The 288,358-nt window shown below is 34.5% G+C and overlaps 10 protein-coding genes and 1 long non-coding RNA gene across 20 annotated transcripts; 5 read left to right on the forward strand and 6 right to left on the reverse strand.

The window, feature by feature from the left end:
- Positions 1-13,227: 13,227 nt before the first annotated feature.
- LOC129889500 (uncharacterized protein At4g15970-like) lies at positions 13,228-18,921 on the forward strand. The gene is made up of 3 exons (XM_055964813.1): positions 13,228-13,595; positions 17,071-17,436; positions 18,315-18,921. The coding sequence occupies exons 1-3, from the start codon at positions 13,245-13,247 to the stop codon at positions 18,798-18,800; spliced, it is 1,203 nt and encodes a 400-aa protein (XP_055820788.1). The 5' UTR covers positions 13,228-13,244; the 3' UTR covers positions 18,801-18,921.
- Positions 18,922-20,430: 1,509 nt separating this feature from the next.
- On the reverse strand, positions 20,431-55,347 carry LOC129889503 (TATA-binding protein-associated factor BTAF1). Of its 3 annotated transcripts, none has more exons than XM_055964815.1 (29): positions 55,230-55,347; positions 54,795-54,988; positions 54,462-54,556; positions 52,115-52,329; positions 51,845-51,899; positions 48,510-48,591; positions 45,120-45,457; positions 42,921-43,029; positions 42,232-42,838; positions 41,508-41,640; positions 40,474-40,542; positions 39,455-39,666; positions 34,996-35,221; positions 34,631-34,801; positions 32,147-32,572; positions 31,602-32,045; positions 31,356-31,475; positions 30,796-31,278; positions 28,451-28,989; positions 26,703-27,195; positions 26,548-26,616; positions 25,404-25,508; positions 25,095-25,319; positions 24,770-25,030; positions 24,638-24,687; positions 22,262-22,371; positions 22,107-22,189; positions 21,031-21,240; positions 20,431-20,928 (listed from the first exon to the last, which is right to left on the reverse strand). In XM_055964815.1, exons 2-29 carry the CDS (start codon positions 54,844-54,846, stop codon positions 20,758-20,760), a joined length of 6,153 nt encoding a protein of 2,050 aa, XP_055820790.1. In that variant the 5' UTR covers positions 54,847-54,988; positions 55,230-55,347; the 3' UTR covers positions 20,431-20,757. The 3 variants fall into 3 exon arrangements, with proteins under 3 accessions (XP_055820790.1, XP_055820791.1, XP_055820792.1); XM_055964816.1 differs by having other exon boundaries at positions 54,795-54,998; XM_055964817.1 differs by lacking the exons at positions 51,845-51,899; positions 52,115-52,329; positions 54,462-54,556; positions 54,795-54,988; positions 55,230-55,347 and having other exon boundaries at positions 45,120-45,477; positions 48,510-48,589.
- A 6,122-nt stretch (positions 55,348-61,469) lies between these two features.
- On the forward strand, positions 61,470-77,474 carry LOC129889505 (threonine--tRNA ligase, mitochondrial 1-like). The gene is made up of 20 exons (XM_055964818.1): positions 61,470-61,792; positions 62,427-62,664; positions 62,792-62,851; positions 65,293-65,382; positions 66,135-66,209; positions 66,323-66,451; positions 66,534-66,623; positions 67,552-67,640; positions 67,755-67,851; positions 69,499-69,585; positions 71,367-71,451; positions 72,135-72,229; positions 72,545-72,577; positions 72,659-72,745; positions 72,949-73,041; positions 73,567-73,659; positions 73,800-74,021; positions 75,137-75,208; positions 76,168-76,239; positions 77,117-77,474. Exons 1-20 carry the CDS (start codon positions 61,665-61,667, stop codon positions 77,210-77,212), a joined length of 2,031 nt encoding a protein of 676 aa, XP_055820793.1. The 5' UTR covers positions 61,470-61,664; the 3' UTR covers positions 77,213-77,474.
- Positions 77,475-86,269: 8,795 nt separating this feature from the next.
- Positions 86,270-99,036, reverse strand: LOC129889506 (protein ACTIVITY OF BC1 COMPLEX KINASE 1, chloroplastic). Its single transcript, XM_055964819.1, has 14 exons — positions 98,454-99,036; positions 97,776-97,982; positions 94,807-94,896; positions 94,569-94,715; positions 93,941-94,105; positions 93,686-93,826; positions 93,426-93,605; positions 90,933-91,128; positions 89,486-89,613; positions 88,889-88,960; positions 87,234-87,346; positions 86,979-87,126; positions 86,820-86,889; positions 86,270-86,712 (listed from the first exon to the last, which is right to left on the reverse strand). Exons 1-14 carry the CDS (start codon positions 98,718-98,720, stop codon positions 86,648-86,650), a joined length of 1,989 nt encoding a protein of 662 aa, XP_055820794.1. The 5' UTR covers positions 98,721-99,036; the 3' UTR covers positions 86,270-86,647.
- A 20,801-nt stretch (positions 99,037-119,837) lies between these two features.
- On the forward strand, positions 119,838-130,003 carry LOC129889507 (protein MOS2). 3 transcript variants are annotated; one of them, XM_055964822.1, is made up of 3 exons: positions 119,838-121,496; positions 129,344-129,463; positions 129,807-130,003. In XM_055964822.1, the coding sequence occupies exon 1, from the start codon at positions 119,961-119,963 to the stop codon at positions 121,434-121,436; it is 1,476 nt and encodes a 491-aa protein (XP_055820797.1). In that variant the 5' UTR covers positions 119,838-119,960; the 3' UTR covers positions 121,437-121,496; positions 129,344-129,463; positions 129,807-130,003. The 3 variants fall into 3 exon arrangements, with proteins under 3 accessions (XP_055820797.1, XP_055820796.1, XP_055820795.1); XM_055964821.1 differs by having other exon boundaries at positions 129,344-129,414; XM_055964820.1 differs by lacking the exon at positions 129,344-129,463.
- A 112-nt stretch (positions 130,004-130,115) lies between these two features.
- Positions 130,116-137,996, reverse strand: LOC129889508 (cytoplasmic tRNA 2-thiolation protein 1). Its single transcript, XM_055964823.1, has 10 exons — positions 137,846-137,996; positions 137,654-137,768; positions 135,147-135,289; positions 133,580-133,699; positions 133,099-133,211; positions 132,913-133,005; positions 132,739-132,779; positions 131,267-131,333; positions 131,032-131,143; positions 130,116-130,541 (listed from the first exon to the last, which is right to left on the reverse strand). The coding sequence occupies exons 1-10, from the start codon at positions 137,933-137,935 to the stop codon at positions 130,377-130,379; spliced, it is 1,059 nt and encodes a 352-aa protein (XP_055820798.1). The 5' UTR covers positions 137,936-137,996; the 3' UTR covers positions 130,116-130,376.
- A 1,760-nt stretch (positions 137,997-139,756) lies between these two features.
- Positions 139,757-199,248, reverse strand: LOC129889509 (ATP-dependent DNA helicase Q-like 2). Of its 6 annotated transcripts, none has more exons than XM_055964824.1 (20): positions 199,140-199,220; positions 196,770-196,990; positions 190,331-190,477; positions 190,049-190,264; positions 166,966-167,070; positions 166,761-166,889; positions 166,555-166,677; positions 159,271-159,359; positions 152,311-152,347; positions 152,201-152,234; positions 150,115-150,167; positions 149,968-150,045; positions 149,824-149,889; positions 147,623-147,689; positions 147,479-147,532; positions 144,393-144,500; positions 143,790-143,854; positions 141,997-142,075; positions 141,214-141,431; positions 139,757-140,257 (listed from the first exon to the last, which is right to left on the reverse strand). In XM_055964824.1, exons 1-20 carry the CDS (start codon positions 199,204-199,206, stop codon positions 140,069-140,071), a joined length of 2,145 nt encoding a protein of 714 aa, XP_055820799.1. In that variant the 5' UTR covers positions 199,207-199,220; the 3' UTR covers positions 139,757-140,068. The 6 variants fall into 6 exon arrangements, with proteins under 6 accessions (XP_055820799.1, XP_055820801.1, XP_055820803.1 ...); XM_055964827.1 differs by lacking the exon at positions 199,140-199,220 and adding an exon at positions 191,194-191,316 and having other exon boundaries at positions 139,758-140,257; positions 196,770-196,852; XM_055964825.1 differs by having other exon boundaries at positions 139,759-140,257; positions 166,761-166,865.
- Positions 199,249-216,588: 17,340 nt separating this feature from the next.
- On the reverse strand, positions 216,589-218,478 carry LOC129888426 (uncharacterized). The gene is made up of 3 exons (XR_008766660.1): positions 218,394-218,478; positions 217,457-217,498; positions 216,589-216,619 (listed from the first exon to the last, which is right to left on the reverse strand). It is a non-coding gene; the product is annotated as an uncharacterized LOC129888426 (long non-coding RNA).
- Positions 218,479-235,017: 16,539 nt separating this feature from the next.
- On the forward strand, positions 235,018-236,943 carry LOC129889511 (catechol oxidase B, chloroplastic-like). The gene has a single exon (XM_055964830.1). It carries the CDS (start codon positions 235,045-235,047, stop codon positions 236,800-236,802), a length of 1,758 nt encoding a protein of 585 aa, XP_055820805.1. The 5' UTR covers positions 235,018-235,044; the 3' UTR covers positions 236,803-236,943.
- An 11,927-nt stretch (positions 236,944-248,870) lies between these two features.
- LOC129889512 (catechol oxidase B, chloroplastic-like) lies at positions 248,871-251,014 on the reverse strand. Its single transcript, XM_055964831.1, has one exon. The coding sequence runs from the start codon at positions 250,803-250,805 to the stop codon at positions 249,051-249,053; it is 1,755 nt and encodes a 584-aa protein (XP_055820806.1). The 5' UTR covers positions 250,806-251,014; the 3' UTR covers positions 248,871-249,050.
- Positions 251,015-276,565: 25,551 nt separating this feature from the next.
- LOC129888427 (F-box/kelch-repeat protein SKIP25-like) lies at positions 276,566-278,450 on the forward strand. Its single transcript, XM_055963404.1, has one exon. It carries the CDS (start codon positions 276,667-276,669, stop codon positions 277,861-277,863), a length of 1,197 nt encoding a protein of 398 aa, XP_055819379.1. The 5' UTR covers positions 276,566-276,666; the 3' UTR covers positions 277,864-278,450.
- Positions 278,451-288,358: the final 9,908 nt, after the last annotated feature.

Below are 288,358 nucleotides of genomic sequence, written 5' to 3' on the forward strand. Positions count from 1 at the left end.
CTTAAAGTCAGTTAAAAATGAAAAGTTAGGATTCCTAATTTTTTTTTCTAAGGGCTTAAAGTCATTTTCTTTGACCATAGAAATTATTTTTATATCCCTTATATTTTAACTAAATTTCCAAACTACCCTCTTTATTCTTTTAACCCTAAAATTCACATTATTTTCTTCATTTAAACACTTTTATCCAAACACTCAACTGCTTATTTATAAAAATAACTTTCAGCACATTAAAGTTCTAAAGGCTCTTCATACATAAAAATTACTTTTTTAAGCACATCCAAATGGGCTCTAAAACTTATCCACCCAACTTTACCCTTTCTTCTTCCCCATTAAAGTTGCCCCTCCATTCTTCCCTATCAGATTTCCCTCCCAATGTCATCCCCTAAGCCACCTAATTTTTTCCCCAGACCTTCCCCTCCCCTTCTTTTCTCCTCCCTTTCTTATTCCTCCCTAAGAATCTCTTTCTTCTTCATCCACCATCTGTTAGCTTGGCAAGCTAACGTGGTTAAAGTAGTTAGAATATTGTTAAGAGTAGTTAAAGGTTGTTAGGAAGTTGTTGTAGTTAGTTAAAATATAGCTGAAATGTACAAGTGTATAAATGATGTATATCTACAAATGGAGAAAATAATAAATACATATACTAATGAAATGAAAAAGAACAATCAGTTCATTTTGAGATATTTTTCTCTCTCTACTTCACTTCTCTTTCTTCTCTCTACAATCTCTCTTCTCTTCTCCTCTGTACATTCTTCTTCTTTTTCACTATTGTTCTTCTTCTTTCGTCTGCTACTACTCTCCTTCTCTCTGTCTCAGCTCTACTGATGGAGTTATCATGGTATCAGAGACTACAAGATTTGTAGGTTAGAAAAGGCGATCTAAACTCCAGTAAAAGAAGTCAATCAGCTATCTAGGCGTTGAAGCTGTCAATAGAGATACATACAGCTGAAGCTATGGTAAGATCCATGGAAATTGGTAGCCCGAACTTGAACGGAGCACATGCAACCACTGGTCCAACCAGCTATGAAGCTCCGATTATAGGTCATAATCATCTTCTGTACCTTTATCCCAACGACACTCCAGGTAGCTCTCTAATCTCGCTTCAGCTCACAGGCTTCGAGAACTATGTTGTATGGAGTAGGTCTATGCGCATTGGACTCGTAGGTAAAGGTAAATTAGATTTTATGGATGAACGGTTTCCTAAGTATCAATTTGCACTAGAGTTATTTGACATCTGGGAAAAGTGTAATGCTGTAGTTTTGTCTTAGATAATGAATGCGGTTGCACCTGGTCTGTTAAGTAGTATTGTTTATGCTGGTGATGCACATAAGGTTTGGAGTGATCTGAAAGATAGATTTGACAAAATCAATGGTGCACATGTATTTCAACTGCACAAAGAAATACATAGGTTTACTCAAAGAACTTTGACTATTACAGAATACTACACACACTTGAGAGGATTGTGGGATGAATTTGATTCCATCATGCCATGCCCAGGGTGCTCTTGTGATGAATCAAAAAGGTTCCAAGAACATTTTGAACACCAGAGACTACTTGAATTTTTGATAGGACTAAATGAGTCATATTCAGCTGCTAGAGGTCAGATACTGATGCAGGACCCAATTCCTAATCTTAACAAAGCTTACTCTCTGATAGTTGATCATGAAAGCCAAAGAAACCTGGCAAGTGCATGTCATGAAGGTGTTGCCTCTAAAATGATGGAATGCACTGCTCTGTTCAGTAAAAAAAGGAGGAAATGGTCTCAATCAGGGTGGTAGCTTTGGCCATCAACCAGGAGGTGATGGCAACCCAGGAAGAGGGCACTATGACAACCAATATAAGTCACAAAAGTTCCAAAAGTCAACTCTTGTGTGTGAGGTCTGTGGCTACAGGGGACACTCTAAGGAACAATGCTTCAAAGTGAAAGGTTATATAGTTAGGTGGAAGTCTAAGAAAAAGAGGGAACACTTCAATCCTAATTCATATGCCAATAAGGCTGAAGCCACTCAGTGTAAAGGTCCACAATCTGCTGGTGACATATCTACACCTACAGCTTTCTTCACATAGGATCAATACCATCAAATACTGCACATGCTGGCCAAAGAAAGTGAAAATAGAGGAGAACACTCAGCTAAAGCAGCTACAGCAGGTAGTGCTCTATCTGCTTTAGTGTCTAAGTATGTAGATAGAAGCTGGATAGTTGACACTTGAGCAACAAATCATATGACTTCTAAGACTTAACTCCTAAATAACTTTCATACTGTACCACTATCTGAGAAAAAACAAGTAATGTTACCCACTGGAAATGTTGTATCAGTCTCACATGTTGGTAACACACACATCCTTGGGAATCAGTCTATTAGCAATGTTCTGTTTGTTCCTGACTTCAAGTGTAATCTTCTTTCTGTATCACAGCTCACCAAAGAGCTCAAATATATGGCAGCCTTCTTTCCTGACTTTTGTGTTTTCTAAGATCTCTTTAGAGGTCAGGTCAAGGGGATTGGTAAAGAGGATCAAGGGCTCTACATCCTGAAGGAAGGAAATTGTAACACCCCGGAAAAATTTTCACAAAAACTCGAACATTTCTTTATGTGTGTGTAGGCTCGAACCGAAGAACTTGTAGTTTTATATATGAGATTGGATTAATTCCTAAGTATTGGAAGTGTGTTAGATGCGTTTAGGGGTCATAAGGGATCTCTAACACCAAGTCGAGTCCAAACAACTCTAATCGATTAAGTTTTCTGATGAGTTAGTATTAGGATCAACTTCAAACGACCATATCTCCTGGCATATAATAAACTGGGTGGCCCAAGACCTACCAAATTAAAGGTATTTGGGTCTTCTTTCCAACGCCACCAAGATTGAAATTTTTGGAGTTCGGAGTCAAAAGTTATGGCCATTTTACTACAGACTATTACTGCAGGAATTTCAGGCCTGGGCAAAATTCAGGCTTGGCGCTCCAGTGGCGCCCCACGCCACTATAGCGCCAGAAAACAGCCTCAGTGGTTTGGGGCTTGGCACGACGCACCACTATTAGATGTGCAGGGTTTTAAGCCTATTTTGGCTTAGCGCTGCAGTGGCGCGACGCGCCACTATAGCGCCAGCAAGGTTTTTGCCCAATTTTTTAAATTTTTGAAGAAGGGCAATTTGGACTTTTCCCTAATTATATATACACCATTCTTGGACGTTTTTGGACCATTTTTCAGTCCTTCCTCTCTTTCTAAAAAGCCCTAGATATTTTCCCTCTCTTCTTCTTCTTCTTCTTCTCCAAATCCTTCTCCAACAAAGGGTGCCTTCAAGAGTTCCAAGAATTCAAGCCTTCCATTGAAGACCCAACATCAAGGTTTCTTCAAAGTCTTCAAATAAGGTATGTAAGGCTAACCTAAAATATGGATTGAGTTCTTCCATATTCCCATAGATGTGTTGGATAGGAGTTGTGAAAGAGTTGAACCTTCTAAGAAGGTTTTTCTTGAAAGTTTTCCTAAACTATAGAATATTTTTAGATACTATTGGTTGATTGATGATTTTAATGACTTGAGTTACTAAATAAGTATCTTTCATATATTTGACTACAAATGTATCTTTGTATATAGATTTATAGATGTTGACGATGTTCTTGAGTTGAGTTTTGTTGAGAGTATGGATTCATGTTTCATTCACATGAACCCAAGATGAGATTTCTTTGGTCATAATTGGTCTTGAGTTAAGATATACGATTTTGCGTATATGTGTATTGATTGGAATGAAAAGAATGAATTAGATAGTTAAGAATGTCGTTTTGCTTCCATAAATTGAACATGAGACTAAAATAAGGATCTTGGAGTAGATGTTTGATGATTGATGTGATGATGATATTTGACAATGATGTGATGATAATGTTTGATGATGATGATGATGTGATGATGATGTTTGATGACGATGATGATGTGATGATGATGTTTGATGACGATGTGAATAATGGTATTTGACGATGTTGTGTGATGAAGTGGATTGGAGTCTAATATGATTTTGTGGTATGTGATGTGCATAAATTGAGTTGATTGGAGTCTTACGAATATTTTGAAAATAAATAATCTTTTGAGAAAGAGTTTTAAATAAATGTTTTGTGAACATTTTTGCATAAATTATTTACACACTATTTTGAGTTTTAAAGGATGATTATTTTCATCTACGATTTAAAAAAAGTTTAAGCATGATTTGAGTTTGAGAAGTCATTTTAAATATTTTTGAACATGAGTATTTGGAGTATAAATGAGTTGAGCATTATTTTCCTTAAAAATGTAAATTTTGAGATTTATATAGATTTTTAAAGAAAAGAGTTTGATGATTGGAGATGAGTCGATTTGAAAGAGGATCCAATGAGGCCAGATTTGATTGAGTTTTGAAGAGAGTCCAATGACACTAAATGAGTTGATTTGAAAGAGTCTGATGAGGCTAAATGAGTATTTTAAATATTTTACTCACTTAATAGCTATGCGTGTATTGAGTCTTGGGAGGAGTATTGAGCACCGAATTGGGTAAGAGTATAGTCCATACTCGAATCCCATAAACTATGCCGCCAATGTAGGAAGGGATCGTACTGTGTCGGATATTTCCCTATTTTATCATCCTGAAATGATAGGACTTGATTGATTGACGGATCCATGATTGGTTTGAACTGTTCATACTTTGGCAAGTATGAGCGGATAGAGCAACGGCGTGACTCATTGTGCATTACCTATATATAGGTGGTGGGATTATTGTCGGTTAGAGAAACTCCCAAATTGAGTGGTTTGTGCATGATATGATTGGTTTGATTGAGATTGGTTGATGATTGAGTTGGATTGAAAAATATTGCATAATTTAATTTGCATATCTATTGAGTTGAGTCCTTTGAGTTGATTGTTGAGTTGATTTTATATGATCGAATTAGGTGATGTGCGATGAATTGGATTATATGATATGTGATTAGATAGTGTACAATGGAAGGGTATATGATTGGATTGGATCGGATCGTATATGACTGGATTGAACCGATTGTATACGATTGGATTGAATCGGAGGATATACGATTTGATTGAATTATATTTTGTATGATTGGATTGGGTGGTATGATGTGTGATTGGTCTTTGTCTACAAATGTATTCTTACTTTAGACTTATGATGCCTTATTTGAGTCTCTCTTATCTTTCGGATTTGAGATATTTAGACCGATAATTTTCTTCCTTGAGGTATGTTTCATTCTGCCATATTACATACTCGTACATTTCATGTACTGACGTCCATTTGGACCTGCATTATTTCATGATGCAGAGACAGGTTTAAGAAATCGTCAATAGGAGCATCATTAGGGATCTATTCGCACTCAACGTATTGGTGAGTCCTTTCTTACATTCGGAGGACACCGCTTATATCATTCTTGCATCGAGTTAGCCCTTTTCATTTTGGTTTGAGGTAGCCATGAACATGTCATTGGCACCAAATAGATAGTAGTGATAGAGACTTCATAGACTAGATAGTGATGGGTCGATTGAGTATTTTTTTTTCTTGAATTATTTTTGTCGAACTATTTTAATGACAAAGATCGGAGTTTGATTTGTTGGTTTATGGCCTTTTTTTCTTTAGTTAGAGCGTTAATTTGGATTGCCCGCCAAATTATTTCTTTATTTTTAAATCTTTCGCTGAATGAATGAATGAACAGACGTGTGATCAGGCTATGTGGTTCGCTTGAAAGCCAGAAATAGTTTCTGAGTGCCGGTTACGTCTAGGGTACCCTCCCGGAGCGTGACAGAAATTCAAAGGCAGCAGTCAATGGGTGTTCAACTCAGCTTCCAAGTGTAGCTTCTGCACTTTCCACAAGCAGCAGTATCCATCCAGTTGGCAACCCTGTCTCAGCTACTCTATGGCATCTTACACTAGGTTATGTTCCTATAGATATAATAAAGAAGTCCTCCAATATTGAGGTTCTAGACAATGAACACTATATCTGTACAGTTTGCCCACTTGCTAAGCAAACTAAACTTCCCTTTCCTGTAAGTTCTCATGTGTCAAATATTGTATTTGAACTAGTTCATTGTGACATTTGGGGTCCCTACAGTGTACCTAATCATGATGAAAAGAAATACTTTATAACTGTGGTTGATGATTACTCTAGGTTTACTTGGACCTTTCTTATAGCCTCTAAGTCTGACACAATTGTGGTGTTAAGAAATTTTTTCACACAGGTTCACAACTTATTCTCCACAACAGTGAAGACTCTGAGAACTGATAATGGCAGTGAGTTTCTTAGTGCTGCATTTCAGACCATGCTGTCTACACTTGGCATTTTTCATCAGAGGACCTGTGTTTATACTCCTCAACAAAATGAAGTTGTTGAGAGGAAGCATAGAACTATCCTGGAGATAGCCAGGGCACTCAGGTTCCAATCCTTTGTTCCCTTAAAATTTTGGGGGGAGTGTATCACTACTGCAGTCTATCTCCTTAACAGAATTCCCTCAAAACTACTACAGTTCAAAATTCCCTTTGAGATGTTTTATCTCCATCCACCTTCTTTAGTCCACATCAAAGTCTTTGGCTGCCTCTGCTATGCTACCTACCCTCATATTCATGAAAAATTCTCTCCTAGAGCCATCCCAGCTGTTCTTATGGGGTACTCCTCATCACAAAAGGGGTATCTTCTTTATGATCTCCACTCCAAATCCCTCTTTGTTAATAGACATGCAGTTTTCAAAGAGGATATTTTCCCCTTCAAGGATGTCCAGACCTCCTCTAATCCCATGTTTCGAGTTCTCACACTTCTAGACCCCTCTCCATATTTACACCTAGAATCTATCCAACCACCTTCTACTCTTGCAACATCTCCTGCTAGCCTCCAGCCTTCACCTATATCCCTTCTTGTCCCTCCCAAAAAATCTTCCAAACCTAGTAAGCCCCTTTCTTAGCTTCAAGACTTTATCACCACCTCTACAGACAACTCTTGCTCCTATCCTATTACAGCACATATCTCATATTCTCATGTCTCTCCTTACTACAGTTCCTGTCTGGCTGCATACTCATCCATCACTGAACCCACCTCATATAAAACTGCCTCTCTTGATCCTCAATGGGTTTAGGCAATGCAGTTGGAAATTGAGGCCTTGGAGGCTAATCACACCTGGTCACTTATGGATTTACCACCTGGCAAGAGACATATTAGCTGTAAGTGGGTGTACAAAATCAAATATAAATCTACAGGTGAAGTTGAAAGGCTGAAAGCAAGACTTGTGGCTAAAGGGTTCAATCAACAAGAGGGTCTAGACTATACTTAAACCTTCAGTCCAGTGGCTAAAATGGTCACTATCAGAGCTGTTGTGGCACTTGCTGCTTCTAGGGGGTGGTTTATTCATCAAATGGATGTCTATAATGCTTTTCTCAATGGGGAACTGCTGGAGGAGGTATACATGACCATCCTAGATGGGTTTGCTAGACAGGGGGGGACCAAATACCAAGGTCTGCAAACTTCACAAGTCCCTATATGGCCTCAAACAAGCCCTCAGACAGTGGAACTTGAAGCTAACTAAGGCCTTATTGAAGTTGGGATTTCATCAAAGTCACTATGACTACTCCCTGTTCACTAGGCAAGTTAAAAATGACATACTTGTAGTACTAGTTTATGTGGATGACTTACTGGTTACAGGTAGTAACACAAGTCTAGTAGAGAACAAAAAAAGAGACCTACAAAAGCAATTCAAAATGAAAGACTAGAGTAAGCTGAAGTTCTTCCTAGGAATTGAGTGTGCTAGATCCAGCCAAGGGATCCACATGTCTCAGAGAAAATATGCACTAGAGCTGATTGCTGAATATGGGTTAGGAGGAGCTAAGCCTACTAGCACACCACTAGAACAGAATAAGAAACTCATATCAGTAAAATATGATGCACTCATCTCACATGAAGGCAGAGTTGATGATCAACCACTGCAGCATCTTGAAAGGTATCAGAGACTGGTGGGGAGACTCTTGTATCTCACTATGACCAGACCTGATATAGCCTTCCCAGTTCAAGTATTGAGCCAATTCATGCACAATCCTAAGGAGTCACATATGGAATCAACACTGATGGTTGTTAGAAACCTCAAGGAAGCTCCAGGTCTTGGGCTGTTAATGTCATCTCAAGGTACAAATACACTAACTGCCTATTGTGATTTAGATTGGGGTGCTTGTCTAGAAACAAGAAGGTCTGTCACTGGATACTAAGTAAAGTTTGGTGGATCACTAATCTCCTGGAAATCAAAGAAACAAGAAACAGTATCCAGGAGCTCTGCAGAGGCTGAGTTTAGATGGATGGCCAACTGTGTAGCTGAGATCACCTGGCTGGTGAGCCTATTCAAAGAGCTAGGAGTCCAGATTGAATTACCTGTTGACATGTTCTGTGATAGCAAAGCTGCTATTCAAATTGCTGTAAATCCTATCTTTCATGAAAGAACCAAACATATTGATATAGACTGCCATTTTGTAAGAGAAAGATTATACCAAGGTATGCTGAGAACTAACTTCATACATACCAAAGATCAGCTAACAGATATACTCACAAAAAGTCTTGGGAAACCCCAACATCAACAGCTGCTAAATCAGCTTGGAGTTATGAACCTCTTCAAACCATGAGTTTGAGGAGGAGTGTTAACTTGACAAGCTAACATGGCTAAAGTAGTTAGAATATTGTTAAGAGTAGTTAAAAGTTGTTAGCAAGTTGTTGTAGTTAGTTAAAATGTAGTTGAAATGTACAAGTGTATAAATGATGTATATGTACAAATGGAGAAAATAATAAATACATATACTGATGAAATGAAAAAGAACAATCAGTTCATTTTGAGATATTTTCTCTCTCTACTTCACTTCTCCTTCTTCTCTCTACAATCTCTCTTCTCTTCTCCTCTGTACATTCTTCTTCTTCTTCACTATTGTTCTTCTTCTTTCGTCTGCTACTACTCTCCCTCTCTCTGTCTCAACTCCACTGATGGAGTTATCACCATCTAAACCTGTCACAGAGCCACCATTGAAATGTTGGCGTACATCCTTTGGAGTTCTTGTTGATACAAATTCATCTTTGGAGGTTGAGAATGCAAACTAAATGAAAAATAGAAGTGATTCAATGAATTTTCATGGAGAAGGGGTTACAATGGAGGTGAACGGTTGCTCCAAATGGTGGTCTCCGGTAGAGACTTGAAAGAAGAAGGGAGGGGGAAATTTTTTTAAAAAAATATAAATGAAAAGAAAGAAAAAGTAATATCACTAAGGGACTGCTTATGACTTTAGCCCACAAGTTTAATGGACTGTCTTTCTCTCCCAGGCACATTTAGCCAACCACTTATATGACTTTAATCTTATGTTTGGCTGAAATTTTATTTTCGGTATAAGCAATCCCAGAATTTATACCACTTGAAACTTTTTTGAAACTAAAGAATATTTATACCACATGAATTTTGTTATTATTTAATCCTACTATTATACTAACGGCAAAAGATCATGGAGGAGAATATGACAGCAAACAAAGATTTTGATGGAAAAGACTTTAGAGATAACTGTATTTGAATTTTAATTTTAAGTTTTTTTGAAGGATGGATAACTGGTCCAAATGCGATTAGAAAGACAAATGAGCTCAAGTTCCATTAGAATTAGAAATGGATATAAAACTTAACAAAGGGATGTTCTAGTTAAATTCATATGGAAAGAAGAGAGAAAAAGGTCACGAGATTAAACTTCCTTTAAGAACGGATAGAAAAATTAACAGAGGGATGTTTTTGGTCAACTTTGAAAAACATAAAGGCTGTTTTCAGTTGATTGAAATATTGCAAGGATTAAATTGAAGTTTGGGTGAAACAAAAGGGAAAATTTTGGTCAAAAACACTTTCTTATGTCTTACTTTCTAAAACAAATGTCTTACTTTCAAAAAAAAAAAAAATAGTCAATATCTAAGTTGCTCGGACTCGAGTGTGGATCTAGAGGTTGGATTCTTCATGATCTAAATTTTAAGATTTGGGGATATGGATGTGGGGATTCGGCTAAAAGTAATTCAAATATCTAAAAATAGAGTTAGAAAACCTTAATTGTGAGATATTATGTGGAAAGCTAGAGGAGAAAATATTGATAAGAGGAAAATCCTGGAAGGAGATAAAGGAAAAGGAGTGACAGAGAAATTTCTACATACAAGATATTCCATTTTTCTTCAATTTCACCTTAACTTTTGTTTTGATTACAGAAATCATTGAATCTCTCCGGAATTTCTCTGTCGAAGTATATAGCAAGGAAGTGAGAATATGATGGGCAAACATTAGGCTCCATTCCAGTGTTTAGTATCTGTTTTAGAATTTCAACTAATATGGATTTACGTTCTATAAGACCTATTAAATGAGAAGGCAGATTTTTTCTATTCAAAGATTTTAAAAAAAATCAGTTTCAAGATTCAAACTCAAATTTTTTAATTAAATTGTTGATTTATGAAAATGTCCCCTTTTAATATTACTATTTAAATTTTGTCCCTATTTTAAAATATTATGCAAATAACAAACCTTGAAAAGTTGTACTTTCAAACAATGTCAAAATCGATCTAACATTTGCCCGTATATTCTCAACCTTATATATAAAAAATTAGTATATCATCTATCATTTGAATAACTTACAAAGTTTTAGATCATGATTTAATATTTTTTCATAAAATTTTCAGCTTATTCAAATATTTCTTTGGACGATCGTGGTAAGATCCATAAGTTGTAATAAAAACAAAAAGATGATCATCTATTAAATATTCCAAAAATGATAAATATAAGTGATGAAATTCATGTAATTAATGATTAATCCATATTCATCTCACCACAGATGCCTTCTCTCGTTTGTTTAATGCGTTTGGGGACAACTTCTTGTCAATACTAATGTTCTGATTGACTTAATTAATTATAGATCTCATCAAATTATTTTGAATTAATTACATAGATAAACATATATGTGTATTCAAATTAAAGTAAAATTTGAAGATATTGTCAAAAACTAAATGAAGTATACAGTAAGTTAAAAAGTCCTTTCAGTGTAAGGATAATTAGATAGAAATTAAATTGAAGAAAGGTAGTTAAGACACTGGGCTCTTGGAATCCAAGTATTAATTAATAATGTTTATGTGCTAATTCCTAAGGAGAATTATAGTTGGTAATTAGTGATGATATTACGCTAGACAGGTCGATTTAGACTCCTCCTGTTATGTAAATTACTCATTCTGTTTTATATTAGTTGATCGTTTTTTATTTTGTATAGTGTTTAAGAAATCGTAGATAATAACATAATTTTATTAATTCACTCCTTAAAAAAAATTGGAAATTTTATAAATAAATGTGAAGACTTTCAAAAAAAATTAATTGCAAAAGTAATATAAAAAAAATTCAATTAATGCCTTTTAATTTAGTAACGTGGACAACTAATATGAAATAATTATTTTTTTTATAATGATCGACTAATATAGACGGAGAGAGTATCATTTTCTAATGCACTTGCCCAACTGGTTGATATGGTCAATTTTAACAAAGAAATTGTACTGTACTTGAAAAAAATCAAAATAGACAAAAGTACAAATTTCAATATAATATAGGAAAATTAAAGTAGCTCGGGTGATTGACTATCTGAATTTTTATTTTATTAGTGAGGATTCAATTTCCCACCTTATAATCCCCTCTCCCATTTTCTCTTTCCCGCACCTATTTTGAAAAATAAAACTAAAAACAAATTTCATTACAAATAAAATGAAAAAGCTCAAATACATCCATATGTTGTTCAAAATAATTTAAAGGAAAAGACTTAAATATGCCATCAAACTTTCAGAAAAGGTTCATTTATGTAATTCGTTAAAAGTTTGACTCATCTATACCGTTGCCGTTTGAGAAAAGGTTCATTTATGCCATTATTTTTTAACTCCGATTTTGCAAAACCACTCAAACAACTTTTAACACTTTTCAATTGGAGTTTTGGATCAAATGCATTCTTTTTTGCTCCTTCTTCTTTAAGCCACAAGAACACATGAAGAACACCAAAAACTACAAATTCCAACTTCTTCAATTTTTTACGAAATCACTTCAAAATTCAATAGTAGCGTCCCTCCGAGCTAGATATCAAAACTCAATATCTTTTGAGTCTATGTTCAAAATTTCAAGTGATTTAGAGTTGTGAAGAAAATTCTACCATAAAAGGAGGTTAAAGTTTTGAAACTTTGGAAAAAAAAATAAGTGTATCTCGTTGAATTCGAAGTCAAAAGATATTGGATTTTGGTATCTAGCTCGGAGGGATTCTACTCTTGAAATTTGAGATGATTTTGTTAAAAATTGAAAAAGTTGAAAATTTATAGTTCTTGGTGTTCTTCATGTGTTCTAGATGGTCTTGAAGAAGAAGGAGCAAAAAAGTATATTTGATCCAAAACTCCAATTGAAAAAATGTTGAAAGTTATTTGGATGGTTTTGCAAAATCAGAGTTAAAAATAATGACATAGATGAACCGAGCTTTTAAAGAATGACATAAATAAGTTTTTTCTGAAAGTTCGATGACATATTTCAGTCTTTTCCCTAATTTAAATATACTCATCGTTTCATGAGTACCCGTTTAATTTTAACCTTACTATCAACTTTGGCACTGATTTACCTTTAATTTAAACGGAGGAACACATGACGGTATCACTAGAACTCCTGAATGTGACTTAGTTTTGGATCCAATTATTAGGTAATTTCTCTTTTGGTTAATTACACTAGGACCCCTGTAAAAAAAATGAAGTGTTGTGAGTGGAAGGTAAAAAAAACGAATTTTGAGAATTTGAAGGTAGATCGCACTATTTTGTTGTTATTATTGTTTTCTTTCTTGTAGATTTTATATTGTTTTTCTTATTAATAGCTATACTTTCTTCATTGTTTTTTTTTTTACTTTGGTTTGATTTGAGTCGAGAGTCCTTCGAAAATAGTTTATCTACCTCCATGAAGTCTATTTATGTAAACTATACCTCTTCAGACCCTACTTAATAGAATTTCACTCAATATATTATTGTTGTTGTTGAATGTGGATCAAAATTTTAAAATCTAATGAAATTTTATGATTGAATAAACATTTAAAGATAGATTTTTTAAAATTTACTCTGGAAAAGGGAATATTAAATGAGAGTTGACTAGAACATATATATTTAGAGAAAAAAGGGATATATATATATAGGTATATATAAGTTCATTTGTATTGCAAAAATTTAACATTATATTCAAACAAGAATATTAATGGCAAATCTAGAGGGAGGAGGAACCAACAACAACTTAGGGGATGAAGAGAAATTGTTGAATGGTGGCCTCCCCCATCCCCATCACCATCAACAAATAATTTCTTCACGTAACGTTGTGAAGTTTTTTCTCTTATTTTTCGTGGTTGCTCTTTCATCTCTCCTTCTTTATCATTCTTCTTCTTATAATAATCCTCTCCAATTCATTCCTAATAACTCTTATAAACATGTTCCGTCTTCTGCTTTTAACTCCAACTATGTAAACACAAATGGCTCTGCGGTGGTAAATTCCCTTCATGGCTACAATAGTACGACTGCAAATGTTTCTACACAAGGAACCTTACCTTTAAAAGTAAGTTTTCTTCTTTTTATTTATATTTTTTTGGCCAATAAAGCAATTATTATTTGTTCTCGATCCATTAAATTTGTCTACATTTTTCACTTTTTGATATTAGAACTCGCACGTGCTCTTATTGAACAGTTATACTATTGTAAGACACAAATTGCTGATATGGTTGGAGTCGTGTTTTCATTAATAAGAACAAGTTATGTGTTTTTTCTTACTTATTTTTTTTTCTAACATTTGGAAAAAAATTCTTGAATAAAGCTTTTAGAAGAAAAAGTTTGTGGATTCAAAAACTAGTGTCTGGATATATAGTTGATGTTTCTTTCTTTTTTATTTTTTGCTTTTGGAGATTTTTTAAGCGTTTTTTGAATGAATGAAAAACAACCTCAAACACTTCTTCAAGATAAAACCTCTTTTGATAATTTTTTTAAAAAAGTTTTATACAATCAACGTGTGACAAAAAAAACATGAATTTTTTTCCTCAAACAAATACATTTACTTAGACAAATTAAAGAACGTAAGTGCTAATTAAATCTCAGTTAATTACAGCCAAATCTGAATTAACTTTCATTATCATCCTTAAATTCTTTGTACTATTTAGTGATTACTCCATTATTGACACGAAATATGGTTGATAACGTCCTCTATTTTTAGAAAATTTATCTTGAATCCATATTCTTTACTAGTATTAGTTTATCTTATTTTATTCTGCAAAATTGATTGATAAAGTAAGACTTTTAAGGCCATTATTTTTTATAGTATAAATGTCACATCTATTAAATCAACCAATTAGAAGAAGTGATAAAAAAAAACGTATGTAAATATACTATATTAAAAAAATATTTACCATTTATAGCGATAATATTTTTATTTTCAGTAAACACTTACAATATGTTAATATATATTACAGAGAACAATTTATAAAACACCTATAATACAAATTTTATTAATGAATAATACATTTATCACACACTTTAATACAATTATAATACATTGTGTCAATTTCTTACAAAGCAAGCATAATATATTTTAAAAACACTTATAATACATCTATATCACATGCATAATTCACTTTTAATATATAGTGCAGATTTATCATAATATTGTTATGTATTGCGATAAATAATAATAAATAAATAAAATATCGCTAAAATTAGTAATTACTTATTAAAAAATACTCATTCAAGTAATTTTTCCTAAAAAACATGTATGCTAAGACGAAAATCCTTCACGCAATTACAACTAAGACTTTTCAATGTAGCCCAACTTATCAATATTCTAGATCAAGGTATATATCTATATATAATGATAATAATGTAGGTCTAGTAGAATTTCTAACATTTATACCAACGAGTACTGTGATAGAGTAGTAAGTACTTTTTCATATTTAATCAAAGGCATTGGGTTCTAGTTTCTTTGGGTAAAGAGTCATCTTTATTAGAGAACACTTTAATTTACTTGGGACTTCCCGATGCAGATTCGGATTTGATCGGGCTCCAATATGGATAACAGATATCGAGTGGAAAAAAAAGAATTTCAACATTTATATTGGAAAATCTTTTTTTTTTTTAATAATATATGACCATGCTTCCTATTTCCTTGAAGAAATCTCTCTCTGACTTTTTATTAATATCTAGAATACATTTCACACCCTAATTTTTAATTTTAAGAGAAAATTGTCTCTTTCTTTATTAGTGGCATAAAATTCAAATAACTATGATTTGTTGTACATAATTATTAATTCTAGGGATAAGTATGGGCCTAACTTATTCGGTCATATAGTTTATAAAACGGAATATGTACAAAGTGTATAGATATTGTATACTTTGTTGTAAATTTTATGAAAAATAGTTGATCACGAAATTTGTAGAGAATTTTTTTAAAACTTGAGCGTGTCAAATACATTATCTTTAAGAATATTTCACTTAGTATATAAGTGTATCCCTCGAGATTCAATAAGTTCTTTTAGTATAAAATTAGGAGCACAAAAATTAATAAAAATTAACAAAATGAAAACTAATGTATATATTATGTATATTTCAGTCATGTTAATAAACTAGTTGAAACTATCATATTATTACACCTAATTAATATACATACTATATACACACTAGTGTTCATTGACTATGAGATACGTGAATCTCATAATGTGATTGCCCCAATGAAAAATAATAATTAATGGTCCTGGATTTCAGGCGGACCACAACTACAAAAATGTCTATTTTTTACACAAAGGTAGCAGACGAATTTTCCAAAATTGACTAATAACAAATATTTAGGCCACTTTATTCGATTATTATAACGTCTTCTTCACGTAAAAAGTTATGTAATACTAGACAAACAATTACTATTTTCCCTATCATATCAAGTTATAATTATTCATGTCTTGTTATAATATTCTGAATCTATTTTTTTATGTACCAAATAATTTTTCAATTACATTACACAGAGAGGCACGTCTATAGTGAAATAACTTTTTGTCATTCTTAGGCTATCTTTCACTTTCCCTATAGAGCCCGTTTGAATGGTCTTAAAAAAAGTAACTTTTATGTATGAAGTGCTTTTAGAACTTTAAAGTGCTGAAAGTTATTTTTATAAATAAGCAGTTGAGTGTTTCGATAAAAGTGGTTAAATGAGGAAAATTATGTGAATTTTAGGGTTAAAAGAATAAAAAGGGTAGTTTGGGAATTTAGTTAAAATATAAAGGATATAAAAGTAATTTCCATGGTCAAAGAAAATGACTTTAAACACTTAAAAAAAAAGTTAGGAATCCTAACTTTTTATTTTTGACTGACTTTAAGAACTTTCTGGCTTAAAGTTAACATTAGGCAAACATGTCCAAAAGCTGAAAAGGGGCTTTAAGTTGGTTAAAGTCAATCCAAACAGGCTCATAGTCTTGCAAATAATATCACATTCCTTTAATAGAAATATGGTTGTTGGCTCATTGAGAGAAGTTTCATTAAAGAGGGTCGGTGGATATTTTTATAGATAAGTTTTATTTAAGAAGGATTAATGGTATTGGTTGATCATATTAATAGAGTAAGTTGGTAGATAAATATTTAGTTGGAATTAATAAATGATTGGTGTTTTATAAAATATAAAAACTTGGGGTTATTTTTAAATTTTTAAAACTTCCCAAGTTCTAGATTTTTTTAGAACTTGGAAACTTGGGGATTTTGCCAAATATATTTGCCAAGTAATGGCAAATTGTATGGACAAACACAAGTTCCTAAATGTTTTTCAAGTTTTTCCCAAAAACTACTTGGGGCCAAATGCTCACTTGATGCTTCATAAAAATTATTTATATTTGCTGACTATTTTGTAAATTAGATCACCCAGAGACATTGGACTGTAATTATCTCATATATTTATTATAAAATACCTTGTAAATAACTAGAAAATTCAGACTGTTTTTATTTTTCATTTAAAATTTCCTTAAATTGTTGTTCAATCATTAACAAATTTGTCTTAACATTTTCAGAAGAAGCAAATAAGCAAGTTAGAGGAAGTGTTAGAAAAAGCAGCAATGGGAGATAAAACAGTGATAATAACAACCTTAAATGCAGCATGGACAGAACCAAACTCAATATTTGATGTTTTCTTGAAAAGTTTTAGAGTTGGAAACCAAACAAAGCCATTATTGAAACATGTTTTAGTTGCATGTTTGGACAAAACATCATATTCTAGATGCTTGGAGAAAAAACTTCATTGCTATGCACTCACAACAAAAGGTGTTGATTTCTCTGGTGAAGCTCATTTTATGAGTGAAGATTATTTGAAGATGATGTGGAGAAGGATTGATTTTCTAACAAATGTTCTTCAGATGGGATATAACTTCATTTTCACGGTATGTAAATTTAAATTTATCAAGTAAATTACATTTAGACACTCGAATTAAGACTTGTTTTAATTGAGCACTTGAATATATGATAAAGTGTTCCTATAAGACTATTTCGATTCAAATTTTGAAAAAAACTGTGTGTATTCTCAAACGTCTATTAGAGAATTAAGGTTAACACTTAAAATGTGTCATCTGTTTTAATTATACACATCAGCCTTAATAGGAACATACTTGTGGTTTTACCATTTATTGAGGCTAATGCATATAATTAAAGGGCGTGATTATATTTTAAGTGATTAACTTATTTACGTAATGAACACTTGAGAACACACACAAAAGCTTTTCTAAAATTTGAACCGAAATTGTCTAATAGGAATACTTTATCATATATTCAAATGTGTTTTATTAAAACAAATTGTAATTCGAGTGTCTAAATAAAATTTTATTACTAACAAATGTAAAGATTCGTCTATGTATTAAATCTTAAAAGTTTTACTTCTATATACACCAACCATGAAAGAAAATCATTAGACTGCTAGATCATCAAAAAGAACACTAGTAATTACTAACCATATATAATTGGTGAACTAGCTAGCTAAGAAAATTGGTTCAAAGTGGTTTCAAGAACATGTCATCCCTTATGTGTGTTTGGGTATGGAGAAAATATTTTTTAATTGTCTTATGTTTGGCTGGTCAAAATATTTTCTGTAGAAAAATAAGTTTCTTAAAAATGAGTAAAATGATTTTCATAGTAAAAGTAAAGGAAACAAGTTTCACATGTGTCGTTTCACATTAATTTTATTTCTACTTTGGAAACTATGTGTGTGTATTGCTCTATATAATGCTAGCTATAAAAAGTACTTTCTATGTGTGTGTCGATTTAGGATGCTGATATATTATGGTTTCGACAACCATTCACACATTTTTACCCGGACGCCGATTTCCAAATTGCTTGTGATCATTATTGGTACGACTCAACAAACTTGGACAATTCACCAAATGGAGGTTTCAATTATGTCAAATCAAATGAACGTACCATCCAATTTTACAAATTTTGGTACAAATCAAGAGAGGATTATCCAGGAAATCATGATCAAGATGTGCTCAACAAGATCAAACACAATCCATTCATCAAAGATATTGGATTGAAAATTAGGTTCTTGGATACTGCTTTATTTGGGGGATTTTGTGAGCCAAGCAAAGATCTTAATCTTGTTTGCACAATGCATGCTAATTGTTGTATTGGAATTGGTAATAAAATGCATGACTTAACTATGGCACTTGATGATTGGGAAAAGTATATGGCTTTGAATGGTCATGAAAGGATGTTAAGGCCACAAACTTGGACTGTACCAAGAATATGTGGTTAAATATAATCGAGAGCTTCTATTTATTTATGGTCCATGTAAGTGTAAAATCCTTTAAAATATTTGGCCTGTGTCAATTTATGTGTAATTTTTTCATGTTTTTTAAATTGTTAATTATGATGACTTATAGTACTTTTGCGTAGTTTTTAAATATATAAATTTATTTCAAAAAAAAAAATCAAAGATTTCATGCCAAATTCAAGGTCAAAGTAAAACTGATTGACTCTCTCGAAATTTGAATTGTGTCCAGTGGCGGGGCCACCTTGTGGTTAGAGGGTTCATTCGAACAACCTTCGGCAGAAAATTATACTATTTATACATGATTAAAACAATTTTTTATGTATATATAGTAGATGTCAAACCTCGTTCGATTAGTTCATGTATCTACTTCTTCAGATTTTAAACCTCATTAGTCAAAATTCTAGCTCCGTCACTGATTGTGTCCCATAAATTGTACAAAGGAAGTACCTTTTCTCCGTCTTTTTTTAAAAAAAAAATTGGTATTTGTCTTTCTCTTTTTATTTCCTTTTGAGTATTATTTTTTTCCTTATCATAATATATTTTACAGTTAACTAATTTGAATTTTTACAATATAAGATCGCATTTTGACTGTTGTAGCAGATAAGATAACTTGTTTAATGTTCAAGATTTCAAATCCCATTTTTTTGAAGGGTGTTCTGGATTTTGATTAATCCAATTTGTCTTGCAGCTTATTTGGGTGGTTGTTTTGTTTTGATTGCTAGCTATTTAAATTTTTATCATATTTGTTAAAATTTATCATTAGACAACGATAAAGAATCTCATTTTGTGTAATGACCGATTCGTGTGATCATGTCATCGCATTATTTTTTTCTTCTCATTTTATCTTTATTTATATTATTTAATAATTTTATTTTATCCTAGCTTACCTTCTTATATTATATCTATTCCGTACATTATTTTCCTTGTAAGTTTATCTTTGAAATTATTAACGTGTGACATTGTGTAACGATGAAAAAAGATAACATATATCCATGTGTGTATTCATCAAGACAATACAATATAATACAATATATTATGAAAAAATCATTGTGAAGTTTATCAAGGATTTTGAGGATACATTCCTCCAAAAAAAAAAAAACTCAGACGATTCTTCCCAACTAGCCACCAGGGGTTTTTGGTAGAGAATATTGAAAAAAATAATGCATATATGAGCTTTATGTATTAGTAACACCTATTTTGGTACATTTTTTTATGCTACGTATAAAATTTTAGGTACTAGTAATGCAACGAGATATAATGATGAGTGGCTCCATAATACAAATTAGTATCTAATATTTCAAATAATCAAGCAAGTAAACCAGCTTACATTAGCATTTTGTAAATTAATTACATGTTTGTATATCTTGAGTATGAAGATTCCTCAAAATATAAACTGAATTGAAGGGATTGTTTAAGAAGAGAAAAAATTAAATGGCTTATGTTTAACAACCTCATATATCTTCATCACTGTCATATTGCTTGTTGACATAGTTCCAATCCAGTTCTACACCTTGTATACAGTTGAAAGAGCAATCGAAAATGTTGGAGAAGGGAGAGCTACTACTTGAAAATGTGATTTAACAAAACAAATTGAAGAAAACACGGGTCACAATGAAACCAACATTCATTTTTGATTGCATCAATTAATAAAGAAAAGCTGAATGTATTTACATCATCCAAGATTTACAAATGTCAGCTTTCCTAACAGGGGCATCCCACAACTGTGCTCCGCTATAAACTCTTCTATGTCAATGGAGTCCAAAAATGTATTTGCCTGCCTAGAATTATCACGAAAACAATATAAAAGAGAACTACCTCTAATCGTCAAAATTGTGGGCAGACTCAAAGAATGTACACTTTGTACATGGAACGCACAGCTGCATCTCATCCCTACCTTGCTCAGCATATTCCAATGCAATGTGCAGAGAAGTTTAGATAATTAACCATTAAGCTTTGCTAAGAACTGGCCCAGGTTGTACTCCTCTGTGTATTGTGACTGATCCCAAAGCTCCTCCAATCCTCCGAGAATGGCTTTCAAGCCCTTCCCACTACGTGGCAAGATTGAGTCCACATCAGATTTTTCATCGCTTCTTTTGGATCTACTGGCTCCCTGAGAATAATCACCATTGGTAAGTTAAATAGCATACATGCATCTCTAATTCTCAAGGAATCGAGAGAAAGACTATAGATTCAAAGTTGAGTGTTAAATCACCTTTTTACTTTCGGCCGAAGTAAATAGATCAAGTAACTGGTCTGTATTCATCGTTTTCAAACTTGCATTCTCTGCATTGATCACTGCATTGGCAACCGACACTTTGAACCTTTGGAGACTCATTACTTTTTCTTCCAAGGTTCCTCGCATAATGAGACGATGAACATTTACAACTTTTCGCTGGCCCAACCTGTGAGCTCGATCCATAGCCTACAAAAGGATATGAATAACTTACCCTGCTTTTCCATATCATCTTGAGCAAGCAGAACATGAGAAGATTCAACTAGACTGCTGACTAAATAAATGCAACAGAACATCTAAAACTTGCAATATATTTACTCCACATCTAACAATCCAACATAAATATGTATAATCTGCAAGAAGTAAATCAAAATACCCAAGATAACTATAAACTTGGCAAATCCATTCGTAATGTCTTAAAATTTAGGATTGATAAGTACTAAATCCTCAAAAGTAGCACCAAAAAAAAAAAATGAACCTGAGACCTCATGGGTCTCAACCCAACTCATTGACCACATGGCCATACACCCTTTGGTTCTTTCTAGTTTATCACTTATTCTATTTATCTTATTTTCAATATTGTGATTAAAATTGGGAGGTAGATTACCAAATTATTACGTATGCTCCATATGGATGGATAGCAAATAACAAATAACCTGCATACTTTATCACAGACTTAGTCTTGCCTTCTAAGAAGCAGAACACCTAAAATAAATAAGAACTTGAACAAACTCTCCCCCGCTCACAATAATCCAGGGAAATTGATAACCAAATAAGCAGTAAAACAAAGCCAAGCAAGAGGCAAGAAACACATAACCTCAACAGAAGGCTCAAAATTAGTTGTAGAGAGAGAGAGATTTCTCCATACCGACCATGCAAAATCCCCCCCCCCCCCTAAATTCCCCCAACCCACAAAAGGAAACTAATACCTAAAGATTATAGGTACTTTTTGCCTTTAACTGGGCTAAAAATAAGCTAAAGAAATATGTGGCTGGTGGTTCTGGACAATATTCAGGGGGGAAAAAACCTGCAAAGAAAAGGCTAAATCTCTATACCTGGTGATCTCGCATTGGATTCCAGTCATGCTCCATGAACACAAGGGTATCAGCTGATGTCAGGTTCAAACCAAGCCCACCAACTGCAAGAAGCATTCATACATGAGCACAAGTCTTCAACTCTACAGAAACCATGCCAAAATGTAGAATCATACCATGTGTAGTAAGCAATAAAACGTCTATAGTAGGATCCGAATTGAAGGCTTTCACAATGTCAAAGCGCTTTTCTGGTTCAACTGATCCATCCAGCCTCAAGTATGTAACACTGCTCAAAAAAGGAGGAAAATCTCTTTAGCTACTGAGTGTCAAAGCACAAGGAACTGACTCAAATACTTCAATGCAGCCTTTGATTAAAGTAGGTGCATCACTGATCCTCTACCTGATTTTTCCAGTTCCAAGACCTTCACATGTGCACTAGCAAAACTATTAATTGTGAAAGTCAAGATAAGGCATACAAAGTCCAATTAATATGCCGACACAGTCTTGAATACAAAAAATGACTGGAAGTCAACAAAAGAATTTCCAGGTGCCACAGATCATAGAAATTGCTTACACAAAGGTCAGAGCTTTCCAGGTTTAACGAAGTAACATGGTAGAAACTGTATGATATTTGACTGAAGTGGTAGCTCATTTTGATGAACACAGTCATGACTTGGAACCAGCTAGAGTCAAAAACAGAATAAAACTTATCCACCCAACTTTACCCTTCCTTCTTCCCCATCAAAGTTGCCCCTCCATTCTTCCCCATCAGATTCCTCTCCCAATGTCATCCCCTAAGCCACCTATTTTTTTCCCCAGACCTTCCCCTCCCCTTCTTTTCTCCTCCCTTTCTTATTCCTCCCCAAGAATCTCTTTCTTCTTCATCCACCATCTAAACCTGTCACAGAGCCACCATTGAAATGTTGGCGTACATCCTTTGGAGTTCTTGTTGATACAAATTCATCTTTGGAGGTTGAGAATGCAAACTAAATGAAAAATAGAAGTGATTCAATGAATTTTCATGGAGAAGGGGTTACAATGGAGGTGAACGGTTGCTCCAAATGGTGGTCTCCGGTAGAGACTTGAAAGAAGAAGGGAGGGGGAATTTTTTTTAAAAAAATATAAATGAAAAGAAAGAAAAAGTAATATCACTAAGGGACTGCTTATGACTTTAGCCCACAAGTTTAATGGACTGTCTTTCTCTCCCAGGCACATTTAGCCAACCACTTATATGACTTTAATCTTATGTTTGGCTGAAATTTTATTTTCGGTATAAGCAATCCCAGAATTTATACCACTTGAAACTTTTTTGAAACTAAAGAATATTTATACCACATGAATTTTGTTATTATTTAATCCTACTATTATACTAACGGCAAAAGATCATGGAGGAGAATATGACAGCAAACGAAGATTTTGATGGAAAAGACTTTAGAGATAACTGTATTTGAATTTTAATTTTAAGTTTTTTTGAAGGATGGATAACTGGTCCAAATGCGATTAGAAAGACAAATGAGCTCAAGTTCCATTAGAATTAGAAATGGATATAAAACTTAACAAAGGGATGTTTTAGTTAAACACTTAAACTCATATGGAAAGAAGAGAGAAAAAGGTCACGAGATTAAACTTCCGTTAAGAACGGATAGAAAATTAACAGAGGGATGTTTTTGGTCAACTTTGAAAAACATAAAGGCTGTTTTCAGTTGATTGAAATATTGCAAGGATTAAATTGAAGTTTGGGTGAAACAAAAGGGAAAATTTTGGTCAAAAACACTTTCTTATGTCTTACTTTCTAAAACAAATGTCTTACTTTCAAAAAAAAAAAATTAGTCAATATCTAAGTTGCTTGGACTCGAGTGTGGATCTAGAGGTTGGATTCTTCATGATCTAAATTTTAAGATTTGGGGATATGGATGTGGGGATTCGGCTAAAAGTAATTCAAATATCTAAAAATAGAGTTAGAAAACCTTAATTGTGAGATATTATGTGGAAAGCTAGAGGAGAAAATATTGATAAGAGGAAAATCCTGGAAGGAGATAAAGGAAAAGGAGTGACAGAAATTTCTACATACAAGGTATTCCATTTTTCTTCAATTTCACCTTAGCTTTTGTTTTGATTACAGAAATCATTGAATCTCTCCGGAATTTCTCTGTCGATTTTGGTCAAAGTACCCAAAATCAGTTGACCAGATCGTGTACGGATCCCACACCCATGTAGTGTCGACATGGGTGTGGCACCGAATGTGAAGAGCCCTAGCAACTTAGGTCAACTTAGGTCAATATATAACCTATCTATTTACGTAAAAGCAAATCGCCACTATAAATTGTTGCAACATAGATGGTTCACAACATACTGGCCCTTAATAATCAAAAACCTAAGCATGACAACCAAGAGTTCATCCACATGATAACCCAAGAAATATATTAAAAGATGCCTCACAGCCTCTGAAAATAAGAGTCACAGATACTCATTGGAAATGGAAATATAGGAAGGTCCAACTTAATCCAAAAGGAAGTTACAAAAATTAAAAAACAGGAAAGAACTGTTCTTACTTCTTCATATGATTTTGAAACAGGTCTCTCTCAATGATGTCCAACAAGGCCTGCAAGGTTCGGGGGTTAAATTCTAGGCCAATACCGGTACAGAATAAATTACAAAGTAACTTGAGAAGTTCAAGGCATTACCTTATGTTGTGCAAATATCAGGACTCTGTGCTGTCCCACACAAATAGAGCCTTCAGAACCTGAATCAACACCAATTCCACACTCCGAAAGGATCTCCTGCAAGGCGACTAGTTTGGGAGAGTGGTGGAGTTGATGGAGTTCTGAAACAATGTCAGAACCAGGAGAGAAGAGCTCTGACACAACAGATGAGAGGGATTCTGAAACTCTCTCCCCAAACACAAGCAGAGGATGACTACAAAGTTTAAGCAAGTATTGAAGTGCCTGAAACAAGAGAGATATTAGACCACAACCACAAGAGAGATAATCACGACTATTCTCAACTTACCTGGAATACATGAGAAGATGCTTTTGGCAAATCATTTTTTTGGCTTGCATCTGATTCGTTGTGCTTCACCATGCTGGAAATTTCTTGTCTTACATGTGAACCAGAGAATTGTTCATAGAGTTTTAGCTGAACGGGACTCAGGTCACAGTATCTATCCTGAATAATTTTCTCTGGCAGATCAGATAAGACTTCATCTTTAGTCCGGCGAAGGAGAAAAGGCATCACCTGTCAAGGAAAACCTTTCAGTTTGAGTCTAGATTAGAAATGACTGCAACTGAAAAGGCCATACGCAAGTAGAAATGGACCCACCTGCTTGTGCAATGCTTCCATAGCAAGCACACCTGCTTCAGCATCCTTGGCTGAACATTTGGGATCCCTGGCAGCCAGTAGTGGTTTACCGTAGGAGGCATGAAACTGTTAAGTTAACAAATAACAAAGTGTCATCAAACAATTTTTGATCAAAAAGAAATTTGTAACACAATAAAGTTTCACTAAAGCATCCACATCAGATTCTGAAAGATACTCATGATGCCCATATCAACATGATGGGAAAATCCCACCTTTTTTTTACGAAGTGAAGCTTCCCATTTCTAGTATCAAGGAGATGCATACAAGTTGCAAAATAGTAGCAAAAATAACTAAAAAGCTTCATTACAGACATTAAACTAAAGACAAGGAGCTAGAAAAGTTCAAAAGGGTATCTGGATTGTCTATAGGGGACAAATAAACCCAACTATACAGATACATAAGGCATGTAGCTCTTACAGATTGGTAGGTGGTTGATATGGTACCAAAAAGGAAGATCACAATGCTTCATATGACAAGCATGAAAAACAGCTCCCAGGGAACAACCTACTAAGATTTTCTTTTAAAAAAGAATTCTAATTTTACAAAGAATAATTGGATTCATTCTCAAAGAGCCATCCACCACCCAAGTTAAACCCCGTGTCTCCTAGTTAGAGACAAAGCATATTATAATAACTGTTGCCTGCTTCCATATGTACCATTCGCACTCCTACGATTGTATGTAAATACTAATGAACTCTTCAAACAGACATAAATCAAGCTTCTAAAAGTGTCTTAGGAGCTTGACGAGACACATGCAGTTAGCATGAACGGAACTCTCTCCCTGCATAATGCAAACCCTATGAATAAAGGGTCCTAAAGGACTAAAGAATTTGAGGCCAGTTAATCTCAAATTCAATATTCTGTTGTTAAAGTAAAATCGAGAAAGGTGAAGGGAAGAAGAGCACAGGTTGGTTCATGACTTGAAGGGATGGAAAGTAGTACGACAGCTTCCCTATGCGCACCTCCCACCCAGATCCAACTTTTAGGAGGCACAAGTCGAACAAAAGCTCGTAATTGTTGGACACATTGAACAACATATGAACCACAAAAAAAGTGCAATTTAACTGACTGAACTGGTAAGAAAAGCTTAAATGATGAAACTCACTTGTCTTTCAGTTCCAAGAAACCCAGGCATAAGAAAGTCAAAGAGTGACCACAGATCCAACACATTATTCTGCAATTTAAGTCAGACTAATAGTTAAGCACCCATTAAACTGTTGTAAGTATTCAATTGTGGTTGAACTACTAACACAAACACACCTGTATTGGTGTTCCACTAAGAATGAGGCGGTGTTGTGCCTTCAATTGTTTAACAGCAACTGTTATTTTCGACTTAGAATTCTTTATTATATGTCCCTCATCTAGAATGCAATAGTTCCAAAACAGTTGTCTAAGATAATCAACATCTTTGCGGATAACATCATATGATGTCACTATAACATTATGCTGATTAAACTGAGACCGTAGAGAACTGCGCTCTTGTGCAGAACCAACATACTGGAGGGTGGTAAGCAAAGAACCATCAATAAACTTCTCTATTTCATAAACCCAGTGGCCAACAAGGGTTGAGGGGCATATTATCAAGGATGGAGGTAGATCTTGGGAACTATTTAGAGCAATGTGCTCTGCTAAATCAGATGCCACAATTGCTGATGCTTGAAGGGTCTTACCAAGGCCCATGTCATCACATAAAATGCCGTGAAGATTAAAGCGCTTCAAAAATGCCAACCAATTTATACCTTCTTGTTGGTACCTGAAAGCATAAGAAAGAATCTTAGACCAAAAACTACTAAAAGGCTCTCAAGGGCAAATTGAAGTTCTATCCCCTTCCTTTTTCCCCCTCTTTTTTGGGTCGAGGGCAAAGGGATTAGCTTACAGAAAACTCAAAAGTGTTTCAAATAAGGTTAAATGGCTGTCCCACAAGGAAACTAATGAAAATAAAGAGAAATCGAGCTGAAATATAAGTTCTCCTTCACTTGGGTTTGAGAGCAGATGAAGTCATCATTTTTATCTCGACATTCACCAACAGGGGCCTAAGAAACGCAATTTTCTTTCAGATGGCATTATCAAAAAAGACAAATCACCAACGTTAAACTTTGTGTTTATTGAATCTCTTCCCTGTTTCCATGAAGATATAGGAGCAGCAGTGACTAGAAATGAGCTATCATGTTTCTCAAAATAAAACATCTCGTAGGACATAGTTCTGCTTTTCTGCAACTATGTGATCAAGTTGTGTGGCTGTTTAGAAACAGAAGGACTATGGACAATATGTGATAAAAGTAATTGTAGTACACAGATATTGAAGAGTAATATGCTGTCCATTATCTCGTCAATTTTCTTCGTTATATGTTAAGCTTGGACTTCATGTTTCGAACTTAAAATGTAGCAGCTGGTCACTTAGAAGTGCATGTCTTTAAGTGGCATGGTAAGCTCGCAACACAATATCCAATTAGCTCTATCCAGAGGGTAATTCAGGTAGCATAAATAATCTTGTCTTGCTCTCAATGGCTTAGGTAACACAAAAGCAGGAAAGCCCATTTAAAGCACAGTAGGGGTGTGTGTTGCAAATAGTGTTGTACATGGCATACTGTTCATGTGATTGCAGTATCTCAATTACAGAAAGAACACCTCATTGATAGATATCCTAAGAAAGACTCTTGCCACCCTCCCCCCTACCTCATTTTGCATGTTGTCAATATTCATGTGCATGATAATACTTTTCAACTATTTCTTTTGGCACATTCCAAATGCTAATAATTCCACAAGAAGAAAATGAACCTTAAAGCATATGATGATAAATGCGATTTGGGTCCGACCAACCCTTGTTATATGAATGAAGGGAAATCGAAACAAGGGAAAAACAAGATAGGAGAAAAAGGAACATATAGATCTCTGCAGCGAGAGACAAAGATATCAGTTGTTTTCTAAAAAAATAAGCTCAGCACAGGGTAGGCATCACAATATCACACTGCAGATACTTGAGAGATAATCAGTGGCTCTGGAGTTACCTTCTCAATGTCACCTTTAGTTCAGTTGAGAGCTTGTAATCATCAATATGAGAGTTGTCAATTAGCTGCTCCAAAAATTTAACATCTTCTTGACTTCTTGATAAGTGTTCACTAAGACCAACAGGAGGAGAAACACCACGTGCTAATGGAAGTAGAGGCACAAGGGTCGCAAAACTATGTGTCACACTCTGTCTGACAGAATGATCTGAATCACTCATACACCTCAGAAGGGGAACTACTAAGAGGGGAGCATATGGAACCAGCTCAATACCAAGTCCCTGGACAAGCAAACTGACAAGCATGCCAGCTCCTTGTTTAGAATGTACAGATGTAATGTCACCTAACATAGGCACCACATTCTCAATAACTGAACCCATCACATCCAATGTCATTGACTTGGCCATGGTTGTAATACATCTAGATGCAGCTAATCTCACAGCAATATGTGAATGACGAACACATCTGAAAATGCATGGAAGGAGAGTGAGGAGTTTCGGTCTTAATGTCTCATCCAGCATTGGTGCAATGGAACGGACCACCTGCCACTCGAAGGAAAAAGGGTAAGAAGACAAAGACAGTGCTTGGGTCAAGGAAAGGAAGAGAGTATCCAACTGAAATAGAGCATGAAACTAATCAAGTCTTTACAAATAATTTTGAAACAGTAACAACCATAGTGGTGGCAAATGCCAACTCAAATACTCCCTCTCCCTTGTATGCGGCACACTTTATTTTTTGGTTTGTCCCAAGAAGAACGTCATTTTTGTCCATATTCAGAAACAATTTAACTCTAAACTTTCCATTTTACCCCTAATGAGATGTGATATATAGCCATGCAAATATTTATGGCTTATTTAGACCACAAGTTTCAAAAGTCTTTCTCTTTCTTAAACCTTGTGCCTAATCAAACAGCGCCACAGAAATTGGGTCAGATAGAGTACATTTCTAATGAATTTGTTTCTTGCTTAAACTTGCAGTTGTTGCTTCCCAGAGGTAACAAATATATAATGTCTTAGGTGCACTATTCATTTGCCTTTCAGTTTGCTTTCCTTCCAGCGAAATACCCCTAGCCGCTGTCAGTTAAGCAACAACACTTGTAAATTTGCTTTTGTAAGCACAAACTGCTCCACCTTAATGGCAGACTAGTTACACTTCTTCTACTGTTATCTGTACAAACACCTAGCACTCGCTCCATTCAAAAGAGATGACAAGATTCAATCTTCACAATAGAAATAAGCAATTTATCTCTAGATTCAAACATCTATCAATTTAAGTTTTAAAAATGGATAATTCCAGAAGCTACGTGAAAAGTACTAGAAAACATCTATAGAAACTATGATCAGAGAGGAATTTTGGCTGTTTTCAGATAGTAAGCAGGACAAACAATATTAGGAAGTGTTGGGCCTTCAAGGATCAGCAAATGTATAAGAGCTTTAGTTTTAAGAAAGAGAACTATATTTCCTTCTTCGCTTCCAAGATTTGAGATCGTCAGTTGGTGCCCATCCTTTCTATTCCTTAGTTATGGTTTTTTTTATTTGTCTTATCAAAATAAATACCCTTCAAGAGTTGACAAAGTGGAAATGAATAATACAGTTAAGAATCAACGGAGAGAAACTAAAAAAACTCCTAGAAATTCCAACCAAACGAAATCTTCTTACTTCGTTTATTGAAGCCCAATATTTGTATATTTTTCTTCCTTACAAACAAAAAAAAAACAATATTTGTAACAAATTCCTAACCACAGCACCCACCCACCATCCACCTCCAAGAAATAATTGAGACTTATACCTATAATAATGTACTATGAGAAGGAACAGATTCAACATTTTTTATGATAACCATGACGAACAATATCTGCTGTATATAGGTATTAACATCAACAAAAAAGTAGTTATCTTTTTTTCACAAAGAGAAGACTCATCATGGCATCATTACCTAACAGAAGGCCACAGAGGACTGGGATCAGAATAAAGGGTAGCTTCATAAAGAGAATCATTTTCTACTACAATCGCATTCTCTGGTCCAATCATTGTTAAGCAATAAAACATTACAAGCATCCCCTCTTTCTCTTGTAAATGATCTTCAATGATCGCAAATAAAAGAAGGAAATAGAGCATGAAAGGTGGCTCCATTGGCCCTAGGGCATCATTGGAGAAAAGGAATGAAACTTCTGTATTTTTTGCATAGTCCCTAGAACATCACATCAGCTATCCATCCACCCGAATGGCTGGCAAAATTTTTTATAGAAAGACATTTTTGCCTACCTTTAGCTTTTTGGTTGCATTTGTAATAAACATGTAATTATCAAAAAGTGCAAGAAACGAATAATCACGACCAGTGAGACTGACCTGGATATTGTTAATCAAGTTCTGAGGATCCTTAACCAACTCAATAGCTTGAGTAATAAGTCTTTCATCTTCTGCAGTCATGCCTTCAAGGCTACAAGGCTTAAGAACTTCCACTAGGCAGTCCCACAGCTTAGGAAGCTTTTCAAACAAAGATCCACCCAATTTTTCACATAAGAACTTCAAGGCAAGTTCAGATCCACGTCTACTGATGAAGCCCTCAACCTTAGAACGATCTTCACCAGGCGAGAGCATATGAACTTTTGATTTGTGTCTATTACTGCTACTTCCTGAGGATAGAAGATCCTGCTCTTCAATTATTTCTATAGAACTCAAAATTCCGGCTTGAGGTGTCTCACAAGGATCCATGCATGTCAAACTACAGAGGTTCTTAATTAACTTGTCATTTGGTCCAGGCTTCCGTCCCATACAACGATAGATAAGCTCTGCAAGAGCCTCAGCCGCCTTACTTTGTAATATCTCCTCCTTCAAAAATGAACAATTATGAACATGCAAATGGCAAGTGCTCTCTATTCAGGAAATTTCAAAGATTTAACACTTACCTGTTCTCTCTTAATAGAAGCCATCAAAGGTAATATAATTGGATTCAATTTCACGGGAAGTTCATTCATCCAGACAACAGCAGAAGCCAGTAAAGAAGAGACAGTAACATGCAAATTGTTCTGCGAGTTGTCAAAGGAAAAGGCTGAAAGTTAGAAAATGATGTGATAAATCAGCAAAAGACTAAAGCTGATACAATCATCCAGTTAATCAGACACCACGTTTAAAGAATCACACCCAAAAATTACCTGGACGCATTTCAAATACCCAGAAGTGCTCAAAAGCCTCTGTTTGAATGTTTCTAATTCGTCCAGACTGTTCCGCGCGGCAGATTCCTCCCCCGTAGTATCAATACTTGAAAATTGAAGTTTAGATGCAAAACTAATTGCATCATCTGCACTGAGATTATCCAAGTCAACCGGGGTAGATGATAACAAATCTTTCAGCATGTCAGATGACTCGGTTGCATGGTACAGTTGACGGGCTTCATTGCGCATTTTATCATATGTTCTTGAGAGTTCAATGTAAGGAAGAAAAGAATCTTTTGTAGGAAACGCAGGATTAGTGCAGGCTAACAAATCCAACAACCAGCTCCTAAAATTACTTGAGATGCCAGCAATGACCGCATCCATATCCAAAATGTTCCTGGTTTTCAGTTCTTTAAACCAAGAAATAAGTACCATTGAAGCTACCTGATTCACCATCAAAACTCCAGTTTAAATTTGGCATATAGGGGCAAATATAAAGGAAAGATATGGAGATCAATGCTAAACACTTATTTAAGATTATGTACCTGCCGCTGAACTCCAGATAGAGAGGTAAGCGCCTTCCATAAGGGGTCAATAAAAAATTGCAAAGAACCTTCACGCAACCTAGAAGCTAAAATGCCCAAGACTGTGGCAGTAACAACGCGTGTATACGTGACCGACATGTCGATGTCAGCACCCACCACAATCTTTCCGCTGCTGGTGGAAGCCTCTACACTTTTCTCCAGCACAGTAATGCCTTCACCTGAATCTGAGCATATGCTTTTAAGGGAATCATTTTCTGGTTTCACAGCTCGCATCTTTGCAGCTGCTTTGAAGTGGCTTTTGCGAGGAAGAGCTACAGGCCAAAACATTTTTGCAGTATCCAATGATGAACCATATGGAGTAGTTGCTAACTCCAACCAGGAAGGAAAATATACCTTTGAAGCATCTTCCAAGTCTTCCACTGGGCACTAACAGCAATCGAAATACATATCTCAATTTTTTTTTGATCAAGTAATAATTTCATATTAATAGGGCATAAAAAGGAAATAGATATCAAAAATATAAGAAGATCAAATAACTAAGAACTATTTCTCAGCTAACTATGAAATGACCTGCTCAAGGTTAATGATTCAGAAGCAGCAATCCTATCTTCTAATGCCTACTTAGCCTCCATTAAATAATAACATTTAAGCCATAATTTATCTTATAGCAATTATTTGAAGCTGGCAAAAAAGTTTCCCTGGGTAAGTTGATGCCACCATAATAACATCATTGTCCTATACCAAACTGTACACTCTCATTTCTCAAAAATAGAAAATTTCGTTTGTGGTAGTCTAGTTCAGGATTAAATCAATTTGTTACTGGGTTATTCCTATTTGTTACTCCTTTCACGAAATTTCACTTTTTCCCTGAAGTCCTTTTACCTACTTCAAACACATTTTATTGTGGAGAAAAACATAAACAGCTACCAAAAATACTCCTTATGGAGATGAAGGGGCTGACCCGCTCACCCTTTCTCCTTTATTTCTTTGGGAAGCATCTTTAAAGTTTCCAATGATTTAGAAGTTTAAATGCACTTTGGTTTTTGATGTTATAACCAATTGAAAAATAATTTCAAAATGTAAATTCTTAAGCTGCTTGTAGAGAGTCCACTGGTTTCGGATAGCCCTCCATACTCCAATCCCATAGGGTTGTGTTGGCAAGTTGGTAGTCCATTTGTTCTCCATACCAAACCTGGTCTTGATTGTTTCCTTCCACAAAGCTTGTTCCTGTGATGCAAATCTTCAAAGCCACTTCATTAGAAGGTTTTGATTCTGAATTTTAAAATTTCTTATCCGCATCACAGAAGATCAGAGTGTCATCAGCATATTGTAGGTGTGAAATAGCCAAGCTCTGCCTATCATTCATGTTGGCACTGAAACCTCTTATCCATCCTTTTGTTTACGCTGTCCTGAGCAAGTCATTTAGTCCTTCCATTGCCAGAATAAAAAGAAAAGGGAATAGGGGGTCCCCTTGTCTCAATCCTCTCTCAGATGGGAAGAAGCCAGAGGGAGATTCATTTATTAGAACAGAGAATTTCACAGTTGTGATGCAAAACTTCAGCCACTTTATCCATTTGTCCCCAAAACCCATATTCTCTAGACTCTTCCAGAGGAAACCCCAGTGAATGTGATCGTAAGCTTTTTCAATATCTAACTTACATAGAATGCCTGGGACTTATCTTTCTTGCATCCACACACTTATTTGCAATCAAGATTGCATCCATGATCTGCGTGCCTTCTATAAAAGCCATTTGTTGATCATCAACTAACTTTGGAACCATTTTCTTAAGCCTTTCAGTTAAAACTTTAGATATGATCTTGCATATGCTTCCTATTAAACTAATAGGTCTAAAGTCCTTTAACTCTTTAGCCCCTATCTTCTTCGGGATCAGTGCTATGAAAGTGGCATTGAAGCTTTTTTCAAAAAAACTCTGATTATTAAAACAACACTTTCTAAACAATTAACTACACAGATGATTCGAAATTACTGTTTTTCCTCATTAGTACATCAAAAGCTCAAACGAGTGAGCACTTTAAATCTGATTACAAAATTCTCATCAAATTATACCTCAAATAACATAAAAAAATGAAACAGCAGGCTCTAGAAAAGAAAATTCACTTATTAGCTAGAGAAGAGGGTCAGAAACTTTTGAGAGGCAGGAGTTCATTTTCATATGAAATTAGATTGAATGACTCCTAATCATCTCCAGATATCTCATATTAGAAAAGTCTCTTCTACTAACATAGGATAGTATCCCTCTCTATCCCGATCACCTCCAGATATGTCATCTTGGAGAATGCTCCTATTATTATCATGTTATAATAAGAAAATTTATAAGGATATAATAGCAATTTGATTAAGACAATAATGCATTATCGTAGACATTTACAGAATATTTGTGTTGAAGCAATAAAATAAAGCACTGTGAAAAGTGAAACACTGATCTGGGGTTTGCTAGGGACAAACAGGTATAAATAACAAACCTGGAGAAGGATCCTCCAAACCCTGCCTGAGCACTGGACGATCTCCTCATTTGATTCAAGCAGCAAATTCTGGAAAACAATCCTGAGAGTATCACCCAAAATAAATGAAGGCCAGAAAGAGCTAGATGACTCAACAATGCTCCTCTTATATTCGGCTTCAAGCAATCGCTCCTGTATAAGAAAATTCAAGATTCAGCTTTTTATCTTCTATACTTAGGCACGCTTGCACTGTATAAAACCAATTCATGCAAAGACAAATACACCAAAATACAAGCGGATAAGACCTTGCTGCAGTGATGAATACAACTAATAGCAGTCCAATATGTTAATAGCAAATGAAAAAAGGATCAAATAAGGAAGATTACCAAAGTTCGGATCGCTGAATAACGGACTGAAGTGATACTATGTCTCATGAAAGGCCATAGTCTTGGCGCCAATGTTGATAGCATGTAAGGATTTTCTGAAGACCATGTCCCTTCCCCAAGGTCATCTTGGCGATCAATTTCATTGAGATCAAATTTCTTTTTCTCCCCAAAAGATTTGGGAATCATTTGCTCTTGAGAGTAGATCTCTGCCAACAGATTCATCACACTGCAGTACCAAAAGCACAAAGAAGATCAAGATAAACTTTTGGGCACAATCTGGAATATTCAAATTTATGCACAAATGAGAGAGTGGGAAAGGCAGAGAAACTCTACTGCCTAAAGATGGCCACACAAGGCAGCTCATCATTATCCACAATCATTGTGTGTATGTGTGTGCGTGAGTAGTATAAGCCAATACGTGCACAACTCCTCCAATGGGGTATATGTTTGGTGCTTTCAGCCCTAAAATCCATAAATGATATCCAAAACCCCACTAACCAGTTATGTACTGCAATTCGAGCAGCCAAAAAACAGTTAGTGGTAAAAAGTTTGTTAAGAGATATATATCGACACAACAAGATGAGATATTTTAATTGCTAAAAGTGCTTCAAAGTTGAGAAAAGGAATGACTTTAAAGTAAATGGCTTTCAAACATTCTAAGAGCCCGTTTGGATTGGCTTATAAGTTGTTGATAAGCTGTTTTCAGTTTTTTGAGTGTTTGACTTAAAATAAGTCCAAAAAAATAATTGGGTTTGTTTGACTTAGCTTATCTAAAGCTTATAAGCTGTAAAACAGCTTATAAGTTGTTTAAAATAAGTTAAACCAAATAGGCACTAAATCCTATTTAACTATGCAAAACTTCATAGCACAATTATCAATGAGAATTACAACCAGATTGTTCATCTGCTTGTGCTACTTGGGTCTATATAGGTATAAGCAGTTATAGTAAAATTCATTTTGTACTCCCTTCATTCCTATTTACTTGTCCTTGTCAAAAAACAGATTTTCCTTTTTACTCGTCCATTTTAGTATATCAAGACAAATTTATTATTTTCTTCCAATGTTAAACTTACCATTAAGTAACTACATAAAATACTAGTCAAACTTAGATTTCCAAAACATAATTCATAAGGTTAATTTAGTAAAATAAACCCTTGATAAATACTTTCTTAAGGGGAGTGCCCAATCAACATAGGTCAAGTAAAAAAGGAACAAGGGGCATAAAAAGTTCTATGAATATTTGATATTCTAATTAATTAACCGAGAATTAAAGTGCTACAATTCAGAGTAAAAACAAAATAAGAAAAATGAAACTATGATTCATACATCAGATAATTGGCTAAAGAGAGAGAATGGAATGTGATGAGCGACCTAGACAGTCATCCTTTTAAGAAAAAATATATAATAAAATTAAGAATGAGGTAGTCTAAAATCTGAATCCTGTAAGAGACTGACCGAATTTTGTTGAGCTTTATTAGAACTGGTTAACAGGCAATTGAAAGCAAGGTATAAATCTCAACCTAGATATTGACTATGTTGAAAGATTGAGAATCTATCCATCTATACGAAGTTGGCATTAGAAAAAGTGATATGGTGCCTCTCTTAGACTTGAAAAGTTATTTATCTTTTTTATCATTTTATGCCTTTTAATCTATTTCTGTTAAATATTAGCTTTCGTCCTTCCAAAAGCATTAAATTATACATTGCCATAACTGAAATAATGGAACTGGTTACAACCTTTCCTTCCAAAAGCAAAAAATTTAAATGTTGCCAAACCTGAAATAATGGAACAATTACAACCTTTGAAATAATTTTAATAATTTAAGTTGCAAAGGTGCAAAACCATACCAATCGTCTTTCTCTTCAACCGCATTTGCACCCCATATTAACATTGGTCTAGAAAAAAACCACGATAATTGGCCACCAACAATCGGCAATATAGACAAGCTAATAGGGACAAGAGATGTTCTTTGGTGGATTTGGGTAAGGTATTGGAAAGTTGAAGCAACTTTTAGCACAGGCAGAATAGAGGGGAGTTTAATTCTCAGATGTGGTTGAAGTAAAGAAAAGAAGAGAGCACAAAAGAATTGTGTGTAAACAAGAAGACGCCATCAAAAAAAAAAAATAAGAAGAAGACGCCATCATTGTTAATTACCATAAAACATGCAGAAAAGAGTGTAAGGTTTTTTTCTTCTTCCTTCTCTTTCACTTTGAGAAATGGCAGGCTTAAATTATTTGTTTTATATCAGTGAAGGTCTCATGAATAAATAGCATGTTCTTTCTAATGAAATTGCCTTGATTGTTTGGGCTAATAGTTGTATGTGTTTTGGGTGTGGTTGTGTTGATAACATACAAAAGGTCAAAAACTATAATAAGAAATAAAGAATTTCTTTTTAATTTTTGAAACAAAGATTAAAAGAAAAAATACACAAAGTTGATGACAAAATAAAGTTTTCCTATGAACAGAAAACTTATTTCATGCCAAACTCAAAAGACTTGAACAAGGAAGAGATATACATCAGACATTACCATTTTCAACTTTTACAAAAGCAAAGGCTACTACAACATCAATTGAAAAGGAACAATAAGAATGAAATTGAAGAAAAATATATTAACTTCGTAAGTTCTTGGGTTGTCTATTGAAGGACGGAAGAAAAAGTATTTGATCTATTATGTAGTATTGATCAAGAGGCTAGAGGGGACACAGATTTGATGGAAAGAAAAGTGCAGAGAAGAAGAGGTTACCTGTTGAGGCACAGAAAGAGGGAAGATTGAGGTGTACGGGAGGAGAAATAAGGTGGCGGGCAGGGAGTATGAGGCAGGGATGGGGGCAAATGGGAAGGGGAAAAGAAGTGTGTTGATGGATTTTAAAATCATCCGTTGGAATGTGATGGAAATGAATGACCCAAACAAAAGGGTCATCATCAAAGTAGATGTTAGGGAATGGGAGACCGATTTGATGTGTTTTCAAGCAAGAAATATACATCAGATCTAAAAGGAGCACACGTTGTTGTCTACGACCAATTAAATACAAGTTCTCTTCTTCCTCCTTTTTACATAGTTATTTTTTTGGCTTAATAAATACGGAGACAACTAAAGTTGGCACAATTTTTCACTTAGACACCTTAAATAATCCATGTACCCATTAAACACTTGTAATACCAGTTTGACACAAAAAGCTCAGTCCCAAAACAAACTATGTGCTGAAGTTCAAACTCCTTACATGGTAATGTGTATCCAATGAAAAAGAGGCACATCAATAAAAAAACAGAAACGTAAATGGATATTTTGATATTTCCAAAATCAGACCCACCAGCTCTCATGATGCTGTCGTCTCTCCAATCACCACCATCCCTAGAACCTGCACATACACCACTCCCTATTTTTCCTATTAATTCATGGCTTCCATTTTCCCCTCAAGGTATAGTCTTCTTCGTTTATTTATAAAATGGCAAGGCTCCAATTTGAGTTGGAAATTCCTATTATTCTGCAATTTCAATTTAGAAAGTGGCAGAGAAGTTTTCCGGCGAACCTCGGTAAGAAATCCGGCAAGTTGAAGCCATGTTCCTCCAACAGTCTAGGTTAATCATGTTCTGTAATTTCATTTCTTTTTCAGGCTATCTATTTTAATTTTAATTGACAAAAGGTTGGAGTAATATTTACATTCATGGCCTCTAACAGTTTATCTCCCTCAAAATGTTATCTTAAAGAGAAACAATGGGGTTTTATTAGGTGGAAGAAATGAAGGCTGTAATTGTTTCCTGATAGTCTGTCAAAAATGGTGGTTTCCAGGCAATCTTCTAGGAAAATGGTGGAGATATGGTGGCGCCAGGGCGAAATGAAGGAGAGAGAAAAAGGAAACAGAAAAAATTATGTTTTCAAGTCTTCAAGCACTCAACTTCAAGTGAAATTCACGCTATCAGCCAAGCCAGTGAAAAGTGTCAAACTGGTTCACTTGGGCCCTAATACAAGTGTTTAATAGGTACAGACCTACTTGTAGTGTCCAAGTGAAAAAACATGCCAACTTAGATGTCTTCGTATGTAAGCCTTTTTGTTTTTAAAACTAGTAATGTTGCATTCCTCAAGCATTAAGGACATGTGGGAGACCTCCCAAAAGAGACACAAAGGAGCAAAAGTAATTACGAAGAGCCTAAAAGATCAACTATCTGTTCTACTTCCTCTACACATTCCTCTTTACACAAAACATACAAGGATACAATACAATTCCATTTAACTTTCTGTATGGAATTATATTTATCCTCAAACATATCCCTTTACTTTCCTCCTTTTTACATAGTTGCAATAATATCTTGAATAAACAAGAATGTGAACAATTTATATGAGATATTGGCTAAACACTTGCATTGAAGAAACACTTGCATGTGAGGAATGAAATTCACCAAGGTGAGCAAGTTTGTAACTTATAGTTGAAGGAACCTTGTGAAAAATAAAGACTTACCTGCTGGTAGATGGACTGAGATCATCCAAGTCAAGCAAAATATCCCAAAGCAACATGATTATAGAATGCAACAGCTGACCATTTAATGCAACAACAGACGCTGCAGTGGGCAATAAAGCATCTGCTGCAACAGCTCTCACATCATCATCAGGATCTTCAAGACCAGCTTTACATGCCGGGAGAACACAGAAAAGCAACTCAGAAAGCATTTCCTGTTGTCATTGAAGAATCAAATTAGCAATAAAAACAGCGTAGTCTGTAGAATGTACATGCAACATAAATACTAAATGAGTAAGCAAAAGGAGTTGGACTGGAAACATCCGTGTGTAACATATAAGACCACATTGCCAACTCTGCAGGACTAAACCCATTTATCAATTAACACTTCCTTCAACCCCTGATTGTATTTTACATATCCACCAGAAACAAAGGAGATAAAAGATCACATGTCAACGTTCTAAAAAAGTATTTTATTATTAATCTAGGGAAAATACCATACAAAACCACATCACCAAAGCAACTTTAGATCCAATTATTAGAAAGCAAAAGTAATGTGCTGGAGATTGAGTTAGTTTATTTTCTGATTGTCTTAAAAGGATATAGAAACAGTATCATAGATCTTTAGACAACCCATAATTCCTGTTAATAAAGATCAGAAGAAAAATAATAGAAAGAAATAATTTTTATATTCATCCTAGGCATTTCATCGGCCAAGATAAGCTTAATTATAGCTGCAAATAACAACCAACAACCCAACTTCAACCTTCTATACCTCTACACACTCAAACACAAGATTTTCCCAGTAGCCTTATTTTTCTGTCCGTAAGCTCCCTCTTAACAGTGCTACTAGGTGACAGTTCAAGAAACAAAACTCCAAATGACTCAAATACTCGAGCACGAACAACTTCACTACACAAAGTTCAAAATCAAATTGCATATAACAATCAGATTAGATTATTTAAGGCAAGAAGCCAGCAGAAAAAATCAGCAAGCAAACCATCCAATGAAAATAGATTTACCTGCCGCACGGCAACTAGGTACTTGATCCCCAAAAGACTCCCATGACGAATCTCCCATTCCGGTCTACGCTGAAAATCCCAGAACAGCTAATTAAAACAGATGTCAAAACCTATTCTGAAACGGACACATATCAATAATGTGTCTGTCCCAAGTTGAATACCATTGTTGAACTTACAATATGCAACTTCGGATGAAATTAAACTTTTTAAATCTTAAACTAGTTAATACAGGAGAGACTTATATTAACCGAAATCTTTTAGCACACCCTCAAGCAAGCCAAATTTCTTTCCACAGCCAAGTACATCAGAAAAATACTTGAGTGGGTGGCACGTGGCAACAAAGACTCAAAATTCTTCGCTATGATGTTGAACTATTGACTCCACAACACATGTAATTAGGCAAAACCTCAAGGGAAGTACATATGATTAACCTCAAAAAGTTAGATCTATAGCAAACTTAGTATGATTAACGAAGATAAAACTGTGTGTTGTCTAATAATAGATGGCCCCACATGTTGACAGAAGCTTTTTGGTTGAGGAATAGAAAAGAGGAGGAGGAGTCACTATACAAAAGAAAGACAAATAATTTTATTTTAGTCCTCTCTTCACGCAATTCTGTCTTTACACTATTTGCTAAAAGAGAACATGACATTAAGTTTTGCAGATGCTATTGCTTCACGTGCACTATCTGACATGGCAGAATGAATGATTGAGATTTTTGGTTAGAAGTTAGTACAATAGGAGATGCGTATAAGATATCCTTTTACCTGAGATAAACACTTTTAGCATTCTACGACACAGTTAATTGGATAAATGGAGAAAAGGGAGTAATACAAGATATTGTAAGGCTTTACAATGCTCATTAATTGGTTCAAATGAAAGTGAATTGTACGAAGTACTACAACCATACTAGTCCATCTCGATTGGAGATTACTAAGTAGAGGGAAAGGAGAATATCAACTTGCGATGGAGGTTAAAAATCTTAAAAGCCATACTCACTAAACCACAAAAGGCTGAGCTTGGTTCATATTTACCTGCATCTGTAGCAAGATATTCAGTGTCTCATGAACTAGAGTAGGATGCATGTACTTAAGCACAGCACCCAAAGCTTGTGCACAAGTCTCACGAACAGGAGCCACAACTTGATCCGATACATAGTCTCCAAAACTGTCAATGACAGAAATAGCAAAAATGGGGGATGAGGTGGGGTAAATCAGTAACCTACATAGAAAAAACCATTCATATCAAGAATTATGTAATCAAGGGATGAAAGGCCAGCAGTACTACAACAGTCCCTTTCCAAAACTGTCAACGGAGAAAGGAGCAAAATAAGGGGTCACTAACCTAAAGAAAAATAACCCTTCACATCAGGAATTACAAAATCAAGCAGGGGCAACCAGTAATAAAACAAAGTTGAGATACAGCTAAAGAAATATCTTGGAAAAGGCAGAAAAAGAAGATAAAAGAGAGTGCATAAATTCGAAAATGGAAAGCACACTGCTATAAGCCTGAAAAATTTGAACCAAGAGTACAATGGTGCAATCTTTAGGCAGCTTAGTTCCTGTTTGTCATTCCAAAACATTTCTCAATATCTATATATTAATAAAATGCTGTCTTCCTTTTCTTTTTTCTTGCCGTCTTCCTTTTCTTTTTCTTCTGAATTAGTTTTCTTTCTTTTTATTTTTAAATTTTTTTCGATGGGGAATGGAGAACAAAGCTAAACACAAAGATATCAAACCAAGGGAAGGGAAACCATACCGTTCCAATGATAAGACACATAAGAAACGAATAGCACAATCCTGAAGAAATTCACAATTCTTGAGCCAAGAATGCCTAGCCAATTTAACCAAGTTCATCAGCTCACAATTCTCAGGAAGGTTTTCTAGAATACCCATCTTTTCCATCGAAGTCTTATCCATGCCACCCCCCTTCTCATCTGACATATCATTACCCAGACTTCCACCACTGAGATGAGATTGAGTCTCCAACTTAACAGAACCAATGCTAAATTCACCATTTGCCTGTTCAACAGCCAAACTCAATCCAACATCTTCCACTTTTACAGTAACACCACCAGGATCACCATCCCTGCTTGTACAGACCATGGTATCCATCGGCAAATAAGATGCATCTTCAGGTTGAACCTTCAGTTTCTTGGAAACTGACTCTAGCTCATCAAGTGGAACTTGCATATTCAGATCAATGGGTCTCTCCCTTTTGACAGTATTCTCGTCTACCCTCTCTTCTATTTTAATATTTAATGCACTATCACATCTCAAGTCTGGAATGATTACTCCTGCATTAGCACCTTGATGAGTTAAGATCTCTCTCATAGCCATGACACTGCCATGACGAACCTCCCATACTGAAGAAGAAATCAGAAACAAATATCTCAGAAGAAAACCATGAAATGAATTAAGCACAACAGGATAATCGAAGTTGCTTACAAGGATCAAACATATCAAGGATGAGTTGCTCAACAAAACTCTGAAATGGCCAAATCTTATCTCCATCATACTCTAGACCATCTTCATCAGAGATGTTTTCACCAAGTAGCTGCAGAAAATATATTTCAAGACTTGGATATTTGAGGTTGATAATATTGAGAAAAATTGATAATTACTTAAGCACATGCTATTTTAATGCAGAAGTCCGTGAAATGACATACATAAATTTATCAAAAATAATAAACCAGCAATTTTTTCTACAAGAAAAAATTAACATAGTGGAGACTATTGGCATTTCCATGAATACAAGCTTTAGAAAAGAATAAAGAAGTTTGAAATCGCGGCATAGTTAATTGATAATAGAAAATATCTTATCAGATCAAAAGGATGATTCAGATTGATCTTCAAGGGTAGGTATGTTAAAGCCGTATCTCTACTGATCATAAATATTATTTATTCTTTCTTTGGATGAAACAATATTGATTGTTAAAACGAATAAGTTCCTTTTTATTTATCATACTTTCAATTCTATAAAACACCCAACTCTATGTCAGTCATATTGTTAATGAAGAACTCTATTTTAGTCATACATCCACCACACCTTCAATACTTAACGACCTGAACAGTTTAAAACTACATTAAATGACCAAATAAACCACTAACAATAAGAATTTTAGACAAACGTGCCACATCTTGCATACATGATCTTAACTGTAAATTAACCAACAACCAACTAATTCACCCCGCAAGCTTTAGTGTCAAATATACAGGGCAGTTACCAAGTTTAATGTCAACTGACCATACCTTCAATTCTATACAAACAGTTCAAAGTAACCCACTGCTACAGTTTCAAAACTCTCCTAAAACTTACCAGAATAAGCAATTGTTCAAAATCACCAGTGGTGCCATATTTTGCACACATGATCTCAAGTTCTCAACTGTAATTAATAGCTACAAACTTACGCGGCCCATAACCTTTAATCACAAATTTACATGAAAATATAACTACCAGATTCACTGAGCCATACTAGCTTAGATGGTTCTCAAATTTATTGGCTCCACATCAACAACATCCTCTAGATACGATGCCAGTCCAATTCCGAACAAGTTTATGTCCAGTTTGTCATTTGGGTTTACTTTGCAGGCAGGAATCATAAAGCCTAAAACAGACATCCAGATATCAAGAACTGTTTTCCTTTTACAACAGCATTGCATAGCCAGAGAAAGACATCAGGATAAAGGAAAGAGTAGCCTAGGTATCTACAAAGGCAACATTGAACTCTGCCAAACACACAGACAATTATTTAAGAACAGCCCACATTCCTAAACTTGGTCCTGAAAAAACCATTCACAGAAAAAGACTGCAAGTTGCACTTCCATACAAATTCAGTAGCAATGAACATCAATTTGTAAAAGAAACGCGGCACCAAATAGATGAACTTACTAGAAGCAAGGCAAAGCAACTACGGATAACAAATAGATGGAGAGGTCCAGTTCAAAGTAGATATAGTTATGGTGTCAAGACAAGATTCAAGTATAATCCTGGACAGAAACCTGGAGACCTAGACTTTTCCCAATTTAATAAGTGGACTTAGGTTTAATAGCAATTGCACAAAGAAGACCCAGGGATTTAGAAGTTCCAAACTAACAAACTTATTTAGAACCTGAAAGCAAGATAACATCACGAAAACACCACAACATAGCACACATTGACAGGAAAAAACAAAACAAATCCTCATGTACAATGCCCATACAAGATTCACCCTTCAAGACTGGTACTAAGTAACATCTATCCACAAACGAAATAAGAAAAATAGAAAGAAAAAAATCTAAAATGCATCCAAAAGAAATTATAAAATAATCTACCATAATTAGGATATCCGATATCCTGTGAACTCTAAAAGATCATGAACAAAGAAAAGGACACATTGAATGTAAAGAAATTTTTCACTCCAGTACACACATAGATATCTTTCTCTAACATACTCGGTATGATAGGAGAGCAAGTAAATATGAATTTTGAATCTCAAAAGACAAAGAAAACAAAGAAAAAGTGATCATAGCAAAACCCAAAAACATGATGATACTAGAAGAGAGCACCTTTCAGTATATGAGTGAAAATACATATGCATATCAATGTTAGTAGCACCTTGTATCTGAATTATTTATGTGTACAGCACAGTTAGAATATCTTGTAACCTTATTAGAGCTCGACATATCAGGACACATGCCCCTAGGAGATATTATATCTTGTGATTGTGGAGCTTCTGCATCTCCATCCTTATTCCATCCTTTTGTTTGGTCCTTTGAGCTTATTTTTGCTTTCCGCTTCAAAAGATTTAGTTCCCGTGCACTTGGCCTCCGAGATCTGACACTTGGTACCATTTTTGCAACATAATGCCGGATATTGCCAACAGGCCTCGATGAATAATACTGAGCAGCAACACCATTTCCTGGAGAATTAGCTCTCTGCATGATCAGGTCCTCATCCCTTATCATTTCATTGACATCCATGAACTGTTCACACACATCTAATCCTGATTACGAGAATGACTACCTGTTAGTTTACAAATAATTTATTTGTTTAGCCACATGAGAAAGAGAATAAAAAAGCAACCCGCTACATCAACTAGCAAAGACGAGGGAACCACTGTCAAGATTTTTCATGTGAGGAAAAAATAGTTACCATCTAAAAACTGATAGCAATTAACTCAATCAAGAAAAATGAGCAACAACGAGTGAAAGTTGAAATTGAAAGAGTAAACACGTTCCCTAAGAAAACTTATTTCCACTAGCGACTTCTAATTAGTTGGACTTAGATGAACATTGGAGCATTCTTCTAACTTACAGCATCTACAGTTTACTAAGCTGAAATGCACTTTAGACAGAACAAGTCCACAGCCCAGCAGTACCAATATCTGCACCAGTAAATGTGAGGCTACTACACACTGCTATATCAGCCATCTACTGATGTATAGAAACAAGGGTTAAGTTTGATGTGGACAATTTGACCTAAATGATTCAAGAACTATCATCATCAAGGCATGCTAGTGCATGCACTTAGGGTGGTTATGTAACTTAAAATAGGGAAACTCGTTAATAAACTCACACAGTTTTGCTTCTCCCACAGCAGGTGGTCAGGTGTATAACTGAGATTCAATCTATGAAGTACTTCATAAAAACCTCACATACCTAGCACAGCTTCGTCCTCCCATAGCTGCCTCGCATCTAATCACACGACATATCCTCAAGTTTTGCTTTCTACAGATCAAAACTACCATCGACCACCCAATAAGAAACATTTTTTAGCGGTTTCTACGAAATTTACATGGTAATCACAGATACAAATATAGAGAACTGCACTAAGTTCTAAAAACTCGTATTCTTTTGGTTGAATGAAATAAATTACAGCATAAATCCCATTTGTTTCTTCTCCAAGTGGCATGAAAGTTCAACGATAACAGTAAGGAATACCAACCTAAGAAATTTCCAATTTACTCCTTCCCATCCCCACCGCAAAGAAAAGAACATAATACAGCATGAGGTGATTCTAGATGCACAACAATTGAAGCAAAAACCAGCATCAGGGTTAATATACTCCCAGTGAAATCAGAGAGTTTGAAAAGGAAGCAAACAATGGAAAAGATTACTTTCTTGCATAGCTGCCATCTTGAACAATGTCAATAAGATAAGCCTTGGTGGTTTCTAAGAACATGCTCAGGTTTATTAACTGTGCAACGCTCATTTTAGGTTTATCCCAAAATTATGTCTAATTTTCTAAAAGGGAAACCAATTCTCCACAAAATTCAGTACTCTTTTATTTTTATTTGTCAACAAGGTACTTCTAAAATCTACTTTTGCACCCACTTCCACTAAAATAGAGTAAAACTTGAACTTTTATCTTAGTAATACTATGCAAACAATGGGCCCCTAACATAAGGAGGAAAGTGGGTGAACACATTGCCCAAATGTAATCCACAACATAACATAGGAAACTAAATAATCGATATTGATTAGAATTATTTAGCGTGAGTTGCAATTCTCGCTCTTCTTAATGGTACCAGGTCACCTCTCATTCATCTAGCTTCCTTTTTCTTGTTCTTTGATAACGGAAAAAATCTTGAGGGCCAATGGTGTACGGTTCAAACTCGCTGGATAATGGGTACACCCCTCGACGAGCAAGCGTCTAACCTGCACACCATATGTTGCTCTCCTACCACTAGACCAAAGCCCCAGAGGCCCTTCATCCATCTAGCTTTCAAGCTTCCTCCTCCTTACTCATCTTTTGCAATACATCTTCAATCTCCCTTCACAACCCCCACCCCCAAAGAAAAAACAGCATATCCCATGTATAATGTGGAAACAAGAAGAAAAGAAAAAGAAGCTTCTTCTTTGAAGAAACTTTATCATTGCCATCCGTGGAAGATCTTCATCTACCGTAAGTGGCAGGAGAGAAGAGGAGCTTGACTAGAAGATGCTCATTAAACCTCTTTATATATTAACCTTTTCAAGCCCTTCATGGAGATAATAGTCTCTGCTAGTTTTAGAGTGTTTAGGCGCATAAAACTAAAAGGGCAGCCCGGTGCACTAAGGCTCCCGCTATGCGCAGGGTCCGGGGAAGGGCCTGACCACAAGGGTCTATTGTACGCAGCCTTACCTTGCATTTCTGCCAGAGGCTGTTTCCAAGGCTTGCAATAATAGAAGCAAACACCATCAGAAGTTTCAAGGCCACAAACACACACACACACAGACACAGATATATATATCCAAGAGATAGGATATCTTGTTGATTGCACAATACGTGATCAGTGTAACAGAGCTGAACCTATTATTAGAGCCCCTCACAAGATACCCTCACTCTTGAAATATCTTATAAGAAACTCCTCTCTTTTATCGGGCCTCAATTTCGATTGCCAAAATCTCAGTACATGATCGTCACAGAGCAGCCTTCCCCCTTCATTTACCAATCACCACTTCACTTTAGGAAAGAAATAGATTTTAGTTACTCTTTCACATACAAGATATTTAAGACAAGCTAATCCATTTCTGACCAACTGTGAGAAAGCACCCAGATCAGTCTGCCAAAGTTCCAGACCTGCATATCCAAGGAAAATTGCTAACATCTACTCATTTAATTTGTCATTCTCGCCGAACGATTATAGCACTCAATGTCACCTTCATATTACAAATCCTAGAAAAATTTCTTCTGAATCTTCTCCAATCAATTTATGGCATGCATTCACCTTCTCCCAAGACAGGCTAATTTCCACCTAGACTTACCTCCACAAAAGCAGGACAATGATTGGGTAAAACAAACCAATTAAGATTTTTTGAACGGCAGATCTAATTAAAGCCTCTCTATGAACAAAGCTTTGTACCATTTGACAACTCTCCCCTACCCACCAACCTGCAAAGTTTTCTCGCCCATTTATAGAGTCAACCAATTTTAGTGGTTTCAATACCACTAACACACAAGAAGCACTTCAATCAGAAATCTTTCTGATTTAGTTATAAAGTAGTTTTAATGGCATAAAAATCATTAGTTATCAATAAAATAGGTCAGCTAGTCAGCAATTGATGTGAACTCACCCAATCGACGTCGCAGGTTTTGTTTCTGGCGGGCCAACCGCTCCCTTGAATTCTTGCTATTGTCCGTAGGAATATCATACTCCTGAAGAAAGACAATACAAAGCATTAGGTAATGCACATGTATCTTACTTCCAAAAAACAACAAACAAGCAAAATTCAAAAAAAAAATAGCAAAAAGAAATCACTAGATCAAGGAAAACAGGGCACACATTCTAAAATTCAAGACATTGGCGGTCAATTTGTGCATTTGTCTTCAACGAAATGCAAATATTATGTTGGATCATTAAAAAATGACTTGCTACCTCGAAATGCACTAAGAAATGACCTTCATCCAACTATTTGTAAACCCAGCAGATGTACATTAACTTACTTTTAGGGATTTTTAACTATTAGGACAGCGGAACTCACTACCAGCCACGTGAAATAACATACCTTCCTTGACTCTAGGAATTCAAACCAAATACCCTCTTTTTAACAATTTGTTGTAGCACTTCACCATGAACAATACACTCACTTGCCTTTCCCATTACATGTATCTTGCTCTAATTGTGTCATATCCTGTCAGTTGAGTAATTCTATCAGGTTTCGGAACCCATCTCTATCAATCTTGTAGAATACCTTGAACCTCAATTCACAAAGAGACCCTCATGCACCACATGAACATGATAATTGCCAGGTGCTACAAGCTTGGTAGTTGTAGATAGTTAGGAAAGCAACATTTAAGAATATTATTGCAACATGCTTCACGCTTGATATCTTGTAGATACTTGGAAGGAGAACACTCCAGGATATCATTGCCACGTGACTTAAGAGCCTGTTTGGTCAAGCGGTTGGGAGGCCAAAAGCACTTTTTTGGAGAAAAAACACTTTTTTCGAAAATTGAGGTGAGTCTCCAACCATTAAAACTGCTTCTAAAAGAAGTACTAGTTTTTCTGTGGTTGGTTAGAAGCTAAAATCAGTATCCCGAGGCGTTGGAAATCCAAACCGGCTTAGAGAATCACTCTCGCTATTTAGCTTTTTTTAGACTAGTTTGCTGATTCTGCTTCTTAGAAAAAGCAGATAATTATATTTTTCAAGACACAAATATCCCTGCCATTATCACATATTTACCAATATACCCCTCACTAATTAATTAGCATGTCTTGTAAGTTTGTTAAGTTTCATTTAAGGATTTTATTCTACCTTTTAACCAATATAATTTTCTTTGTTTTATTTTACGTTTTATATATTATTATTATTTATTATCACAAGTATGAGAGTGTGCTTACATTTGGACATTAGATTAAGAAAAGAAAATTTGCTTATAAGTTTCTACTAGGTAAACATTGAAAATGCAAGTGGACCAAATGTAATGGGGAACAAGTAAGCACACTTTGAAACTAAAAAATAATCTCAAACGGCACTATTTTTGTCATTGTGAAAATTTGTAATATGTACTTTTTAATTAAATAAAAACTTGATTAAAGTCATTCATAATAGATATTTTAAAAAATTCTCTTTATAAAAAAAAATTAATAGTAAAGGTACATTGATACCTGTATTTTTTAGTAATTACTCTCAAAAGTATTTTTTAAAAAGATTAGTCAAACACAATTTGCTTATCAAGAGCATTCAAAATACACTTTTCAAATGAATTAGCCAAACAAAAGTTTTTTTTTAATCTATTTTTTAATGATAAGGGAAACCCGCAGCCGCTACCCTTTGGGTGCGCACAGATTACAACTCCTACTTCTATACAATAGCTCGCAAACCATACAGGAGAAGTAACCACACTATGCAAACCCGGTGCGACGAACTCGACCCAGAAGGCAAACCCCTTGCTTTTGCTAGCAAAGGGTTTCAAACTTGAGACCTCCAACATGGAAGTCCCAAGCCCAAACCACTGGGCCACCCCAAAGGGTCATAAATTATTTTTTTCAAAAGTACTTTTCTAAAAAGTTATTCAATTAGATTTTCTTCTCAAAATAAGTAGTTTTTAGCCGTTTGGACAAACATGCTCTAACGCTTCCAAAAACATAGCATGTTTCCATTGTCTACTTTTATTTAACTTTTACCCTTCTTTCATTCCAAAACCGGTCCATAAGGTAACATGACTGTAGTGGGCCTCCATCCCCCTCCTTGGGTATTATATGTACCTGCAATCATTGTCCACTATAAAGCTTCTACCACATTGAGAACCTCCAAAGCCACTTTTAAAAGAGTGCTTTATTGAAAAGACTCAAAATCCCACACCCTTCATTGAGAATCTCCAAAGCCACTTTTAAAAGAGTGCTTTATTGAAAAGACTCAAAATCCCACACCCTTCACACCTCATTGGGAAGTGAACATCTTCCACTGACCAAATGAAAATTTTGTACATCATCTCTCAACTGTAAGGCAACATTAACTCAAGCGTACATAAGTGACATGTAATATGCTCAATGGTATGTTCTTTATCCACTAACTTGACCCTAGTATCTTCACAAAGTCTTGAGTTACCCGGTCCCAAACTGTGCATTTCCCTAAGTGAGACCATTCCTTTCGTGTAACACAGGTTGAAAAGGTAGATTAGCCCCTAATTTCACACTTTTTGACTTTAAGCTACTTGTGTCTATTCTTAATTGGTCCAATGGCCTCACCAAGAACTTTTGGAGGATCCAGCGCTTTTATTAGATATCTAGGAATCCTAGTAACAGAATTAGGATCTTGTTTTATGCACTTAGTTACAACATAGCCTTTTGTGCAGGTTACATCTCCTTTATCATTTCAAGCCCATGGACCTTGTCACTTCATTGTGTTTTTACTTCGAAAAAACACCACTTTGCATAAAATGCAAGCATAAAGAACTCACTAGAACTTATGTTTAGATAAGGTCTGCATTCTAAGACTTGTTAATCACAAGATACGAGCCGACCTTGAAAGAACTTTTTATAAATTCATTAAGATGCACCATTAAGATGATGTGGCACAATATCATCTTCAATCTAGTAATTGCATAAATAAGCTTTCAATTGAATCATGGGTTAAACTTTAAGCTTGTCTAATTTTTGTATTTTCATTCTATCCTCATTACCGAGTTTAGTAATATGTAAGCACAAATACCATTTTTCATAGAATTGAGTAGGGTGCTAGTGCTACAAGCTTCAAGCACTCATCACAAGACAACCAAAATAAATAGAGAAAATACTTGTTTCTTAATGTTGCATCGACAAACTCCAAGAATAAACAGCAATAGTATCCAAAAGAAAAGGCTCAAATAACTATAAGCAACACTTTATGTAAACAGCTTTTCCAAATGCATTCACACTGAGGAAGCATCAGAGGGTTTACAAGGTCAAAAGGAAAAATAAAGGTACCTGTCCTGCCGATGCCAATAGAGCCCCAAACTCAAGTACTTTGTTCAAGTCAAAACTGCATAATATACAAAACTCAGTGACCTAATAATGCAAGAATCCATCCCTTTCTCAGCCTATAGGCTATGACAAGTGTAGTGACCATACAAGAATACCAGTGAACTACCTAAAAAGAGCAATTGAATATTACGTCTACGCAGCCAATAGCTTCAAAAGAAAGAAAAACACAGTATATGACATCGTATCAAGAATGGTGAATACAGAATGTGCAACCTTCTGAAAGAGGTCCCTCCTATTTCAGGATAACATTTAGGCCAAGCTACCAATTCTTCAACATTGCCTGAGATTCCTTCTTCAGACATTTTCACCTCTACAGATGAACAGTGTTCAGCCAGAGTCGTATGTTTAACATTCTCAGCAATTGATCCAATGGCATGAGCAGCAGCAACTCTGGTGTCCCATTTTTTACTCCTAAGATATTGTGTAACCTACATTCAGAAGGGAATTGTTGTAGCCACTCAATATTATACAAGAATCTTACATCCAATATCAAGAGCAATTTTTTCCTTAACAAATAGAATAATCTAAGAAGACGAGAAAGAACATATCCAATCTGAATCAACAAACAACAGTTAGCCCGTCCAGATAAATGAAAAGTTTTGCAAAGGAAGTAGCTCGTAATTTACAGGCCAAAACTAGGGCAGAAGACACTTGACAACCAAAGAAGATACATAAAAGTCATTTTTAATCAAAATCCCTAATTGATAAATGGCTCTAGTTACAAGAGTAGAAGTCAGTTTTGGCCCCAAGATATCAATTTTTGTCTCCAAGTCTTTTTTCCTTGGTCTTTTAGAGTATTGTGTACCACAAACATCAGTGGACCTAGCCATAAAAGGTGGTTTATAAAGGAATTAAAATGTTGTGAGTTAATTGTTTAGTGGGTCATTTGCCAATACAGTGATTCCTCCTCTCTCTTGCAATCATTGTTTCCCTCCCTCTACTATTAAGATTCTATTTTTTGTTTTGTCTACACTTCTCCTGCTCCACTATACTCTGCTCTCAATCTTCTTCCTCCTATTCTATTGTTGCAATCTTTTTTTGTTTTTACTGCTGTTCTACTGAAGAATGAGCAACCCAAGGACTCACTGTTGAGCAATAACCATCTCAAAAGCCCACTACTGTTTTCTAGATATTTCCAAATTTTATCCCACTATAGTTCCTACTGTGTTGTCATCCTTTTGAAAAAAACTGAGCAGTAAGCTCAAGCCCAACAGCATTTGATAGGGGAGACGAGGAAAAAAGAAGAGAAATATCATTTCTATTACATGACCCAGCCATTAAAACATCTATTAATGGTTTTAGGTTTTGTCTAGTGTTGTATCTTCAGTTTCAGTATTGCTTTCAAGTCAAGTTTAATTTGCAATGATTTACATTTATAACATTATATACAAATAAAAAAAAATATTCACAATTAATTATTCAGAGATTATTAACTGGGTACTTTCTGAATGTTCCCTAATTTATTTTTAGGTTAGAACTGTTTGGGTAGGAAGGAGAAGATAATTTTTGTGTTCTGAAATAATTTCCCTAACAGGTGTAGGACAGCTCTTTTAAGTCCAAACACACACTTGCAATTTTCTAGATTCAATATACTTACAATACCAGAATCATATATTCTACCTAGGTGGCTTCTTTAGACTTGTACAACCTCACACTAGGAGGTTATACCTAGGGCATTCTAGGTGGAATTCTAATATTGTCTCCTCTTTAGATACTACTCACTAGGCTGCAGTACAGAGCTCTATTTATTTCTTCTATGCATTTTAGTGATATTAATCGTCACCTATCCACTGGCTACCCTACAGGCCTCAACGACCAAGTGTTTTTCTAAAGGTTTCACTTCAGAAAATTGTATAAATCTAGTCATCAGCTGATTATTGTCCCACTACTCATATTGTTGGGTTCCACATTTTGGATCTAGAGTTCTCCTTTCTTATTCTACATCACCTTTCACTACTTTCTATTGTGTCAAGTTGATGCATAAACAGTTCAATATCCAAGATCTGCTATAAAAACAAAGACCCAAACTGCTAAAACATCCGTTTATCTACAATAATGCTGATTGACATGATATTCACAACCACACAAATCTTCTCTCTTACATCACCTAATGGTTATACAATATCAATTACTACAGAAGCATTCTTCTGCCTTTTAAGCGGGTTTTATGCTCATCTGTCCACTGAAATGGTAATATTTTGGAAAGCAAGCTGCAATTTGAGCAGCAAAGTACTCATTTAATTAACCACACCTATCACAATGTGATGTCCTGTGGAATTGCTTCCTTAAGAAATAAATATATTGCTGAAATAAGTTTCCTCGCTTTCTAAAACTATGGAATACTGCTAAACTATAGAAAAGATTTAAAACGTAAAAATTCCATAGATTTACTGCACATAACTCCGGAAAATAAGGACTTTTTTTTGAGAACTTCTACCTTCAAATAGATAAATGTTACCACTTCCGACTCCAACACACATAACCAGTGCACAGACACAACACAGAGAAAAGAACTGCAAATTTTGATATAGCTAGAGAAAAACTGCACATAGAGACATACCTTACTCAACAACGAGTTCAGGTCCTGAGGATGTGATTTGGCTATTTCACCAATCTGCCTAGCTGCTGTCAATCTTGTTGCTTGAGTGGAGCCAGCTTAATTTTGGTTTAAGTTAACATCAACTCGCCAACATGACTAAAAGCAAGAATACAAAACTACAAGCAGAAAGAATAGGTTTCACCAGCTCATTCAATTTTGTTTAGCAAATTACAGTATTGGAGGCAAAAAATATGCATACAGGCTAAAAATATATCCCAGCAAACGAAAAGTATCCTGTTAAGCTGTCAAATCCTGTGTATATTGTGAAGCATGGTAAATAAATGCAAAGGATACTGTCTAATAAAGTAAGCAGGCGATTAAGCCGTGACGATTGCTGCTGAGCCATACTTCCCCTGTTGTGCCCTACTCTTCTTCAGTTCTCAATTACGAGAAGACTGTCAGCCACCATCACCACACATCGTTCCCTGTCAATTCTCAGATTCCCTTCACACAATTGCACGTGTCACTCATGCAACAATCATACTCCCCTACAAACACCTTTAACATCATTAATTCACGATTCAATTCTCCATATACTCGCAACAACATCAAAATACCACCAAAAAAATAAAAAAGTTAAATTTTCCACAACCATTCGTAAGATGAACATGCAAAATCATATTAGGATATTCATTTCACAGAAAACTCAATACATATAGAATTGAAGAATGCTACTGATCCAATTTTCGTATAAACAAAAATTAATGCAGCATACATAGAGAAATGTACCTGGTAAAGGATCTTCTACAGTGACCGTCTGCTTGCTACTTCTTCTTCTTCTTGTGGATTAGGTTGTGGTAGAAGTGAGAAGAACGAGGGTTTCGATTTATGATAACAGAGGGGAAGGCGAAGGCATCTTTTTCTTTTTATAAAAGAAAAGAAAAGAAAAAGAAATTTTCTGCGATTCTGATGTTTTGACCCGACCCGTGTTATGATCTACTACCAAATTCCCGAATTTCAAGATCCGCATACGGCGTGGCAACTGCTAGTGATTTAGTCTTTGGGCCTAGTGGACTTGGGTGGCTGGCCCGAACGCCACCCGAACAGTGATACACTTCTAACTTGGAAAAATTATTAAACAAATACTTTTTAATAAATAATTACTGATTTTAATGATACTTTTTATTTATTATCATTTATAGTAATATTATAATATATCTATTATGTATTAAAAGTGAATTATGCATGAATTATAAATATATTATAAGTGTTTTAAAATATATTATACTTGTTTGGTAAGAAATTGACAAAATATATTATAAGTATATTAAATTATGTGATAAATAAATTATTCATGAATAAAATTTGTATTATATGAGTTTTATAAATTATTCTAAATAATATGTATTAAAATTATATTATAAGTGTTCAGTGAAAAAAAATATTATTATTATAAATAATAAATATTTTCTTAATATAGTGCTTATGTAAATTTCCCTTTCTAACTTTTTGGTATCTTCTTCATTTTATGGCCCATTACTTATGCTATCTCAATGGGGTCATTTGGTAGGATGTGTAATACTGAATATGATGTATAAGTAATATTGGTATTAGTAATATAAATATTAATTATATTTACATTAGTTATATAAAAATTATGTTTTATATAATATTTGATTTGATGTATTATAAATATCATATATTGAGTAAGTTAAAAAAAATAAAAATATATTTGTACAAATATGGTGAAAAAGAAGTGGCAAAAGTTTTTATGAGAAATTGTATATTTAATCATTTTAATGCATGCATTAAAATATTTCGTATTACTAATAGTATGATTTCTCATGTATTAATTATACATAACTTTATTGGTGTACACGAAATTTTCCGCAAGCATTGTCACATTTTAAATTGAAAATAAATAAATAAAACACTATAATGTTATATTGAAAATCGAACACAACATAAATAATATATATATATATATATATATATATATATATATATATATATATATATATATATATATATTATATATACTATTTAGAAGTGTGAATTTTAAATATTAGTATCAACATGTTAGCTTAATGATATAAAATTCATATTTATGGATATTTTGATCTTTTCGGGTTTAATAAAACGTGTCTCACCCTAAAAGCTCAACTGCCACCGCATCAAAAGCTCAACAGCCACCTAGAGTTCTTTTTCACCTCATTGTTTCTATCGCATTTTTCCATCTTCTCACTTTTTTCGAGCACAATAATTCATTGCGAATTTTTTTAAGACATACACATTCAAGAGTTTTTATTTTTTTTTCGGTTCTAATTTTAAAGAAAAAAGTGGAGGGTGATGATTTTCTCTTCTCTATTGGGTATTGTAGTAAAGTAGTAATACTTCTGTCTTATTTGCCTACGTTTTTTTTATTTTGGGAGAAAAGATACATAGATGTATGCTTGAGAGACAATAACTTTTCATTTGGGTGTGTTTGAAAAGGAGAAAAATGTTTTCGATGAAAAAAAAAAGTGGTTGTCAATGTTCCATTGTAAAGAAGTATTTTTCACTTTTATTGTGTTGCTGCTTCTCTCTGCACACTTCATCCAAAAAAAACGCTTGTTGATTTTGAGTAATTCAGACATTGCGGACTCAAGTATAGTTTTTACTTGAAGTTTGAAATTTAGGCAAAAATATTCTCTAATATCACTGATTGGTACGACCTATCTTTTTCCATCTTTGTTATGCTGCTCCTCAATTTTTTTCCTGCAATTTCCTTCGTTAAACTTCATCTACATCTTTCTCATATATATAGATTCTCCAGCTAACATTTTCTCGGAGCTATATTATGTCCACGAAGACAAATTTAAAAACTCAAGCCTACAAAAAAGCAGAATCTAGAAGATTGGAAGGTAATCTTGTCAGAAAGCCAAGAGAAGGTTTGGAGCTAAAAATTTTAGTAGGTAAATGTCCATTTGAGTAATTTGATTTTTCGTTTTGTTTTAGCTCTCATTTTTTTTTAGCAATACTTAACTTATGAAGTAAATTGTCAACCCAGTCTAATATGACTCTTGTTTTGTCGTTGAAAAGACGATTTAAAATTGATCTAGAAAAAAATAATTTAAAAGGAGTCGTCACTTAATTTTTTAAAGAAATTAAGAAAATTTTAATTTAAAAGACTTTAACAGATCAAGTCTTAAAAATTTGGAGAAAACTGAGTTAGAGGTTCCTATTGCTATTTTAAGAAGGTTTTAGCACATAAATAACCGCTAACATGTGGTTATCCAACGAGTTAAATCATTTGGCTAAAAGTAATTTAAAGGAAAAACATAAGTTCATTTGAAAAATTAATTATTTGAAAACACTTTGAAATAATTTGGAAGGGAGACTTTTGGTCAAAATGACTAAATAAAAGACATCATTTCAGTAAAATTATTTTAAAAGGATAAATTAGTCACATAAAAAATAATTTTTCTTTTGGGGAAATTCAACAAATTAAACCAAACTACAATTAATATCTAAACAAATATAAATAACGTAAATAATTAAATTATTTCAATTCAAATCAAATATAAATAAATAAAATATAACTAACAAATGAAGATTTGGCCTAACACTTAGTTTCTATATGTCTGAACTAAGTTATTGTCACCTGCATTTTGGGCCTTTGTCCCGATTTTAATGTATATCATTGTTGTATATACACTATATATTAGTGTATACAACCACCTTTTTCCCTATATATATGACATACATGGACTGTATATCAGTCTGTTTTCACATCAGCACTTATAATATCAACTTTCGGGAACTGTTTATTCGCTTCTGTTGAACTTTTACGAGGCAGATTCGAAGGAAAAGAGATTGGGCCTCTTTCGCCCAAAAACCAAAAATGAAAAAGGAGGTAAGAGTCCGTCGTGAACTCAAGACAAATTTCACAACAAATAAAAAGGAAATTAAATTAGTAAACGAACTAAGAAAAGGCTAATTTAACACATTCATCAAGGCTCAAATAAAAGGCACTTAAGCATTTTTGTTTAAATCAGATTGCTATCGACATTTACACGTCAAAGACTTAAAATCAATCATAATTCTTCAAAAAGCAATGTATCTAAAGACAATAGATCATAATAGTTCTAAATAAATTAAAATTAAATTTAGCCATATATATAGTATTAAGGGATCATTACATGCATAATTTCAAAATGCAGATATGGAGATAAACATTGTATCAACCTACTCTACTAACATGCTAGAGATTTTCACAGATAAAGAAATTATGAGTTTGGATTTTGGGAATGAATGATTTTGGACCTTAATTTTAAAAAAATTCTTCAACAATTTTGAATTTCTTAAATTGTGAATTGTAGGCTGTTTTGAACTCCGGTTTTGAAATGGTTTTCTCTAATGGATTCTAATGTCTTGAGGATCATTTTCATTCAGAAATTTCAGGATTTAAACTCCATTTTCGAAACCAATTTGGTTAGCCGTTTTGACCATTTTGCCCAAACTTCATGATTTTAGTGTCATTAGTTTCGTAATTTGATTGTAAATCATTATTTGATTAGATTCTTACGATTCAGAACCTCGACGAAAGGGCAAGACTCAAGTTTCGAAGTAGTCGAGAGCGATATTAGGGCAACCGAAACTCTAAACCTTCGTAAACTTTATAGAATTTTGTATTCCTGTTACATGCTATGTGAATTGATGTGCAGTTTAATTTGGATTTGATTTTGAATTATGAATACACCTAAGGTTGATTAGAGGCGTTATAAAAAGGAATTTGATCTAGTGAATTGATGTATTTGAGTTAATTGACATTGTTGACTCGTTGTGGAGATTACATTGTGATATTCTTGACATGAATTGCATATGGTATTGGATTGCATTACATTCCCATTTATTGCATGAGCATTTCATATGCATTTGGGTTGATTCTTATCATTAAAGTCCAAATTGATGATTACGCCGATGTGAAATGGTTCCGTCTAAGTTATGATGGAAGAGAAAATAAAGAGGATTCGAAGGACGTGCCACCCGCCGTGATTGTTACTTTATTGCATTCGAAGGACGTGTCACACACCGTGGTTGTTATTTTATAATATTCGAGGGACGTGCCACGCGTCGTTGTTGATACCAAACGATAATCAAGGGTCGTGCCACACGCCTTGGTGGATGCATGGACATACATGCATCATTTCATTGGGCACTCACTGCATTGCATTGCATCTGTTTGATTATCCAAGTTTTTGTCCATTGTATGTGTAATTTTGATCGATATACATGCAATATTATGGATACCTATCTGGCCTATCTAAATTCTTGAGATGCACTTTAATTTGGCTTGCGTGCTACATGAGTTATATTTACTATTAGACTAAGTTATTTTGCTTGTAGGTTGTAGTTATGGAAGTTCGAATGGCATGTGAGGAGTACTTGTTTCTATTTAGCCTTATTTGTGTCTAGTGTCTTATTTGCTTAGTATAGTGTTATTTGGTATTTACCCCTTGCTATCTACACTTGTGTAGGTTTTGAACCTGAAAATTAATATAGTTTCCCTTTTCCTTCATCCATGGCTATTCGAGGATACTTGATAGGTATATGTCGACGCTGATGATCCTTTTTTTTTATTATTTTTATTATGCTTTGTTTTGTTTGAGAAACAAAAGCTTCGAGACTTGTATTTACCTTCCATTTTTATTGTATTAAAGGCTAGTACATGTGACAATCAATTATTTGAGATATTGTAGTTGACTAAGACTTCTGCTTTCACATACTTATCCATCTATTTGGATTGATTTTCGATTATTTCGGCATTTGTTTGGGTTTGGCGTATCTCAGTGGGTTGATATGAGTGTCATCACACCCGGGTTCAGATAGTGACAATTTTTATATATCAATCAAAATGTAGATAATTTTAATAACAAAATTTCTTTTACCTTAATAAACTTAAAATGAAAATTTTATTTTAAAGCTAAATAAGATGTAATTTTTATTTTTAAGCTTAATAAGATAAAAGTTTTATTTTAAAGTTAAATAAGATAAATTTTTTATTTAAAGCTAAATAAGATGAAAGTTCAATTTTTAAAACACATGGCACAACCACGGAAATGCATAAATAAAATTATTTAAGTTAAAATAAGAGAGAATTTATTTTTAGGAATGAATAACTGAAGCGTGCAAAAAATATATATAAATAAATATATAAATAAATAAGATGGAGGGTATTTTTGTAAACAAATAACTTATTATTATAAATTATGCAATGAATGTAATTTTGAAGATAACCAACCAAATAAGCAATAAAAATTATTCTCAGTATAACTATTCCCAACATAACTTATCCATCATGAGTTATCCCAATATAACTAATTCCAACATAACTTGTATCCAAGCCAAATGACCCCTAATAGTTATAAAATATTATAATATCATTCAAAATAATTCTACAAAATATGATTATTTTTATAGGGTGTTTCACATAATCATAGATGACAACTCTTATTCTAATCGTACCATTCTTATATATGTCAGCTGAAAACTTGAATATTTTTTTCAACCTTTTTAAATGTTCTCACCTGTTTTACTCCTTTGGTGATTCAAATCTAAAACATTATAGTTAAAAGTAGAAAATGCTTATCACATGAACAATTCTTTTATCATGCTTAAGTATTAAACAACTACTTTAGTTAAAAAAGTGGATGAGATAAATTAATTGAGAATCGATTGAAGTTGACGTCAAATTTTTAATTGTGATTGTATAATAACCAAAAGATGAAGCTACTCTTATATGAAGTTTAGCAACATTGACTACGAATTAAATATTTTGATAAAATCAAATAGTATATAACTCATTTTTTTTATTTGATGTTTGAAATTTGTATTGAAGTTCCATTTAAATTTAAATTGTATAATGCATGATTTATTTGAATGTGATACTCATTAATTTTTTCTCCATATACAGATTTGAATATGAAATCTTTAATTAAACGTGAAGATAATATAGTAAAAACTGAGTAAATAATCTTTACCAAAATCACAAGAGTCCACGCCTCACCAATCGAAGTTTTCAAACGATGACGTAAAAGGAATAAAACCCCGTGTATACAAAATCCCGCTAGAGCTTCTTCTCTACTCTACTGGCTGTAGCAATCAGTATAAAGCCGCCGTCTTCTGCCGTCTAAACTCGTTTAACTCCGCCGCCGCTTCTCATCTCCGCCAGCAGACCCACCAATGGCTACCGCCTACCCCAGAGACGAAAATTATCTAGAAATTGTTATTCCTAGACGTATCGCACTCTTCGTATCTATTCAAAATCAGCAACGACTTCAGCGGCTTTCACTCTCCCCTGATCCTATCAGGTGAGCTCTAATTATTTCTCAAATTGTATTATCTATTATATTACCACTCTGTCTAAATGAATGACATGAGTTAGATTATTTTGTTGAGAATTTCTCAATCATTTTTTTCTGTAAAAGGTTGTGATTTATAGTATGTTTTGTATGTGTTAAAGATGTAAATCTTGTTTCAAAATAAATAAATAATAGGAAACAATGTTTTCCAATTCACCCCGAAAATTAATTAAAAAAGGATGAAAATCTTACTATTTGTATAGTCCTTCAACATCTGTCAAATGTTTTTGATTATAAAGAAGTGATTTATGGTATTCATTTGTAGTTGACTTTTATTTACAAATTAGTTTAAAGTATGACTTTATTGTTAGTTGCAGAGTCACACAAAAATTTGCCTCGAGTATGATCTCCTCATATATTTTTGAAAAAAATAGTTTTAACTATGAAGTTGTGATTTATAGTACTTTTATGTATTTTCTAAATATGCATTTTTTAGTTAAAAATTGTTAAATGATGTTTGTAAATACACAAAAAATTAGTGCTTTGAACATTGCCATTCCTTTTTGGACGGAGGGAATAATTAATCTGGTAAATCTTCTTTTAGTTAAAATTTTGAATGTAGGTTATGATTGTGTTGCATTAGGATTGAGTTACCGAATGGAACTGTGAAGAAGGGGAGGAAATGGAATACAACGCCTTTGGATATAGCAAAGGAGATATCAAAGAGCTTGGGTTCCAATGCTTTGATAGCAAAGGTGAATGGCGTGCTTTGGGATTTGTTGAGGCCATTGGAGAGTGACTGTACGCTTGAGCTCTTCACTTTTGACAGTGACGAGGGTCGTGATACGTTTTGGCACTCGAGTGCTCACATTCTTGGCGAGGTTTTAGCCCTTTTCTACCAAATTGTGGTTGTGTCTTCATCAAATTTTGATTTTTGGAAATTGTTTTTAATAAAGTACTTGCTATGCCTTTCATTAAGTTTTGATTTGTTTTTGGTGGTTTTCTTAGTCATTGGAGAGGAAATATGGCTGCAAATTGTGTATTGGACCCTGTACAACAAGAGGAGAGGTATCGCGCTTACCCAATCTTTAAATACTGAAGTTATTTTTTTTATAATTTAGAAGTTTTCTGAAATCCGAGACAAATTATCTAGTATTGGAATGAAATGGGCCCGAACAGAGCAGGATGGAGGAGGATTCATATAGTTGATGGCTTTGAGGCATAATTGTTTGGTTGATTGATTAGTTTTGGGGTCTACATCATGTTATGGAACCTTTTCTTATCTTGCATGGCTGATGGAGTTTTGGCCGAATTATTGCATTTCTTCTATATGAATTGATTAAAGTGAAAACGGCTAGCTAGATAGTTATAAGCTTAGGTAGTTTCCAAAAAATAATTTAACTTTGGTTGGTACTTATTACTTAACCGCTTTATTTGATAGCTGATTTCCTGGTAAATACCTTGGGGCGATTCTATATCCCACTTTAGTATCTGTAGTTGCTGTATTAACTTCAGGCATAACCTATGTTGATTTTCCTGTTGAAAGAGCCATCCTAAGAAAAAAAGCCCAAGAAACTGTCCTCAGTACTATCAGTTTAGTGTGGCATTTCATCATTTGAGCCTAACATATTATTGATGAACTAACTTCTCAAGAAATCCATTTTCCTTGAAATTACCTACTCTATGCAGATGACACAGTCATCTTTTGTGACCCACAAGCAGGACAAATCTGTTTTATAAGAATGATCCTGCTCATTTTTGAGGCTATTTCTGGTCTAGGTGTTAATTGGAGGAAGAGTAGTATTTCCCTGTCAAGAGGTGTCTCACATGGAAGGTCTGGCTGGCATTCTGGGCTGCAAGATTGATCAATTCTGTACAACTTATCTAGGCATGCCTTTGGGTTATTCTCATAAGGAACTGGCTAGCTGGATGGAATCATAGAGAAGACAGAAATGAAACTATCAAAGTGGAGGTCTCAATACCTTTCTTTAGGTGGTAGAGTGACTTTGATTAATGCAACTCTAGATTCTTTGCGTACTTACATCATGTCTCTATATCCTATCCCAGCAAGGGTGGTGGAAAAACTTGACAAACTCAGAAGGGACTTTCTGTGGTGTGGGAACAAGGATGAAAATAACTTCCATTTGGTCAAGTGGGATGAATTCCAACTAGCCAAGAAGGCTGGAGGTCTGGACATTAGAAATCTGAAAGTTCACAATACATGTTTGTTGATGAAATGCTTATGGAGATATGCTAATGAAGATCAAGCTCTGTGGAAGGAGGTGATTAGGTACAAGTATGGGCAAACAAGTCAATGGTGGACTAATGAAGTGGTTAGTACATATAGTGTATCTGCATGAAGATCTATCAGAAACTTGTGGCACAAACTCAACAATCAGGCTGTCTACGAGGTGGGTGAAGGTACAAAGATCCTCTTCTGGAAGGAAGCTTGGCAAGGACTGATACCTTTAATGGCCTGTTTCCCTGATTTATTCATCATTTATAGCAACCCTGAAGCAACTGTGGCAGATTCTTGGTCTCCTCAAGGGTGGAACATATGCTTCGGGAGGAATTTAAATGACTGGGAGATCGACAGGGTGGTTAGCCTGTTGAAGGAAATCGACAACTTCAGAGGCACCTATCCAGATCCAGATACTATTAGGTGGAGACATAATACTGATGGGGTTTTCAATGTGAACAGATTGTATAAGATGGAAATCTTGGGGCAACCTGGAGGCAGTATATGCCCATGGTCAAAGGTGTGGGATTGTCTGGTCCCTACTAAAATCAAATGCTTCACTTGGCTGGTAGTCAGAAAAGTTTGCCTAACACATTAAGCCCTTCAGAGGAGAGGAATCCAAAGAGCACCACTATGTTTTTTTTGTAATGAGTATGCAGAGACAAATAGCCATTTATTTATGCATTGCAAGGTGACTGGCCACTTGTGGTCACTTTTTTTAGGTCTTTGCGGTATCAAGTGGAATGTACCAGAACACACTGCTGATCTCCTTAGTTGTTGGATTAGGAGAGGTTTTAGCAAGTCACAAAAGAGATGACGGGGAGAAATCCCTGCATGTATTTGGTGGATAGTGTGGAAAGAAAGGAATGGAAGATGCTTTGAGGATAGATTTAGCTCTCTACAGAAATTAAGGGAAACTGTATTGCTAATCTCCATTTCTGGTGTAAAGAAGAAAACATAGAGGATGCTGTTCAGTTGGTAGATTTTTTAGGATTTCTGTAATTCTGCTGTTTAGTTTTTAACTTTTCACTGTCGATATCTTTTTGGAAGTGGCCAGCATAACGCTTAATGCTGAGGAATGCAATTAGCAGTTCTCAAAAAAAAAAGTTAGGCAAATTTAGATAACATTGTTATTCTCAAAAAAACTAAATAAGATAACATTGTTCCATTACCTACTCCCTCCTCTCGGATCTCTTTCTCATTATTGTTATTCTTTACTCAGTTCATATTGCTTCCAATCTGTTATGACATGTCTAACCTGCCACTGCAGGGTTTCTATTACGATGCCTTTTACGGTGATCTGGGGTTAAATGAGGATCATTTTAAAGGAATTGAGGCGGAGGCAGCAAAAGCTGTGTTGGTATTACTCTTTTATCTGTCAGAGTTACCTTGATCTAATGAGCATAAAGTTAACTGCTTGTTGCCTCTTGGATTTCATACTTCTACAGTTCTGTCTTTTGAAGTTTCTCTGAAAAGGGATTGGATGTTTTTGGTTGAGTATTATGTTTCTCGTTACTCTGATGTGATTTTTTTTTGATTGGCGACTTCCATGTGATTATAAACTTGGTAAAAGATTTCACTTTCTATGTCATATGGTTAGGAAGTTGGTAAAAAGGAAAGTGCATTTCAATTAAATTTTATATGTTTTGTGCCAGTCTTTGTTCAAGTAAATTCAAAACAGAACCGTCTGTGCTGATTGCTGAACCAAGAGCAGTTCTTTAGTCAAGTTAATTGTTGGAATGTCTCCAACCCTGTTATAGAATATTCACCAGATCAGGACCACTATTGATACATGCGGTGGACACAGCTGTGCACAACCAATTATTTGTATCTTTTTTGTATATGCTCTCCTACTGTAGATGAATCTTCTTTCTTCTGTGATCCTACACACATACCTCATCAGCGATGCAACCATAAGATTGTACCAGAGTGTAAGATATAGATATAGGAATGATAGGCACTGTTAAAGATCTATATCATCACTCAATTAGCACCTCATTAGTTTATCTTCTCTTTCTGATTAACAATGGCTACAGTGCTCTTTCCTGTTGTTGAAGTATTTTTTTTCCCTGCATTATTCCAGCATGCAACTAACTTCCCTTGATTTCTCAGGAGAAACAGCCTTTTGAACGCATCGAAGTTTCACGGCAACAAGCTCTTGATATGTTCTCTGATAATAGGTTTAAGGTTAAATTGCTGTGATCTTGCAGTCCTGATCCTACCAGACGTTTGTGCAACAATTTTCAGGAACTGTTCTCTGCTGTGATCTCACAATTTATTTTTCCCCATCTTTTAATTAGGTTGAAATCATTAGAGATTTACCTGAAGACAAAACAATCACTGTATATAGATGTGGCCCTTTGGTTGATTTATGCCGTGGTCCGCATATACCAAATACATCTTTTGTTAAAGCACTAGCTTGTACAAAGGTGCGTTGCTGCGTATCTTCTAGAAGAAAGAGTCTGCCTATGCGTGTTGATTTGATTTTCTCTTTTCTGATCAATTTATTAGGCTTCATCAGCATATTGGAGGGGAGATAAGTACCGTGAAAGCTTGCAAAGAGTTTATGGAATATCTTATCCAGATAAGAAACAGTTGAAGGTGACTTTCAAAAGCTGGTTACGTCGTTTCTGCATTTTACTTCGTCTGCGACTATGCCTTTCTGTAATAATCAGTACAAAAAGAATTATAAAATTTGTTCCCTAAAAAAGGACAATGAAACTGTAGACCACTTAATTTTCATATGCTTGATATCTTCCCTGCCTGAAATGGAGGAAAAGGAAAAGAAAATGGATAGTGAATAAAGAGGAAATAATCCCTTATATTGTGTGATATGGTTTAGCTGTCAAAATTATTTCATGGTGATAATATTTGGAGTTGCTTTATTCATTTTAAAAGTATCTGATGTTGCTAAGCTGAATCCATCAATGTGTATCTGGCTTCACTTCTTGTAAGTCCTAATTGCATTACAATTACGTTTACTCTTTTGGACTTTGTTTGGTCTAGCTCGTTTATCAAGTTAGATGGCTTTTTCTGATTTTTTTCCTTGTTTGTGTTTTATTGTATTTACATATCCTTTTTAAGTACGTTTGTAAACTAGCTCATTGTGCCTATCCCTTTTCGTTTCATCTATATTTTTGTTGTCTCTCTCTCTCTCTCTCTCTCTCTCTTTTTCTTAGATAGTTTAGTGGGTTTGGTAGGAGATGAAGCGTAGCCTTGGAGTAACTGGTAAAGTTGCTGCCATGTGACCAGGAGGTCACGTGTTCAAGCCTTGGAAACAGCCTCATTGCAGAAATGCAAGGTAAGGCTGCGTACAATAGACCCTTGTGGTCGGGCCCTTCCCCGGACCCTGCGCATAGCGGGAGCTTAAGCGCACCGGGCTGCCCCTTTAGCTTGATGAATTAATGAAATAATATTTTATTTATCAGTAAAAGCAAAAGGTAGAGTATTGGTGTTATCCTGACTCCTGAGAGAAGGTCAAAGTACTGCTTCCAATGAAGACTTTTTAGTAAAACAATTTCTGTTATAGGAATATCTAGCGCTGCTGGAGGAAGCAAAGAAATACGATCACAGAGAGCTGACTAAGAAGCAGGAGCTTTTCTTCTTTCATCCATTAAGGTATGCCTTGAAATTATTTTACCCTGTTATAAAAAAAATGTAAGAAGGTTTGCCTTGTAATTCCCACTAAGGTGAAATATTTCATAATATTTAAATGTGAATCGTGCATTCCAGCCCTGGAAGCTGTTTCTTTCTTCCACATGGTGCTCGAGTTTGCAACAAATTGCTGGAGTTCATACGGAGTCAGTACTGGAAGAGAGGCTACGAGGAGGTAACTAGCTTTGTGCTTAAATATATTCTTTGGAAGAACTATTTGAACCACAGACTGGAACCGATGTAAGTTTAGTTTGAACTGCTGGGACTATTGACTGGTCGGAGTTCAGCCTGGACAATTGCAGAAACTGTTTGCTTTCTAAAACAACATTTGTTTCTTGATTTCATTTGAGATGGATAGTGCACTCCTCATTAGTTAGTGGACTAAATCCTTTTTGCCCTCTTGTCGAAAGAGATCAGCAAGTGGTGCCTTAAAATTCTTCATTGACAATCAATTACGTCCTTAGACTAGATCAAAGTAGCAAGGATATGGAGACATGATCATGAACACAAAGACACTATACTTTTAAAATGAAGGGGGGCATGGCACAAGCAAACCCTTTAAGAAATAAAGGATACGAAACTGGAGGATTAGTCTTGCAGAAGTATCTATAGCTATAAAATGCAACATTAAAAGGGGTGCAACAGTCCCATAATTCTTAGTTCTTGAAAATTATCCTAAATAGCATCAAGTACCAAACAAAATATATGGGAAATATGTCTGTGTGCAGTGATTAAAATATAAATGAGAGGTGTAGGATAAAAGCAGCCTGTAGCACGGAACTAATTCATTGAATGAGCAGAACAGTCATAGACCGAAAGAGAACATTGTAATTTTGAGAAAAAAAAGACTAAGTAGGGGTACTATAAAGGTGGAGCCAGTTCCTTTTATTCATCAAACCAGATTCTTTTCTTCTTTGATTAGACTTTTGAGTAAGAATGATGGTTGTTGTTTGAGTTCAACTTTGTATTCTCTATTTTATGGTGTTCCTAAGGTGGTGATTGGAAGTTTGGCAGTGTGTTGGACCTTAATCTATTTTCTTTGATTGGTAAAAGTATTGTATTAATGAGCAGCAAACTGCTGCAAAGTATACATAGAAAAGGCTCATTACAGGTTGTGTAATGAGCTCAAAAAGTCTATCATGGCTTCCCAATAAAACATTAAAGAAATGCATCTGTTCTTAATGCTGATTACAGATCTCTTTTTGCTCAAAAAATTTCTTGTGTTCCTTTCTTTCCAGATGATCCACCAGATGGCAGCTACCAGTTGGATTACTTAATTGTTTGTAGCATGTTCTAACCTTGAATAGACCCTTGACATCCCTTTTCCAAATTAAAGAGTCAACTTTAGCTTGAATGGTATTAATCTGGTTAAGTTGTCTTAAGTAAAGATGACACCATTTAAAATCTTGTTAACTGACTCCAATATTCTTGTCAAAGATTAGGTGTAGTCGCTATATCAACATCAGACTCCTCTTACTCAATCAAGGGAGGCTTGTAATCAGAGAACACACATGTACTAAAGAGAAAAACAAACAGAAAGGGGAAGTTGTGTCTGACCTGCGTCCTGTGTTGATGCAACAGTTCATGTGGTGTCTGCTTCATATGATGAGATATTATGTCCACCCCGTCCTTCTCTTTTTCCTCTTGGACTATGAATTTTCTTTGCTTTTTCTCTTTATCCTTCACTCCCATTCCTCAGGTATAAGGTTGAACCATTGAAGCTTAATCCTGTTACCTTTTCTAGTTCAGGGATAAAAAACAATCAAGAGAATTATGTGCTATTCTGTTTATGAGTGCTTGTCTTGATACATGATCCATGCAGGTTTGGAGTCCAAATATGTACAATATGCAGTTATGGGAAACTTCTGGTCATGCTGCAAATTACAAGGAGAACATGTTTGTGTTTGAGGTAAATTTGGCGCACTAATAGCAGCTTTGATATTAATCATGGTGTATCTGAATAAATTTTTCATTTTTTTAAAACCTCTAATTTCTGGAGTATTGATACTTCTAGGAGTACTTTAAAGGCAAAAAAGGATAATTGCTGTAACTCGAAGCACATATGTTTATCTCTCTTAGACTTTTGTTGTAAAGATGCAAATGTAAAGGAAAAACTAGATAATATGGTTACTTTTCTTAGTCCTTTTCAAATGTAGATTGTGTACGGAGATGCATACTGCAGATGGTTGCACTACTCAGTCATTGCACTCTCCGGGTGGCTATTACATTTTTGAAAGGAGTAAATATTTCCAGTAAGAGAAGCACTTCCCTTATTTATACAAAACAGTGACGTAAAATTTATGAACAACATAGAACTCTAAAGTTCGATTCTGATCAAGTAACTGGAGTTAAATAATCCTACTAACACTCATATCAGAGAAGACCACGCGAACTAGGCGTTGTATTTAAGCGGGAAGGATAGAGGGGCTGGCTCATCATCAGTGGCTAGGGGGTTCATCCGAACCCCCTTTGGCGAAAAATTATACTATTTATACATGGTTTAAATATTTTTTTTATGTATAAATAGTAGATGTCGAAACCCCTTCGGCTAGTTCGTATGTCTACTTTTTCAGATTTTGAATTCCCTTATTGAAAATCCTGACTCCGCCACTGCCCATCATCCCCGAGTTTCAAAGGTTACGGTTGGTCTTAAGGGTTGGCTCCAAACAAATTTCTCGGTCATGAAAAACACTCATATCAGAGAAAGAATAGCCATCCTTATTTTTTGGGAGAGGATTTTGGAGAACGGATCCTATCAGTGAAATTTGGAATCATAGTCATAATATGAAGAAATGAGGGGAAAATTACTTATTAAAAAAGGAAACAGGGGTAAAACCTCCAGATATTTTGTCAGTTTATGATGGATCAATTTAAGTGCTATAAGATGAAGAAGTATTTGCAAAAAGGACACTTTGTGAATTTATTAAAATAATGTTGTATTTATTGGTCCAACTTAGTGAGCATTTTAGTCAAAAGATGAATTGGTACAGGATTAAGACATATGGTAAGGTACCTTACAAAAGTCAACACAAATAATTGTTACTTGATTGTGAAATACGTCGTTATAAATGTGGTTTCCAAACAAAAGCTTATATTTAACATTGATATAATATATTTGTTCTGGGTAAGCTTAAACATTATGTTCTTTATGTTGAATGTTTCATGTTTCACTAAATTTCTAGTATGACATGTTCTTTTCTGAAATGGTTAATATTATTAATGTCAAAATGAGCACTGAGAAAGTGCTGTCATTACATCCAAAAGAGAACAGAAAAAAGGAAAGAAAAGGAGGAGCCCCAAGATTAGCCTATACAAAAGATTCTAAGAACTGTAATTGGAGTTCCTTATCATTTTACCCATTCATTTACACCAAAAAGAAATAAAAAGATGCAATCAGATTTGCTCATAAATTGACTTGCAGGTTATTCAACTTGGATAAAAATGCCAGATAATTAGTAGAAATGAGATGGACCTTCATTTATTTGAGATATCTAGTTCTGACAAACAATTTAGATTTGTGTTGTTTTTAGCCTTCTTTTCTTTTTGTTGGACGATGCTGTTCACATTAAAATTTGCACTTTTTCTAGCTAGGGTTATAGTATCTTGTCTTCTAAGAAGTCATGCGTCTGGCCGCTGATTTCAGCTAGATGCTTTCCTAAGTAAAATGGTTCTTGCTTCTTTGACCTGCAGATTGAAAAGCAAGAATTTGGACTGAAGCCAATGAACTGCCCAGGTCATTGTTTAATATTTGATCACAGGGTTCGTTCCTACAGGGGTGAGATTTTCCAATAGTTACTTTGCTTCACCCAACAGTTACTTTCCTTTTTTCTTGTTTTACTTGCATGCTGTAGTTGTAGTATTGGTGTTGCATGCAATTTCTTCAAACTAATCATGCGTGCTCTGAGATTTTTATGATAACATAGAGGACACTTGTATACTTCTTGTATGCGGATGTTTTCTTTCCATTATTTATAAAAAATTATTACTTGATCAATAAAACATTAAGGAAACTTGACGACTAAATGTTAGTGCTACTAGGGTCTTTCGGAAACAACCTCTCTACCTCTACGAGGTACGGGTAAGGTCTGCGTACATTTTACCCTCCCCAGACCTCACTTGTGGGATTACACTGGGTATGTTGTTGTTGGTATTATTCTAAGTTCTAACATCAGATGGTCAAATTGCGAGGAAGCTCAAGGTAGTGCACCTTGTTGAGGGGTGAAATTTCGTGGAGATTTGTTATCTAAAAGGAAGACTGTTTAAACATGCAACATGTTCACTGCAAATATTGTTTTTTCATAAAATCCAAGATCTTCTCATTATTAGTACCTGCCTTTAGCAGTCTGCTGCACCATACCCAAACTTAGTTTCGTCTTTATAGTGTCTCTATCTTTCTCATTGATGTCATTGCCACTGCAAGCAACACATTAATCATTAACCAGCTGTCCAACAATGCAGAGCTACCACTTCGTCTGGCTGACTTTGGAGTTCTGCACAGGAATGAGGCCAGCGGTGCACTTACTGGCTTAACACGTGTCAGGAGATTTCAGCAGGTATCACCTTTTTTGTTTCCTTTTTCATCTTTTATGGATGATCATGCCTAGTGTTTTCCACAAGGAGCATTAGTTATTTGTTTGATACAAATTTTCCTTGTTTCTTCCTGCATAAGAAGCAGCCTATAGGCTCTTAGGTCCTTTTATTCCATTTTGTTTTCACATAGTTCAATTGGCGGTTATATTAATTTGTTTTTTTCATAACTGGGATAATCTATTGCCAAGGAACTTCCTCCTGTAGAATTTGTCTCTGCAAAACATTTAATAGCTCTGTTGTGCTAAAACAACCTTTTTTATAACCCTATTCCTTCGCAGGATGATGCACACATCTTTTGCAGAGAGTCACAGGTGGGTTAAGATTTATGATTATGTGCAGTTAACATATACATTATTTGGAAACTAGTTTAACCTAAGTTCTTCATGTTGCAGATTAAGAATGAAGTCAAGGGTGTCTTAGAGTTCATCAGCTATGTGTATAAGATATTTGGTTTCACTTTTGACCTGAAGTTATCAACGGTACTGCTTTATCTATTCCATTATCCTTCAAATTCGTTATACGCGATTTCAGCTGATATTGATACTACATGCATATATTGTTTTAATAGTTATTACAGATAGTCGCCCTTAACTTGGAACATTCATTTTGTGAATGTTTTTCACATTTTCCACATGCGTACATTCTCTTTCCATGTATACCAACACATATTTCTGACTTGCAGAGGCCTGAAAAATATCTCGGAGACGTAGAAACTTGGGTAAAGGCTGAAGCTGCTCTTTCCGAAGCATTGAACGAGCATGGGAAGCCCTGGGAGGTTAGCTATCAATTTTGTTGGATTTTAAAATGTAAAACTATCAGATTGTTGGACTACATTTATAATGATTGTACTCCCTTTTTGCCGATTAAAAAACAATGGTTTTACTCCTATTTTTGGTGCTTTTATTTTTATACTTCATCCCAATTTACGTGTCGAATCACTTCATCAATTTTTTTTTTAGAAATCTTCATTTAAAAATTGTCAGATCTCTTAATACTGGCACCATTCTACATTTCTACTATTAGGAATTCTAATTTGACTTATGTTTACTTTAATACTATTTAAGCTAATATCTTAGACTCCTTGCACAATCAAATGTTGTCATATAAAATGAGATGTAGGGAGTACCTTTTTTTTGGTTACCTGACAGAAAAAGTGAGGGTTGGGGGTTGCCCCTCTTGCAATTTTCCTGTTTATATATGGAAAATTGAGGTAGTCCCCATGTATCAGTATTTTTTTGGTTATTTCATTTTCTTAATTGATTTAATCTTGCCTTTTACTTAAAGAATTTCATTCAATTAGATCAATGAAGGAGACGGAGCATTTTATGGCCCAAAAATTGATATAAGTGTTTCTGATGCAATGAAGAGGAAATTCCAGTGTGCTACATTGCAGGTCATATTCGTTCTTATTCTCCTTGGTTTATTTTCACAAACAGTATCATTCTTCACCTTTGAAATTCATCTGCCTTAAAGTTTTTCTGCATATTCTTTTGTACCATGTTGGAAGTATCATCTGAATGATGTGTTTTACAGCTTGATTTCCAACTCCCTCAACGTTTCAACCTATCATACTCAGCAGAAGATGAAAGTAAGAGAGAGAGACCAGTTATGATACATAGAGCGATCCTTGGATCAGTTGAGCGTATGTTCGCTATTCTTTTGGAGCATTTCAAGGGGAAATGGCCTTTCTGGCTTAGTCCACGTCAAGCTATGGTCTGCCCTGTTTCCGACAAATCTCAGTCATATGCACTTAAGGTTGGTTACATTTACACACTTTATCCTATTGATGTATTAATGGTTTAACTATTAAAAGACTGCCTTCTCTAAAATCTTTCTAGGCATCTGATTGGATGATATTCCTTGGATATTTTTTTATTTTGGTGTAATGTTATTACTGTTGGGTATGTCTCATTCTTTTTATTCAACTCAAAAGGTACTCATGGTAGTTAGAGTTAGTTTTTCTTCTCTTATTTCTATTCGTTCTTTAAAATAAGTAGTGTGGTTTGTTGATACCTTTTTTTCTAACTAGGTATGTTGTTTTACGAATTAAAAGTACCAAGAAGGTACAACAGAAGTACAGGAAGAGAAGTTTATTGTTGATACCTGTAGATTTAAACTTCAATTTGTTAGTTAATAAATAGGCAGGATGTAAGTAGTTTCTCAAACACAGTAACATGCTTGTAGACAGATTTTGAGGGAAAAAACACAATATAGGATTTTGTGTTGGCATCTGAAATTGCACTGTTGATGTTGGCCGCAAAGCATGAAGCAGGATTTTGAAGTGCTGTAAATCGCGCAGTTATAGGTTTTGAGAAAAGAGTTATAGGATTTTTCTGTTGGCATCTACAATTGCACTGTTGGTGTTGTCTGCAAAGCATGAAGAGTGATTGTGAAGTGCTTTGAATCGCAGAGTTGGTAGAACCCGCATACATGTAATTATTGAAGGTGCTGAGTAGAGAAGTTGGACAGTTGATAGGGAAGGGTAGCTTTTTGGCTCAGCTCCCATATCTTGCCAACTTCCTCGACAGGAAGATAAAGAGTTGTATGTTGTTGAGGACTGTTGGAGCCCCAATAAGTCATAATCACTGTATTTGTATCCTGAAGGGCACATATAGTTTTTTAATAAGACCACATGTTTTTTGTTGATTTAAGTCTATTTTGAAGAATCCGCGTGAAACACCTTCACCCATGTCATGTGTTGCAATAGGGATACGTCAAGGCAAAAAAAGGACATAATATAATAAAGTCAACTTGCCAATTGATAAAACATAAATACCCTGAGTTTATTTAACAAATATCCTTTCGCGAATAATTCTGTGTACTTAATCCATTATGAAATTACTTTAACCTGTTGCTCTTCTTTTATTCAGCTCCGGGAGCAGATACATGATGCTGGTTATTACGTTGATGTTGATACAAGTGACAGGACAATCCAGAAAAAGGTTAGATTCTATGTAATTTATTATGTAAAAATACATGATTGGTTCGCTCTATGAGGGTCACTAGCATTTTTCCTATATGATCTCATTATTAGTTTACAGTAACATTTAGGTCCAAGGACCAGTTACAGTGAGTTTCTCTGTTTTCTGGGGAAGTTTATTTTACAGAAGGAAATTAGGGCCCATTTGTAATTGATACTCCATAACACCTGGCAAGTCAACCAGTTATGTCACTTAACCTCTCGTTCACCAATCTGTGCAGAGCACTATTGAAATCATTAGGATGGTCAATATGATCATATACTTGGTCATGAGAAAATTTTTATCAATTTTTTCCATTAAAGTTGATCAACCTATAGCTATGTGAAAACTCACCTATGCAGTGTGGTCATTTTACCATTTAGTCCATGACATAAGAGATTAAATCCTTCTAACTATAACCATTATGGTTTGTACGCCATTCTATTGAGGTTGTATTAATATATCAACATGTGTCAATTGTGGTTACCTACTTTGTGACTGGGTACTAACTACTAACATACAAAGGATTGGCAAAGATGGCCATTCTGTTGAAGCCAGATGTTGCTTAAACAAATTCAAGAGAAAGGCAGTCTATTTCTTAAATAAAAGGATTGACATTTTCTTGAATTAGTTATAAGCAACATCTGGCTTCAGAAAGCTACCAGACAAATTAACTAGTGGACTGAAAAATAGAAAAATAGGATGTAACATCCGATGCCCACAAAATAATTGGTAAAAGCCTGAAATCTTTCATATATCTGCTCTTGTACTCTGAAGAGTACATGATTGCAAATGGTATTACGTAATGCTTTCAGTTTTTGAAGCTACACACTCGATGATTTGATAAAATTTTCTCTCAAGCAAAATACAAGTTCAATCTCAAGTTGAAAACTTTTGTTGTTCTGTTAAACGATTGCTTGTGGCTTTTAATGTATATGCAGGTACGAGAGGCTCAAGTGGCACAATATAACTATATTCTGGTTGTTGGAGAGGCTGAAGCCAGTAGTGGGCAGGTATCTTATCCCCCCCCCCCCCCCCAAACTTCACTGCTTTATCCCCACAGCCTGCATTGCTATATCTCTTTTTAAAATGTGCAACTGAACAAACTAAGAAAAATTTCCGTATCACTTCGATCAGGTTCTAAAATAATCTTTGTCAAGAAAAGCTTCTGGCTGATAATAAACTTCTTGTATGTAATGTTTTGTATTGATCGAGATATTTGGTGGCTCACTTGTTTGATTTCTTCTTGTTCCTCTTCGTCCCACTCCTATTATACAAGAATGTATATTATGCTAAACTTTCTGCAAATTACTAATTTGTCTCTATCCCACCTCGTGTGAAGAACTAGAAAGAAAAGGCTTCCAGCATGATTTGTGGAGGTTCATTGACAAATTCTCTTACAGTAGTCATGGTAACAGAGATGTTTTATGAAAAAATTCTCTAATGATGTCACCTAGATGGTATCTTTAGTAGCATCTAAAAAATTTGAAAGTAGTTGCAAACTGAACATTTCCCACAGTCCCATTATAACATTCACATGAAGGAGCTTTGAGAATCTAAAAACTATTTGATAGATCTTAGTAGCCAATCAGGTCACCTCTGGCTGGATAATTCTGTCTTTACTAGGCAAGATGTTTCTGCTGAGTTGGTGATTGATTTGCTTGGAAAAAATATATATATCTTATTTTGCTGATTTGATGGGGTGCACATAAACTTTTGGGTGTCATTCCAAATATTCCGCTTGGTGATGCTTTTGGTTGTCAGTTTCCTGGGTTCATGCATTTTCCTCCATATGATTTTCTTGTCTTCTTATTTTAAATCTTGTAGCCAAGTTTTATGGCTTTTATTTTTGCTGAAAAATCTGGTCTCTATCTGTGAAAATGATTCTAGGTGAGTGTTCGAGTGAGAGACAAACCTGATCATCAAGTCATGACAGTTGATGTTCTCCTTGCTCAATTCAAAGATATGGTTGCATCATTTCAGTAGGAGTCGCTACTTCTCTTTGATTTTAGCACTGAACAGATGTAGCCGACAATCAAGTTTCAATTGTCCTTATATCCCCAAGGGCTTTGGTGAGCGCCGCATGTTAGGCTCATGGTCACGGGTTGGAACCTTGCCGCAGAAGAACGCCTAGTATTTAAGCCATTGTAGCTTGTAGGTATAACATTATAAATTCAGTAGGAATTTTGGTAATATCCATACTTTTTAACGAGGAATGGTTTCTCAATAGCATGTTAGTTTCATCTTATTCTTTCTTGTGATGCGGGTTTGAGTTTTTACTTGTGTTTTCCCCGAATAGATGGCTAATAGGCATGTTGGGTTGAATTTGAACGGATCAACATAGGTTGAGTTAATAAACGGATGAGTTATTGATATCTCCAAAACTTGGACTGAAATGGGCTAAAAAGTAGGTCAAAATCTAACTCGTTCAATTCTTACTAAGTTTTGAATTGCCTTATTTGTTCGCTTATTATCTTTACGTAACTAATAAAATTATTACACTTAGTTCATTTTTATTTGTTCATGTTTGACTTGACACACCCTTAAGAAACAAAATAAAAGAGTAATTTTACTATATCACCACTATTAATTATAAGTCATCTAACTATTGAAAAAATGAATAGTGTTTAATAAGAAGGATAAAATAGACACAAAATAGTAAATTATCACTTGGTTTTTTCAACTGGACAAGTAATATTGGACAATTATTTTTAGTTTACTAGACAAGTAAAGATGGACGGTGGGAGTATTTTCTTGATTATGGCTAGGGGTGGGCAGATATGGTATTTATCGAATACCATATCGAAATTGAAATTTTCTATACCGCAGTATGGATATTATGGTATTTTGTATGATATTTGGTATGCCTTTTAATTTTTTTAGTATTTATTACGATATTTGATATTTATCGAAAAATTGTATACCACATGAAAGTTTTATAGTAATATATAGAATCCGTGTATATATATATATATATATATATATATATATATATATATTATTTAAGATTAAAGGGGCAGCCCGGTGCACTTAAGCTCCCGCTATGCGCAGGGTCCGGGGAAGGGCCCGACCACAAGGGTCTATTGTACGCAGCCTTACCTTGCATTTCTGCCAGAGGCTGTTTCCAAGGCTTGAATATATAAATATAAATATATATCACCAGTTTAATAAAATTGTATCTATCTCTATAGTTGAATTGGATGAATGAAAGTTGGAATATATATGCTCCTTGTTGTTTCTTTTGCAAAGTGATCCAGAAGCCATTTTCACTACTATTTGTAAAGTTGTTACGACCCAAAATGGCCATGAGTGACACCCACTCTTAATCTTCTAGGTGGGAGAACCAACGATACAAACTCAATTTATAAAATATGACAATAACGGAGAAACTCAATTTATAATAGTAAGATATAATAAAACCACTAAAGTCTATTAGATGTTTTCCCAAAACCTGAAAGTCATCACATAAAGGATATCTAAATTCTAAAACTAAGTCTGAAAATATCAAACACCAGAATAAATAAATAACATAATGTGTCTGAAAACTAAGGACACCATGTCATGACCGAGAGAATCCAACACGAGCTAGAAGGATAGCTCACATTACAATATGATGTACTGAAGACTGACTAGAGCTGAGGTCGAGTCGAAGTCAATGGAACACTCGCTGCATTTCACAAAATAAAACAAAGAAAAATATAAGTAGGAGTCAATACAGGACAACATGTACTAAGTAGGTATCATCGGCCGACTCAAAATAGAAATCAATATGCATAAAGTAATAGCGGGAAAATCAACGATAGCATTTAACAGGTGGCAACCAACAAGATCAAGATCAACTGACAACATAATGAACAATTACATAACCAGTCAACAATATCAAGATCACACATGAGGACTCAGGTCTCCACATCACGCTATTTTGGGAAATGAGTTTTTGGAAATTGGGTAACATTAAGTCATTTTAATTTTTTTTCCTTTAATATTAGCGTGTTGGAATGTGAGACCCGATTCAAATATACCATGTCGGTTCGTGACACCCGATCCAAATATAATTAATTTATCATTCTTTATTATTACATTCCACTTCATTAATAATATTTCATCAAGCCTTCTTTATTCAAGACACCATTTTTGATAGGGCAAGTTCAAGATTATGAATTTCACAGTCTTGGAATTTCAGACCAATCACAACAACATATCAACCTTCCAAATCACAATAATTAAATGTATAGTAAATTTCACACGTTACTCAATGACTATCAATCGCTATTAAGAATCTATCTATGATATAGAATAAATCATAACCACCTCAACCGAAAAACCGAAGTCAAGCAAGCTAATTCTCTAATGATTTTACTTTTCTCAATGCCTCAAAATGTTTTCAATCTATGAAGTATACAGTACTCGTAAGCAAATGAATCCTTAGACACCAATATTACTATATGTCTAGCCTAGAACCAAAACTCACCTAATGATATTCATATAATACAATACACCTAATATTTAATTACCTATTTCATTATGCCAAAACTTGAATTATAATGTAGCTATAACAAGAAAGGAACAGAACAAAAAACCCTAATTACCATTAAAACAGCAAGCCAGTAGGGTGGACTAGGGAAATAAAATAACCATGCATCTTATACTCCTAAATACTATCCAATATTATATTAATCATTATCCTTAATCATTATTGCCATGATTACAAGTCAAACTTATGGCTATGCCTTATGGTCAATTGCAACAACTTCTTAAAAGTGAAACTTTACTGTTTCTATACAAATAACATTATGAAAGTGACTCATTATAGTTATCAACATCTAAGGCAAAATTGCATAGTTATCAGAAAGTATATTTTTTACCTTCAGGGTCGTTCTTTCTCGTGATGGCGCACAAGGTTTGTTCTCTCGCCCTAATTTCTTTTCCTAAAACTCTTATATATTAAAAGTGGCAGATACCCTTATCTTATTTTAATAAATAAAGTGGTATAGGGTAAAAATAAATTATAAATTTAGCCCATCAACTAAATTAGTTATCCAAAGTTATCCCTCAACTAAATAACCGTAATTATAGAATAGTCCAAAATATCCATTAAAATTTTACGGGATGAGTCTTTTATGAAATAAAAAGCTCTAGTTGTCGAAATGACCTAATGAGTCGTTACAACAAATACCAATTTACCCACCGTTCATTTCCGAACGGTCAAAAGAAGAACGAGAATAGAAAAGGGTAGCTGACTCGACGAACAAATATGGATATCTTCCACGCATATTAACCTCAATCTCCCAAGTGGACTCCTCCATCGGACGATTCCTCCACTGGACTTTCACACACACAATCTCCTTTGACCTCAACTTGCGGACCTCCTTATCAAGAATAGCTACATGCTCCTCCTCATAAGACAAATTCTCTTCAAGCAAGACCGAATCACAGTGAATAATATAGTTTCCGTCACCATGATATTTCTTTAGCATAGACACATGAAACACTGGGTGTACCCCGGACAAACCTGGAGGTAAAGCCAACTCATAGGCCACCTCTTGAACACGCTTATGAACTTCAAACGGCCCAATATACCTTGGACTGAGCTTAATTTGCTTACCGAATCTCACCACACCCTTCATGGGTGAAACCTTCAACAACACTTTCTCTCCCTCTATAAACTCCATGTCCCTGGACTTTCGGTCTGCATACTGCCTGCTCTGAGCTTCTAGAAGCTTCTCCTAAATGAATTTCACCTTCTCTAATGATTCCCTCAAAAGATCAGTTCCCCAAGGTCTCACCTCAAATGCATCAAACGAACCACTAGGAGACCTACATCTCCTCCCATACAATACCTCAGACGGAGCCATATCAATACTGAGTGATAGCTATTATTGTACGAAAACTCTGTCAAAGGTAGGAACTGATCCCAATGACCACCAAAATCTATCACGCATGCACGAAGCATATCCTCCAGCACTTGAATTGTCCTCTCAGACTGCCCATCGGTCTGAGGGTGAAATGCAGTACTAAGATCCAATCTAGTACCTAACTCAGCATGCAAAATCCTCCAAAAATTAGAAGTAAATTGCGTACCTCTATCTGATATGATAGAAATCGAAACTCCATGTAATCGAGCAATCTAGCGGATATAGAGTTTGGCTAACTTCTCTGCATCTTAAGTCACCTTGACTAGAATAAAGTGAGCAGACTTAGTTAACCTATCAACAATCACCCATATCGAATCAAACTTACCCAATGTCTTTGGACGACCAACCACAAAATCCATTGCAATCCTTTTCCACTTTCATTCAAGAATGGACATTCTTTGAAATGTCCCTCCAGGCCTTTGGTGCTCATATTTTACCGCTGACAATTTGGACAATGGGCAACAAAATCAACAGTGTCACGCTTCATTCTACTTCATCAATAATGTTGTCTCAGATCGCAATACATCTTGGTTGCACCAGGATGTATAAAGTACCTCGATCTGTGAGCCTTTGCAAGAATAGTCTGAATCAAATTATCAATATGGGGCACACATACCCACCTCTTAATCCTCAAGACGCCTTCCTCATCGATCACAGCCTCCTTAGCCTCTCCCTGCAAGACCATATCACAAATTCGGGTCAGCTTCTCATCATCAAAATGTTTTTCTTTAATCTTGTAAAGGAAAAAAGATCTCGCCTCCACACAGGCTAAAAATCCTCCTTTCTCAGTTACTTCCAGCCTTATAAAGTCATTAGCCAGAGTTTGAACCTCTTTAGACAATGGACGTCTGAAAACCTGTAAATGAACTAAATTTCCCATGCTCCCTGCTTTTCTGCTCAAGGCATCGGCCACTACATTAGCTTTTTCCGATTGATAAAGAATAGTTATATCTTAGTCCTTTAGCAATTCCATCCACCTCCTCTGCCTCAAATTTAAGTCTCTCTGAGTGAACACATATTGTAAACTGCGATGATCTGTATACACTTCACACTTTACCCCATATAGATAATGTCTCCACTGCTTCAATGCAAATACAACCGCAACAACTTCAAATCGTGAGTGGGGTAATTACGTTCATACACCTTCAATTGCCTTGAAGTATAGGCAATTACATTCTTCTCCTGCATTAGCACTGCACCTAAACCAGAATATGATGCATCACAATAAACAATGAAATTCTTACCTTCTACTGGCAAGGCAAGAATCAGTGCAGTAGTCATTATTAGACATGTTGTCAATCGAGGAAACATGCTTGTTCCTGAGGGCGCAGTCATGCGGGGAGACACAACTACATGTTGTATTCCTAGAATATGAGGTGCTGGGAGAGCTTATCCTTGATTGGATGACCCACTGATATAGGTGAGAACCTGGTGGATCATCTCTGGAGTAGGCTGGGGTGGTTCTTCTCTCTCAAGTTGTCACGATTCAAAATGGGCCATGAATGGCACCCACTCTTAACCTCCTAGGTGGGAAAACCAACGATACAAATCTCAACTTATAAAATATGACAATAACGCAGAAGCTCAATTTATGATAGTAAGATATAATAAAACCACTAAAGTCTAAGTTGAGATTTGTATAGTTGGTTTTTCCACCTAGAAGGTTAAGAGTGGGTGCTACTCATGACCCATTTTGGATCGTGACAAAAGTGTAACAAGTTATTTGGAAAGTACTTTAGTTTTCATGAAGCTATGTATGCCAAGATAGATTTTAGATGTCAGTGAATAAAATTTTTAATATAAAATTATATAGGATTAGGCTTAACTTTAGGTAATGTTGGTCAGATTTTGCATCTTTGATTCCTCGACAATGATGGAAATATTCTTTTTATGGAATTGTTTAACAAAGATTGTTGTAAGTCTAATATAATTGAGACGTTTTTTTTTGAAAAATAAATTTGTAATTCCTTATTATATGAATATATGTAAGCAGTGGCGGACCCAGAATTTTAAATAAGGGGTTCAAAATTTAAATAACTAGACACACGAGCTAGTCGAAGGGGGTTCGACATCTACTTTATATACATAAAAAATTATTTTAACCATGTATAAATAGTACAATTTTCCGCCGAAGGGGGTTCGGATGAACCCCCTCGGCATAAGGTGGATTCGCCACTGTATGTAAGTCGAAGTCAAACAAATTATGATTACCGAATAACCATACTATAAAATATCAAAATCAAAATTAAAAGTACCAAATCATACCACGCTAATTTAGTATGATAATGATATCTTACTTTTAGATACCGAAAACAGAAGTTACCGTACCAAATTTTAAAATACCGTATCATGTACACCCCTAATTATGGCTATATACTTGTACATTTCAAATAAAAAAATATTTTTTTGAAAGTATTTTAACAAGTTTTTCCTGGATCAATTTAAACTAAATATCAACACAAATTTTGATGAGCTGAAATATATTTAACTAATAAATAAGCAACTCAATAATTAATTCAAACTTAAATATATTGGAGAAATTATGATTTTATGGACTAATTTTGCCACCTCAGGACACACAGAAGCGTTCCAACTTTACGCACGTAACATGAAAAAGGCTATTATGACTTTGAATGACTTTACCCAAGCCATTAACATACTCAAAATATTATACAACTATACTACAATAAAAGTTCTTTTTAGCCAGTTATATTATTTCATTCTAATAGAAATAACCAAATTAGAATTATATATAAAATGTTAAACTTTTGTTAAAAAAAAGAAGAAGAAGAAAGAAGTGAAAACACGTTGTTTCAATAGTTTTATTGAGAACTTTGTTTGTGTATACAACAGTTATAATAAAAATGCTTTTTCAACCAATCATATTATTACATTTTAATCGAAATGATGAAACTGCCATTGACATTTCGAGCAGACATATTGATCTACTGTCTGTTAACTCCTCTTTTTAGATGCATTTCAGTCATGTTAGAATTTCTTTGATGTTTAATGACATATATTTATAGTATTATATCTTGTGTTCTACCAAATATATCCATTCATTTTATTAGACCCTCATGAAAATCGTATAATTTTTTGTTCAATTAACTAAAATAAAATAATAAGTGTTGCGTAAAAAAAAAAATAATAAGGACAAAGTTCCACCCCTACTTGACTACAGACATGTTAATTTTTATATACTGTTAAACAAATAATTGTACAACATTAACAGTTAACAACTTTGACTACATAATATCAAATGTTTAATTTGTTCAATTACATATATTAGTTCAACATTATGGTTTTGATCTTTACATAGAACAACCAATTTTTATTTATTTAAAGAAGTTAAGAAGTGATATTAAAGCAAATATTACTTAGATGGTTATAAGTCAATAGGTCATTTATTTTTAAAAAAACTCATACCATACTATAATTTGCTAGTTACTCTAGTTTGTACGGTTAAATTTAGACTTTCTAAAATCGTCTCAACCATTTTGTTCTATATCGGTAGGTTAGGGTTCGAGTTAATTTTTTGATTTTATTTTAAACGTTAGGTAAGAGTCACAATTCAAAGTCGGAATGAAATATCATGCACTTGCATAGAGCTTGGCTAAAATTCTTTAGACATTTTTACTATTTAAAAAGTAATGAATAAAGAAAACATGAATTATGAGGGGAAGCCATTTGATGTGGATGAAAACATCAAATGACATCTAACATGCATTAGAAAGAAAAAGATAAAAACCTGAAAATTAAAACTTTACTAACAGTCAAATTGAGAACTATAAAAAAGGAGAATCTTTATCGGTTAGTTGATTGGCTATACGAACTCACCTTGTTACTGAGGTTCTTATAATCCTCTTCCTATTTCCCCTTCCCCTTCCCCTACCCCAACTAAAAAAAATGAAGAGAACTATAAAAGAAACTTAGCAAGACTTTCAGAATACTACATGCTACCATGTGCATTTGTGTCTTGTCTTAATTAGGTTGTAAACAATTACACATATAGACTTATGATTGAAAAGAGGTACAGATTAATAATATAGTACCATATAAGTACTTGGTATATAATAAGACATAATACTTTGAATTCAGACTTTCTCTTACCAGTGTATTTCTTAATAAACTATTGAGCTGTTTTTATTTTCCTTTTTCAATCTTAGATTTAAAATGTTATTCGTCATGAAGCTTACACCTCAAATTTCTCACTTGACGGTACTAAAATAAATTACACTCGAGCATAGATTCCCTAAAGTGATGTTAAGTTACTTTTTCAAGATTTCATCGAGTTTCAAAATTAATTAAACTTGACCAAAGAGTTTTTCGGAGAATCATTTTATTCACGTGCTAGTTATGCAGCAATTATAATATTAAAGGGATGTTATGATGATTAATAAGTAGGGGTTGTTATGATTTAAACTTGAGAAACAACTCCCTAAAGTTATGTCATGCGATTTTTTTTTTCAATTTGAAAGTTCCAAATGTATTAAACTTGAGAACTAAAGGTCCTAACTAGTCGTTTAATTCACGTCCAACTTACGCACATAGTGACACATTAATAAATAGGTTTAGTTATGGTTTTGTACATTTGTTATTAATTATGAAGGAAATGTTATGCAGTGATTATTTAAAAGCACTTTTGTCTTTAAAAATTTCAATCCCCCATATTACCAATGAACATATTTCTATTTCATATTCTATCTTGTATAACATAATAGAATCTGTAACTTACTGTGAATATTATTTAACGCGGCCAACCAAACATTGCATGAAGTGACACAAAAAATATTTTTATGATATGTCTAACCAAAAGTTGTATTAGGCATGAATCATTGATCCCTCTAACCAAACGTAGTAGTATTATCTAATGTAGAATTTTACGCTGGGATTATTTCCAGTCCTAACCAAAGGACCCCAGTGAAATATATGTGCAGGCACCAAGTTTGCAAAACACAAGTTTATACATGCCAAAAGGCTTATTATCTGCAGAACAGTAGTGACAAGGGGATTTGAACTCAACGCGCCTGTGTTGGATATGGAGAGGTGTCGGGGTAACAAGATCCTGATCAATGCGCTTTACATTGCAATGAGCATTTCAGACAAAATAAAATCAAGAATAGTAGAATTGCATGTTTAAGTTGAGGGAATATGTTTTCAGCAAACAAGAACTGTATAAGAATCACTGCTATACATGATGCCATCTTTTCGATAGGTTTGTTGCATCATACCTGTGAAAATGTGTGTTATCGACATGAATTTCTCATTTACACGACTTTCATCTCTTTCTTGCTTCCCCTATACTATACAAATATATTTACCCAAAACTTTGCAGATTCTAGATTCCACCTTGATCCCATGGGAAAAATGTAATCAAGAGCAGAAGAAATAAAGGGAAAGAAGGGGGAGGGCAGAGAAGGGGGGAAGGGGAGGAGAGGGAGAACTCAACTTTACATCATGATAACAAAGTGAACTATCACTGGTTGAGAAATGCATCAGAAGGGAACTATCGGTCTGATAATACGGAGGAACTCCATGAAAGCAATATATCTCGAGCAACGGATGGTAAGTCTGAAAACATATAAGACATGTAAAGCTCATGATGAATCATATATTATGAAATGTATGATCTACCGGTATTATCTGGAAGGAAGGTTCTATGAACAATGGAAGTGTACCTTGTGCTAGTTCCAAAGCCATTGAAGGTACATCTACCTGGTCTTCAAGCAGTCTATATACATCAACTACCTGCAAGAGACAATCACATCAGAGTTGTGCATTTTCTGACATAGACAACTATCTATAATCTATCTATCTATCTATCAGATATTACATACTTCTTGAATGTGAAGCTTGGAGTCTTCAGTCAAAGCAAGAAGAAGCTGCCTGCGAATTCCTTCATCAATTATGAAAAGTCGAGCTCCATCCTTGATTGTGTCAGTGAGGTCTAACTTCTGTTCATTCTTCAAATGATTGCTTGTTCCTCTGATAAAACAAACCAGAAAATGTGAAAAGTTTCACATAACAGTGGAACAGGATAATGCAAAAGGTATACTTCGTCAAAGAGTAAAGAAGGGAGTGCCAAGAAGTACCTATTATTCCCTCGAAATGCAGGGTTTTTGCTCAGTTTCGTGACATTTTCCTTTGCTAGAGATATTAGGTTCTCCAGTCGTTTCCACTGGAAGAGACCATCCTTGAACAGAACCTAACAAGTGAAGCAGAGAGAACAATAACCGCAAGACAAACAAATAGAGTCAATAGCTTGCACATTATGCCATTTGTTTTAATCAAGGATCCCTCAGTTTCTTCTTTCTTTTAGTATTTGTTCTTTTTTTTTTTTTAAAGAAGTGCTAGGAGGAGGAAGGGGAGTTAATGGAGGGTGGATACTTCCAACCCAAATGAATGGAGTCATATTTGATTATGAGGTTAACTACAGGCCCAGAATGAATAAGATTTCACAATGTATCTCTAGATTACCTATGTGCTAATTGATGTTGAAGAACAGCCCGGACTCAATCAGACACTCTTTCAGAAATTTCCCTCTTGATTTAACTATCAATCCAACTACTATTGAAGAAAAAAAAAATCCCACCATAGATTGTTAGCAGTGGTATCAAAGGACCAGTATCACCTTAACTTTGGATAAACTGTATTGTGAGAAAAATTGGTGGACCACATTGTAATAACTATTACACAATTCAAAATTCCATTTTTGGGCTGAAGTTGGACTAGATATGGACTAACCAAATACTACAAATCTGCCACATGACAAGTCTTGTTATTTCTTTCATTTTCTGACCCTAGTTTGTTCCCAGCAAATCATTGAAAGAAAGAAGAAACAAAGCCTAGCAAGGTAGAAGGCCACAACTAACTTCTGCCTATTGTTAACAACCACCATCCAATCACTGATAATACTACAACAAAAAGCTGACAACTATCCCAGAAAAGTGACTTCAATGACCTCCCCAGTTACGGTTAAAAAAAAGTCACCCCAATGACTTATTGACCAGATCACTGATGACACAGTATGGTTTAAGAGGTTGACCACTCTCTCACTATAGAAATAATATTGTCTCTTGAGTTGGATACGGCATGAGTTAGCTATCAGGAGATCTGCAGTTGAACTTCAATATGATCTGATCCATCAGAAAGAATGCTAGCTGCAAAATCAAGGATTATATCGAGCAGATTGGATCCATTTTCTCCAAGATAAACTTTAGGTCCATCCAGGCTGGTCCCATTTCTACCGATACTTCCTATCAGTTGCCTCTGGATTTACAGTTCTCATAAACCAAATAAATTACCATATAGAACACATTTTGAAACTATCCTTGACCTAACTACAGCAACTTTAATCGTTACCCATTTCTATAGTTAAATTCCACACTGATTTCCAGAAAACATTAAGACGTCAAAAGTTATGTATATCATAACTGCCGAGCCATGGTCCCCAAACAAGTCAGGTCAGATAAGACGTAGAACTGGACATACAATTGTTTAGGTCAGAATGATGTCATTTACTCAAGGAACTCTTTGCGTTCATCATACAGTTACTTTTAAATAACTTAAAGAACTGAGGCCTAATTTTACACTTGTTGAAGAGTAATATATATAAATATTTCGTATGTCGACACAAAAATCTAAATCCAACATCAATAAAAAGTTCAAGGAAGGTTGAACAAGAGGTTAAATAGAAAATAGTACGCTCTTCATAAAGCATGATAAAACAAAGAGATCATTAACCAACCTGTATAAGGCGTTCCCGTAAAGCTGGGTTAGGATCTGTTAGGAGACGCTTTGCCACATAAGGATAGGCGACCTGATTTGATGCTCATGATTATCAATAGCATAAACATAAGAAAAAAAGTATGCAAAATAGCATGCATAAGAGTAATATTACTAGAATCAAATATTTTCAGCACAATGCCTCGTATTATTTGACGTGTCATGACTAAAATAGGTGTATACCTAAAACCAAAACAGCCTAATGATTTATCACTTATTTGCATTTGCTTGTAGCCTTAATTGCTACACTGCGTAAAAGAAGAGTAGAGATTACAGAATGTGCTTCATTAGAACTTTCGAGGGGCCATGAGTATGAGCTGAAGTTTACTTTATTCCAGAGTGATACCAAACTACAAAATCATTTCCAAGCAGGTCTTTCTTTTTTGTTGTCAAACTTAATGACTGTGGATCAACGTGTCAAATTTTATTCAAATGATTAGCAGAGAAGTTTCTCTGGTGTTCCGACCAACAGCATTACCAGATGGCTTATTAATGAGAACAAAATAGTAAACACACATTTTTTCTCAAAAGTTGCAAGCTAAAAAACTAGATGATTTACCTCTAGAAACTTGAAACCTGGCTCCAGGGTCAAACAAATGCCTTCTTGAGTCAATAGAGAACGAATGACAAGAGAAAACCTTTCTGGTATTCGAATAGGATAGTTGTAAACTAGTTGATTGAATTTGCCTGCAGTGAGAATATTATTTACAATGTTAGAAAACAAATTGAATTTTCTCTGGTAGCATTTGCATCATAAATCTCAATTGATAAATCCAGGTGTCTTCAAACAGCAAAGAGTAAACAATTACTGGTGCAGTCTTAATTAGTGGAAACTGATCGTCACAAATGCCAATTATAAGAACCAAATGATGGTGAAGACATTTTTTTAATTCCTCAGGACTTACTGAACTCAAATTAGGTTAACAAACATAGGCCCAATGTAGCCAATTTGTAGTTAGACAAATAGGATAGTTAGCAAATCACTTTGCATATTTCATAAAACAGTTTGGGTTTGGATTTTGGGAGATTTAGTCTCCATATAAAACTGGCATTAAGTTATACAAATGTTTGGTTTGGGTTTGAGGAGATTTAACATCCACATAGAAATCAGTATTACGTTAGACAATGTTGGTTACTCCTTTTTGTTTTCCTTACAAATATTACATGCATAAGTTATGTGGGAATCTGTATAATATTCTATGCAAGGTAAGGCTGCGTACAATAGACCCTTGTGGTCGGGCCATTTTCCGGACCCTGCGCATAGCGGGAGCTTAGTGCACCGTGCTGCCCCCTTATTCTATGCAAGATAAATGTTAAATAAGAATGTGGGTTTTAGTAATACGTGGATTAAAAATACTAAATTGACGAAAACTAACCCTCATAATAGGAAGAAAAATTGTAATTTGTAATATATCAAACTAGATATTCAACAAGAAATAATCAGCACCTTACAATCCTTGCAGTACTAATTCATACATTCCTAATCCTGGCATTACTAATCTCTACATCAATGACCCCTGCGTAACTTGTCAACAATATAAGGATCTGAACGTCCCTAGTATATTTAACTCAATCAAGCTCCTAGGTTTGGAGGTGATGCATGAGAACTTTGTGGCTGGAAGAGTGACAGAATAGAGGGAATATCTGCGACTTTCAGTCTGAATATACAAGATCTGTAGTTTTTCGATTAAAAGAAAGGTATTGGTTCGGTAATTTTAGCAGTTACAAAAAAAATCATAGCTTAATCTCTCTCTTGGTGCAACAAAGTGTGGTGCAAATTTTATGTGTCATAAGGATCTAAATGGTGAGAGATTGTTGTTTAGGGCATCACAATGTATATCGTTCTTAGCTGCTTATGTTCATATATCTACTAGTGCCAACTTCAAAGGGCATAATTACCAAGTAAGGGGCTGCACAGGAAAAAGCACAAAATTTCTACAAGTTGGGAGCAGGGTGCAATTAACAGGAACAAAATGGATATTAACAAAGCTAGTCATTCAAGGTACCTGTAACACTTCTGAAATTAAAGTCAGCAAGTCCTTTTTCAAGTGAGTTCTGCCATATTGCTTCTAATGCTGGAACAATGGGGGCAACATCGGTTCCACTTGCTAGGAATCCCAGCCTGGTAAAATCGTTTGCCATCTCAGCATAGTCCTCATTCACCGCATGGACAACTGCATCAATCAGTATCTGCTTATTTTGCTGCAAAGAGAAGACAGGCAGATAGAATCAAATTGCAGGCCAACTGGTAGACAAGTAGCTCCGGGCAAATATATATGTTGAAAGTAAGGAGAACTGATGCTATTCCATAGAACTCTTGATTCCGTGAACTGTAGGAGAATTTTGCAGGGTACAACAACTGAACAACAACAACATAACCAGTGCAATTCCACAAGTGGGGTCTGGGGAAGGTAGGATGTATGTAGACCCTAATTTTGGAGTTTGTTTCATTATATTCACAAGGATACAATAGAATATTTTGTATTTACTTACCCTTTTGATAAAGAGAATAATTATTTAACATATTGTACATATCCAAGACTCCTAAATGAGGAACTGTTCTTGTACATTATTTCTCAAACTAATTTCACAGAGAGGTTTCTCTTTTCACACGGTACCACAGTCCCTACAATCTTGGTAGAGATGTAAGTAACTTTGCCTACTGCAGGGTGGCCTTGTGTCACCCGCCCGGTGAAGGTTTTCTTTCTTTTCTATGTTTTACTATTCATGCCTCCTTAGTTCCAGGTGATTATTCTGACAGCTAGACACCTCTTTCTGGTGACCATTGTGGCAGCATACCTTTCGATGGACATTCTGGCAAAGTTGTGTTTCTTTTCAATAGCCGTTCTAGCACACTCCCTTTCTAGCCACTATTTTGGTCATTCTTTTGGTGACATTTCAAGCTAAACACCTCTTTGCAAAATTGAAGTTCAGGTTCTGTATGGAAGAAGTATTCTTCGCTTCTTCTTTTTCATGATATTAGGCTTTGGGTATTGAGTCCCTTCTCTAAATATTAAATTTCAGGTCATTGTACTGAAAATATTCTTCTCTTCCTTCTCTCCATGCTATCAAAGATTAGGTATTGAGTTCCTCTAGCATTGAATTGTGGCTACTGTTTTGGAAAAATCTTCCTCTCCTTTTCTTCATGAAATCAGATTCCGGATAGAGTCCCTCCTCTGAACATTTAATTTTCAGGTCATTATTCTTTATCATAGTTACGGTATTGAGTCCCTCCTCTGAATAGACAAATGATTGAATGTTCATATGAACAAAGACTTAAAGCGACAATGAGCCGATTTGGTACTAGAATGAACCTGAGGATTTTAGTGAAATTCAGTAGAATAGCTCACTAGGTACCTCCTGTCTACTCCTAGTCTTCTATTCTCTACACCTCATCATATGGATTCTTCCAATTCAAAAAGTTGTGGTACAAAATGACCCAAATAGAAAGCAAGACTAGTCCCAGTTTGTAGATAGAAACCAGGAAAGCCTCTAACACCAATAAACTTCCCCTTTCACATTAATGATCACTCTCTTGGGAGGCTCACACGTCACAGCACAAAAATCACCGGAACACTACCTTCTTGCTTGATAGAATTAACTTCAGTATGCATCATATCTTGTAATACATCTCTTCACGATTCAGTTTGCATTGGAAGGAGAGACACTGAAGATTTTCAGCACATTGACTCAAGTTTCTCATAAGAAACTCTACTTTTTGAGATTTCTAGCATGACATTTTGTTATTATCATCATCATCAGATATATCATAAAAGAAGAAATAACTATGCAAAGCCACTAGGAAGACTATATTCATAGTAAATCAAAATATAAAAGGGGTGTTCTTCTTTCCTTTTCCCTTAACAGCAGTTAAGAGAAAGGGCCTGCAACCACTTTGCAGAATCTAGACAACCTACACTAGCAAGTTGATATTCTCATCCTATGCAACTCATCAACAAATATGTTCTATATATCAACTTTATCCAATAATTAGCATTTTAACCCTCAATTCTCACCTTCTTCAGACTTCCATTATTTACTAGATCCTCAAACTTATGTAGCAATAGATGCATTTTGCAGAATCTAGACAACCTACACTAGCAAGTTGATATTATCATCCTATGCAACTCATCAACAAATATGTTCTATATATCAACTTTATCCAATAATTAGCATTTTAACCCTCAATTCTCACCTTCTTCAGACTTCCATTATTTACTAGATCCTCAAACTTATGTAGCAATAGATGCATTTTGTTTGGGCCTGCAATAACTTCGAGTCAATGACAACAAATTTGACCTCCTAACTTCCGATTTTGGTAATCTGAGGATGAATACATGATCATACGTAAGTCTAAGACCATAGTAGATTGTCGGGGATTCCTTGTGACCTGTATTTGACATGCTCATGCATGCATGCACACACACATAGACATAAACTCAATCACATCAGGCATCATTTAACTAAATACCAGATATACAGTAGATCCATCCTATTACCTGACTGAGCACAGCAACATTGCCAAAGTCCACATAGGCAATGCGTCCATCTCGCATAGCAAAGATATTCCCAGGGTGAGGGTCCCCATGGAATAGGCCAAATTCAAGTAGCTGCCGCAAGGCTGCACTGACTCCAACAGTTAAAAATCCATCTATATCAATTCCTTCATCTCTGATTGCCTAAGTCACAAGAATGACAATGTATAAATACAAGGAGGACATCCCAAAGCACGCATTTGAGGAAAACTAAAGATCCACACCTGTGGGTCAGTGCACCGAATTCCATCAATCCACTCCATCACCAAAACACGTGAACCAGAAAGCTGTCTGTAAACCCGAGGTATTTTAACAGTAGGGTCATCTTTGAAATTTTCCAAGAAGTCTTCGATATTACGCGCTTCCTAGAAAGGAAAAAGAAGAGGGATGATTAAAGAACACAGACAGTGAAAGCCTTCCAAAATAAGTAAAACTTATTTCCCCATTCAATTTGCAAAAATAGGAATGTGCAGCATTACCAAGGTATAATCCAACTCCTCCAATAGCTTCTCACCAAATTCATCAACTATAAGCTCAGCGTTACACCCCAGTTTCTGTAGACTGATGCCATTCAAGAAGGAAGCTAGAGTGCGGAAGAGAAAAAGATCTCTGTAGATGATAGGCTCTATTTGCGGCCTTAGCACCTAAAAAGGAAAGAGCAAACCCCAATTATGAATACCACTGCATTATATTGTTAATTCAATTCTTTAAAGCTTCTACAAAACAGCCAGAAGCTTCAAATGAGATGCATATATGTTAGTATGAAACTAGCATTAAAAAAAGGAATGATTAGATACCAGACAGGATTTATCTATGCACATTTGTGTCAAGTGTGAAATATCAGACCTTAACAAACCTACAAAGCTTACTACTTGACTATTTTTAATGGCCATCCAGATATTTTTCAGCTATTTATGTAGTGGACAATCGTCTTTTTACTGTTACTAGTTCGTCAACAGGTGTTCACCAAATGACTATAAAAGAAGGCCAAAGAGAATCGTCAAAAGTTTGGTTGACACATTGATGATACGAGGAAAGACTTCAAGATTTAGCACTAAAATTGGTCAACAGAAAAGAAAGATTGCAAGCAAGCAGGAAATGGTCAACCTTTATGGCAACTTCTTCCCCTGAAGCACGTAGAGTAGCACGGTATACTTGACCCAAACTTGCAGCTGCAATAGTTACTGAAGAAATTTTGCTGAAAACAGCTTCAAGTGGTTGGCCCAATTCCTCTTCTATGATGTTAAAAGCAACCTACATCATTGTCAATGATTTCTGCTCAAAGGAAAAGTGTTCAATGTAACAAAAGCATGCATCACCTGCACCTCACTTGTCATCTAAGTACCTGATTAGGGAAGGCAGGAACGTCATCTTGAAGAATGCAAAGTTCATTCATGTAATCTTCTCTGATGATATCGGGCCTGTTTGCAAGCACCTGTAAAAAAAGAAGGCATAATACATAAACTGCCCTTTAACTTAGCCTCATCTTGGCATGTATGCCCTCCAACTTTGGGTGTACACAAGTAGGCACTTAAGCAAGTTTTCTGAACAGAAGTATAAATGCACAAGAAATTAGGTAAGCTAAACGTATTGAAAATTGCTTTTGTTACTGCAGATTTACTAGAATATTAAGTACTTTAGTTGCAGGAGTAGTCTTTGTTTAAATAAGTAGTTTAGTTAGATAAGTTTAATTGAGATAATTTAGGTTTTTGAATTTTATTCTGCAGATTTTCTGTTTTTAATTGGCTATTTAAACCCTCTGTGCTTAATAAAAACTGAGAGATAATTTCAATCACTTTTAGTATTTTTGCTGTTCCACCATCTTTTGAAAAAACAATAGTGGTATCAGAGACTCTATCGGATCTATGAGTTCTTCCTAGAACTTCCATTGATCTTAATGGATCTGTGTTCATTAAAGAGGAATTGTCAGCCACTTTTAACCTCCATACCAATTTTCAACCCATTCTAACTCATGCTTATTTTTAACGCATGAACCCCATCTTTAACCCTTGCTTATTTTTAACTTTTGGGTCCCAATATCAATTTTTAAACCATGCTTCTTTTTAACGTAGGGCTATTTTCAACCAATACCAATTATATGTTAAACTGTTTTTAACCAAAAACTGTTTGGACCCATAAAAATTTATCCATACTTATTTTAATCATGACAAGCATCAATATCCTTTGAATAACCCACAAATCTTCACTAGTGAAAACTATAAATTTGGTTACTGAAGTTCAAGTCGTACTTTGAAGCCTATGATTAATGGGATGTTGTGATGGAAGAAAAATCCTTACAACAACTTTTTGCAAATCTTACAATTGTCCAAATTAAAGCTTTTTCAAAAGAGCTTTTAGATAAAACAATGTTATTGTCAAAAGAAGAAAGAGTCATGTTACAAAAGTACATGTAAATTCATAGAAGCTCAAAACAATCCTAAATCACAAACAACGGAAACAAAAATTGAGGAACAACTTTTTAAAATTCCAGCAACAGAAGCAATGGAGGAGTGTTGAAAATTGTTTTTGTTACTACAGATTTACTAGAATATTAAGTAATTTAGTTTAAATTTAAATTTAGTTAGATAAATTTTAGTTGAGATAATTTAGGTTTTTGAATTTTATTCTGCAGATTTTCTGTTTTTAAGACAATTTCAATGACTTCTAATATTTTTGTTGCTCCACCATCTTTTATAAAACCAACAAAACAGAGCTAAACTAAAAGAGTTGTAAGTCCATTTAAATAATATACCTCTGCCTGCAGAGAAAACAATACAATAAACAAATGACCATTATTGCTGAATAACAGCGAAATCAAAAGGAACTGACATCTAAGCTTAAGTGCACATTCTTGGAAATTATCACATGTTATGTTTGTACAAGAAATATAAGATGACCAGGAAGCATTCAATTTGAACTCAATTCTACCAAAGAGGTTTAATTTCTTAATGTTTAGTTGCACCCTATTGCCAATGCGTCTAGCTCTTCCATACAGTAGACATAACCAGCAGATATACCTAACAATAGCTTGCATCTGCTGCATATGGCACATTTAGATTCATGACCAGTTCTCTAACTCTGTATTCTATCATTTATGAACCTCACTAAGCAGTCCTGTCGATCTCTTAATCTTCAATATGCGACTCTTTAATTTGTATCTGACAGACGTTTTAACAACCTTGATCCAAAAACAATAAGACAAGGGAAAAAAAACCAATCTGTATTCTTTTCTAACAATCTTGATTCAATCTATTAGTCTTACAAATATTTAGAAATGGAACTGGTCAAAAATCATGTGCTTAGACAAGTGAAGTAAATTCAGAGCACAAGTCTTACATGTTGCACTACTATTGACTATATATTGGGAAAAGAGAAGGTCAATTGTCACTAGTATTGACTATATCTCAGGAATACAGAAATGTTCCATTGTTCCTCTAAAGATGGGATTAACGTGTATTCACCAAGCAATATCTATTTCTATAGAGGGGGGGAGAAAATCTAAGAAAAAGTGGTGTATAATACCATCATGCATTTGGTGGTCTATTTGGAAAGAAAGAAATAGCAGATGCTTTGCAAACAAGGCTAATTCAATAGATAAAGTCAAATGGAACTGCTTGACTACTTTTTATTTTTGGTATAAAGAAAGGGATAGAAGAAGCTGCACAAATTTCGGATTTTATAGGCACTTTGTAATCTATTAGCCTTTATGTTTTCTCTTGTTGGGAACCAATTTTTGGAGGTCTCTAGCATATCCTTAATGCTGAGGAATACAACTTTATCTTTTTCAAATATATATATATATATATATATATATATATTTCTGCAATGACCATTTGAAAACTACTTGTGTTGGTGGTATAGTAATAAGCCACTGAAGATTTCACCATTTTCAGTCGATGTGCCCATAGTAGTGACCCAATACAAGACTCCTATTCATGCCCCAAAAAATGATGAACACTAGCAAGCAGGATACCACACCTAAAATCATGTTGCCGAGTCATCCTAAAGTAACTTTCACTGCCTATTAGAGTTTCCACCCAATGGGATGTGAAATGCTTCTTTGTTACACAATTCAGCAATTTATAGAATTTCTACAGTCTTGTACTCGATATTTGCGCAATGTATATTCTTCCTCGAACAGTTTGTTTCATCCTTAACTGCCATTGTATATCTTCTTTGGCTACACACACTAGTACAGAATGATTTTCCAGTTTAAGACTCCAAAGTTTACAATTTCCAAGTAGAGCAATACTCACCTACAGAAAATATAACAACCAATTGTTCTAGAACTTTAGAAATTTAAAAACACCAAACCTGTCCTGCTTTGATGAAAGAAGGTCCCAAATCACACAACAGCTTCCTCAGCTGTCGAGCACGGAAAGGAACAACTTCTTCGTCACGACCCACCAAATAATCATACACCAGTGTAGTCCAGTAAAGCCCCAAACTCCAAACAATCTCTATTCCTCTACCAACCAAAGAAAAAATCTGTCCCCTTGACTCTAACACCTTGTTTCTCACCTAAAAATCCAAAGTTTGCATCAAAAACACAAATTTCCACAGAAGAATGAACTTAATTTTCCAATATATCCACAAAAATTTTACCAACAATATAGCAAATAATCGGGAAGTAATTCACATAAACTACACACATAACTTACCAGTAAGCCAACAAAAGTTAACGAAAGAACTCAAACAATCAGAGATGTTAATCACATATTACAAATTCAATTCTCCAATATATACCCGAAAAAATAATCCATAATTTTCAACAAAAATCATCAAAAAACACTCAATTAGTCGCTGGGAATTTATTCACATATTCCAAACATGTTGAGCAAAACTAATTTCACAAAATAAAAAATTGATTTTCTCTATAAACCCACAAAATTATCAAAGAAAACTAGCAAAATAATTACCAGGGTGCTATTCACATACCCCGAAATCAATAAAACCCAAACAATAAAACTAGGAAGCAAGTAATTCTCATACAGATTCTGGAGAGTATTTCCGGAAGGGAATGCAAACGCCACGTTCAATATCAAGTTGCTCCAAAGCGCTAGTCCTAGAAATATCCTTCACTAGCAAAGCAGTTTTCTCCGAGGGGGTTTGTACAGTAGAAACACTAGTTACTGCACAAATCCTTGTCGATAAAGATCGATTTTTTTGAACTGTATTCAAGAGTTTCCTTCTGTTTTTGTACTCAATTGATGATGGGGTTATCGAAGAGTACAAGCAACTAGTACAAATTCCCTCCATATTTCTGAAATCAAGAAGATGAAAAAGTGAAATTGATGAGGAAATTTGGGATTTTTACATATGTATAATGAATTAAGAAGAAATTTTGATTGGAAAGTATCTGTGGTTGTTTAAGTTACAAGAAGTCATGCAAGTTGTAGCAAAATGAGATGACCACAAATTTGTGTCTGTAAATATTTGGTGATCAGAAAGATGGAAACTCAAGGAAGTAGCTGGGAGCTATCTTATAGTAAGTTGTACAGTATGCTTCAAGTGTTTTTTGGTTTCTCTCTTTTTTCTGGGGTGTTTTTGGTTTATGACTTTTGTGTGGCAGCAAAAAGAAAGAAAATCAGTTAAGAGTTTATCTTTAATTTAAATTGAATAGGAGTACATTCTTTTTGGCCTTTTTATCCGGAAATAAATACTATTTTATCATTAAAATAAATACAATATTCATGTAATAAAAAATAAATAAATTTATTACTTTAATGCAATAGTTAAATATATTGTATATGAACTTACAAAGATGAAAAAATTAATTAAATTATTTTATATATTATTTTGTACTTATAGACATGTTAATAGTTACTACAATAATTTATTTTATTTGTATTTCATATAATATTTTTTATAAATAATATTTTAGGTGTATGATGTGTTTCGCGTGCATATTTTATTCTACCTAGTATATCAATTTTAAAATCTCATAATTTAGGGTGTGTTTGGTATGAAGGAAAATGTTTTCCTATTTTCTCATATTTGGTTGTCTTAAATGTTTTGGAATTTTTTTTTTCAAAATAACTTATTTTTCTCAAATTTAGAAAAATGACTTTCCTCCAAAAATTAAGGAAAACATTTTCCAAAACTATTCCCCAATCTCAAATTACAATTTTTTTTCTTACCCCACCCGTATTCTGATCCTACCCATTCAAAAAAAAATTATTAAAATTTCTTTTTAAAAAAAATTTTGAATTTTTTTTAACCCCTACCCCCAAACCAGCTCCAACCCCCACACCCCCACCCTCAAAAAATTAAAATTTTAAAAAATACTTAAATTTTAAAAAATTTCAATTCCTCCACACGCTACACCTGACCACCCCCGCCCCCTCCTCCACACACAAAATTAAAACAAATTAAAATTTATTTCTAAATAATATTTCAAATTTTGTAAATTTCATTTCTTTTACCCCACTCCTATCCCACCGCCATACCAGCCCCCCCACCCCGACAAAAAAAATTAAAATTTTATTTTTAAAAAATATTTTGAATTTTAAAAATTTTATTTTGTACCTCATTCCTATCTCGACCCCCTCTCTCACCTCACCCCCCTCCCCCAAAAAAAATTAAAAATTTATTTTTGAAAAATATTTCAAATTTTGAAATTTTCATTTTACTTTCTCCACCTCTACCCCGACCACCCTGTCACCCCCCCCCCCACACACACACACCCGCCCTCCCCCACAAAACAAAAAATTAAAAAATTATTTTTTAAAAAATCAAATTCTGATTTGCAAGTTAGGGTCGAGGGTTGGATTTCAGTTTGAATACCGATTCTCAAATCAGGAGTTGGGGTCAGCTCCCAGGTCGGAGATTGGGATCGAATTTCAAATCTATCTCGGGGTTGGATCTCGAATCGATCGTCGGGGCCGAATTTCGATTTGAATGTCGAGGTCAGGTCCCGATGGGGTTGATTTTCATGTCAAAAATAATTTTTTTAAAAATATTTTCTATTCTCTAGCCAATAATAAAAGATAATTTCTGGAAAATAATTTTCATTCACCAATCAAACAATAGAAAATATTTTTCACTCACCAACCAAACATGAGAAAATAAGTTAGAAACCAACTTGTTTTCAAATAAACATTTTCTAGGAAAACATTTTCTGTGAAAAACATTTTCCTTCATACCAAACACACCCCTAACCTATTCTAATTTTTTTAATCCAACGACAATATTGCATTAATTATTGAGTCTCATTCTTCTACTTTTTATTTTTTTTCATTTTTTTATCCAACTACAATGATAATTAGTTCTCAAGCATAAACATAAAGTGATAATTTAAAGTAGAAAAGTCATTTTTACTTAAAATACATATAAATAATTAATTGGTCAAAACTTAATTAATAATAACAAAAGAACTCCTGAATCTAAAGGAGCTCAAAGTGCTAGAAAATTGAATGACGTGATAAAATTACTTTTGTTTACGTATATGATATATAGTAAAACCTCGATAAAGTAATAATCTCGCTAAATGAATATTTTTTTCCGATTCTGACTTGAGCCAGTTATATTAAAGTAACATTCTCACTAAATGCATTAGATAATTGTTGACACCCAATTTTGACCACCTGCAATGTAAATTAGTTATCGAACTTTTTCGATTTTAAAATACTAAAATATTCTCAAGTTATTTTAGTAGTTTTGTCATTTTTAAGGATTATATTTTTTATGCGGTTATACCCACCATCTACCCAATTTTCCATACCTACAATTTACTATACCCTTAACCTATATTCGTAAATTGTCTCAAAAAGATTTTTTGTTTTTTAACTAAATATTATGTTAATTAGTTTAGCTTAATTAATAGACCATATTTCAAGTTAATTCATTTAAACTTAAGCTAATTATTTTACTTTGCCAAAATTAAAAAGTTTGTTAATTAATTGATGTTTATTTATTCTACTTATTATGTAAATGGATGTCCCTTTAGTGGAGTTTTTTTTTCTACGTGGCCCCACCTTAAGTGGGCAAGTTGTCCACTAGTTATCTTTTCTTCTTTCTAGCTTGTTCTCATGTTTATAAATGTCAATCTTTGCTTTGAGAATGGATATACGGAGATACTATATTTTTCTCTCCTGTTTTCCCTTCTTCCTTGTTTTCTAATTCTTAAATATTGTTGTGTTAGTTATATTTCATAACACGTTATCAGCATGAGGCTCCAGCTATTTTTAGAAGGTAAACAAAAAGTGGTAAGAGTTTTATTTAAATATATTTTCATAAAATGACAAATATTTCCAAACTTGAATTTGTTACCCTTGATATCTCTGGAAAAAGCTACTCATCAAGGGCACTTGATGCCGAAATTAATTTAGAATCAATGGATCTGGCAGACACCATTAAAGATGACAATATGGCATCTAATCAAGACCATGCTAAAGCCATGATATTTCTCCGTCACCATCTTGACGAGGGGCTAAAATTATAATATCTCACATTAAAAGTCCCCTTAAATTGTGGAAAAATTTAAAAGAAAGATATGACCACCTGAAGTTGGTCATGCTTCCACAAGTTTGTCATGATTGGTTAAATCTGAGATTAATGGATTTCAAAAATATAACTGAATATAATTCTACTCTGTTTAGAATTATAGCTCAGTTAAATTTATGCGGAGAAGAGATCACTGAGCAGGATAAACTGAAAAAAACATACTCCACATTTCCACCCGTGAATATGCTCCTACAGCAGCAATATCACGAAAAAGAATTTAAAAAATATTTTGAATTACTTTCTCACTTTCTGATTGCTGAACGTCACAATGAACTATTAATGAAAAATTATGATAGTCGGCCCGTTGGTTCTTTGCCCTTCCTTGAAGTGAATCAGACAAATTATGACCAATGAGAAAGAGGTCATGGCCCCAATCGTGGTCGTGGTCAAAGAAAATTTTTTAATCATGATGCTCGGCTGGCACCGAGAAATAATCAGCAATATAAAAGGAAGAGTGAAAAGCGAGAAGTTTTACCCAAGAAAAATTCAGAAACAATATGTCATAGATGTGGAGGTGTGGGGCACTGGTCGCAGATTTGCCGTTCATCAAAGCGCCTTGTTCAGCTATATACGACATCTCTGAAAAGGGCAGAAAATAATCCAGAGACAAACTTTATCTCTGAAGATAATATAGAGCATATGCACCTTGATGTAGCTGACTTCTTTAATTTTCCAGATGACAATATGAATATTGATAAGACTAATAATATGTAATTTTTTTTTATTTATCTGTACTAAATATTATGTTTATATTGTTTTTCAATCCAAGTAAAATTTATGTAATAAATCATGTATTAATTATAATATTTACTTTATTCCCTTTTTGAAGAAAAATATGGATATGCCTCAAATTTTGTTTGGATCAATGATCAATCACAAGGATATTTGTGTAATTGATAGTGGAACAATTCATGTTATATTTAAAGACGAAAAATATTTTTCTAACTTACTAAGAAGAAAAGCAAATGTTCCTACAATTTCTGGTAATTCAAAAATGATAGAAGGCTCCGGAAGAGCTACTATAATTCTGCCTAAGGGGACGAAAATTGTTATAGAAGATGCACTATTTTTTTCTAAATTCCCAAGAAACTTGTTAAGTTTTAAAGATATCCGCAGAAATGGATATCATGTTGAGACACTAAATGAAATGAATATTGAATATCTTTGTATAACCAAGAGTGTCTCAGACCAGAAATATATTTTGAAAAAATTATCAACTTTGTCTTCTAGCCTATATTATGCAAAAAATAGTGCAATTGAAGCACATATGATCATAAACCATAAGTTTACCGATCCAAATACATTTGTGCTATGGCATGATCGAATAGGTCATCCTGGATCAATAATGATGAGACGACTTCTTAAAAATTCAACTGGACATCCGTTAAAGAACCAAAAAATTCTTACAAATGATGAATTTTCATGTGCTACTTGTTATCAAGGCAAATTAATTGCCAGACCATCAACCCTGAAGGTTGGCATCGAATCTCCTGATTTTTTAGAGCGTATTCATGGAGATATATGTGGACATATTCATCCACCTAGTGGATTGTTTAGATATTTTATGGTCTTAATAGATGCATCATCTAGATGGTCTCATGTGTGTCTGTTATCATCTCGCAATCTGGTGTTTGTGAAGTTGTTAGCACAAAATAAGATTGAGAGCACAATTCCCAGATTATCCAATTAAGGCCATTCGCCTTGATAATGCTGGAAAATTTACATCCCAAGCATTTCATGATTATTGCTTATCAATTGGGATAAAAATTGAACATTCTACTGCTCATGTTCATACTCAAAATGGCCTTGCAGAGTCATTTATAAAGTGCCTATAATTGATAGCAAGACCTCTACTAATGAAAACAAAATTACCAATTACTATTTGGAGTCATGCTATCTTACATGCAACAGTACTTGTACGTTTCAGATCGACGCATTATAATAAATACTCTCCGTCACAATTAGTATTTGGTCATGAATCAAATATAGCCCATTTAAGAATTTTTGGTTGTGCGATATGCGTGCCTATCGCACCACCACAATGTACAAAAATGGGCTCTCGACGAAGGTTGGGCATATATGTTGGGCCACCCTCCATAATTCGATACCTTGAACCGTTGACTAAAGACTTATTTACTGCTCGATTTACAGATTGTCGGTTTGATGAAACACTTTTCCCGCCATTAGGGGGAGAGAAAAAAGAATCCAAAAAAGAAAAAAAATTGCGTGGAAAGTTTCATCACTATCACATTTTGATCCACGTACCCGCATATGTGAACATGAGGTCCAGAAGATCATCCACTTATAAAAAATAGCAAATCAAATGTCAGATGCATTTACTGATTTTAAACAAATAACTAAGTCACATATCAGTGCAGTGAATATGCCTATCCGGATTGATGTCCCAAAAGGACTATCTACTACTATCATAGCTTCTGAATCTCAAACACGCCAGAAGCGTGGTAGACCACTGGGTTCAAAGGATAAAAATCCTAGAAAGAGAAGCGTAAAAAATAATAAAGATGATACTACACAAGAACCTCTTGAAGGAGGTCAAGATTTGAGTAATCCTGATATTCCTGAAGAAATCAGTGAACCCAAGACTCAAGTGAACGAAGTAACTTTCAACAAGTTCTACCGGTGATGAGATAAATTTAGATCGATCGAAAATCACAGTTGATAATGTTTTTCATATAATGTTGCAATTAACCTTATGCAAGATAGTGAAAGTATTGAGCCTAAATCCGTTGACGAATATCGACGTAGATGTGATTGACCAAAATGACAAAAGACAATTCAGTCAGAATTAGACTCACTTACTAAATGTGAGGTTCTTGGACCTGTAGTCCAGACCCCTGAAGGTGTGAAACCAGTTGGCTATAAATGGGTTCTTGTGCGAAAACGAAATGAGAGAAATGAAATTATAAGATACAAGGCACGCCTTATTGCACAAGGATTCTCTCAAAGACCTGGTTCAACTATGAAGAAACATATTCACCTGTTATGGATGGAATAACATTTCGATATCTCATCAGTCTAGTTGTACATAAAAATCTTGAAATACATCTAATGGATGTAGTTACAGCTTACCTTTATGGTTCACTTGATAATGAAATTTACATGAAAATTCCAGAAGAACTAAAATTGCCTGAAACATGTAATAAATCTCGGGAGATGTACTCAATAAAACTGCAAAGATCATTATATGGTCTGAAACAATCAGGGTGCATGTGGTATAATCGCCTAAGTGAGTACTTAATAAATGAAGACTCTATTAATGATGTTATTTGTCTATGTGTTTTTATTAAGAAAATGAAATGAGAGTTTGTTATACTCGCCGTTTATGTTGATGACATAAATCTAATTGGAACCCCTAAAGAGATCCAAAAGGCAATTGAATATCTAAAGAAATAATTTGAAATGAAAGACCTTGGAAAGACAAAACTTTGTCTAGGTCTGCAAATTGAACATTTAGCAGACGGGATTTTTGTCCATCAATCTGCCTACACCGAGAAAATCTTAAAAAGATTTTAATGGACAAAGTACATCCATTAAGTACTCCAATGGTTGTTCGATCACTTGAAGTGGAAAAAGATCAATTTCGACCTCCAGAAGAGGATGAAAAAATTCTTGGTCCTGAAGTACCATATCTCAGTGCTATTGGTACACTTATGTATCTTGCTAATGCAACTAGACCTGATATAACATTTTCTGTTAATTTGCTAGCAAGGTATAGTTCATCCCCAACGCGAAGGCATTGGAACGGTATCAAACATATTTTGCGATACTTGAAAGGTACTATTGATATGGGTTTCTTTTATACTAACAAAGGTTGCGTAGACCTTATTGGTTATGCAGATGCAGGTTATTTATCAGATCCACTTAAAGCTCGATCTCAGACAGACTATCTATTTACACATGGAGGAACTGCTATATCATGACGATCTACAAAGCAGTCCATTGTTGCTACTTCTTCAAATCATGCTGAAATAATAGTTATTCATGAAGCAAGTAGAGAATGTGTGTGGTTGAGATCGATGATACAATTCATCAAAGGAAGATATGGTCTGGAAAAGGATGTTAAAGTACCACAATTATATTCAAAGACAATGTCGCGTGCATAGCTCAATTGAAAGGTGGCTTCATAAAAGGAGACCGAACGAAATATATTTCACCAAAATTATTCTTCACACATGATCTATAGAAGAATGGTGATATTGATGTACAACAAGTTCGTTCGAGTGATAATCTTGCAGATTTATTCACAAAGGCATTAGCAACATCAACTTTTGAGAAATTAAGATATAAGGTTGGAATGCGTCGTCTCCAAAATATCAAATGAAGTTTTCATCAGGGGGAGTAAAATACGCGTTGTACTCTTTTTCCCTTAACCATGGTTTTGTCCCACTGAGTTTTCCTGGTAAGGTTTTTAATGAGGCAGCAATCAAGGCGTATTACCAGATGTGTATACTCTTTTTTCTTTATTAGGCTTTTTCCACTAGATTTTTCCTAGTAAGGTTTTAACGAGGCACAATATTTATGGATATTGAAAATAACTATGTCTATTATTTCTTGTAAAGTTATTTTTTATACGTGGACATCCAAGGGGGAGTATTATGTAAATGGATGTCCCTTTAATGGAGTTTTTTTCTACGTGGGCCCCACCTTAAGTGGGCAAGTTGCCCATTAGTTATCTTTTCTTCTTTCTAGCTTGTTCTCCTGTCTATAAATGTCAATCTTTGGCTTTGAGAATGGATATACGGAGATACTACATTTTTCTCTCCTGTTTTTCCTTTTTCCTTGTTTTCTAATTCTTAAATATTGTTGTGTTAGCTATATTTCATAACACTACTTTAATTTTGGCTTTCTTTCAATTTTAAATAAATTGAAATAATCATATAGTTGTATAATTATTACCTTTTATGAATATTCAAAATTGATCTAAAAAAGGGATTTTTTATTTTTTATAAATTATTTCGTAAATTAGCAGCTTTTATTTTTTGAATTAATTAGTTTATGATTAGGTTAATTATTATTATTATTATTATTATTTTATTTTATTTTTGTTAGAATTAATCCTTGTAGCCATTTTTTATAACAATTTTAAATACATCTAACCACCCCTTATATTATATTATATTCTCCATCCTATACTACTAACTCTAACCCATACAATATTCCCACCCCTTTTCAGAAAACCCATACGTGCCCCTCCCATATTCTAACACTACTAAATAGTACAATACCCATATCCCAACACTACTATATTAATATAACCAGCCATTCTTATAAAATAAATAAATAAAATTTCCGCCCATCCCTTCTTATAAAAATAATAATAATCATAATAATAAATAATATTTCCGCCCATCCTTCCTATTAAAATAATAATAATAATAATAAAAATTAAAAATAAAATACAATGATATAAAAAATAAATAACGATCACATTAAATAATACTATAACATAATCAAATGTAATGGACTTCCAATTGACCAAGGTTGTCTTACACAATTGATTGTCAAAAATTAAGAGTTAAACATTTTAATTTATTAAATTTTATGTGCCAATCTGAAAATATATATATATATATATATATATATATATATATATATATATATATATATATATATATATATTATATGCAATATGGTACAAATTCCGGACCTCCCTTTGTTCCACATGCTAATTTATATAATATATGGTACACATTCCCACCTCCCGGGGTTCCCTACGTTAGTTCCCAATTCTATAATATATCAATTCTAATATATCCCATTAGGGGCGAACGGAGAAAAGGGGAGAGGATTACACAACAATTCATATTTTGAAAAGGATTTTACACATACTCGGGAGGAAAACACCAAAAAAAGAAGGAAAAATTGAGAACAGTGAAAATTTGGTGAAAAAGAAGGACGGCAACGGAAATTCTTTGTTCATTATTCTCCGCTTCTCAAGTTGAAATTATGGTGGCAGAAGCTTGGATACGTCTAGCTCGTTCTTATCTCCAGTTCGTTTCTCTCGAAAAGGTAAAATCTTTCTTTGATCTTAACTCGCTTTTGTTGGGTATTGTGTTTGTTAGTTGAATGAAACTTCGACCTTTTTGTTTGTAGTTTTCTTGAACTCTCTGTTTCTTTATCTCCCTTTAAATGCTTTTTGTTTGTCTTAGTCAATTGATTCCCTGTTAGTGTCCATTAAATGGATGAAGTTTTCTTCCCCACTCCATGCTTAATCTTAGTTGAAATTATCTCTATTTTAAATTAAAGAAAGCATGTTTTAGTTGTTTAAAGTTGTCATTGAGATGATTATTATTATTATTATTATTATTATTATTATTATTATTATTATTATTTTATCGTATTGGCAATAACTTGGTCTGTTTAGTTCTGATAATATGCACCTCAAATTTACATTGCTTTGGTTTAAAATTATAGCCTTTTTTTTGCAGTATCTTCACCTGATAAGTTCGGTAAGTTGATTTGGTGCTAACCTGTTAAAATAATTTATTCATTTTTAGAATGGATATTTGGGTCCTATTAACTTTCTCACACGAATGTTGCTAGGTTTGTTGCATCTGTTAATTTAATCTATATTTCTTAAGGTTGATTTATTATTAAGTCTTAAAATTCTAAGTATTCATCTTTTTTGATGTCTTAATTGGAAAAGTAGTAGCTATTAGTTAAGTCATTAGACTTATTTTAGAATCATTAGCATTGGTTCCTATATATTTTAAGGTTGTTTTGGTTTGAAATTGTAGTTGTATCTAAGTGCTAATTCCTTGCATGAAATTAATTCTTCTTTGTTCCATTAAATACCCTGCAACTTAATATTTCAAATCATCATGATATATTCCTTTATTTAGTTTCAAGTGAAAAGGTTCTTATGTGAGTTTTATTGTTTTTTGATACATGTGATGTTGCATGAGTCCAATGGGCTCCCTTGTCTCTCTTTGTATCTCAAAATGAGCCACGGAGGCCCAAATCCTTCTTTATTGAGTCAACTTGTCATTTGGAAGCAAAAACACACGTTGTGGAAGCTGAAAATGGACCATATATACATTTGATATACGGTTTGATACAAAGGAAATACGAAGGAAAAAATTCAAACTATACACTGATATACAGCAGTGGTATACAAAAGCGAAATGGACCAAAGAACCAAAATACAGGTGGCCCAACAGCTTAGTCCAGACGTACAGAAACTAAGTGTTGGGCCAGATTTTCATTATTGTTATTCATTTATATTTAATTTGGGTTGTAATAATTTATTTACGTATTTACGTTATTTATTTTGCTTAGATGTTAATTGTAGTTAGGTTTAACTTATTAAATCCCCCTAAAAGAGGAACCATTTTCTCTTACGAAGAACTTATCCCCTTTAAAATGATTTTACCTTTGACCACAAATCTTCCTTTCAAAAATATTTTAAAGTATTTTCAAATAACTAACTTTTGTCAAAACAAACTCAAGTGTTCTTCTTTAAATATTTTCTAAATAGTCAAATAATTTATGTCTTTGGACAACCGCATGTTAGCGGCTATGTTAAGTGTTAAAACCTTTTTAAAATAGTAATATGAACCTCGTACCCTTTTCTCTAAATTTTTAAAACTTGTTTTTGTTAAAATCTTTTAAATTAAAGTTTTCTTAATTTCTTTAAAGAATTAAGTGGCGACTTCTTTTACTTGGTTTATTTTTAAATCAATTTTAAACTCCGTCTATTTTTCGATATAACAGAAATGGCGACTCCGCGGGGACTTAATTAGGTTTTAACCATTAGATGTAATTGTTTATTTGACTAACTTTTTGAATTTGTAATAATTAGTAATTCTTGTTTTCCTTAATTGCACAATTACGTGTTTAATTTATATATTAAACTGTCATTTACATTTCATGACATCTATATATTAAATGTATAGTATATTAAAGAACGGTTTTGTGGAAACGCAGCTGGGCTTTTTATACTTAACCATCTTTCGGAATGATCGACAATTTATTGATACGCCATGCGTCCAATGGTTGTCGTAAGTTCCAGCCTGAGTTGTCCGCTTGGGTTACCAATCTTGCAAAAACCATTATTAGTCAACCTAGCATAGTGCGAAACCAAAATCCTGATTTAGCGCATTGACCTAAGACGACCGAATAACCAAGGTGTATTGAGCTCATTAGAAAGACCACCTTGAGTCCCAAACGGCCCTAGGCCTAAATGGACGATCATACCTATGTGTTTAAATTTGAAGGTTGTATACGTTGTTTGACAAACCATTGTCCCTCGAGTGTTTATTTTAGTAACTTAGTCTAGGCAAAAAAGGATCTCCGCAAGTTACCATTATATCCAAAAGAGGTTGATGTCAAGAATGAAGGATTTTCCACGAAGGCTTAGTTAGGATTGTACCCCTGCGTGAGACTGATTATTTTTATCCCTTTCTCCCCATTCTGTATCACCATTCAGTTTATTCATAATATTTGTATAAATATAAGTTTGGGGGCAATGAAACGTTTCAAATGATGCTATACATCCTTCGAATCGTTAGGCTTACCTTTGGCACAAAAGGGTTATATATCTATTTAGGATGCGCAATAACTGTTTATATGTTGTATGCTATAACTGTTTGAATGAATATGTTGCTTTATTTGAAGACACTCTAGCCCACTCTTTTTTAAAATATTTTTTCTATAATCTCTTAGGCACAAATATCAAGTCACTATCGAAAGTGCGACCAAATGCTCCTAGAATCTTTAGTTTCCCTACAAAATTCGAATTTCACTTTCAAGTCTTAAAAAAGGCTGATTTATCAGTCAAGCTACATAGGGCCTGGCATCTCCTTCATAAGATACGTAGGCAGCCTTTCAAGGTTTGACCACTATCTTTTAAAAGCTTATTTTTCCTCTTTCATATTTTACAAAGAAATACCAATATCAAATCAGTAGATGTTGAGATACAACCGTGAAATATGCAAGAAGATCTTGATTCAACACAAGTCATCTTTCTTGATACACTAAATCCCAAATTCAATAGGCAAATTCCTGTCTATTTTTTTTCCAATACTCGTAGGTTATTTTGTCTTCAAACAAAACAACTCTTATGTGTTTACCTTTTTCCAATGTGATATTTTGCAGTATCTATTATGAATGCATACTGACATGTTTACCTTTTGAGTTATTTTCTGTACAGGCAGTTAGAATTGATCTGTATTGATAATCTGGCCGAGCATTCATGCTTTACGAGATCTAAAGTGCTTAAAGACTCCTTCCCCGATCGAAATCCTATAATAGGAAAAAGAAAAATGACTGAAAATAATGAGGATACTGGTTTGACTGAGATTGTTGTGATAGACCCTGTCGTCGCTGAACAGAATGAGTTGATTGCACAGTTGGTACAACAGATCGCCGAGATGAGAGTTGAGATATAGAGAAATCGAGATTTGTCAAACTTGGCTATCGCCACCAACACGTCGGTTCCAGGCGAAGGAAGACCTTCATTTCATTTTCTTCTACAAAATCCTCCAGAAAACATGCCAAATGATCCTCATATCATTCCAACACATAAATCACCCACCATCGATTTAACCACTCCTAACCCATATCACGCTAGCTCATCATACCAAGCACCACCCACCACCCAAAACCCAAATGCCAATAATTCTCTAATATTCCCTCCCATATACTAGACACCTTATTAAAATGCTCAAAACCCACCTGATCACAATGAGGAGAAGGAGAAAGAGTGGAGGACCAAAGAGGAAATGAATAAGTAGAGTATGAAAGAGAAAATTGTAAAAGCTATGAAACAGTTTCACTATACTCCAGATGTTGTTGGATTGAATTATGAAGATCTGTATATCCATCCAGATCTGGACCTTCCAGAAGGGTTCAAAGTACCAAAATTTGATACTTTCGGAGGAATAGAAAATTCTTTGGCCCATTTGAGAGCATATTATGATCAACTCGTAGGAGTTGGAAAGAATAAGGCTTTATTAATGCGGCTCTTTAGCCGAAGCTTAAGCGGAGAGGCCCTGGAATGGTTTACTTCTCAAGAAATGAAACAGTGGCCAAGTTGGAATGTTTTGGCTAAAGATTTTATCAAAAGATTTACTTACAATGTAGAGATCGTTCCCAATCGTTACTCTCTGGAGAAAATCAAACAAAAGTCTACTGAAAGCTATTGAGAGTACGCCTACCATTGGAGAAAAGAGGCTGCCAGGGTTCGACCTCCCATGACTGCAAAAGAGATTATTGAAGTATTTGTACGCATTCAAGAGCCTGAATACTATGACAGGATATTGTTGCTCGTAGGAGCAAGATTGATTGAGGTGGTCAAAATTGGTGAGACCATCGAAGACGGTCTTAAGACCGGAAGGATTATCCGTATGGTTGTCCAAGCTGGGTCCTCAGGTTTGTTCAAAAGGAGAAAAGAAGATGTGTTATTTATTTCACATGCGCCTGATAGAAGGACATAAAAATCGTCCAATTTTAGCTCCAGAAAAACCTCACCTTCCAAAACCTATTCCCCATCTCCACAAAATCCCTACCCAATCTTATACATCCAATCAAGTTATCAAACTCTGCCTCCTAATTACTTACCTCCGCACTATCAAAATTCTCCTCTTAACTACCAAATTCCACAATACGCAAATTTTAGAACGCCTGCACCTACTCATCAAAATCCTCTGAACTACCATCAAGTACTTTCACCTCTGCAAAATAATTACAACTTTTCTCGCCCAAACCTTGAGAATAAATCCTCTCGAGTCTTTACTCCTTTGATTGAGACCCGAACACAATTCTTTAAGAGATTAAAAGCGGCTGGCATGATACAAACAATCGACCCAGAGAACATCAATGTCAATTCCAAACTTTATAGACCAGATCTTTATTGTGCTTATCATTCAAGAGGTGCTGGACATACCACTGAGGACTGCATCAACTTGAAGCATAAAATTCAAGAACTGATAGATCAAAAGGTTGTCACTCTCCAAACTGTCGGTCCCAATATCAATAATAACTCCCTGCCTAATCATGGAGGGGTGACTATTAACATGATTGAAGTTAGAAAAGATTGGAATATAGATAAGCCGATAGTCCCAATCAAATCTGATAATCTTGAAAGGCCTTTTTCTCATGTGTATCAGTCATTTTCAGTGCGAAAGTCTGTCAATAATGTTGATCTAGGAGAAGTAGTCAGTGATGCTATGGTGATCGAGATGTCAGGCATACAAGATGCCAAGCCAAAAGAGCAAGTGCCTAATTGGATCTACAATCCACTCTTGGTTCCTCGCTCATCTTGATAGATAAAGGCGAATTTTATGTTATTTTTGAAAATCTAGTGGTAGTCTGGATACCCATCCTTTATGTCACTTTTGCCTCGTTATGCTTTAATTTCTCTCATAATGTTTTGAAAAAGGCAAGTTGGTCCGTGACCATGGCCAAAGTTTTATTTCTTTATTTCAAATGAAAACCTCTTTTATTGCGAAAATTTATTTTAAATACTTTACTTTCGCTATCTAACGGTCTTTATTTATGATTTCAGTAAAAGTAATTGAAAAACCTCTCAATATCATATATGTCACAAGATGAATGATCAATATGAAGCAAATGATGAGTTTGAAGAATGTAATGAGACTGAAACCGTTAATTTGGCAGATGGCAAATGTTTCAAAGAAATCAGAATTAATGTCCATGTGACAGAGACTCAAAAAATGCATCATTTTTCTTAGACAATACATCAATACATTCATATGATAATATATCAGGGTTACACAACGACTCATCTAGTTGTCGATCAACTCAGATGCTATCAAGAGATACTTTGTTTGAAGATTTAGAATTTTCTCTTGTATTTCCCCCATAATTGCACCATTTGCTTGTAATTGTTTCTATGCTTGTTTGTTTTAATATCCCTTTTTTATGAACTACATCGGACCTGAATTCTCAAGAATGAGATACGTAGACGGCCTTTATCGGCTTCGGTCACCCCTTTATCTATTTTTAATATCTCCTTTTGGTATTTGAACTACGTTTGATCTGAATTCTCAAGAATGAGATACGTAGGCGGCCTATGTCGGCCTCAGTCATTTTTATATTAAAATCTCTCATTTTTCATTTATCTCCTGAGAGGGGAACTACGTTTGACCTGACTCCTGCCTCAATGGATTCGTAGGCGCCATAACGGTTCAGTCATATCTCCCATAAGTTCTCTATTTATAATAGAAACTGAGATAAAATTTTTGAGAGGGACTCAAAAATTTCAAAGAAGATCTTTCTACAGAAGAAGTCAAGACTGAGGTGCATCAGAAAAGTAACTGGACAAAATTTTTGATAGGATCTAAAAAATTCTACAAATCTCTTACTGGTAGTTTGGTATTCACCAAGACATCTAACTGAGACAGAAATTTTTGAGGATGACCTCAAAATTTTTATACAATTTCATCAGAAGGTTTTATTCAACTTCAAAGTTCAAGGCTGGCTTCAAATGATCCCCAACATTGTTAGAAGTTCAATTTCAACCTCAATAATCTCCAGCGCCATCAGAGTTCAGAGTCAACTACAAAACTTTCTGGCTATATCAGGACTTCCCGGCTTGAACCCTCAAGGATCCTCAAAATTTTATGAACAAGCTATCAAACATGCTCAAAGCTTTGAATCAAGGACGTTCATTTAAGCTATGCGTGGCATGACATTTGGCAGCGACCTTTTCCAAATTACTTTTCAAAAAAAAAACTCATCTTCTTTAAAGCTTTTAATATATCGAGTATTTTGCATAAAATATATTTTGTCTTATATCTACCGAGAAGTGGGGAATCAGAGCAAGCAATCGAGGATAGCAAGAAAAAGAGGAAGCCACTGAAGAAGTCAACATAGATCAGTTCAGTTAAAACTAACAAATTTTCTGTGGATGCAGGTTTATAAGGATCATAAAAGATCATCACATTTCTTTATTCAGCAAGTATGGAGAAGTCAAAGGAATAAAGAACTCCACAAAACTGATAATTTGAACTCCACAAAACTGATAATTTTTCTATGAATAGAGAAAAGGTCTTTGAAGTTTTGAAGTAGTTCAGAATATGACCAACAAGTGCCTCGTAAATCTCCAGCAAACCATGAGCCACAATGAATACAAAATATTTGAAAATAAGGACGATATTTGCACACTGATGTCGAAGTGATCAGGAACAAGCAAAAGAGCCGCTTTCAAGACATGCAAGTATTTATAATGACGGCAAATTGCATCAAAAACGTTCGATGGACACATATTTATATTCTACCAATGGAACATCAATCTATATCCTATCAATGGAGTAACGTACGTCCTATCGATGGACACACATTTATATCCTACCGATGGAACATTAATCTATATTTTATCAATGGAGTAATATACATCCTACCAATGGACACACATTTATATCCTACCGATGGAATATCAATCTATATCCTATCAATGGAGTAACATATATCCTACCGATGGAATATCATCATCCTACCAATGAATCTTCATTCATCCTACCGATGGATACACACATTTATATCCTACCGATGGAATATCAATCTATATCCTATCAATGGAACAACGTATATCCTACCGATGGAATATCATCATCCTACCAATGGATCTCCATTCGTCCTATCGATGGATACATACATTTATATCTTACTGATGGAACATCAATCTATATCCTATCAATTGAGCAACATACATCCTACCGATGGAATATCATCATACTACTAATGGATTTCCATTCGTTCTACCGATGGATACACATATTTATATCCTACCGATGGAACATCATTCTATATCCTATCAATGGAGCAATATACATCCTACCGATGGAATATCATCACCCTACCAATGGATCTTCATTCATCCTACCGATGGATACACACATTTATATCCAACCAATGAAATACTGACTTATATTCTATTAATGGAGCAACATACATCCTACCGATGGAATATCATCATCCTACCAATGGATCTCCATTCGTCATATCAATGGACACACATATTTATATCCAACCAATGAATTATCGATTTATATCCTATTAATGGAGAAACGTACATCCTATCGATGGGATACTATCATCCTACTGATGGATCAATATTCGTCCTACCAATGGACACACATATTTATATCCAACTAATGAAATGTCGATTTATATCCTATGAATGGAGCAACGTACATTCTATTGATGGGATACTATTATTGACACGACCTAACCCTATGGGCCATGACTAGTGTCCGAATTGGACACTCGTATACACACTTATTATCTATAGTCAATCGACAATTAAACATGATATAGGATTTATACGGGCAACATATCGTCTCAAACTGTCACTTATATATATACCAAAATTATCTATCTCGTGGGGAGTCTTAATTGTCAAAAATATGATAACATAATATGTAAGTCGACAAGGCTTCCACTTCGAATGTAAACATCCAAAAAAAAATATAAGCCATACTAGTACACCGGACAACATCTATACACAACCCATTCATGTGTCTACAGACCTCTAAGAGGATTAACAATAGCATATGACGGGACAGGGCCCCGCCGTACCCCTAAATACATAAATATATACATTATAAGGATTAGTACCAAAAGTTCAGGCTCCGAGACAATGGAGCACTTCAAACCCGTTGAGTAAAATCCTAAGCTGGCGGCTCTCTAAAATGAGTATCTGTACCTGCGAGCATAAAACGCAGCCCCCGAAGAAAGGGGGTCAGTACGACCCATGTACTGAGTATATAAACATGAAATACAGTAAGAAAATCATAGCTAAAGTAGAGGTTTCACGAGACAAGTATGATACTCAAGAAGTCACTGTACCTGTACCTTATAAAATAAAGTCATGCATGCTTATATCATATATCCTATCCGGCCCTTTAGGGACTCGGTGAATCTGTCGTATACATACATATCATATTCAACCCATCATGGGCTCGGCACCATCATCATGTCATCATGTCCTCCTATCATATCATCATATACATATATACCGTACCCGGCCCTCTATTGAGGGACTCGGTAAATTATGCAATGAAACTGTGCACGAATACATACCCGGCCCGAGACTCGATGAAAGATACATTAAGGAATGCACGAGTAGAGTAGTGAGTAACCATATGCATTTAAATCATCATTTGAGACTGAATAGAATAATTCAAATGAACAATCATTTGAAAATCAAGACAATATTCATTTCAGGTAACCTCCGATTGACATTATAAATTATTCCAAATATGAATTATACAGAAGTATTATTTATACTAAAATACGACTTATACCAACTTGGATGGCTGGAATCATACATATGAGTCAATACATAACGATATAAATTCTGAAAATTAAGAACATTCGTCATCCTAGTATATCTAAAAATAAGAGCTTCGTTGGAATTTTATACATTCGTCGTTCATTTATTTTTAATAAGATCATGCCAAAAGAAAGAAAGATTAGCTTTACATACCTTTAGCGTTTATACGAATATGTTGCCCAATATTTTCTCAACCTATATTAAAACGTTAAGCACTATGGTTAAGCTATGGACATGAATAAAACGTACTCTACCGTTACTAGGTTATTTCTAAAAATAATTGGACAGCACCTCCCCTATACCGCTCACTTTTCCCACTTTCAAATCAGCCATATAATCGTCAAGTAATATCAATAATTCAAAATATTGACATAAAACAAAATTTATTATTGACAATAAGCCTAGAATGTTGTCACCCGAATTATGTTACCCAAAATAGTAAGTTTGGAAAACTGAATACCTCAAGTTGTGTCCACATTTTGAAATTGAAAACGGTAAAACTGGATTTAATGACCTTCATGAAACTTTTAGAGCTATGTCTTAAGTTTTCAACCCAAAAACAATCAATTCAAAACTCATTTTGTACAAAACGATATCATCAAAACACTAACAGCTATACATGAGGGATTTTTCAATCCAGAATCTGGACAGAATTTTTCTCATGATTCATCCCCTTTTTTCGATATAATAACAGCAGATATAGACTACGACATAAACATAAGAGTTGTAGGTACGTGTATTAGCTTTCCAAAACATGTTTAATATCTAAAATCAAAGGTCTACACAATGAGATATTCCAGAATTACTACCAGCTACACAATCCCAAAAACGGATTTGAACCCTCACAATCTTCATATACCTTTTTCCTCCAAATTCAAGAACAACAACTCATCAACAACATCAAAGCAATATCAACCATTATTATACATCATCACTAAGCTAATTTCATCCACTTAAGATACCTAAAACAACCCTTTAACCCATAAACCTTAACAAATCACCAAACTAATTTATAACGCTATTTTCTCCATTCTAATCCGTTAAAACTCTAACTAAACTTGTTAACAATGAAAAATTGACTTTAATATTACCTCAAGTGTGCAGCAAAAAAATTAAATCTTCTCCTTATAGGCTGATATCTAGCTCAAATTGAAGCCAACGCGACGTACAACAATTTTTTCTTTATGAGCTTCGGATTTCGAAACTCGAATTTTGGTCGGATTAGGATTTTCTCTCAAGAACTTTCTCTCTCCCTCTCTCTGGAAATTTATGAATGTTCTATTATTTGAGAATGAAGATAGAAACTTAAACAAATCCCTTAAGGATGTGTTTATTGGGCCTGACCCGAGTTATAATCGGGTTGGGCCAAATCTACTATCCAGCTTGACCCCTCTGTCTTAAAACATGCATATCTCTTTATTCCGATGTCACCTCTAGACCCACGACCTATGGTTGGAAAGATATTTCAATTTTCTACAACTTTCGTTTTGAGGGTTTTCCCAAATTACCAAATTATAAAGGGGTTATGGCCTCCCAAAGTCAGCATACCCGAAACGTGACTTTAAGAAAAAAAATATTTGATGGTTTCTATTTTGATTTGGCTCAAGGGTACTTCTTGAGATGTCTTTTACTTCACATAAATTATCTATATAACTAGTCATTTACAACAAATCATGTCACTTTAAAATTCAAAATTAAAAGTCTTTGAATTTATATCTGTTAGCTCACGAATAGTCCAAGAAGCAAAAATACGGAATATAACAATTATCCTACTGATGGATCAATATATATCCTATTAATAGATCATCGTCCTACCAATAGATCAATTTATATCCTATCAATAGAACAATATCGTCCTACCGATGAATCAACATATATATATCCTATCAATAGGTCTTTATTCTTTCGATGAAGCATCATCATCTGATCAATGGAGAATCATCATCCTACCAATGAAGCATCATCATTCCTATCAATGGAATATCGTCATCATATTAATGGAGCATTATCATTCTATTGATGGAATATTATCATCATTATATTGCTTATAAAAAACACAAATATCAATCTACTACATTACTTTATCTTACAAGAAACTTCACCTTTGTGTCGATATTTATGATAAGCAATGTAAAATCTAGCTTTTTGGTCATAGTGATCAACTTTCTTTATTTTAATTTTTTTTTAACTTTAAATTCTAGAATTCGGGACAAAGCAAGTATATAAATTTATAATAAAAGAATCCTAAAGTTACTAACCTAACTAAAACCAAAAAGCCTAATCAAAGAAAAATCTAAAGAAGCCTAAACCTAATTAACTAAAACTAATTTCTATATACACGTGTTAAGCTTCTATCAAGCTTCAATAATGGTGAAATTAATTGTAGAAGCTTAACAACTCGGCACTTTTGATTATATCCAGAAAAAATAATTAAAAATCCTAAAGAAAGAAAACCTACAAGTCTATTATTGACACAGTAATTTTGATTTTCTTAATAAAAAGAAATTATTAGTATTACTAGTGCACCACTATCGTTATTTTTATTGTTTTTACTATAATTAGCTATGGGAAGTCAAAAATAAGAAATTAATTGAGACAAGTCAGTATTTATTTATCACCTTCAGCAAATTCGCCGACGTTTCAGTTGCCGGTTGCTGTCTCCGATTCCGGCGACGATGAAGCTCTCGTTTTCTCTCTCTTCAAAGCCATCTTCAAACCTGAAGAAGAATCCGTCTTCTCAGACGTTCTCCGGCGACGATCCCCGCAGCTCCTCCAACCCCATCGAAAAAGAGTACCTCACGGAATTCGACCCTTCTAAAGCTGCGGCTAGTTCTACCAAAGACACACTCATAATACCTCCAAAACAGAACGAATGGCGCCCCATCAAACGGATGAAAAATCTCGAAGTACCTCTCCAAGCGGATGTCTCCGCTGCCGATCAACCACTTCAATTCGAACTTGACTCTGGCGCTGCTGTCGAACCTTCGTCAGATGGAATCTCTTACGGCCTCAATGTCCGTCAATCAGAAAATCCTAATTCCAATCCTAATCCTAACCCGAGCCTGAACCCGAACCCGAACCCCAACCCCAACCCTAAACAGACTATTGATCCGATGTTGCATAAGTTTAAGGAAGATTTGAAGAGGTTGCCAGAGCATAACGGGATTGATGAATATACTGATATGCCAGTGGAGGGATTTGGGGCTGCTTTGTTGAAGGGTTATGGTTGGGTTGAAGGTAGAGGGATAGGTAGGAATGCGAAAGAGGATGTTAAAGTTGTTGAGTATAAAAGGTGGACAGCTAAAGAAGGGATTGGATTCATACCTGAAGTACCAAAATCTAACAGTAAGGGTGAAGGAGGTGTTAAACCGATTAAAAGTAAGGGTGAAGAAGGTGTTAAAGTAGATCACAGTGATGGTAATGTTGAGAAGATAGATAGAGAAAAAGGAGGGAAAGGATTATATGCAGGGAAGGAAGTGAGGGTAGTGAGAGGAAAGGAAATGGGGATGAAAGGAAAAATTGTGGAGGTGAAAAGCAGTAGGGATTTGGTGATCTTAAAGCTTGCGGACAAAGAGGTGAAGCTTCAGGCACGGGACTTGGCTGAATTGGGTTCAGTGGAGGAGGAGAGGTGTTTGAAGAAGTTGTTAGAATTGAAGATTAAAGAAGAAAAGAGTAATCTTGATGGAGTTAGAAAACTGTCATCTGGAGGTAGAAGTAGAGACGAAGCAAGGACGGAAAGGAAAAAGGAAAGCAGAAGAAGTAGAGATGAAGGGAGTGATAAAGTATCTTGGCTTGCTAGTCACATTAGAGTTAGGATCATAAGTAAGGATTTGAAAAGGGGAAGATTGTATCTAAAGAAAGGGGAAATTATGGATGTGGTTGGACTGACAAGTTGTGATATATGTATGGATGAAACTAGGGAGTTGATACAAGGTGTGGATCAAGAATTGCTTGAGACAGCTCTTCCAAAGCGTGGTGGTCCGGTTCTTGTTCTGTATGGTAGGCACAAAGGTGTGTATGGCCACTTGGTTGAGAAGGATAGTGAGAATGAGACTGGAATTGTCCGAGATGGTGATACAAAGGAGTTACTCAAAGTGCGACTTGAACAAATTGCTGAGTATCTTGGAGATCCGAGCTATATTGGTTATTGATCCCAGTCCTAGTGTAGAATTTGGCATTGCCATGATGAGGAATTACTATTCAAATCAAAGGTATTGAAGTTGTTACTTCTTTGGCCCTCTCATGTTATATAAAAACACACATTATCTTTTCTTTGTTATCCATGTAAGTGCTTTGAAGGTTGTGTTTTTATAATTTTGATGCATGTACAAGTACTGTTGCTAATAGTTTTTCTGCTGAGAACTTTTAGTTACTAATTCAGTCATTTCATTTTTTTCTCCTATTTAAAGCAATAACAAATCTTCTATGTTTTTTTTAGAGGAAGTAAAAGTATCATTGCTAGCATTAAGTAGATTCTAGTCTGTCTCATGCCTTGAATTTGGTAGGAAAGATGGCTTGAATTTGGTAGGAAAGATGGTGAACAGATTAGTATAGTTGAAGCTGTTATCTTGTGGTTGTAGCCATACTTATGGGTCAGGGTAAAACAAGTTTTACTTATAAGAGAGGTTGAGAAAGCTCACTATGCTATACCATTGTTGGATGAGCGAAGTGGTACACATTCTTTATTAAAAATTAGTGCTAATGCTGTGACATTCAATGGAATGTGATGAAAGATTTGATTGTTGTTCCTGTGTTACAGCTACTCTTTAAATTTGTTTGGAACATTCAATTACTGAATTGGTCAATTCCGGCATATTTTGGACTTGCTTCCCCCACGTAGTCGTATCAATAGTGTTAACGTGGAGTCTCTGCTATTTTTTTTTAGATTAATAGTGCTGTCTGGCTGAAATATCTTCTGTCAAAAGACTGCTTCTACCAGATTTACGATTAGTAGCACTCTATAATGATAGAAGCAACAAGTTCTAGGGTTCTGACTTCTAAACTTACAAAATTCAGAAATAAGAAGTGTAAATTTTACAAAACATTACTCCTTCCCGTCCCAATTTATATGACACAGTTGGAATTTTGAGAGTCTACCAAGTTTTTCTTTGACCGAAATTTTTTATATGCCTTTTAGATATTTTAAGTTGCTAATTATTGTGATTTATACCACTTTTACGTAGTTTTCAAATATATAAATTTTATTTCGAAAAACTTAAAGCTTCTATGTTCGAATTCACGGCCAAAGTTTAGGAGTTTGAATCTTGAAATTCCAACCAGGCCACATACATTGGGGTAGAGCCTATAGGTGATATTTAATATCACACATTTGAACTTAAAAAATGTCATGTAGCATCTGATTAGCATGAGTCCACAAAAGATTCAGAGATTAGGATCATCATCCTTAATCTTCAGACCGTCAAACCAAGATTCAATAGAGGGCGAACCGAGTTATAAAATGACATGAATGTAGTTCTTTATTAAATTTTTTTATAAAGGTAACAGTTGTATATCAATCATCAGCTCAAAGCTGGTATCCAAAAATTTACCTCATATCCTACCCCCACAAATGTGTGTCTAGCAAAAACAAAAGATAAAGAAAAGAAGAGAAAAAACTATCCCTAGATCCTCCTTCATCTTTATAAGGATCCTAGAATGTCTACAATAGCCACAGGATCATCTATTTACTTTGAACTGCACCAATAGCCAAAAGTGATAATGCAGTTCATTTTAATCTTGTGCAAGGGGCTGCTCTTGTTTTCAAAACTCCTAGAATCTCTTCTTTCCATATGGTCCACCAAATAACTGCTGGGACAATTCTCCATCTGCTTTTGTCTGTGCTGCCACTGCCCTTCATATTCTAGCTCTGTAGAGCCTGTCCTGTTCTCCCAGGAACAGTCCAACTTATACCTGAATCGGAATATTGAATTTACTTCTTTCAAAATAAAATTCCTTCCTAAAAGCTGTATCTTCTCCCTTATAGTTTGAAAGAAGAAACAAAGAGGGAAATTCTAAGGGGGTTTCTTGATCCTTTTCAACTTCCTTCTCCTAAAACTGGCCATTCCCATTTTATCCAATTTGAAATATCCTCTAGTATCATGTGGTAATTGGTCATAGTTGTAAAACTGTTGAGCAGAATCCACTATGTGACTGTGTTTTGATTAAGTGTCTGCTGGGAAATTGGAAGTGTCTGCTGGGAAATTGGCTTCCTAGTATACATGTTTACAATTGAAAAACTCCATCATGTTGACCAATTCTTGAAGTTCCAAGATGAACTTGTTGATGCTCCAAGGTGGACTAATTTCTTGTTTAAGCCACTTAACTAATAACTCCGAATCCACCTCCAAAATGACCCTACTGTACCCATGTTGAATGCACCAGGTGATTCCCCAAATTGCTCCTTGTATTTCAGCCTGGTTATTGGAACCTTCACCTAATGGTGTAGCAAAAGCATAAATAAGATTACCTTTGTGATTTCTTAAGATGCCTCCTGCTCCAATTTTTCCTGGATTGTCTAGGGCACTCCCATATGTGTTTAGTTTAACAATGGTAGATGCGGGTTTACTCCATTTGACCTGAATTACTTTCATCTCATGATGGGATCTCTCCACCATCAGAATCAAATCATTCCAGTTACCTGGCCAGTCAATATAAGGAGATGCTGTAAATAGCAACATGTACAGATCCTTGACTATGGACAATTCAACTCTATTAGTACTAGATTTCTTTCCTCCATATTTGCTAGAACATCTATTCTTCCAAATATTCCAGCATACAATGATAGGAATGGTTTGAAGCATAAGTCTGTGAACCTCATTATTGTGGTAGTAATCCACCAATTCATCAGAACATTCCTCAATGGCATATTTTTGTGATGAATTCCCCAGCTCTTAGCAACACTACTCCAGATATGGTTGGCAAAATTCCCAGAGACAAAGATATGGTTAATGCTGTCCAACCCTGGTCTATAACAGCAAGAACAAGGAGCTGGTTCATGACCAAAAGTTGTTATTTTATCATTGGTTGGAAGCTTGTACCTGAGAGCTCTCCACAGTAAAAATGAAAACTTGAAGGGGATGTGTTTGTGCCAGATTGGAGAATCTGACCAAGTGTTGTTCTTCTTTTTCCTAACCAGTTCCCATGCAGAAGCACAAGTGAATTTTCCATGAGAATTGATTTTCCAGATTGATTGATCAGGAATGCCAGCTTGATATTTGAAGGTTGTGTTCAGAATTTTATGAACCAACTGAGGAGGAGCCTGCTTCCTCACTTTAGCCTCATTCCAAGTACCATTACTGAGAAATTTGGAAACAGCAATGGTGTTAAGTCTAGGTAGATGAATTGTGATTAGCTAATGGACCAATCCCAAGCCAATCATCCCACCAGAAATTGCAATCTCCTGATTTAATGGACCACTGAATTTGTTTTTCAGCTTCACTTCTGTTGATAAGCATGTGTTTCCAACTGAGGGAGTGTCCTTTGTCCCACTTCTTAATAACTGGATGAGCCTTTGACAGTATTTGGCTTTGATAAAATCACCCCATAAGGTCTTTTTGGATCTGAAAGTCCACCATTGTTTGTATTGTAGTGCCAGACTCACATCATCCAGGCTTTTAACTCCAATTCCATCTTCATCATAGGGATAACTCCTTTTTTCTTTGTTCCAGCCTCAGTAGAAATCAACAATAAGACACTTAATCTGCTTGAGGGTAGTGCTGGTGGGAGTTATAGCAGTCAGTAAATGAATAGGTAGAGAAAATAGTACAGATTTTATCAAAGTAACTTTTCCTCCATAACTCAAGATTTTGGATTGCCAGCCTTCGATTCTGGAAATAACTTTAGCAACCATACCAGTGAAATAAATGATCCTTTGACGACCAATATATAATGGACATCCCTAATAGGTGATAGGGCCATTTGCACTCCTGAAACCAGTGATCCTTTCCACTCTATCAGTGATGTCAATAGGAGTGTTCACAGGGATCATAAATTGCCTTTTTTCTTTGTTCATAAGCTGTCCTGAAGTAGCTTCATAGATCTGGAGAGTTTTGATAATAAGCTTCAAGGAAAACTTGTTAGTAGAGGTGAAAATAATTACATCATCTGCAAAGCTTAGGTGGTTTATTTGAGGACCCTTCTTCTCCATATGGAAACCTGTGTACAAATAATGATGGTGGAGATTATTCAACATCCTAGATAGTACTTCTGCACCAAGTATGAATAAAGCTGGGGAAAGTGGATCTCCCTGTTTAAGCCCTCTTGTGGAGTGGAAAAAACCATGCCTATTCCCATTAATGATGACTGAGTACCAGTTATTGGACTTTGTCCTCCAAGCCATGTCAATAAATTCTTCCCCAAACCCCAATCTTCTCATGACACGACAAATAAATGACCAAGACACCCTATCATAGGCTTTGGTCATGTCTAGTTTAATAACTACATTATCACCAAGATTGGGTTTTTTGATACTATGAATGATCTCTTGAGCAAGCATAATGTTTTCTGATGTACTTCTACCTTGAACAAAACCTGAACGATTCTGTGATATCAACTGAGGGAGAATAGCTGCCAATCTGGTACTCAATAATTTGGAAATGACTTTGCTGGTGAAGTTGCTAAGAGATATGGGTCTGAACTCAGAAAACTTGTTAGGATGTTCCACTTTTGGTAGAAGAACCAAACAAGCATGAGAGATGAATTTAGGGAGACCATGACCATTGAAAAGGTACTGAATAAGTTTCAACATATCTTCACTGATGATGTCACAACATGAGTGAAAAAACTTGCCATTCATTCCATCTGGCTCTGTAGCTGAGGTAGTGCTCATAGAAAACACAACTTTTTTTAGTTCATCTTTAGTAGGCATAGAACTCAGAAGATGATTTTGTTGTTCTGTGATCAGTCTAGGGATACAATTAAGCACATTCTCATTAATCCATTTATCATCCTCTGTAAAGATCTTTTCAAAATGTGAGCAAGCAGCCATTGCAATGTTGTCATCTCCCTCAATAGTATTTCCCTGCTCATCATTGATATGGATAAAAATCCTCCTCCTTCCTCTGATAATAAGCATGGAAGTATTTAGAGTTTGCATCTCCATCCTTAAACCATTAAAATTGAGTTTTTTGTTTAAGGATAGATTTTTCAGTCTTCAGGTGCTTAATGTACTGGGCATTGATATGATTAAGTTTTAGTCCTATTCTCTTCAGTGTTATCATTGATGATATCTTCTTCAGCACTTCTGATTTTATCTTCAAATTCTTTGACTGAACTGAAAATATCACCATATTGCTGTCTAGATCAGGTGCTGAGGGTATTAGATACCCTCTTCAATTTTTGATGAAAAACTCTCATAGAATTATCTTCTACATGTCTTTCCCAACACTTCCTGAAAGTATCCTAAAAAGTTACATGATCCACCCAGCAATGCAAGAATTTGAAATATTTGGTAGTAGTAGCAGCTTGTCTGTCCACACTTTCAAGAAGTAAGTGGCAGTGATCTGACCCTGTAGAGCCTAAATGGGTGACTGTAGTCAAAGGCATCACCTCTAGCCATTTATCTGTAACCATGGCTCTATCAAGCCTCTTCCAAATTCTGGCTTCTTTGTCCCTGTTATTACACCAAGTATATTTCTGACCATGAAAACCTAAATCAGTGAGACCACAAGCTTCTATCACACTTATGAATTCAAAGCTTTTATTCATATTGTATGGTTGGCCCCCCATTTTTTCTTCAATGTCTGTGATCACATTAAAGTCACCTATAGCACACCAAGGTTTGTCAGTGTTGGCAAACTGCAGCATCTTATCCGATAGATCCCTTCTCATGTAATCTTTACACTTAGCATACACAAAAATGGTGAGATAAGTGACTGAGCAGGAGATATGCTTGATTTCAAAAGTAATTTATTGATTATCTTGGTCCAAAACATTACAATCCATGTCTTGGTCCCAAAACAACCAAATTTTACTATTGGAGTTGTGGATAGCCTTTTCCATTCGTAGCTGAATTTTATAGAAGTTTAGCTGAGATTTGGTTGAAAAAGGTTCCAGGATTTCAATCATGGAAAGTCTGTGATAATCTTTGAGTTGTTGGAGTCTGTCCAGAGTACCTTGAGTATCTATACTCCTTGCATTCCAGCAAATTGTACTGATCATTAAGATTTATGAACTTTGGACCTAGTGCTGATGCTGCTCTTAGTAGTAGCTGTGATAGCAGACTTGCTTGTAAGAGTTTGTTTGTTGTTCTTGGTTTTTTCCTTTCTGACCCCTAGGCGATGAACCATTTTTCTCGGTGGCTTGTTTAATTTCATCATTGTTGCTAGTGTTCATGGTAGAACCAAAACCTCTGGTCAGATGAGCATTGGTTTCTTCATCTCCTTCCTGTTCTTCCACTTTTTGATCAGGGTCATCTTCTGCTTCTGAGTACACTATTCTGTATTCATCATTTAAATCTGCATATTCACCTTTATCAGTAGGGCTGTCATGAATTTGTAAAGGAGATGCATGAATGCCTGCTTGTTCCTTAACCATTACAAAATTTTGCTGCAAATTGTCAGAGCTCTTTTACTCCTGCATAACTTGTTTCTTTTTTAAAGCCTCCCTCCTCTTCTTACTGAGTGCCAAAGTAGATTTGTTATTAAGAAGATTTGTTTCTCCCTTAGATGAATCACAATCATTCTGAGAGGTAGCAGGGGCTCTAAGGTCACAGCTAAGGTCAGTGAGTTGGTTCTCATGCAAAACATGAGACAAATCCCTACCTTTCGACACCCCATCGTGCAGGTTAGTGGGTTTCTCCTTATCCCTTCCATCCATCCCTCCAGAAGCTTCTGTACAATCAACATTAATATTATTAGAATGGGATTTGGGTATTGGGAGCATTGAGTCAATACCTGTCTTCCTTTTTTCCTTCTTGTTATTCATTGCTATATTAGCAACTATACCTGTGCAATTTATATGGGGATCACTGGGGTTTGGGAGCCCTGAGTCAATACCTGATCCTTGCACATTTGAGTCTCATTTGTCCTTTGATTTTTCCTTCTGTGGAGTTCCTTCTTTTTTGGATTTTTCTTCTATAGCTTGAGTATTGGATTGATCCTGTTCTACAAGGTCAACATAAGTGTTTTGCACCTGAATAGTAGTACATGTCATACCTGTCTGCAATGCATTTGGTTGTTGCTGTCCATTGTCCCCTCTTTCCTGTGGAGATGTTGGTCTGGACCCTTTATTATTTTGAGTTCCTGCTTGTCCCTTGAAGCTTTTCCTTCTCTGCTCTTGCCATTGATCATCCTGTTGGTCTTTATTGTCCTCATGAGACTTATGTTGAGTTTCAGCAAGAAACTCAGTCTGCCCCTTATCCTCATTTTGTTGAGGATTTTGCAGGTTTCTCTCTCCATATCCTCCTTATTTCTGATTTTCTTCTCAGCTTCTTACTCTTTTCTTTTTTTCTGCTCCTCATCCCTTTTCTTAATAGTACAAACATATGTTTGAGTTGTTGAGTTTGTTTTTGTATGCTTGATATGCAAGGTATTCAAGTGATTATGGAAAAAAGTCCATACATTGGGTTAGAATTGATTTACTAGTTAGTAAAGTGAGGATGTTATACAGGACAAGGTGGGAGTGGCTCTGTGGCGAGCAAGATGATGAGGGAAGCGAGGTTGAGATAGCTCAGGCATGTGAAGAGGAGGCGTGCGGATGCACCGGTAAGGAGGTGTGAGAGGTTGGCTATAACTAGTTTTAAGAGAGGTAGCGGTAGGCCAAAGAAAATGAGGGGAGGTGATTTAGACAGAACATGGTGTATCTTCAGTTTATCGAGGACATGACCCTAGATAGGAATGTTTGGAGGTTGAGGGTTAGGGTAGAAGTGTAGTAGGTAGAGGAGTGTTGTCATACTTTATGTGAGATAGACATGGCGCTAGTCTCTTCTTCTCATCTTTTCTTTATTTAGTAGCATTATTTAGTATTCGCGTAGTATCTTACTCTTCATTTTTACTACTACCTATTGCTTCATTCGCTTTGTTTATCTTACTATTTTGTTGTTATTTTCCTTTCAATCCAGCTTTGATTACATTTCCTTGAGCCGATGGTCTATCGGAAACAACCTCTCTACTCCACAAAGGCAGGGGTAAGGTCTGTATACATCCATACCCTCCCCGACTCCATAGCGGGATTACACTGGGTATGTTGTTGTAAAGTGAGGATGTATTACTAATCCAGGAGAGTAACATGATTATATCTCTTGTATATTGTATTCTCACTATGAGGTATATAATACGCCACAAAATTGCTTTAGCTTGGTATTTCTAAAGGGTACGCCTCAAGTGGATCCAAACACGTTGAGCATCTACTTTGCTGATAGTATTGTATGGTCATAATTATGCTCTTTGCTAATGAATATACACTTGCATTTGAAATTGCTCTACTGTAGTATGCTGTTATGAAAGCCCCTATGATTAAGCTTCTTGGATATATCTGTGATATATTTTCGTTCAAGTTCACGAAGCTTGTGGTGGACTCTGCAGGAAATACTGGATCATGAAGGTGCTGCGGTGGGTCACATTTGCTGAAGAAGACTCTCATGTTGCTTATATATGAATTTTAGCTCATCCCGATGGTACATTTTGTATCTGCCTGAATTTCTTTTATACAAGGGTTCTAATCCGTACTGCTGAAGTATTACAATGAGAAGCATTTTTAGAAGGCCCAAATATTCTCAGTATTCTTACTGTCTCTGTTTAGTCACACGGGAGAAAGTAAATATCTATTTGTGCTACTTTATAGACTATTATGTGGATGTGGTAATCAAATTCTTCGTAATTCAGTACATTACATTCAAAATGGAATTTTTCAGACAAATTTTGGAATATAGAACTAATTGTATGGGTCATATTCAAGTACATCAGTGGACACAACATTATGAAAAAAAATAGAAATATTGTGGTATAAACTAGGAGGCCAGTTTCTATCTCTCCATAAATACATTAAGCTACATAGATAACATGGAACTTCTAATGAAAGCCCTTTTCACTGGGCATGTAAGTTGTAATTAAAGCCCTTCATTTAGCTGTTCCAATTCGCACCAAGATGAGAATTCAGAAGTCCAAAGTTCCACACTGCTTGCTTTGTAAACTTTGTGTCCCATTAGTTTGTTTCACATTTGTATTACGTTCGCTATTGATCCCCCGACTTCTCCCGATGCCTAATTTTGGTAAACCGCGATTGAGGCCCTCCAGCAAGACACATGCTTTGCACCATTTCTGCATATTTACACAAGAAATGGACCAGTCAGTTAAATGCAAGTACTAACAAGTAGCCTATTCTGTACAAGAATAAGTTACTAGTAAGAAGATCCCAACAAAAAGGAAAAGTAAATTTATTAACAAATATAAAGGACAAGAAAAGCAAGGAAAAACAAGTCATTACAGAGTGGAACTACAAAAAAAGATCTTTGCAAGCTGATAAGCTAAAAGACTGTTGATGACTAAAGGAATCTGTCATATGAGAGCGACAGCAGTAGGTCTTATCTCAACACAGATTAACAATTCTTCGAGAGAAACCTTAACCAGTCAAGTTTGCTATTGCAAAGGAGACAGATGGATCATAGTACAATGACAGCATTAACATCTTGAGTCAGTAATCAAGAGTAAAGGGAAAGCATACAGATCTCCTGAACAAGTTATACTTCAACATAGATGCTAGAACTCTTGAGTATTGCAAAATGCAAGGCAGTAGAAGAATCATCTTTACCTGGCTGGATATATAACCACATCTTTCACAAATTCCCTGTTCTGGCATTTTTGTAGAGGTGGAGATCCGAAAGTCTTCACCTGATTTGATAATGTCGAGAATGGCTCTTGGTCTGCCACCATGATAAATTAGTTATTTGTCAATAAAAAAAGCAATTTGCGAAGACTACTTATAGTTACACAACATAATCGTCTGAATTTTTTTCTTTTTTGGAATAATTTAAACTGGGAACTACCTCATCCTTTCTAAATCTTTAATGAACTCACGAGCAAAACCACGGTAAGCATTAGGGGAATATATACCTGCATTTTCATACAGCTAACTTTTTAGGATGAAGCACAAGGATATGACATAAAGCCAAAACAAATTAGCGAGACAATTTCAGTGTTAGATCATGGTATCAACACAAAAAGGAATCAAGCACTTGCTCTGCCACTCGCTCCAGACAATTATATTGAAGATCTGTTTGACATGTGCAGTGCAGAGGAAGCCAAGGACATTGAGTGCTCAGACCTTCCGAATATCTATGAAAAAGAAATGTCCCATAACCGGGAATGAAAAGTAAAACCCTAATAGATAGATGGGAAAGGCCTGGCATTGGTAAAAATTTCAAATATAATATAGACATTATATGTTTGTCATACAAACAAACTATTTTTTTGAGAAAAAGTCGTACAAAAAAATGATTACTGATATAGATGATCATGTGCTGTTGTTTAAGTGCAAAAACGATACATAATGGAGGCAGTTGCAGATTAAAAAACATCCAAATTACTACTTTCTCTGTCCCATTCCTATTGATTAGGTTAACACTTGCAAAACTTAAAGAGTAAAATAGTGTGGATATATTATTATACTGATATTGAAAAGAAGAGCTTAAAATAATAGCTCATATAAGTGGAACTATTGGTCAAAAATATCATGTCAATTACGGAACAATACAAGTTTGTATAGGTCTATATTGTTGGATCTTAGGGAAAAAATGTTTATAATGGTTAAGAAAGAGGTCGACTTTTTGCTATGGACTAAGCTAAGAACTAGGTCAATCAGAGTAGGATGGAAGGAGTACTCGAGTAGTTCAAATACTGCTATTACACATATTCTAAACAAAACATATTTTTGAAGTGTCTTTTTACAATGTAGATAGTATATGTTATGTGACTATCATTATGTTCAACAAAAGCATATAGAATGAGCAGATGTTTAGCCATAAGTCAGCAAGAAACCTTTGCTTTTGGGGATTATTCTCTTGAAAAGTACAATACATAGGTCAAGATGGAGCATGATACCGACAATTTAGTTTCTCTTTTATCCTTTATCTATTTTCTGATGTATACAACCAGAAACGGATTTAAGGTTCTTGTTCCTGTATTCTAGATAATTTCTGTACCCAGCCTTCTACATTGAATTGAAATATTATTTCCTTTCAGATACCGAATGAAAATCTTAAACATTGAACTATTCTAAGATGTAGCAATTTTAACACGTTCATATTATCTCATACCCCACCTCTTATACAGCACCTGGGCATCTTTCCATTGTACTGGGAGGAAAGAGAAGGAGAGATTGACGTGGACAGACATGAAAACTACACACATTAAAGTGCTTTCAGCAAAGAGAACGTAAATACTAACAGCAAATAAAGAAGACCAGAAATCCTAGTCCTAGTATTAGAACTGAAAGTTGAAGGAAGGAAAAGATGCTTACATTCTGTAGAGAAGTAGTCCAGCTTTTTAAAATATGCATACGTAACAGCAAGTTAAGGCGGCACAGTCATAAGTGATCACAATCAGAAAGCTATGATATTACGAAGGAAGATGCAGCCCCTTGGGGAATATAGTACGGGGTAGCCCAATAAAATACTATCAAAGAAAAGGATATATGACAATTTCCTTCTCATATGTGTATTTGAAGGGCTTGCATCTCGGTATTGGCCCATCTTCTCCGGTAATTATCGATGTGCATCTACTCAACCTGGTTTGTTAGCGGTATGAAACCTGTCAATAATTTTGGGAAGAAAAGAAGGAAGAGAATCATACAAGAGAACTATCTTACAATTATTTTTACCTTGCAATATCACCTCGCAAAATATTTAAAAGGACTGTTTCAGCGATATCATCTGCATTATGTCCGGTAACAAGCTTGTCTACCTTTAGCAATGCAGCACCTCGATCAAGGGCCTTACAAGACAAAAACTAATCAATATGATATCTATATTACCACTTTCAAAGAAGTATCATGAAACTGCAACTGCTAGTGGAAAAGAAAGCATTCCAAACATATTTACAACAAGAAGAATGCAAGGAAAGACACTTCAAAAGACTGGACTAAGCTTGGTCATTCTCATAGGAGAAACAAAAAATTATGTCAGCCAAAGAGTAGAGTTCCAAAATATTTCAAAAGCTGTTTTGTACTCTTGCGTACAACTTTTGTGCAACAACATATATTACATAGAGATTTGCTGGGAAGGTGCAAATTGTGTGCCAGATGTTGGAGAGTTTTATGCAAAATATAATCCTCAAACCCAAAGGCAAGTGTGTCGAATTACCTGCCGACGAAAAACACCACAAAATGTGCAGTTGTTCTTCAAGCCTATCAATTTCACTATTTCATCCATTGTCCACCCATACAACTCACTGTAGGAAACTACTTTTAAAGGAAGTCCATACTGCAGGAAGAGAAGATAGCAGCGACATGGTTGTAATAAATTGAGAAGACATAGAAGTTAAAAAATTGCAAGTTAAAAAATCAAACTCATCTAGTGTAGAAACTATAGATGCTGCAAAGCCACTGTAACACTTGGAAAATGACAACTACAGATACTAAAGTGACACTTAAGTAACTACTGAAAATTATAACAGAAGAAAGCGATCATGAGAGGAGAAAAAAGCTATAATCAAAGAACCAAAAGATATTGGTGGAAGATGAGAGCTCCTCAATTTAGAACAAACAACAACTATGCCCTAATCCTAAGTTAGTAGTGGTTGACTATATGAATTACAATTTTTTAATATAATTGTGGTGTATGGGTCGGCTCGCTTGCATCTCAACTAATTCCATGAGGTACTGGCTACCTCCCACCAGCACAGGTACCGAGTAACTCTGAAAAGGCAATTCCATAGAGAAGTTCTTCCATTTCTACCGACATACAAATCTATAACAAGATTTAGAAAAACTCCTTGCAAACTTTGGACTTAATGCAAGCTTACCAAACATGACTAAGCCATAATACCAACTATTTGGTATCCTCAATGTCATTTAGAGGGAAAAAAAGAGAGAAGAAAACATCAGAGGGATGATGTTTTCAATTTTGACTCAGTAACTGCTAACTGCTATGCCCTGGAAAGGGATATGAAAATAGAAGCACTCAAAAAATTTGTACACCAGCCAATGTGAATATATGAATTTCCTGCAATTCTAGTAAAGAAACGGATTATGAATATCTTGACAAGTTATGGAGTTCAAATTTAGTTGTGATCATAAAACATATAATTCCATAAGCCAGAGAACATTTGCAAATAGCAAGTTCCTATTGAACATCACTGAATCTAGAGGTAGAAAAGAGTAACGATCATCCATTTTTGCATTGTCTTGTCTGTGACCACACAAGACACCATTCTTGCCCTTGCTGCATTGGATGAGATGGTTCAAACTGAGATGCTGGTAAAGGAAGAGAGGTAAAACTTTGGGATTTTTCTGCTGTTTGACAATAATATAGGAAATATAGTTGTATTCCAAACACCTTTACAGATGATATTTTCTAATAAAGTAGGCTAAGACAAGATGGGTTGATGATTCAACTGCAATATTCATATTTGAAGTTCGTTTGGACTAGATTAGGCACTATGGTTTACAAAAGACAAGGTTCCATTCCTCTTCTCCATCAAAGCATTGTAGCATCTAGCACAAGAGGGCTAAAACAAGCTAATGTCCCAAGACATACACAGACTATATTGAAACAAGTGACATAAGCTGGCCTTCGTGCATTTTTTCTCTCACAAGTTAGCAACAAAAGTCAAAGATAAAGATGAAACATAGGAGAGATCACAGAGTCAGCAGTTATTTAACGAGACCTAGGATTCAAACTGACAGTTTAACAAGATTTTTAATCCTGCCTGTATTTCATTTCTTTTGACTGTCTCAAGAGAGTCATCCCTGTAACCAGTTATGCCTTCATCCACTGATAGTAAGAAGAGATCCAATCCATAGTTGTGTCTACGGTTCAACTCTGAAATTACATATGCAAGCACTGTTGAATCTGCAAACAAACCCGATTACCATCACAGCTGAGATTAATTCCATCACAGAAGAAGAAGAAATGCTCAAAATGAAACAGCATTTATCACATTTCAGAAACATTCTGTGCAAACTCAATTCCAGTTCATCGAAAAGCTCTACAGCAGAAGTACAGTAGCCAGGGTGAAGACATACTAACTTTTGACAAGCTTAATGGGGTTTGCAATATACGGTACAAATCAATGTTTATTAGTGGTAAGGGATAGTAACTCGGGCTAAAAACAAGCTTAAGAGAGTAACAGAGTTAACCTCGAAGTACGTGCGGTCCCACACATGAGTAACAGGACCATTGGAATACTTGTTCATGACTAGGATTCAAATTGGAAGGGAGTTGGATGAAATAAGTTTCCCAATGGACGAGAGAAGCAAAAATGGTCCCAAGTACGAGTTGGTAAAGCAGTGCAATTAGGCCCCATGGCAGCTCCATGGCAGGAGAAAAGTTTACCCAGCAAATGTTATAAAGAAGGATTGCAGGGAGAGAAAAATACTCTACTTTCAAACTTGGTTAAGAGCTTTTGGAGGCACTTCAAGATACTCAAAAGGTGAGTAACACAACTATCTACATAGATTTTTAACACTTAATCATGCTCCTAATAACACATCACCTGGCTAATCACTAGATTCCAAGAAACATCTTCAAGAACCCGAGTGCGAAAAATCTAGGGTTCTGTGAGAACTATGATAAAGGTAAATTCTTCTACTCCTTAGCATTAAAGTTAAGATCTTTTGATCGTATCACGCCTATAGAATACAAGAACTGATGGAGTTGATAGCGGAATTAACTATAAGCTCTAAATGGCTAAATGAGACTTTGATGGGGTTGAATGAATAGTTTGGGTTACTGGTTTTAACCACTTAAATTGCAGATTTTGAAGAGTTTTCTATGCGAGGTTGTTGAGAACTTGAGGAAAAACTTGGACAGTTAATTCGAGGTAAGTTCAGGACTTGAGGTTTCTTTCCTAAGTCAAGGGTTAGATTAGGATGTGCATATTAAGTGTTTGATGGGATGCCTACATGTATAATCCAAGACTATATGTTTATTCTAGCGACCATATGATTTTTTGTGCTTAAATTGTTTTCCTTACACGTGCAATACATATTACTTATGTATTGCACGTGTAAGGCTAACAATTTAAGCACAAAAAAATCATAGTTATCTGATGAACCTATTTATGTGCATATGTTTGCTCATTACTCAGTATGACAGACAATGATTGTGATGTGATTTAATTTCATGAGGTGTTCTAGTTACTTGCTTATATGAAGTTATCTGCTTCTGTGCAATTGTTTGTATTGCTCACACTTTCGGTTAGATTCAGATTAATGTGATCACGTTCATAGAGGGAGAAGTAGTCAACCTTCCCGAGTATGACAGATGGTGGCCAGAGTTAGCTATCCCATGCTTGCAGGTGCTAACACACTCAGATGGGTGCAGCTTGATTGAGCTACCTGATGACCCCATATGTGGATTGAGCATGAGGGAGCATAATCAGAGACGCCATTAACGCACTCACATAGACCGAGTTTGATGGAGCTACTTGATGGGTCCTCATACGGGTTGAGATTGAGTGAGCAAAATCAGAGCCCCACAACAAATTTAGCAGTACTGTGAGTTTCCTAGATGCTCACGTACGCAGGGTCACCATGTGTAAATCTTTTCAAAAAGTTATTCCTTTTTTAAAAAATAACTTTAATTTCAGTTATCACTTTCAGACTCAATTTTCAGCTTCAATTTCAATTATCAGTTCCAAACTAAGTTTTCAGATCCAATATCAGCTAACATGTTTGCAGTATTATATTTGAATTACTTGTTTCACTTCTTGCATTTCATTATGATAATAAATATATAGCCCAGACTAGTCTTGTCCTCTGCTTAGGGAAATTGACAACGAGACTTACCAAAAATCCTTCAAAGCTACTTAGCACGTTTGGGCCTGCCATGTCGTGTGGCAAGTATTGAGAAAGCAGGAAACAGAGCGTATGGCTAGAAGCAGAAATTCATAGATTCAGTGACAAGCTCCACTGATTCTTTTCAGCATCATCAAACTCTTCCAGATTTCCATTTATTTTAGATGCTATATTATTCCCGAGGAAACGCCTCGAAGGTTTTGTATTCATATTTCAGTCTTTAGAGGCTCATAACTTGTTAGTAGATTTTAGCTTTCCAATATTTTTTATGTTATTATTTAGTCTTTCAGGCTTTACTTATTGCAGACTTGGATAACATTTATTGTTGTGCTAAGTTCATTAGTAGTCATAAAACATTAGAACGGGTTCACATATCGTCTACAGACGCACAAATTCTTTCAAATAATTGCTTACAAACCTTTTCCACCCGAAGCTCCAATAGCTATGCGTTCCCCAGGCTTGAAAAGCTGATTATCCACAATAACCCTATGAATCTCATCTTCAAACACTATATAAAAGCACTCCCTGCATATCTTTTCAGATAAAGAACAAAACTTTAGCACTTTCAAAAAAAAAAAAACACAGTAAAATTGAGGGAGCGTGAGAGTACTTGTTCAAGGGTTTTAGGGCGTTTCAAGGCGGCGCGTTTTTCATTACAGAGAGTACACAGTCGGCCTTTTGGCTTCGCCGGCTTCTCCATCTTACACGCAAAACTACTAATCTGATCTCAGGGCCCAGACTGGTACTCTACAAATTTTGATTAATATATATTAAAATATATTTTTTCAATATGAGAAAAATGTATAGCACTTTTTTTTGGCATAATTATTGTTATATCTCTAAAAGAAAATTATTTATCAAAGAGAATATATTAACGTCAGCATCATATATTATGCGCGAAATTAAAAAGAAAAAAATGGGTAAAAGGATAAATATTTTGCATCATGAGTCTATTAAGATAAATAATTTGGATTAGGTCCAATTTAGATAAATAGTTTCACAATTGATCTATTAGGTGTTTTCTTATTTTTTTATATATAGTTTTTGAATCAAAGTTTTAATTTTAAAATATTAAACTAGAATTTTCTTCTTAAAAAAATTTGGACGCCTAAATTCATTCATTTCATGTTGGAATTTCATAATTTAAGAGTATTTGTTAACGATAATGTCAGAATCAAAAGTATAAGAGAAGACAAAATAAGAGCAACTTTCAACAACACAGAGTCAAATTTGAATGTTAAAAAAAATATTTAAATTTACTTTTAAACTTTGTGAAATGATCTAAATTCACCTTACGATAATAATTGGGATAAAATACACTCACGTTTTTATAAGATTGGTCCAAATATGCGCTTATTCACTAACGACGAAAGAATTCCTAACATATGAAACTTTTTTGCCACAAAAAGCAGTCATATTTGGCGTTGATCAAATTTGCCCTTTAATTTTCAAAATTGTGCAAATTTTATTTTTCTTAGTTATTCTAATGCGCTAAATCAATTATCACCATAACAATTGATTCTGTCCCCTTGAAAAAAAACACTACTCAAAGAACGACATTACTCCCATTACTTCACCCCGACACTAATGGTAAGAGCACATAAATTCCATACAAATTCACACCATTCAAATGATCTTTCTCACACAAGGGATTGTTTGGCGAGTGTATTGAAGAAAATAATGTATGCATTAATTTTGTGTATTATTAGTACTTTATCTAGTATCCTTTCATCGTTTTCTTCTTCTTTTACTTGGATTTGATGCACTTGAGCCGAAGATCTTTTGAAAATAGCTTCTCTATCTCTTTGAGATAGTGGTAAAGTTTACGTACACTTTACCCTCTTCACACCCACTTAGTGGGATTTCACTGTTTATGTTGTTGTTGTGGAATTTCACCGAAAATGTTGTTGTCGTCGTCATTTGATACCCCTTTTCATCCTATGTATACCTTATGCTTGCATTACTAATACACTCTATTCTGTATTGAAGTATGTATTACTAATACCATGAATTTCTATACATTAGTAATGTCTAGGGTTCTAATGCATAGCCTGCCACAGGACCATTGGTCCTCAATCACTTGGGGCAGTCCATGTAAAAACTTTTTTCTTTTTAAATTACTTGAACTATTTCAAATGTATGAAATTATTTTGACAGTTTACCGGGTGATAAAAAATTAAGATTGTTAGATGATATGAATTTATAAAAGATTTATCTTATTTTAACCTTGAATGTCTCTTATAAAAATGCTACTTAAATCTTGATAACTAGAGTTATCAAATATGACCAGAGTCAACAAGTAATCGAGTGATTAGTGAATGATTGAGATGCCTAATATGTGCTTTTATGCCTAAAAGGACACAATGAGTTGAATCGGTGAATTGACTCATAACCTAATATGTGCAAACTAGTCTAGGTTGTTTGGTCAAAACGAATTGATTTTTTTATGTAGAATTGATTAGTAAAGAACACCTTATTTCCCTATGTTTGAAGGTTTATTTACAAGAATGAAAGTAATGATCTTAAACTTCTAATCTCCCTTGCTTCAGGGGCAAAATGTTAAATTTAACAAAATTTAAATTTTGACCTTGAAGGTTTATCTATCCAACAAGCCAAAGGCAAAAGTTCAAAACCAACCATTTTCAAGGTCATTTGGTGTGAATTCCGGCAAAAATTTCATTCACCATTCACCAGATACCTATATTACGCACAAGTACTATGATCAATAACATATCCAATGTGCTCCAACAAAAATAACAATAAATACCATGATCATATTTCTCAAAAAAAAAATAAAAAAATTCTAATAGCCTTCCTAATGCGTTATATATTTTCATGTTTCATCTTCACTACTTTCAAGGACTACTAGAGCTTTCTTGGTTTTCAACTTCTTAACAGCATTGCCTTTGGTCTCTTTGTTTCCATCTGCAGCTTTTTGGGGGTCAGACTCATAACTAGCAATCTCTTCAAGAATTCTGCTTCCGTATTTTTCAGTCTTCAATTTGCCAATTATCTTCTCCAACTGCATAAAACATACAGTAGCATTCAGATGATTGCATCACATGAGAAGCTGTAAGGCTGTGCTATCAATACGATAGTGTAAACTATAGCAGTCTCAGCTCTTAACTAGAAGGATGTTGACATTTTCATAACCAAAGAAACATTGCATCTCTACATCTCACCTACTTAACAGGTCATAAATGAGCATGCGCTTGAATAACTGTGTCGCATGCACACGAAGCATGCAGGGAGTTCAATTACTCTGCAAAGTCCTGAGACCTTAGCTTATACCATTGAAAAATCTGAACGCTCTGTCGACCTACCTGTCCTACTTCCCTTCTTTGGCCATACTCAAAAACTGTCCATTTCTCCAAAGAGTAAGAACTTTCCTATTTGACACTCCATCTTATCACCAGATGCTCAGCTTGGGACTCACTTTTTATATTACTAATCTGTCTCAATGAATGTCTACTTGATTTGGCAGTATTACTACAGTAAGAGTTAGAAATGTGAATTTTGAGGAAAATTGTGGAAGCGGCCATTGGTCACTTTCTTGATTTTTCTAGAATAAGATAAAAGAAAACATTTCATGAGAGAAGTAAAAGCAGATTCCAGCCTCCATACCCCACGAAGGTAAGGTCTGCCTATATCCTACCCTCCCCAGATCTCACTTGTGGGATTACACTGGGTATTATTGTTGTTGTTTTAAGTAAAAGCGGGGACCATAATTTTAGTGGATAACAGTACCAGTCACTAAATTTTCCTTAGCAAAGTAGATATTACTTCGACATGGATGCCTTCATCAAAAAATATTACTTTGACATGGATGGAAAGAAATACCAGACTATTGGAGGTAAAACAAGTTCAAATTCCTCTTTTCTGAAGATTTTAGTAAACTATAAACAGATAACAAGCAATGAAAAACCAAAAGTTCGAAATTAAAACATCAACTCTGTAAGCAAAGCAGTGGGAATACACCTCTTCAATTGATTTTGGTTTCTGTGCACTCAACGTACTGATTTGTTGTGTAGATAATACAGAATGAGGGAATATTCCCCCATGGATGGATGCCAGTTCCTTTCGCAGCTCATCAAGCTTATCATCCAATCCTGATGATCTTTCTCGTTTGGATGACTTCATACTGCTTGAGGTCCTTGACTGTCTAGTTGACATCTCAACCTTAATAATCTTATTACCTAAAGGTTAAGCAGAAAAAAAAGTTAGATAACTATAGGACTCTGTGATGACTTGAAGCCTTTTCGTTTTTTTATTTTGTATGCAACAGAGATGATATATAGCTGGCTTAGCCATTTTTTGTGCCTGGGCTTGACTTATAGCATTCTTTCAAGCCAAGCTCAAACTCAGCTTGAGTACTAAATGGTGCAAAAACTTTGTGAGAAAACGTTTTTGACACTACTTTGCTAAAAAACTTGAGACAGACCGAACCACAAAAAACTCAGATTCGCACTTTGCTCATCTCGAGAACAATGGAATTGTCCAATTGCAAAAGCAAAGAATGAAGAATTATCCAATACTAAGTTTACTGGCAGAAAATCAATAAAATTTTTCATAATTTTCACAACTAAGACAATCCTTTTAAGTAATAAGAGAACATCAAGTAGAGGGTTTCTTCATTCTTTTCTCATGCTAATAACAGAAAGGAATAATCAAGGCTGAAATATTCCCAAAAACTCTTTTCTCTTTCTTCTCTACACTGTCCAATACAATTTTTTGCGTATCTGAAAAGAGAAGGGTACTTACCTTGCAATACTTGCTTCGCCAGAGGTCCTACTGTGACATAAGCATTTGTCGCATAGGCAGTATGCTGAAATTCTTCTTTCTGCAGGGAGGAAAAGGCACAAAGACAAAGCTTAGAAAAAAGGAAAGGAGATAAACGTGGAAACAGTTTTCATATCCATTATTGGCTGTCTTGTTTCTGCTGTACAGGAGAAAAGGGAAATTTTTTTTGAGGGAAAAGGAAAATTTTATTTTTTTAGATGCTTTGTAGTTTGTACTTCTGGTCATTTAACAAATTCTGCTTTCCCTTTAATCTATAATAAACAGAAAAGAAATCCTGAACCTAGATTCTACAACACCTTGCCCAAAACTTGGATCACACCTAAATACTTGAAAATTTGTTTACCTCAAATTTAATTTTGTACTCGGAAAAAATGGAGCCTTTTGAGGTGGCAGCTAAATAGATACCACTAAACCGCACAAAATATATATAATAACATCAGAAATATTGTTGGTTATCTAATTTGAGTAATTCCTTAGCTTTCTCTGGACAGAGACTGCATTTATGTCAATTAATGAGTACACATGCAACACAGAAGCACTAATAGTAATGTTTAGAATGCGAAAGTGAATGCATTTTTGGTTTCCTAGCCGTGAAGCAAGTTGTATTTCTCAAGGCATGAAAGTGAACTCCTTTTAGAATTTATTTTTCTCCGTATTTTTTTTGTGACAACTGAGAAATACCCGAGGTCCCGTTAAGCACATAGTTTGGATGGACCTCCCCTTTACCCTTCTCCATTTAAATATCAAGCTTCTATTCTCAGTATTAAATATATAAGTACGAATAAAACCATAAGAAAATAGAAAAAGGGAATACCGAAGAAAATAACTTTTGATAGATAGAAAACAAAGCAACAAAGAGCAAAGACTGATAAGACAATGTCATCAACTAGAAAATATGTACGTACCAGTGATTGACATTGTCAATAAAATAGCCACAGAAAAAAATTGGATACAGATGGAATGAGCACAGAGAAGAAAATTGGACAGAGAAAAATTGTAAAATTGCAAAGACCAACCCCTAAAAAAACAAAAAGCAAATGCCACATGAAAGGTACTCTTCACTGGACTTCCATCCAGTTGCCAAATGTATTTGCAGAAAGAATATAGGGGTACTTCCTCTCAAGATCACAGTTTTCTAAAATAAGCAAATTTTGGGTGCAAAGGAACACAGAAAAAGAAAAGAAAAGAAAAGGATAGTGATTGGAGAAGCTTATATTACTCTTATTTCTTCCTAAATTATAACATTAGATTTTTAAAAATTCTAATAGTGGTTGCCATGCTTGATAACACTTTGCATTCAAAGTAAGCCCTTAACATAGAAAACCGGAATTGGAAAAGAAAAGATAGGAAGTCAGATTCCCAAGTATTGTCCCATTTTCTGTTCTTGGCTACAAACTTTTCTGACAAGAAAATTAAAGATTAAAAAGCTGCAGATTATGGGCATGAATACAGCAAGCTATGAAACAACCACCTTGGGATTTAAATAACAAGTAGTCCTTGCACAATGTTAGTAAATAAAACAGGAATCATCAAACTCAAACTTCGTGATGCATAACAGATTATATCACATATTTGTATGCAAGTTACGACCCCAACTCGTTTTGATAAAAACAATATTGACAATATTGAATTTCACCCTACGCGTTTTCCATCCTCGATAAGCTAGCATATGTTCTAGGGAATCACATTTTACACTTGTTGCTGGACGGTCAAATTCCTATTCTAATATGTTAGTATTTGAAAAGAGTCCATACAAGAACATGATCCAAAATAAGCTTGATGACAAGTTGCTCCAATTCATCTTTTTTCAGATCGGGACCTGGGTAAATACCAAGAAGAATACATTATCTGTTTTGTGTCCATTATCCCCAAAATTGCAAGCAAAATAAGAGAATTTAAAAGCAAATAGTAGTAGAGTGATAATGAATAGTGAATTTGAAAAGAATCTGCTCAGTTAGACTGACATTAAGCTCTCAATATAAGAATTGCCCAAGACGATGAATGAAGGGGGAACACATTCCTGCTAATAAGAGAATTTAAAAGAAAATAGTAGTAGAGTGATAATGAATAGTGAATTTGAAAAGAATCTGCTCAGTTAGACTGACATTAAGCTCTCAATATAAGAATTGCCCAAGACGATGAATGAAGGGGGAACACATTCCTGCTAATAGGGGAAGAACACAATCCAACTTTGGGGACAAGAGTTAGAAGCTATATCCATGTAAAAGTTACTTTTAGTAGCCATATTTTCCTCCTATATGAGACTGCTTTTGCTTAAGAGTCGAGACTCTGTTTTGTACTTCTTTTTCTCTAGGAAATGAATATTTTTTGCAATACCATGATAGAGTGAAACTTACCTAGGTTCTTCTGCTTAGCCTTTAGTTTTTCCACCAGTTGCAACATTGTGACCCTCTGATCATTCTCTTGTATATCTTTCAGCATAGATACAATGAGTTTTGCATGACCTGCACACAAATAAAGCGTAAGGAGAAAGGTACTTCCCAAGGTTAACAAGATTGTGTTTGAAAGATCTCATTGTAAATATGACGAATTTGAAAAGGATGATATCTTTTTAATTGTGGTACATAGCAATCATAACAACAATAATTGTGCCGAAAAGGGGGGGGGGGGAGAGAGAAATGGAGCTTGGAAATCTAATACCATGATTTCTCACACTGCAACTAGTTGTCAAAGAATTTGAGCATCCAAAGCAACCCTAAGACAATTAGTGGAGTAGATCTTTATAAATCGTTCCTTAATTTTTTGATAAAGGATGCCCTTAATCATCGGGTGACTTTATATCTTACACTCTCCCACAAGCAACCTAACTTTTTGGTTCAAACATGAAATCACTTTAAAGGAGATGAGGCCGCAGTAACTCAAGAATAGGAGTAAGCTTGGAAAAGATGACTCAATGAGCTAGGAATCAAGAGAGAAATTTACAAAGTGGTAGACGGGATGAATCCAATGCTGCTTGGGGTCTTCAAAAATGCCGCTGGGTTTGTGCTGGATCCTCCAAAAGTAGTGCATTTTGGAGGATCCGACAGGGGTGCAACTGCATTTTTGGAGAGTTCGAGCAACATTAGGATGAGTCAATAAACTTGAATGTTTGGGATAGGGAAATCCAAAATAATAAGAACGAGTTGAGAAGAGAATAACAAGAATGAGCCCTATTAGAAAGATAGAACTAAATGGTACTAGACAATAAACTGGCTTATCAATGTTTAGCTCTGATACCATACCAAAATCTGAGCATCCAACCACGTAAGACAAGGAGTGAAGTAGCCCAAAATCTTTATAAACCACTTTAGGTTCCCTTAATCAATGTGGGAATTCATTGCTAACACTAGTATATATCATCTATATGCCAATAGATCCATCTTACTGGAATTGTTACGTAAATTAATATTTCTCAATCAAAACTAAGATTTTGAGGACGTTGACTTCCAATGTGAATGTGAATATGGGCAGTCGTCCTCCTTGCTAGGGGTTCTCCACTAGCCCAGTGACCCACAAGCATGCTCTTCTCTTTCTCCTATCATATAGTGCCCCCCCTCAACCACCCCCTCCCCCCCAAAAAAGTAAAAAAACTCCCCGTCCCTTGAATTAGTAAGACCTTTGTCTTTCCATTTCAAGAGAAAAAAGGAGGAATAAAGAGAATGATGCAGTGTCATCCTTGTTTTTTTTTCCGGAGAAAGGTACATACATTAATACTAGCACATAGGATGTGCTGAAGCCACATTTACAAGTAAAAAAAAGGTGTCCTTGTTCTATGACTCTATCTTACAAAGAGTCTATGATGTCAAGCGGAGGTGCTCTATCTTCTAAAAAGCTTTGTCTACACCAAAAATGAAACCAAAAAAAATACAGTTCATCTTAATTTGTTCGGACTGAGCTGTAGCACTCTTTAAAATTCTACTACAAAAGTGTCGTCCTTGTATATCCACTACATAATTCAGACTTAGATAAGAAGCCAACGTAACTAAAGGGCAGCCCGGTGCACTTAAGCTCCCGCTATGCGCAGGGTCCGGGGAAGGGCCCGACCACAAGGGTCTATTGTACGCAGCCTTACCTTGCATTTCTGCCAGAGGCTCCTTTGCAGAAAAAAGAAAAAGCTTCCTTAGCTAAAAATTTTGCCTAATATTATATTGGTCCAGGTAAGGGTCTACAAAAATGACAAGCAAAAGCCAAGTAAAATACATATATCTTAAAGTAAAAATTCACATTTCGTGAGCTTGTATATTACTCAGTAAAGCTGCTTTTCCGTAAAACATTCAGATGCCATAACTCCTCTATGATCAATGGTAGTTTCTACGTAATCTTGTGTACTACAGATCTGCAATTGTATACCCTCCGCTCTCCCGTTCCAATTTGTTTGCCTGGTTTTGACTTGACACAAAGTTTAAGAAAGTAAAGAAGACTTTTGAATCTTGAGGTTTTAAACTAAAGATATATAGAATGTACCAAAATTTCCTTTAATCTTGTGGTCTTAAACATACCATGTGGAAAGTTGGAATTAAAGAGTTGCCAAAAAAGGAAAGAGGAATTCTTCTTGAAACGGACTAAGAAAATAAAGTAAGACAAATAAATTGAAATGGAGGAAATATTATTCATTTTTCTCTGATTAGATTGGAAAGGAAATGGAACAGTAGGAAAACTTGAACCCATCTTTCTTCTCATTCAACTGACTAAGTGGATCAAAAAGAAAATTACTTTCTTCTACACTATACCTTTCCTCTTTATATTTGTAAATCAAACAAGAAAAAGAGAACACTGCCATTTTCCCTTTCTTTTCTTCCATGCTTTCAAACAAGTGTTTTCTCTCTTTCTGTTGATAATTCTTATCGAGAGTAGCTACTTCATATTTTAGTACACTTGAGGAACATCAGATTGTGTGACAGGAACATAATAGGTGAAGCATTGACAATGAAATACAATAAAATCAAACTAATAGATATTCATAGCTTCATGTTTAAATAAGCGTGATGCAAGATGCTGTTACATTGAGAAAATAATTAATTGAATTTCCCTTTTCTCCAGCACTTTTCTTCCCCTGGCCCCTCTCGCCACCCCCCAAGGAAAAAACAGAGAAGGAAAAAGGAAAATGATGTAACGGTAAACTGACAACATAATGAGCAAGCAACAATATGTGAAAACTCACCTAGCTCACCAATCAGATTGCAACTATTACATTTCACTACTAGGATAATCATTAATTATGTTGGAGACTGAAGTAGGAGAACATCTGTTACAGCTCATATATATCAGCAATTTACTATCAGATCAAAAGGATCATACTAAATCCAAGAAAATGGTTTGAAACAAAAACTAACATAACTAGCAAAGACTGCAAAAGACAGACTAACTAGGTAAACCCATGCTTTTAGACAACTCGTAGACATAATAGAAGATTGGTACAAGTACAAAAGTCAAAACAACATACTCGAGACATCCAGCTCTTCCACCTCATTTGAAAAGGCACAGTTATCACACATTCCTGAGCAAGATGAAGGTCAAGTGAAGTTGTGGAGCTCTTCTGGCTATTGAGAAGTTAATATCAGTATCCAACTCAAGAAGTTAACCATACCGTTGCATTCTTGTAAAGGCTCAGCAAAGTGTCGGAAGAAAGCACTTCGACGGCACTCTCTTTTAGACTGCAACAAAAGATATTTATTACTCCAGCTGATTGTTAACAATTACTGTTTACATATGAGCTCTAGTAGAAATTGAGTTCCCCATAACTTGGGGAACTGATTCTTAATTAACAAAACGACAAAACTGATATACTTGTTATAACGTATACCACTGACACTACTGGTTAAATAATCTCTGTACAACCAAAGATTAAGCAATCAAGAAACATCAAGCCTAATTTGACAGGTATGGATAACCAGCATAACATCTCAGCAAGCTCTCTTGCATTCCCAATCTAACTAGTCGGCAACTGTATTTCAAGTTTTCAACTATTCGATTACAGCTAAAAAAAGATGTATTCAGGAGTCAGATTCTCTAAGAGCATCTCACATAAATATAGTATGCAAGTTTATAGTAAGAGCTAGAAAACTGGCACGAAAATCTTCTCATTCATTAACCAAGTTTGTGCTTATCCTGTATTGTACTTAGAGTCACTTGGAATGGAAATTGTTCGTCAAATTTTAATATTTGTTGTTCTCAGTTTGAGTGTATTGAATAAACAAACTAAATTGACTAACTATAACCTTTTAACCTTCTCAGAAGGGCTTTCTTTATGCTTCAAATGCCAATATTACCCATATGTTTTTTTTTTTTCATATTCTAAATTTGACACCAAGTTTTGTATTGGTTAATGATTGTAGGAGATCAATCAATAATTGGTACAAAGGAGGTCCACCCATGCATAGTAGCAGCACAAAAGGAAGAGACTGCATCCACTAAACAAGCTTATATCCTCTTGAGAAGGGCAGAATTCTCAGTATGATCAGTATGGTATTTTTCACACGATGACAAAAGAATTAAGCTAAAAGAACAGCTGAAAGTAGCAAGTGGCATTTCCTCTTTCAAAATATTGTTTGACTGGATATAGTTGATGTAATTATTAAATGCGCAAAAAGCACCATGTGATTTAGGAAGTATTTATGGATGTCATATTAGCCTTGGGTGCTCACAAGTCACAAAAGTTCCCTAGATTAAAAGAACTGAATAATCGGGTAGTTCTATTATGATGGAACTTTTCACATGAAATGAGCAAGAATGATATAGGATTGTGTCTAGAAGTCTTTCTCAAACAGAAAATAGGTATTAAGTTTTGTTGCACGAAATTTTACTTTCAAATTCTTCAAGTATTATTCTAGGAGTAAACACTACAGAAACTAAAGGAGTACAAGAGAAGGCATGCAAGATGTTTATCATCTGATCTGTCATCGTCGATGCGGACACGATGAGGGTTTAATTAGATGATATGGTAAGGTGACCTCAGGTCCATCTTACTGAGGAGTGAGGACATGACCTTAGATATGAGGGTGGGGAGGTCACAAATTAGGATAGAAGGTCAACAGGTGGTGGAGTGTTCTCTTGCTTCCCGAAGGGTTTAGGCTTACTGATGTTTGTCGTAGTAGTAGCTTTTTCTTATAGTGTCTTGCTTTTGCTTTCTACCATCTATTTTTATGATGTTTCAATTATTGCATTATTTTGTTGCTGTTACTGTTTCCCTGGTAGTTGCTATATTTTCTGCTCTCTCATTTTTCCTTTTCATACTTACTCTGATTGTTGTACTGAGTAGAGGGTCTTCCGGAAACAGCTTCTCTACTTCCACGCGGTCGTGGTAAGGCCTGTGTACACTCTACCCTCCCCAGACCCCACTTGTGGGATTTCATTGGGTATGTTGTTGTTAAGGTGACCTTCAAATATTATTCAGAAATTAGATTACTTTTGCCCTTTCATTCAAGCAAGATCTTCTGTCTATTTGGACACTTCTACAGCGCAAATTAATAGTTGATAATATTATGATTCTCAATTTGGATATACAGGCTTAACCAGTTTCTAAGCTGGTTGTGGGAGAAGAAACTACTGATAATATTTCAAGCAGGAACAAGGTGTTGTTATATCCTTTGAGTGAAATCTCTTACTAATGGGTTAATAGCAAACAAATAAGATAAATAAAAGTTCATATGCATTCTCACGCAATCAGAATAATATCTATAGAGAGAACAAAGCCTCTAATATGAAAAAATATTTCAACAGCCAACGTTATATCCTACCAAAGTCAAAAAGGTACAGAAAACATCAAAATGAAGAGTTGAGGAGCCCTACCTGACAATATCGTACTATGTCATACAAATTTTTTAATCCAGAATTCTCATAGAAGACCATAGAACTCTGCCCAAAAATCACAACAGCCACCAATTACATCATCTTGCACTAAAGCGTTAACAGCATCAGTCTAACTTCTTTTACCTGCCTAGGAGCATCAGCAGGCCTAAAGAAAAGAACGCATTCAGAAGGAAGTCCATCCCTTCCAGCTCGACCACTTTCCTGTGGAAAGGCAGTTAGACAGAGAAGCCTATATCATGCAAATAAGCGCAGGGGGTAGGGAATTAGGACCTGGTAGTAAGTCTCCATTGATTTGCTCAAGCTGTGATGGATGACGAATCTGACTAATAAATAAGTAGGAGTGAGTTTGTCATATTAGCAGAGAAGACCTCTATGGAATAACAAATTAATTGAATGAGCAAGATTTACTATTATGTTTTTGATTGTTAAGAGTTACTTCATTGAAAATCCAGCAACAAGAAAGGAAATTGATGTCTAATAGACAGAACAATTCAGATTCCACAAGAAAGAAGCTTAGGTATATTTTTGTTTCATACATTAAGAAGCTTACAAATATTAGGGCACTACTTGAAAAGAACTCCTCTCATTTCTTGAAAGATGAGAACTAAGTGAAAAATGGACACAGATTCTCACCCGTGATCCCGCGGTCTTATGGGGAAGCTGTTGAAAAGGGAAGGACCATTTCCAATAGCTTCTGAATGTCTTAAATGGGTAAGAAATTTATGAATTTAAACGAACTTCTCGATAAGATTATTAAAACAGCTGCCTAACAAATGACATCGTTTTTCTATCTCTACTGAATGACGGGAATCGAGAAACAAGTTTGCCAATGAATCTTAAATGTTTGAATTTTCTCACATGAAGCTATTTGAACCATAGTCGTCCTAGTTAAGAGTCTACACTGCATTACTCTACCAACACTGGTAGATAGAAAGTCAGCAACAAGCTTTGCTGCATCATCAGCTCTCTTTCTTCTTTTGTGCACATACCATTTTAACGGATGTTCCCCAAGGGATGCTACTCAGCTTTTAACAGCATTAAATTTTCATAGTCCTGCTACAAGATGTGTTCATCACCTATTTTCCCATTATTTTTCAAATAGCTCACCTATTTTCCCCATTATAAAAGGTTTTAACGGAATATCCCACCCCATTATTCAGCTCCATATCCTACCATCTCTGCTTCTTCCTACTTCACCCCCATGATCTAGTCCCACATCCTATCCTTCCCTAGCTGCAGCTGCTCTGTCATTGTTCTAGTTGGCTGTCATGGATAAATACCATATGTCCATACCTCCTTCCTCATCCACATATTTGAGAGGGCTGATTTCCAGATTGTTAGAAGGATACCTTTTTGTTGTTGCTTTTAGATTTTTTAAATTTTCACTTCACTTGTTTTTCCCCCATATTCTTATTTGCTTGCAACTCACTTTCTTTTGGTTGACAAGAATTCCTAAAGATCCAACAAATAAAGTAAAGATTCCGAACGCAAACATTGGGAATAGCAGAGTATTGTACGATCATAAGGATAGAAAATAAATCGCTTAATTCTCAAAATGAGCAATAGTCATAATAGGTCGTGTCATCTTTTTTCATTTTCATCAATTGGATATTTAGTTTTTGGAGAAACAAAAGTACTTTCATTATTATATCAATGTTAATAAACAAAATTTTTCTCTCAAGCCCTTTTTTAACCCATAGAGCTATTAAATAGAAAGGTTTTTTGTTAATACTTCTGTGTCAACTAGTTGCTTTCTTGCTGTAGAATATAGGTATTTCTTTATTGCTATATCTTTTCCTTTTTCTTACTTTTTCTGATTTGAAATTACTTTGCTACTAATTTTCTTATGTTGTTCAATGTATCTTCGTTCTTGATTGAGAGAAGGAACGTTGGTTCTGAAGAAAAAAGAAGAATTCGATGAAGCTCGAGTATGGGTTAAGAAATCAATAGATAGTACCTTTTTTTCATACAAGAAAAAAAGGTATCTTAATGCCTAAGATATAGGAACTCGGAATTTAATCACGTCGCATGTAAGACAATAGACTGATCATTATTCTTTTTGGATATATAATAACTAGATTATTATTAGGACAATAAAAACCATATACCCAAGAAAGGTTCATTCTCAGATTCTTAATCCGTCAATATTATCCAATCTCGAGGGACAGAATTATTCAGATATCACATTTTTTATCAAACAAACCCTTCGTTTATAGAGTGAGATCCACAAACTTGCTTAAAGAAACTATTGCTAAACTAACCTTTCTTAAGCACCGAGGGGTGGGGGCGGGGACAAATAATATCTTCACTAATGTATGAATTTATATGATAAGACATGCCAAAAGGACTTACTAACCATCTGGCTTGTTAATTCCCATACCAAATGCTACCTGAACAAGAAAAGCACTTCCAAGTATGATAATTGCCATAAAAAAGTAAGAAGCCAGGGCACTTCATGATACATACCGTCCCCACAATGACTTGCAACTTTCCATTACTCCACCTATGACATCAAATATAAGTTACTTGTTGAATTAGAATAAGATTTTACAATTAAAAAAATGATACCATAATATAACCACACAGATACAATAATAAAAGAAAATCACAATTTGGCAGCTCATACACCATAGATAACTGGTAAAGTTGGCAGCTCATACACAACTGGTAAAGTTGCTGCCATGTGACCAGGAGGTCACGGGTTCAAGCCTTGGAAACAGCCTCTGGCAGAAATGCAAGGCAAGGCTGCGTACAATAGACCCTTGTGGTCAGGCCCTTCCCCGGACCCCGCGCATAGCGGGAGCTTTAGTGCACCGGGCTGCCCTTTTTTAAGGTGTGTTTAATAATATTAAATATTTTCAATGAATAATAATTTCGGAAAACTATTTGTTAGATCATTTTCTAGAAATTAGTTGGTTTAAAGGTAGGAAATAACATATTGTAATAGCAGAAGGTATGGGCAAGGGGTGATGTCTCAGTGAAGATTTTAAGGGCTGTGTTATTTAAAATAAAAGCAGAAGGTGGGGATGGAGCATGGGATGATGTCTTGGTGATAATTCCAAATATTAAGACTAACAATAGTTTTTATTTAAAACACAAGAAATAGTATTTAGTGGCTCGTTGTTGAATAATAAAATGCATTTACCTAGGAAGTCTAGGAGAAAATGCAATGAATTGTTTCAAGACTGACTCAAATGGCTAAGCCGAGGTATTTTGAATTGTTAGTTGATACAGACAAAGTTAGGGAAAACCTTGGAAATTATTTCAATATTTGGTGAGTCCTTCTTGTTTTCGGAGGAACTCTTTATCCTTTATTATTGTTGAGTATTATGTTTCTTTTAAGGTAGCCATGGACATGTCATTGGCACCGTCTAATAGTGTTAGAGGCTTCATAGACAGAGTTTGATGATGTAATTGGAGTAGTTCTCCTTTGAAACTATTTCTTCTAAGGATTATTTCTTTCATTTGATGTTGATCATGGCGAACCCACATAAGTATTCTTATTTTCACTTAAGTCTTCCGCTGATGAACGAATGAGTGATGAGACCAAGTGGTTCTCTCAGGGGCCAAAGATGGTTTCTGAGTGCCGGCCACACCCACAGTACCCTCTCGGGGCGTGACAAACTTGGTATCAGAGCACAGAGTTCAAGAGTCCTAGGGTGTCTATAAAGTCGTGTCTAGTAGAGTCTTGCTTATGGGTGTGTCGTGCACCACACTTATAATCAGGAGGCTATAGGGCATTAGGAATTGTTTCACTTCTTTCATAATCTGAGTTCGTGCGATAGAGTTTAACTCTATAAAACTTTCTTTCTAATTCGTGCGTTTATACGTTGCAGACCATGCTTCCTAAACGTATAGCCAGTCAAAGGAAGCTGCCAGCACTGAGGTTCCACAGTCAGAGATGCCTCCACCGAGAACTAGGGCCCGACCTGCAAGGTCTACTGAGGTACCCCAAATACCTACTGTTCATACCATTCCTACTTCAGAGGTAGAATTTAGAGGAGCTATTGCCATGCTCATTCACATGGTAGTTGCCCAGATGGGTAACCATAGTTCACCAACTCCTAGCTCTAGCTCTAGGTCTCAAGAGTCGTCTTCCACCACAAGGATTAGAGATTTTCTAAGGATGAACCCGCCAGTCTTCACAGGGTCTAAGGTTGAGGAGGATCCTCAAAATTTCATTAATGAGATGTGGAAGATCTTGAAAGCGATGCATACTACCGAGGTTGAGGGTGTTGAGTTGGTTTCCTACCATCCCAAGAATGTGGCGAATGTGTGGTATGACCAGTGGGAGCAGAGTCGCGGCGAGGATGCTGGACCTGCAGTTTGGGATGAGTTTGAAAGAGCTTTCCTTGACCATTTCTTTCCCCAAGAGCTACGGGAAGCAAAAGTTGAGGAGTTTGCGAACCTCAAGCAGGAGAGCATGACTGTAAAGGAGTATAGTTTGAAGTTTATTCAGTTGTCCAAATATGCCCAAAAATGATTCCTCACATGAGGTCCAAGATGAGGAAGTTTGTCTCTGACCTAGGCAGACATGTAAAGAGAGAATGTAAGGCAATGCTAATGATTTCTGACATGGATTTTTCTAGATTGATGGTGTATGCTTAGCAAGTTGAGGATGACAAGAAAAAGGACCGAGAAGAACACTTAAGCAAGAAGGCTAAGTCTGGGCATGAGAACGAGCAGAAGAAAGGGAAGGGTAACAAGTCCTTCTTTCAGAAGGGGTCTTCTAATTATGCACCTTCTTCAACAAGTGCTTTTACACCTAATCAGAGGTTGCTGAGTCACCAGAACTTTCGAGCTCAGGGTTCTTAGTCCCAATTAAGTGTGGCTCAAGGTTCTAGTGGAAAGCCACCGTGTGCTAGATATGGGAAGGTCCATTTGGGAGAGTGTCGTGTGGGCACCAATGCTTGCTACAGATGTGGAAAGACAGGTCACTTCCAAAATGAGTGTCCTTCAAAGAGACCGGGAGATGGAAGTAGTAGAGCTCAGTTTTCTTCTGCAGCTCCGCAGAATAGAGGTAATCAGAGAGGAGCAGCTTCAAGGGCAGGTAGGGGAACAAACCGTCTGTATTCTATGGGTAGTCGCCAAGACCAAGAGAATGCACCCAATGTTGTTCTGGTATGCTTCGGGTCCTTTCTTTTGATGTGTATGCATTACTTGATCCGGGTGCTACATTATCTTTTGTGACTTCTTACTTGGCTAGTAAATTTGAGATCCTTCCTGAGTGTCTTCTTAAGCCTTTAGCGTGTCTACTCCTGTTGGTGAGTCTATCTTAGCTGAGAGGGTCTATAGAGATTGTACTGTGTCAATCTATCACAGGGATACCATGGATGACTTAGTTGAGTTGGACATGGTTGATTTTGATGTGATTCTTGACATGGACTGACTTTATGCTTGTTATGCCTCAGTTGATTGTAGGACCCGAATTGTCAAGTTTCCATTTCCAAATGAACCTATCTTAGAGTGGAAGGGGAGTTCTGTAGTGCCTAGGGGTAAATTTATTTCCTACCTTAAGGCCAGAAAGTTAATCTCTAAGGGATGCATATATCATATAGTCCGAGTCAAAAATATTAATGATCAGGCTCCATCTCTTGAGTCAGTTCCCGTTGTGAGTGAGTTTCCTGAAGTCTTTCCTGAAGATCTACCCGGAATCCCTCCTGAGAGAGAGACTTTGGTATTGATGTCCTTCCTGATACACATCCTATCTCCATTCCTCCTTATAGGATGACTCTCGCTGAGTTGAAAGAATAGCTAAAAGACCTCCTAGATAAGGGATTTATTAGGCTAAGTGTCTCACCTTGGGGCGCTCCTGTCCTATTCGTGCGAAAGAAAGACGGGTCCCTTAGAATGTGCATTGATTACCGACAACTGAACAAGGTCACCATAAAGAACAAGTATCCTCTCCCCAGGATAGATGATTTAGTTAACCAACTTCAGGGTGCCATATGCTTCTCTAAGATAGACCTCAGATCAGGCTATCATCAGTTGAAAATGAGAGAATGTGACATCCCGAAGACGGCTTTCCGAACCCGCTATGGTCATTTTGAGTTTCTTGTTATGTCCTTTGGATTGACTAACGCTCCTGCAACCTTTATAGACCTCATGAACCGGGTATTCAAGCCATACCTGGATACATTTGTGATTGTTTTCATTGATGATATTTTGGTCTACTCTAGAAGTAAGAGCGAGCATGCTAACCACCTTAGGATTGTCCTTCAAACTCTTAAGGAGAGGGAGTTGTATGCTAAGTTTTTGAAGTGTGAGTTTTGGCTTGCGTCTGTAGCGTTCCTAGGCCATATTATATCTGGTGATGGAATTCGAGTTGATATTCAAAAGAATGAGGCAGTTAAGAACTGGCTCAGACCTACCTCTCCAACCGACATAAGGAGTTTCTTAGATTTGGCTGGTTACTACAGGAGGTTTGTTGAGGGATTCTCATCCATATCCTCACCATTGACTAAGCTGACTCAGAAAAAGGAAAAGTTTCAATGGTCTGACAGCTTAAGACTCATGAGAGGAACTACCCCACTCATGAACTTGAGTTGGCAGCTGTGGTATTTGCTCTTAAGATCTGGCGTCACTATCTTTATGATGTATATGGAGATGTATTCATGGACCACAAGAGCTTGCAGTATGTATTCAGTCAGAAGGAGCTGAACTTGAGGCAGAGGAGATAGCTAGAGTTGCTCAAGGATTATGACATGAGCATTCTCTACCACCCAGGTAAAGCAAACGTAGTTACCGATGCTCTAAGCAGGTTATCCATGAGGAGTACAACCCATATGGAAAAGGAAAAGAAAAAGTTGGCAAAGGAAGTGCATAGACTTGCGCGTTTGAGAGTTCAACTTATTGACTCTAGTGAGGGCGGTACAATAGTCTAGAATGGAGCTGAATCATCTCTAGTTGCAGAGGTGAAAGGAAAGCAAGATCAGGACCCCATTCTCCTTCAACTGAAATACGAGGTTCACAAGCAGAAGGTAATGGCTTTTGCCAAAGGGAGAAACTGAGTGTTGAGATAAGAAGGAAGATTATGTGTTCTAAGTGTTGATGACATTCGAGAGAGAATCATGGCAGAAGCCCATAATTCCAGGTATTCCATCCATCCAGGTTCGACAAAGATGTTCCACGACTTGAGCGAAGTATTCTGGTGGAGTGGAATGAAGAGAGATATAGCAGAGTTTGTGTCCAAATGCCCGAACTGCCAACAAGTTAAAGTTGAGCACCAAAGGCCTTGTGGAGTGGCTCAAAATATAGAGATCCCGGAATGGAAGTGGGAGATGATCAACATGGACTTCATTATCGGTTTACTGCGAACCCGCAAACAACATGACTCTATTTGAGTGATTGTGGATAGGATGACCAAATCGGCTCATTTCTTGCCGGTTAAGACTACGGACACCGCAGAGAATTATGCCAAACTGTATCTTAGAGAGATTTTTAGACTGCATGGAGTTCCTTTGTCTATCATCTCAGATAGGGGAGCTCAATTCACTACTCAGTTTTGGAAGTCGTTTTAGAAGGGTTTGGGTTCAAGAGTGAACCTTAGTACTGCTTTTCATCAGCAGACAGACGGCCAGGCAGAACGTACGATACAGACTTTGGAGGATATGTTGAGAGCCTGTGTCATCAACTTCAAAGGTAATTGGAATGATCATTTACCTCTTATTGAGTTTGCACACAATAATAACTTCCATTTGAGTATTCAAATGGCTACTTATGAAGCTCTATATGAGAGAAGATATAGATCACCAATTGGTTGGTTCGAAGTTGGTGAAGCTGAGTTGATTGGACCAGACTTGGTTCACCAAGCTACGGAGAAGGTGAAAACCATCCAAGAGAGGTTGAGGACTGCTCAGAGTCGCCAGAAATCCTACACTGATGTTAGGAGGAGAGATTTGGAGTTCGAAGTGTACGATTGGGTATACTTAAAAGTTTTACCCATGAAGGGTGTGAGATTAGATTTGGAAAGAAAGGGAAGCTTAGTCCCCGCTACATTGGTTCTTATCAGATTGTGAAGAGGGTTACGTAGCCTATGAATTGGACTTGTCCCCAGAATTAGCAGCTATTCATCCCGTGTTTCACATCTCTATGCTTAAGAAGTGTTTGGGAGATCCTTCACTTGTTGTCCCGACTGAGAGCATTGGGGTGAAAGAGAGTTTGAGTTATGAAGAGATTCCAGTCCAGATTCTTGATCATCAAGTTCACAAATTAAGAACTAAGGAAGTGGCATCTGTCAAAGTCCTATGGCGAGATCAATTTGTTGAAGAGGCAACACGGAAAGCTGAAGAAGATATGAAGGCTAAAAATCCTCATCTATTCGTGACTTTCGAGGATGATGTTCAAGGTAATACCACATTAAGATATGAAGGCTAAATAGACACGACTATAATACCACATTAAGAAAATAGACTTTGGGTTCAGCCTCAAACGGTAGTAGGTGACAATTGTCCAAGATCATATAACGAGACATCTCATTCCCTCAACCAATGTAAGATACTTAACTGCTAAAGTATGTGAATGTTTAAACTATTCGAAGGGTACACTTTTATTTACTTAATTATATCTTCAATACACCCCCACATGCTAACTTGATTTTTTTTTCATGGGTCATGCATGTGAAATTGTTTTTAGCTATGTTGCTCGGACTCTTCAAAAATGTAGACGGATACATGTTGGATCCTTCAAAAGCAGTACATTTTTGAAGGATCTGGCACGAGTGCGGTAACATTATTGGAGAGTCCGAGGAACATAGCTTTTTAGTAATGGGTGGTGGTGAAACTTGGATCCAGGACCTCTATGAACTCTACTACCATAGTTCAATGTGTGAAAATCCAAATCTAAAAGCTTAAGCTACTAAAGAGGACACAACCTTGGAAACAACCTCTGGCAGAAATGCAAGGTAAGGCTGCGTACAACGGACCCTTGTGGTCGGGCCCTTCCCCGGACCCTGCGCATAGCGGGAGCTTAAGTGCACCGGGCTGCCCTTTCTTTCAGTCTTTCTAAGGACAACTGGCTTGGGAGTGATAGTTTACATGGGAATTTTCCTGATATATTTTTTTTGGAGGTCTCTAGCATATCTTAATGATGAGGAATACAACATTGCCCTTCTCAAAAAAAAATCCTTATATATTTGGCTTATTTCCTTTTAGTGCACCCATGAAGTTCCTTTATGTCTAGAAGAATGAGTGTCATGCATTTAAAACCATATCGTTGTAGTAGGTTTTCTACTTTTTGGTATACAGGAGTTTTTTCCCTCACAATAATAAAATTCACCACTTTATTTAAAAAAGGCAGCAAAGGAAATCACTATATAGGTAACCAAAGCACCCGTTTGCAAAGACAATATTCATAAATAATTGCAGCAAAAAGGTAGTTGTATATATAGAATGAGCAGACAGAAATATCAAAAGAAAATTTTTGTACCTTAGATGAACTCTCTCACGAGCATTTACATCCATATCCGCATGATAGTGATCAGCCGAAATTCCCCTTTCACGTAATTCTTGTGCAACCTACAGTTTGTCATCAAATAAGAAGGTGAAACAAAAAAGTTTGAGATGAAATAATAACAACAAAGTAGAATCAAAACAACACAATGCAAATATGATGTGAATCAGAAAAAGCAATAAAAAAGAACACAAGAATTACTTGCTATTTACCTACAACCCTATAACGTTATTATATCGTCAATTACCGACCAAATTGCCGTGAGGCAAGACTAGGTAATTGTTAACCGCCATATACAGTAGATGTTGCAAAGCTAATAGATAAAAACACATTCCTGGAAGGATTAACATTACTAAACATTGCTGTAGTTCTCATCTTGCAGCGACACTAGACTAATTACTGCGTTATAAGAAAACCTCATCTAACCCCTTCTTTATTTCACTCTCTCTCTCTTAATAAAAAGGAACATATTTGACTGGTTCATACCACTCATAATTAAAATGTGGAAGGCAATGTCATAAGCCAATTTTGTTTTCTGCGAGAGCTGCCAGACCAGTCAAAAAGATAATCAGCTCCGGGTGTTCCAGGGTTCTGGCGTTATACTCTAACCAATAGACCATATCTGGACCAGTTATGCATCTCCCTGTAGAATATTACTGTTCGTCGTGTGACCAAAACCACAATGTTTTACCAAGTAAAAGTAGAACAACAGAACATTCCCAGATTATCCACATTATATCTACCGTAATTATCTATCCAAACGCAATGAGAAAAAACCTTGTTGCTCCTTTTTGCACAACGATTGGAACTATGGTTTTGTGAATAATAGGTATCTCTCATATATCAAAACCAAGTGAGTTTCTTTACTTCTTTTGAACTTTTGCCTTTTCCAAATAACAGAAGTACGTGGGTAAGGTTGTAATCACATTAGGTGTAATAAGAAGGATTTGCAAGTGAAAATTTGAAGGAAGCAAAAAAGCAAGTAGTAGAGTGTGAAGAGCTAAAAGAGTAGCATTACTGATAGAAGCTTAAGTGGGTTGTGAGATTATTTGATTTTCTATCATTAAGATCCAAAAGAGGAGAAAACTTCCACCAATTTATTGTTTTTGATAAGGTAAATAATGTTATTAACAAATGGGGAAACCTCGTATACAAGCCGTATACCAAAAAGAAGAGAACCTACACCAAAATATGGTTCACAACAAAAGAGATACAATCCTCTATGTAAATAGGGACCTCATTGTTAGCATGGTGGACAGATTCTACTAGTTGTACATAACTATGTAATAGCTCTAGATATTTGTATAATTATGGTGTCAAATGCTTTCCATATGTAGGAGATATCAGGCATTAATGAAGCACATTTTTAGAGAGATTATAATAGGAAAAGCAGATATTTTAGGGGTATAAATAGCAGATTTTTGGGCATGCAAATCAGAATTCTTTCTATTTAATGGAAGAACTCTCCATTTGAAAGTACTCATTCAGCAAACTTGACATGATATTAGAGCCTAATGCTTTGATTCTTCAAGTCACTCATTTGTGATTCCTTTCAAAAAAAAATTGAAAGTTTTGGTCTTCTTGTGTCCTTTATTTGTGATCCCTTTCAATTTTTGTTGAAAGTTTTGGTTTTCTTGATTATTCGTCAACAGTTAGTCCTAAACGTTTAGGGCTCTTGGTCTTGGTTATTCTCTTGTATTTTTGTTGTTGTAAGAACATGACTTCGCATCAATTTTGAGTCCTTCAATGTTCGTTTCACCGGGAAGAATTATTCTTCCTGGGAGTTTCAGTTTCAACTATTTGTCACCGGAAAAGTATTATGGGGCCATATAGATGGAAGTGATCATGCTCCTACTGATCGTAGGTCAAAGATGCTCGGGTGATGACATGGATTTTATGGTCAATTGACCCTCTTATTGGCATTAATCTCAGGCCATACAAGACTGCAAAAGCCATGTGGGATTACTTACAAAAGGTTTACATCAAGACAATAGCGCAAGACGCTTTCAGCTAGAGCATAAAATTGCTAATTACTCTCAAGGAGGTCTCTGTTCAGGATTATTTTTCTGGATTTCAGACCTTGCGGTCTGAATTTACTGATATTGTTTATGCTAAAATACCCGTTGAATCTCTATCTGTAATTCAAGCAGTTCATGAGCAAAGCAAGAGAGATCAATTTTTGATGAAATTACGATTTGAATTTGAGAATGTTCGCCCTAACTTGATGAATCGTGATCCGTCTCCCTCCTTGGATATCTGTTTTAGGAAATTACTTCGTGAAGAGCAACACCTTTTCACACAAACGCTTTCAAGCAAGAAAACATTAACAATGTTGCAGCTGCTGCTCAAGGAAAATGAAAGGGCAGGGATATGAACCGAATTCAATGCTATAGTTGCAAAGAATATGATCATATTGCTAGCAATTGTGGTAAGAAGAACTGTAATTAATGTAAGCGTCGCATATCATCAGGGAGTGTCCCACACATCCTCAAAACTGCAGGATTAATGCCTTTCAAGCAGGGATAAATGGCCCCACTTCTGATGACTCATCTTCATTGGGAAGTAACAATCAATTTGCTACTCCAGCGACTGGATAAGCTCTTACTCCTGAAATGGTACAACAATTGATTATGTCGGCCTTTTCAGCTTTTAGGCTACAAGGTAACAATATTACATCTAATTTTTGGCTTGTTGATTCTGGCGCTTCCAATCATATGACCAACTCAATTAGTGTGCTAAAAAATGTTCGTGAGTATAACGGTCCCTCACAAATTCAGATTGCCAATGGTAGTAATTTACCCATTACCAAGATTGGGGATATTACTGAAACATTCAAGAATGTTTTTGCATCACCAAAGCTCTCCACTAGTCTTATTTCAGTTGGTCAATTGGTAGATAACAATTGTGATGTGAATTTTTCTCGTAATGATTGCCTTGTGCAGGATCAAGTACCGGGGATGATAATCGGGAAGGGTCCTAAAGTTGGAAGATTGTTTCCTATACACTTTTCCATTCCTCGTATTCTCTCTTTTGCTTGTACTTCTACAACTAGTAAGACTTGAGGTTTGGCATAAATGTCTAGGACATCCAAATTATATTGTGTTGTCTCATTTATAAAATTCTGCTTTATTGGGAAATAAAAAACAATTTTCAGCTTCTTCCTTTAATTGTTCTACTTGTAAATTAGGCAAAAGTAAAACTCTTCCTTTTCCTAATTTTGGTAGTCGTGACCAAAGATGAAGAGGGACTCCTATAATTTTGATCCATGTTTTTTTAACTTCCATGGAGATTGGCACAACCTAAGGTTGGACTCCACCATTCTAAGTTGAAAACTAGGTTTTTCCATTTCCACTAGCCTTGAAAGGTTTGTTCCACCATGAATTTATTAGGAAATTCGAAGAGGAACATATTGCCATATAGCTCATAAAATATTGAGTCCAAATGTCTTCTTCCATTCAGAGGATGACCATCTTCTAATCTCGGATAAGGAAGGTGTTTCTTTGCTGGCCTTTTCCAAACATCCTACAAGGCACCTGCTCAATAGCCCATCCTCTTGCTTGTTTGATTTCCCTGCCATCTCTGTTTCTCTATGACTTTTAGTAAGCCATTTGTTGTCTCTCACAGCCTTTGCATAAGGATATTTGGAATCTGTAGCTCTTGATAGGATCGTTGGTACCGGTCCTTTGTGCCATTTAATGAAGTTTCCAATCTTAAATGCTAAATCGTACCATCCAGCATTTAAGACTGGTTCTAGAATGATGATTACAGATCTTTCCCCAGGATTCGAAGCAGTAATGCTCATATATCTCCCGTATTCATTATGTTTTCTAGTACAGAAAAATTCCTCCTTTCTATCAGCAAACCTCCATCTCCTTATATTCTTCTTATTATCAGTGGATGCTCTCTAAGCAGTGAGCAAATCCCAGTCCACTGCCTTGATGCTTATAGTTGTTCTTCTCATCATTCCTCTACTTCTCTCCACCCACTTATACCAAACAGAACCCTCAGCATTCCATTTGGTTATGTCAAAGGATTTGAAGCGAGCATTAAAATATATCCTCTTTTCCCCCACAGCTGCAGAAAAAGAGTGGAGAATACAAGAAAGAAAAGGGTAGCTTTTGGAAGAAAATGGTAGATTTCATGCGAACTACCGGAAAAGAGGGTTCTCTCTCTCCTAGAAAGTAGGAGAGAGTTTTTGGGGAATGTGCCTGAGAGCATTTGTAGTCTTTCTCAGCTTAAAAGCTTCAACTCATATTTTTTCGAAAATTTTTCCAGCAACCTTTTATGGCTGTCAAATGAGATTTTTTCATTTCCGAAGGTGTTGCAATCAAACTCAGCTTAAAAGCTTCAACTCACATGCCGATCAGACTAGGCGGAATTCAACGAGGCGTGTGAGCACTTTACCGGGCACATTTCTTTTTCAGTAGAGTCGACTGGTCATGCCGAGGCTACCCATATAGGTATCTCCTGATTCCGAACACTTTCCGGTGACCAGATTTGATTTTCCGATGACTGCTTCAGTTTGTCAGACTCAAACAGTCTCAAACCCAGGCAAATTTCATTCAGATAATATCTACATCATCATATACTTGATATTTAGTTAAATTTTTGCTTTGACCCATCATTATGTTTCTCGGGTCAGATATTTATGCTCTAAACCTATGGTTTCCAGCAACCCGATCCATTCCATCAGCACAGAACCCTTGAGGTAATGCAAACTACTTATCTTGGTCTAAGGGACTAGGTGTTTAGGACCTCTTGGCTAAACAGGCTAAGTATATTACTGTAAGAAGATAGCATCGAATGGGAAAGGATCGATGCTTAATTGTGTAGTCTTTTGTGGACATCTATTGATTCGAAGTTAATGTCATTGTTACGACTGTTCCAAACTTGCTTTCTAGTTTGGAGAAAGGCTCGTTGGCTATACACAAATGACATCTTCCGCTTTTATAATGTGACTAATAGTGTTGAAAAACGATTGGAGCAACGTGAGAATATGTTTATTGTTGTTACACTTGCTGGACTTCCATTTGATCTTGACTTGGTGCTAGACCAAATTTTGGCTAGCTCTGTTGTTCCTGTTGTGGATGACCTGTTCACTCGATTACTACGACTAGCTGCCCCACTTATGTTGTTTAGTCATCTAGTAACACCAGCAGAAACTTATGTTCTAGCATCTAAAACTGGAAATTACCATGGAAGCCGCCATGCGAAACCTCAGTCAAGGTGTGGCCATTGTAACAAATCAGGCCATACCCGTGATGTGTGCTCCTCTCTACATGGTAAACCAAGGAATGTTCATGTTGATCAGACTGAATCCATTGGTAATCCAATCAATCAACTGTTCTCTTAATCTGAGGTAGAATGCAATGACTTTCTTTAGTATCTAGCGAGTAAGCAGGCCTCTCCATCAATAGCTTTTGTCATCCCACTAGCCGCTTCTTTACTCAATCATCGGATTCCACACTCCAAGATCTTTGCTTGAAGCACTCAATGGTAACCCCATGTAAGTAGTCAGTAAAGTACCCACCTTGCAATTTAGCATATACGCGATCTCTTCGATATTTTCACTTACCCACCAATGTGATCTCACATTTTCTGAGATTAATCTCAAAGCCTGACACAATCTAGAACCACTTAAGAATGTCTCAAGTGATCTAGCTGGGTCATTTATGCATCACAAAAGACCAAGGTCTCATCTGCAAATAAGAGATGTATAACTTCACAGTATTGTGCCCACACCAAAACCCTTCAATAGACCTCCAAGAACCGACATATTCATCTTCTTGCCCAAAATTTCCATCACCAAGACGAATAACATTGGAGAGAGGATCACACCAGTCTCAAACTCTCACTTCCAAAGAAGCCATGTGGACAGACCCATTCACCAAGATAGGCAATCTAGCAGTAGAAATGCAAAACTTATTCCACCCCCTCCATTTGTCCCAAAACCCATCTCCATCATAATTAAATCCAGGAAATCCCAGTTCACATGATCGTAAAGCTTTCTCAGGTCCAGCTTGCACAAAATTCCCGGCTCACCTTTCTTCTTTCTGGACTCGACCACTTCATTCATCACCAATGTTGCATACAGTATTGTCTTCCTCCCACAATAACATTTTGAGAAGTGGACACCATCTCATCCAAAATCTTTTATAGTATGTTATAAAGTACCTTAGAAATAATCATATAGATGTTCCTACCAAACTAATAGGCCTATAATCCCTTAATACTCATCGCTCCTTCCTTCTTAAGCAGTATGGTAACACATGAAGCATTAACACTTCTCTCAAACTCCCCTGTTTCTTGGAATTCTGCAATAGTCTCCAAAAACTCACCTTTAACTAACCTCTAACATTGTTGGAAGAAAGCTTAAGTGAATCCAGCTAGCGCTGGAGCTTTGTCTCCCACGCAACTCCCCGCCACTTCCCTCACCTCTTCACCTCCAGCCAATATATTTATTTTATAGCAAAAGGATAAACATAAGGATTTCAAAGAAGGGAAAGTCAAATTATATGCAAGTACATCACAAGAAAAGAACATCAGAAACCCAAGTTCTCTTCATAAACAAGACATGCACCATATACTAGTCTAACAAAACAAAGGGTATTGAAAGAGGATACACACACCTATATGATTAACTTCATGGCTTGCATATTAGATGTTGAACACTAAACATACCCCGGGCTAAAACCAACTCAGTTAAGGATGTCAAGATAAAATACATTATCCTTTTTTTTGATAAGTAGTTAACAATATGATCCTTTCACGCTGCCTCCTACCACTCAAAAGAAAATCATGCATGAGTTGCATCCTTATTGAACCATAAAAGATTCTGAACAAAAAATCTCGCTAAACTTGAACCACCACCAATTGATCACAATTGACCGACCTATTCCATGGAAGAAATGATAAGAGTTTTCACTGGGTGGTTATATGCTCTATAATTATCCACGGGATTAATTTGGAAAAACAGTAGGGATATGCAAGAACAAACAATTTTTATCGGAAACATTCCTCTAATGATTCCCTGGGAATTTCTATAGTCAATGGAATAGTTCATCTAAGCAACATCCAGATCTCAAGAATTCCTGTTAGATAACCAAGCAGTGAACTTCTAGCACAGAATACTCTGTAAAACTATAGCACATCCAATCAAGCACCATTACATGTATGTTCCCAAGTGCAGTTAACACCATGTTTGCAGATAAAATTAACGCACAAGATGGAGTCTTACACAACAGAGCTAGTGCACTGTACCTGTTCACACTCTTTTCGGGAGAAGCAATAAACTATCCCAGATTCACTATTTGGATATGATGTTCGAATATATTCAGCAATTTCATCAATCACTGTCTTTGCTATAGATGACTTCTCACGTACCTGCAAAATGGATCAAATAGCTTGAAATATAAGATGCCCACTGCAGCAACTGTTATAATTTTACTTTACTTTTACAGCTATACCATGTAATAAAGATTTGGTCTGTTCACTGAACTAACAAACTTAACGCATCTTGGAATATGAAGCATCTCCATCAGGTCATCCTGTACCTTCTTTGTTGCGGTTGCCTGGAATAAAAGATCCAAGTCCAGCTGCTGTTCAGAAATTACTAATCGACAAATTAAACAAAGGACATTTTTTCTCTTGAAGCTATGAGTTAATACATACTGTTAGAGCAACCACAGGAACATTAGGAAACTGAGTCTTTAATATACCAAGATTCTTGTAATCTGGACGGAAATCATGGCCCCACTGGCTACAGCAATGTGCCTCCTGCAAGCAATTTGAGCAAAGTAATTGGCATAAGTTGACATGTAGTTCCAAGTAATGTCATATCTCTTCACTACTACTGCTGCTATAGATTATACTCAGACAGCTTGGGGATAATTCCCTATTGAAGAACTAAGGAATTCTATCCATGAAATAGAATTACTCCACTGTCTTTCAATCATCAAAGTTTCATTTTGCAGTTGACAACAGCTTTCTATTATAGCTATTTATGAAACAATAAGATTTACAAGATTTGCAACAGTTCTGCAAGACTCAAGTCACTAGGATACAGAATGTGAAACTAAAACGGTATACATCAAAACTTAAGGTAATTATTTTTTTGATAGGTAAAGTTGAAAATATTACTGAGGTATGTCAGCACAAAGATAATGACAAACAAAGGTACATCCTTTTTTTTTAATGACCGTGGTGTCCAAGCTAGCTTCCGTGCACCTAGACTGATTCCACGGGATACCGTTCACCTCCCACCAGCAATGGGTACCAGGTAACTCTGTCCATCAAGACTAGGAAAAATGGAAAGAATCACCTAGTGTTTTTAGTCTCCATTGGGAGTTGAACCTAAGACCTCATGATTCTCAACAACTTCATTGACCATTAGGCCACACCCTTGGGTACAAACAAAGGTACATCCTCAAAATTCAAGTAATTATACTAATTAAAAATGTAACTAGCAAATTAGTCGGACCAGAGTTATTTATAGTGAGAAATAAAAGATAAGTAGATACTATTGGAGACTTGATGAATATAAGGCAAGCCTATTCTAATACTCTAATATTCTAACACTGACACCTGACATTCTAACACACACCCGCTAATTCAAAGTACTTTTTATTAAAGGGAAAGGGTCAAAAGTACCCCTCTACTTTTGTCTATTAGCTAACTTTGTGCTTTGTTATACTATAGAGAGAAATATACCCTGTCACTACCAAGTATTCAAAAATACCCCTTAAGGGGATGGAATCACCTAAATCAATCTAAAATTACCCATTTCCCTCTTTTAACCTGCCCCATCCCACCTAATTAATTAAACAACTGCCACCCTTTTACCACCCATTTATACCATCACCGCAGGAACAGAGGCTACTCACTGATGATGAGCTGATACAGAAGAATAATTTTGTTTTGAGAAGATAACATTTGTGTATATTGACAAGGACAGTACATAGGTTGTACTGAAAACCATATTTACAGTATGTCAAAAATAAAAAACTAAATCAGCAATCCTAACAAGAGCCTAGGATATCAATGATTGACTCAGTATCTTCTAAGTACATCTGTTTACATCAAAACAAAAAAGCTTAATGCAGTTTAACTTGATCTTTTGTAGATCACAATTTTTGTCCTCAAAACATCTAGAATTCCTTTCTTTCCAAATTGTCCACCAAATACAGGCTGGGACAATTCTCCATCTATCTCTGTCTGCAGCTCCTGCTCCAGCCTCCTCTCAGCTATATAATAGTTGTGTGATTTTGTTGGGCATAACCCAAACAATACCCCTGAGGCTGCAAAAATCCTCCAAAGCGGAGATATAATCCTGCACTGAAGAAATAGATGACTGACTGTCTCACCCTCTTCACCACAGAGGTAACTTCTGGAACAGAGGGAAAATTTCCTTTTCTTAAGGTTTTCTTGAGTTAAAACAACTTCCCTTGCCAATAGCCAAGTGAAACAGACAACTTTTAAAGGTATCTTCACCTTCCAAATATGCTTCCATGGCCACTGTTGTGGCTGTTGATTTCTTTGGTTCAAAAACTTATAGGCAGAACTAACCTTAAAGATACCTTTGTTGTCCATATTCCACCATAATCTATCTGCTTCATCAGTTATGCCTTTAAACTCCTCTAGCACTCTGAAGAATTCAGCAACTGTATCAATCTCCAGTCATTGAAATTCCTTCTAAATTGGATGTCCCACCCTTGTTCTGTCCATAAATCTGCAATATGCAATTGCTGTTGGACTGCCACCCCATACATCAGAGGAAACGACCCCTTTAGACTATTTGATCCCAACCATTTATCTTCCCAGAAAGAAGTCTTGTAACCATTTCCTACCTTGATAACAGTGTGATTCTTCCAAAAAAAAAAAGCCAAAGTACTCTAATAGATCTCCAGAGGCTAACACCATATGGAGTAAGGACCTCCTTTGTCATCCACATGTCCTCATCTCCATATTTTTCTTTGATGACCTTGCTCCAGTAGGCTTGAGGCTCTTGGGAGTACCTCCAGAGCCATTTTAATCTAAGGGCTTTGCTTTGTAACTTTAGATTCCTTGTACCCAAACCCCTATGTTTCTTCCCACAGAGGACTTTTTTCCACTTCACTAAGTGGAATACTGTAAAGCCATGTTCCTTATTAACTTTCCAGAGAAAATCCCTTCTCACCTTATCCAATCTCTGAATGATTCCATCTGGAATGGGGAAGATGGACATCATGTATGTTGGAAGGGCATCCAACACAGAATTTATAAGAGTGACTCTACCTCCTAGGGATAGATATTGAGATTTCCATCTGGATAGCTTCTTTTCACACTTCTCAACCACAGAACTCCAGATGTTTAATGACTCACTTGGCTCCTAAGGGCATTCCCAGATATGTTATAGGTAAAGACCCTACTTCACCTCCCAAAATCCAAGACAGTTCTACAATGTTAGTAACCTTATTGATTGGAAACAACATACTCTTACTCCTGTTGATATGTAAGCCAGAAACACCATTAAACAAAACCAAAACTGTTCTCAAAATTAGTAATTGACTTTCCTCAGCATCAAAAAAAATTAGTGTGTCACAGCATATTGGAGGTGTGTGACTTCCATGTTGACATTTGAATTAGAGTTTGAGTTGATTGCCACCTCAAAACCTCTAAGGCACTCATTACTTCTTGCAACCTTGATCATGTTGTTCAAACCCTCCATAGCAATAATGAAAAGAAGAGGAGACAAAGGATCACCTTGTCTCAAACCTCGCTGGGCAGGGAAGAATCCTTCAGGTGACCCATTGATCATAACTGAAAATCTGACAGTGGAGATGCAAAATCTCATCCATTTGATCCATTTCCTCCCAAAACCCATACATGAAAGCACTTTCAGTAAATATTCCCAATTAACATGGTCATATGCCTTTTCAATGTCCAACTTACAAAGTATTCCAGCCTTTCCTTGAGTAATTCTCGAGTCCACCACTTCATTAGCAATCAAGATGGCATCCATTATTTGTCCCTTTTTAATGAAAGCCATCCAGTGGACATCCACCAACTTGTCTACTACTTTCTTCAATCTTTCTGTTAGAACCTTAGAGATTAGTTTATACACACTACCAATGAGACTGGTTGGTCTGAAATATCTCAGCTCCTTTGCTACCGTCTTATTTGGTATTAGTGCAATATAAGTGGCATTAAAACTTTTCTCAAAGATTCCATGCGCATGGAAATTCTTGAGAGTTTCCATAATGTCCTTTTTCAGGACATCCCAGAATTTGATGGAGAAACCCATTGTGAAACCATCTGGACCAGGTGCTTTGTCCATGGCACAATTTCAAACATGAGAGAACTTGTTCTATAAATTCCCCTTGAAGAGATTCTCTCTCAACTTCAGTAATCACTGGAAAATAAATTAGGTTGCTTGCAGGTCTATTTTCAAGGGTTTCAGAATATCATTTTTGGTAGAAATCAATGATCTCCCCCTTAATTCTTTTTGGTTCTAGTATAGTAGTATTCTGAATCACTAACTCGTCAATAATATAGCTTCTCTTATGTGCATTGGCCGTTTTGTGGAAGAAGATGGTATTCCTACCCACCTCTTTAAGCCAAGGAGCCCTAGATCTTTGTCTCCAAGCTATTTCTTCATTTTTAAGGTGTTCCTCATAATCCATCAATAAAGTTGCCTTCAACATAGATTCATCTTCAGTCACTTGTCTAGTTTCCTGAACTGCATCTATGGTAGCCATTTGTCCCAAAATCTGAGTTTTTTGCAATTCCAGATTGCCTAGGGTTGACCACCTCCATTCTTTTAGCTTGCCTTTTAAAGCTTTCAGTTTGCATGCTAGGATGTGATCAGGCTTTCCAGTAAAATCAAAAGATTCCCACCAAACTCTAACTCTATCCACAAAACCATCTGTGTTCAGCCACCAGTTATCAAACTTGAAATATGATTTGGTTTGCTCCCATTCACCACATTGTAATGCCATGGGATTGTGATTAGAAACCAATCTCTGCAACCTAACCTGGTTGATTTTCTTGAAGCTGTCATCCCACTCTTTGGATAAAGAATTTCGTCAATTCGGGAGGCAACATTAGTCCTATCTCCTTTAAACCAAGTATAATTCCCTCCCTCCAGTTGAAAGTCCACCAGCTCCATATCTTCGATGAAATCAGAGAAATCCTTCATAGCTGGGGTTCTTCTTCTGCAATTTATTTTTTCAGATGGGAACCTTATGACATTGAAATCTCCACAAATGGCCCAAGGCACTTCAAATAGACTTCTGACAGCACCCAATTCCTCCCATACATGTTCTCTTTTCATTCTACAGTTTGAAGCATACACTTCTGTAATGTGACACTTGAAATCCTGCCGTAGAGCCTCAAACCTACATGTCAGAGTATAGGATCCAACTTCCAGAATCTCCCCCTTCCAAGACCTACTGTCCCAAAGCATCAGGATTCCCCTAGCTTGTAGACAAGCATGCTTCACCCATCTCCCACCCCAAATTTCTTTCATCAAATCTTTTACTTCCCCCTCTAACTTTGATTCCTGAAGACAGACAATGTCTACATTCCAGTTGTAAATTAAACTCTTCAAGAGCCTTCTTTTATCCCCACTGTTTAGGCCCCAAACATTCCATGTTACTAGTTTTATCTTCATTGTAACACTTTCCCTTCTTTCCCTCTGTCCCTTTTCCCATCGTCTTTAAACTTGACATCAAAAGTGAGCCTTTTTTAGTTCTTGAGCCCTTTTGTATCTTGGTCTTTTGGTAATCGATTCACTTTCCATCTTCCTTGCTTGCATGCAACTGTCAATTTGCATCAATAATTCCAGTGTTGACATCAAAAGTGAGCCTTTTTAGTTCTTGAGCCCCTTTGTATCTTGGTCTTTTGGTAATCGATTCACTTTCCATCTTCCTTGCTTGCCTGCAACTGTCAATTTGCATCAATAATTCCAGTGTTTCTTCCTCATGGCCCTAGAAGTCTACTCCGAAAATTTTCCACAATTTGATCAGATTTTATCTCACCCACATGGAGGTCTCTTTTTCCTTCTGTGTAATTGAGCATTGGTCCTGTTGGATTGGTTCTGCGTCTTCCACAACCCACTCTTCAATATCTGTTTCATTTTGCCTGGTCATAACATGTTTCTCTGTTGTCTTTCGACTCCCCAAACCAGTTACATCATTGCTGACCACAATTCCCATATATTCCGGCGTTGCCGTACTTTGCGTAACTGTAATTAGTGTGTTGGAATCTGTTATTCTGTGGTTCTCGTCTTCCTTCTGCTTGGAAGACTCCGTCACTGGTGAGTTATTCTTTGAGTTCTGTCTGTTTTCTTCTTCAGAAAGAGGGTCAAAGAAAAAATCAGTCTTTGGGCCTACCAGATCATTAAAAAATGACTTGGGCTGCATCTTGCCCAATCAATTTTTTTGATTTGTTCTTTTGTCCCATTTGTAGGTTGTAAGACTTAAAAGAACCCACCTCCTTGTCACATGCATGTTCTTTCCAGTTTGATCTTGCCCAATCAATGTTTGAATTTCCTCCAGTGAACCCACCTACCACCGAATATGGTGGCTCAGAGACAAAAGAAGGTTTTTCCAGCTAAGATCACCGGTAAAGGGGATGAACCTCCCTCCTAGGAAGTAGGAGAGAGAGTGTTCTCAGGGGATGTGCCTGAGAGCATTATTTTAGGAGGCCTAAGATCATCGATACAGAAGACTCATTTGGGTATGGAATTTGAAGAAATGGCAAAGCAGGAAGAGAAAGCCTGGAAACAGAGATCTAGAATCCAATGGCTAAAACAAGGGGACAAAGTTACTAAATTTTTCCACAAAATTGCAACCTCTCATAAAAGGTTCAACTCAATGGAACAACTGGAGGTGGAGGGTGAAATCACTAAGGATCAAAGCAGGATTAAAGAATCAGTGCAGGAATTCCATAAAAACCTTTATAAGGAGACTGAAGTATGGAGACCTGATCAAAGAATATTGGATGTTTCAAGGATCACTGAAGAGGAGCAGGTGTGGTTGCAGAGACCTTTCGAGGAGGAGGAAATTTTGGGAAGCTTAAACTTATGTGCAAAAGAGAAAGCACCAGGCCCTGATGGATACCCAATGGTGTTTTCCCAAACTTTCTGGACCCAATTGAAGGAAGATTCAAAACTATTCAGTTTTTTCACTCCAATCAAGTCTTTAAAGAGTTTTAATGCAACTTTTATTGCCTTAATTCCAAAGAAAGTTGAAACCTCCAACTTGAAGGATTTTAGACCAATCAGCTTAGTAGGGGATGTTTACAAACTCATTGCTAGGCTGTTGGCTGAAAGATTGAAACAAGTGTTGGATAAATTGATCAACAAACATCAGATGGCTTTTGTGAAGGGGAGACAAATCATGGATGCTGCACTCATAGTTAGTGAATGCATTGATTCCAGAATGAAGGAAGAAAGCCCTGGTTTAATGTGCAAACTGATACAAAAGACCTTTGACCATGAAATTGGTCTTTTCTCTTGAATATTCTGAGCCAGATGGGCTTTGGGGGAAAATGGATAAAGTGGATTGACACATGCATTAAAACTGTCAGGTTCTCTGTGCTTGTAAATGGAGAACCTGTGGGTTTTTTTGAATCAGAAAGGGGACTGAGACAGGGTGATGCTCTTTCCCCTCTCCTGTTCATCCTGGCAATGGAGGGCTTTAATGCTATGATGAGGATTGCAACACAAAACAGATGGATCAAAGGCTTCAAAGTGGGAGCAAGAGGGGGGAAGTATGAGAAATTGGTCATATGCTCTATACAGATGACACCATCATCCTTTGTGATCCTGTAGCAGAACGGATCAGCTTTATTACAGTTATATTGGTACTTTTTGAAGCAATCTCTGGACTGAAAGTGAACTGGGGAAAAAGTAGCCTCTTCCCTGTGAATGAGGTACCTCAGATACAACAGGTGGCAGGTATATTGGGGTGTAGTGCTGGGAAGCTGCTACCACGTATCTAGGCATGCCATTGGGTAGTAATCACAAAGCCTTGGAAATATGGGATGGTATTTTGGAGAAAACTGAAAAGAAGCTTTCTGGATGGAAGGCTCAATATCTTTCTCTTGGAGGAAGATTGATCCTCATAAATTTTGTTCTCGACTCTCTGCCCACGTATGTGATGTCTCTATTCCCAATCCCAGGTAAAGTAGTGACAAATCTGGATAAGTTAAGGAGAAAATTCCTATGGCAAGGCAATAAGGATGGAAAAGGCTATAGCTTAGTAAACTGGAAAACTGCTCTCCTTAGCAAAGACAGAGGGGGACTGGGAATTAAAAACTTGAGACTACAAAATGAGAGCCTATTGAAGAAGTGGCTGTGGAGGTACATTGAAGAGAGAAATGCCCTCTGGAAAGAGGTGATAATAGCTAAATATGGTGATTTAAACCCTTGGTGTACAGAGAACACAGCAGAACCTTATGGTGTGGGAGTATGGAGATCAATTAGAAGCTTGTGGCCACAAATGGAGGCAAATTTATATATCAAGGTGGGAAGTGGCACTAAAACAAAATTTTGGAAGCATGTTTGGATAGATCAATCCCCCTCTTAGGGAGCTCTTCCCAAATCTCTTTCAAATTTGTGAAAATCCTGATGCTAATGTAGATGACTGCTGGGCTGAACAAGGTTGGGATTTAGTTTTTAGAGGACTTCTCAATGATTGGGAGGTGGAAAGGGTGGCAGAGTTATTAGGGATGCTAGGAGGAGTGATCATAAACACAAATGCCACCGACAGGATGTTGTGGAAGCGCAGCAAAGATGGCCTCTTCTCAGTCAATAGTGCTTACAGAAGAGGCCTCCAGGTGATGGCTAGGAGACCAAAACACCACTGGAACTATTTCTGGAAGGGGGATATCCCTACAGAAGTGAAATGTTTCACTTGGCTAGTGATAAAGAGAGCATGTTTAACACAGGAAGTACTTCAGAAGAAAGGAAGACAGGTGGTCCCTAGGTACTTTTATGCAATTTGACAGGTGAAACTAACAGCCACTTATTCTTGCATTGCAATTTCACTGCTCAAATCTGAAATATGATCCTTAGCATTTCAAATCTGAATTGGACAATGCCAGAACGTACATCAGAGTTGTTGAAGAGCTGGGTAAGGAGAGGAGGCAGGAAGAGTCGGAGGAGATGGTGGAGGTTAATATCATCATGTATATGGTGGTTAGTTTGGAAGGAAAGGAATGGTAGATGTTTCGAAGATAGATCCAATTCCATACACAAGGTCAAATGGAATTGTATAGTTTCTTTACTTTTTGGGTGTAAACAGCTGTGTATAGTAGATACAGATCAGATTGTAGATTTGATAGGAAACTTGTAATTGACACTTTTTGGTGGTGGCCAGCATGCCCTTAATGCTGAAGAATACAATCTTACCAGTTTTTTTTTTTTAAAAAAAAATAGAACTTCATCCTATCATTAAAGTTATGGTCTAAAATTTCATGACTTGCTTATGCGAGGAGGGTAGGCTTCCCAAACTTATATATGAAATTTAGGTTAAAGGTTGAGCTTTAGAGACCATGTTGTGCTAAACTTTGAGCTGGCCAAACATATTTCTAGATAAGCACATTATTGTAATACATCTAAGATGGAAAATCCGAAGTCTATAAACTACTCTATATGGAATAAATGGTATTACATTTGTTGTTACTAAATAATGGATCTTGGGGCTAACTCGACCCCAAAAGCTAGCTCATAAAATGAGCATTGCTCAAGTCCATATAAGGAGACCAACGACTCATACCATATCTGATGTGGGACTCTTAACATTCCCCAACATGTTACAGACCTTGTTAACGGGAGCGTGGACAATATAATATGGGGGCCCAATATCAATGAAAAAAGAATTGAGATGGGTCAGGCTGCTTTGATACCATGTTAAAGAAAGGATATTGGGCCTACTCAACTCCAAAAATTAGTTCATCGGTGAGGATTGTCCAAGTCCATAAGGAGACTAATTGCCCATCCCATATCCGATGTATGCATTTTCCAACTCTGAATATACTCATTATGGAAATGTGATTATTTCTCCAATTCAAGATTGAGTTTTTAGATTTTAACAACATCTATTAGGAAAGTAATTAATAAATACATTAAAACCCAGATTATGCAATGAGTTTATTTCTCAATTTGGTCAAATTATATCTCAATCAACTTTTGATTATTTAATTATATGGTCCCTCGGGCATCTACATATATAAGTCAAAAACTCTTATTCTATGAAACCTACCTTCAAGGAAAAGTGAATGCTCTAAACAAATATATTAGGAAAATGAAGCAAACGGCTGAGGAGAAGGAAATGGAGAACCTCTTCAACCAACTTGTTGAGGGAAAAAGCAAACAAATTGAAGGTTTGTTTAATCTTCTGCAAACTAAACTTGACGAATTGAAGAAACAACTGAAGAAACTTAGAGATGGGAATGTTGCGACTGAAACTGGTGCCAATGATAGCAATGGAAATGCTGGTGAAGAGAATGATGGGCATCCTTAAGATGTTGATTGAGCATTAAATACTTTTATTTTTATTCTCTCAATGTTTTGTCATCTTGTCTTTTAATAGTGTTCCCGAGTTATAAGTTTGTTGCTCATTGTTCATCTATTTATGTTAGCGTTGTCATTTTAATGATATATGAAGGAAATCTATTCAAGTCCAACCAACCTAGTTACTATATATCCTTTAGATTTTCATAATAAATAAAAAAAGCTAGTTATATGTGGCATGTTCCCATTTTCTCTCTAACCGATCATGCAAAAGGTACATTGTTATAGTTGGTACAATTTACTTAAGTAAAGGCAAGTGAATGACTGATAAAGGATCCATTAATCAATGAAATGAGTTGAAAGTCATGAGGGCTCGAGTTCAAATCCTAGCAAAGGCAAAAATACTATGATTTCCTTTAATCTGTTGAAGCCTTACTAGACAAAGTTACTCGATACATGTTATGTTGGCAAGTAACGAGTAACCTATGGAATCAATCGAAATGCGCACAAACTTGGCCTGGATTCCACGATTACAAAAAGGACTAGGTATAAAATTTGGAATTTCAGTTTAATCAACCTATTTGTGCAACGAACAGTAATCTCATCCAATCTAATGATTATTATTAGTTAATCAATAACTAGTAAGACTTTGACACAATTTTAGTTAATCATTTTTCAATTAGAATCTCTAATTAGGATGAGGATACTTTTTGATAAAGATAATTTTCTTTTTGATAAAGAATTAGGATGAGAATACTTAACATATAAATACTCATAAAAATCTACTTTGGGATCTCATACCTAAGTTGCTCAGACTCGGGGGTGCCTTATATGGGTGCGGATCTAGAGGTCGAAACTCACATGATTTAAATTTTAAGATTTGGGAGTGTGGATCCAGGTCAGCATTATCAAAGGCACACTTAAGCTTAGAAACGAGGCTCAAAACGTGTCGAGTGTTTTGTCTCGCTTAATGTGCGCTTCAGAGTCATCATCAAGGTTCTAAGGCGTACTTTTCCTAGCCAATGAACCTCTTTTGAAGATACGACATGAAACAATTGATATTTCACTTTGTCGTAATTATTTTTCAATTTCTTTGTTCATATATTTGCCTTTCATGCTTATAAATTATAAGTCTTGGACTAAACATATATCTTTGTGTTTTTTTCTCCTTTTACGCTTAAAGCCCCAATGGACCTTAGAGATTTTTGTGCTTTTTGCATTTGATAACACCGATCCAGGTACGGATACGGGTGCAGGGATTCAATTAAAAATAATTCAAATATCTAAAAATAGAGTTGTTAGAATAGGAATAGGTGTACACAATTCTACTTAGAATAGGAATAGAAATAAGAATAGATTATAGTATCCTACTTAGAATAGGAATAGAAATATAAATAGTTTATAGTATTCTACTTGGAAAATGATTGTTTTATAGTGTCTATAAATAGGGTCTTTGTGTAATATTGTTCTTACACAATTCAATAATATTTCTCACATGGTATCAGAGTCTCTACGATCTTGGTAAGAATTAAAGAGCTTCTGCTGCCGGCGGGGGGCTATTACTCATATATGTCGCCCATCTGGCCAATGATTATGTTAGCAAAATTTTGGGTCACCGTATATCTTTTCGGTGAGTATTTTCTTATACCAAATTTGCGTAGCATTTTGCATCTTTTCAGTGACTACTTTTTCATATTTAATTTGCATAGTACCGCACATTTTTTCGAACTACTTTCTCATATCTATTTGTGTAGCACCGTGCATCATTCCGGTGACTACTTTCTCATATTTGATTTGTGTAGCACCGTGCCATTTTTCCAATGACTATTTTTTCATATCTGATTTGCATAGCACCGTGCCATCTTTCCGGTGACTACTTTCTTATTTGTGTAGGTTGTCGTGCCATCATTCCGACCTTAACCATATAATTTCTGTTTTCCAGTAGGGTTGTGCCATCATTCAGACCCTACCCATATCATTCTCTTTATCAGTAGGGTCATGCCATCATTCTAACCCTACCCATATAGTTTTATTTCTTAGATTGTGACCATTTTCAGCCATCAAATCTAATAATCTAGAACATGAGCATGTTCCAGCAAGTTTTACGGTGACTTTCTTGTTTAAAATCTACTCATCTCTTGATTTCGAGACGTTCTATATATTTTATACCTGATTTTGAGCATTTTTCAGCAGCCATTGCATTGTTTCTAAGAGATTTGAGTTTTCCCGCAATGTTTTCTTTCTGTTTCAGATTTACTTTTGCCAAAAAAAAGGCATACTCAGATATTTGGACTAGATTACAGTGATATTTTCTCTCTAGTGGCTAAAATAGCATATGTCCACCTTTTTCTAGCTATAGTTGTCGTTCTCCATTGGCCTTTTAATCAGTTGGACATTAAGAATGTTTTTCTCCACGGTGATTTCTAGAAAGAAATCTATATGGAGCAACCACCTGATTTTGTTGCTCAGGAGTTTGGTAGCCTTTGTATGTCGATTGTGTAAGTCACTCTATGGTCTGAAACAGTCTTCTCAAGTTCATCGATGGTCTGAAACAGTCTTCTCAAGCTTGATTTGGGAAGTTCAACATTGCAATTCAGGAATTTATCACTCTGTGTTTTATCGACATATCACATCAAATCCAGTGTTTCATGAGAGGACTAAGCACATTGAGATTGATTGTCACTTTGTTAGAGAAAAGATACTCTCAGAAGATATTGTTACAAAGTTTGTGCAGTCAAATGATCAACTTGCAGATATCTTCACCAAGTCCCTCACCGGTCCTCGTATTAATTATATTTGTAACAAGCTAGGTACATATGATTTGGATGCACCAGCTTGAGGGGGAGTGTTAGAATAAGAATAGGTATACACAATCCTACTTAGAATAGGAATAGAAATAAGAATAGATTATAGTATCCTACTTAGAATAGGAATAGAAATATGAATAGTTTATAGTATTCTACTTGGAAAAGGATTGTTTTATAGTGTCTATAAATAGGGTCTTTGTGTAATATTTTTCTTACACAATTCAATAATATTTCTCCTATATTTCTCACAAGAGTGATATGTCTAAATTATGAGATTATATGAGAAACTTACAAGGTATTCCGGGGAGAAAATACAGATCAAGAGGAAAATCACAAAAGGTGATATAAGGGCAAGGACTAACACAGAAATTTATATATATACAAGGAACTCCATTTTCTTCAATGTCACCTTAGGTTTTGTTTTGATTACAGAAATAATTGTATCCGTCTTGAAGTTCTTCATTGATTTTGGTCAAAGTATCCAAAATCGGTAGACCAAATCCAGGTTGGATCCCACAACCACATCGTATCGATACAAGTGCAGCACCGAAAGTGAAGAGCCCGAACAACATAGTCTCATACTGTCTCATTTGATTCCTAAAACCCGCTGGTTCTCTTTCTCTGTCACCTCTAATGTCGTGGCTGCCGCACAGTATAAAGCTAACGACAACAACCTTCTTCTACTCCTCCACAAACGTTGGCCATCGCCACTCCATATGCTTCTACCACTGGTGATATAGCTTAAAGGGGAGATTTTGGAAGATTGCATAATGCCTGTTGTTTAGAAATGGCACTCAAGCCCATTTTTTACTTGAATTTCTACAGTGTTTGTGCAATGACAACTATAACCCTTCTATAGTTGAATTGTAGCATGATTATATAATTCTGAATGTCGATTATATTCTTGCATGGATGGTTCATTCCCTTTAGTTGAATCTCAATGGTTGGAAAATTGGAGAATTCGTGAGACTGGTGGATCTTCTTCACTCTCTATCACCATTGAAATCTTTTCCAGATTTCATCCTAGAAAGCCAAAACCAATAATAAATTTTCTGTGAAAATTTGTTACACAATCCTAACAAGCAGCACTCCCTCTCTAATCTCTTGACCAAGTTTATTTGGAAGAATAAAGCTCCTTGCAATGTTAAATGTTTTTTTCCTGGATAGTGGCATATCAAAAATGTCTCACTCTTGATAATCTTCCAAACAGAGGCATTACTCTTTGCAACAGATTTGCTCCATTATATGAGGAGGCAGAAGATGTTAACCATTTATTTCTAAATTGCAACTTCTCCCAACAGATTTGACATCTCTGTTTTAATGTTCTGGGAATCCAATGATGTATGCCAAAAGATACCGTGGAATTTTTGCTCTCCTGGCATAGATTGGACCATTCAAAATCGTCAAAAGATGTCTGGAAAACCATTCCTATGGTTAGTATAGTGGGGTCATATGGAGAGAAAGAAATGCGAGAGTTTTTGAAGACAAGGATAACTCAATTATTCTAAAGCTGAAGTGTATATTTTTGCTTAGTCTGTGGTGCAACAATATTACGACATATGTTTTAGAGACGGAAGACATTATTGACATTCTTAGTTCTTTACACACATTGTAAAGCTCTCTTTTGGATGTACTTTTGCCCCAGTTCCTTAATGCTAGCTTGTTTCACATCAATAGTATTTCTTTATTACTCATCAAAAATAGGAGGCCAGGGTAACGTCAGAATGGTTGTAGATAAAAGGTCTGATTGTCACTGGAAGAGAGAGGCAAGGTGCTCATGGAGTGATGACCAAAAAGAGATGCTGAAGCAATTGCAAGAAAGAGGGTCATTTCCATGCCAACCGACAACAAAAGATGTTCTTAATTTCCACTTTGTTGTGCTTCCACCTTGTTAAGAAGATGGATCTTGGGCCTAACTTAAGCTCGAAAGCTAGCTCATGAGGTAACAATTGCTCAAAATTATATAAGGAGAAAAGCAGCCCATCCTGCAACCATCATGTGATACTTAACACCTCCACACACACCCAGTGTGAATATATAAAATGGGGGCCCAACATTGATTAAACCAAGAATAGGATGGTCCGACTTTGATACCATTGAAAGTATAAAAGGAACTCCTCATTGGATGATTAACAATGTATAAGATATGCTCCTTATATAGGAGTTCTGGCTATGTATAATATTGTAGATAATCAATTCGTATAGTAACAAGGTAAGTAAATAGTTTATAATGAAATATATCATATCCTACAGTATCTTATAGAATATTCTATATGATTTTCCTCATTCAAGTATATTGAATTTAGACGTGTATGAATCTAGACTCAAATTAACTTGATGTTCAAATACACCAGAATCTGTAGTGCGAAATCTTATTCTAGCTAGCCCTCTAGTTCCCGTGATTGATGACTTGTGTTCCCCTTACAGCCACTTGCCACACTACCCGACTCTACAGTAACCTCTCCACCAACAGACACCTTTGTCCTAGAATTATAGGTAGAGAAGTCTTGAAGTGGAGGGTTCTCTACTAAATCAGATTGCTCTCGTCTTCGATGCAACTATTGCCATAAGATCGCTATATCTGTGGGAAATTTATGTCTTACATAACAGACCACCTAGAAATGCTCATGTTACTTAAGACCAATTCCACAGGAAACTCAAGTAGTCAGATGATCGCCTTATCTGAGGCTTGACGTGTAGTGGAACTAATCATTTTTTTATCAGGTAAAGTATTTCATTAATAATAACAGGGTCGACATGGTCGTTAGTGGTATACCACAAAACGAGAAACTACAAAATCTGGTTCTCTCCAAAAGACACCTAATCATCTATACAAACATGAACTACATGGGTGCACCAAAAGAAAATAAGAAAACGGAGACTACTCCTGTAATCTCCACCCCTTCAAAAGCTCTCCTATTTCTCTCTGACCCACATTAAAGCAAGAGGAGTGACATTCCAAGCCTTGTGCCTTCTTCTCCTAGCTCCATTCCTCCAACTGAACACCAATTCCTTCATGGATCTTGGCATAACCCAAGAAACGCCAAACCATCTAAGAGTATCCTCCCATAACCTCGAAGCTAATTTGCAATGTAATAAAATATGGTCCACATCCTCACCCACCTCCTGACAAAGGAAGAACCAACTCGTGCAGGCCACCTTCAGTTCCACAGTGGTGTTAGTGGAACCAATCATTCTATGTTCTATTAATGCTCTGAATCTATATATTTATTAGCTGGTCAACAAGAGGCATTGCTAACTTGAAATGACATCTCTTAAGGATCCTCCAAAGCTATGTACTGTTGGGGGATCCAACACGGGTATAACAACATTTTGAAGGGGCTGAGCAAAAATTGTAGATCCATTGATACTTCTAACATAGAATGTCAGGTTTCTAATAGGTACGGTGGAACCTCTTAGGCTCTTAGTGCCATTAGCAAGGTTACTTTCTAAGACTCCTAAAAGGGAATCATCAAAGTTTAACAGTCTATCATCTCTAAGTAATAGGCAAATAGGAATATTCAAACCTTTACGGAAAAGAGGTTTAACAGCTACTTGAACCAGACCAATGTGAAAGAACTTAAACTCCTTCTGGTATCTATTAATATCAGCAGCAATTAATAACTTGATAGTTTCAAGGCAATTATTGATAGCAATAGTAGATTCACAGGTCTTGATATTATATTTTTTAAAAAGTGAAAAATTACCTAACTGGTAAATCTTTTCAAAAGGTTCTTTGGGAATAGACCAATTTTGTAAATCATTTTCTACCTTAGAGATAGATAAATTAATGTTGTTAACAGTATACTGGTGATTGTTCGTGAGAGAAGATATGCCCTTGATTATACTGTAGTTGATGATAAGTAAATAGTAATAGTTATTTCTTAAGAAAATTGTGCACAGAATATAGCATATGAATTTCTAAGTCTTTGATTCATAAATATGGAAATATAACAAGGATATTACATTAAAGGATTTTGGATTTTACAAGAGTGACAAATAAACTACCTTGCAGTCTAACGCCTATCCCTTTGGCTTAACGACCGCCTGTCGGCATCGGAACTATTTGTCAAGATCTCTACACCTCACTTTAATCACCAGAAATATTTTCCAATTTTATGAATTATGACTAAGAAACTAACATACTATAATCAGTGTATAATAATCGTAAGAAGTTAAAATACTATTTTCTTATCAGGAACTTAAGTATAATCTGGGCAGAAGATTTAGTTACTCATAATAGCTACTAACATGGCTCTGATACCATTAAACGGATCGTAAATATTGTAAGTAAAATTTGCAAACAACAGAGTTAACTTACTTGAATAAAAGAGTTGAATTATATTATTTGAAGGGCGGAAGCAGAAGCAATCCAAATATACATGATTACAAGAGGGCAAGACTAAAAGAAATTTTGTAAGGAAATTTTCTGATGTCCTGAAAATGAGTTATACAAGTCTTTATATAGACCAAAGAAGATGATGAGAATCCTTGAGGCCTTCATTTGATTGGCTGTTGAGGATTATCTTATCTTGGCGGGGTCCATCAGTTGGTGGATGTCTGTCTTTAAAAAGGGTCCACTTCTTTTGAGTTGTCAAAAGTTGTCTGTCTTCTTTTCTGAATAAGTTAAGGAACTTTCGGTGGAGTGGGGTCCATTTTGATTAAATCAAAAGATATTACATCTCTTTTAGAGACTCATCTTTTTCTTCCATAATAATTCCGATACTTTATATCTCTATTTGGAAGACTAATTATTCCGTGTTTTAAAACACTCAATCAGGATTTAATCATATGGATTTAGATAAGCTCTTGCTATTCCTTTAGGATTTAGCATGTCTCCATTGTCATCGCTTTGAGAAGAGGCTTTTTCTAGAAGCTGAAGGACTTCGTCTTCATTATTATTGTTATCCAAGTCTGATAAGGCTTTTTCAAGCCTTTTCTTTAGATCATTCTTCGGTAACTTGTGTATAGAAGGAGAACTTCTCGAGGAAGTTGGCTGAGTTTCTTTAGGGGCAGGGGACCATCCTTTGATAAGGATTTCTTTGGATAAATACTTGATTCTTTCAAATTCACCAATTTTAAATGTCCAGCTTAAGATATAAGAAATTCTTTTTTGAATAAAATATTTGCACAATTGAATGTGTTCTGGTAATGTAGAGATGCCTTGATCAATTTGAAATTGACTAAATTTTTCTGAAAATAATTTTGGCAAGGTTTGGTGATTTCCCCCAAAACACTGCCACCATTCATAAAACCACCTAGGGATGATGGATCTTGCTAATTCGGGACTATACTTTACGAACCAAGTGTGGGACGAAGGTCGTAAGTACATGAAATTAAACCAGGCTTGCTTATAATCCCACCAGTTATAAGTTTGGGGTCTATATTCTCTGGAGAAATTGATTGGGGTATGCAAATGGTCAACCTGCCATTCAAAAGGGGTTAGAATCTTTTTGATAGTGAATTTAGAATAGGCAATGCTATCCGGATTGTTTTTATCAGCCAGTTCATGTTCTATTTCAATAGATCATGTATCTACTAAAATGAACTCGTAAAATAATCTGGTTTTAAGGGGATTTTCTGTATCCACATAATTCTTGTTTGTATACAGGGGTTTGAGGAGATGTTTTATCTCGTAATTTTCATACTCCTTGTTCAGAGCTAAGATTGGGATAACCTGCAAAGAAATAAGATCAAATTTTTCTTTTTCTTTGGGTTTGGAAGGAGAAGCGGTTGGGGTCACTACTTCTGCAAAGCTTTCAGGAGCTTTCATGGTATAATTGTCTTTTGTCTGAGTTTGGGAAAATCTTTGTTTTCCTGAAGGAGAGATTGAACTTGGCTCTGAGGTTTGAGCAAAAGGTTTTTTCATTACAAGCATGTCTGAAGATGTGCTTGGTGGCAATGGAGGAAACACTGAAGGAGTTATGGGCGGTAGTTGGGCTAAAGCTGAGTAACGGTTAGAAGGTCCTGTAAATTCTGGCCTAATGTTAAAGGGTTTGACCGAAGTAGTTTTAGTTGCTACTTCTTTCCCTTTGAAGGGTCCTTTTGCCAATGGTGCTCCAGGCCTCATGGTTTTCCCTGCAAGAATTCTCTGGTTAAAAAATCTGGGAGAGAATTATCTTCTCCCTTGAGATACTCAATTTTAAAATCAAAACTGGATAGTAAGGCTTGCCACCTAGCAAATATTTGTTTTGAAACAAGATTTTTAACGTCCTTTTGCAGAATATCTTTAGCAGATTTACAGTCTACTCTAAGTAAGAACTCTTTATTGACAAGATCATCTTGAAACTTGGTAATACAGAGAACTATGGCTAACAATGATGATCTTTATCATTGAATCTTTCCATATCTCTAAACCATTTATCTCTAAAAGAGGTTCTTTGTTCTAAGAAATAGGTGGCTTTGTACCAGTCAACCTTCTTTTGGTGTTCAGGAAGGTTCCACCATTTGTTAAGCTTTCTTTTGTTAGGAGTAAAGGTATCATCAGAGGTTAGAACACCTATAGAATCTTTTCTCTTATGTTCAGGTTTTATTGGTTCAGGTTTCATCTCACTAGGAGTGGGACTAGGTTTCAGAGAACTATGGCTAACAATGATGACAAGATCATTTTAATAAAGTTAGGCATTAACAATGATTTCATCCTTAACAAAATTGCTTTGTTAGACAGTGGTGCAGACAGAAATTGTAATATTGAAGGCTTAATCCCTACAAAATACCTTACTAAGGGTACTACAAAATTATATAGCGCCACAGGAGAATGCATTTTGATAAATTATAAACTTTCAGATGCCCATATTTGCAATTATGGTATATGTCTCTCTAATGATTTTGTCATTACAAAAAATATTAATGAAGAGATCATTTTGGGTATACCTTTTATTACTCAAATCAAACCATAAAAGGAATTTCGCCCCTATCCCCATCTCTCTTATGGAGACCTTATAAGTCTTATCAATGTTACGGCCATGGAACTCTGCCCTGATCTTAAGTTAAAGGAACAACTTGATCTCCTTTGGTGATGTTGAGCTTAGAGAGTTGGTCGTTGATTCTTTCTAGGATGTCATTAGATTGACTAAGGGGATTTTCTAATCTAGGAACGTCTTCCTTAGAAAATTCTAGGGTCTTAAAAATAGGGTTAGTCTCAATATGAGGACCGGAGTAGGAAGTACTTGGTTTGTTTCCAATCTGGGTAATTCCTTTATAACTGGTTTTGGATTCTTCTATTTGTTTTGAAACCACATGAAAAACCTGGTTGGTGTAGATATTTTGTTCAAAAATGTTGTTAATATCAGCGACAGTTGCTATAGAAGAATCCTTTTCTAGCGGTTTTTTGAAAGGAGAGGCTTTGAGGACGGTTTTTCTATAGGGAATACTAAGTCCTTCTAGAGGGGGAGTGATACTCTCTACCACTTGTTCTCTAGTGTACCATTTGTTGACAAGGACTTGAAGGGATGATTGGGTGTCATCTATTTGCCCAGAATGTTCAAACCATTTGAAAAATTCAATTTCGGTCTTGAATCTTTCCATATCTCTAAACCATTTATCTCTAAAAGAGGTTCTTTGTTCTAAGGAAGAGGTGGCTTTGTACCAGTCAACCTTCTTTTGGTGTTCAGGAAGGTTCCACCATTTGTTAAGCTTTCTTTTGTTAGGAGTAAAGGTATCATCAGAGATTAGAACACCTATAGAAACTTTTCTCTTATGTTCAGGTTTTATTGGTTCAGGTTTCATCTCACTAGGAGTAGGACTATCAGGGGTAGTAGTTTCATAATAAACCTTTGGAATGGTTCTAGAGAAATCTACTCTGTGAACTTTCCCTTGTTCAATATCTTCTGTGGAAGAGTCATCTCCCTCTCGGGGGCAAAAAGAAGAAGGTCGAGCTGAAGACATCTCCATAAACATTAGGAAGCTAGTAGGCAAGTTAAACTATCGCATGGTAATTCAACTAGATATTGCCTTTCCATTAAGTATTGTAAGTCAATTCTTAGAGTATCCCATGATAATCATTGGGATCAATAGTTTATATCATTTAACATATAATCTATTCAAGGAAAGGATTACTCTGCGAAGATCGAGATTATAAAAAGATTTCTTATATACAAATGTACATGAACAGGGTCATTTTTAATATATGGTCTATTTCTAGAAACTAACTAGAAGCAATTACATGTTCCAAGTGCAAGAAACAATATATGATTACACGATTTATTGCAGAAGCAGAATCGAACCATAAAATGTCAACTTTTGAATTCATGAATTAGACAACTACCTTATAAGAAATAAGTTTGGAGAGATTGATCGAATAGAGTTTTTATATAATAGTTAAAGTTGCATTTCATATTGCACCAAAATTGATGTTCTATGAGAGAAACAAAGCATATAGAAATCATGTATTAACTTGTCCAAGGAAAAAAAAACTCTAAAGAGACATTGTCACAAAATTCATAAAGTCAAACGATCAGCTTGTTGAAAGGGAGCATTGGCGTAACTGGTAAAGTTGTTTCCATGTGACCAAAAGATCATGGATTCGAGCGGTAAAAACAGCCTCCTGCAAAAATGCAGGGTAAGGTTGCATACAATAGACCCTTGTGGTCGGGTCCTTCCCGGACCCTGCGCATAGCGGGAGCTTAGTGCACTAGGCTACCATTTTTTAAGCAATCAGCTTATCAAACATTTATCAAGTTCTTCATAAACCCTCAACTAGTTACATTTGTAGCTAGCTCGAAACCTACAACATGTATGCAGCAATTTTGAGGGAGAGTGTTAGATAACTAGATGTAATGTCGAGGTGTATGTACAAGTTTCTCACATAGAAAAAATGTAAGAATTTGCATCATAAAGTAAATTTTAAAAGGATTCAACCAGAGACATCTGATCTCACGCATTGAACCTTTCTCTTATTTCTCAATTATAGTATGCTTTGTATCTAGCATGTATGACAAAATTCAGGCATACTCAAGATGTTGAGGCCATGATTGACCTTTTTAATTGTCTACACAACCTGTAAAAAAAATTGATGTACTGTGTAGGACATGACCGCATACTCTTGATGTTGATACATTCATAAGACTTTACCTTACTTATCCAAAAAAGAATTCAGGCATAAAACACTTGTCTTCATGCATTTTTCCAATATCTCTATCTTATTTCTCCGCTAGAGCAACCACAAAAAGGAAAGAGGAATAATAAACTTGTGAAAAGAAGGAAACCTTTTGCAAGGCAGGAAGCACCTGCCAGTAGATGGAAGCTTCTAGGATCTACGGAGATCATGGAGGTTTTAATACCGTGTAAAATTAAAAAGGAGAAGCTGCATTGAATTGATCGTACACAACATACAAGAGTGCTCCTTATATAAGGGTTTAGGCTACATGAAATAAGGAATATCTTTTAGATAAGGAAATTGCGTAAATATTGAAACTCATTTTCTTTTCTTTTTTTTTATAAGGTAAGGTAAATATTATTAAAAAGTGGCACCAAGTAGGTGCATAGGAATACACATTATAAAAAGCAAAAGCTCTAGACCTTACTGCAATGTTGAGTTCCTAATTATGATACACTTTGACAATACAGTCTATACCTTCATACATAGAATGAATCTAGAAAATTCGTATTTTTCTTGGCCTTCAACAAGCAAAAAAGTCAGAACTTGAAAAATTATATGGGATATGTAGCATCTGTGGTTGCTTATGGGATAAGCAAGAAATAACCTATGGATAGCTTGTGACAAAACCACAGATATTGGAGACGAGCACTTGTCCTTTACTCTCTACTGTCGAATTTTCTTTTAACCTATAACCAAAAAAAAGATCAAGCAACACTTGATTCTTGCCCCGTTCATCAAGTTGTACTAAGAGAGTTCACAATTTGTGACATTATAAATCGGGATACTTAATCCTGATGATATATTATTCTTTGACTCACTTTTGTTATGAGTTAAAACTTTATACTTAGACTCTTTTTTTTGACGCACTTGTACCACTTTCATTTCTTTGGTCGAGACACTAAGGCTTGGAAAAAAAAAGTAACAGATTGACAGGATTTAAATGTGGCAGGGTCTCCCTTTCCTACTTGAAGAGCAATGCTCCATGCAGAAAAATCCAGAAGGGTCACAAAAGGATCCGTCTAGAAAGCTAAAGCTCATGCAAATAATTTAAAGATTATGTAAGATCAATAAAGATACTATATGTTCTTCAGCAAACTTTGTTTTATCTGTGGATATCTTGTCCTCACTTCTTGTATACATGCATGTACTAGTCAAATGTTTTTTTTCTGTATCTTCTAAACCGGAAACTTTAGACTGATTCCACCATGAAGCCATTCAGATAATAAGTGATATGCACAGGATAGACTGCTAGCCCCTCAAAGACAAATAAGAGGACGAAAAAGAAGAGGTATCCTTAAAGTTTTAACTACAGTATACTGGAAGTGGGAAAACACAAAATTGTAGACTTACATCAATTGAAATTAGAGAAAGACGACCAGCATGGTGACACTTTTCAAGTTTTGACATAAATCTCTTGCTCTTTGATATCTTTTCTGGTGTAACATACAATATTTTAAGCTCATCCCCGCCCTTCTCCAAAGCCTTGTATATGAACTTCTCATTCTCCTTGGTAGTTGTTGAGGTTAGCATGAAAGCTGGGATGCCTAAAGCTGACAACCCCATGACCTGAGGCAATAACTTTTGTCAGCAGCTGTTGCATATAAGAGGAAGATGGACTGGGTGCTTCGATACCTGATCTTGAATAAGAGAAAGCAAAGGACTGACAACAAGAGCCACGCCATTCCGCAGAACAGCTGGAAGTTGGTAGCACAGACTCTTGCCCCCACCAGCGGCCATAATTACTAGAACATCCCTTCCACTCATTATTGAGTTTATTATCTACAAACAGATTACTGACATCAGCAATTCTCTAAATGGAAACTCACAAGTATATTTCAAAAATTTAGCAGAAGACGATTTAGTGTAAGTTTTTACTTATGTGCACTTTGGATTCAGTAACACACCAACAGAAAGTATTTTGTCTATCAATAAACCACAGAAAGATGGAAAGAAACACAGAACGGTCAATTGAGATGAATAATTATTTAAAAATCCTACCACACCCAACATTTCAACCTCCACAACCACTTCATGAGCAAAATCTTATTATGCTGCCTCAAATTTCTAAACCCAGCTTTCCCTCCTTGTTAGCAATGAGTGGTCCACTTGACTACGTGAAAATATCTCTATTCTTAAATTCCTGCCATATGAAATTTCTGCTCAATGTGTCAAGTCTTCTTTTCCACCTGGCCAATTTTTTCTCGCATCTCTAACCCCTAGCCTAATCTCCTGAATTTATTTTTAGCAACTAAAGGAAACCCAAATAATTCGTTGGATGAGAACTAACTTCACATTCCAGAATCCCTACCAATACTTGAATTTCATCAACTTTATTGACCGGATATAACAAATCTTTCTCTAATTTACATGTAGACCAGACACGACATCAAAAACGATTAATATTACTCTTAAATGCCTTAGGTGGTAAATCTTAGCCTCAAAAAAAATCAAAATATCTTCAGCATATAGTAAATGGGAAATCTCAAAACTGCTACCTCTACATGTCACTTGAATCTCCTTAGCCATCCATCTTGATTTGCCATCCTTACCATACTGTTAAACCCTCCATAGCAATACTTAATAGGGATGGTGACAAAAGATCCCATCGTAACATTTTCCTTTTGAGATGAAAAAAATCCTTTAGAAGAACCATTTATCATAATAGAGAATCTAACAGTACTAAAGGCCAAAAAGAATCCATCTAATCTATTTACCTTGAAGCCAAACGTCTCTTAACACCTTGGGTAGAAAGTCACACCTTACATGATCATAGGCTTTTTCAGTATCCAGCTTTTAAAGAAGCTCAGGTACTTCCTCCATCCATTGACATATTCCTAAAGCCTCAGAGTGAAGTATGAGTACAACCACCCAAGATGCCTTGGATATAGGTTACAAATTTAATTTTATAACAACCCAACCCCTTGTTTTGAGTAATCGTGTAACAACCCAACCGGTCGTTTTGAGTTCTATAACCTTTTTCCCCTATCTGAGACTTCTAGTAGGTTCATTTGGTCATTTATGACTTGCGGGTATGGGGGCATGGATAGCAAGAAGTTCGGGAGCGTTTTGGAACACTTGAACTCAAACTAGAAGCCTAAAGTGCATAGAGTTGACCAAAGTCAATAATATGGGCAAATGAATTTAGAATCATGGTTCGAAGGTTACATTAACTTTTTTTTTGAAACGGTAATGTTGTATTCTTCCGCATTAAGGATATGTTGGCAACCTTCAAAAGATAAACAGGGAGAAAGAGGGAGGAAACTACTTACAATGACCTTAACAGATCTACTAGTTCTAATTCATCTGTCATCTTTTTACACCAAAAATAGAAAGATACAATACAATTCCATTTAACTATGTGAATGGAATTGGACCTATCTTTAAAGCTATTACTATTTCTCTCTTTCCATAAGGACCACCAAATGCAATGTGGGATGATTCTCCACCATCTCTTCTGGATCTTGCTTCCTCCTCTTCTGATCCAACAACTTAGTTGGTTTGCAGTGTGCTCAGGCATAGTCCATTTCGTTTCCGTGAGTGTAAGAAAAAGATCCCATAATTGTGTAGTGAATTTGCAATGTAGAAACAGGTGATTGTTTGTTTCACCACAAAGTTGATATCTGGAATCTATAATCTTCCCCTTTTTCCTCAAAACCTCATGTGTCAGACATGCCTTTCTTGCTACCAACCAAGTAAAACATTTAACTTTAGTTGGTGCTATGTTTTTCCAAACATTGCTCCACAAAAATTGTTGTCTTCTACTTAGAAGGGCATTACCTTTTTCGTAGGCCCTCTTAACAAAGAAATTCCCATCCTTATTGTGTTTCCATCTCAAAGAATCTAGATTTGGAGTAGTGTCAATCCTCAAGTCTAAGAAGCAAATTGGCCACCCTATCCACTTCCCAATCATTCAATAGTCTTCTAAAAGATAGATCCCATCCCTGATCAGTCCAACATTCTTTAACAGTTGCCTCAGGGTTGTTGCATATGCTAAACAGGTCAGGAAAATCGTTCTTCAGAGGTGTCTGGTTGTTCCAAGCATCTCCCCAGAAACTTGTTTTTTCCCATCTCCCACTTTTATGATCATGTTTTCTTCTAGCTTTGGCCAAAGATCCCTAATTGTTCTCCATGCCTCACACCCATAGGGCATAGAGCTATTGTTGTTGCACCATATGTTGCTCTCACCATATTTACTCTTGAATAAAGCCTGATCTTGTTCACAGTATCCAACTTCGTATGATGATTTTGGACTTGTACGTATGTTTGAATTAGGACTCGAGGGGCTCCGATGCAATTTGACACTGTTGCATGAAAGTTGAAAAGTTGAGGATGTTTAAGAGTTCAAAGTATGATTTGGACATCGATTTTGAGTTATGATGTTTCCTTACGTGTTTTTGAGCCTTGGAGAAAGTCCATATAGGGTAATGGGACTTGTTGGGATGATTTGGAGGGGAATCGAGGGGCTCAAGTGAGTTTCGGTGTGTTTGGAGCAAATTTGGAGAAGATTTGAAGTGCTGAAACATGAATTCGCCTGATTTCACAAGAGAACTACACCAATCTATAAGGAATTTGGAGATGATGTTTGAATGGAAGTTGTAGCCCTTGAGTCTAGTTTTCAGTGGTTCAAACCATTAATCATTTCGAAATTTCTACAAAAGTTATGGCCATTTTACCGGAGACTATAGAGCAGTTTTTTATACAGCAACTTTATGACTTCAGTCGGGATTTTTTGATTTTTATTTATTTCCCAACTCTTGGAGCTCGGTTTGAGAGGATGAAGCTATGGTTTCATATACAAGCTTGGGGTGTTATTCTAACTTGAATCTATGATCATTTCATGGTTCTAACCTTGAATTTGTCATTTGAACATGAAACCAAAGACGGAAATTAAGGATTTTCGAATATATAGATCTAGAATTACCTAAATTGAGTTTTGATATCCAAATGGAAATCTAAGCATAGATTTGGACTCATGTGGTTGTGCCTAACCCAGATATGTAATTTATTTTGGGGTTGGGGTTGACTTTGACTTTTTTGGGTTGCCTTGATTGACCTAGCCTAAAAATTATGGAATTGACATCAATGGATTCGTCTAACCTCATAGAGTAATCTTTTGAATAGATTTGAGTCGTTGATGGATTTCAAATGTAGTTGTTAGAAAGGTTTAAGCACCACTTGGATCGAGGTAAGTTAAGCTTTGACTTCGATGAGGGAATTTTCCCCAATTAACTGCAATGTGTGATACCTTGCGTATATTGGGGTAACGTATAGGCGAGATGACGAACACTTATGTGGTATTTGATTGTTATACCTATTTTTCATGATTCTTGATTGCTGCCCGATTACCTGAGCATATTTTCATGCTAGTGATAATGTTATAGGCATCGTTTCAAGCTAGATTCACATTTTCTAACTATGTGCATGTTAGACTACATGTTTAGCTGATAAATATGTCGTATTTGTATGTATTGTGACTGCATACCTGATTTTTAACCTTGATATGAATTTGGCACATGAGTTGTTCGTGTCGTTCATCAGTTCACACATGAGTTGTCTGCGTTGGTTATGCTATGGCACATGAGTTGTCTGTGCCGGTTATCAATTCACACGTTAGTTGTCCGTGTTGGTTATCTTAGTACGTGATTTGCCATGGCACGTGTGGACATGGAATTTTCCCCCTAGGGTCACTGCTCCTGGGCACCCCAGGCAGTGTGCTCGAAGTCGTGCTGAGAGCATTGGTTATGAGACAATTTGGAGAGTCAGTATCATATGTATATGATTTATTTATTCATATTTGCATATCATTTTATATGTTGTACTGGTGTGTATATAGCTATGTTGTTTAGATCGACTTACCTTGTATTGATATTCTTCTTTATCTGTTGAGATTATACTATCTGCACAGGTTGATACAGTAGCTACTTTGAAACCAACCCGCCACTACTTTGTTGGGGTCAGTTGATGATACTTACAGAGTACACATGATTTAACTGCTGTGGTGTTTGTGGGAGAGCATTGGAGATCATACCAGTGTTCCGGTGTTGAGTTGCCAGCTAGTTCTTCGTAGCGTAGAGTCATTCATCATGTTGTATTCCAAACAGATGATGTACTTCTCATATTCAGAGTTGTACCTTCCATTCTTAGTAGAGCATGACTTGTGACACCAGTTCTTTGGGGTTGTATCGATTACTCCGCATTGTATTCGATTTAGTGTTATCTGATTTATACTATCCTGTTAGACTGTATTATGTTATGATGGCCTTGTATTGTGGTTACTTCAAGATTGGTTCGCCAGAAGGGTTGGATTGGGTGCCGTCACAGCTAAATGGGAATTGGGTCGTGAAAAATTCTGGAAAGACTATTGTTGCTCCTCTACAAGATTAGCTAAGTGGAATGCAGCTGATGCCAAACAGCCCAAAGATGTAAGAGCATAAAGGATACCTCGAAGGTGACCAGGAATCAAATCATGTGAAATGAGGACGATGAGTTTATGGGCTTTATTAGAAAAATATTATATTCCCCAGAAGGGGAAAAGAACCCTGTGCAAGGAGTATATGGATAAACACAGAACCTTAAAAGGAGATAGCTTTCTAGTTTCTGCAACATTCATCTTATCAATGTTAAAAGTAAGAATCATTTGGGTGTTCCAAGCACACAAAAAATGAAGTCATCAAACAATCTAGGAAGATGGATCTATTTTAATAAGGTCTGGGAAGATAGATCTTATGCCAAAGAGGAAAAACAAGCTGAGATGACTGACAAAGAAAGAGGAGACAACAACCACTTAAGGCAAAAAGTGTTTTCTTCGTTTTTTATTGGGAAATGGCGCAAATATGCCCCTCAACTTTGCAATTTCGATCAGATATACCCTCATTAAAAACGTGGTGCATATATATCCTCATCGTCTTACAAATGAAACAAATTTACCCTTATTGTTGACAGAATATTTCAACTGAATTAAAAAAATATTAAAAATAGTTTTTAAATTCAAAAAATATCACATGGCTTTAAAAAGATACCTCACCCATTTTCTTTACCCCTCCCAATTCGACCCAGACCCGACCCAAATAAAAAAAACTCAATCCCTCTTCTACTCGATCATAAAATGGATTTGGGTCAGATCTAAATAAAAGAGGGATTGGATTTTTTTAATTGGGTCGGTTTGGAGGGATTAAAAAATGGGTGAGGTAAATTTTTAAAACCACGTGACATTTTTGAATTAAAAACTAGTTTTAGAATATATTTTTTTAATCAGTAAATATATGTCTATTAACTAAAAGGGTTAATATGCACCAATTGTTAGACGGCGAGGATATATATACACCATTGTTAAAAGTGAAGGGTATATATGCACCATTTTTTTAACGAGAGGTATATCCACTCTAAATCACAAAGTTGAGTGGTATATTTGTCCATTTACCCTTTTTTATTTTTTTATGATAGCGGTATTTGGTTAGCTTGCACACACATCAGCCATTACATGTTACCTGCTATCTCCCACCAACACAGGTGCCCGATAATTTTGTCCATCAAGGCTTGGGAAGATGCAAGAAAATCACCTAGTGTTTTGAATTTGAACCTGAAACCTCATGGTTATTCGCCAATTCATTGACTGCTAGGCCACATCCTTGATTGCAAATAAATTTACTTAATTTGGTTTTTAAAGAAGAAATTTAAAGAGAGGTTAGGACATTTCGCTTCCAATCCTCAAAATCGCATACTACAACACATAAAGATAGAGAGAAAGCGTCACTATGAGCATTACGGAGAGCGTGCAAGTGGAACCTATTTTAGGCACCAGTGACCATCACCAAAAACTAAATACTCCCCAACCCCATCCCACATTGTCAATTGAATGTTTGCTTCTTATATTGAAATCCTTTTTCGATAAGTTCACCTATATTAGAAAATTTTTTTAGAAAAGAATGGATCTAGTCATACTCAAACCTCTTGCTTTGTGTTGCCATCAGGCACTTACTCTTAAAGATGAATCACAAAATTTTTGTAAGCATGCAAAACCTTGTAACATAAGTCGACCAGTAAAAAGTAAATGTAGACAGGATGGACCAACCTCTCGCTGGTTTGCCCGATATTTTGATATGCCAAAAACATTAAACCTAATGTCATCAGCTTGAGAGTCCCATTCAAACGGCCTTGACCAGTCATCTACTGAAACAGTTGCATTATCGGCACCCGGGCCACTAGATGATTCACAACTTTCCACAAGAGCTTTAAGTTCAAATTGTCTCTCTAGCAATTTCTCTTGTCGATCTACCAAATATTTTATTTGGTCTGGACAAGAAGACATTGAAGACCGTGCTATCAGATGGAGGAATAATTTACATTGCAGAAGAATTGAAAGATCAAATATCTAAGGACAGAACTCCATCACAAAAACAGAAAAGACAACACAATGAAAAGGGAAAGTAAAAATCAACACAAAATCATTTTAAGATTAGTTGTAACAAGGTTCTGAAACTCTTTGTTAATAAAAATAGCAGATGAGTGAGGATTTAATGTCCAGAATAACATGTTATCAGAGTGATACCAATCAGATTGACTAAAGTTATGTAGAATAACACTTCCAAAAGCCAGTAATCCATGTTGGACACCATGTCCGTAAAGACAAGCAGGAGAAATGGGTCACACAGGCAATAATGTCCGCGTTTTTTTCCGTCCCTTGAATACGTCACACAACCTTGACAACTAGGTGCTTTAAAAGAAGCGAACACATTTGATGCGACACTAAAAATGGATGATTAAATTTTGGAACTTTGATGACATTGGTTCAATTCTATGAGAAAAGAGGAAGACTCTCCGATGCTAATTGCTAAACTTATTTTTAAACGTTAGATGGTGCTTTCCAAGATTCACGGGTTGATATCCTCTTTGCTTGTCACAAGCGGGGCTTATGTAAAACCCTCTCTTACAATATGGAACACCATTTGGTGGGTAGTTTGGAAAGATGAAACGTGAAAATCTTTGAAGACAAGAAGGATAATGTTGTTAATCTCAAACACAAAGGCTAACTTTTACCCAGCTTTTGCTGCAACGTGTGCACGGCTTATGTTTTAGAGTCGGAGGTCGTGATTGATGTTCTTAGCTCCTTACACTCTTTGTAAAGTTCATATTTTGGATATAATTTCACCAGTTTTTACTGGCACACATCAGTAAAATCCTCTTCTTACCTATCCATAAAAAAATACCATGTTCTTATAACCATAGCATCAAGTTGTGTATTCACAACAACAGAAGAATCATAAGCTCAAACCAAATCAATAAACTCATAGCAATACAACTTAAAACCCACCAGCTTCTGTTCTAGCTCGATTGTAACAAATATTACCCAAGTAGCATAGTAACTAAAATTGTCAGATTCCTGACGCTGAATAATTGTATCTCAATTACAATAAACCAACAATGTAACTTTCTCTCTCCGCTTGTCTATAATTTTTCATGGATAAATGTATGATAGCTAATGAGTCTTGAACACCTTTTACACTATTGACCCTATCTGTAATTAAGACTTTGGTGATCAAGTCAAACATATTGAAATCTGTTAACAAGTTTGAAACTAGGACACCTAAAGTAAACTAACAAATCTCAACCTTTTCTAATTGTCGCCAACGGCCAACAAGTACCTTGATTCACAAAATGCTCCCGTACTTTGTTGACAATGATAAGATCATATCATTGTCCCACCATCCCATGTAGCACCATTCTTTCTCTTTCTTTTCCATTTTCTCAAGACATTGTCGACCTAGTTGACAACTTGAAATAAATAGTAATTCTTGTTTCTATAGACACTATAGAGCCCAGAACCTATTCTAATCTATGAGGTGGTAAATTGCTCAAAGGCTTAACTTTAGACGCAAGAAAGAGCCACAAATGTTATCTAGCATAATAAAAATGCTTTATTTACAAGCACTCAAGAGTGTGACCTAGTGATCAATGTTGAGAACCATGAGGTCTCAAGTTCAAATCCCAGCAAAGACAAAAAACACGAGTGATTTCTTCTCATCTTTACATGTTGCTGATTGAAGGTGGCAGTATCGCGTGGAATTAGTGGGGCTGCAGGCAAACTAGCCTAGACACCACGATTGTAAAAAAATGCTTTCTTTACACTTGAAAATTCCAAGTACAATCATAAGACAATAAGTCACTATTACAAGCAGCAAATAAATACAAAAATCAGGACTTTATGTAATTATGTTACCATTATGGATTAATGCAAGGCGCGTTACAATTCAAAAAAAATCCCCATCAACCACCTCCTTTCTATGACTATAAACAACCAGAAATATCAGGGATTTAAGGTTCCTAATAGAATTAAACAACGATTAACTTTTCAATTGATGTTGTTGCAAACAAATATAAAAGGAAACACAAGGTAAGGAGAAAAAATGGCAAAAAAAATGAAGAAACTTTATATTAAGCTAACCTTGGACGTCTTGAAGCTCCACTTCAACATTCAGAAGCTCCTCCAATAGTTCTTCAGTTCTTCCCATTTTACTAGAGACGAAGAAACCCATAAAATGCCGTTTGAGTTTATAGTTTATAGTGGGCTTGGGCAGTCTACTGAGGTTCAAAAGGGACAAGTGCACAATATAACCCAATATAGGATCGTTATTTATGGCATAGCCAAATTTCATAAATATTTTGAAAGTTCAGCCACTTTAAAATCAGATTCAGATTTACAGTTTAAAAAAAAAAAGGAATTAAGTCCAAAGTTACAAATTTTAGACATATGAATTTGTAGTTAGGTGATAAAATATCTTAATTTTGATAGATTATTTGTGCAAGTAAATTTTAAATATTTTTATTTGAAGTTTGATTTTTGAAATTCCAAACTTATAATTTATTCATTTCACTTCTGGTAGTTCCTCGACATAACTTAATTTATTTGTCAGTGTTAAATTTAATAATTTATTTATTCATTTATGGAACCTCATTTAACTCATTCATTGATACCTCAGTGTAACGTGTTCCTTTTCAGTTTGAAAGTAGCCTAAATTAAATATAAAAAATTACCAGAACTGACAATATAATAACTGAAATATTGAGAGAGAGAAAAAAACAGTGTTACCACATATGAAATGATGTACAACAACGATTATTATTATTAACTTTGATGATGTGGACTAAAATTTAGCATCCGCTTTCTAGCAAAACCCCAAAACAAAACCTTACATTTGCTTACGGTCGTCGAAATGGGCTGCCGCCCTTGGAGGTTGGACCAACACTTCAGACTACTATCAATAATCTTGCTCAACCATCTACAACCACTTATGCCAATACCACCAAACCAAAAAAAAACCGCAATACAAGCCAGTCCAGATGAAACAAATTACATATCTTCATGGGGAACCACAGATTGTTTGGGAGGAAGAGAAAGTAACACGGATGATCATCAATGAAGATCTCCAATTTGTAGTTATAGGAAAATTCTCATATGGATGGCTTGAAATATAGGATTTACGACGTTTGATACCAAAGCAATGTGAATTGAAAGGAGATGTTAATATTAGCTTACTTAGTAACAAGTATATTTTGATCAGAACTACCACATTGGAGGATTATGTTACATTGCTTTCAAAGCCACGATTCTATATTACTCACAAGTACTGGTCATACCCAATGAGAACCCTAAAGTAGGATTCGATGTTTGATCCGGAGGAGGAAACATCAATTGCGATTGTGTGGATATCCTTCCCATCACTTTCACCCAATTTTTTTAGGAAAGAAGCAATATTCTCTTTAGCAGCAGCGGTTGGAAAACCACCACTAGTAGATATGACAACTCTTAATAAAACAAAGCCTAGTTGTGCAAGAGTTAAAGTGGAGGTAGATCTGATGGTGGAATTCCCTTCAAGGATTAATGTGGGTATGAGGAAGAAATCAGGAGAGGTTGTAGATAAATGGGTGACTATCAAATATGACTACGTGCCTAAGTATTATAAAATATGCAAGTTACATGGGCATAATGAAAAGGAGTGCTTTGTGATTCATCCAAAGCTCTACCCAAAGCAGGAAGAGGAATTAGAGGCAGAAGAACCAGGCAAAGGAGAGAAAGAGACAGACGGGGAGACAAAAGGTATGGGGAAAAATCAAGTCACAAAAGTGGCAAATGAGTTTAGGGAACAAAGGAGGAAGATGGGATATGGAAAGGGCATATTTTTTAATAAAGGAGAAAAGAAGGAACAAGTGTGGAATCCTAAAAACAATCACAACAAAGAACATAACATTACAACAACAAATAAATATGATGCATTGGGGGAAGACAAAGAAAGGAGGTAGACAAGGATAAGGGGAAGTTAAAAAAAAGATCCAAAGAATTAGGAGATGACCACAGGTGAAAAGACAGATAATCAGATGGGTGAGTCAAGTGGAGGCCTCTTTAGAGATAACATGGGGGAGGAAAGTAGAACTAGGGGAGATGGAGATGAAAACAACATCCAGGACATAGATATTACACCAAATAAAAATAGGGAGCATTTACAAAATCAAGGTAAAGAAGGCAGTAGTACAAAACAAAGGAATGACCAAAGGCAATTTGTAAAAAAATCAATACAGAAAGTACAAGATGATAAAGAGAAGGGCACAGATAAGATAGAAAGCATCAACAATACTCCTATGAAGCAACAGAAAAGAGATAATCAGAACTAATATGGAGCTGGGAAATCTATGGAGAAAGGGGACTTGTGAACCTTGTACACAATGAGGGAGGGAAAGGCTTGTCTATTAAGATTCACAACCTCACTAACCAAGAAAAATAGTACAAGCAAGATACCGAGAAGGAAGAAAACCTAAAGGCAAACATAGATAGTGTCACACCCCAAGAGGGTACCCTAGGCGTGGCCGGTACTTAGAAACCGTCTATGGCCACTAAGAGAACCACTTGGTTTCATCACTCATTCGTTCATCAGCAGAAGACTTAAGTAAAAATAAGAATACTTATGTGGGCTCGCCATCATCAATATCAAATGAAAGAAATAATCCTTAAAAGAAGTAGTTTCAAAGGAGAACTACTGTAATTACATCACCAAACTCTGTCTTTGAAGCCTCTAAAACTATCAGACGGTGTCAATGACATGTCCATGACTACCTTAAAAGAAACATAATACTCAACAGTAATAAAAGAATAAAGAGTTCCTCCGAATACAAGAAGGACTTACCAAATAGATGAAAAGTAATGATCTTCAATAATGCGCATGTTGAGGATCTCTAACACATGTATCTTCATCATAAAATGATGCAGGTCGAATGACGTCAATACATAGAATGTACGAGTATGTAAAATGGCAGAAAAATATGGATAAATATCAAGAAACTTCCTTCAGAAAGACTCATCTCAAAACTCAACATCATCTTAACATCAATATGTAGTGCAAATTTAAAAATACTAATAATAAGCAATGCTTACTCAGTTGGGAGTTTCTCTAACCGACAACCATCACCTATGAGCTAGTGATGATATAACGAAGCGATGTCGTTGTCATATCTATTCAATATCTTGCTAGGATAAATAACATCACCATCTTGGATCCAATCATCAAAGTCCTCTTTTTGGGACTTAAGAGGCATAGCCTCCATCCTACGCTGTCTACGTAGTTCTGGAATTTGAGTCAATTAAACTCTTATCCAACTTAGTGCTCAATACTACTCTCAAAACATGTGCTCATATTAACATCATCATCTAGTCTCATTAGACTTTAATCTAAAACATCAAACTCATCTCAATGCATCATCATCATCATTACCTCTTCATACAATCATTATACTTCAAAACATCTCACTCAAAACATCATTTAACCTAAAGAATCAAATTCATTTAAACTCAATTCTTTTTCTTTTTTAAAACTTAATAAAATACATATATAGTCTTAATTCAAATCACTTTTTTTGTCAATGAATATTAAAAGACAACATCTTTACTCAAAACATGCAGAAAAAATATTCATGAATATCAAATCAATTAGGGTTCATGGAAAAGTGGCCACGAATAATAATTCCAATAATGTGAGAGATAAAAATAATAATAATCTCAATGCATAAATATATATAACTCAATAAAAAAAGAATTAACTTATTTAGAATTCAAAAATTAGGGTAAAACTCAACTATAACTCAATTACATAAATTTAAATATTGGGCGCATAGACGAACTCAATCCAATGCTATTAATAGTCTTACATACCTGAAATTCGAAACTTTACTCCGAATTGAAGAACTCAATGACCACTCTTGACTCCTAGCCTTTTCTCCTTGTCAGAGCGTTTTGTGTACTATCCGCAATATAAGAATCACCGAAATAGTATTTCTACACTACTAAAAATTAAAACTATATTTGAAAATGAATGAAGAAGTGTATAGAGAGAAGAGTTGTTTGAAAAAGGTTAATGAATAAAATGAGGAAATAAGGTGGTATTTATAGATGTAAAGGAGGGACTCTCAAGCTGATGACATTAGGTTTAATGTTTTTGGCATATCAAAATATCGGGCAAACCAGCGAGAGGTTGGTCCATCCTGTCTATATTTCCTTTTTATTGGTCGACTTATGTTACAAGGTTTTGCATGCTTACAAAAATTTTGTGATTCATCTTTAAGAATAAGTGCCTGATGGAAACACAAAGCAGGAGGTTTGAGTATGACTAGATTCGTTCTTTTCTAAAAATCAAAATCTAATATAGGTGAACCCATCAAAAAAGGATTTCAATATAAGAAGCAAACATTCAATTGACAAAGTGGGATGGGGTTGGGGAGTATTTAGTTTTTGGTGATGCTCACCGGTGCCTAATATAGGTTCCACTTGCACGCTCTCTGTACTGCTCATAGTGACGCTTTTTCTCTATCTTTATGTGTTGTAGTATGCGATTTTGAGGATTGGAAGCGAAATATCCTAACCTCTTTTTAAATTTCTTCTTTAAAAAACAAATTAAGTAAATTTATTTGAAATCAAGGATGTGGCCTAGCAGTCAATGAATTGACGAATAATCATGAGGTTTCAGGTTCAAATTCAAAACACTAGGTGATTTTCTTGCATCTTCCCAAGCCTTGATGGACAAAATTATAGGGCACCTGTGTTGGTGGGAGATAGCAGGTAACATGTAATGGTTAAGGTGTACAGTGCTCTCAGCACGACTTCGAGCACACTGCATGGGGTGCCCATGAGCAGTGACCCTAGGGGGATAATTTCATGTCCACACGTGCCATGGCAAATCACGTACTAAGATAACCAACTCGGACTACTAATGTGTGAATTGATAACCTGCATAGACAACTCGTGTGCCATAGCATAACCAACGCAGACAACTCATGTGTGAACTGATGAACGACACGAACAACTCATATGCCAAATTCATATCAAGGTTAAAAATCAGGTATGCAGTCACAATACATACAAATGCGACATATTTATCAGCTAAACATGTAGTCTAACATGCACATAGTTAGAAAATGTGAATCTAGCTTGAAACGATGCCTATAACATTATCACTAGCATGAAAATATGCTCATGTAATCGGGTAGCAATAAAGAATCATGAAAAATAGGTATAACAATCAAATACCACATAAGTGTTCGTCATCTCGCCTATACGTTACCCCAATATATGCAAGGTATCACACACTGCAGTTAATTGGGGAAAATTCCCTCATCGAAGTCAAAGCTTAACTTACCTCGATCCAAGTGGTGCTTAAACCTTTCTAACAACTACATATGAAATCCATCAACGACTCAAATCTATTCAAAAGATTACTCTATGAGGTTAGACTAATCCATTGATGTCAATTCCATAATTTTTAGGCTAGGTCAATCAAGGCAACCCAAAAAAGTCAAAGTCAACCCCAACCCCAAAATAAATTACATATCTGGGTTAGGCACAACCACATGAGTCCAAATCTATGCTTAGATTTCCATTTGGATATCAAAACTCAATTTAGGTAATTCTAGATCTATATATTCGAAAATCCTTAATTTCCGTCTTTGGTTTCATGTTCAAATGACAAATTCAAGGTTAGAACCATGAAATGATCATAGATTCAAGTTAGAATAACACCCCAAGCTTGTATATGAAACCATAGCTTCATCCTCTCAAAATTGAGCTCCAATAGTTGGAAATAAATAAACATCACAAAAACCCGACTTAAGTCATGAAGTTGCTGTATAAAAAGCTGCTCTATAGTCTATAGTAAAATGGCCATAACTTTTGTAGAAATTTCAAAATGATGAATGGTTTGAATCATTGAAAACTAGACTCAGGGGATACAACTTCCATTCAAACATCATCTCCAAATTCCTTATAGATTGGGTGTAGTTCTCTTGTGAAATCAGGCGAATTCATGTTTCAGCACTTCAAATCTTCTCCAAACGCGCTGAAACTCACTCGAGACCCTCGGTTTCCCTCCAAATCATCCCAATAAGTCCTATTACCCTATATGGACTTTCTCAAAGGCTCAAAAACACGTAAGGAAACATCATAACTCAAAATCGATGTACAAATCAAACTTTTGAACTTTTAAACATCCTTAACTTTTCAACTTTCATGCAATAGTTTCAAATTGCGTCGGAGCCCCTTGAGTCCTAATTCAAATATACGTACAAGTCCAAAATCATCATACAAAGTTGGATAGATTCCAGATATCAACTTTGTGGTGAAACAAACAATCACCTCTTTCTACATTGCAAATTCACTACATAATTATGGGCTCTTTTTCTTAGACTCACGGAAATGAAATGGAATATGCCTGAGCACACTGCATGTCACGACCTAGCCCCATAGGCCGTGACTAGTGTCTGAATTGGACACTCGTATACACACCTATTACCTATAGTCAATCGGCAGTGAAATATGATATAGGATTTATATGGGCAACACGTCGTCTCAAACTGTCAGTTATATATATACCAAAATCACCTGTTTCTTGGAGAGTCTTAATTGTCAAAAATAAGATAACATAATACGTAAACCGACAAGGTTTCACTCCGAATGTAAACGTCCAAAAACATAAGTCATACTAGTACACCAGACAACATCTACATACAACCCACTCATATGTCTACAGACCTCTAAGAGGATTAACAATAGCATATGACGGGACATGGCCCCGCCGTACCCCTAAATACACAAATATATACATTATAAGGATTAGTACCAAAAGTTTAGGCTCCAAGACAATGGAGCACTTCAAACCCATTGAGTAGAATCCTAAGTTGGCGGCTCTCCAAAATGAGTATCTATACCTACGGGCACGAAATGCAGCCCCCCAAAGAAGGGGGTCAGTACGAAATATGTACCGAGTATATAAAGCATAAAATATCGTAAAGGAGATCGCATCTGAAATAAAGATTCAGGAGTGAATTAACATAATCAATCAATCATTGTACCTGTGTCTTATAAAATGAAGACATGCATATCATCATCATATATCGTACATGGCCCGTTATGGGACTCAGTGTCACAATTATATCAATATATCGTCATATGTATATATATACCATACCCGGCCCTCTAGCAAGGGACTCGGTGAATAGAGTAGTGTACACTGATACCATACCCGGCCCATTATGGGACTCAGTGCCATAATCATATCGTCATATCATCATAATATCATATTATCATATCACGTACCCGGCCCTCTAGTAAGGGACTCGGTGAATAATGTAGTGGAATTCATACATGATAACATACCCGGCCTATCGTAGGACTCGGTGAATAATACCATAACAATATGCACGAATAAGGTATCATTAGCAACCTTGTGAAATTTGATCATTATCGGAGACTTAATAGAATAAGCAAAACAGTCCATCATTTGAAAATCAAGACAATAGTCATTATGAATCACACAAATTATGGATTATACTAAAATATGAATTATACCACAATATGAGTTATACTAACTAGGATGGCTGGAATCATACACATGAGTCAAGACATAACAATATAAATTTTGAAAATCAAGAACGGTAGCCATCCGAGTATATCTACTAATAAGAGTTTCTTTGGAATTTAAGCATACGTCATTCGTTCATTTTATATGGATCATGCTAAAAGAAGAAAATGTTAACTTTACATACCTTTAGCGTTTATACATATATGTTGTCCAATATTGTCTCAATCTATATTAAAACGTTAAGCACTATGGTTAAGCTATGGACAAGAATAAAACGTAGTCTATCGTTAGTAGGTTATTTCTAAAAATAATTGGACAGCACCTCCCCTATACCGCTCACTTTTCCCACTTTCAAACCAGTCATATAATCATCAAGAAACATCAACAATCCAAAATATTGACACAAAATAAGATTTATTATTGACAATAAGTCTAGAATGTTTCCACCAGACTCATGTTACTAAAGCAGTAAATTCGGAAAGCCGAGTACCTCAAGTTGTATCTAAATTTTGAAAATAAAAACGGCAAAACTGGACTTTATGACTTTCATGAAACATTTCGATCTCTGTCTTAAGTTTCTAATGAAAAATAAATTCACTCAAAACTCATTTTCTACAAAGAGATATCATCAAAACACTAACAGGTATACATGAGGGATTTTTGCAATCCAGAATCTGGACAGAATTTGTCTTATGATTAATCCTCATTTTTCGATATAATAACAGCAGATATAGACTACAACATAAACATAAGAGTTGTAGGTACGTGTATTATCTTTCCAAAACATGTTTAATATATAAAATCGAAGGTCTACACAATGAGATATTCTAGAATTACTACCAGCTACTCAATTCCAAAAACGGGTTTGAACATTCACAATCTTCATACACCTTTTTCCTCCAAATTCAAGAACAACAACTCATCAACAACATCAAAACAATATCAACCATTATTATACATCATAACTAAGCTAATTTCATCCATTTAATCTACCTAAAACAACCTTTTAACCCATAAATCTCAACAAATCACCAAACTAGTTTATAACACTATTTTCTCCGTTCTAATCCGTTAAAACTCTAACTAAACTTGTTAACAATGAAAATGAGACTTTAATATTACCTTAAATTTGCAGCACCACATAAAATCTTCTCCTTATTGGATGATATCTAGCTCAAATTGAAGCCAATGCGACGTACAACAATTTTTCTCTTCAAGAGCTTTGAGATTCGGGGTTTTAATTGTCGTAGATGTTGGTGTTTCTCTCTAGCTTTCCCTTCTCTTACTCTCTCTGGAAATTTCTAGATATTTCTTAGTTTAAAGTATGAAGGAAGAGATAAAAATTAGATTAATTTCGTGGGTATTGGGCCTGACCCGAATTAGAATTGGGTTGGGCCGAATTCACTATTTAGTTTGGCCTCTCAGACTTAAAATGTCTATATCTTATTACTACGGTATCACATTTCATCCCACGACTTATGGTTGGAAAGATATTTCAATTACCTACAACTTTCATTTTGAGATCTTTCCCAAATTACCAAATTCTAAAGAGATTATGGCCTCCCAAAGTTGGCTTACCCGAAATGTGACTTTAAGAAAAAAAAACATTTGATGGCTTCTACTTTGATTTGGCTCAGGGGTCCTTCTTGAGATGTATTTTACTTCACATAAATTATTCAAATAACTTGGCATCTATAACAAATCATGTTCTTTTAAAATTCAAAATTAAAAGTCCTTGAATTTATAACCGTTAGCTTACGAATAATCCAGATGCAAAAATACAGAATGTAACACTGCAAACCAACTAAGTTGTTGGATCAGAAGAGGAGGAAGCAAGATCCAGAAGAGATGGTGGAGAATCATCCCACATTGCATTTGGTGGTCCTTATGGAAAGAGGGAAATAGTAAAAGCTTTAAAGATAGGTCTAATTCCATTCACATAGTTAAATGGAATTGTATTGTATCTTTCTATTTTTGGTGTAAAAAGATGACATAGATGAATGGGAACTAGTAGATCTGTTAGGGTCATTATAAGTAGTTTCCTCCCTCTTTCTCCCTATTTTTCTTTTGAAGGTTGCCAACATATACTTAATGCGGAAGAATAGAACATTACTAGTTTCAAAAATAAAGTTAATGTAACTTTCGAACCATGATTCTAAATTCATTTGCCCATATTATTGACTTTAGTCAACTCTATGCACTTTAGGCTTCTAGTTTGAGTTCAAGTATTCCAAAATGCTCCCGAACTTCTTGCTATCCATGCCTCCATACCCGCAAGTCATAAATGACCAAATGAACCTACTAGAAGTCTTAGATAGGGGGAAAAGGTTATAGAACTCAAAAAGACCTATTAGGGGCTTGAAGAATGCATATGTGCCCAATACTGCATTTGTTGGCTGAAGTGCAACAGCAACCGGACGGTCAACAGGTGTTGGTGCTGCGGGTATAGTGGGGATGGCACTAGTGCCAACTAGCCCACTTAGAAATATCTTGATCTGCTGGGTCAAGAGTGGATTCAGAGGAGGAATACCAGCGGCCTCAGCCTGGCCATCCTCCTCTTGTCCTACTTGTTTCTGCTCCTCTTCAGCTTCCACCTCTCCCTCAAACTTATTCAGGGGAGCAGGAGGGGCCTCTTCTACCAGTACCTCCTTAACAAGGACCTCTAATTTGGCAGGTACTGCCCTTCCTCTGCCCCTGCTTCGCCTACATTTCTTGCCTTTTCCTCTGCCATACCCTCGAACGATTGGCTCCTCCATGGGCTCAATTGCTGCTACTGGCCTAAAACCGTTGAAACGCATGTTAATCATTTGCAGACAAGAGAGTGAAAACGATTAGATATCAATTTGGATCATCAAATACCAATTAGAATCAAGTTATCGCACGAAAGAAGGAAAATAGTAAAACTTTTCCTAAAATCCTGTAGCCTCTCGAAGAAAGGTACAGACGTCTCCGTACCATTCCGCGAGACTCTACTAGACTCGTTTTGGTATAAATAGATTAATGAACCTAGGATCTGATACCAACTTTGTCACGACCCCAACCTGCCATGACTGGCACCCACTCTAACTCTCTGGTGGGAGAACCATTCTAACAGCCCAACAACAATAACCACAATATGTACGCAAGCTTAAAGATACGGAAGCAGGTTTAATTCAAAGATAAGTGTTGAGTTTCCATAAACTTAGTCAACCAAGTTAATAACAATAAAGCACGAAATTAAACACCCGTAGGAACTGAAAGTCATCATACCAAAACTCAAACTACCAAGTCTAGAACAGGAGTACAACTCCAAATAGAAACTAGTAAATAAACAAAGCACTGTCTAAACATCTAAGTCCTGGAAGAGAAAAGGACTAGAACCACGATAGAAAAGTCCCCGACAGCACGACAGAATAGTTCACCCTTGGAATTTTGAACAACCTACTAATCCTCCAACCGAGGTCTCTCTGCTACTAGCTGAATATGTCGTGTACTCAACAAAAGGCAAAGCAAGAATAGTATCAGTACACAAAGTCACGGTAATCTGGTAGGATCATGTGGTTAGTTAGTAAGCGTATTATAGACAAGTAAATTTCAACACAATAAGCATATACATATACGGAATAATTCAACCACATTTCAACATCACAACTCAATGTCTTTTACATGTTATAATTTCACACAAGGGTCCTCTCAAGGGACCTACAAATAATCAAATTTATGTCAAAATGTGGCACCCGATCCAAGTATATGTCAGAATGTGACATCCGATCCAAATACGTATCATGACGTGACACCCGATTCATATATGTGTCGGAACGTGACACCCGATCCCAAGATATCACAATCACAAGAACATACAATATTTACAACATTTATACCACCAAGAACATGTTCATTAATATAACAGGCCAGCAAGTGATCATTTCACACATAATCTAGTATTTTTCCCTATTTATATACACACATGCATATCATGAAGCAATTTAGCAAGTATATAAAATACATACAGGAAACTAGACCATCACCCTACCTCAAATTCAAGCTTTCAGAACATTACAGTGCAATAGTCTTTCCTTTCCGAGTTTGTTCTTCTCGTTCTTGGTATAGAAACATTAAATACATATCAAGGATCAATATAATGGCCTAACTGTCAAGAAATATAACGTAATTTCATTCACTAGGCCAAACTCATGATCCTAACCTTACCCTAGGGCTATTTTCCACCTTAGATTTTCAGTCCAAACCCTCTCCCAATGATTATCACCCATACTCCTAGTTTCTAATAATCAAAGTATGAATATAAAGAGTAAAAACCTTACCTTAAGCATGGAAATCCGTGGAAAATCAATTGAAATCGCCCTAGATCGCCTCTTGGGGTTTTAGAAACTGAACTTGCAGAAAAAGACTGTTTCTGATTTTTTTCACGACTTAAGTCGCGCTTGTCCCTCTCTGAAGGGAATAATCCCGCCCTAGCGGGATTGGCGGAAACAGAGAGATCGGAGTTTGTGTTTCAAGCTCCCCTTTCACAACACACCCACTTCAAGGACGTATTAAAATATACTCCCCACGCAAACTTTGATTTCGAGGGTTTTACTCGTCCGAATGCGATTCCGCGAAGCCGTAAATGCTCCGTATCACCTTGGCTATCAGCCTGTCCAATCAAATTACAAATTTGACTTCCCATTATTCACTTGATCATGCTAGACTTCACCTGACTCAGAATTTATCCCAGCCTGGCCTAGGCTCAAATTCGCCGAAGTTACTACCTAATATTTTTTGGCCCGAAATTCTTCTCCATTGGTCTATCTCTAACGACAGGAGCGGGTCGTTACAATATACTAATTTAAAAAATATAAATAAATTATTTTTTATAATAATAATTAATAACATATGTTTATTAATTAATATATATCTTAAATATTTAATTTAATATCTTAAAAATCTTATACTTTTAGTTTTTATGATTAAATTAATTAAAATATACTAATTTAAAAAATATCAATAAATTACATTTTATAATATTAGTTAATAACATAAGTTTATTAATTAATATATATCTTAAATATTTAATTTAATATCATTTATAAAGGTCCTTATTTGTCTAATATAATTTTTAATTTTAAATGATTAACTTTTATTTTTAAAGTTTAATATAACCTTATGGTTGTACTTGTGCAACCAAACAATACACTGTAATTACATTCTGGCAAAAAAATATGTCATTATAATTACTAGGCTGATACGAGGTGGCTTTCCAAACAGACCCTTAGTATTTGAACAACTTTGATATATTGCATATATCCACAATCAATTTTGTTTTTTAAAAAAGTTATCTCATTGTCAATCACGTAAAAAAAACAAATTAAATAGCTTTAAAATCCTTTGATGGTACATAAATGCTTGAATGGAATAATTTTAAATATCAATTTATTAATAGAAATAATCTTTTTTCACTTTTGAATCATCAAAATAAAGGGAGGGAGGGGGAGGGTGAGGGCAAGGGAGGAGATAAAAGACGAATTCAGAATTTAAATAATATAAATACCACTCTTGTGCATTGTGTATCTACCACTAGCCATATAGACCAAATAGGAGGATCAATTTCATAAGATTTTTGTTACTCCGATTAGGTTGATTAGGCTTTTTATTCATATACAAAGACAAAAAAAAAAAAAAAACGAGCTTATCTAGGTACTCGCTTGATTTATATTCTATTAGGAAATTGGAAAAAAAAAATTAATGAAACAGCGCTTCAAATTATAAGATTTTCTTAAAAAGTAGCTTAATTGCTACCCCTAATGTTCTCGAAACCATTTTTCAATCTTAATTGTCATGTTTTATGGCAATTATTTGCAATGCAATAGATTCAAATTTTAATCTATGAGAATAGCTCAAAATATTTATCACTTAAGCCATTTATTTTTTAAAAAATTCAATAGAAATACTGCTCAATTCAAATGACTCAACAAAAGAAATTTCTTACAAAGTAAGGTATAATAATGGTAGAAACGAAACAAAGGTCTAATTTAAGGATTTTTTTAAATTATTTTTTAAATGGATGAAGTAGAAATAAAAAAAAGGGAAAAAAAGGATCTCGCAGAATTAATGGCTAATCACACCTCATTTACGAATTTGCCTGAATATACCTACATATTATATATATATATATATATATTAATCGATGTGTATGAATGTGATAACATCGTAAATTCGTTCCTAATTATAGCCAATTGATTATCTTCGTCACATAATGGTAATAAAATTACTGATACGATGGGCCCTTTATTATAAATATGAAAACAGATTTGACACACATGACGGAAATTGTATTGCCATCTACTATATTCAATGTTTTAAATTGACTTTCAACCGGCCCTTTCGTATTCGATGGGTACAATTATAGCGAACTTAGATACAATAAGTTAGAAAAAAATGGATAATTGCAGAGGCGGAGTACTTTATAAAAAAACAATATTTTCCATATAAAACAATGTCATTATTTTAAAAAATAAATCTTCCTTTTTAACATATAAGGGTCGTTTGGCCATGCGATATGAAATTATGATTTGAAATTATGAGATAAAGTTTAAGTTTTGTTTGGACATACGATTTGAACTTTTTATGTTGTATGTTTTCTCATAAACATAAAAACTCCATGAGTTGTAAAACTATTAAAAATGTCTCAATTGTTTATACAATCTTACCAAATATACAAAAGTTTATAAAATCGCATTAAATATTATCACAAAGTTATTCTAAAAAATACAATATTTATTGATCAAATCTTAATTAATTCAATAAAAAGATAAAATTGAACATAAGTTGTGGTGTTCAAGTTGTTAGTATCTAAATAAATTATTTTTGCACTTAATGCAACAGACCATAGTGATTACTCTTCTCAACTCAATATAATGATGGAATTGTTATTATTATTAAACATTGATTTGAATGAAGTAGTAATAAATTTGATAAAAATAATAATAATGAATTTGATGAATATAAATGGTAAACTAAGAATTTATTTGAAGTACAAATAAAATTTTACATTGGAGAGAATAATCGTTATATGAGATATAAACGATCTAAAAGTAATGATATGAATTACAAATTTTATTTACATATGAAACAAATGGCTAGTAGGTATATATAAATTAAATATAGGTTATTGTTATAAAATATAAAGTTGTGGTCAATTTTTGTATTTGAAAAAACTCACATCATGATTTGAAATTCCCAAATCATGATTTTTGGTGAATTTGGGATTTCATCTCATGATATGAAATCATGAGATGAAATCAACGTAAAATCGCATGTCCAAACGTTGATTTTCTCTCATTATTTCATATCATGAGATGAAATGGCATGGCCAAAAAATAATGACTGATATAAATATTTTTTTCATATTTTATCTTTAATATTAATTATTTATTCCTCAAATTACTTTTAAAAATACTAAATATTAATTAATATGAGTATTGTGATAAAATATTTATATCAGTCATTATTTTTTTAAAAGAATAGACAAATAAATATAAACGGAGAAAATAATATAATTTTCTTTGGGACTATTATTGCAAGTAGGAAGGGTCCTTGAATACCAGTCTTATGCATGGTATATCTACCACTAGCCATATAGACCAAATAGGAAGGCTGCATCAATTTGATAAGATTTTTGTAACTTCGATTAGGTTGATTAGGCTTTTTATTCATATACATAGACAAAAAAAAAAAGATTTTGTCTAGGTACTATTTTTTCATGCTTAATTTAAATTCTATTATGGAAGGAAAATTGGGGGGGGGAAATTAATGAAACAACGCCTCCAATAATAAGATTTTCTTAAAAAGTAGCTTAATTGCTACCTCCAATATTCTCGAAACCATTTTTCAATCTTAATTGTCATGTTTTATGGCAATTATTTGCAATGCAAAAGATTCAAATTTTAATCTATGAGAATAGCTCAAAATATTTATCACTTAAGCCATTTCTTTTTTAAAAAATTCAATAGAAAGACTGTTCAATTCAAATGACTCAACAAAAGAAATTTCTTACTGTATAATAATGGTAAACACAAAACAAAGGTTAAATGTAACGATTTTTTTAATTTTATTTTTAAATGGAGGAAGTAGAAACAAAACAAAAAAAAAAAACTTCTCAAGATTAAGGGCATCACATCTCATTTATGATTTGCGGGTGACACTTTCAAATATAGTGATTTTGGCCTGAATATATATTATACAGACATATATTCAAAATTTTAGTTGAAGTGTGTGTCATGACATTTTTACTTCATAAGATAGATCCGCTCCTAATTATCCACATAATGATAATAAAATTATTGATACGATGGGCCCTTTATTATAAATGTGAAAACAGATTTGGGACACATGACAGAAATTGTATTACCAACTACTAACTTTCAATGTCATTTCGTACTCAATGAGTGATCTTGGATTCAATAAGTTAGAAAAAATGGATAATTGCAGAGGCGGCGTACTTTATATATTAAATGGATTCACCGGAAATCAATATTTTTGGGGGTATTTTACTTAAATTTTATAGTGAAAAATTCAATTATAATTTATTCTGATTTTTTTGGCAATTATCCAAATTTCCTCTTTTTTTTTCCAGATTTTTGATACATACGAATGACGTTGATACATCGCGATTTGACACATAAGTCCTTTTCATGATACATCGCTAGTTGATACAAACTAAACATTGTAATATCAATAAAACTTATGAATCAGCTTATAACACCTAAATATCATGGACACAACAAAAATAATAGTAAAACTTTATATTTTACTGATACATTTTATGTTTGGTTTGTATCAACTAGCGATGTATCATGAAAAGGACATATGTATCAAATCGCGATGTATCAACATCATTCTTATGTATCATAAGAGAGATTTTTGAAATTTTTATAAATAGTAGTGAATAATTGAAAATATAGGAATATAAGGTGTGTAATTTGATAATTTTTCCTTTTTTAACGTAGAAGGCCCAAAACATCCTTTAACTATTTAAATTGGTATAAAATTATCCTTCATTTATTTTTCGGCCCTCAAATACCCTTGACGTCAATTGTTTGACTTAAAACACCCTCAATATTAATCATTTGGTTCATATTTGCCCTTGTTTTTAACAGTTTTTCTAAAGTATAAATATTAAATATTTATTTATTATGTTGTCTGATCTAATTGGTCCAAATTTAAATTCTTCTCAAATAAATAATAAAAATTACATATAATCCATATTTTGACACAATACGCTTGAAAATAATATTCAAATTTTATTAATTTCATAATATTTTTCTATTTGGCCAATTTAAATCAACTCCCGATTCATTGTAACCCAACTAAAATCAATACTTGCCTCGTCTGATTGTCCTTTTAATTATTTTTTTTTATTTTTATTAATAAAAAATCTTCTATCAATTATCCAAACATATTGTTCATTCCTTCTTTTTATTCTTTTTTAACTATTTATTCTTAATTATGACATCAAGACTCAATCTTGAAATGAACTTATAGGTTCATATTCATTTAATTTGTATCATTATCATTGTCACGGCCTAACCCCGTGACTAGTGTCCGAATTGGACCCTCATATACACACCTATTATCTATAGTCAATCGACAATTAAACATGATATAAGATTTATATGGGTAGCACGTCGTCTCAAACTGTTACTTATATATATACCAAAATTACCTATTTCTTGGGGAGTCTTAATTGTCAAAAATAAGATAACATAATATGTAAGCCGACAAGGCTTCCATTTTGAATGTAAACGTCCAAAAACATAAGTCATACTAGTACACCGGACAACATCTATATACAACCCACTCATATGTCTACAGACCTCTAAGAGGATTAACAATAGCATATGACGGGACAGGGCCCCGTCGTATCCCTAAATACACAAATATATACATTATAAGGATTAGTACCCAAAGTTTGGTCTCCGAGACAATGAAGCACTTCAAACTCGTTGAGTAGAATCCTAAGCTGGCGGCTCTCCAAAATGAGTATTTGTACCTGCGGGCATGAAATGCAGCCCCCTGAAGAAGGGGGTCAGTACGAAATATGTACCGAGTATATAAAGCATAAAATATCATAAAGGAGATCACATCTGAAATAAAGATTCAGGAGTCAAGTATCATAATCAATAAATCACTGTACCTGTTTCTTATAAAATGAAGACATGCATATCATCATCATATATCGTACCTGGCCCGTTATGGGACTCGGTGTGACAATTATATCAATATATCGTCATATGTATATATATACCATACCCGGCCCTCTAGCAAGGGACTTGGTGAATAGAGTAGTGTACACTGATACCATACCCGGCCCATTATGGAACTCGGTGCCATAATCATATCGTCATATCATCATAATATCATATTATCATATCACGTACCCGGCCCTCTAGTAAGGGACTCGGTGAATAATGTAGTGGAATTCATACATGATAACATACCCGGCCTATCGTAGGACTCGGTGAATAATACCATAACAATATGCACGAATAAGGTATCATTAGCAACCTTGTGAAATTTGATCATTATCGGAGACTTAATAGAATAAGCAAAACAGTCCATCATTTGAAAACCAAGATAATAGTCATTATGAATCACACCAATTATGAATTATACTAAAATATGAATTATACCACAACATGAGTTATACCAACTAGGATGGCTGGAATCATACACATGAGTCAAGACATAACAATATAAATTTTGAAAATCAAGAACGGTAGCCATCCGAGTATATCTACGAATAAGAGTTTCTTTGGAATTTAAGCATACGTCATTAGTTCGTTTCATATGGATCATGCCAAAAGAAGAAAATGTTAACTTTACATACCTTTAGCGTTTATACGTATATGTTGTCCAATATTGTCTCAACCTATATTAAAACGTTAAGCACAATGGTTAAGCTATGGACAAGAATAAAATGTAGTCTATCGTTAGTAGGTTATTTCTAAAAAAAATTGGACAGCACCTCACCTATACCGCTCACTTTTCCCACTTTCAAACCAGCCATATAATCATCAATCAACATCAACAATCCAAAATATTGACACAAAATAAGATTTATTATTGACAATAAGCCTAGAATATTTCCACCCGACTCATGTTACCAAAGCAGTAAATTCGGAAAGTCAAGTACCTCACGTTGTATCTAAATTTTGAAAATGAAAACGGCAAAACTGGACTTTATTACCTTCATGAAACATTTAGATCTCTGTCTTAAGTTTCCAATTCAAAAGAAATCAACTCAAAAATCATTTTCTACAAAGAGATATCATCAAAATACGAACAGCTATACATGAAAGATTTTTCAATCCAGAATCTGGACATAATTTGTCTTATAATTCATCCTCAGTTTTCGACATAATAACAGCAGATATAGACTAAGACATAAACATAAGAGTTGTAGGTACGTGTATTATCTTTCCAAAACATATTTAATATATAAAATCGAAGGTCTACACAATGAGATATTCCCTAATTACTACCAGCTACTCAATTCCAAAAACGGGTTTGAACATTCACAATCTTCATACACCTTTTTCCTCCAAATTCAAGAACAACAACTCATCAACAACATCAAAACAATATCAACCATTATTATATATCATAACTAAGCTAATTTCATCCATTTAATCTACCTAAAACAACCTTTTAACCCATAAATCTCAACAAATCACCAAACTAGTTTATAACACTATTTTCTCCGTTCTAATCCGTTAAAACTCTAACTAAACTTGTTAACAATGAAAATGAGACTTTAATATTACCTTAAATTTGCAGCACCACATAAAATCTTCTCCTTATTGGATGATATCTAGCTCAAATTGAAGCCAATGCGACGTACAACAATTTTTCTCTTCAAGAGCTTTGAGATTTGGGGCTTTAATTTTGGTCAGATTTGGTTTTTCTCTCAAGAACTTCCCCTCTCTCTCTCTCTGGAAATTTTTCTGGATATTTTCTTAGTCTAAAGTATGAAGAAAGAGATAAGAATTAGATTAATTTCGTGGGTATTGGGCCTGACCCGAATTAGAATTGGGTTGGGCCGAATTCACTATTTAGTTTGGCCTGTCAGACTTAAAATGTCTATATCTTATTAATCTGATATCACATTTCGTCCCACGACCTATGGTTGGAAAGATATTTCAATTACCTACAACTTTGATTTTGAGAGTTTTCCCAAATTCCCAAATTATAAAGAGGTTATGGCCTCCCAAAGTGAGCTTACCCGAAACGTGACTTTAAGAAAAACATATTTGATGGCTTCTATTTTGATTTGGCTTAAGGGTCCTTCTTGAGATGTATTTTACTACACATAAATTATTCATATAACTTGGCATCTACAACAAATCATGTCCTTTTAAAATTCAAAATTAAAAGTCCTTGAATTTATAATCGTTAGCTTACGAATAATCCAAAATGCAAAAATACGGAATGTAACAATCATGATGGGATGGGGAAAATTTATTTTCATTCTTTTATTTTGAATATTGGTACACAAAAAAAAAATATAGTATACGTACATACCTGCTTAATTAAATCATCTTCTGTTGAACTAATTATTTCTATATGAATGTCGTTACTATTCTTCTCCTTTTTTTCTCCCTTATTTTGTCATAAAAAAAATGATGGACAAGATCCAACAAGAAAAAAAAATGGCATAGAAAGTAGAGGAGTAAGCCATTTTATTTTTAATTTACTATGTAATCCAAAATTAGGTCAATCATATAGGCTCATATATTAAGTAATTTTAAATTATTTTAACGGAAAAGGACGTAAAATGTCCTTAAACTGTGATATTTGGTATAATATTTATGAGTGTGCGTCGTTAGAAATGAGGGTATTTTGAGCCAAAATATTGACATAAAGGGTATTTGAAAGCCAAAAGGTGGATGGGGTAATTTTGCACCAATTCAAATATTCGAGAGGCATTTTAGGCCCTTCTCCGTATTTTTAATATTCTATTCGTTCATTTTTACATATTATATTGAACTTGACACGTTTATAAAAAGAAATACTAAGGGCAAGACAAGAAAAGTCTAGATATATTAAAAGTGACGATTAAAAGTGAAAATTTATTTTTAAAATAGTAAACATATAAAAGTGAACCGAAAAAATATAAAACATGTTAAGAATTTCGAAATTGTATATTACGTATTAATATATATATTCTTGGACTATAAGCCCTTTTGGATTGATTTAGTGTAAGCGATTTTAACTCAAAATAATTTTTAACCATTTTTATAATAATTGAATTAGGTAAAATAAAATAAAATAGTTATAAATATTTAATTTTAAATTAAAATACAAAAATAAACTAAAAATCATAAACTAAAATGCCTAACTTCTTACTTTTAACTTATAAAACAGGTTCTATATCATTATTGTAAGTGTTATGTCGAAAAAAGATGGTTTAAAATTAATTTTAACTTTATAGAGAAAAAAATTAATTTTAAAAAAAAGGAGTCGCCACTTAATTTTTTAAAGAAATTAAGAAAACTTAATTTAAAAGATCCTAACAGATTTAAGTCTTAAAAATTTAGAGAAAAAAGTATGAGGTTCTTATTTCCACTTTGAGAAGGTGTTAAGCATTCAAAGTAGCCGCTAACGCGCGGTTATCCAACGATTTGAAAATTATTTCAAAAATGTTCGAAATTCAAAGAAACTCGATAATTAATTTGCGTTGTGGAGGGTCAAAATTGGGTGTCTTTAGCAAGTAGGTGTGTTCACGGATCGGTTTGAATCGATTATTAGTCAAAATTAAATTCAAACCAACTTAATCGGCTTTTATATTCTCAAAACCAAACCAAACCAAATATAATATACATTTGGCTATCGGTTTCTGTTCGATTTGGTTCAGATATTCGGTTATCAACCACACACACCAAAAAAAGAATGATTCAATCAGAACCGAAAAAAAGTGACAACAATCCATTGAAAACGAAAAAATAATTAGAACAACTGACATTACAGAACTTTCGATCACTAAATTTATTATGAATAAAACTGCAAAATTCACCATTTTAGCGTAAAATGGAAGCGACAGTGACATTTCTAGTCTCACCAAGAATTGTCATAGACACTCATATGTACTAAACCATAAGATAAATGTTCTCTCTTGAGCATTTTTGCTTTCATAAAATAGATTAAAAATAAATTTTAATGAAACCATTTATAAGATCTTTAAAATTGTTTATAAAAATAATATATTATGTATGTATAATAATAAAATATATGTATGTAACTTGTCGGTTCGGTTTGATTATTTCTTTGAACTTTTTGAACAAAATTAAAATTAAATCAAATACTATCAGTTTTTAAAAATCTAAAATCAAATTAAATTCAAATAAAATCGATTTAATTCGATTTGGTTCGATTTGGTTCGATTTGGTTCGATTTTTATCCAAATCATGAACCCAAATGGTAAGTAAGAAAGGTCCTTTTACCTTTTAGGCCGCGAGAGATTTAAACTCAGAGCCAATAACTAAATATTGTGATTTTGGTAGGTAGAATGATTAAACTTTAGCCCACCTACCATTTCTACACTTTGACAAACTTAAATTGATTTTCCATATCATGGCTCAATTAATATTTGATATTGTTTTTGTTTATTTATATTTAGTCACTATATTAAAATAGTTTTTTCTTTCAAGAAAAATATAACATTTTTTTTCCTATTTCACTTTTATTATTAACTATTGATTTCTTAAATCATTTCTTAAGATTTTCTGAAATGCTAATAGTCATGGGTATTTAGTAAATATGTACTTTGTCTATTATTTTCTTAAAGAAAGTATGAAGTCCATTGTTGATAAGTAAAAGCAAATGAATGTAGTTATTATCTCAAAAACTATTAATTTCTTAAATCATTTCTTAAGATTTTCTGAAATGCTAATAATCATGGGTATTCAGTAAATATGTATTATGTTTATTATTTTTTTAAAGAGAGTACAAAATCTATTGTGGATAAGTAAAAGCGAATGGATAAAGTAGTTATTATCTCAAAAAATTATTTCCTTTATTGAATAAAATTGAAATCAAGAAAAAAGTAATATTTTGATATAAGTAAAATTATTAATTGAGTAGCTATCTGAGAAATTAACTCCTTAAAATCTTATTTTTTAAAACTAATTAAGCACAATTACATCGTTTTGTAGCATAATTAGGTGCTAGATAGAGTTTTGGTACTCTTCCCATCACAATTCAAATGGCCCTATCTGTAATAATTGAAGATTTGTCACATCAGAAGATAAGTGATAAACTATTAATTTTTCGAAGAGAGGAAGGGAGGGGAAGAAAAAAAAGTAATTATTTATGTAATTTCAAAAGCCTTTTGGATTTACTTATAAGCTGTTTTCAACCTTTTAAAAATGTTTGACTGATCAATTTAAAGTTATTTTGTGCTTAAAATAAGCTCCAATAAATAATTGAATTTGTTTGGATGAACTTATTTTAAGCAACTTATAAGTTGTTTTCAACTTATAAATCAAAAAAAATAAGTTAGACTACACCAACTTATATTTTTTTTAATTATAGTTTAGAACTTAATTATAGTTTAAATATGGATGGGTGGTGAAAATTAGAGAAGAAAAGTAACCATCATTATTAAACAAGCTCCAAAGAAGTGGATTTGAATTATGAATGTGATTTTTGTGAGAAATTTGGAGGAACTGTTGTTTAGACTTGTTAAAAATAGTGGAAGCTGTCTAGAAAATTTTAAAGTAATTTAATGGAGATTTAGACTGATTTTGAACAAGAATTGTAATTGAAAGACGACGAAAAAGTGCGATCGTCACTGTAGCTAGCAACATTTATACAATTTTATACAAGATTGATACATATTTATACACTTATATATACTAGGTATGTACATTAATTATACATGTATATGAATATTGTACAATAATGCAATCTAAACAATGTTGCAAAAACATGTTGGCAACTTAGACGTAAACCAAAAACTATGGCTATTTACTGTTATATTTGTAACGATTCGAATCATCGTTAATTTCGATTAAAAAGAAATCACAAGAATTTGGCTTGATTGGGTTCTACCACCCTGCCAAAGCGGGATAGTCCCGCCAGGGCGGTGCCGCTTGAGCGGAAATAAGGTCGTCAGAGCGGGAAATCGTGGGACCGAACTTAAGTCGCGAATTTTCCTATTTTCTCCACTTCTCCCAAGTGGAGGTTAGACACTAGAGTTACTCTAAAACCCTTCAAAAAAGCTGCTTTTGAATGAAGAAGATGAGGGTAGGGAATCTCAGCTTTTGAAAGGCTTCAATCCGTGGAATTCAATCAGGTCTTACCCATGGAACATCTGGAACCAATGATTTCAACAGTGTTAGTTCTCCGCTAATGCTTGGCGTTCAAGTAGGCTAGGCTTCTCTTTTCTGAGTAGTAAACTTATACCTACTGTGTAATATAGAAGGAAAATTAATGAGAGTTCATATACTAAGCTTCGAGTTATTTAGTTCCGGACAGAGATCCTGTGGTGATACAGTCAAATTAGAATGTGACCTGGGTAGAAAGGTGTTGTAGTGAATTGAGAAGTTATTGATTCTGATGTTTTGTGTGCAGCTGGTTAATTTATAACAGTAATAGAATCTCGTACAGAAAAGTAAAGCCAGTAGATTTTGAGGTTAGACCTGTAAGGTTGGTAGTTGGGATGTTGATTGTTTCCGTAATTGTCTTAAATGTGTAATTGAGTTACTTATGATATGGCTAAACATGTACAGATAAGGGTAATAGGTTAGATCTTATACAAATGAGCAATTGCTGGTCTATTTTTGTGATGAACGTGTTTTGGGTGGTATAAATGATATGAGTGCTAAAATGCAATTGTGAATGTGGTATATTTGGATCGGGTGTCACATTCCGATAAGGTATATTTGGATCGGGTGTCACGTTTCGATACGTATTTGGATCGGGTGTTATGTTCCGACACAGTCTTAAATCGGATATCACATTCCGACACAAATATGACTAGATTGGGTCCCCTGAGAGGGCCAAGTATATGTGTGTGGATGGTCCCGTGAGAGGACCTGATGATATATGTATTTTCATGTGTTAGTAAGGTTAGTGATAGATGAGCCATGGACTTAAAACTATAAATGAATTCTTGAGTTGAGGTGTTCTAAAATTAGAAGATTATGATCATAAATACACTTATTGGTGGGTAAGAGGATAGGCCCTGTTAGGCCCGGATGTGATCTTTATGGTATAATCGTGTTCTGTGTTGATACACTTAGAAGTTGAGGTTTCTAGTTGTCAGAGAGTGTTACTATTGTGATCTCCATGAATGACTAAGGTAGGGATAAAATCTAGAACTCAAGTGAGGAAGAGAGTGTGGTTGTGAGACAAATATGTTTTATGTTGCGAGAAAATTAGTCCAACTAGTGAGGATTGGGCGAAATCGTGGAATGATTAAGGTTGCTAGGTGGGGATTATAGGGGTGATGGAGTAACAGTAAGGTGGGTCCTTAACCTATAAGTTTTAAGTTGTGACTAGGGCGGTAGTGGAACCGTGTTGTTTAGGGTGGTGAATACCCTAAGGTTGAGAATAAGGAGTACATTTAATTGACTAAGATGGCTAAATTGAGGAAGTCTAAGTACTATGATATGTCTTACTTTTCTGTTCATATATTATGCGGTGGTATCAGATTGAACGATGATGCCAAATAGTACGTGTTGTTTGTACTGATACTACTCTTGCTATGCCACTTGGCATAGTCTGATTGCAGGGTCAATTATGTTTCGTAGGTGAAGACGAAAGCGATCCTCCAACAACTTTTATTTTTCCCTTATCTTTGTGGAAGCTGGGTCATTGGTCTTTTATTTCATTTCTACTCTTAATAGCTCTTGTACCTGTTTAGACTGGTATTCTTGGAGTTTTTGTATAATTGAATAAATTAATCTTTAATATTAATTTTTCAGATTAATTTTTCAAGTTTGTTTTAAATTCCGCAACTGTTCTTATATAAATGTTCTCCTACTTATGATGTATAGTGAATGCCCGCACGATCCGATGAGTTAGATCGTGATAATATTTTACCTTTTATACCAAATTATCATTTATTTTAGGTACTAATCAATATGCTGTTAAATAGAGATACCTTTAAGAAATCTAATTATGTTAATAATTTTATATTGTTAATTCATAGACCTTAAGCAAAAATAAGCATTAATTTTAAGGGTCACACTCTTCAACTTTATTTTAAAATCACTTCCCCTCAAATTTAAGAAATAGTGATTATCCTCCTTTTTTCATATCCTTACCTGATCAACCTTTATCTTCTTCTTTTTTCATACTTATTTAAAATCATAATAGTTTTGTTTTTCGATCTATATAACAAATTTTCTATTAAAAAAAGTATTAATTTCGTCAACAAAAAAGGTGAGAAATCTCGATTGAGTATATATGCTAATGTCGTTCTATTTATAATGAAACAAACGAATAAAATAAAAAATAATTTTATCAATTTTAACGAAATCTATAATGTGATAATTCTGTAAATATATCTCGTGCAAATAACATGAAAATAATTACTAAAAGTAAGGATATAGTTCATAACAATTTCTTAAAATGTTATCTATTTATATTGTGAATAAATTTTAAATTATAATTTAGAAAGTATTTCATTAATGACAATCAAAATTGGTTCATCTACGTACATAGAGAACAAGAGATAGACATAACACATAATGTATTCTTTAACTTGACTTCAATTAACATGTATGTCATCCAACTTTGGGTATGAAATAAATAGACACTTAACGTTGTATAAAGTTGAATAAGTACACACACATTTGACAATTCATGTGAAGGCATGAGATACATCATATCCATATTGTGTAATCTATTTGTTCAACTTTATACAAGTTTAAATATTTACTTGTGTACACCCCAAAACTAAAGGACATAGATACTGATTGAGGGCAAGTTAAATGACATGTTTATGTAATATGGCTAAGAGATAAGTGAATCTTTAATATGCATGCACATAATACATATATACTTAATGCATGTAATATTACAATAGCAATCATAAAAAAAAACAGTAGATTTTGCAACAAACTTATAAAAGGATTATTGTACTTATAATGTTAATGAACTTAAATAAAATATATAAATACATAGATAAATGAGAAAATATTAAAAGATGTTACGTAAATGAAGGTTTAAAAATGACAGGGATATAATTTACTTTGCAGAGAATAAAGGGAGGGTTGGTGCCAGGGATATAATGTGGAAGTTGACAATTTTTTAAAGTTGAGGGAAAAGTTTGATTTTTAAATCAAGGTTGGATGATGCAAATAATTTTCACCCTTAATTATAATCTCGCGAAAATGATAATTAACTTACTATTTAAAATTCACTAATTGATGATTTGCCACATGGATCCTTTTATCATGTCACTTCGATACTATATTCTTCTTTTCTGTTTTACTTCATTGATGGTTCATGGAAAGTAAATATATACCGCAAATTAATCATTTAATAACCATTTTTTCCATGACTAATTGGTAGTACAATTTTTACGAACAGAGTATTTTTTTTCTTGTGTGTGACTAAATTAAATTAACCTTGAATAGAAATATTCTGAAGCTTACTTTTCTACTGTAAAGAGCTTTTGTTTTGTAACAACGAAGTGTATGTGTACAAAGAAAAAAATACATTTATTATGGTCAGTCGTAAGGTATGAAATTTGTGTACTTCTACATTACATCAATATGTAGCTTTTGGAGTGTGATGGACTGATGGTTAACTCAGATCACCTTACATCTGTTATATTAAAGGCCTAATCATCAACGACTCTTTAAAGTTGACACTAAATTTCTTTTAAACATCTTAATCAAACTTTGTTCATTTTAAACTGCGTCATTTCGACATTCTTTTTTATATTCTTAGATCTAGTTAAGCGCGTATTGACAAACGCATCTACGTGGAAAAATAAACCAAGCTATATGTGGCACATGGATTTTTTTTTAAAAAAGGGGAAAAACTTTTAATTCTTTTTTTTCTCCAATCTCTAATCCCATGGCCCCACACCCCTTTCTTCATCTTCTTCTTCCCAAACTCTAGCAAAAACATAAGAATCTGGAGCAATTTCATTCTCAGTTTTGGTTCTTCATCTTCTTCTTATTTTATTCCTTGAAATTATTATTTTTTTCTTCTTAGTAATTTTACTCATATTTTTTTATTTTATTTTCTCTTCTTCTCCATTTTCTATATATAATCTCCCCTTCTCCCAATCCATTTCCTCCATCTTCTTCTTTCTTCTGCTATTATATATTTTTTGTCCTTTCTTTTTAATTTTACGAGAAGTCATTACTAAAGCTTCCGCTATACACGGAATTCGGGGTGGTCATTATAATTATAGCGGAAGATACTAGTATTGAATGATGGATAAAAAATTAAATTTGATTTTCAAGAAAAAAGAAAAAAAGTTAGTGTACAAACTCAATAAAAATTATAAATTTTATCAAAATTTGGATAGTAATAAAGGGTGGATCTATGATGGCAGAGAAAAAGAGTGAGGAGGAGGAAGTTTGGGAAAAAAATTGAATGGAGGATGGTGTAAGGCTGTAAAGAGAAGGTGAGCTAAGGTAGAGTTAGATCACTCTTAATTATGGGTTCTGCCTATATTAAATGCTTGAAAAAGATGGGTACAGGGTACAGATTAAATGATAATTGTGCACTTCAACCATTTTAAGAGGAAAAAAAGGAAGAAAAAAAAACAACCAAACCCCTAGTCTTCTTTCCACATAAAATCGTAGCAATTTTTGCCTCAAAACAATCGAACTTAAGCTTAAGACATATTTTCTTTAGAAAATGAAGTTATACTTAATTATATATAATTTGTAAAATATTATAATACAAAAATATAAATTTACTCTTTGATAATAAAAGGGGGCAAAAATTAAAGTTGACCACAAATTGGAGCAATAGTTCAAATGACCACAATTTTCTTTTATTATGTTTGTGTGTGTAGTAAAGACTGGTAGGTTTCTACGATATATGAAAAAATATGATAATAAAAATTATTGGAGCTGAGAAAATAATTTTCTTTTCCTAGCGATCTTTTCTTGCATTGTACCTTGTAAATTATTTAATTTCCAATTGTTGTTGATTATGTTTCTCTCTTGGAACGATTTTTTTTCCAATTAAAAGAAAATCTAACAATATTTTCGGAAGTTGGCACTTATCCATATTAAATAAATTATTAATATTAATTAAAAATTAAAGACTAAAGTATTTTTATATCAGATAAAGAAATTATTTTTTTAAAAAAATAAATTATTTAAAAAAATATTGAAAATATTTTTCTCACCCACTCCACCACCTCCCATGGGAATTGCCCTATATTTTATTTTTAAATTTTTTTAATATAAATATTTTTTAAAAAAAATCATATTTCACTCCTCCTTCGCTCCCTTTTAAAAATATTTATTTTTAATATACGAAACATGTAAAATGAAAAAGAGGAAGTAATAGACAACATCATAGTGGTCCTGACAAGTAATTGCCTTCAAATTTCAAAAGCCTTCGGCTATGGTGGGTCCCATAGTGCTCTAAATAAGATAGATGATCAAAGTAGACTTTCAAGGATAATGATTTGCCTAAGAGTTCCTCTCTAATCTGATGTTTCTGAATCGCGATTCCACAAAGGTGAACTAACCCCAAAAATCTATTTGAATTGCAGATTGTAACTCATTTGGGTGAAATCGGAATCTCTAGTAATTGACAGTAAGCCGTAAGGCGGTGAGTTATGTATAGGACTGCATATTATTCAATATCTATCACTATTCCCACCTAAAACTGGACCCCAAATATGGGTTCTATTTTACAAATTTCGACAAGATAATTGATTGCATGTGAGCATTGGAATAATTTAATGCAAGAAATTTACGCATACATTCATAGCTTTATCATTTGTACTTTTTCTTACTTTATGATAGCAATCTCTACTATTAGTAATATACTATCTTAGATTATAAAAGGAGTAAAATGATAATTTAACCCCTTTACTGTCCACCCCCCCCGCGCCCCCCACATTTTACCACTGTATAAAAGCGGAAGCAAACAGCTGTCCATCGACATGTCTGTATCGGTATTTTTGTATTTTTTTTTAATTTGTTATATATTTAAAAATCATGTAAAAAGTAATAAAAAAATACAATAATTAGTAACTTAAAATATTTAAAAGACATATAATTTTTTTAGTTGAATCTCAAAATTCTATCAATCTCACGTATATATTATTTGAAATGACGTAAAAAACAACAACTTAAAAATTTAAATATCATAAACAGTTAAATGATGGCATCAAAATAGGGTAATTGTGCAATTCAACCATTTTAAGAGGAAAAAAAAAGAAACACCGAAGCCCTGGTCTTCTTTCCACATAAAATCGTACGTTGTCTTTATAAAGAACAATTTTTGCCTCTAAACAATCGAACTTAAGCCTAGTAAGACATACTTTCTTTAGAAAATGAAGTTATACCTAATTATATATAACTTATAAAATATTATAATACGAAAATATAAATTTACCCTTTGACAATAAAAGGGGGCAAAAAATTAAAGTTGACCACAAATAGGAGCAATAATTCAAATGACCACAATTTTCTTTAATTATGTTTGTATGTGTAGTAAAGACGGTAGGTTTCTTGACTGGGGTAGGTTGGTGACAATTGAATTCCCTCAATTTGTTTTGGCACAACATGTGATGTCTTGATCTACTCTGGCTCCATGCTCTATTCCTTTTACACTATAGAGGTAAACGTTTATAACGTGGAGATTTTAGGTCAATGTTAATTTAATTAATTAAACCCCTAAACCAATTGGTATAATGGATGATTACCAGCGAAAATATAGCTGGATTTTCTTTCCATGGATAAATTGCATTCAAGAGGAAATAATGTCTGGCCCCATCCAGAGAAATTAAGTACTTCACTAATATTCATCAACTATTCTCTCTGTTCAATTTATGTCGCGGAATTCAAATTTTGAGAATTGAATTTTTTAATTTTGATTGTGAATTTAAATATGATAATTTTAAATTTTATATATTTAAAAATTACTGTAAATTATTTTATGTTCCAATAATTGATCAATTAAAATATTTATACGATATATGAAAAAATATGATAATAAAAATTATTGGAGCTGAGAAAATAATTTTCTTTTCCTAGCGATCTTTTCTTGCATTGTACCTTGTAAATTATTTAATCTCCAATTATTGTTGATTATGTTTCTCTCTTGGAACGATTTTTTTTCCAATTAAAAGAAAATCTAAAAATATTTTCGGAAGTTGGCACTTATCCATATTAATGTCAATTGTTTTTAACCATGGTTTAGGGGTTTAATTAATTAAACTAATATTCAGTATCCTTAAGGGTTGTTTGATATAAAAACTAAGATGACATATTTCATGATTAAATTTAAAATTAAAATTATATTTTATTTAGTTAAAAATATAAATTTATCCCAAACTTAATTTATATCTCTTAATCATAGACATACCTTATGCCATTCAAGCCAAAATTATAATTTCAAAATAAAATTGTCCACGAATCATATGAACTCTTAGATATCTAGGTCAGGTATAATAAAATCAACACGGTGTGGATAATAATATCCTTCATTGGGGTCTGAAATAATGTGATAACCTTTTCTTATTCCTTCTATGCTCTTTTATGTTTGGCTTTACTCGTTTTTATTTCCACCCCTCTGTCCGTAAGTACATGTTTGGTCATAGAAATTGCAAGTATTTTTAATAAAATTTATTTGGTAAAAGAATTTGTCTAGTTTTAGAAAATATTCCTGATAAAAAACTAAAATCTAAAAAAAAATGATTTTTAGGCTAAAGAATAATTGTTTAGTTCTTTTTAAAATTTTAAAACTAATCCCAATTTTTTTGTATTTTATGAAAAAAATAATTCATCTATTAAAGACTGCAACTTATTCTATCTACTATTCCTCCTCATTAAAGACACTCCTCATATGAAAATACATGTTCGTTATGAAAAAGATTGTTCATAAAATATGAAAAGATTATTATGGAAAGATATTATTATTATTATTTAGCTTTTTGCACCGCTGGATCTTCCTAAATTATCATAATTTGACGAATTGTAGTTGCCGATAATTGTGTTGTTAATAGTTTTTAGTAAATTATCATGTTAGGATTTTCTTAAATATTGTGTCAAATTTATGAATTTAGATAAAGAAAAATTACGCGGATAAGCAAACATATATTAGTTAATTAGCTAACATAGCTATAGTTTGAATTAATTACGGCTTGCGACAAACATCTAGTTGTAATTACAATTTGAATTTTGTATAATTCGCGTGATTATACAAAGATTGTACCCGATTATACAAACATCGTGCGCGAATACAGTTTGAGTTTTGTATAATCGCGTAATTTATACAAACCCTGTTTGCGAATCGAATTGTACAATAAAATATACAAATACTACAAATTGTATAACGAATTATACAAACGACGTGCATGAATTGTATAGTGAAATATACAAACGTTATACAAAAACAGTGAATTGTATAGCGAATTATACAAACGTATACAAATATTGCGCGAATTATATAAATGCTGCTATAACTATAGCTACGAATTGTAATTAGCAAACTATAACTATGATAATTAAGATATATGTTTTATATTATTTTTATTAAAAAAAGTGAAATATATTTCCAAAAACTATGGCTAAACACATGTCGAAACTTCAATCCAAACTTTATCTAATCTGATTTTTAAAAATATTTGAGAATGTATGACCAAATTGTGGCTAAAATTATGAGTCAATAAAGTTTTTCTTTTAAAAATTATTAATTATTATAGTTTATAATATAATTTTACTTAAATCGAACTTGAGAATAAAAATTTAAATATCTAAAAATCCCACTTGGAGAAAGAGTAATTACTCCAAGATAAGACTTACAATCAGCAACGTGTTTAACTCTTTTAGTAATCTAATTATATAAATAATTTTATATTGTTAATTCATAGATTTTAAGCTCTTATAAGTATTAATTATAAGCCTGAAAATCACTTACACCCTTCAACTTTATTTTAAAATCAAACTTCCTCCACAAATTTAACAAATAGTTATTATCCCTCCCATTTCGTGTTTGACTTTTAAATATCTATTTTGCCCTTGCCTTATCAACCTTTATCATTTTTTTTTCTTACTTCCTTAAAATCATAGTAGTTTGTTTTGCAATCTATATAGCAAACTTTCTATATAAAAAAAAATTAGTAATTTCGTTAAAAAAAGTGAGAAATATTGATTGAGTATGTATATGCTAATGTCGTTCTATTTATAGTGAAACAAATGAATAAAATAAAATAATAATTTTATCAATTTTAACGGAATCTATAATGTGATAAATTTGGTAAACATATCTCGATGCAAGTAATACGAAAATAATTAATAAAAGTAAAGATATATTTCATAACAATTTCTTAAAGTGTTATCTATTTATATTGTAAAATAACTTTAAAATTATAATTTAGAAAATATTTCATTAATGACAATCAAAATTCGTTTATCTACATCAAGAATAAGAGATATGCATAATACATAATGTACCCTTTAACTTGAATTCAATTGACATTTACGTCGTCCAACTTTGGGTGTGCATAAGTAGCCACTTAAAGTTGTATAAAGTTGAACTAGTAGACATAAACATTCGACGTGACAATTCGCGTGACGACGTATCACTCTAATTGATTTGTATTATGTCATGTAGAAGATATTGTATGCCATGTGTCGGACGCATGTGTCTACTTGTTCAACTTTATATAAATTTAAGTATCACGACCCGAATTCGAGTGTGATGACACTCGTCTCAACCCACCGAGACAAGTCAACCTAAAAGCCAACGATAAATGAATGTAGAAGTAAATAAAATAAAGCAAGATTTAACTTCGTCAAAAACAGGTAGGAAATCTCAAATTTTCCCAAGACTGATTGTCACGTGTACAAGCCACTAATACATTATCGAAGTACGAAAGAGAATACAGTCACAATATTTTTGTCTCTAGAATAAGACTAAAACATAATAAAAGAGTAAGAGGTGTCTGCTAGATGAATGTAACAGCTACCTCAACACTCGAATGATAGCCTCGGATGTGGAAGGAAACACTAAGAGATCAAGCAGGTCCGGGCTCACAACCTACACAAGTGTAGAAGTAAGGGGTGAGTACCAAACAATATGGTACTCAGCAAGTGGACAACTAAAACTAAGCAAAACTCAGTAAATACAAGTCTCTTGTCCTACCAATCGAACCTTTTAACTGCAACTTGCATAAAACCAACCCAACTCTACATTTTGTATAGTAATAATACGCAGATTACAAATACTCAGCAATTGAATCATATCAAGTCAAATTCAGCAAACACGAAACAATGAGAGGTGAACACAATTCACAAATATCAGAAAGGTGTGATGCAATGCAATGAAATGATGCATGTCTGTCGTATTGGTACACATCTGCTGAATCACAGTTCGGAACTCGTAGGGGACATTTCTGTCCATGTAACCTGCCACAGAGCGTGTGACCCGTCCCCTCAATATACATATCCTGCCACGGATCGTGTGGCCTGAACCCTATGTTTCATAATACTTGCCACGGAGTGTGTGGCCCGGCCTCCTTTTATTTCATATTATTTTTAGTCTCAGCACAGTATATCAGAAATAATGCAATCAATTTTTGTTCATATAATTCACGATAATAGCATGATAACCATAATAATTTTCACATCTCATATCAATATTGTCATTTCACATGTCCAAGATAAGTCAATAATCTCCTATCACACTAATACACATCATTAGGTTGCCATTTTATACCCTCATCTCCATTTTTAAGGTCAATCATACAGTCAATAACCCAGTCCAATATTCATTACTCTCCAACGAACATAACAAGGAAATACTAGCATCTACAAGCTTAAACAGAGGTTTAGTAGTTCATTTGCCTCAAATAATCAAGCAATTACTCCGGAACTTGAGCCTTCCTTTTTCGAATAGTATCCAAAATACCACAATCTAATCAAATAAATAATCATAATAAGATTTTGAAACTAACATTACATATATTACTATATGTCTAGCCTAGAACCAAAGAAGTACCCAAATCTATAATCACATTTTCAAACTTGATATCACTTAATTTATCAAGTCTCATATTTCTTATTTAAGCCTAGGATTAGGTCTTAATTCCTCCAATTATCATAAATCTAATGGTATTCATATAATACAATACACCTAATATGCAATCACGTATACTAATTTTTATCAAAACCTGAATTATAATGTGAAAAAATAAAATAAAAATAATAATAAATGAAATCAACTACTTATGGACCCGTTTGCAGAACTTAATTTTCATGCCCTTAAACAATTGTATATTCACTAGTGTTGTCCAAAACTTTAAAAAGAATTGAACTTACAATTGAACCTCTTATTCATTACTCAAATCATTTCATTCTGGCCAATTCACTCCTTTGATTTCCAATTAAAAAAATAAGTCCTCCCTCACAGGTTCCTCCCTTTCTTTTCCACCAATAATATCATACGTATAACATATGCACCCAGAAGCAAAGTTTGGTTGACAATCTTACCTGAACTACTCAATTTCCCTTTTTCTTTCTTGTTCGCGGGTTTCTCTTTGTGCAGTTGGGCGTGGAGGCGACAGTTACTACTCACAATGATAAAATAATACTAAATTATATTAACTTATTTTTAATTAATATATATGGCCAAGTGGTATAGGGTTCTAATAAATTATTAATTTAGTCCACCAATTTAAATCAATTATTTAAAATCATTCATTAACTAATTTATCGAAGTTATCGAATAGTCCAAAATTTTCAACTTAAATTTACAGAAAGGATCTTTAATGGAAGGAGGATGACTCGTTCTAGAAATGACCTAACGGGTCATTACATTAAGTGTTTACTTATGCACAATTTAAATTGGAGGGCATAGATACAGATTGAGGTCAAGTTAAATAATACATTTATGTATGATGTCTAAGAGAAAAGTGAAACTTAAATATGCATGCACATAATTAATACGTATAATATACTTGATGCATAATAAGATTAAATTAACAATCATAAAAAATTACATTAGATTTGCAATGAAATGATTATTCTACTTATAGTGTTAATGAATTTTAAAAGAAAATATAAATATAATATATTTAATTTTAAAAAATAGAACTTCAGAATCAAAATTTAAATATCTAAGTTTCCCACTAGGCGAGAGTAATTACTCCAAGATAAGACTTACTATCAGGAACGTGTCTCACGTTTTGCTACATTACCTTCACTATTTGTGTATAAATAATGGTTGCAACCCTTCAACTAAAATCACTCATCCCAAACAATGTCTTCTTCTTCCACTACTCTACCATTATGCACCAACAAAACCCTCTCTTCTTCCTTCACCAACTCATCTTTCTTAGCAAAACCCTCTCAACTTTTCCTCCACGGAAGGCGTAGTCAAAGTTTCAAGGTTTCATGCAACGCGAACAATGTTGGTGAGCATGACAAAAACCTTGAAGCTGTTGATAGGAGAAATGTTCTTTTAGGCCTAGGTGGTCTCTATGGTGCTGCTAATCTAGCACCATTAGCCGCCAATGCTTCTCCTATACCACCTCCTGATCTCAAATCTTGTACTAAAGCCCATATAAATAAAGACGACGAGGTGTCATACAGTTGTTGCCCTCCTCAACCCGAAGATATTGACAACATTCCGTACTACAAGTTCCCTTCTATGACTAAACTCCGCATCCGCCCCCCTGCTCATGCAGCGGATGAGGAGTATATTGCTAAGTATCAATTGGCTATTAGTCGAATGAGGGCACTTGATAAAGACCCTTTTGACCCTATTGGGTTTAAGCAACAAGCTAATGTACATTGTGCTTATTGTAACGGTGCTTATAGAATTGGTGGAAAAGAGTTACAAATTCACTTCTCTTGGCTTTTCTTTCCTTTTCATAGATGGTACTTGTACTTCTATGAGAGAATCTTGGGATCGCTCATCGATGATCCCACTTTCGGTTTGCCATACTGGAATTGGGATCATCCAAAAGGTATGCGTATACCTCCCATGTTCGATAACGAGGCATCTTCTCTTTACGATCAAAATCGTAACCAAAATCACCGGAATGGAACCATAATTGATCTTGGTCATTTCGGTAAAGAGACTCAAATACCTCAACTCCAGATAATGACTAATAACTTAACTCTAATGTACCGTCAAATGGTAACTAATGCTCCATGCCCCTCCCAATTCTTCGGTGAGCGTTACTTTCTCGGAGTTGATCCTAAAGCTCAGGGAACTATTGAAAACATCCCTCATACTCCCGTCCACATCTGGACAGGTGACACACCTAGACAAAAACATGGTGAGGACATGGGTAATTTCTACTCAGCCGGTTTAGACCCGGTTTTCTACTGTCACCACGCTAATGTAGATCGGATGTGGAATGAATGGAAACTAATAGGCGGGAAAAGAAGGGATATATCTGATAAAGATTGGTTGAACTCGGAATTCTTTTTCTACGACGAAAATCGGAACCCGTTCCGTGTGAAAGTCCGTGACTGTTTGGACAGTAAAAAAATGGGGTACGATTACGCACCAATGCCTACTCCATGGCGTAATTTTAAACCAATCAGAAAGGCTACAGCAGGGAAAGCGAATACCGGTGCAATTCCACCGGTTTCCAAGGTCTTCCCATTAACTAAACTAGACAGAGCCATTTCATTTTCCATCAATAGGCCGTCTTCGTCAAGGACTCAACAGGAGAAAAATGAAAAAGAAGAGATACTAACATTCAACAATGTAAAATTTGATGATACTCAATACATAAGGTTCGATGTGTTCCTGAACGTGGATAAGACTGTGAATGCGGATGAGCTTGACAAGGCGGAGTTCGCGGGGAGTTATACTAGCTTGCCACATGTTCATGGAGATAGTACTGCAAATATTACCAATGTTACTTTCAAGCTGGCAATAACAGAGCTTTTGGAGGATATTGGATTGGAAGATGAAGAAACTATTGCGGTAACTTTGGTTCCTAAAGAAGGTGGCGATGGTGTATCCATGTGTAGTGTGGAGATTGTTCTTGTGGATTGTTAAGTCCGCTTTGGTGGCTATGGTGCCAAATTTTATCTCTAGTGTTTGTGTTTGTGTTTGCGTTTGTGTGTTTTCCTAGTTAATGCTACTTATGGAATAAATGGTTGTCTTCCATTCAATTTTATGTCATTATTCTCATTTTAATTCACGGTTAAAATTTGAAAATATTAATGCCACAAAATTGGGGTAGCATGAGAGTTCTACATTTCCTTTTGTTTTCAAAATAACTAATCTTTCTAGTTCATATTAAGTTAATTGTTAGGATTTTTTGAATTGTTCAAAATTTAATTTTTTTTTTGAGATTTTCTTTTTCATACTTATTCTTCACTTAATGAGTATATATTTTCTAAGAAAATAGTTTGAAAATAATCAAAAGAGTAATAGGAGAATGCAGTAATTTTTAATTTTTGTTCTTAAATATTTTTTTAAGAAATAATGTGTCATACCCCAATAATTTAGTAGATTAGATATAATATTATTTTAGGGTTGCAAGAATGAGTTGATCTTATTCTTTCAAAACTATCCTTGTTTACATAACCAAGAACAATTAATTAGCTTTTCTTTGATTAAAGATCTAAAAGGCTAAACATATATATAACCTCTCTAACTTGCTCCTACATTTTATTTTGGCATTTCAACTCTACCTTAGTCCATTTTAACCTTTTAAATTCATTTTTTATGTACCATCTAAACACAAATTTTTATTACCTAGCATAAATATTTAACGCGCGTTTGACAAACATTTAAGTAAAAAAATATTCAATTAAATAACACTACCTATTTTATTTTCTCCAAGTAATCCGAGTTAACCTATATATGATCTCTAATATGGGTCACTTGTAATTACCCACCCACCCCCACCCTAAAAAAAGAAAGAACAGGAAAAGGCACTCATGTATTGTTTCTCCAAAACAACCCTAAATTCCTAACCTACTCTTCAACCCAACAATCGTACCTCATCCTTAGGAGATGGAGCCCTCAATTACTATCAATGGTTTCTCAACCATTTGTTCGATAATAGTTACGTGAAAATTTGTATAATCTTACACTTAGATCTAGCTTATTTCACAAATAAAATATCATTAATATTAACTTGAATTACATCGCCAAACACAAAGGAACTAGGGGGTGCACTTTCGGTTTTTTCCAACTTCTATTCGATACTTCGATTTTCGATTTGTCAAATAGTCATCAAACTAATTTAATTTAGTTCAATTTAATTCGATTTTTTTAAAATTTGGTCTGATCCAATTTTTTTGATATATATGTCCAATCTATAAGAAAGACCTAGTCAATTCCATAGCATAACCACAACAAGAAATACAACAAACTTCTTCCACCTGGCCAATATTGGAGATCATATTTCTCAACTCATAGATAACCATGTTGGCTCAATCTGAAAATCCAGCTTTAACCCATTGAAAATATTTGTATCCACACTGCAAAATTTTTTTTTAGAAAAAAAGATGATTTTTCTTTTGGAAGCTATGTATTTAGTCTAGAGAGAGCTAAATAGGAAAGAATGAAGATGAATTTTACGTGGACACTTACCACCAGCATACGCCATCGCCGCCATATACAACATTCTTCTTCTTCCTCATTATTTTCTTTTCCTTTACCATCATAATTATTTTATTTTTTTTCAGATTTGTTATTATCGTTGCTATCACATTCATTTCTTCCTCTTCTTTTGAGCAACCACCACCTCTACTATTAACGCCGCCACTTGATCGTGTTTTTTTCTTCATATTTATAACTATTTTTTTTTCTTCATATTATTGATTTATGAAAGTAAGCAAAGTTACAGATTAACAATTTAATTCTTTGCAATAATGTTCTTCTTTCTTGCCTCTTAGCCATCATTTCCTCCACCACATCATCAATTTATCTCTACCACCGCTACAGATCTTTTCTTCTTTTTATTTAATAAAAAAAATATAAATTAAAATAACTTTTATTTTATCCGAATATAATATATAATTCGCAAGACATTGACTTGAAAGGATCTTATCTGACAGACATTGACAACTAAGATTTGAGGTGGTCCTAAAAGTCCTATATTATCTTTATTTTAAATAGAGATAACTATCAAAAATATATTTAAATTTTATTTTTTTTGAGTTTCATATTTAAATTATTGAGAGTGTGAGTTTTATACCTAAACTATCATTTTTCTGTTTGAGAAACACACCTTAGTAATGTGTGTAATACACTCTCTCTACTCTCTTTATTTTTGGAATTTTTTTGCCACATGGCTAAAATATTTTATATTGATAAAAGTTAAATAAACTATTAATATTAGTTAAAAGTTAAAACTAAAGTATTTATATCCCTCCCAAAAATTATTTTTTTAAAAATGAAATATTTTTTTTAAAATGAAATTATTTTTTTTAAAATTCATTTTTTTAAAAAAAATTAAAATATTTTTTCTCACTCATGTGAATGTATCTAACACAAAACGATAAAAAAATTTGGAAGCAAAAGGTTAGGTGTGGCGGGATAATTTTTTTTTTAAAAAAAATATAAAAATAATATCTAAATTATTATTTGAAGGGGGAGGGAGAGGAGGAAGATGAAGTAAGAATTTTTTTAAAAATTTTTTATAAAAAAAATTTAGAAAATAAAAATAAAACAAAAAAATGGGTGGGGGGAGGAGGGGGGAGTATGGTGAGAAAAAGTAGTGGACTGGGGTAATAAAAATATTTTATATTTTTTTTGAGGGTATGATAGTAATACTTTAATATTTAATTTTAACTAATTCTAAAAATTTATTTAATTTTTGTCTAGGTGAATATTTTGTTTATGTGGAGTGTGATGTGATAATTTTTTTAAAATGAAAGAGAGAGTGTAGCATATACACCATAGTGAGAGTGGAATAAAAGAAAGAGGTGATAACGTAAGTATGAACTTATACTCCAATAGTTTAGATATGAAACAAAAAAAAAAAATTTAAGTATTTTTTTTTGACACTTATCTTATTCTATTAAATTATGATTATCATTTTATTAATCGCAAAATATCAAAATTAAACTTTAAAATATTAAATCATACCAAATTAACTTATTATTATAATAATAATATCTTTTAAAAATTCAAAAATCTAATTATGGAATCAAAATTTTCATTAGGTGCCTATCCATACTCCTACAACCTATTCACGATTTGACCAGCTTTTGGCAAGCATATGAATCTACAACGTGACAATTTCACGCATGCATAAAGTGCAATCATCATTAGAGCTTGAAATTAATATATTTCCCTTGGCTTAATTCAAGAGTATATGTAAGTTTTATGCACCGAACATATAAAAAATATACACCATAAAGTCACTTAAAAAATAGTAACATTAACAAGTAATTTACTATACAGAAGTACTCTAAACTGATTGGGAAGCAATTTTCCAAATAATTTAGAATTAGGATTATTTTTTTTATATATTTTAATTAGTTCTAACTTCTATGAAAGAAAAAGAAAAGAGGAAAAGATGAAGACTTTTGTCCCCTTTTTAATTAGAGAAGATAAGAGAAAAGTGTAGAATGTTTTACCATACCTATCTCTTAATTAATTTTCGTACATACTTTAGAATTAAGATTTCTTTTAATTGTAGAATGTTTTACCATGAAAAAGTGCATACATATAGTACTGTCAAAAGTTATTATCCTATTTTTATAATAAAGAAGAGATTTTTTTTTTATACTGTAAGAAGAAATAGACAAAAACACAACACTTCATGAAATTGCATTTTTCATTACCCAAGAGTGGAATTTATTTACTTTTATAATGTCAAATGACTCAATTTTTGAATTTGCAAAACGAAAGGTATACAAAGATACGTCACACAATTGACATTAAATTTTAATAACACATGTTCTATAAAAAGAAGTCAGTATGTTGTCAATTCGAATATTTTTTTCTCTCAGTGTGCAACACACTTTTTCAACTTTTCTTTTCTCCTTTTTCAAATGGTAACAAACAATTTTAAACTGCAAAATTCAAAAAGGGAAACAATTGATCAGTGTTAGTATTCGATTAAACATCTTCAAATAAATTAAGAGATATTGTTGGGCTGTTGTATTCTGGAGGTGACAAGTTAAGAAATATACTGTTAAATTTGTGTTGATTATGCTACAGTGGGCTCGAATGAATTATTCATTCATTTTTGTTATTTTATTTTTGTAATTTATTATATTTATGATATATTACACCAACATTATATTATCCTTTTACAAATATTAACTAATTCATGTCCAAATACTTGCTTAGAACATAAGGTTTCGGAGCTTAATCGAAAATGTAAAAGTAAAAGAAAAATCAAAGTTAATAGTTTGTTTGACCAAATTTTTGAAAGTTCAAAAATGCTTATTTAAATGAAATAGAGTTGTTGATCAAGTTTTTGAGAAAAAAATAAGTTTTTCAGAAGATTTAAAAAGTAGTTTTTCTTTAAAGTATTTTTTAAAAATTTATTTATTTTTTAAAAAAAGTACTTAAAAAATTACTCTTACCTACTTCCCACAAAAAATATCAACAGTACTTTTTTGATTCTGGAAAATATTGGAAAAGCACGTTTTACTTTCCACCAAGTTTATGAAAAAGGACAATAATTACAAGGAAGAAAATTTCAAAACATGTGGGGAATTTTATTCATGGATTGGGCAAAATAATCTGGTCTGAAAGTGAATGTCACTTTAAATAATTCTGCCTTTTTCAGTAAACTCAAATACAGGCCACATGCAGGACCTGAAAAAGCCTAGTAATTGATTTATCTTTTCAGATTTTTTTTTCTTCTTTTCAAATTTAGAATGTAGAATTTGGCAAAATGAGATAAATAATAATTCCATCCGTTTTATTTTTTTAAAAAATTTAAAACAAAGTTTTTAAAAATTTAAAAGACTTATAAATTTTATAATTTTAAAAATATGTTAAATATATTAAAGTAATTTTAAAAATATGTTAAATATATTAAAGTAATTTTAAATTTTATCATATTAAACATGACCTTAGATAGGAGACTGACACAGTTGGCCATGGATGGTTATAGAAGAGGTAGGGGTAGACCGAAGAAGTATTGAGGAGAGGTGATTAGACAGGACAATGGCTCAGTTACAGCTTACCGAGGACATGACCTTAGATAGGAGGTTGTGGAGGACTCACATTAGGGTAGAAGGCTAGTACATAGTCTCGTTATTCTTCCCTATTCATAGGCGCACTAGCACATTACAATTCCTTGTGCTCTCATTTCTGCTATTTCTGTTACTATTTATTACTTTCAGTACTTTTGATTACTCTATTTTATCTGTGATGCCTTCGTTATTTATTTTCCTATAGCGCTTTGAATTTCTTAACCTTATTTGACCCCCTTTTATGCCTTTTTTGAGCCGAGGGTCTCTCGAAAACAACAGTCCTACATTGGTAGGAGTAAGGTCTGCGTACACTCTACCCTCACCAGACTCCACGTTGTGGGATTTCACTGGGTTGTTGTTGTAGTATCATATTAAACATGCTATATAGTAAATAAAGAATTGTTATAAAAGAAAAGTAACATTTTAAAAAGAAAATTAAAAAAATGTGAATAACGTATTGAAACGGAGGATGTACGAGAAAAAAGTTTATTAATGGGTGATCATAGAACCCTCACATATTGATCATAATAATAATAATATAGTATATGAAAAAAATAATTTTAAAAAATAATAGAGTCCTTAATTTATATATGTAATTAATAATTTTTGTAATAATTTATTGATTTGTACATGTGCATATGCTAATTGAAATTTTTTTGTATAGGTGAGGCATGCCAAGTCATAATTTCAGGACATTTTTAACGGAAAAGGATTAAAATATCTTGAATTATAGGTTAGATTTATCAAGTCGAGAAATGTGGAGTTGAGGCTCAAGAATTTAAATTTATACCGTGTTTGAGCTGATGCTAATAGATGAGTTGTGATAATAAAATTGTATGTTTGATTACTGAGACTATGCTCGACTAAGATTGACTTGTAATCTTGATCTTTTTTCCCTCTGCTTTGTAATTCTTCACTGGTAATAAAAAAAATTATTTATCAAAATAATATGAAACGAAAAAAAAAATTAAGTGAAAACAAACAGAGCCGTTCCAAAACTTTTTTTCCTTTCCACTAAAGGTCGTTTGGATTGACTTATAAGCTCTTTATAAGTTGTTTTCAGTTTTTTTTGAGTGTTTGGCTGGCCAACTTAAAGTCATTTTGTGTTTAAAATAAGCCCCAATAAATAGTTGGGTTTATTTGGATGAACTTATTTTAAGCAGTTTATAAGTTAAAAACAGCTTAAAAGTGTCGTTTGATTTACTTAGATACACGCATGTGATCCTAGCAGCCACACGACTATTGATTGTGTAACATCTTTTACCAGTGACGGAGTTAAGATTTTCATTAAGGGGGTTCAAAATTTGAAGAGTAGACACACAAACTAGTCAAAGGGGATTCAACATCTATTATATATATATATTAAAAAATATTTTAATCATGTATAAATAGTATAATATTCTGCCAAATGGGGTTAGGGTGAATTCCTGAACTCAAGGTGGCTTTGCCACTTTAATTTTGGATCACTATGTTAAATTAAGCTTTGGGCCTAATTTACACCCAATAAGTTAATTCAAATGGAAGAGGATTGATCAATCCTTATAAGTAGGCTCTGTAGACCCCTTTTCATCGATGTGGGAGTTTCTTCCCTTCATCACCTTCCTCACACTCGAATTCAAATATTCTTTTATCTAGGTGTCACGATCCAAAATGGGTTATGAGTGACATACATACTTAACCTCCTAGGTGATAGAATCAATAATACAACCCCAACTTATGTTAGCGATTCAATTTATAAAATACGACAATAATGCAGAAGTTCAAATGAAAGTAAGAAATAATAAAATCACTAAAGTCTATTACATATGTTCCTCAAAATCTGAAAGTTATCACATCAAGAATATCTAATCTCAAAATATCATGTCCAAGAGTATCAAGCACCAAAATAGATTAATAAAATAGTTTTTATCCAAAAACTAAGGACATTATGCGATGACTTAAAGAATCCAACATGAGTTAGGAGGATATCTCACCCTTTTGATTCGCCATTACTAATTAATGTAATTGATCGTGCACTTATTTAGATCTGTTTTTAGACCAACCACCATCGTGAGAATTCAGAATCATAAACACGATCAATGTTATGTAAAGATATCTGAGTAATATCAATGCTAAAAGAAGGAGCATCATCCATTTGTATCGGTACTTTGAATATGGAGAAAAAAAAGATGAACTATAAGTTGAAAAAGAGGAAAAACTATCTCTTGAGGAAGTTCAGAGATTTTGACGGAAGAGAGAACAAATTTGAATTAAACTTGTAAGTAACTGCTAAGATTATGAGAGTGAAAATAGAAAGAAATTAAAGGATTGAAAAAAGGAAGAGAGAAACGTAGGTTTTGAAAGCAAGAGAAATAATGTATCTAATGGAGTTGGGTTTTGGAGGAAAAGGTATTGATTTCCAAAAAAAATGGCCAACATATTCTAGAACTTCTTTATTATGTCTTCTTCGTTGTTCTTTTCCATCTTCTTTGTTGCTTACAACAACAATAACAACAACAACAATTCAGTGAAATTCCACAATGTGGGTCTGGGGAGGGTAAAGTGTACGTAGACCTTACTCCTACCAAGGTAGGACGGCTATTTCCGAGAGATCATCGGCTCAATAAAAACATAAAAAGAGGTTATTTTGAGCAAATTATATATCAAAAAATTCAAAACATCAAGAGAATTTCATAACTAAAATTTTGGACTATTTTGTTATCAATTTTCTTATCCTATTTAGGTCTATGAACTTCATAGAGGTGGAAAAAGTATCGTATACACTGATATACAATATCTATACAGTTTGATATATAAGAAAATAATGTTGTATATACTAATATAAGTGTATATACAGTCTGATATACAACAGATACAGGGAACAAATATGTGGTATATGGTATGTATACAGTTTGATATATGAAAATAATATTGTATACAGTGTATATACATTCCGATATACAGTGTGTATACAACTGCGATATACAGTGAAATTGTGCTTAAGGTTCAAAACGCAGTAGCTCAATAGCTTAGTCCAGGTGTAACGAAACTAAGTGTCGGACCATATTTTCATGTCTTATTTATTGTTTATTTATATTGATCAAGATTGTAATAATTTATTTACTTATGTTATGTATGTTTGCTTAGATATTAATTTTAATTTATTTTAACTTAATTAGATTTCCCTAAAGATAAAGCAATTTATGTTAATTTACTCTTTAAATAATTTTCTACCTTTAATTAGTCATTTGATAAACTTTTACTTTTTTTTATATACATGTATATTATTTTCAATGTTTAAGTTTGATCATTTTTTCTAAAAAAATAATAATTTTAAAGTTTTCGTTTTCTTTTAAATTAATATTTTTAAAAGTTGGTCAAATAATTTTTCAAATTGTCAGATTGCCGCGTGTTAGCGGCCACTTTGAATGCTTAACACCTTCTCAAAGTCGAAATAAGAACCTAATACCTTTTGCTCTGAACTTTTAAGACTTAAATCTGTTAGGGTCTTTTAAATTAAGTTTTCTTAATTTCTTAAAAAAATTAAGTGGCGACTCTTCTTTTTCTAAAATTAATTTTCTTTATAAAGTTGAAATTAATTTTAAACCTTCTTTTTTCGACATAACATGTACATATACGATTATTCTAAAGCTGGATAAACATTTATAAAAATCTTCATACTTCAATGAAAAGGTGGCCATATATTTGTTTTAACCACTAATTCACAAATCATAGTTAGTTTCACATATATCATAATAATCCATCTTTTTAAATGCCTAAGTATTGAAAATGTACACAAAAAACAATCATCACATGCAGTAACAATAATTATCATCATACATGAATAAGTAAACTCTTTACTTGCTAAAGAGAAAGCTTTCATAAACTATTGAAGAAGCTAATTTTAAAGCTATGTAAAATAAAATTACGAGCATGCCTTTTTCCTTACAATTGTACTTGAGAATTTTCCTACGTCTCAAAAACAATTCTTTAAGTGTTTCATTTTGATCTAATGGTGTTATAATATTAATGTATCTTTTCCATCAAATTCAAACATGTGGGCACAAAATGTTATCCATTCAATCATAATACCTTTAGCATATTCTTCTTTTTTCTCTTTATTTGTGAATATTTTTATGATTTGTAACAACTACTCTGCCTCAATTCCATCATCAACCTACAAAAGTCCAATTTATGACACGTTTGAAAATTTTCTAGATTTGTTTTTTTAAAAAACAAAGGCTGGGAATATTCGTAGGATAATAAGAGAAGAAGAAGTAGAATGGAAAAAGTAAACATAAATGCGTAAGTTTTAAATATACTCAATTATTCTAATGCAACTTAAGCAACACGATTATCCATGGCCTCTAATGTAATTTTTTAACCTAACCAAAATATACTCAATTATTCTAATGCAACTTAAGCAACACGACTATCCATGGCCTCTAATGTAATTTTTTAACCTAACCAAAATATACTCAATTATTCTAATGCAACTTAAGCAACACACACCAAAAACAAAATCTTTACTCTAATTTTTTCTCTGTGTTTTTTATTACCTCTATCTGTGCTTGCCCATATATTCTGTGTGAAAGTGTAATTTATATGTATGTGTATGCAAATATAATTAAGTTGTAACCATATCTGATCATAGTTTGATTGTGTGAAAAAAATGGGGAATGAAAAATTTAGGGGGACGTGAGAGGGATTTGGTGTTGCTGTTGGTAAGTTATTATTTGTCTTTTTTTTAATTTATCCTTTTCATTTTAATTTTTTTGAAGAGATTTATTTGTAAAAAAAAATATTAGCTAGTTATTTATCTAGGTCCTTCTTCTTCTTCTTTTTAACTATTGTTTTGATTTATTTTTTTCTTTATGCTCAATTGGAATAATATCCTTCTTACTCACAAAATCTTAAATCATTTGTATGTGTTTGTATCTGTTATGTTCATGTCATCATGTGTATACAGAGAACGTGAGAGTGGGGAATGGAAGAATGAGACACGTGCATTATGTATAGTAGTTTTATATATATATATATATATATATATATATATTTTTAAATGTAAAAATTTAGAACTTTATCTATTATAAATTTAGTTTTCAATTTGAGTTTTAGAAGAATCTGCACATTCTAATTCAAATTCAAAATTTAACACTAATTCAACTAACTATTTTTTAGCAAACTTCATCTTTATTTAAACATTAATTTTAACAATTTATGTTTTAAAATAATTTTTATCTTTTTATAGTTTCAATTTAGAACTGTTAAAAATGTTTCAAACTTTAATTTTTAGTTATCTATAAACTAATTTTAATTAAAATTTATCATAACACCTTTTTAAGTTTTCTATTTTTTAATTTAAAAGTTGAGACGGTTTAGGATAGAAGTGGGGAGTTAATGTGCAGTTAGTAATTCTTTGATTTGTTTTTTATTTTTTATTTTTTAATGTGTATTTAAAATTTAAATATATAGATAACCATCTATGACTAAAAATTTGTCACAATTTGAACATTTTTTAAAATAAACTGCGAAAATTTAAATGACCATAAAAAAATTTGAAAAATATAAAATAATAACTGCCAGAATTTAAATTATAAAAAACTCTAAAAATTTAAGACAAACAATAACTAATTATTATCTAATTTATCTTAAAACTATCACATATCTTTATTCTACGCTGTCACTGGACATAATCCTATGATTATACTTTCTTGCTTGTAATAATATTAATATATAGATATAATATGACGATTCAAGACAGGACGAGAGACAAGGGATCCAAGAAAATACATAATATGCTTCGGCAATCGGCATTGATGGTTGTACATCTTTCACCTATATATATTTTAATTTAATAATTATTATATATTTTAAAATGTAAAAATCATTTACATTCAAGATAATTTTGATTTAAAAATTATATTCTTCTTCAATTTTGAAAAATATATAGTCATTCTCTTTTTTTGTTCTATGCAATATCTATTTTATTTTTGACATTTTCAATTTTTCATTTATTAATATTTTTTTATATTACTAATAATCAAGTGTACATGCTTTTTATGTGTATGAGCCCGTTTGGATAAGCTTAAAAAAATTAACTTTTATGAATGAAGTGTTTTTAAAACTTTGAAGTGCTGAAAGTTATTTTTATAAATAAGAACTTGAGTGTTTGGATAAAAATACTTGAATGAGGAAAATGATGTGAATTTTAGGGTTAAAAGAATAAAAATGGTAGTTTTGAAATTTAGTTAAAATATAAGTGATATAAAAGTAATTTTCATGGTCAAAGAAAATGACTTTAACCATTTAGAAAAAAAAAGTTTGGAATACTAATTTTTCATTTTTGACTGACTTTATGACTTAAAGTTATCATTAGGCAAACACATCCAAAACCAACTTAAAGCTTATCCAAACGAGCTCTATATCACATTATTTTTCCACTATAATTATCGTAATTTATGATACGTACATCAACATAAATTATGTTATTATTGATTCTCGCGTGCAAAACATTCGTGAGGTCCAATATACAAATCATGTTTTTTTTCAATGATAAACCAAATGGGAAAAAAAGAGAGGAGGAAATATAATTCTTCCAAGGAATTATTAATTAAGAGAAAAATATTCATATGGCTTTCCAAGCCAAACCACTACTAAAAAAAATCGTCTAATAAGTTATTTATCTATCAAATATTATATAAATTATTATTATTTTTTAATGATAAGGAAAACCGCAATCACTATAATTTGGATGTGCACAGGATAAAACCTTCGTTCCTATACAATAGCTGACAAGCCACACAGGAGAGGTAACCTGCTATAGGCAAGTTCGATGCGATGAGCTCGACTCAAAATACAAACCTTGCTTTCTCTGACAAGAAATTTCGAACTTACTTCTAACATGAAAGTCCCAAGTCCAAACCACTGGACTAGATAAATGTAATATAATTATATGAAAAGGTAGAAATCTTAAATCGGAAATATGTGCATTTCATGGAAAAATCTATTAGGTGGTCCTAAAGGATTCCTTAGGTGCCATTATGACAAATATCTCACTTTGAATAATTCCGCCTTTCACATTCAACCTCTACTGTAAATGCACATGCACCTTAGGTCAAGAAAATTATTGTTGGACTGAAAAACATTAATTTAACCATCCAAAAATTCAATATCTACAGTTTGGATGGAGAGCACTTGGCCACCCTTTTTCGGAACCACAGTTACCGTAATAGTATCGTCATCTTCCAATCCATTGTCCTCTAGCAGTTCAGTAATGGCCAGCTGAAACGATTCATCTGAGTCCATATTATGTACATGAACTTGTGGCAAATTGACAAAGCTCCCCGCGAACTCCAGCTTGTCAAGCTCATCCGCATTCACTGTCTCTTCCTCGTTCAGGAACACATCAAACCTTATATATTTGGTATAATCATACTTTAGACCCTTGAATGTTAGCACCTCCTCTTGTTCATTTTTGTCCTTTTGACTCCTTGAGGTAGCCGGCCTATTGATAGAAAACGAAATGGCTTTGTCCAGCTTCGCGAGTGGGAATACCTTGTTTGCTGGCTTAATTGAACTTAAATTCACCTTTCCTTGTCGGCTTTTTTTTGTTGGCTTAAAGTTACGCCATGGAATGGCTGTTGGTTCGTAATCATACCCCATTTTCGTCATATCCAAACAGTCTTGTACTTTCACACGGTAAGGGATACGGTTTTCATCGTAGAAAAAGAATTCGGAATTCAACCAATCTTTGTCCGTGAGATCCCTTCTTTTCCCGCCTATTTTTTTCCATTCAACCCACATCCGGTCCACATTGGCGTGGTGGCTGAAGAAAACCGGGTCTAAACCGGCTGAGTAGAAATTACCCATATCCTCACCGTATGACGTGGCACCATTAGGCAAATTCGGACCCGGGACAGTACCTGTCCAAATGTGGACGGGAGTATGAGGGATGTTTTCAATAGTTCCCTGACCTTTGGGATCAACTCCGAGAACGTAACGCTCACCGAAGAATTGGGAGGGGCATGGAGCATTAGTTACCATTTGACGGTACATTAGAGTTAAGTTGTTTGTCAATGTTTGTAATTCAGTGGTTTGAACTTCGTCTCCAAAGGAACCAAGATCGATTATGTTTCCATTATGGACGTGGGGATTACGTCTTTCGTCGTAAAGGGAAGTCCCTTGAAGATCGAACATGGGAGGTAAACGCATGCCCTTTGGATGGTCCCAATTCCAATATGGCAAAGCGAAAGTTGGATCATCGATGAGTTTTCCCAATATTCTCTCATAGAAGTACAAGTACCATCTATGGAATGGGAAGAAAAGCCATGAGTTATGAACTTGAAATACTTTGCCATCAATCAAGTAAGCACCGTTACAATAAGCACAATGTATATTGGCTTGTTGCTTGAATCCAATAGGGTCGTCTTTGTCCAATTTCTTCATTATTTGAGTGGCACATTGATATTTTGCAATAAATTTCTCATTCACGTCTTGAGCGGCCGGCCTCTTACGGATCTTAGACACGGGAGGAAGTTTGTAATATGGAATGTTGTCCAAGTCGAGTGGTGTAGGAGGGCAACAACTATATGGTACTTCTGGACCCCTCGATATCGTGGCTTTACTACACGATATGAGATTAGGCGCCGGTACAGGAGAAGCATTGGCAGCTAATGGTGCAAAATTGGAAGCACCATACAGCCCTCCTAAACCAACAAGCACATTTCTCCTATCAACATTTGCTTCAAGGTTTTTGTCATGCTCATCACCATTGACGTTGTTGGCATTATTGCATGAGACCTTGAAACTTTGACAGCGTCTTCCGTGGAGGAAAAGCTTTGAAATAGTGAGGGTTTTGGTACTCTGTCCATCAAAACTTAAACAAACGGGAAAAGAATAAGCCATTACTAAAATGAGTAATTGTTGTGATTTTTATCACGAAGGGCATAATCTTACTTGTCCGCCTAAATGTGAGTCCATAGAAACAACAAACAAAAGCCATTTGCATTTCCAACCTTACATGTCCACATGAAGGAGTAGATTAGGTATTCGCTAAAGAACAAAATTTAGAACTAGATATTTGTAGAAAAGAATCTATCTATATTGTGCGTGTAACATGTATTTTTTAATATAGTACTTGTGACTGTTTAGTACTTACCACGTATAATATTTATTCTATAAGTTTCGAACGATTTTAATCATAAAATATAAAATTGATCTAGAGGCCGTTTGAATTGGCTTATAAGTTGTTTATAAGTTGTTTTCAGTTTTTTTGAGTGTTTGGCTGACCAACTTAAAGTCATTTTGTGCTTAAAATAAGCCCCAATAAATAGTTGGGTTTATTTGGATGAACTTATTTTAAGCCGTTTATAAGTTGAAAACAACTTATAAGTCAAAAATAAAAAATTGGTCTGCACCTACTTTTTTTTTCCAACTTATAAGCAGTTTTCAACTTATAAGTTACTTAAAAACAAGTCAATCCAAATAAGCTACTAATCTGATTTAGTCTCAAAGATTAGTCAAATTGAATCCTAATGAACGCAATACTAAAAAAAAATGTCAAAACACAAGGGCCAATTAGAGTAATGTGAAGAAGATCTTACTACACTAGCTATCAATGCATTTTAACTGACGATCAATAGGAGATTGTACTACCATTAATCACACCCTATTAATTAATACCAAATTAATTACCAATTAGAGTAATTCTTAACCTTAATCATAACTTTTGTATGCTTGTGTAGTAGTTTTTCCGTCCCAACTTTTATTACGTACAAAACCTGCTCAAATATGTTACATACGAGCCCCTCTGAATATTTCTGTACATCCCCGTCCTATTTTTCGTTAAGAGTAGGAATAGTGGAAATAGTCTCTGCTCAATGATCGGGCATAGAGTTTGGGATGTCAAATTTAAATTGGAAGTTTATGCTTATCAATTAACAATGAAGACGAAGTTTTATTTTTTTTAAAAGAAATATTAGAAAAGGATAACATGAAAAACGTTAATCCAATGGGTCCTCAATGAATACTAAATCCGATTCCATGGGTCATTAACATCAGCAACAAAAGATAGGCAACCATTATTTTCATCTAACCAAATTTTGACGCAATTAATTTGAAACAAACAACGAACGTCTTAACATTGTAGCACGTGCAACACGATTCACTCAAAAAGTAAAAAAGTTTTATAACCTCCGTATTTTCGTTCTCTCCTTTCTCTCGACGCACATTAGCGTGAGTGCTAATTTGACAGACGACGATGGTGAGAAAGGGGGGACAACCATGCAAAGAAGAACTAATGCAGCAAAAAACACTGGCTCTTAGTGAGGTGCGAACTCCCAAACCTAATCAAGGGATCCCATAGGTAGCATAGATAACTGATGTAGCAGAGAAGCGAACCCCTCGTCAGGTGATTACCACCAATTTCCCAAAATAGGGGAACGGTAGTAACCAAAGAAGGTTGTCTGATGAGGTAAGTGGAAACACAGAGAAGGGTAAGACCTCGACAATCAATGGGCTCCAAAGGTATGAATTTTGAATTTATTAAACTTGATATTAAGGAGGACACAAAGGTAGTCCAGCTACTTGATCATGATGTTGCTGAGGCTCTGAAAAAAAATGGTAAAAAGTAATGATTCTGCATGTAGTAAGAGTTGAACCAACTATCACTGCACTGAAAAGGTTCATAACAGGACAATGGAATTTTATGGTTACATCTAAGATCAATTATCACACTATATGATATTGTTTGATAATATCGAGGATAAGAATGAAGTCCTATACACAGGACCTCACACTATGATTAGTAGGCCTGTAATTGCCAAGCCCTAGACTGTTCATTTTGACCTTCACGATGAAGTTTTGAAAACTATTCCTCTATGGGTTCAGTGTCCTAATTTGCCACTAAATTGCTGGACACAAAAGGCTCTTGGTAAAATTGGTAGTGGTCTATGAGTTTCTTTATATGTTGATAGTTGCACTACTCACACAGAAAGGATCTCATATACTAGACTACTTATAAAGATGGACATCACTAAATCACTTACTAAGAGTATTGAAGTCTATGATGACCCGACTAGGAGGATATTCTAGCAGGTTATTAAATACTGTTCGACTCCACTTTATTGCAATGATCATTGTTTAAAGGTGGGACATAATTGTATTAGGATTGTGCACAATGGAATACAACCTCAACTGGCGAAAGGTACAATGCAAAAAATGACAGCACCAAAGAAGCTAATACACAGGCGGTTCCTAAGAAGTGGCAATACAAACAGAATCAGACAATTACTGATAAAGCAAGGCAAACCACTGGACCAATGCAACAGCAGTTGGGCAACGCTGAAATAACTCCTCCATAAATAGTTCCTGAGAAAAACACACAGATTGGCAGGATTTATGGGGTGGTTCAACTAGTAGAGGTCAGAATAGCTTTTATAGTGGTAAGAAAGGCATTACTACCTCCAATGAATTTACAGTGTTACTCAAGGGAGGACAAACTCAGATTAAAGTGGGAATAAGTAGCGGCCAGGTTGAGGATGTTGGAGTGCAGAACTCCTACTTACTACAGGCTACATGTTAGTGTCATTGAATATGAGAGGGATCAATAATATAGGGAAACACAAGAAATAAGAGCCTTTATTATGGATACTAAAGTTAAACTACTTTCAATAACTAAGCATAGAGTTCGGGAGAAAGCCGCCTTATAACAAGTGCGGTAAGTTCCACTTGGGAGAGGGTAGAGTAGGGAAGAATGGTTATTACAAATGTGGCCAAGTGGGTCATTTTCTGAGAGAGTGTCCGACTTGGGGCGAAAGAGCTCAGTCTTCTACCACAGCATCGCCGGCTAAATCAAAAAAATAACTGTCTATTTGGTTATTTTCGGTTTGGTTTAATTTTTTTGTTATTTTCGGTTTCAAAATAATAAATTTTTGGAAGTCATCCACATCCCCAATAGACACAAACAACAATCCACAGGAATGCTACTGTGGATTCAATCAAGAAATTCTAGAGTTATTATTATGTGTAGGTGCTTAAATCAGCCCAGAAAATATCATAACGTCGCCACGTTAGTCTTTATGCAGACCCGATATTTTCTCTTACCTCTTTCAGTTGATATCAGGACTCACCTATGACTTTTGCCCTCAATACTAATTATATCTCTATAGTTTTTTCTCAAACTATCTTATATTTTCTTTAATGTATCCGGAATATTGCAATCACATTTTTGTTACTGAATTCTTATTCTGGTTCTCAAGTAATTACTTGATCTTACCCTTACAATACCAATATTCATAGGTTGCATAAATATTCTTGTAGAATTTGTACAAAGTGCATTCAATTCTAATCATAGTCTTTCCTTCTCTTGCCTTATTTTGCTCTACATTTCTTATTGTACTAACACTCACTTGTTGTCTATTTTGTCATACTTGCATCCCTTCCTTTACTTACTATTAAATTTTCTCATATTCTACCATAAAAGAGATTTCCTATCCTTTCTCCTTTGCTACTTGTATATCCCAATATCATTAGCCAATAATTATGTTACAAACATCTCAACCTCTAATCCAATATAGTCTTGGTATCTTTTATAATATCTTCAAGACACTTGTTACTATTCTCTTGTCGTATTCGTCCTTTTTATAAGCATCCATCTTCTGATGTCATACTTTTCAAGATCTTTATCAATAATTCTCAGCACCGTCTCAAATATCATCTTGGCTTTTATCTATTTATTGCTGGCTTTAAAATTTTACTAACTTGTTCCAGCATGGGATCTCATATGAAGTTTAGGTGTTCACCTTAACTTGTTGCAGTGTCAGTTGATTTCATCTTGCACTTGTATTTCTCTCATCCACTTTCCCCATTTAGGGTGTACTCATATGATTATCTATTTATATTCTACTCTATGTCCCCATTTCAATTTTCAAATTCATGCGATTCTTTTCCAATACATTATCCATGTATAACTTAGATTACCCATGTACGAAACCTTAACACAATCACAAGATGATGAGAATTCCAGATATATAGTATAAAATCTCGTCTGATAAATGGTACTCGAATGATATAATTAATGTAGCAATTCATTCAAAGCCACATTCCATTCATTCCAATCAGTAATTAACTTGTGCTTATAATCGTTTCAAATTCTCCATTCGGTGGCACTTATATTCTAGTGATCAGTGTTCCAAACTTTCTTATAACACTATTTTTATCCCAATTGATATCACATGTTCCTCTAATAAACTCACAATACATCTGTTATTTTGCAAATCTACATTCCATGTCCTCTAAGGATCTCACTATTTTCTGAGGTGAATTCATATATACACAATACTCCTTTATGCCTTATACGCTTTCACCCTTGTTGTGTACCCAATGCTAACTTTTAATCTTACTCAAAATCATATCAAATTCATTTTAATAGTGGTCTTTTCTTATCACCTTTTATCGTACAATACCTTCAGCTCGTAGCTATTTATTTCCCTTTTTTCACATGCTCATAACCCCTTTCTCGTTTTCAAAACATATCACGTTCACCTCTATTTGTTCTTATCATACCAGTCATTTCTGGCATTCATTCTATCTTGTTGCTTACCTTCACTTTCGTTACCACCCGACTTTGTATTCTGAACTTTTCCTATAGATTTTTGTAAGTCTTTATTATTCGTTCTCTTATTTGCTTTTCTGTTTCCCACAAATCACATCATATCCTTTAGTCACTTCCCCGCTAGATTTTACTTATTTTCATAACGATTCTCATTATATTCACATTATATCCTGTTCTTACTCAATCTCATAGTGTAATACTTTTTAACCTTATTCACGATTCTTACTATGGGTCAATTATACTTAGTGGAGTAAGTGTAGTTAACTTTTTTCTAAATCATCCCTTAGTATCACAAGCTTTTCTGAATCATCCTAGAATTGCATCATCAACATATGAAATACATGATCCGAAATAGCCCACAAGTTTATGTTTTCCATTCACAAGTTCCATCTCCAATTAGTTGGTTAAGAACTAATAAAATGTTATCATAAGACATTCTCCAACCACCACCAGAAGGAAATTAGAATCCGATAAGCACCTCGGGACTTGTTAGTGCTTGATTCACATGGTTTACCTCCAGATTTATTCCTAAGTCGTAAATGAATTATCTAATTCATCAATTGCTTGCTGCATGCTTTATATTTCTCAACAAAAGTAAAATTAATCACTAGACATTTCGCCCTTCAGCATGAGCTTTTTCTAAGGAAATTTGTGGTTGGAACGTATCTTGATCCATTCAAATGAATTCTAAACTTTGCGGCTTATATAGGCTTTTGAAATATCATTTCCCAAGTAAGAATGATGCCCTTACGGATAACATGGACGGTATCTCTTAAAGATTTTGTCCAACATAATAAATTTACCCTATTGGTATCAACTTCCAAGACATATTATGAACTTATATCCACTTTCTCTTTATTTTATTTTATTTTTCCTGGAAACTTTTGGGCAGAGTTTCCTCTGTATTTTTTACTATCTCAAAACCTACACGCGGGAAATACCAACAATGCCTCATAGGGCCAACATATATATATTCATATCAGTTCATATCACAGCCACATAGGGCGCTCAATATCAACAACAGTATAAAAATGATGGACTTACCTCATATTTTCACTGGAACTACACCTGTTATATTTTCTTGTCTACTTTTCCTTTCAATTTTCAACTTTATATTTCAATCACATTTCAATATTTTTACCTTATCTAACATGCCTCTTTCGTACTGTTACTTACCCGTGTACTGTGCAGCTTCCAATATCATCACTCACTTTCTTCTGTCGATGTCGTTCTTCAACTAAAATCAAAGGTTATAAAAAAGGAATTTTATTTTCTATGGTTGAGCTCTATCGCACAATCTTAGATATGAAAGAAAGGTAGAGTCCTAAATATCCTGTAGTCTCCTATTTATAAATATGGTACACAACACACCAATAAACAAGACTCTACTAGACGTGGTCTATAGACACTCCGAGGATTAACTGCTCTGATACCACTTTTTTCATGAACCAACCCCGTGGGCCGTGACTAGTGTCTAAATAGGGCACTCGTATACACACTTGTTATCTGTAATCAATTCACAACTAAATATGATATGGGACTTAAGGAAACATAATGTCACCTCAAAATTGTCTCATATTTATATATGTTACAACCTGTCTCCTGAGGAGTTACAACATCAAAGATAACATAGTACGTAAGCCAATAAGGCTGTTATTATATGTAGGAATATCCTGCTATATATCATATATATATATATACGCAGGCTGACAAGGTTGCCACTACACATCACATTCTAAAATATACATGTATATACGCAAGCCGGCAAGGCTGCTACTATGAATGAGAACGTTCCGAAACATCAATCATACTAGCACAGCTCGACCAAATCTATATACAACCTACATATATGTCTACAGACCTCTAAGAATATCAACTATAACATAGACGGGACAGGGCCCCGTCATACCCTTAGATAAACAAATATATACATCAAAATATCTATACCAAAAGTCTAGGCTTCAGGATAATAGAGCACTTCTAAAACCGCTAAGTGGAAATCCTAAGATAGTGGATCTCCAAAATGAACGTCTGTACCTGAGGATATGAAACGCAGCCCCCCTAAAAAGAGGGTCAGTACGATATATGTACTGAGTATATAAAGCACAATATATCATAAATGAGATCACATCTGAAGTAGAGATTCAAGACACAACAACAACAACAACAACCCAATGAAATCCCACAACATGGGGTCTGGGGAGGGTAGAATGTACGCAGACCTTACTCCTACCAAGGTAGGACGGCTGTTTTCTAGAGACCCTCGGCTCAGTAAAAGCATAAATGCATAAATGCATTAGAATAGGAAATTAAAAGCTTTATGAGAAAAACAACAAAAAAATAACGAATAGATAACAAATAAATACAAATAAATAAATACAAATAACAAATAACGATTAAATAAATAATGATAGCGTCACAGGTTCAATAGAGTAATCAAAGCATAGAAAGTAATAAATAATAACATAAATAACAAAAATCAGAATTCACAGTGCAAGAGATCGTAATGCACTACTACGCCTATGAATAGAGAAGAAAAACAAGACTATGAACTAGCATTCTACCCTAATGTGGGTCCTCCACACCCTCCTATCTAAGGTAATGTCCTCCGTAAGCTGTAACTGTGCCATGTCCTGTCTAATCACCTCTCCCCAATACTTTTTCGGCCTACCCCTACCTCTTCTGTAACCATCCATGGCCAGCCTCTCACACCTCCGCACTGGGGCATCTGTGTCTCTCCTCTTCACATGTCCATACCATCTCAGTCGCATTTCCCGCATCTTGTCTTCCACCGAGGCCACTCCTACCTTGTCCCGAATAGCCTCATTTCTAATCCTGTCGCTCCTGGTGTGCCCACACATCCATCTCAGCATTCTCATCTCAGCAACTTTCATCTTTTGAATGTGAGAAGTCTTAACTGGCCAACACTCCGCCCCATACAGCATAGCCGGTCTAACCACCACTTTATAGAACTTGCCCTTAAGTTTTGGTGGCACATTCTTGTCACACAGCACTCCGGAAGTGAGCCTCCATTTCATCCACCCTACCCCAATACGATGTGTGACATCATCGTCAATCTCCACGCTGCCTTGCATGATAGACCCAAGATACTTGCAACTACTTCTCTTTTGGATGGCCTGAGCACCAAGCCTAACTTCAATTATACCTTTATTTTATAAATGAAGTCATACATATCATGGTCATATGCCGTATCCGGCCCACTATAGGACTCAGTGAATTAAGTTGTGTACACATATACCGTATCCGGCCCGTCATGAAACTCGGTGTCATAATCATATCCTTATATCATCATAACATCATATTATCATATCACGTATTCGACCCACTAGTAAGGGACTCAGTGAATAATATAGTAGAATCCATATATAATAACATACCCGGCCTATCGTAAGACTCGGTGGATAATACAATAATAATATACACAAATAGGGTATCATTAGCAACCATGTATAATTTGATCATCATCGTAGACTTAATGGAATAATAAAAAAGAACCATCATTTGAAAATCAAGATAATAGTCATTTCAAGTACTCTTCTATTGTCATTATGAATTATACCAAATATAGATTATATCGAAATATGAATTATAGCAAAATATGAGTTATACCAACTAGGACGGATGGAAGCATACACATGAGTCAAGACATAATGATATATCTAAGAATAAGAGCTTCTTTGTAATTTATATATTCGTTGTCTGTTCGTTTCATATGGATCATGCCAAAAGAAGGAAAGGTTAGTTTTATATACCTTTAGCATTTATCCGCAAACAATATGTATATGCTGCCCCATAGGATCTCAACCTATATTAATACGTTAAGCACTATGATTAGGCTATGGAAAGGCATAAAACGTACTTCGTCATTCGTAGGTTATTTCTAAAAAAAATTGGACAACACTTTCCCTATACTGCTCACTTTTCTCACTTTCAAATCAGTCATACAATCACCAAACAATATCAACAATTACATATTCAAATGTCATGTCAAGACAAGCCAATATTCAAAAATACTCCAAACAACCCACATAACATTTGACTTCCGTTGATTATCAACATGACGACTACGATGCTATCAAATTACTTCTAATAGGTTGCATCCATCACACCCTATCAAAATGATTTATAGCAGCCCACAATTAACCATACGATGCATAATCATAACTATACTTAATCTTTCAATTCAACACAAGCAACCACACGTTACAACCAACCCTTAAATCAATTACAACTCCCACTTGACAAGTTGAATGGTTTCATTTTCATTATGTAATCAACCACAATAATAACCACAACATGAATCAAAAATAATCCATCATTTTTTATTAGAAAAGCCCCACATGGCTCAAACATTAACATATACATTCCCTTCACTTTTAATACATAATCCATGACAATAATAGCAACAATTAACCCAATCTAATTCAAGAAACTCCAATTCTTACTATTTTAATACCAACATTAATCATGGAGTTTTCTTACTCCCAATTCCATTTAATATCAATTAATTTCTTCATTATAACATCATTTCTAGAATAAGGCAGTCCACATTCATAACATTCAACCATAATTTCAAATCCACATACAATTACTACATCTTCAAGTCATCTTTAATGAACATAGTCTTAACGTTTTATGGAAACAATCCCAAAACAGCCCAATCAACATATAATGCAATATATAACCTTAATTACCATTAATATTCTAAGCTCAATAAAAACAACAACATCTCAAAACAGTTATTATCTACAACATAAAGATGCTCGAAAACTTTGCGAATACTTGCAAACACACCAAGAAAACTACATATGATTTTTATGCCTTGTTTCATTCTATCTTTTCATCAAATTTAATGACATATAGCAGCAGCCCCAAAACAGCAACATTACTCATTTAAATGTAAGAAAGCCATGTTAATATCACCATAAGTTCTTCAACAGCCCACAAAACGAATTTCAACCTCCACTTTAACCATTTAATCCCTTCATTCTCATCACAAAATCCATAATAATAACAATCAAATACTAAGTAAAATTTATTCAATTTTCTCCACCAAAATAGTCCACAACGTTTTACCAATATTCCAGCATCAACACACATAATTTTATACATCCAATTCACGTTTATACACTCACAAAACGTCCAAACTCACCATAAAACGCATAAAAAATATTCAAGTCTTACCTTGATACTTAGCTCCTTAGTTTGCTGAAATTTGATGATTGAAAGGATGACGATTTTTGGTTTCTCCATGGCTGTTTAGCATCACTGTAGTTGTTGCCATGGTCTTGAAGAAAAATGCCACCCTTGACCCCTTAATCTCTCCATCACTCTCTCTTTGTCATCACTACTCTCTAGCTCCATTTGATGAATGTGAGAGCTTCTCTCTTTTTGGAGAGCTTTCTAGAGTTGGAAAAGGAATTGACTACAGATTTTAGTCAATAAAGAGACAAGGTGTGCTGTCTAAGAGGCCTACTTGTCCCCCCACTAAAGCTGGGTTAATTAGAATTGACCATGTGGCAGTGGGGACCACTTTTCATCCCACTATTAACTTAATTTATATTAATTAATCTCAAATTCCCACTTAATAATCCAATCATGGCTAATTAATCCCTAATCTCAACTAATATTTCTATACTGATAGAAATTTATAAACAGGTCGAGCCATTTTAAAATTCAGAATTAAAAATTCTCAGCCTGATATCGAATAAATTCCCACAACCTATGGTCTCTCCAAATCAGATCACCCAAAAATGTAACTTAAAAACATCTTTTTGGAGGGCTTACACTTGGATTTGACTCAAGGGTCCTCCTTGAGTTGTGTTTAACTTCACATATATTATCCATATAACTTATCATATGTCCTTTTTATAAAAATTCCATCATGTGGGCCTCACATCAGCTTACGGTTACGAGGGTTATATATCTTTTAACATATCATTCCAATCATATTATTCGAACTCCAAATATTATACTCATACTATCCTCATGCTACTACAGCAGAATTTCATTATTTATATTTGTAATATTTGATCCTCCTCGAGTTTACATTAAGCCATATGTAACCTTAGTAACACAAAATTTTCTAGGGTGTAACATTACTCTTGCTGGAGGAGCTGTAAGCTGGATTTCAAAACTGAAGTCTATCGTGGCTACATCTACAACAAAACCAGAATATGTAGCAGCTACACAAGCTAGCAAAGTGGCAATATGGATGTAGATGTTACTGGAGGAGCTCGGACACAAACAAGAGAAAGTTGCTCTATTTCGTGACAGTTAGAGCGCTTTGCATCTTGCAAAGAATCCGGCATTTTATTCAAGGACAAAGCACATACGAGTTCAGTATCAATTTGTTCATGAGAAGGTGGAAGAAGACAGTGTGGATATTCAGAAAATTCACACTAATGACAACCTAGCAGATATGTTTACGAAGCCGATCAATAGTAATAAATTTATATGATGTCGGTCTTCTATTGGCTTAGCAAAAACGTAATATTGCAGTAATTGGGTAAAAAAATGATGTGAAGACTTAATTATTTCTCAATTAAATTTTCAAGTGGGAGAATGCAATAAAGTCAAAAAAGAGAGGTGCACATCCACCGTCCAAGTGATTTACTAATTTAATTCTAAAAATAATAGTTGTCCGCGTTGTTGTCATGGCAAAGGAAAAGATAACATTTCGTCTTTCAAAATTGCATACCGAACTGTGCCCATAAGAAAGAGAAATACAATGTGCAATGTTCATTAGGAAACTTTCAAAAATAGCAAAGTTTTGAAACATAATTAGGTTGTTTAGCTACATTTTACTTAATTACGTTCTATAGATTTCCATTTATATATCTCGCTGCATTATACAAATTGGACTTTCAAAATAGATTGTATATATTTGCTTCTAGATTTGTATTTTCGCTTCCATATTTGCTTTAGAGATTTGTAAATTCAATTCCAGATTTGTATATGAGCTCTCAGATTTTTATAATAGCAAATTTCATTAAACTGTAATCAATTCACATAATTTTTTAAAACTATAGCTATATAGAATAATATACTAGTAATGTTTGCCAAGAAAAGAATAATTCACATGTAAATTCAGGATAATTCTTCAAATTTGTATTTGATCCTAAACTATTGCAATGACATGCATCTGATTGTAAAATATTTTTCGTCCTTAGCAATTCAATTTGTTTGGTTGGGGGGGGGGGGGCTTACAACTGGGATTGAAGATTAGTTTTTAAGAGTTTTGTTTTTCATGTTGGACCAGCGGCGGGTATAAAGGTAATGATGGTGGAGAAGAGTTACATGTATACATTTTGATACATTTTGTGAAGTATTATGTATACATTTTAATATTATTAGTTTTTGCTAAATATACATCCAGATACACATTTTGTGAATTAATAGTCATATATTCAGTTATACGTATTATGAATAACTAGACAAGCTTTTTAGATATTCATATTGTGAAGAATTGATGCCAATACAATTATCTTTATTTATGTATACAAATGATAAAAATGTATAAAGGTAGATATACATTGCGTAAGTCAATTTTAGATATACATACATATTATAAAAATATATGTATACATTTAATTTATTATAGACAATTTTATGATATACATATAAAGTAAATATAAAAGAACCAATGTTAATGTATGCAATAAGTATATGTATACGTTCAATTTAACGTAGAAAATTTTATTATACATATGTGGTTCATGTATACGTAAATATAATGAAATCTGTTAATCTAAGATAGCGTTAATTTGCTATATACATTCAGTTCATGTATATATATTTAATGAATATAATATAAAATGCAGACAAAATATGTTGTAAACATTTGATTCAGGTATACATTATAGCTTGGTATGTGTTAGAGGGTACGCTTCCACCAAGTTCCTGAGACCAGGTTCCTTATGAGAAAATAGTGCAGGAAACTAAAGAACAGAAGTGTAAAAATCAGACACAAGATTTTACGTGGAAACTCCTTGCTCAAGGGAGAAAAACTACGTAACAGGTACAAAATATACAACACTCGTCTTAAGGGGACAAGAAAGACAATATATACAAGATACCACTCCGGATCTGGCACCACCGGTACAAAAGCTACTAACAGTACGAGAATAAGGCCGTACAATACATAACTTTCTGACAAAATACAAATTATAGACAATAAATACAAGAAGAGAAGCATCAAGCTTCCAGGCGTCAAGAAAAAAAAATTGTGTGATTTATCACTTAAATTCAGGGATAAAATAGGAAAAATTGTATAATTGCACATAGTTCACTATCATATCTACTATAATTAACTATATTTTTAAAATATTACATATCTTACCACTAAATAAGAGTATTTTACCATATACTGAAGAAGATATACTTATACATTTGTTACTAGATACACTAAAATAGGGAGATAGGCGAGCGAGAGTCATATGTATCTGACATGATTTGTATGCATCTAAGATACAAGATACATGTGAAAGAGGCGGGTGAGACGGAAAGGAAGGCGAGCGATATTCGTATGTATCTCCAATATATGTGAATCGCGCTAGATACATGTATTTGTATATATCTGGCGTGATTCGTATGTATCATAGATATCATATACACGTGAAAGAGGCGAGTGAGATAGAAAAAGAGGCGAGTAAGATTTGTATGAATCTCCAATACATGAGAATCACACTAGATATGTGTATCTGTAGGTATCTGGCGTTATTCATATGTATCTAAAATATCATATATATATGTGAAAGAGGTGGGTGAGACGTGGAGGGAGGCGAACGAGATTCGTATGTATCTCCGATACATGTGAATCACACTAGATACACATTAGATATATGTATCTGTATATATCTGACATGATTCGCATGTATCTCTGATACCACATACATGCAAGAGCGGTGAGCGAGATGGGAGAGAGGCGAGGGAAACGAGCGAGATTTGTTATGTATCTGAGATACATGTGAATCAACTTTGATACAATATATCTAGAACAAATTACACCTAATTTTGAATCTATATATCCGGAGATACGTGTATCAGAACGTATCTGAATGTATCAGGATGCACAAAGATATGATAAGATATGTAATATAGAAAATTAAAATGTATCTAAGTAATTAGCTATTAAATTAGTGGAATTTATGTAAGTTCTCATAAAAATATTCATTTCTTAAAAGGGGCGTAGAGAGAGAACAAGACTTCTTAGAGATAAAAGATAATTCACCCCTTAAAAAGGGGTTTAACTTTTTGTTAGTTGACTATAGTGTCAATTAATTAAGTGATTTTTTTGCTATTGAGCTATTAAGTTGCCAATATTTTATGGGTGTTGTACTTATATCTAAATTCCTAATGTTTTAATTTTAGCCTTTTAAATGAGTTGGTCTTAATTTTAGACCTTTAATAATCAGATTTATGCCTAGTGAAACATAAGATTTAGAAAATGAATTCATACCCAAGTTATGTACATATTATAATATAAAAATATTAACTTATGCACCATAAAAAAAATTATTTTTTATTAGGAGTAGAAATTAAAGACCAGAAGAATTAGAGGCAAAAGTGCAAGTGACTCATGAATAAGGGTTGTAACACCCTCGAAGTTTTTAGCCTAAACTAACTCTGAAATGATATAAAAATCTCACCAGGAAAGGACCATGAGACAGACCACTGCCCATATTCCTATTCACAACCCGTGGAGAGGTCCCGTGAAAAGAACAGGAATTAAGGGAGAAGTCTACGAGGGGGACCACAGCTCGTGGTGAGCACCACGGACCATAGTCCCATCTGTGGTGTTGACCCACTCCACCACCCCCTCCCAAAAAAAACTCCTAAGTCTGGAGACCACCACGATTGAGCATTACGACTCGTAGTGGTCTTCACGGATCATAAAAGGGTCTGTGAAGTCCAACCTTCAGAAGCCTTGGGAGGGATTAACTTCACGAGGGCTTTCACGGCCCGTAGTGACCACCACAGACCATAGTGGCCTCCATAAAGGCCAAAACCTCCCAATCCAGTCCAAGTCAAGGACCACGGCCATGCATTACAGACCGTGATGAGGTTCACGGGCCATGGTGGCCATCCGTGAAGGTGCCCAACTCAGTTTAATGAAGGACATTTCGTTCTTTTTCCACCCTTTTCTAATTGAACCCTACACGCTTAGGGACCAAAAATCGGTCCCTTAACTTACCCCATAGGATTTTCCTCTCATTCACACTTAGAACTTTTGAGAGATGCAATTAGAGAGAAGAAAGAAAGCTAGGGTTCAAGGTTTTCAACCATGGTCTTCGAATTTTGAACATTCTTTCGATTATCATGTATGTAAGGCTAATTACAATGCTGGACTAAGTTCTTCCACATGCCCTACATATTCTTTTCGTCATAATTGAGAATTTAGTTTGAGTTCTAATCCCATTTGATTGAGTTTCTTGTATTATTATGTAATTATTTATTAAGTCTACATACATAGATAAATATACCATGTTGATTCTTATGATTTGAATTCTTACTTGACTGTTCATGATTTCATTCTCATGAACCCCTGTTGAGTTGATGATTTTTGCAGCATATACATTTATTTTAAGATGAGGAGAATGATGTTCATGCATTTCATATATTATGAATTTTTAAACTGAGTCTATGCATGACTTATTGAGGTCTGATAGAGCATGAACATTGTCTAAATGAGTTGAGCATTGAGTCACATGATTGATTTGAGATAAAGTCTTTATGAGTCATGAATGCATCTTAAAAAGAAGTCTAAATGAAATAATAAATGATTGAGATAGATTAAGTTGATTAGAGTTCAATGTAACTAGATGAAATGATTTGCATGATTTGAGTTGATTTGAGTTTTATGAGCATATTAAATCTTAGGAGGAGTATCGAGTACCGAATTGAGTGAGTGTAACTAACAACTCGAACTCAATAACTACGTAGCCAGCGTAGGACAGGATTAAACCGTAAAACCGAACGTTTCCCTTTTGGTCCCAAAAGAGGACTTGATTTGATTGATTGTGGATCCAAGATTATTGATTCGTCTCTTACGGTAGAAAAGTATTGGACAAACGTAGCAACGATGTCAGCTCGTTGTACATCACCGGCTCATAGGTGGTGGTTATCGGATAAGAGAAACCCCCTAAGGTCTAAAATTAATGGTTTGATTTGTTGAGTTGCATATTACTAAGTCTGTGTCTCTTTAAAAACATTGTTTAATTTAATTTTGCATTCCTTATTGAGTTGAGTTGATTATGGAGTTAAGTCCCTTGAGACGAGTTGATTGACGTTGAGTCTGTTGATCGCATTACTTTCCTGCTATTTTACATACTCATACATTTCATTTACTGACGTCATTTGACCTGCATCGTTTCATGATGTAGATACATGTACTCCGTTGAGGAACTATTTCTCCTTTCTAGATAGTGGTGAGACCTCCTTTCTTCCGGAGGAATCATGTTTACTTCAGTTATTTCTTTGAGTACTTTCTTTTGAGGTAGTCGTGAGCTTGTCTCGGCACCTTCTTGACAGTTGATAGAGGCTTCCTAGACATAGATTGAATTGATTGGAGTTGAGACCTTTGTTAGTCAGTCTGTTTTGAAAACTACTATATTGGTATTTGAGTTGACTTTTGAGATTGCCTATTTAAATTATTCTTTCATTGAATACAAAGTTGATAGCTCATTTGAGTATTTTAAGTCTTCCGCTGATGAGTGTTTGAATGAATAATCAGATCAAGTGATTCGCTTGGGGCCAACAATGATCTCCGAGTGCCGACTACGCCTATAGTACTCTCTCGAAGCGTGACAAAAGCACACTCAGTCTTGGATTTGGGCCTAAGTCTTGGACATGTAGAGAACATGTACCTAAACTAGTCCAACCACTAATCAGTCGGCCCAATCCTTATGTGTTTTTTACATAGTAAAACAAATGTAGGATTTATATATAAAAAGATATCCTTTTAAATATTACAGGAATGTCATTTTTTTTAAAATAATCGAAGTAGAAGATTTTAAGAATAAAAAAAAAAGAAATCTTAATTTTAAAGTATGTACCAAAATTAATTGAGAGATAGGTATGGTAAAACATTCTACACTTTTCTCTGTCTTCTCTAATAAAAAAAAGGGGACAAAGGTCTTCATCTTTTCGTCTTTTTTCTTTTTCTATCATAGAAGTTAGAACTAATTAAAATATATAAAAAAAAAATCCTAATTCTAAATTATTTGGAAAATTGCTTCCCAATCAGTTTAGAGTACTTCTGTATAGTAAATTACTTGTTATTGTAACTTTTTTTTAAGTGAATCTATGGTGTATATTTTGTATTTGTTTGGTGCATAAAACTTATATATACTCTTGAATTAAGCCAAGGGAAATATATTGATTTCAAGCTCTAATGATGATTGCATGTCACAAACAGGTATATGTCTTTCCAAGATGCAATGATAAACTAAATGATTTGAAGATGTTTTTGAATCCAAGTCAAACTAAACTATATTATATTTCCCATTGTCAAGCCTGGCATTGGATAATTTTTATTACTTCACAAATATATTTGATAATTTTTTTGTAAATAAATCAATAATGTTTTTTTTTCTTTTATTTTTTATGTATATATTTGTTATATTTGTTTTCATGACTTTCACAGAACATGTTAATATAAATGATGGTATAAATTTATTGATATTTTTTAATAATTTTAAAACTTACGAGTATAACTCACAATTTTTTTTAAAAATCAAATTAAGATTGTTTGAGATGTCAGGCAAAGAGTTTTGCTTTATGCATGCGTGAAATTGTCACGTTGTAGTTCGCCGCTGAGATTCATACGCTTGACAAAAGCTGGTCAAAGGGTGAATAGGTTGTAGGAGTATGGATAGGCATGATATAATATTCGTAATGAAAATTTTGATTCGATAATTAGATTTTTGAATTTTTAAAAAATATTATTATTATAATAATAAGTTAATTTGGTATGATTTAATATTTTAAAATTTGATTTTGATATTTTGTGATTAATAAAATGACAATCATATTTTAATAGACCTTAATTTATATATACTCATATATTGAGAATCGTAATTTTAATCTTTTCAGAAATGTCTCAATTTTATCATACATACATATGTTATACAAGTAGAGATATTTTTCAAAAAAGTACAAGCAATTTCCTTCATTTGATAAACCACTAAAAAAAGATATTTTAATCAAAGATAAAGTAGTTAGAATTATAATATCTGAATAATTAAATTTATTTGAATATTATTTATATATTTATTTGTATTAAAATAGTATACTTCAATATAATAATATTGTAATATCTTTTTTATAAATATTAAATATCATATCAAATATGAAAAATTTTAAAATATATAAATACCATAATAATGATACCATAATATAAAAACAATGAATTGTAATATGTTAGGAGTGTTTGGAACGAGAAATAAAAAATAATAATTCCAATATAAAATGTAAGATTATTTTATTCTGTATTTGGTTGGAGGTATTAGGTAGTCATAAGATTATTTATCTCATCATTTATACCTTAATAATGAATAAGTTATCCCATATAAATTGTGAGATAACGTATCTTGAATAGTTAATCACAAGATAACTTAAGCCAAACAAGACTTATCTCAAAACTATTTATGTTTATTTCTTACCCCAAACGATCCTGTACCGTAAAAGGGACAATTCGTGGTGGCTATCACGTGAGATGAGAACAAAAATGAATATATATATATATATATATATATATATATATCCTTACAAAACGATAAAAACTGCTTTTTGGAGCTTCACATAATTGATTCTGTCATCAACTCATTTGGGTCCATTAACTTTTCTCTGATTTAGACTAATCACCCAACATTGTTGATTGCTTCTTTATGAAATTTTAAAATAATATATAATTAAAAACGCCTATATTATCTCGAATGTATTACTCATATACTGTGATCTTGTCTTTCGATTTTATTATTATGTACTTGTTATTTCTTTTATTCAAATTATTGTATTACATATGTGATTGTTTTTTTTTGGGTAAATAGCAAATATTATTACCAAAAAGCCATGTAAGTACAAGGGAAAGCAAGGTCTGGACAGCCCCAGCTAGCCTTGCAGATTCATAGTATCCAAACTCTCAAACTAACTATGGGTAGTAATCTAAGCTACTCAATGCACTAGCTAGTTTTGCATTCCTACTCCCTCTTATGCGAATTTCCTGCACAATATTACGTATAAGAACACCAAGTGGCCTTGATTTGTTCTGAAAAATTATGTTGTTCCTCTCCTGCCACACTGCATAAATAGTTGCTGCTAGCTAGAGCCATTCGAAATATTTCCGCTAGTGCCTGCTTTCCTTTAAAATGTAGCAGTGCCCACGTTATTTCCTCTTTCCAGACTAACGGATGTCTGGCTATGTGCATCCAGTGCAAGATCTTCGTCCATAATGTTGCAGAATACTCGCACATAAAGAATAGATGCTCACTACTATATCAGTCCTTGTGTTGCACAATACACATCTAGAGTCATCCACTACTCCCCAAGCAGCTAGCCTTTCCCTGGTCTGTAGTCTCTCATTGATAAGGGCCAAAGATAGTATGAAAGTCCACTTTGGTGGTGCTGCATTGTTGCATATTAGTCTTCTCCAATTTACCTTCTAGAACTCCCCTCTCATCCTCAGATACATCTTCTTTACAGAGAAGGTTGGCGTCCTCATATGTGATTGTCATTGTTATATGTTTTCTATTATAAAGTTCTTATTTGTCTGTATTTAATAAAGGTCTGAATCTAAATATTTTAAACGATCTTGAATTATTATGTGTATTTGTTTCATTAAGATTTAAATATTAATTTGATCTAATCATCTGAATAGGTATTAACTATTAAGGTCTGACTAAAGGTTAAATAATCATTACAACAAACTTTTGTATGAATAATTTTCACTATTACTATGTCATAACCACCAACATCACCACAAATCATATCTGTCATCTCAATCACTACCAAAGTCGTCAATTGTGCATCATTATCGACCACTTTTGTCATCATAATCACTACCGATGTCAATCACTATTATCAATCGCTATCATACCTATTACCTTCGTCATTCTAATTATATTTACTATCACTATCATCATTCCGCACAGCCACCTCCTCCTCCAACACTTCAGTTATTATGACCACTGCGACCAATTGATCCTACTATCAACCACATCCACCATCACAACTAGAACCATCATCAACTATAACCAACATCATATATCGTCAAGCGTCAACAAAGTCATCTAATAACATCAGTCAACTCAATTATCACAATTCCTATCACTACCAACTCTTCCATCATGTCAAACACTATACAACACCAACAACTTCCACTAGCACTACCATCATCACCATCATTACTAGACACTAGCACTACCATCATCACTACAAATCATCTCCATCATCACTAACGAACATAAATATTCATTTTTTTAATTAAATAATAATTTTATTTTATTAAACTTCTATATTTTAAATATTTCATTGTTTTTTATTTAAATTGAATATTTATTAGATTTTAAAAATAAATAACTTATAGACATTCAAATATTGAAAAATAAAGGAGCCTAACAATTCAATAATGAAATCAAAAAATAATTTATTAATTATTTAGATGTGCATTCAGAGTCAAAATATCTAATGTTAATGTAAATAAATGGGGCCTAATTAATTAGCCTCTAACAAAGGGACTACAAAGAAGTTTTTGTATCAAACTATTCCATATGTGAGCTTTTCTGGAAAACTCTGAAAAAGCGATCTATCCTGCAACTTACTTTTTGATGTGAGTTACTAATTTATAATCACATATTAAAATTCATTGATCCCATTAAGAGAATTTTATACTATTTGTGGTATATAGTTTTAGTTCATTTGTTATATATTACTTGCTAATCAACTAGTCGTCTATCATGTTATAGATTTTACTTATCTAATTTTCTTTAAGAAGTTTCAAGAAAGACAAGTTCTTTTTTTCTGATTCTAAAATGCTTAATTAAGAAACTATTTCAATAACTTGCTTGATGATAAAGGAAACTATATTCTAATGAATGTCAAAATCTACATGGTATATAGCAATATATGGATGTTAACAATAATACTATATTAATGATGATGACCAACCAAATCAAGTTTAAGAAAAGGGAAAATTTGTCGCATCTTTAGTTGTTTAGACTATCTTGTTGGCACTAGTACTAGTGCTCCAATAAAATAATTAATTAATCATTCATAGTTATATTAACTTATGAAAATTACGAAAGGTTTCGTTTGAGGTACATTTGTAATTTGTAAGATATTCCGGCCGTCCATACAATGACCTAATTTACATATGATTAATTAAATTATAATTGATTGTTCTACACTTGAAAATATATGAGAAAAACATTAATTGTTCTTTATTTATATTTTTAAAAAAAAGGTTATTTACTTATTGATTTATAAGTATACTCGAGAATGAGCAAAGGGAAGTTACACCTACCAACAATATTCAATCTGATCTTTTATTTCATTGGATATGTAAGGTGTGATATCGCAATATTATATTTGAGATTAAATTTATATTTTATTTAATTAAAGATATAAATAATCGCCCACTATATTTATGCCTTTTTATTCCACTTGAGATATGAGATAAATTAATTCAAAATATATAATTTTGAAATTATAATAAATAACTTTTTTCGTGAATCAAACAACCCTAAAGTTTCAGGAATTATGTTCAAAAACTATAAGAGATGCAACTGTTTACGCTCACCATCTGAAAGTAAGTATCACTTTTGAAATTCAAGATAAAAGTTTATATATATATATATATATATATCCTTATATTCATCTTCTTAATAGTGTTCAATTATCAAAAAATATTTAATAAGGATAGTTTAGTAAATTATGTGTTGTATTTATTAATTTCTTAATAAATATGATATATATTTTTTTCTAAAATAACACTTATTTTTTGGGACATGAGAGTATATCTTTAGTAGACAAAGAGGAGGTCGTAGAATTTATGAATTTCACCAAATTCCAATGACATATTATTATTCTATATAGTTTTAAGTTATTATTTTAATCCTAATTGCGTTTCGCCTTTCGTTTTTCGATTGTGAATTAGAGAATATTAAAATTTTACCAAGCAATCTGTGCAACTTTATACTAAATATATCTCCAAATACCATTTTTAATTTTCAAGTTTTACTTCAAATATAAAATAAGTTAACCTAAAAGGAATAATGCCAGAATTTCCATATGAAGAACAAAAGCCGTGAATTCTGAAACAGGACAATCAGCACAAATTTTCTAAATAAAAGGGCAAAACATTAAAGAGGTATAAGAATATTTCATAAGTTGATATAAATTGAAATATTTCATGAGATTAATTAATCCATTTACAATCTATATAAGATAACTAATGTTATCATTTTAGTACAAAAATATTCATAAACTTATAATATCCATAATCAATAAGGAAAAAAATAATTTCACATTTAATTGAGTATTAAATTATTATTTCTTATCTCACCCATCTAACTATCAAACTCCATTAATAATTGGGCAATTTGAAGTAGAGAGCCAAGGTGAAGAGAGGAAGAATATTTGGCATGGCGTACCAAAAAGGCTACTTTTTTAAGCCACTCACTATTATTTTATCTTTTTTCAGTGTGTATAATTCATAAAGTAGGAATCATTTTTATTTTCAAAAAATCATTCTCAATAATCAAAATTCAAGATTTTGATCAATAGTTAATTGGACAATCACGTTCATCCCACAACATTTTTGAATGTTCATAGTATTTTAAAAAGCTAGGCTATAAGGCAAGACATTTTATATAGTATGGGTGAGGCGTAAGCTTCGAGATATGGATCGTAAGTCTCATAGATTTACGGAACATATAATTCATGTATTTTTAATTTTATAATTTTATTACAAAGAAAATAAATAAAAGTAAACTTTTAATAATTTTGAAGAGAAATTTAAATAATTCACCAATAATATAGAAAAAAAATATTATAATTATTATTTGGAAAAAGTAACAACACAAAAATGATAATAACCAAGATAATTTTTAAAATAAAATCGCCATACATACATCTACTAGTCATTCCTATCTTGAGCTAATATTTGCACTAATTATGTTTATATATTTCAAATAAGGAAAGGAAAAATAGTGTAAAAGTAATGACCAAAAAAAGAATAAACATAGTGTTGTGAAATCTCTATTCTATCAGTTTTAGGCATCATTATTTAAAAAAAATATTTATGATTTATATATATATATATATATATATATATCATTCCAACAATAATAAAAAATATGATTTATAAAAAAAAATATTTTTACGTCCAGGACTTACGCCCCAAATTCTAGGGCTTATGCCCTATGGATCTATGCCTTCAATTTGCACCCCCAAAGCGTTTGTGGAATGTCCCGCCTCGGGACTTGCCCCGAAAACACTTTTGAAAACAATGGTTCATACTATGGCAATTAAATTATACACCATCTTATTACTAAAGATTGTAATAGAATAATAAATACTTTTTTTATTTTTATTAAAAAGTTTCGAGTTCAAATATTGAATATGAAAAATATTTTTTAGTAGAAACATTTTTCCAAAATAGAAATTTTTTGTGCTAAATCCAAATTGATGGTGACTCAAAAAAGTGAATATCAAAACATCGATCGAGATAAAATAAAATAAACTATACATAACCTTTTCTCATTTATGATTCTTTTTCATCTTTTTTCTATACCAACCAAATGGCCCCATTGCCCACTTCCCTAATATCCTGGCTCTATCATATCATATCTATTATCTCATCCATTGCATCCATCCATTTATTATTGTCTTGCTTCTATCTGTCACTACCTTTTCATTCACCCAACAGGCCAACATGCATTTATTGCAAAACTCCAATTCTACCTTTTCTATTCTCATGTTGAAATTACCTTTTAGCCCTTCATTTATTTATTTTTATTTTTTTCTTCCTATTTATACTCCTCCGTTTCAATTTCCTTTTTTGGCCTATTTAAAAAATAATATTTTTTTTCCTATTTTAATAATTTTTAATTTTAATTTTCTACGTAATGTGTTTCAAATTCTAAAATTTAAAAAATATTTTATTTAATTTAAGATCATAAAATTAAATTATTATATTGTACTTTCTTAAAAAAACTTATCTTCTTGCCTTCTCATTTTACATTCAGTTGGACAGAGTTTAGGCAAGCTGTGTGACTTATTTTATTAAAAATAAAGAGTTTAGTTTAATAACTTTGATATAATAAAGTGAAAGATGAATGAACATTCGTGAAATTACAATTTCGTTGACGTCTTATTCCTAAAAAAATTAATATACTTTTGTACGTTACTGCTTGCAATCTTGTTGGCTTCTCATTCCTTTAAAGTCCTTTTTGGTTTTAAAAAAAAAATAATTAAAAGAGTTAGATTTACGTCTCTGTTATTGCCTTAACAATGTGAAATGTGACAATAAAAGCAAAAGAAGAAACAAGAAGAAAGGGAACCTACCCTCTTTACGTATCTATTTGTTCCTCTAATTTCATTAAAATATCACATCTCTTCCCAAAATTTAGGAAAATATATAAGTGAACGACTATATATAGTCTATAAATTTCACACTAATTACATTATTATTGATAGTAGGGCTATCAATTTGTCAATCTTAATTTAATGGTTTGCGTCGTGGATTGGTGAACTTAATTTCAACTTTAGAATTGATGTAAATTAAAAGTTAAAATCGAAAATATCCTATTTGCTTATTTACCTTGTTAGAATTTATTGTAAAATGTTATTCTTGTTACGTGATGTCAATCGAATATAAACTAATTTAATAAATAACAATAAACTTTAGACACACAAATTTTCTTAAGATAATATGTATCGAGCATTGTGGGTTCATATTGAATCTACCCCACTAAAAGCTGTCCCAAGTTATTACTAATGGGAAACCTTCTTTAATTAGAAGAAATAATGAAAGGATAAACTGGGTAATCTGCATACATTTCTAACTCCTATCCAACTTCAGCCTTTTATTTCTGACCTTTTTTCTGTCTCTGACTTTTTACTTGTGGTTGTGGATATACTTCCCTTCAATGACAACATTACTTTTTGGCCATTAAAGTAATGACGTAAACTCTCAAGATTTGGTTAAAACGTAGAGATAATATATTAGTCTATCTTGGAAAAAGGATCAAAAATATTTTTAAATTATTTGAAATAAATAAAAATATTTTTTATTTATAATTTGGTTTTTAAAATATTTTTATTATTATTTAATGGGTTAAAAATACTCCTACTATTATAAAATGGGTCCAAAATACCTTTTTTTAATATATATATATTTAAATATATATATATATATATTTAAAAAGAAATCTTGTTCCTTATAAAAATAGTACTTTTAAGGAACTCTATTCTTGTTTTGTTTCTTTTTAAATCACTTTAAGTAATAAAAATGTAGGAAAATATTTTTTCTTCTTCTTAATCTCATTTTATAAATTAAAATAGAATAATTTCATGTACTCTAAATTTTAACAGATAATATATGTCATATATATAAGATCATAATAAATTCATCATTAATTTTTATTCAACTAACGAAAAAAATAATTATAATAAAATAATTTAATTTTTTTTTTCTAATTGAAGTAGAATAAACATTTGCAAGAAATGCTATTAGAAAAAATGTGTTAAAAAAAATATTTATTTGAAAAGAGATATTTTTGACCTATTAAATAATATTTTTGGACCAAAATATTAAAAATATTTTTAGATCAAATTATAAACAAAAAAACATCCCTATTCATTACAAATAGTTTAACGACATTTTAAATCATTTTCCCCATCTACCTTTTAACTTCACCTCAACTCATATTTATATTCCGTCAGTTTAGGAGTATACAAATTGATAATTAAATTTTTATGAAATGAAATATATAGAATAATATTTTACGTATGTATAATGTGTCAACTACTTCAAATTTATGGAGTTATACTAAACTCAAAATCTTCAACTTCCCCTTGCCTATATTAAGGACACTGTCTACCTCAGACGGCTTACTCTTTTCCTCTCTAATGAACAACTCCATCACCATCACTACTGCTGCCGCAGCCACAGCCGCCGGAGCTACCGTCAAACGCCAGAAAAAACTTGACCAATATCATGAGTATCAGTGCTTGATTCCTGGACTTCCTGATGATATAGCTCAAATTTGTCTCTGTCATGTTCAACCTTCGGCACTTTACTCCGTTTGCCATTCATGGCGCCGGCTTGTTTATTCTCCTTCGTTTAGTCCCTTTTTATCTATCTATTCCCTACTGAAGCCATCTAAATCTGAGGAGAATTCTGTTGAGTTCGCGAATTTCGATCCGATTTCAGCAAAATGGAACTTACTTCCTCCGCCGCCGCTTAATCCACCTCTCCGCCTCCTTCTCCGTCACCGTTCGTTCATCTCCCGCCACCTTCCGATTCAATCGGTGAGCGTTTCCGGCAAATTTATACTCCTCGCCGCGACGACTGACCCTTTGTTGCCGGCTTTATCTCGGCCTCTTGTTTTCAATCCGCTCACACGCAAATGGACATCCGGTCCCCGATTCGCAAATCCAAGACGTTGGTGCGCTACCGGCGTGTCGCGCGGCATGGTGTACGTTGCGAGTGGGATTGGGTCAAAATATAACCCCGAGGTAGCTCGATCAGTTGAGAAGTGGGACCTGAAAAGTAACTGCACCGAGTACAACTGTAACCATCGCGATAAAAACAAGGGCTGGAAATGGGAGAAAATGAGTGGTCTCAAGGATGGGAAATTCAGTAGGGAAGCGATTGAAGCAGTAGGATGGAGGGGGAAGCTGTGTATGGTGAACGTGAAAGGCGATGCCACGAAAGAAGGAATAATCTACGACGTCGGAAGCGACACGTGGCAGGAGATGCCGGAGGGGATGTTAATGGGATGGAGAGGTCCGGCGGCGGCGATGGAGGAGGAAATTATTTATACGGTGGATGAATCTAAAGGAGCATTGAGGAAGTATGATCCTGGAAGTGATAGTTGGATTATGATTTTGGAGAATGAGATACTTAGAGGTGCACAACATATGGCTGCTGCCGGCGGTAGAGTGTGCGTGGTTAGTGGAGGCGGTGATGGGATAGTGGTGGTAGATGTGGTGGCTGAGCTGCCGAGTTTGGTGGTGGTGGAAACTCCGTTGGGGTTTCAGGTTATGGACGTACATATTTTGCCAAGGATGAACCAATTGGATTCTGAATCACGAGAAAATTGAGTTCGACAAATAAATTTTCAATTTTAAAAAAAGGTGATAATTTTGATTTATCAAAGTCAAATCTTTTACAAAAATGTCCTTGTGTTGGTGAATGTTATAGACATTTTAGGTCAATAGATAAATAAGAAACATTTTAATACCATTTTCAATTGTTCAAATACATTTAAAACTCTTTTCCGTTAACTAAATTATTAACACAAATATACTATTAAACAAAATATTGAGTTCGAATCAAACTCACATGTGGGCTACTATCTCTGCCAATAATATCATCATGCTATGTATTACATCGTCATTAGTTAGCTCTTCTATAATTAGACCATACGAAGCATGATGTAAAACCGCAATCATAAAACAAACGATTTTGTATATTCCGCGTATGTTCTCACACTAGCAATTGCTCATTCATATGTACTTCTTTCTAAATTCACTTATGCTGACATAAGCGCTTATTTTTTTTTCTGTGATACCATTACAGTATATTACAATATATAAATATACTCTGATGATATCAAAGAGTAATTAAGGAATGTATTTATTGAAGGACTGTTTCTTCCTCATTGATACATCAAAGTACCCTGAGCAATGTTTTCATTGAGGTTTATTTTAGTTCTTCGATGAGATTACTCAATCATTCATGATGTAATTATTGTATATCTACGTACTGTCATGGTATTATTGATGTATATTTCAATTCTTCAATATTTTATTTATTCTTCGATTCTTCAGTACTTTAGTTTAAAAATAGTTTTAAAAAGAGTCATAATTTAGATACAATTTTTTAAAAATTTGCCAAAAGAGAGAAAAAATTATAAAAATACATTTTCTACTAATTTAGAGTTTTATAAAAAAGATTGCGGCTTTCATAATTTTCTCTTAAATGTTTCTTACTTATTTCTTAAAAAAAAGTCTAATCCTATATGACACTGATATGGTATTAATATACCGACGGAGTATCACAAAGATTAATTCATAGTTGTGATGCTAATGTCATACGCGAAATAAGAAAAGAGAAAATGGGGTAGACGCGTAAATAATTTGGGTCATTAGTGAAATTATTTATAATGAGTATTTGAAGTGATAATAACAAAATAGTTTGAGTTGATTCTAATTGGGACAAATAATTTCACTAATAAATTCAATTTATGTAATTTTCCCTATCTTTTATAACATGTCTAATCACTCTTTTCTCCAACACCAAGGAACCATTACATAAAAATGACATTGTTTTTCTAGTATAATTAATTTAGTGTTTATATGTGCGATATCATTGTTATTTTAAGAAGTTGTTGAAAGCTGTGAATTATTCCGCTCCTCTGATCTCTTTATACATTGTATTTAAGTCTTTTAAAGATTTATACATAATTTAATTGCATTCAACAAAAAGGGGAAAGAGGTAGCCCTTTTTTTATTTTTGATATGCAGAAAGTAACAATGTAATAAACGTACCTATACTTTTTCTTGTGTTTGTGATTTAAGAATTGTCCAGGTTCTAATGACCTGGCGCAGGTCACTGTTTGAAGATTGAATATTGACCATGTTAAGAAATTTAATAAAAGTTCTAAGCTTCATATTCTTTTAATATCCATTTTGATAATCTTTTTTTTTAAAAAAAAATCAAAAAAACAATTCTGAAAGAGCTTGTTCAATAATAGAAGAATAATTTAGGTACATGTCACGATCCAAAATGGGTCATGAATGGCACCCACACTTAACCTCTTAAGTGAGAGAACCAACGATATAAACCTCAATTTATAAACTATGGCAATAACGTGGAAGATCAATTTATAAGAGTAAGAAGTAATTAAACCACTAAAGTCTATTAGATACGCTTTTTCAAAACCTGAAAGTCATCACTTCAAGGACATTTAATTCTAGAATACTACGTCTGAAAATATCAAACACCAGAATAAATAAATAACTTAATGTGTCCGAAAACTAAGGACATCGTGTCATGCCCAAGAGAATTCAACACAAGCTAGAAGGAAAAGCTCACCTTGGAACCTGATGTGCTGGACACTGGCTAGAGCTGAGGTCGAGTCGAAGTCTATGGAACACTCGATGCACTGTACAAAATAAAATAAAGAAAAATACAAGTAGAGTCAGTACGGGACAACATGTACTAAGTAAGTATCATCAGTCGACTCAAAATTGAGATCAATATGCATAAAGTAATAACGGGAAATCAACCGTAGCACTTAACAGGTCACAACCAACAAGATCAAGTGACAACACAATGAATAATTACATAACCAATCAACAAAATTAAGATCACACATGAGGACTCAGGCCTCCACATCACGCTATTTTGGAAAATGAGTTATTGGAGATTACGTAGCGTTAAGTCATTTTAATTTATTTTTCTTTAATATTATCGTGCCGGAATGTGACACCCGATCCAAACATACCGTGTCGGCTCATGAAATTGTGTTAGAGTTTTCTGACCCAACCGATAGTAACCCTCGATTTACCACTAATTAATTTTTTATAAATATGGCACTAGTGATATAGGATATTTAATAAATTATCAATTTAGCCCACCAACTTAATTAGTTATCTAAAATTACCTGTCAACTAATTAGTCGTAGTTGTTGAATAGTCTCAAAAATACCCGTCAAAATTTTCGAGATGAGTCTTTTATGAAATAAAAAGTTCTAGTACTCAAAACGATCTAATAGGTTGTTACAGTACATATAGTAAGGGATAACTAATTTTAGGATTACTTTCAAAATGAATTTATTTCATATTTAATTGAGATAAAATCACTTAATAATTTATTGTGCAATCAATCATTTCAGAATTATAATGTTATTTTTATCTTATTTTAAAAATGAAATAGCAAATTCAAAATAATTAATCTTAAAAATAAATAATTTTAAAATAACTTATTCTTAAATCAAACGTGCCTGATTTTTCTTCCTCCCTAATTTGAAGTTGAGTGTACAAACATCATGAATGACAAAATCTTTATTTTTTCTTTTTTTCTTTTCATAATATTTGGCTATCGTTAGTTTTAATTGGTAGGAGTTTAATTTGTTAGTTTTTAAAAAGTAATAAGTCAGAATTTGGCTGTGGGCCAAATATACAACGGAATTCTGACTTATTATTTGGCAACTTTATGGTTTGAAGGAAAGTCGATGGGAGACAAAGTGTAGGTCCATTTTGTATACTCTCAATTTTCAAATTAACTGTCACGATCCAAAATGGGCCGTGAGTGGCACCACACTTAACCTCTTGGGTGGGAGAACCAACGATACAAACCCCAACTAATAAATATAACAATAATGTGGAAGCTTAAATAAATACGTTTTTCCCAAAACCTGAAAGTCATCACATCAAGGACATATAATTCTAAATACTAAGTCTAGAATGTCAAACACTAATATAAAATAAGTGACATAGTTCATGTCCGAACACTAAGGACATCATGTCATGACTAAGAGAATCCATCACGAGCTAGAAGGATAGCTCACCCTTAAATCCGATAAACTTGAGACGGACTAGAGCTGAGATCGAGTCGAAATCTGTGGAACACTCGCTGCACTCCACAAAATAAAACAAAGAAAGATACAAGTAGGGGTCAGTACAGGACAACATGTACTGAGTAGGTATCATCGGCCGACTCAAAATAAGAATCAATATGCAATAAGTAATAGCGGGAAATCAACTGTAACACTTAACAGGTGTCAACCAACAAGATCAAGATCAAGTGACAACACAATGAACCATTTCATAACCAATCAACAATATTAAGATCACACATGAGGACTCAAGCCTCCATATCATACCCTTTTGGAAAATGAGTTATTGGAGATTGGGTAGTATTATGTCATTTTAATTTATTTTCCTTTAATATTACCGTGCCGGAACGTGACACCCGATCCAAATATACCGTGTCGGAACGTGACACCCGATCCAAATATACTGTGTCGGAACGTGACACCCGATCCAAATATACCGTGTCGGAACGTGACACCCGATCCAAATATACCGTGTCGGAACGTGACACCCGATCCAAATATAATTAATTTATCATTCTTCATGATTACATTCCACTTCATTAACAATATTTCATCAAGCCTTCTTTATTCAAGGCACCATTTTTGATAGGGCAAGTTCAAGGTTATGGATTTCATGGCCTCGGGATTTCAGACCAATCATAACAACATATCAACCATTCAAACCACAACAATTAAATGCGTAGTAAATTTCACACATTACTCAATGAATATCAATCACTATTAAGAGTCTATCTATGATATAGAATAAAACCATAACCTACCTCAATTGAAGATCCGAAGTAAAACAAGTTAATCCACCAATGTCTTTCCTTTCTTCAATGCCTCCGACCACTTTCAATCTATCAAATATATAATATTTATAAGTAAACTAATCCGTAGACATACATACTATATATATGTTTAACCTAGACCCAACAACTCACCCAAATTTATAATCCATTTTCTAAAACTCAAGCCTAGGGTTAAGTCTTAATTCCCCTAATAACATTAATCAAATGATATTCATATAATATGATACCTTAATATTTAATTACATATCTCATTATACCAAATTTTAGAGCATAATATGCTAAACCGCGAGAATTTCTCTTAATCGGACCATATGCTCAATACCTTAACTATGCAGCAACATTCTGTACCTTTTAACTTTCTGCAAATCTAAAGATTCATCTATGATAATGTATAATTTCTAATAATTTCATTCTTCAAGTGTCACTGTCATCACTAGTTAATGATAGTCATTAACTAATTTGTCCACCACTCAAACAATAATTAAATAATTAATGATAATGAGGTATACCCCTGCAACTAAGCATATAATCCTTGATTCTTAAATTTTCAACAGGCAATTACTATCTGTGCACACATGTCCTAATTTCCCTACATAAGAATAATTTCATAGTGACAAAACAATACATTCAAAGTCAATAATTTCCTTAAAGAATGAGATACCTGAAACAATTTTTCCTTTCTCCGTAGAGGAGTACTCACGGCTGCAGCAACGTTTTGTGGTGTTAACAATTATAAACCTACTAACTCTAATTTAATAAATATGGATAAGTGGTATAGGGTATTAAATAAATTACCACTTTAACCCATTAATTTAATTAGTTATTTAAATTCACCCCTCAACTACATAAGCATAGTTATTGAATAGTCCAAAATACTCAATTAAAAATTTACGGGATGAGTCTTTTATAAAATAAAAAGGCCCTAGTACTCAAAACGACCTAATGGGTCGTTACAATAGATACCAATTTATCCACCGTTCGTCCTCGAACGCTCAAAAAAAGAGCAAGGGTAGAAATGGGTACCTGACTCGACGAACAAATGCGGATATCTCCCACGCATATCAGCCTCAATCTCCCAAGTGGACTCCTCAACAGGACGATTCCTCCACTGGACCTTCACAGACACAATCTCCCTTGACTTCAACTTGCGTACCTTCCTATCAAGAATAGTTACAGGCTCCTCCTCATAAGATAAATTCTCATCAAGCAAGACCGAATCCCAGCGAATAATATAGTTTCCATCACCATGATATTTCTTTATCATAGACACATGAAACACTGGGTGCACTCCAGATAAACCTGGAGGCAAAGCCAATTCATAGTCTACCTCTCCAACACGCTTAGGGACTTCAAATGGCCCAATATACCTCGAGCTGAGCTTACCTCGCTTACCGAATCTCAGCACACCCTTCATGGGTGAAACCTTCAACAACACTTTCTCTCCCTCCATAAAGTCCATGTCCCTGACCTTTCGGTCTGCATATTCCTTCTGCCTACTCTGAGCTGCTAGAAGCTTCTCCTGAATAAATTTCACCTTCTCTAGTGATTCCCTCAAAAGATCAGTTCCCCAAGGTCTCACTTCAAACGTATCAAACCAACCAATAGGAGACCTATATCTCCTTCCATACAATGCCTCAAACGGAGCCATATCAATATTCGAGTGATAGCTATTATTATACGAAAACTCTACCATGGGTAGAAATTGATCCCAATGACCACCAAATTCTATCACACATGCACGAAGCATATCCTCTAGCACTTGAATTTTCCTCTCAGACTGCCCATCGGTCTGAGGATGAAATGCAGTACTAAGATCCAACCTAGTACCTAACTCAGCATGCAAGGTCCTCCAAAAGTTAGAAGTAAATTATGTACCTCTATCTGATATGATAGAAATCGGAACTCCATGTAGTCGAACAATCTCGCGGATATAGAGTTTGGCTAACTTTCCAGCATCATAAGTCACCTTGACTGGAATGAAGTGAGCAGACTTAGTTAACCTATCAAGAATCACCCATATCGAATCAAACTTACCCAAGGTCTTTGGAAGGCCGACCACAAAATCCATTGCAATCATTTCCCACTTCCATTCAGGAATGGGCATTCTTTGAAGTGTCCCTCCAGGCCTTTGGTGCTCATATTTTACCTGATGACAATTTGGACAATGGGCAATAAAATCCACAATGTCACGCTTCATTTTGCTCCACCAATAATATTGTCTCAAATCGCAATACATCTTGGTTGCACCAGGATATATAGATTACCTCGAACTGTGAGCCTCTACAAGAATAGTCTGAATCAAATTATCAATACGGGGCACACATACCCCCCCTTAATCCTCAAGACGCCTTCTTCATCGATCACGGCCTCTTTGGCCTCTCCCTGCAAGACCATATCACGAATCCTGCTCAGCTTCTCATCATCAAACTGCTTTTCTTTAATCTTGTCAAGGAAGGAAGATCTTGCCTCCACACAGGCCAAAAACCTTCCTTTGTCAGTTACTTCCAGCCTCATATAGATAATGTCTCCACTGCTTCAATGCAAATACAATCGCAGCTAACTCTAAATCATGAGTGGGGTAATTACGTTCATGCACCTTCAATTGCCTTGAAGCATAGGCAATTACCTTCTTCTCCTGCATTAGCACTGCACCTAAGCCAGAATATGATGCATCACAATAAACAATGAAATTCTTACCTTCTACTAACGGGGCAAGAATCGGTGCAGTAGTCAATAAGGTCTTGAGTTTCAGGAAACTCTCTTCACACTCATCCGACCACACAAATGGAACTTTCTGCTTGGTCAGATTAGTCAGCTGGGAAGCAGTGAAAGCAAATCCTTTGACGAACCGGCGATAGTAGCTGGCCAAACCAACAAAGCTCCTTACCTTTGAGACATTAGTGGGCCTTGCCCAACTCTTCACTGCTTCAATCTTCTGGGGATCCACCATCACTCCATCCTTAGAAATGACGTGCCCTAAGAAGGACACTGAATCAAGCCAGAACTCACACTTAGAGAATTTGGCATATAGCCTTTTTCTCCCTTAATAATTCCAAAACAATCCTCAGATGCTCTTCACGTTCTTCTCTGCTCTTTGAGTAGATCAATATATCATCAATAAAGATAATAACAAAGAGGTCTAAATATGGCTTAAAGATTCCATTCATCAGACTCATGAAAGTAGCAGGCGCATTTGTAATCCCAAAAGACATTACCAAAAATTCATAGTGTCCATACCTGGTTCGAAAAGCAGTCTTCGGTACATTTGCTGCCCGTATTTTCAGCTGATGGTAACCAGTCCTCAAATCATTTTTTGAAAAAAACACAAGCACCCTCCAACTGATCGAATAAGTCATCAATGCGAGGAAGAAGATACCTATTTTTAATAGTTACTTTGTTCAGCTGCCTGTAGTCTATGCACATACGAAGGCTACCATCCTTCTTCTTCACAAATAAAACTGGAGCACCCCAAGGAGAGGCACTCGATCTAATAAATCCTTTACCCAACAACTCCTGAAGTTGGGCCTTCAACTCCCTCAACTCAGCCGGGGCCATTCTATAAGGTGGAATGGAAATAGGGTGAGTGCCGGGCTCCAAGTCGATACAAAAATCTATATCCCTATCAGGTGGCATACCAGGTAAGTCTGTGGGGAAAACATCCATAAACTCGTGCACTATCGAAATAGACTCAATCGATGGCACTCCAGAACTGTCATCCCTGAGATGTGCTAGGAAGACTAAACAACCCTTACTTACCAACCTCTTAGCATGAAGAAAAGAGATAATCTGTCTTGGAGCGGGAAGATAGTCACCTTCCCATACCAATTGATCCATCCCAGGCTTAGCTAATGTCATAGTCTTAGCATTGCAATCTAAGATAGCAAAATTTGGAGAGAGCCAAGTCATACCCAAGATCACATCAAAGTCAACCATCTCAAGAATAATCAAATCTACATAAGTTCTGCTCTCCACAAAAGTCACAAGGCAAGACCTATACACTTTCTCAACTAGCACAGACTTACCATCAGTAGTAGAAACACGAATAGACATGTTAAGTAAGTCACAATGTAAATCGAGTCCATCAGCAAATGCGGAAGATACATAAGAAAATGTGGATCCAGGATCAAATAATACGAAAGCCAAGTTATCGCAGACCAAAAGAGTACATGTGATAATAGCATCGACTGTCTATACCTCTGACCTCCCGGGGAAAGCATAACCATGGGCTCTGTTGCGAAGCTATCTGGCTTCACCCCCTCCACCCCTATCACAAAATCAACCACTTCCAAAGGTCTAACCCAATTTTATATGCATGTTCTTACTAAAATCTTCGATTGCCTTTACCCAAGTTTACTTGTTGGGTTTTCCTGTAACCATAATCTTGTCGTTCCTATATCGATCCACTCTCTCAGAGCTTACGATAAAGTCACAGATCCTTATTTAGAATGTTTGAAATATACTCAAATACCTAAAGGCATTAATCGTATCTAAGATATACCCCTAGAACCATTATACCTATCGAGAAGACCGTACCTCAAATGATCCGCACCTTCTTACTCATTGAATATCTACAAAACATTATCAAATTCGACCTATTCTATCTCTATCCCAAGCGATATACATTCTTTCATAGGTCAGGTCACTAGCACAGGTAACACAATCCATAATCTAACCAAGTAAGCATCGATATCATTATAGTAGTCATAACCTGACCCTTTTTGATATACACTCAATCTATGAAACTGCAATAGAAATTCTGACCACAATCCTATCACAAAGTGGCAAAATCCGCTCTTCTGGACTGTAGCAAAGTTGCATATTTGGATAAGGCACGAAACCTGATCTCACAGGCTACAACGAATATCTTTTCTTGCTCTATATTTTGGAACTCATCTCCCCTCTTGTCCCTCTAGGTCCGGGGGATGTACTTCTCTATGAAGAAGTCAGAAGACGTTTCCTAGCTGCCTAATCGTTGTCCTTGGTGGGCTTTCTCGTGTGACCTCTACCATGATCTCTCGTCACTAACCCCCTCTAACTACAACCCTAATGGTTGGCTCAGGCGATGCTATTGTTTTAGTTCTGAACATTTGCGAAAATAAAGTGAAGAAGGCCAGATACCAATTTGTATCACCTAGATACCAATTGGATTCAAGTAATAGCACGAAAGAAAGAAGGAATGGAGTTTTCCTAAAGTCCTGTAGCCTCTCGAAGAAAAGTAAAGGCGTCCCCGTACCGTTCCGCAAGACTCTACTAGACCTGTCCTTGTGTGATGAGATCAATGAACCTAAAGCTCTGATACCAAGTTTGTCACGACCCAAAATGGGCCGTGAGTGGCACCCACACTTAACCTCTTGGGTGGGAGAACCAACGATACAAACCCCAACTAATAAATATAACAATAATGTGGAAGCTTAAATAAATACGTTTTTCCCAAAACCTGAAAGTCATCACATCAAGGACATATAATTCTAAATACTAAGTCTAGAATGTCAAACACTAATATAAAATAAGTGACATAGTTCATGTCAGAACACTAAGGACATCATGTCATGACTAAGAGAATCCATCACGAGCTAGAAGGATAGCTCACCCTTAAAACCGATGAACTTGAGACGGACTAGAGCTGAGATCGAGTCGAAATCTGTGGAACACTCGCTGCACTCCACAAAATAAAACAAAGAAAGATACAAGTAGGGGTCAGTACAGGACAACATGTACTGAGTAGGTATCATCGGCCGACTCAAAATAAGAATCAATATGCAATAAGTAATAGCGGGAAATCAACTGTAACACTTAACAGGTGTCAACCAACAAGATCAAGATCAAGTGACAACACAATGAACCATTTCATAACCAATCAACAATATTAAGATCACACATGAGGACTCAAGCCTCCATATCATACCCTTTTGGAAAATGAGTTATTGGAGATTGGGTAGTATTATGTCATTTTAATTTATTTTCCTTTAATATTACCGTGCCGGAACGTGACACCCGATCCAAATATACCGTGTCGGAACGTGACACCCGATCCAAATATACTGTGTCGGAACGTGACACCCGATCCAAATATACTGTGTCGGAACGTGACACCCGATCCAAATATACCGTGTCGGAACGTGACACCCGATCCAAATATACCGTGTCGGAACGTGACACCCGATCCAAATATAATTAATTTAT

Source organism: Solanum dulcamara, chromosome 5 (genome assembly GCF_947179165.1).
Source record: "Solanum dulcamara chromosome 5, daSolDulc1.2, whole genome shotgun sequence".
Lineage (NCBI taxonomy): Eukaryota > Viridiplantae > Streptophyta > Magnoliopsida > Solanales > Solanaceae > Solanum > Solanum dulcamara.

Excerpts from the sequence above, each read along its gene's own strand:
- LOC129889500 (XM_055964813.1), top strand. The coding sequence starts at position 13,245 with ATGGCAAATCTAGAGGGAGGAGGAACCAACAACAACTTAGGGGATGAA. Across the intron at positions 13,596-17,070 it reads AAGGAACCTTACCTTTAAAA|AAGAAGCAAATAAGCAAGTT; the intron begins GTAAGTTTTCTT and ends TAACATTTTCAG. Across the intron at positions 17,437-18,314 it reads GATATAACTTCATTTTCACG|GATGCTGATATATTATGGTT; the intron begins GTATGTAAATTT and ends GTGTCGATTTAG.
- LOC129889503 (XM_055964815.1), bottom strand. The coding sequence starts at position 54,846 with ATGGCTCAGCAGCAATCGTCACGGCTTAATCGCCTGCTTACTTTATTA. Across the intron at positions 27,196-28,450 it reads CTAAAGGTGACATTGAGAAG|GTACCAACAAGAAGGTATAA; the intron begins GTAACTCCAGAG and ends TTATGCTTTCAG. Across the intron at positions 24,688-24,769 it reads TGATATTTGCACAACATAAG|GCCTTGTTGGACATCATTGA; the intron begins GTAATGCCTTGA and ends CGAACCTTGCAG.
- LOC129889505 (XM_055964818.1), top strand. The coding sequence starts at position 61,665 with ATGGCTACCGCCTACCCCAGAGACGAAAATTATCTAGAAATTGTTATT. Across the intron at positions 67,852-69,498 it reads GGAAGAGAGGCTACGAGGAG|GTTTGGAGTCCAAATATGTA; the intron begins GTAACTAGCTTT and ends TGATCCATGCAG. Across the intron at positions 71,452-72,134 it reads CAGGGTTCGTTCCTACAGGG|AGCTACCACTTCGTCTGGCT; the intron begins GTGAGATTTTCC and ends CCAACAATGCAG.
- LOC129889506 (XM_055964819.1), bottom strand. The coding sequence starts at position 98,720 with ATGGAGGGAATTTGTACTAGTTGCTTGTACTCTTCGATAACCCCATCA. Across the intron at positions 94,716-94,806 it reads TTCCTGCCTTCCCTAATCAG|GTTGCTTTTAACATCATAGA; the intron begins GTACTTAGATGA and ends ACAATGATGTAG. Across the intron at positions 93,827-93,940 it reads AGGAGTTGGATTATACCTTG|GAAGCGCGTAATATCGAAGA; the intron begins GTAATGCTGCAC and ends TTTCCTTTCTAG.
- LOC129889507 (XM_055964822.1), top strand. The coding sequence starts at position 119,961 with ATGAAGCTCTCGTTTTCTCTCTCTTCAAAGCCATCTTCAAACCTGAAG.
- LOC129889508 (XM_055964823.1), bottom strand. The coding sequence starts at position 137,935 with ATGGAGAAGCCGGCGAAGCCAAAAGGCCGACTGTGTACTCTCTGTAAT. Across the intron at positions 135,290-137,653 it reads TGGAGCTTCGGGTGGAAAAG|ATTCAACAGTGCTTGCATAT; the intron begins GTTTGTAAGCAA and ends GTTTGTTTGCAG. Across the intron at positions 131,144-131,266 it reads AAAGATTTAGAAAGGATGAG|ACCAAGAGCCATTCTCGACA; the intron begins GTAGTTCCCAGT and ends TCATGGTGGCAG.
- LOC129889509 (XM_055964824.1), bottom strand. The coding sequence starts at position 199,206 with ATGGGAAGAACTGAAGAACTATTGGAGGAGCTTCTGAATGTTGAAGTG. Across the intron at positions 147,690-149,823 it reads ACATAGTACGATATTGTCAG|TCTAAAAGAGAGTGCCGTCG; the intron begins GTAGGGCTCCTC and ends CTTTTGTTGCAG. Across the intron at positions 144,501-147,478 it reads GGAAGAGCTGGATGTCTCGA|GTCATGCAAAACTCATTGTA; the intron begins GTATGTTGTTTT and ends ATTTGTGTGCAG.
- LOC129889511 (XM_055964830.1), top strand. The coding sequence starts at position 235,045 with ATGTCTTCTTCTTCCACTACTCTACCATTATGCACCAACAAAACCCTC.
- LOC129889512 (XM_055964831.1), bottom strand. The coding sequence starts at position 250,805 with ATGGCTTATTCTTTTCCCGTTTGTTTAAGTTTTGATGGACAGAGTACC.
- LOC129888427 (XM_055963404.1), top strand. The coding sequence starts at position 276,667 with ATGAACAACTCCATCACCATCACTACTGCTGCCGCAGCCACAGCCGCC.